At 43.5% G+C, this 276754-nt stretch overlaps 3 protein-coding genes across 4 annotated transcripts; 1 reads left to right on the top strand and 2 right to left on the bottom strand.

Annotated features, from left to right (window-relative positions):
* Positions 1 to 34326: 34326 nt before the first annotated feature.
* SLC22A2 (solute carrier family 22 member 2) lies at positions 34327 to 62480 on the bottom strand. Its single transcript, XM_036886783.2, has 11 exons — positions 61765 to 62480; positions 60258 to 60361; positions 55068 to 55222; positions 52910 to 53078; positions 48820 to 48934; positions 47333 to 47439; positions 45885 to 46099; positions 45005 to 45113; positions 44335 to 44447; positions 41283 to 41382; positions 34327 to 35551 (listed from the first exon to the last, which is right to left on the bottom strand). The coding sequence occupies exons 1-11, from the start codon at positions 62173 to 62175 to the stop codon at positions 35485 to 35487; spliced, it is 1665 nt and encodes a 554-aa protein (XP_036742678.2). The 5' UTR covers positions 62176 to 62480; the 3' UTR covers positions 34327 to 35484.
* Positions 62481 to 118596: 56116 nt separating this feature from the next.
* SLC22A3 (solute carrier family 22 member 3) lies at positions 118597 to 204198 on the top strand. 2 transcript variants are annotated; one of them, XM_036886782.2, is made up of 11 exons: positions 118597 to 119107; positions 162591 to 162694; positions 165100 to 165254; positions 166742 to 166910; positions 167781 to 167898; positions 189830 to 189927; positions 190046 to 190260; positions 195699 to 195807; positions 196542 to 196654; positions 199299 to 199398; positions 202665 to 204198. In XM_036886782.2, the coding sequence occupies exons 1-11, from the start codon at positions 118697 to 118699 to the stop codon at positions 202699 to 202701; spliced, it is 1629 nt and encodes a 542-aa protein (XP_036742677.2). In that variant the 5' UTR covers positions 118597 to 118696; the 3' UTR covers positions 202702 to 204198. The 2 variants fall into 2 exon arrangements, with proteins under 2 accessions (XP_036742677.2, XP_036742676.2); XM_036886781.2 differs by having other exon boundaries at positions 118598 to 119107; positions 202641 to 204198.
* Positions 204199 to 204783: 585 nt separating this feature from the next.
* On the bottom strand, positions 204784 to 243626 carry PLG (plasminogen). The gene is made up of 19 exons (XM_036886779.2): positions 243471 to 243626; positions 239295 to 239430; positions 237977 to 238083; positions 234643 to 234757; positions 233056 to 233195; positions 231077 to 231197; positions 229398 to 229516; positions 228065 to 228227; positions 227226 to 227371; positions 223855 to 224014; positions 219249 to 219430; positions 217536 to 217684; positions 216537 to 216630; positions 213784 to 213904; positions 212250 to 212324; positions 211583 to 211723; positions 210592 to 210698; positions 205800 to 205945; positions 204784 to 205199 (listed from the first exon to the last, which is right to left on the bottom strand). The coding sequence occupies exons 1-19, from the start codon at positions 243517 to 243519 to the stop codon at positions 205038 to 205040; spliced, it is 2433 nt and encodes an 810-aa protein (XP_036742674.1). The 5' UTR covers positions 243520 to 243626; the 3' UTR covers positions 204784 to 205037.
* Between the last annotated feature and the right edge of the window lie 33128 nt (positions 243627 to 276754).

Genomic DNA, 276754 nt, shown 5'->3' with positions numbered 1-276754 from the left:
CCCGCAAGGATACAGGCTGACCGAGAAGAGGTGCCTCCTTCAGAGCCACAGCCAGGGGATGGAACCTGAGACCCAAGTCCACACTCGGGGGACCAGGGCAGGGCAACCTTAAAGTCCCGGGATTACCTGAATCCCCTGAGAAAACTCTGATGTGGTCATGTTATCCTGAGCTGGAAAACTCTGATTCAAGTTTTCCACTAGCTGCTGGAATGGGGGCTTAGGGAAAAATAAAGTCATAGAAACATTAGGGCCCCCTGTCACACTCTTACGTGTTGTGGCGGAGCTCATGGAGTCACGTCACACACAGTGGTCCGCAGCCTGCTTTTCCCAGTTAACATCTTTCCACTTCAGGACAGAAGGAACTGATTCTTTTTAACGACTTCATAGCGATATATTGAGCAATGTAAGTTATTCAGCCATTTCTGCTCTCTACTCCGAGGATTTGGTCTCCTTCCCTTGAATATAAACGACAGGCTTGTCTGCCGGCTCTCCCACCCCCTCCTGTTTGTCCCACCCCCTCTGTGGGCTCTGACAATCTCGGGGGCCCCGGGAGCCATCAGGACACAGGCCGGCCCCATTGCCTGGCCCAGGCTTTGCCTTCCGTTCGGGGCAAGTGAGCGTGGATTCCCGCACAGTTGTTTGCTGACAGAGGCTGGGACGGTCCGGGGGTACCGGGTGGCCCGCTGTGTGTCCCAGAACTCACCTGCGCTCGGTCATTCTCCAAGCAAACTCTTCAGGAACCCCACCTCACCACCTTCTCTTTCTTGCATTTGTCAGGATATTGAAGCTGTACAGAATCTCTCTCTGCTCCTCCAAGAATTTTATGTGCAAAACATTTTTCTTGATGAACCAAACCCTATTTATCTCATCTTACAAATTCATTTTGTTCTTTATATATGTATATATTACATTTTTTCATTGTATACAAAGTTACCCCAAAGATGCATGACTGCATTTGAAATCTTTCAGTAGGTGCATTTCCCAAACACATCAGTTAAAAAGTTTGCTGTCTTAATTAAACTCCCCTCCCCATTAGATACTATATTTACCCCTCAAATGCAAGCGAAAGCATCCTTGCTTTCTGCCCTGTGAGGACCGTGGAGTGGAAGGGAAACTTGCTTGTCTCCAGGGCTCTGTTCCCTTGGGGAGTGACGTAATTGATCCCAGGGACCAGATGACCGTTTGTTTCAAAAAGATGCCTCCCTAGGACCTTTTGGGCACTAAGGGAGGAAGACAAGGAGACAAAGAGATGGCTAACCTGCTTCCTGGGTTTCTGCAAAGCGCAAAGCTGCTTTCTAGATTAAAATGGGAGAAAAGGGAGCCTTCAGGAAAAGGAAGGGACTAGAAAGGAGATGCGGGATAAGGAGCACATTTGATCAGGCGAGTCCTTAGAGGTCAGGCAGCTCTCCTGTCCCACCCACCACCTCCTTCACTTGCCAAGAGGGAAGTGAGGACATGGAAGATGGACAGATGTCCTTCAGCTGGCATGACTCATTTACGACAATGACAGGTGTCACTTATGACTGCTGACGCCCCTTCACTGTGTTTCTTCCCCACAGCCAGCAAACAAAAGGGATCACAATAGCCACATGGTCCAAAAGAAATTTACTGCATGTTTTGGTGGCTGGTCACTTAAACAGACCCTGGTTGGTGACATCAGGTTGATTCTTTGCTGGTCTGTAAATCTGGGAAGGGGAAATCCCAGGGCAAAACACCTAGCTGAAACTGAAGTCAGTCAAAGGGACAAAGTTTAAAACCTGTTCATTGCTTACAAAAGGCAGTCTGACATCTCTCTCCCCTGCTGAAGCAGAAGCAAGCGAAATCCCCCCCACAGCCTCTCAGGTTCAGGTAGGCACTTAGTCACCCAGGTAGTTACCCACTGATACGGAGATGAACTACTTCTCTCCACCCCTTAAAAACATCTGTTGATGTGGAGATGCATTGAAGCCAGGCCAGAGATTCTGGAAATACTGCAATTTTATGCGCATGTTCCCAGGAGGGTAATAATGGGTCTCTGAAGAGCTAAAGAGCAGCAGGGAGAGAAGAAAGCCAAGATGGTGGTGTGAGTAGAGCAGCGGAAATCTCCTCCCAAAACCACATATATTTTTGAAAACACAACCATTCCTAAAAGACCAGAAGACAGGACAACAGCCAGACCACATCCACACCTGCGAGAACCCAGCGCCTGGTGAAAGGGGTAAGATAGAAGCCCCAGCCCTGCGGGACCCGAGCGCCCCTCACCCCAGCTCCCGGCGGGAGGAGAGGAGTCGGAGCGGGAGGGAGAGGGAGCCCAGGACTGCTGAACACCCAGCCCCAGCCATCCGCACCAGAGCGCAGACACAGTGCGTGCGTGGGGTCCTGGATACTAGGGAAACAGGACAGTAAGACCTGTGAGCGGGTCCCTGCAGCCAGCGTCCCCAGGACAAAGAAAAGTGAGTGCTTTTTGAAAGTCTTAAAGGGACAGGGACCCCACCGCAGGACAGAAGCGTCCCGGGACACATAGCCCAGCAGCTGGGAATCCCGGGGAACTCTGGGCACTCTAACCCCCTGGGCAGCAGGGAGCATGGAGGCCCCTCGCAGAGATAAAAAGCCTCCCGGCCGTTTCACCTCCGACGTGGCTCCACCATATCGGAGCAGCAGCCCGAGGCAGGCCATGCCCACAGCAAACGCGGAGCTAAACTCCATAGCAGCAGGGCAAGAATCAGAAGCCCCGTCTGCGCACAGCTGCGCAGCACAAGCCACTAGAGGTCACTGTTCTCCCAGGAGAGGAGGGCCACAAACCAACAAGAAGGGACGTTCTCCCAGCCATCACTTGTACCACTCCACAAACTATCTCTATCGCCATGAAAAGGCAGAAAAATTTGATACAGACCAAAATCACAACCCCTGAGAAGGAGATAGATCTAACCAGTCTTCCTGAAAGAGAATTCAAAATAAAAATCATAAACATGCTGACGGAGATGCAGAGAAATATACAAGAGCTAAGGGATGAAGTCCAGAGGGAGATTACAGAAATGAAACAAACTCTGGAAGGATTTATAAGCAGAATGGATAAGATGCAAGAGGCCATTGATGGAATAGAAATCAGAGAACAGGAACGCATAGAAGCTGACGCAGAGAGAGATGAAAGGATCTCCAGGAATGAAACAATATTAAGAGAACTGTGTGACCAATCCAAAAGGAACAATATCTGCATTATAGGGGTACCAGAAGAAGAAGAGAAAAAGGGATAGAAAGTGTCTTTGAAGAAATAATTGCTGAGAACTTCCCCAAACTGGGGGAGGAAATAGTTGCTCAGACTACAGAGGCACAAAGAACTCCCAACAGACGAGACCCAAAGAGGACAACACCAAGACACATAATAATTAAAATGGCAAAGATCAAGGACAAGGAGAGTATTAAAGGCAGCCAGAGAGAAAAAAAAGGTCACCTACAAAGGAAAACCCATCAGGCTATCATCAGACTTCTTAACAGAAACCTTACAGGCCAGAAGAGAATGGCATGATATATTCAATGCAATGAAACAGAAGGACCTTGAACCAAGGATACTGTATCCAGCACGATTATCATTTAAATATGAAGGAGGGATTAAACAATTCCCAGACAAGCAAAAGTTGAGGGAATTTGCATCCCACAAACCACCTCTACAGGTTATTTTAGAGGGACTGCTCTAGATGGGAGCACTCCTAAAAAGAGCACAGAACAAAACACTCAACATATGAAGAATGGAGGAGGAGGAATAAGAAGGGAGAGAAGAAAAGAATCATCAGACTGTGTTTATAATAGCTCAATAAGCAAGTTAAGTTAGACAGTAAGATAGTAAAGAAGCTAACCTTGAACCTTTGGTAACCACGAATCTAAAGCCTGCAATGGCAATAAGTACATACCCTTCAATAATCACCCTAAATGTAAATGGACTGAATGCACCAATCAAAAGACACAGAGTAATAGAATGGATAAAAAAGCAAGACCCATCTATATGCTGGTTACAAGAGACTCACCTCAAACGCAAAGACATGCACAGATTAAAAGTCAAGGGATGGAAAAAGATATTTCATGCAAACAACAGAGAGAAAAAAGCAGGTGTTGCAATACTAATATCAGACAAAATAGACTTCAAAACAAAGAAAGTAACAAGAGATAAAGGACACTACATAATGATAAAGGGCTCAGTCCAACAAGAGGATATAACCATTATAAACATATATGCACCCAACACAGGAGCACCAATATATGTGAAACAAATACTAACAGAATTAAAGGAGGAAATAGAATGCAATGCATTCATTTTGGGAGATTTTAACACACCGCTCACTCCAAAGGACAGATCCATCAGACAGAAAATAAACAAGGACACGGAGGCACTGAACAACACACTAGAACAGATGGACCTAATAGACATCTATAGAACTCTACATCCAAAAGCAACAGGATACACATTCTTCTCAAGTGCACATGGAACATTCTCCAGAATAGACCACATACTAGGCCACAAAAAGAGCCTCAGTAAATTCCAAAAGATTGAAATCTTACCAACCAACTTTTCAGACCAAAAAGGTATAAAACTAGAAATAAATTGTACAAAGAAAGAAGCAAAAAGGCTCACAAACACATGGAGGCTTAACAACACGCTCCTAAATAATCAATGGATCAATGACCAAATTAAAATGGAGATCCAGCAATATATGGAAACAAATGACAACAACAACACAAAGCCCCAACTTCTGTGGGATGCAGCAAAAGAAGTCTTAAGAGGAAAGTATATAGCAATCCAAGCATATTTAAAGAAGGAAGAACAATCCCAAATGAATAGTCTAATGTCACAATTATTGAAATTGGAAAAAGAAGAACAAATGAGGCCTAAGGTCAGCAGATGGAGGGACATAATAAAGATCAAAGAAGAAATAAATAAAATTGAGAAGAATAAAACAATAGAAAAAATCAATGAAACCAAGAGGTGGTTCTTCAAGAAAATAAACAAAATAGATAAGCCTCTAGCCAGACTTATTAAGAGAAAAAGAGAGTCGACACACATCAACAGAATCAGAAATGAGAAAGGAAAAATCACGACAGACCCCACTGAAATACAAAGAATTATTAGAGAATACTATGAAAACCTATATGTTAACAAGCTGGAAAACTTAGAAGAAGTGGACAACTTCCTAGAAAAATACAACCTTCCAAGACTGACTCAGAAAGAAACAGAAAATCTAAACAGACCAATTACCAGCAACGAAATTGAAGCGGTAATCAAAAAACTACCCAAGAACAAAACCCCAGGGCCACATGGATTTACCTCGGAATTTTATCAGACATACAGGGAAGACATAATACCCATTTATTTTCCTTAAAGTTTTCAAAAAAATAGAAGAGGAGGGAATACTCCCAAACTCATTCTATGAAGCCAACATCACCCTAATACCAAAACCAGGCAAAGACCCCACCAAGAAAGAAAACTACAGACCAATATCCCTGAAGAATGTAGATACAAAAATACTCAACAAAATATTAGCAAACCGAATTCAAAAATACATCAAAAGGATCATACACCATGACCAAGTGGGATTCATCCCAGGGGTGCAAGGATGGTACAAGATTCGAAAATCCATCAACATCATCCACCACGTCAACAAAAAGAAGGACAAAAACCACATGATCATCTCCATAGATGCTGAAAAAACATTCGACAAAATTCAACATCCATTCATGATAAAAACTCTCAACAAAATGGGCATAGAGGGCAAGTACCTCAACATAATAAAGGCCATATATGATAAACCCACAGCTAACATCATACTGAACAGTGAGAGGCTGAAAGCTTTTCCTCTGAGATCAGGAACAAGACAGGGATGCCCACTCTCCCCACTGTTATTTAACATAGTACTGGAGGTCCTAGCCATGGCAATTAGACAAAACAAAGAAATACAAGGAATCCAGATTGGTAAAGAAGAAGTCAAACTGTCACTATTTGCAGATGACATGATATTGTACATAAAAAACCCTAAAGACTCCACTCCAAAACTACTAGAACTAATATTGGAATTCAGCAAAGTTGCAGGATACAAAATTAACACACAGAAATCTGTGGCTTTCCTGTATACTAACAATGAACCAACAGAAAGAGAAATCAGGAAAACAACTCCATTCACAATGGCATCAAAAAAAATAAAATACCTAGGAATAAACCTAACCAAAGAAGTGAAAGACTTATACTCTGAAAACTACAAGTCACTCTTAAGAGAAATTAAAGGGGACACTAACAGATGGAAACTCATCCCATGCTCGTGGCTAGGAACAATTAATATCGTCAAAATGGCCATCTTGCCCAAAGCAATAAAAAGATTTGATGCAATCCCTATCAAATTACCAACAGCATTCTTCAATGAACTGGAACAAATAGTTCAAAAATTCGTATGGAAACACCAAAGACCCCGAATAGCCAAAGCAATCCTGAGAAGGAAGAATAAAGTGGGGGGTATCTCGCTCCCCAACTTCAAGCTCTACTACAAAGCCACAGTAATCAAGACAATTTGGTACTGGCACAAGAACAGAGCCACAGACCAGTGGAACAGAATAGACTCCAGATATTAACCCAACCATATATGGCCAATTAATATTGGATAAAGGAGCCATGGACATACAATGGGGAAATGACAGTCTCTTCAACAGATGGTGTTGGCAAAACTGGACAGCTACATGGAAGAGAATGAAACTGGATCACTGTCTAACCCCATATACAAAAGTAAACTCAAAATGGATCAAAGACCTGAATGTAAGTCATGAAACCATAAAACTCTTAGAAAAAAACATAGGCAAAAATCTCTTGGACATAAACATGAGTGACTTCTTCATGAACATATCTCCCCGTGCAAGGGAAACAAAAGCAAAAATGAACAAGTGGGACAATATCAAGCTAAAAAGCTTCTGTACAGCAAAGGACACCATCAATAGAACAAAAAGGTACCCTACAGTATGGGAGAATATATTCATAAATGACAGATCCGATAAAGAGTTGACGTCCAAAGTATATAAAGAGCTCACACACCTCAACAAACAAAAAGCAAATAATCCAATTTAAAAATGGGCAGAGGAGCTGAATAGACAGTTCTCTAAAGAAGAAATTCAGATGGCCAACAGACACATGAAAAGATGCTCCACATCGCTAATTATCAGAGAAATGCAAATTAAAACCACAATGAGATATCACCTCACACCAGTTAAGGATCACCATCATCGAAAAGACAAACAACAACAAATGTTGGCAAGGTTGTGGAGAAAAGGGAACCCTCCTACACTGCTGGTGGGAATGTAAATTAGTTCAACCATTGTGGAAAGCAGTATGGAGGTTCCTCAAAATGCTCAAAATAGAAATACCATTTGACCCAGGATTTCCACTTCTAGGAATTTACCCTAAGAATGCAGCACTCCAGTTTGAAAAAGACAGATGCACCCCTATGTTTATTGCTGAACTATTTACAATAGCTAAGATATGGAAGCAACCTAAATGTCCATCAGTAGAGGAATGGATAAAGAAGATGTGGTACATATACACAATGGAATATTACTCAGCCATAAGAAAAGGGCAAATCCTATCATTTGCAGCAACATGGATGGAGCTGGAGGGTATTATGCTCAGGCAGAGAAAGACAAGTACCAAATAATTTCACTCATCTGTGGAGTATAAGAACAAAGGAAAACTGAAGGAACAAAACAGCAGCAGAATCACAGAACCCAAGAATGGACTAATAGTTACCAAAGGGAAAGGGACTGGGGAGGATGGGTGGGAAGGGAGGGATAAGGGTGGGGAAAAAGAAAGGGGGCATTACGATTAGCATGTATAGTACATGGGGGGCACAGGGAGGGCTGTGCAACACAGAGAAGACAAGTAGTGATTTTACAGCATCTTACGCTGATGGACAGTGACTGTGAAGGAGTATGTGGGGGGGACTTGGTGAAGGGGGGAGACTAGTAAACATAATGTTCTTCATGTAATTGTAGATGAATGATAAAAAAAAAAAAAAGCAGCAGGGAAGAGAAGTTGGTAATGGTGGCCCCGCCCACCCCCATCTTCACATCAGACTAGTTATGTTTCTGTCTAGTCCCGGAGGGAGGGTCAGGACTATTCAAAGGATCATTCACTTACCCCGGTTTCAAGAAACCCTTTCTATCTCCATCTCTGCCTTGGGGACATTCTAACTGTGACTAGGATGTTTGCCTCCATACCTGGCCTAGACATCCATCAACCCTTCTCTCATCTCTGCCGCCTCTTCTCCACGGGCCGATGTCATTTCCTTCTGATCCCAAAACTGGTACCTGTGAACCACGCTATGTGATTCACTGTCCAGACCGCTACCTGTTCAAAGAGGGTTTGGTTTTTATCTGTTCTGGTTTTATGATCCTGGTCATTAATATTATTAATAAAATCTACAATTGTTCTTCATTTAGAAAGAGCTCTTTAACCACTTGGTACTTGACTGTGGAAGGCAAGGGTCTTGTGGCCTAACTTTAGCCTCAGTTCTAATGTGCATTTTCAGCCAAGTGTCTGGAAAATATTTGTAATTATGCTCAGTGGCTTCGGCTGCCTCTGCTATCCTCTGCCTGTGGCCAGAGCCCAGGGGACCATCTCTTGTGCACTCTGGATGTTCAAGTACTTAGTCCCTCATATGTAATTTCCTTTAAAAAAAAAAATCAAGGTTGCAAGAAGGGTTGCTGTGGCTAGACTTAAGGACAAGAAAAATTGGAAATTCAAGAAGAGTGGGGAAACCCTCTGTGGCCAAAGGGTGAGGACTCCCAGATGTGGAAGGTGTGTTAAGAAGACAGATGCCTAAATGTGGAGGATTTGCAGTTGCTGAGCAGGGACAATTTCGACATCATAAAAACTGCAGTTATAGTCAAAGGGAACAAGTCGAGCCTATAAAAAGAGCTGAAAGTCCACAATAATACTCAAAGGAACAAACTCTAGGAATTGCGCCAGGAAAAAGTACACATGAGTTTCTAATAAAGTTTATAAGATTTTGTAAATTGTTCAACACAACTAATCTGAGTTCTCTACTCAAGGTTAGATTAACACCAAGGTTAACAACCATGAACCAAATAGAGGAAGTAAAGCATGCTTAAAGTATATAATGGCTATCATTTGATCATTTAAAATTAAAATACTGGCCATTCAGAATTAAATAGATCTAGAAAGCAAGGTTATATCCTTTGGGCGGGCCCAATCCAGTTGAAGATGATAGTTTAGGGATGGAGAAAGTAGAACCACTTGGCTGGCGGGAGAAGCTGGCCCGTGCGGGGGTGGGGCTGGCACCTGGCCACGGAGCCGGGGGTGCTGCCCTATGACTCACGAAACCAGCCTGTAGCTGCTGCCTTGGGCCCAATTGCCCAGCAAGCCATGAAGTTATGCCTTGGGCAGAATAGTCACTGAATTGTTTATCACCTGGAAAGATTTTTAAAGATGCTATTTTAAAATGACACAACTTCTTAATTCATATTGAAAAATTGGAAATCAGAGACAGTCCTGTTTATCCATCACACACATAACAGTCATTATAGTTAAGCCTCCAAATGGCACTGTGAATCCCAGGCCAGAACCACGGAAAACTGAAATTCCTGCGGGCACAGGCCCTCCCCACTTCCTCCTGCTGCTCTGGACAGGCCAGGGAGCATGAAGACAGGGCTAGTCAGACAGTAAATGGGCCCTGGCCCTGGGGACCTGGTGAGGCCCGCCACGAAGGGACTGGGGCATACCGGGAGGAGGAGGTCAGAGTGGCTGCCTTCATTATTGAATTGGAAGATAATAATCAGACTTGTGCACTTGAAATACACATATATACACATTTTCTACAGAATTGGAGACAATCGTGAAGATCATCTACTGATTACAACTAGTCAAAAGTTTAATGAAAAGACAAAAAGTCAATAACCATCAGTGGCTGGTAGGAGAGGAGGCAAAATAAGATAGCATACTCATGACTCAAAGCAAGGACATGGGGAAATATTTGGGCTCCCCCATCATGTGGGGTTGGGAAGCTCCGGAAGAGTTTTCCTTTCCCAGTGTGGTGCCCAAGGACCAGCTGCTCCTGACGTGGTTGCTGTTGTTCAAAGCTGGAGACACACAGCCCACCATGTTAACCACTGATTTTTCAGGGTCCAAGCCAAAGGCTCCTCTCCTAAGAAGAGAAAGCTAGATTTCTGGGACAAATGAGTCTATTCTACCTCAAAGTCTCGTGTGAGACATACAAGTAGCCCTTGAAATCTTATTCTGTGCTGGCTTTGTTCTAAAGGACAGTTGTGCAATATTGGACAACCCTTTTCTGGAGAAAAAGACAGGGCAATTTGATGCAGGAATCCTGGTTAATTTAGTTAAAGTAGCATATTTTTTTGCTATTGCCTCTGTGAGAGACACAATTAATGTTAAATTAAAGGAAAATGGTACAGTTGATAATGATAAAAATCAATACCAAGGAAATACGGTGAATGAACTAATGGCCCATTGGAGACTAATGAATGGTGGTCTCTTGATGCGGACAGTGAAAACGTCTGGTTATTGTTGAGCCATTACAGGATTAAGCATCATTGTCAGACTGTACAACCAGGCCTCTCTGTCACCCCCATACTCTATTTTGTCTTGGATAAAAGTCAAAATCAAGGGATACTACACCTCAAGACATCTTCTACCTGCTTCCCTCCATCAATAAACCCATCCATCCAACTGTCCACTGTTAATTCATTAAGCAGTTATTAACTGACCATCTGCGGCATGCCAGACACAGTTTTAGGTCTGGGATTCAGTTAGAGAAGAACCAGGCAAGATTTCTTGCTTTATAGAACTTAAATTCTAGTTGGGGGAGGCAGATAAATGATTGAAGTAATTTCAGAAGGAAATAAAATCAAGCAGGCTGATAGGATACAGAAAGATTCTGAATGGTTTGCCCCAGTCTCGGGGCTAATTTAGTTTAAGTAATTTGTAATAATTTTCCCTTTCTTCTGCTATAAAGAATATAAAAAATTTGTATGGAACATTTGATTCTGAATGAGTGTATAATCCCCTTTCCCCTTGAGGAAGGATTAATAATATATGTAAATTCTTTTATTTGATTTCTTTTCACAGGGTCCCTCCTGGCTTCTGGTTACAGCATCCCTCCTTCAATCTATTTAGAGAGAGGTTTATGTCTTAGCTGAAGGATCTGTTCTTGGTAAGATTTATTGACATTAAATCCCAGGGAGGCTGTGACTGAATTTCTATCAAAATACAACTTCTGCCTCCTTAACTTTTGATTGCTGGAGGGGAATGACCCTCAGATTTCCACATCTCAGCCCCACGTAGTGGCCACACTATTCTACTTGTCTGCTTCTACCGGGAACAACAGCTTGGAGCCCCACACCTGCTCAGAGTCATAGAGTTTTCCAGTCTGTACACAGGAGGCTGAAAGCAAAGCAGGTCACATTGGGATATGGTTTGGGTGTTATATCAAATCAGGAAAAATGAGTGGCTGGAATCCTGTAAGCCACATCAGACTCTGATGCCAGGACATTTCCATCTCATTATAAGCAGAAGAATCAAAGAGCAGTCTGCCATAAACACGGAGCACAAGCCGGTGGTTGCCATGAAGGAGGGGGTGAAGGGATGGGTGAAATAGGTGAAGGGGATTAAGAAGTACAAGCATCCAATTATAAAATAAATCACAGGGATGAAAAGTACAGTATGGAGAATATAGTCAATCATATTGTAGTATCTTTGTATGGTGACAGCTGGTAACTACAGTTTTTATGGTGAGCATTTTGTAATGTATATAATTGTTGAATTACTATGTTGTATACCTGAAACCAATATAATATTGCATATCAGCTATACTTGAATTTAAAAAAGAGCAATCTGGCCTGAGATGGGGGGTAAACCCAGTTTGTAGCAGGTCTCAAAACATCTGACAAAGAAAAACTGTTAAGAAATCTAAACTATGCTGATATCCACTTGTACGTACCCCAAAGCTTTGAAGAGTGGCCACCACATTCTGTGTGTGTGTGTGTGTGTGTGTGTGTGTGTGTGTTCATGTGTGACTGTGGTGGTGGCTTTTCCGTGTAATAGCCCATGGGCTTTCTACAGAATCCTTATGTATTATCAAGAAGCACACCCCAGGAAACTTTCTCATCTACTAATGCTAGAAAAAAATGTTGGTTTCATCTGCAAAAAAGAAATGAGTGAGGAAACACAAGCAAATATTAAAAAGATTTAGGAGTTCAAGGAGAAGTGACAAACTTGAGATGCCATAGCAAATGTTTCCTTTTAAAAGACTTACCCCCACCAAAAAGGAGAGAACATAAGAAAATCTATAATTCATGTTCTCTTCAAGTTTCTCTAAGACAATAAAGTCATGAAAATGGAAACATTTGTTAATAGATATCTTACTTTCAGAAGCAAAAAGATCTGAAAAAGCAACAGAGGCAGCAAAAGGCAGACCAAATATAGAAAACCAAATTAGTGAATTAGAGATGAGCTGAAGAAATTCTGCCAGAAGGCAGAGAAAATCCACAATGATGAATACAGTAAGCAAGCAGATTGAAGACATGGGGGGCAGATGCAGAAGACGCAACACACGTGTACAAAGGGTGACACCTGATGTTAAACATCCTCTCTTTACCCTGGGCTTCGGGCTTGCCTGAGCTCCACAGAAAGTGGAGGCATCTGGGGCTGGGACCTGGGGCAGCAGGAATGTGGAAAGAGGGAAGTGAGACAGGGAAGGGGCATAGCCAATGAGGATGTAATATCTTGGTGACATCAAGAGATATCTGATCAAGACCCAAGACCTTCTGATTTAATCATGCCAAGGTTCTCATCAAAAGAGGAGATAGCCCTGAACATCCCCTAGCAGTCGGATCAATATCCTCCAATTCACATCAAATACATTCTGGTTGAATTATGTAAGTGTGGAAAATAGAATCATTTGAAATACTGGGAGATGATATAGGTCAACAGTTATGTAATTTTGGTTTGGGCAAGACCTTCTAAACATGAATTAAGAAACTGAAAAGTAAACATATATAAATTCATCCACCTAGATTAAAAAAAAACTCTATTATGAAAAATTCCAAATAAAAAAGTCAAAGGCTAATGACTAACTCCAAGAACAATTTGGGGATTATGTGCCAGCCAAAGGGTTAACATTCTTAATATATGAAAGCCTGTTACCTATTAATAAGGAAAAGTGGAATTACCCAAAAAAGAAAATGGACAAAGGACAAAAGCAGCTGTTTCATAATAAAAAGCAAATTGCCAGTAAATGTGAAAACATGTTCACCCTCACTACTCAAGCGAATGCAGATAAAACAGTCATGAGAGCTTATGTTTTGCTGGTCAACTCTGTAAAGTGTAAGTTGTATGTGTGCATCGGGGTGTGTGTGTCTCTAAGAGAAAAAGAGGGGGAAAGAGGTGTGTGTGGCAATGAGGGTATGGGAAAGGGGCTCTCTCTGGGAGCGTGTTGATGGAATTAGTTTGTAACTCATTCTGAAGGATAAATTGATATATATAGAAAAGCCTGGAAGTGTGCATTGCATAGTTCGTGGAAAAAGGTATCTCTAGTCTCTATAGCATCCAGGCTCCTACAACTCTTTACTGCCTTTGTAACTGGCTGCCGTCCCAGATGGAAGAGCAGTAAAGACAAGTCCAGTCTCCCTCAGGCCTCTGAACTCCCTGCCACTGTCTTACATCTCAGCACAGCACAGAGATTTACCTGGTCTGCTCGTAGAACTCTGTGTAATTGGTTTAATGGGACTTGGTTTCCTTAGCGACACTTGGCCTTTATCAAGTGGGATCTTTAGAAAGAGCTGCTTCTCTAGTTGAAGTTGGCCCAGTTCCTGGAGCCAAATTTAAAAGGGAAGGAGCATCTCTTCCTTAGAGTTTCCCCTTGTCGTCTCGTCATGTCAGTTTCATCCGTGCTGCACTTCGCACTGAACAGCCTTCTCTTGTCTCTAGCACAGAAAATGTACTTGAGCGCAGGTAATGATGTGTTGATGTCTGTTTAGAGGCAGCCAGGTTTGGCTTTGGAGGAGTGCCTGGAAGTGCCAGCAGCCGGTTCCCTCTGCAGACCTAGGCATCAGCATTTTCCTGGCCTCACCGTGGCTGAAAGGAGATAGTGACATACATTGTCATCTGTGAGAAAACGTTTCTGTGCCTTTCGTACCACTCCCTGTTGATCAGTCCCTAACCAGAGAGCCTGTGGGGGCAGGTGGAGGGTTGGGCCTCTCTCCTGGTTAAGTCCTAAGTGCGAGGATCCCAGCCAGGGGACATGGGATGTGGGACACGGGAGCACTTGTCCGGGTGGGAGCAGCCTCCCAGGCAAGAGTCAGCCACCATCATAGTTACATATGATGGTTGATGCTCATATTGTAAAACACATATTTACACAAATTAATACTGTAAAGTAAACTTAGAATGAGAGCGTGCTTGTAGCTTCTTTGGGTATGAATAGGAAACTGAGGAAGAACATGATTTATTAAACATATTTAAAAATAAATGTCTCTGCCTTTTCGGTGACACAATGATTCCATCCAAGGCCCATGGGCTAGTAAATAGCAAGGCCATCACCTCAGTCACACACACAAATCCAGAAGCTGGAACCCCAATGCACTGCTGATGGCAATGTAAAATAGTGCAGCTGCTATGAAAAGCTGTATGGCAGGTCCTCAAAAATTAAAAATAGAAGTGCTGTATGATCCAGCAATTGCAGTTCTGGGTATACACCCCAAAGAATTGAAAAGTGTCTTGAAGAGATATCTGTGCACCCATGCTCAGAGCACCATTACCAAAACAGCCAAAAGTGGAACAACCCAAGTGTTTCTTGGGTGAATGGGTAAACAAAAGGTGGTACATCCTGACAGTGGAACATCAGTCAGCCTTGAAAAGGAAAATCTAACTTTTGCATCAACATGGATGAACCCTCAGGATATTATGTTCAGTGAAATAAGCCATCACAAAAAGACAAATACTATGTGATTCCACTTACACGAGGGGCCTAGAGTATCACATTCGTAGAGACAGAGACAGCAGGGTGATTGTCAGAGGCTGGGGGGTTAGAGTTTAATGGGGACAGAGTTTCAGTGGAGGAAAATGGAAAAAGTCCTGGAGTGGGGTGGCGGCGGTGATCGCGCAGCACTGTGACTGTACATGATGCCGCAGAACTTAAAAATGATTATGATGGTAATCGTTATGTATATTTTACCAAAATTTAAAAAAATGTGTCTAAATACATCACAGTGTTCAGATGAGTCCTCTCCACACCATAGTCTTAAGTAACAGAGAGAATTAAGTTGTCACCCACACATTTGCCTCCCATTGGTTATTTCTTGTTCGTCCTGAGGATCTCGGCCCAAGCCCTCTGTGGCCCCCAGACTGGGGAAGCCAGGTGTCCCTGCGATCCTGCTTCTCTTGCTGGGCTGTGGGTTATGAGGCATGGTCTCTGTGTCAGTCATGGTGTTTGAGATCTGAGTGTGTTTGACTCACCTTTCAGCCTGGAAGTGTAACTCCTTGTTTAATGTTTCTCTTTTGCCACAATATAAATTACGTGATCCAGTCATAGCATCTCTTTGCTCCATGTTGAATCTCTATGCTCAGGACTGAACTTGCAGATAGTATATACTTAGTAAGTATGGGTCAAATACACACTACTGTGAAGGTCAGTAAAATGTCTATTTTTGCATTTACCCTGTAGATTTTAATATTTTCTTTTCTTGGGCATTGTGATTTGGCTGAGGCTTTTCAGTAAGACCTGCAGACAACATGGAGAGTGGCAGTTCTAAGACCAGAAGCTCTTAATATTATTCATGGCAAATCCCACTGGCCATCCTTGGTGCGGCCAGATCCTCAACACGCATCTCTAGGAGGTTCTGATGTTTTTAAGCACTGGCCCTGCTGTATTTCTTCTAGGCTTCCCAGGGCCTGAGTAAATAGGAAATGAGCACTGGTATCTTTCCAGATGTTTTGTAGCAATATCCTCCATGAGAAAAGACTCAAACCTTGGATTGTATGCTACCTGAAGGTAGATTGGCTTGATTTTTACTGAACCCCAGAGGGTGCCACGAAGTCTGGGATTCCCCAAAAGTCAAGCAGAATTTATGTTTTTCCGTAGGCATTTCTTTTACCCTCCCCCTCCCCCTGCTCCATCGGATCCCATTCTGACGACAGTGTACAGACCAACCCTGCAATCCATCAAATAATTAAGGGCCATGTATCTTATTGTGGCTTTAACCCCACAATCAGAACATTAATTAGTTGAGTTAATTAGAGCTGGCCATTTTGTTATCTTTGTTGGCTAATGCTTGTCTTTTTGTCATTTCTGAAGTTTGCAAGAAACATTCTTGCCCTCTTGTTTAATCTCTTTGATGAAGTTGGGTTGAGATATATTCAAGTGATAGTTCCTTTTCATTCTAACTACCAGAACTTTTAATCTTTAAAATTATGTCGAAGAAAAAAGATATATTATTCTAAGTCACATTTTCAAGTAATTATTGCCAGATTTTTATCATCATCTGTTTTGAATGAATAAAAACAAGTAGTTCACTTAATCTGACTGCTTTCCAATTTTTAATGATAATTGGGTCAACTGAATTAACATTGTTTCCTATCACGTCAAAAGAGTTTGAATCTCCAACAACCAAAGAAACCTCAAGTACACCCTGTGTTTCTTTTTCCAGATAACCGTTTATTAAGTTACTGTAGTTTATTTGCTGTCATAAAATAGGAAGTTGCAAGATCTTTCCTTGGCTAATTACTAAATGGCATGATTATTAATTAAATTGTCTTTCCTCCCAGTTCAGAAAGTATATTTTCCCTTAACAAAATGGAATGGTAGCTACTTGCTACAAATACTGGATCAAATATGGTCCAAAAGACTCAGAATTATATATAAATACAATTACAAAAAAGCTACAAAGTGTATAACCTGAAAAATAGTGCTGCAGGGATTTAAAACCCCAAGTGATAAGATATAATGGAGAGATACGTTTTGCAAATAATAGAGATATTGAATTAAAAACCAACTATTTTTCTTTTGGTTTAAATGTGTTATATTTTTCTGAGCATAAATAAATTGTACACAGTCTGACTTCCACTTCTGGCTGCTTGGAATAGAGAGCTAGAAAAAGAATCACAGAATAAACCCAAGGTAATCAAAATGGAGATAAAGACCAGAAAATAATGAAATATAAAACAGAGGTAAAAAGATGGTAGAGATGCATACCCATGTGTGTGTGTGTATGTGAGATAAACATTGAAAGAAAGGAAGTGAGATAGACAAAATCTGGAACAGCTGTTGCCTTTGGTGTGGGGGGAGGACCAGGAACGGGTTAAAGCAGCAAGCCTTAGAGCGGATCCACCCATCACAACTGTTGCATGTGTCAAATATTGTCTAACAAATATTTTCTTAAAAAATATCCGCAACACAGAAAACTGGGGAAATGCCAAAATTATCAAGAAGAAAATTTTTAAATTCCCTCTACTTTAGTCTCTACCTGTCTTTTCATCATTTTGGATGAAATTTGTTTCTAAAAGGTCCTAAGTTTTTTTTTTTTTTTCTTGCTTTCTGCAAGAGTACTTTTAATATACTTGAACCTGTTTTTATGATTTCTGGTTACTGTGTGTACAGAAATGGTTGTTCCCAGCTGTGAGATCGTATCCAGCGCTTGGTACCCGCAGGGCTGACCCCGGATGTTTGGTCCTACACGAAACATCCCAGGCTGCTGAGCATTTGGGATTCGTTTCTTGGTTGTTTTCTGTCAGATTGCTGCGGGATAACTCTCAGGGCTAGACTCTTCCTGAATTCTTTTTAACCTCTAGCCTCACATTTAACCAGTTGTCTTTTTTTCCCTCCTTAAATCTCTGATCTGTCCCCTTCTCTTCAGGCATTTAGGCTGGCTCTCAGGGTTCCCTGCCGCCTGCTGCCAGTCCCTTCCTTCCTTCCTAACTCCCTCCTGCAAGGTCAAGGCTGCCCCCAGGCTGCTCTCCCTGCCCCTCCACCTCCCAAGTGCTCTCTGTGCCTCTATTTCTCCTGGAACCTGGGGCTGTCTCTGCAGAGAACACACTCCCTCCTTTATCCGGCAAGGCTGCTGACCCTGGCATGGTAGCCGTGTGTCAGCTGCCCAGGGAAGCTCGTCCCCACGCAGCAGGCAGGTCCCAGCTCAGGCTCTGCGAGCCCAGGCCCTTCTTTCTGGTTCGTTCCCAGGCGCACACCTGCCGTCATTACCCGGGTCCTCCCTCGGCCCCTCTGTGACAACGAACCCCGGGGCATCTCCTTCCTCTGTCCTGTGCCCTCTGCCGCGCAGGCGCTGTCAGCTAGGGGCCCGTGGCGCCCGCCTGGAGAGGGTTCTGCCGGCTTTGGACACTGTGACGAGCAGTCTGGGTAGCGCTGCCATGTTGGGCGACAGCAGGTGCACCGCGAGGCACTGGGGTTCATGGTGTTGGAGCTGTGGCCCGGCTAGGTGGTGAGTGCCAGGGGCTCGGAGTCTGGGCCCCTGACCCTGATAGTTCCCTCCCACATGAAAATAGTCACCCAGTGTCTGTTTTTTTTGCTGACATTCTCCAAGTTTTCCCGAGGATGAGAAATGGCTTAGAAAATGTGCAAACAAGATACAAATATGGGCTTTTTCAGAATCCTTATCAAGATCTAAAGATAATAAACATTCTAGCCATCAGCAATAAAATCTCAGTGAGAAATGCTGGCCACAGGAAGCCCTTGGGACCTCTAAATAGTGAAGTTTGGAGCTGGGAAGAGAGCTCAGGGCCAGAGCCACTGACTGAGGAATCCTGGCTGGAGCCTGGGGTCCAGAGCCGTGGCTCTTAGGGAGCTTCTGGGCTGTGAAAAGATGGGAGAGCTGTGGCTCTGGGATGGGGATCGCCAGCTCCCCTCCCGTAGCCGGACTGGTCTCCAGGTTACGTGTTCTGTGCTGCCGCCCGCTGCTCCGTCACATAGTCCTAAGGTTCTGAGGCTCCGAGCATGTGCCTTCAGACAAGGGGCCAGAGGGAGGTTGCTCAGCACCAAAGGGCCCTGGATTAGATGGGGGGGCCGCGGGTGGGGAGCGAGGAGAGGCAGGCCAGGGACAAGGGAACACAGAAAGTGGATACCTCCGTCCTGCTAGGACCAGTCCTGGTAAAAGTGGTGTACTCCTCGAGGACAGCGTTTATGGTGGCGGACTTACTATGTTCTAGGTAGATGGGGAACCCTAGAGTGAGGCACATGACTGCCACATAAGACCAAAACTTCCAGCAGCTGCGGAGGAGATGGGTAAGTGGACCTCCTACTCCACAAGCCTTGAGGAATTGCCACTGGAGACATCTCAATGTAAACTCGAGCCCAAGACCCGTTTGTCTGATGACACGAAGTACAGTCAGATTGTTTTGGAAAACAAGCCTTTGCCAAGTCACTTTGGATCCCAGGCCTCAGTGGGGGTCCCTCAGGCTCACAGTGCTTGTTAATCATGGATCTTGTGCTAAAATATGCCAAACAAGGAAAAGGGCAGAAAGCTTTATTCTTGGGGCCGGGGTAGGGTAGTGTTGTATACACATTGGCCTATTCATCGGGACTGCCTGAAAGAAATAAAAGTCTATGTTTTGTTTACAGCAGTAGCGCTGGGCATGGGAGAAGCTCACAAAACCCGCCTCTGACCCCTCTGGGTTAGATAACTGTGTGTGCCAATCTTTCTGGGCCCTGGGGTGACCGGATTGACCAGTATTCCTCGGTGTGTCTGTGAGGGTGTTCCCAGATGAGCTGAGCATCTCAGTTGGTGGCCTCAGCTTACTGCCCTCTCCCCAGCAGGGTGGGCGTCGCCCGTTGAGGGCCTGAATGGAACAAAAAGCGGAGGAAGGAGCCCTTCCTGCCCGCAGGAGCTGGGGCATCCGCCTCCTCTTGCTCTTGCGCTGGGAGCCATGCCAGCAGCTCCCCGGTCCTCAGGCCTTCACACGTGGACGGAATGACACCCCTGGCTTTTCTCAGTCTCTAGGTCTCTAGTTTGTAGACAGCAGACTGTGGGACTTCTCAGCCTCCATGATCATATAAGCCACAGTGTTCTTTTATGTATGAATATATAACATACCTATTGGCTGTTTCTCTGGAGAACCCTGACTGAGAAACATTCCCTCTGTAAAGCCAGCCGGTGTTCCCCAGCAATGACGAGGTGGTCACATTCTCGCGTGCTCACCATCTGCAGGTATGTTCAGTTGTAGGCTGACCAAGGGTCAGGTTGGTTTGTCCTACATTTGTGTTTTCTCATTGAACTTGGTATTGTAATGACCTAATTTGATGATTAGGCAGTTAGACATAAGCAAGAGAAAGGGGCCAGCCCATCACCAAGGAAGGGTCTGCCCTGGCCAACCCCTACACCCTCCTGAGAGCCCCGTTCCACAGTCCAGGATGCCCAGCTTCTCAGGAGCCCAGACAGTCAAGGACACCTGGATTGCCAAGAAGCCCAGGACCACAGGGGCTTCCCTGATGAAAGGGCCTGGGCAAGGTCTAAAGACCTTGTCAGAAAGTAACCCCACCTCACTAAAAGAACATCTACATCTAATTAGCCTTACAGTTTTGGCCCCCCTGTGGGTACTTACAGGTAAGGTGCCTGTGCACTGAGAAAGTTATATAACCTAGAGCTGTCAATCAACCTATCAATCAAAGGATGTAAGACAAGCAGGACTTCCTGCCATGTTAAGAAAAAATAAAAGCCAACTGAACCCTTGTAGCAATGCTGCTTCTGGTTTCTAGACAGCACGCTCTCCTGTCGCCAGAGTGGACTTTTCGCGTTGACTGAATAAAATTTTCACTGCTTTATCTTGCTGTCTTGTCTCTCAACTGAATTCTTCCCTTTGAGAAGACAAGAATCAGGGAAACACCATGTGCTCAACCAGTAACAATGGCGTTATGTAACCCGATGAAATAGGAATTTAAAAACGAGTTATACTCTTATTATATATAACTTGATTAAAGTATTAAATGTTTTCTTGATATTCAATAAAAATGAATCACCAAGAACGTTGTCCAAATGTGGGTGAGTCATATGTAAAAAAAAAGTACAGTTAAAGTCTGGAATTTGGGATTCAGATCGTTTCAAACTGTTTTGCATTCTGGCTTTACTTTAAAGAAACCAAAATTGCCAGTTATAAACATTGCATTACAAATGTGGTTTATGCAAGAAAGAGCTTGGAAAACTATCAGGAGACATATATTTAAAGAAAAGATCTTGATTCCTCTTTGAAGAAATATAAATACACTCTTTTTGTTTTAGGTTAAATTAAAATAATATTCTTTTTGACAAATGGGGCTTTAGATGACGGGTTTTCCTGAGCATGTCTTGAACAGTACTGGTAGAGTGGTCTGCCGCCTCTCTTAGAAGTCGCCTCTCAAAGCCTGCATGCACAGCCCCTTTTTTCCTCAAGAAAGGCCTGTTGGGATCACCACACCGTGGGCACTTGGGCAGCTTGGTCCCAGGAGATGGCAGCCCGGCCCACCTCGGGGCCTTTCAGGGAGAGAGCCAGGGGAAGGCCATGTCCAACAGTGCTGAGCACAGAACCCCTCAACTCGCAAAGATGCTTTGTAAATGTTAGCTCTTCTTTCGAAATTGTTACCTACCTTTTTTATCAGACTATATGCCTGTTTTCTGCCCTCAAAGGATGGTGTTTAATTCCAGGCACACAGAAAAACAATGCTGATTTGAGAATGCCAATTGTCTTGCTTACTCTGTGCTCTTATTATTTTTTTATTCTAATGTTCCTTCTGGTTTACGGAGGCAAAATTCTACCCAAGGATCAGCAAACTTTCTCCATAAAGGGGCAGGTAGTAAATATTTTAAGTTTTGTGGGCCAGAGAATCTCTGTAGCAACTATTTACTCTGCCTTAGTGACTCCAAAACAGCCATAGACAGTATAGAAATGAATGGCCATGGCTATGTGCCAATAAAACTTTTTAAGAAAACAGGTGACAGCTGTACTTGGCTTATGGACTGTAGTGTGCCAAATCCCTGTGTCTACAACAAGAAGCTCTTAACTCAGTGAGGGATCGATACAATTCATGTAAGTTTGTGGCACAGATTTTTCTGGACGGAGGAATAATAGTTTTCTTTAGATTTTAAAGACATCTTGATCAATAACTTTAAGAAACATTGCTACAAAGAAATGGCCCTTTTGGGCCCCTGTAGCATTTAGTTTTTTTTAAATACTCTATTTTTAATCATTTATTTTTTAAAACTTTATTTTGGGATAACTATAGATTCACAGGAAGTTGCAAAGATAGTAGAGAGGTCCTGGGTCCTCTTCACCTAGTTTCCCCCCAAAGGTTACATCTCACATAATTATAGGATGATATCAAAACCAGGAAATTGATATTGATACAATATGTGAGTATAGTTCTGTCATTTTATCATGTGTAGATTTATGTAACCACTACCATAATCAACCACTAACCTGTTTTCCATCCCTATAGCTTTTTCTTTCATGAATGACCTTTTTTTTTTTTTTATTATTATTGAAGGGTAGTTGACACACAGTATTACATTACATTAGTTTCAGGTGTACAACATAGTGATTCAACATTTATATACATGACAATTCTAGGTACCAGCTATCACCATACCAAGCTGTTACAATATCTTGACTGTATTCATTACATCCCGGTTACTTATTATTTTACCATTGGAAGTGTATACTTTTTTTTTTTTTTTTTTTTTTTGTGAGGGCAACTCTCATATGTATTGATCAAATGGTTGTTAACAACAATAAAATTCTGTATAGGGGAGTCAATGCTCAATGCACAATCATTAATCCACCCCAAGCCTAATTTTCGTCAGTCTCCAATCTTCTGAGGCATAACAAACAAGTTCTTACATGGAGAACAAATTCTTACATAGTGAATAAGTTACATGGTGAACAGTACAAGGGCAGTCATCACAGAAACCTTCGGTTTTGCTCAGGCATTATGAACTATAAACAGTCAGTTCAAATATGAATACTCATTTGATTTTTATACTTGATTTATATGTGCATACCACATTTCTCTCTTTATTATTATTATTTTTAATAAAATGCTGAAGTGGTAGGTAGATACAAGATAAAGGTAGAAAACATAGTTTAGTGTGGTAAGAGAGCAAATGTAGATGATCAGGTGTGTGCCTGTAGACTATGTGTTAATCCAAGCAGGACAAGGGCAACAAAACATCCACGGATGCAGAAGATTTCTCTCAGAACGGGGGGATGAGGTTCTAGGCCTCACCTTTGTTGATCCCCAATTTCTCACCTGATGACTCCCCTGCGACTGTGCCTGTCTTAGGTTGTTCCTCCCTTGAGGAATCTTACCCGTCTCTGGCTAACCAGTCATCTTCCGGGGCCATACAGGGAAATGTAAAGTTGGTAAGTGAGAGAGAAGCCTTATTGTTTGAAATGGTTAGCTTTTTATTTCTTTGCATATTTATGCCCTGTAGCTTCTATGCCCAGCATTTGTCTTGAGGTATCTTTACCACTGGGAAGAATTATGATACTCGGTAAATTTGATATGAGGCACGAATTCTATTTAAGGGTTGTAATTAGGAAGGAAGAAGAAAAGCTATAGAAGTAGCAGGCGGAAGAAAACATGGGAAGATTGGTTATTTCTTTGACATATCTTCTTGTAGAGTAACTTCAGCATGTATAGGTTTTAAGCTACTACTTAAATTGCACACACACATTAACATAACAGGAGTATAGTTACATAACCAAAGCATACCTGTAATTACCAGCCATCTCCAGTGAAACCAAGAAAACCAGTTAGGGACCTTAGGCATTTGTGAAAACTTATCTATGATATGGTGGATATTGTCCAACTGAACTTGAACAGTCTGAGAGAAATCAGACAAATTAAAACAACCCATTCCTGGGGAATGTTCACATCCCTTATGTTCTTTTAACAGTAAATAGTCTGTAGTTGTAAGATTTTGGAGCGCTACAATTTGCACTTCTCCTAATTCTTGGTTGAGTTCCAACAGTATAGATCCAGTCAAATTTGTTGTTTTACTGTATGCACAGGCCAGCTTAGATATCTCCTTCCTCATTCCCATGGCAAGTCCAGGAACTGGTGGGATGAGTGCATCTACAGCTGTAGCAGTGCGTGGATCTTTGTTGGGGTTTTTTGATGATCATCTTCTGGCATGAGTCTTCCAGAGAGTGCTGATGTTGGAAGTTCTTTTTCATACCGTATCTTAGTTCATTTTTGGGGTAGCCCAATTAGGCTTTGATCCTCTGTATAAACACAAACAGACCCTTTGCCTACACTTTTATATGCCCTTTATACCCTTGTGTAGAACTCATTGGAGGTTACCACACAGGAACTGCCCCCCCCTTTTATTTTTGGTATCACTAATCTACACTTACATGATGAATATTATGTTTACTAGGCTCTCCCCTATACCAGGTCCCCCCTATAAAACCCTTTACAGTCACTGTCCATCAGCATAGCAAAATGTTGTAGAATCACTACTTGCCTTCTCTGTGTTGTACAGCCCTCCCTTTTCTCCTACCCCCCCATGCATGCTAATCTTAATACCTCCCTACTTCTCCCCCCCCTTATCCCTCCCTACCCACCCATCCTCCCCAGTCCCTTTCCCTTTGGTACCTGTTAGTCCATTCTTGAGTTCTGTGATTCTGGTGCTGTTTTGTTCCTTCAGTTTTTCCTTTGTTCTTATAGTCCACAGATAAGTGAAATCATTTGGTATTTCTCTTTCTCCGCTTGGCTTGTTTCACTGAGCATAATACCCTCCAGCTCCATCCATGTTGCTGCAAATGATTGGATTTTCCCTTTTCTTATGGCTGAGTAGTATTCCATTGTGTATATGTACCACATCTTCTTTATCCATTCATCTATCGACGGACATTTAGGTTGCTTCCAATTCTTGGCTATTGTAAATAGTGCTGCGATAAACAGGGGTGCATTGGTCTTTCTCATACTTGATTGCTGCATTCATAGGGTAAATTCCTAGGAGTGCAATTCCTGGGTCAAATGGTATGTCTGTTTTGAGCGTTTTGATGTACCTCCATACTGCTTTCCAGAATGGTTGAACTAATTTACATTCCCACCAGCAGTGTAGGAGGGTTCCCCTTTCTCCACAGCCTCGCCAACATTTGTTGTTGTTTGTCTTTTGGATGGCAGCCATCCTTACTGGTGTGAGGTGATACCTCATTGTAGTTTTAATTTGCATTTCTCTGATAATTAGCGATGTGGAGCATCTTTTCATGTGTCTGTTGGCCATCTGTATTTCTTTTTTGGAGGACTGTCTGTTCAGTTCCTCTGCCGATTTTTTAATTGGGTTATTTGTTTTTTGTTTGTTGAGGCGTGTGAGCTCTTTATATATTCTGGATGTCAAGCCTTTATCGGATGTGTCATTTTCAAATATATTCTCCCATACTGTAGGGATCCTTTTTGTTCTATTGATGGTGTCTTTTGCTGTACAGAAGCTTTTCAGCTTAATATAGTCCCACTTACTCATTCTTGCTGTTGTTTTCCTTGGCCGGGGAGATATGTTCAAGAAGAGGTCACTCATGTTTATGTCTAAGAGGTTTTTGCCTATGTTTTCTTCCAAGAGTTTAATGGTTTCATGGCTTACATTCAGGTCTTTGATCCATTTTGAGTTTACTTTTGTATATGGGGTTAGACAATGGTCCAGTTTCATTCTCCTACATGTAGCTGTCCAGTTTTGCCAGCACCACCTGTTGAAGAGACTGTCATTTTGCCATTGTATGTCCATGGCTCCTTTATCAAATATTAATTGACCATATATGTCTGGGTTAATGTCTGGATTCTCTAGTCTGTTCCATTGGTCTGTGGCTCTGCTCTTGTGCCAGTACCAAATTGACTTGATTACTATGGCTTTATAGTAGAGCTTGAAGTTGGGGAGTGAGATCCCCCCTACTTTATTCTTCTTTCTCAGGATTGCTTTGGCTATTCGGGGTCTTTGGTGTTTCCATATGAATTTTTGAACTATTTGCTCCAGTTCATTGAAGAATGTTGCTGGTAATTTGATAGGGGTTGCATCAAATCTGTATATTGCTTTGGGCAGGATGGCCATTTTGACGATATTAATTCTTCCTAGCCACGAGCATGGGATGAGTTTCCATCTGTTAGTGTCCCCTTTAATTTCTCTTAAGAGTGACTTGTAGTTTTCAGAGTATAAGTCTTTCACTTCTTTGGTTAGGTTTATTCCTAGGTATTTTATTTTTTTTGATGCAATTGTGAATGGAGTTGTTTTCCTGATTTCTCTTTCTGTTGGTTCATTGTTAGTGTATAGGAAAGCCACAGATTTCTGTGTGTTGATTTTGTATCCTGCAACTTTGCTGTATTCCGATATCAGTTCTAGTAGTTTTGGGGTGGAGTCTTTAGGGTTTTTTATGTACAGTATCATGTCATCTGCAAATAGTGACAGTTTAACTTCTTCTTTACCAATCTGGATTCCTTGTATTTCTTTGTTTTGTCTGATTGCCGTGGCTAGGACCTCCAGTACTATGTTGAATAACAGTGGGGAGAGTGGGCATCCCTGTCTAGTTCCCGATCTCAGAGGAAATGCTTTCAGCTTCTTGCTGTTCAATATAATGTTGGCTGTGGGTTTATTATAGATGGCCTTTATTATGTTGAGGTACTTGCCCTCTATTCCCATTTTGCTGAGAGTTTTTATCATGAATGGATGTTGAACTTTGTCAAATGCTTTTTCAGCATCTATGGAGATGATCATGTGGTTTTTGTCTTTCTTTTTGTTGATGTGGTGGATGATGTTGATGGACTTTCGAATGTTGTACCATCCTTGCATCCCTGGGATGAATCCCACTTGGTCATGGTGTATGATCCTTTTGATGTATTTTTGAATTCGGTTTGCTAATATTTTGTTGAGTATTTTTGCATCTATGTTCATCAGGGATATTGGTCTGTAGTTTTCTTTTTTGGTGGGGTCTTTGCCTGGTTTTGGTATTAGGGTGATGTTAGCTTCATAGAATGAGTTTGGGAGTATCCTCTCCTCCTCTATTTTTTGGAAAACTCTAAGGAGAATGGGTATTATGTCTTCCCTGTATGTCTGATAAAATTCCAAGGTAAATCCATGTGGCCCGGGGGTTTTGTTCTTGGGTAGTTTTTTGATTACCGCTTCAATTTCGTTGCTGGTAATTGGTCTGTTTAGATTTTCTGTTTCTTTCTGGGTCAATCTTGGAAGGTTGTATTTTTCTAAGAAGTTGTCCATTTCTCCTAGGTTTCCCAGCTTGTTAGCATATAGGTTTTCATAGTATTCTCTAATAATTCTTTGTATTTCTGTGGGGTCCGTCGTGATTTTTCCTTTCTCATTTCTGACACTGTTGATTTGTGTTGACTCTCTTTTCTTCTTAATAAATCTGGCTAGAGGCTTATCTATTTTGTTAATTTTCTCGAAGAACCGGCTCTTGGTTTCACTGATTTTTGCTATTGTTTTATTCTTCTCAATTTTATTTATTTCTTCTCTGATCTTTATTATGTCCCTCCTTCTGCTGACCTTAGGCCTCATCTGTTCTTCTTTTTCCAATTTCGATAATTGTGACATTAGACCATTCATTTGGGATTGCTCTTCCTTTTTTAAATATGCTTGGATTGCTATATACTTTCCTCTTAAGACTGCTTTTGCTGTGTCCCACAGAAGTTGGGGCTTAGTGTTGTTGTTGTCATTTGTTTCCATATATTGCTGGATCTCCATTTTGATTTGGTCATTGATCCACTGATTATTTAGGAGCGTGTTGTTAAGCCTCCATGTGTTTGTGAGCCTCTTTGCTTTCTTTGTACAGTTTATTTCTAGTTTTATGCCTTTGTGGTCTGAAAAGTTGGTTGGTAGGATTTCAATCTTTTGGAATTTACTGAGGCTCTTTTTGTGGCCTAGTATGTGGTCTATTCTGGAGAATGTTCCATGTGCACTTGAGAAGAATGTATATCCTGTTGCTTTTGGATGTAGAGTTCTATAGATGTCTATTAGGTCCATCTGCTCTACTGTGTTGTTCAGTGCTTCCGTGTCCTTACTTATTTTCTGCCCGGTGGATCTATCCTTTGGGGTGAGTGGTGTGTTGAAGTCTCCTAGAATGAATGCATTGCAGTCTATTTCCCCCTTTAGTTCTGTTAGTATTTGTTTCACATATGCTGGTGCTCCTGTGTTGGCTGCATATATATTTAGAATGGTTATATCCTCTTGTTTGACTGAGCCCTTTATCATTAAGTAGTGTCCTTCTTTATCTCTTGTTACTTTCTTTGTTTTGAAGTCTATTTTGTCTGATATTAGTACTGCAACCCCTGGTTTCTTCTCGGTGTTGTTTGCTTGAAATATGTTTTTCCATCTCTTGACTTTTAGTCTGTACATGTCTTTGGGTTTGAGGTGAGTTTCTTGTAAGCAGCATATAGATGGGTCTTGCTTTTTTATCCATTCTATTACTCTATGTCTTTTGATTGGTGCATTCAGCCCATTAACATTTAGGGTGACTACTGAAAGATATGTACTTATTGCCATTGCAGGCTTTAAATTCGTGGTTACCAAAGGTTCAAGGTTAGCCTCTTTAGTATCTTACTGCCTAACTTAGCTCACTTATTGAGCTGTTATATACACTCTCTGGAGATTATTTTCTTCTCTCCCTTCTTATTCCTCCTCCTCAATTCTTCATATGTTGGGTGTTTTGTGCTGTGCTCTTTCTAGGAGTGCTCCCATCTAGAGCAGTCCCTGTAAGATGTTCTGTAGAGGAGGTTTGTGGGAAGCAAATTCCCTCAGCTTTTGTTTGTCTGGGAATTGTTTAATCCCACCGTCATATTTGAATGATAGTCGTGCTGGATACAGTATCCTTGGTTCAAGTTCCTTCTGTTTCATTGCATTGAATATATCATGCCATTCTCTTCTGGCCTGTAAGGTTTCTGTTAAGAAGTCTGATGATAGCCTGATGGGTTTTCCTTTGTAGGTGACCTTTTTCTCTCTAGCTGCCTTTAAAACTCTTTCTTTGTCCTTGATCTTTGCCATTTTAATTATTATGTGTCTTGGTGTTGTCCTCCTTGGATCCTTTCTGTTGAGGGTTCTGTGTATTTCCGTGGTCTGTTCGATTATTTCCTCCCCCAGTTTGGGGAAGTTTTCAGCAATTATTTCTTCTAAGATATTTTCCATCTCTTTTCCTCTCTCTTCTTCTTCTGGAACCCCTATAATACGGATATTGTTCCTTTTGGATTGGTCACACAGTTCTCTTAATACTGTTTCATTCCTGGAGATCCTTTTGTCTCTCTCTATGTCAGCTTCTATGCGTTCCTGTTCTCTGGTTTCAATTCCATCAATGGCCTCTCGCATTATATCCATTCTGCTTATAAACTCTTCCAGAGTTTGTTTCATTTCTGCGATCTCCTTTCTGGCATCTGTGATCTCCCTCCGGACTTCATCCCATTTCTCTTGCGTATTTCTCTGCATCTCTGTCAGCATGTTTATGATTCTTATTTTGAATTCTTTGTCAGGAAGACTGGTTAGGTCTGTCTCCTTCTCTGGTGTTGTCTCTGTGATCTTTGTCTGCCTGTAGCTTTGCCTTTTCATGGTGATAGGAATAGTCTGCAGAACTGGGACGCGTGACGGCTGGAAGGACTTCCTTTCTTGTTGGTTTGTGGCCCTCCTCTCCTGGGAGAACAGCGACCTCTAGTGGCTTGTGCTGGGCAGCTGCGCGCAGACAGGGTTTCTGCTTCGTGCCTGGCTGCTATGGAGTTTATCTCCGCTGTTGCTGTGGGCGTGGCCTGGTTTGGACCTCTGATCCAAAGTGGTGGAGTCGCGTTGGAGCAGGAGCGGCCTGGAGGCTATTTATCTCCGTAAAGGGCCTCCCTGCTCCCTGCAGCCCAGGGGTTAGGGTGCCCAGAGATCCCCGGATTCCCTACCTCTGGATTAAGTGTCCTGCCCTGTCCCTTTAAGACTTCCAAAAAGCACCCTCCAAAACAAAACAACGACCACAAAAAAAAAAAAAATTAAATTAAATTAAAAAAAAAATTTTTTTTTTAATTAAAAAAAAAAAAAGGTGGCCGCTCGTTTTTCTTTATTCTCTGGTGCCAGCCTCAGGCCTCTGCTAACCAGTCGGTCTTTCTGCCCTGTTTCCCTAGTATTGGGGTCCCTATCCCTTTAAGACTTCCAAAAAGCACTCGCCAAAACAAAACAGCAAAAAAAAAAAAAAAATGGTCGCTTGCTTTTCTGGTGTCCTCCGGCGCCCAGCCTCCAGTGCCCGCTCACCGTTCTTGCTGCCCTGTTTTCCTAGTATCGAGGGCCATGCACTCTGGCTCGGATGGCTGGGGCTGGGTGTTCAGCAGTCCTGGGCTCCGTCTCCCTCCCGCTCTGCCTGCTCTTCTCCCGCCGGGAGCTGGGGGGAGGGGCGCTCGGCTCCCGCGGGGCCGGGGCTTGTATCTTACCCCCTTCGCGAGGCGCTGGGTTCTCTCAGGTGCGGATGTGGTCTGGATATTGTCCTGTGTCCTCTGGTCTTTATTCTAGGAAGGGTTGTCTTTGTTATATTTTCATAGATATATGTGGTTTTGGGAGGAGATTTCCACTGCTCTACTCACGCCACCATCTTCCGCCCCTCTCCCCCATGAATGACCTCTTGAGATTGGCTCTTATGGCTCAGCATAATGCCCTTGAGATTTGTTCAAGTTGTGAGTGTATCACTCATTTGTTGCTATCCTTGCTAAGTAGTATGCCCTGGCATGGATATATCATTTGTTTATTCACTTATTGAGGGATATGTTGGTTATTTCCAGATTTTTGCTATTACAGATAAAGCTGCTGTGAATAATTGTGTATAGATTTTGTATGGACATGGTTTTCCTTTCTCTGCGATAAATGCCTGCCTGGAGTGCAATCATCTGGGGTCATTTACTAACTGCATACTTAGGTTTTTAAAAAACCACCAAACTGATTTCCAGAGTTAGTAATTTGTTTTTAAAAATAGCATGAACATATGCTATGAACATGCACATGAAAACATGAAAACACAAGAATTATATAACAATCTAAAAATCTATCCTTGTGCACTCTCCAGTTCCAGACCTCCCCTGACAAAGTCATTAGTTAGGGGTAAATCCTAATCTGCCCTTTGTTGTGGGGACCTTTCTATGGAGCAGTTATAAATCCTTTTCATTCCTTTGTAATTAATGAGTGGATGTACCATAGTTCATTTAAGCATTTCTCATATTTAAGGAATTTGGTTATTTCCAATTTTTGTTGTCATCGACAAATGATGCAATGTATATCTCTGAAATTCTTTTGTGTGCATATTTGCATTTCTCAAAGATAGATATCTAGGGTGAAACTGTCTGGACACAGACATACACGTTTCTATTATTGATGGACACTGTCAAATTGCCTTCCTAAAGAACAGGTCAATCAATACTCCTGCCGACAATACATGAAAGTTCCTTCACACTCTTGTCCACACTTGATATTGATTTTATTAATTTTATTAATCTGATGAGAGAAAAATATTTCATTGTTATTTGTATTTTCCTGATAAACAATGAGACTTCACATCTTTTTTATAATTTAAATAACTACCTTTATGTTACTGCTATAAATAAATATTTGTCTTCTTGGACCATTATTTTTTTCTATTTTACTGCCTCTTTCTCATTGATTTTTAGTAGCTCTTTATTTCTTTTGGATATTAGCCCTTTGGATATTTTATATATGTTGCAAATATTTTCTCAAATCTGTCGCTCATCTATTAAACTTGCTGTTTGGGTGTGTGTGAGGGTGTGTGTTACACAGCTGGCCTCATTAGTTTAGTCTTGTTTTGTGTAATCACATGGATCAGTCATTCTTTCACTCTATGTCTCTTGGATTTTGTTCTTAGCTAAGAAGTCCTCCTTATTTCAAATTATGGGAATACTCCTTGATATCTGAATTTCTCATGTTTATGGTCTGAAAACTATTGTAGATAGAGCCATATGCCTCAGCTAGCATGTTAAATCTGGAAGCTTGGGATAGAACATGCATAGCAACAAATTTGACCTGATGCAATGTTGTGTTTCATCCTCTTGGGCCTAGCATCACTGCAATTCATTCCTACATTACTCCACAGGTTTCTGCTGATATGGTATAAAATCCTGAAATTCTTTGCATGTGTAACATCTCTTTCCTAGACAAACTTCTTTACTTACACCTTGAGACATACTGGAATCTACCCTAGACATACGAGGGGCACTAATATGAGGGTGGGGGGTCTTGAGGAGTTCTGGTATCCCTTAAGGTACATATGTAAGATGAGGACATTGAAAGTATTCAAGCCAATAAATGTATTTTTCTTCTTAAATAAAGGAAGATGGGGATGTTTCCTTTGGCTAAGGAGGTTCAGGGGATTTGGGGATTCAAGATTTTCAGATTCATAGTCTCCACTCCATTTCTCAGGGTCCACTACTTCTACCCACTGGGTGCCTTTCATTTAAGAGATACAGCTAGGCTGTGAATTCAACCTATGATGTAGTTCTTTTTTTTTATTAAGGTATCATTGATATGCAATCTTACGAAGTTTTCACATGAGCAATATTGTGGTTACTATATTCACCCATATTATCAAGTCCCATTGCACACCTCATTGCAGTCACTGTCCGTCAGTGTAGTGAGATGCTACAGAGTCACTACTTGTCTTCTCTGTGCTATACTGCCTTCCCCGTGACCCCCTACATTACGTGTGTTTATCATAATGGTCTTTAATCCCCTTCTCTCTCCCCCACCCCCTCCCTTTGGTAACTGCTAGTCCCTTCTTGGAGTCTGTGAGTCTGCTGCTGTTTTGTTCCTTCAGTTTTGCTTTGTTCTTATACTCCACAAAAGAGGGAAATGATTTGGTACTTGTCTTTCTCCGCCTGACTTATTTCACTGAGCATAATACCCTCTAGCTCCATCCATGTTGCTGCAAATGGTAGGATTTGTCTTCTTCTTATGGCTGAATAGTATTCCACTGCGTCTATGTACCACATCTCCTTTATCCATTCACATGATGCAGTTCTTAACCCACAGTAACACCTTTGGAGTCTGATCTTCAATGGTATCAGCTGTATCTTCACAAAACAAAAGAATGTCTTGTAAGGCCATTATAGGGAGCACTCCATTTCTCTGAAAATTCCTCAACTTGGTATTTTAAAGCCCTAAAGTTTTATTTTCTTTTTGTGATTCCTTCCATGGACTCTGGAGCAGCCAGCTCTACCCCAGAGCCTTTGTGGCCATAATTTCCACTGTAGTGATCAAATTCAACAGCCCCTTGGCCTCCCAAATTCTTGCTTTGAACAGGCACTTCATTTCAGGTTGTCTCAGCTATAATTTAAGTAAGTGTTTTGCCAGTGAATGTCATAGATAGACACTATCATTAGTCCACTTTGATATGTTGTGGACTGATGCTGTGTGCTCAGCCCAATCCCATTATTCCATTATTTAACAAATTACAGATTCCAATATTTGGGCATCTCTTTCCTAGGTGTAGTCTGCTCCTAGTCTTAAGTGAAATATTGATCCACATTTAATCAGCAAAACAGAAACTATATAGGTATTTCAAAGAGAGGCAATTTAATACAGACACTTGTTAACAAAATTGCTGGTAGAGCAAATGGGAGAAAGGTGTGCTAGAGAGAAGAGGGTGACTACACAAGACCACAAGGCGGGATTGCTCCCAGCTGGGGCCCGAGAGCCCGTTATTGCCATGAAGCTGACATGGCACTTCTGCTGTTAGAGCCACGCCAGTGTTCCTGAGCAGGGACCAGGAGCTTCCATCCCTCTGGTTTGGGGTGCCAGCAGCTGTTACTGCAGCTGCCCAAGACTCCTTTATGATGTAGGGTAAAATGGCTTCTCTCTTGCTCCTACCTTCTTATTGGGTCAGTGCTACCCACTGGTAGAGCCTTGTAGGAAGCCAGGGGGCACAGGGCCAGGGATGTGTAGTTTGCAGATTTCAACTCCTGATGCTACAGAAGAGAATATAGGACAAGTGTGTGCTCTTCTCAGAATGGCACAGGAGGATGTGTTTCTTCAAAATGAGGAATAAACCCAAGAATGAGGATGACCTGGGATCTAGGAGACGGGGGATCCAACACAAGAAAGAGGCACTGGGAATGCTCAGCAAGGTGGGGCAAGGAGAGCCCAGGACAATAGCTGTGCAGCAGGTCTAGTGTTCGGCCAGGCTACAGCGGAGCAGGAGGGCTGCAGGCCCGGGGGGGGTTCTCCCGGGAAGAAGCAGCAGGAACCGATCTGTGCCGTGCGTGAGTGCATTGAGAGGAGATGTATTGTTCTATCAGAGAGTTGGGAGAAAATTAATGATGAGTATATAGAAAACAAAGCAATAAAAACCAAGGTTTAGAAGAAACAAAATGTGAGAGAAAGAAAGCATAATCATAGCATTTTATGTGGCTCAGCTGTTAATGATAGTTACATAGCCATAATGATGTGAATGTTGACTGTTTTATTTAATAAAAATTTGATAACAGAGTTTGCAGGGGGAGAGAAGTTGTGTGCTGGGTTGAGGGGAGAGGTGGAAAGAACGACATCTTTGTCTTTTATATTAAAAAAGTCAGTAGATAACATTTAAAACTAAAAAATCAAGAGATGTCAATGTAAGGCAAGCTGTTTTAAATACATGAAGATGAATCTCAGTGGAAAAAACAGCTAAAATAGTTGGAAATTTTCTCTGAGGAGTTTGTAGATGTGAAATGGGACAAGGAACTTTGTTTTTTCATTATAGGCCTTATGATATTTAGGTTTTAAAAATCTATTTTCTATATTACTTTGGAAAATATTATTATAATTTTTTAGAACCACAAATTCAGAGGAATTTTTACTAGACTGAAACACTATCATCTATGGTTTAAAAATGCCAACTTCAACACTGCTCTTTGTCAATCTCTTCTCAAGAGTTTTTGCAGAAGGCACACTTTTCCATTTACCCTGTCTAAATATAAAAGGCTTAGTGATTACTCAAACTGTAGTCCTGATTCTTTTATTGCAGGGTCCTTTAAAGTCTGATCTCAAAACGATCAATGCATTTAAAAATTTCTTCATATATGACACTGAAAGGCCTTGATGTACATTCTGGTCAACCTGATATTGCCTTAGATGTGTTCTTTCTTTAAGAAAACAGGCTCTCTGCTCCCAACTTTCTTGTTTTTCAGATCTTTTCCATTCTGTTTCCCAGACCCACAATTCCCCTATGTGTTTGGTTTGATATCATTGCGGATGAAGGAATAAAATAAATACAAAGATGAAAAAAATTCCCAGAAAAGTGTCTTAGGAGTGCTGGGAATACAGTGAGCTGGAGGGGCTTGGCAGGATTTGATCCCATGGGTGGATTTTCCTACAGTAATACAACAAACTCCATTTGACTATGAATCTAGATTAGTAGGGTTCAAAGGAAAGTAAGGTTGAATTGTATGGACTTTATGATGAATGGAGAAGTAGTTGATTCTGGCCTTGTGTCATCAAGCAAGGCCATAGCAGGAGTGATCTCTCTTCTTAGCTTAGGGGAATGTCTACTTTCTTGACTTGGAAGTAAATCATCTTTTCTTTATTTTTTCTTGGTCTGCAATAATAAAACAAAAATGGAGAAGGGAGAAAAATTATGAGGAGGCTGAATATCAAAATAAAATACAATATAAATATGGAACAAAAATGGGTATAAGCCTTGTCCAGGGTCAGTCTTGAAGTATATTCTTAGCGGTGATTCTTGAAAAGAAAATAGACAGACAGTGAATAACTAATGTAGATGGAGGGGTTCCTGAAACTCTCGTCTAAAAGTGGGACTGGCCTAAGTTCCTTATTTAAGGTGTTCCATCCTTCTGTGATATAGAGAATGTGGGAATGTCTAAATTTAATCTTGTATCAGTTGAAAACAATGATTGAAAAATCTAGACACTGTTATCAATTCTTCAAGTATAGAACTTCAAAAATTATTTACTCAAGTTTACTTTCCAACAGTTAAACAAGTGAAAAATCAATTAAAAATGTGTTCAAATTGTAAGTTTTCTCAATTATTCGTCTTGTCTTTATGAATACCAGGATGTTGCTGATACTCATTGTAGAAATGCTGCTTTCTTCATTTTGTTGTTCCCAGACATGACCTGTGGACATGTTCCTGTTGATCATAATATTGAAATGCAGTGTGGGGCTGTTCCTGGGTCCCCCAGCTCCTCACAGAATTCCTCCCACCTGGAGGTGCTTATCCTGCCTCAGTTTCTGGGCCAGTCTGAGACAGGGGGTGTAGCAGAAGCTCACCCAAATCATGTAGTGGTGCTGGAGTCCTCTCAGACTCCTGACGTGGAGGCCCAGGCAAGTTTGCTGCAATCCCTGTGTCTCTATGCCAACAACAACAGGAACAATAGCAGCCAACAACACTGGTAACAATAGCATCAGCAACAGCAACAATAGCAGGAACAACAGTAACAATAGCAACAGCAATAGTAGGAACAACAACAGCAGGAACAACAGTAGCAACAACAACATTGGCAACAGCAACAACAGCAATAGTAGGAACAATAGCAGCAGGAACAACAGCATCAGCAATAGCAACAACAGCAGCAACAAAGTAGGAACAATAGCAACAGCAAAAACTTCAGCAATAGCAACAACAGCAGCGGCAGCAGCAAAAGCAGTAGCAACAGGAATAGCAGCAGCAGAAACAACAATAGCAGGAACAGCAATAACAAAAACATTAGCAGCAACAATGATAGCAGGAACAACAGCAACAACAGCAGGAAAATAGCAGTGACAACAATAACAACCACAGCAGGAACAACAGCAACAGCAGTGATAGCAATAGAATGAACAACAATAATAGTAAGAACAACAACAACACCAGAAACACCAACATCAGCTACAGAATCAATAATAGCAGCAACAATGACAAGAACAATACAAGAACAATATCAGCAACAACACCAATAGAAAGAATGACAACAACAGCAGTAACAACAGCAGCAGCAAAAGCAGAAATAATAGTAATAGCAGTAACAACATCAGCAACAGTAACAGCAGCAGGCACAACAACAGCAGCAACAATTAGAACAACAGCTGGAACAATAGTAGCAGCAACAAAAAACAACAGAAACAATGGGAACACAACAACAGCAGCAACAGCAGAAACAGCAGCAGCAGCAACAATAATAACAGAAACAGCAGCAACAGAAATAACATCAACAGCAAGAACAACAGCAGTAGCAGCAGCAACAGTAGCAACAACAGCAGGAATAACAACAGGAGTAGCAGCAACAAGAGCAGGAACAACAGCAGCAGGAACAACAATGTCAAAAACAGCAGGAACAACAGGAATAGCGGAACAACAATAATAGCAGCAACAGCAGAAACAACAGTAGCAACATCAGCAACAACAACAGCAATGACAGCAGCAACAATAGCAAAAGCAACAACATCAGGAACAACAACAGTAGCAGTAAGAGCAGCAGCCTCACTGACTGACTGGTAACTGAGTGTGGCCCTGCTCTGGCCCCAGCTTGAATTATCTCACTTGGGAACCAGTCCTCTGTGCATGGGTCCTGGATTCTGGCTGCACAGACTAGAAGCTCAGCTTTGTCACTTACTGGCTGTGTGACTTTCAGCCAGTATTTAATCTCTCTTCTTTATTTCAGTTCTCCATGGGGTTAATAATGTCCACTCCATAAGATTGCTGCAAGTATTTAAATGAGGTGATTTGGAAGAAGGCTTGGAGAACATTAGCTGGAAGCTCTCAGTAAATGTTAGGAATTGTTACCCAATTTTACAGAAAAGGCATGAAAGAGGTGTGCCTTAGGAAATCCCAAAGGTTGTATTTGTAACAATGTCAGGCTCAGGGCCTTGGGACCCACACAGCGTGAGGGACGCTATGATTTGGGGAGCTCTCCTGAAGGAGGCATTCTGCCTGAACCGCGGGTGCCAGCAGCGGCTGCCCCTGCTCCCAGACACCTCCGGCTCCTGCAGGCTGCCCCTTCTCATCTCTGCAGATGGACTCCCAGCCTGGCCCTGCCCTGGTCCTCACCTCCCCATAATCTGGTCCCACCACACCCCAAGTCTTACCAGGATCTGTCTTCTACCTTTGAAAGGTGAACTGGGTTATGTAGCACAGAAAGCCAAAAAGTGAACATCTTCCTAGTTAAATATGTCTTTAGCTTTGATGAACCAGCCTGGGGAAAAGGAAAACCCTTACCAGCATAAGTGTGTGTGTAGATCACTGAACTGAACATTCCTATCGCAAACTACTCAGAGCATATTTTAAAAACTGGTGTCCAGTAAATCATCATATAGAACAGTCATGAAAACGTCTATAAATATTGATGGCTATTGGACATTTACAAAGTGTTAAGCACTTTACAAGCATTATCTTGTTTAGTAATTACAAAAATCCAATGAGTTGGAACTGTCATCCGCATTTACAGATGAAGGAACTGAGGCTTAGAGGAGTTAAGGCCACATCATAGGAAATGTGAAGACCTGGTGTGATACAAAGGGAAATATATATTTGGTCATCCATATGCAGTTCTGGAAAGCACTGCAGTCTTAAAGGGTGAAATGGGTGTTTTGTCATGTTAATGAGAGACTTTTGGACCCCCACCCAAGGGTAGGGGCTGTTGGTTGAATCAGTCAGTGGCCCACAATGTAGTCAATCATGACTATGCAATGAAGCCCCCGCAGAACCCTGGAGAAGGGCTTATCTCTCTCTGAGCTCTGCTCAGCTCTGTGGACCCTGCCTCTCCGTCGGGAGAGCTTCCAGGCTGGGGAAGCCAGAGGCCTCCACGGGCCACCGAGCCAGGCCCCAGGCTCCACGATGACAGAAGCTCCTTTCTGTGGGACTTTGCCCTGTGTATCCTTTCATCTGGCTGTTCACTTGTATCTTTTACAGCATCCTTTATAAAACTGGCAAACTTCAGTGTTTTCCTGAGCTCTGAGAGCCGCTCTAGCAAATTAATCGAACCTGAGGGGGAGGTTGTGGGAACCTCCAGTTTACAAACCAGTAGGTCAGAAGCACAGGTTAACTGCCTGGGGCTTGCAACCAGTGTCTGGGGTGCGGGGTGGAGGGCAGTCCTGTAGGATGGAGCCCTTAACCTGGGGGTCTGGTGCTGTCTCTGGGCAGAGAGCATCAGAATTGAGTTGAGTTCTCGGACACCCTGCTGGTGTTCAAGATTTGCTTGGTGTCAGTATGTGTGGGAAGACCGCCTCCCACATACTTACACACACTGGAATGGGTTCTGGGTACCCAAACGGAGTTATACTACAGTACTGCTGTGTATAGTATTGTTATTGTTACACATATGTCGAAAAAAAAGACACCATTGCTTTTGGTGTTGGGGGAGAGGGAATAACACCTGGCCTGTTAGACTCTGCAGCCCACGCTCCTCCACCACGTACGACTGCCCTCCTGACACCGGAGCTGGCTGGGCAAAGCCCAGAGAGCCTCCATTAGGGATGCTGCAGAAGGAAGGCGGCCTTTATTCCACAGGACTTGGGGAGCCCCTATCCCATGTGGGCCGGGCACTGTGTTGGGCTCTAGGAATGTAGCAGTAAGGGCAATGCAGTCTCTGTCCTCAAGGGAAGATGCTCGTGTGCAGGAGAAGGTGCACTGAGATAGGGAACAGCAGCATGGCTGACCCCAAACGCACATGTACACGCACCAGGCAGAAACACAGAAGTGCTAGGTGCTGGCTGTGGGAATGGCGGCACGTGGCCTCTCAGGCAGAATGCCCTTCAAAATGCTGAGCCATCACCCAGCTGCTGGGGACTGCCAGCAAGAGGAAATATCTGCTCCGCATTACCAAATCCTCTGATTTTCTTTCTTGTTTTTTAAAAAAAACAGATCCTGGAAACCTAATTTATGTGGAATTTCCCACTTTAAAAAGTATCATTTGGGCCAAGCAAAGCACTTGAGACCTGGAGTCCCTCGGGCTGCTGGTGTGTGACCTCTGGCTGAATTCAAAGGCCTCTTCCAACTCCAAGGCTCAAATTCTAGGAAAGGCCTCAGACCACCACAATTCTCGGTAGCAATATTTGCCCAAGTACCAAATATGTTAAATGTGAATATTTTGTAGAATGAATAAAATTCAGTTCAGTTCCATGGCCCCAGTGGGCCAAAACTTGTTGTGTGGATAAAATGAATAAAAATATCTAAGTGTATGCTTAGATGAATAAACATGAGTAAACTTGTGGAGAGTGGCATATATATTTCTCTTGAAATTTTTTTTAAGTTAACTTTTTAAATAGGTTCATATGAGTCCAAATTCAGAAAGTTCAAACAGGTATGTATTGAAAAGCCTCCCTCCCACCTGTATTCCATAGGTGGGATTCCACAGACAGCCAATGGTATAGTTCTTGTATGTTCTTCTAAAGATATAGGTAACTATGTATATAATTAAATACATATACATAATACATAATAAATATATTCACTTATTTTACACAAATGGTAGGACATATGCTTTCTATATTTTGCTTTTTTATCAATACTCTATCTTGGAGAACCTTTCTTATCAGTGTATATGAAGATGCCTCATTTTAAATGGTTATATAGTATTTTTGAATGACATGCCAAGTTACAGAACTGGTCTTCCAGTCAATGAGCAGTTAGGTTGTTTCCAATCTTTTGTTACATAAATAGTTGCCTGAGAGAATCATCCTATACATAGGTCATTGTGCACATGTGAATTCCTAGCAGTGTGGAATTGCTTGGTGCTAGGAGGACACTATTTCCTTACATTCTCTCCCAACACAGTCTGTTTCCAAGCTCTTTGGTCTTCAGCAATCCAAGCTGTTATTAGTACTGTGTTCATTTGTACTTCTGTTATTATCAAGGAGATTGATCATATTCTCATGTACTTAAGAGCTGTTCTAAATTTCTTTTCACGGAATTATCTGTTCAAGTCCAATTCTTCATTTGTGGGTTTGCTCTTATGGATTTGTTAGGGTTTTCTCTGTATTGGGGAAATAAGTCCTTTGTAGAGGAGCAAGTATTTTCCCTAAGTTTATTTTTTTAAACTTATGGTAGTTTTTCAGTGCAGAACTTTTAATTGTTATGAAGGTAAACTTGCTCATCTTTTCTTAATGGAGCCTGGATTTTTTGGCCCTGTTTACAAAGACCTTCCCCACTAGGAGAGGATAAAGGCACTCTCCTAGAGGATCTTCATTATTTGACTGTTTCTTTTCTTACAATTTTAAGCCTTTGGTTTCGTTTAAATTGATCTCTGGGTATGTTACAGATTCAAGCTCTTCTTTCCTTCCAAGTGGCTACAGAGTTGGCCCAGCACATGTACTGAAGAATGCCCACTGCCTACCTCTGCATGTTTTCAGCCTCCTCAACAGTCTCGGGCAAAGCCTTCCCCGTGGTCTCGGGCAGCAGCAGCACCAGTCCTCCAGCGATCAAGCCGACCGCAGCTGGAAGCCAGACACACGCACGGCACATTAGGAATGGGGGCCTGTAGGCCGTATAATTAGAGCTCTCCTCATTTCTTTAAAAAAGTTTTTGTATGTGATTTTCTATACTTATGGATTTTTTTATCACCTCGTCCCTATTCTCCAACCATAAATATTTTGCTGGTTCCAGACTCCATTGAATTACAAGTCCTTATAGGGAAATGAAATACTTGACATTTCGAGTCAGGGTTATTCTAGGCTAGAGAACATTGCCACAATACTAAGATACTTTGGAATTAGAAAATAACTCCGAAAAAAAAAAAAATCAATTCTAAGGAGAGAAAGAACATAACCCTGCCAATAGAAAGCACTTAGTAAGAAAGATGAGTCAGCAGATTAGATCATTACTAGCTAATAAAAGTGATGGATCGTGTATTACTGCGTAACATTAAAAGTAGGGTGTTCCATAAATTCAGATGTTCCATAAATTCCTCTTGCTCCTTTTTCTTTGTCTCCCTCTATAATTTTTTGCATATGCTAGGGGGTAGTAGTAAACATTATAGTGTTTCTACTTGTTTTAATGCTCACTAAAGTTTTGGAACTTTAAGGTCACTTTTTCTACGTTTTCTCTACTAGAATGCAGGAAGTATGATGCTGGTTCTTCACTTTTGGAGTTTCAGAAAAATGCATGCTGGACTCCGTTTTTGTGTCCTTAATAAATGGCAGAAATAGAGGCCACCGAGCACAGGATCCAGCTCCGGGCACTTGGGTTCCAGTTCTGACACCCGTTTGCTAGTCTAGGGCCTTGGGAAGTTCTGTAATCTCCCTGGTGCTCCAGACCTTCTATAGAAAGTGGGCTGATGTCTCCACCTCACAGGCTTGCTCTGAGACAAAATGAATTCATAATTATTAAGGGCTTAGAACAGTGGTTGCCACAAAGTATAAACTAAATACCTAAACTCTCAGACCCTCTCTAAACCTCTAAAGATTCCCTTGGCTGAATCAATAAACAAGTGATTATAGAAACAATAAACATATTTAGCTGGCTTTGATTCTCAGAAGTGAGTGAATTATGAAGAGACTGCAATAGATTAATTAAGTAATCATCCATTTGGGATTTTGTATTTTCAAAGATAAGGCTAATTAACCAGGATATTCCTTACCAATTTTTCTAGTGCTCTTTCAACCAAGATTTTCCAATATTTTGGTTTGGAAACAGGCTTCTAGATTACTGTTTCTGGCTATTTCAAGACCACAGTTAGCACACCATTATTGTGTGGAAAAGAAAGGGGAAGAAGTTAAAAGGTGAAACTATTAGTTTTGCCTCCTACACCCTCTCAGATGGAAGGCCAGTGAGGGAAGAAGATGAGACTGCAAGCAAAAATAAAATCAGGAATTGTCTTTGAGTTTCCTGTAAATGTTGAAATGTACTTAAAATCCCTTATCCTTCCAAGAGAAAGGCGAGGCCTGAGGGAGGTCAACAGGGATGCCCCTGGGTCCGGACTTCCCACTGCCGTCTAGTACTTAAAGGAACAGGAAGTGTCTGTCGCCTACCCAGAAATACCACACGGACACACTGACTACTCACTGCCCACCTTATGGGTCGGCTGAGATTAAGGAATCTCCAACTTCCTCCTTGGAAGGAAGGCACTCAGAGGGTGTGGTGGCATTTCCCCAAGATGGAGAGGGGGCTCTGGGGACAGGTCCCTCAGCCAGTGTTGGGGGAGGAAGGAATCTGGGACACGGATGTCCCATGAGCAGAGCCAGCCACTCTGTGCTTTAATCATGGTCACCTCAGGATAAAAAGCTTGTGTTCTACCAACCTTGGTCTTTTTGTGGTTAAGTTGGAATGTGGAGGAATTCACTGGGTCCCTTTTGAGGGTGGGTTCTATCAGTGGTTTGGAACCTCTGCTGGCAGATCTACAGCAGTGGAAGATTTTTCCCTCACAAGCCCACGAGAAGAAGGAATGAGCAGAGATACTTGTGGGTGACACTGTGCAGCCTTACATGGAAAGCCCTTTGGGGAAGCTTTCCTTAAGTGGAAAGCTCTCTGGGTGTGCATCTCAGGGGGATGATTTTCCTTGCTCCCCCCAGATTATGTGAGTGTTGTGCTTCTGTGGGAAAATTTTTGTCAAATGAAAAGACTCAGAATGAGAAAGAAAACTGAAGTGGGTGCGTTGAGGCATTCCAGCTAACACGACAAGGCAGATGTGTGCCTGAGTCTGGAAGCATACCGGGAGAGGAAGCCTCCCCATGCCCTACGGCTGTGGAAAAGGCCGTGGACAAGGCCGTGGACGGAAGGGAATGGAAACACCCGTTCCCGGGGCCCCTTTCACAGTCTGCACGCTTTGTGGTCAACACGGGCCTTTGGGTGTTAATTGCTGATGATTCGAGTCGTCCCAGTCAGCTACTCTGCTCAGGGCAGGGAGGGCTCAGCGCTGTCCGTGCCTTCGGATGGGAAGCACAGCGCGGTGCCTGTCTAATCCAACCGCCCGAGGGACCTGAGGAAGGGCGTCAGCACAGGTTCCCATCACGGCAATGCGTTTTCTTGGTAACGCTCTTTAGTCCCCGGGTTTTGCCATCTCCCTTTGCTAAAGTTTAAGTGCCTTTCTTTGAAGTGATGAAGAGAAAGATTTCTGTGTATATATGTGTGGACACTAGGAGGCAGCTGCGTGAGCCCTCCGGCCAGGAGACCCGGGGGGCGTGGATTCAGGGAGGAGAGGCAGGGGCCTTCCTCAGGATGCTCCTCTCCGTATCGCCCTTTCTTGGCCTTGAACCTCTTAGGCTGTGAGCCCTGGTGGGTTCCCATGCTTGAGTATTAGAAGCACCACTGTTACTGACACTAACAGCATCACTAATTACTAGTTGTATTTAGTCGTTACTAACAGGCACAGCACCTATTTTGAGGTGGAAAAAATGGAGGACCCTAGAAAAATGGGTTTTCATTCAAAGCCGTGTATGAGGATGTCTTACCAAACACCACCAGCGGGAGCTCGTGCCAGAGGTCCGTGAGCCGGTAGACCAGGAACGGCGTGAACACGCCGCCGATGTCACACATGGAGGAGCAGACGAGGACTCCGAGGTTCCTGAAGGGCGGGAACCCGGCCTGACTTGTGAGCCTGTCCCACTCCGGCAGTGACCTCCTACGCCACCCCCAAGGAAACACTTCCCCAGGTCATTAAAATGATGAGTTAAAGCGACCGAAAGCAAAGGTGCCCACGTGGTTTTTTCAATGCACACAAATGATACCTGGTACATAATTCCGTTTGTATTCTGTGGCGCTTGCTTTGTATCAGCCTTCTGGAAGAGCTTTAACTGGGGGCCGTCTTCGCTTCCTGCTTTCACCGCTGGCTCCCTGGCCCTGCCCCGCTGTTCCGTCGCCACTGTTCCCACTCCCACTCTCCTGTGGCTATTTGCTAATCCCTTGCCAGCAATTCAGTATTTTCTGACCTCACCACACAGGTTCTGTATTTTATCCCAGCCTATACGTGTGAGATGTGGTCTGACTGCTGCCTCTCCACATTCTTGTCCTCTCTGCCCCCGTGTTTCAAAACGTAAGGTGTCCTCTGCCCTCATCTGGGGTAGTTTTGGCCAGAAGTAAGTGTCCCAACTACCTTCTTCATGCAGAGAGAAACATGCTCACCTGATGAAAGTGGGGTACAGCTCAGCGTTGACCAGGCAGACCATTTCATAGGCCATCGTAATCCCCATTCTACCCAAGCATGAGACAGTAACTCTTAGCCACTGTAGATCTGAGCAAACAAAACAAGCCACTTACATATACTGCGTGTGATCTCTGGTCTTCAAACAGTGCTCCAGAGAGGGTATTGCAAGGGAAAAGTCCACATTCCAGAACAGGGCAAGAAAGCAAAACTGGTTCTCCTGTGGACTCAAGACAATTCAGCAGAATTCCCCATAGCATATGGCATATTTTATGGGTGTGTTTTAAATGATGGTAATAACTGAAGGTTTCAAACAAAGATCCGTGTTGCCAACAGGATTGTTATGCAGGTTTTTGCTCCCCTTCACTGAGAAAGCACTTTAAAAGGAAAACATTTTAAAAGCATTTGAAAGGAAAGGAACAAACTGAATAATCGTTCCCTGATTGCATTGACTTAGGTTTCCTCATTTATTCTGTGGGGAGATCTAGGGAGCTGCCTAAATACTATCTGGGAAGTGCTGGCATAAGACTTAAACCCTGGTCCTTTCTACCCAAAGCCCATGCTGTCTGCTCTAGGCCGGCTGTCTGTGGCCTGCAGTCTCTCTTGTTATATTGGGTCCCCCTTGCCTCTCCTGTTACATTACATCACAGAACCAGTGGATATGATTACATGGCATCAGGCAACCACTGGGTGTGATGATTCTTAAAGGCAGAGCAGCCATATGGGTCTGCTCGGCATATTGTGGTCATTATTTCCAAATCAATGTGGATGATAAATTACATGGTCTTCTATCAAAGGGCTATGACATCCCCTGTTCTCAGGACTTTGGAATACAAAACCCCAGAGTGGCCTGACACTTACCATCAGGAATAAAAACTGAGGCCAGACAGGCTGCTCCTGCCACCATATTTGCTGCAGCCCATGGATAACGGCGACCAATGCGGTCAATGGTGAGGATAATGATGAAGGCGGCTGGGAATTCAACCAGGGCAGAGTAGAAGAAATCCAGGTAGATGTTGTTCCCTGCAAGGCCCATATGCATGATGAGGCCCTGGTAGAGAACAGAGCTCGTGAACCTAAAGCAAAGAGGGGAGCGCAGGTCAAGCTAGGCACCAAAAGCAAGTCACCAAAAGGGAGAGGCTTCTGGAAAAATGCAGGCTGCATATAAGAGTTTCTTTGTCGTCTTCTTACTGCTAGTCCCTCCATTCAGTGACCCACTGTGGGTGCTGGCCATGACCCAGAACCAGGAAAGGGAAAGGACTTATAATAGCCATCCCTGGCCAAGTTGAAAGGAAGGCATTTCTGAGTAGAGTGATTTATTTAGTTCAACTACATCAGGCTATTAGTGGTTATTAATTCTGTCTCTCTCTGTGGTCTTTTGACCCAACTGGGATCAAAAGGATTAACTGCTTTTTCAGATTTTAGGGAATCAGAAGACCCAAATAGGCATCAAATTCTCAAATGGGTACAGCACCTCTTCTTGATGATGTATCTTCTGACATTATATGAACAACATTTGACACTGTTTTTTTTTGTTGACTATAAGTGTTTATTTATCTGTACTGGAAAATATGAGCATAATCGGCAAGAGTCACAATTATTCAGAAAAGGAAAGGAAGATAATGAGTCCCTGTTTCCCTGTTGTGTTTTATGTGCAATACCATGAAGGTCGCTGTATTGATTCCTGATGAGCTTTGCTTTTCTCAGAGCTTATAAATCTTTGTTTGGCTGGTGTGAATCCCAACTGAAAGGCAAGTGTGCTGCAGAAAGCTTGGTGCAGAGTGACTGGCTCAGGGCCAGGCAGCAGCCTGCAGGCAGTCCAGACAGTGGCCTTCATGTTAGCAGGCTGTGCAGCCAGGGGGTTATTCTTGTTTGGAAGTTCATTTTTTTTTAAGAAGAAATCTGTACTCATTATTGATTAATTAGTACCAATGGGTCTCAGTTTTGGTTGTAGATTAGGATCACCTAGAGAATGTAAAAAATATTGCTTCCTGGGCCCTGCCCTTGACCAATTCAGTATAATGGGAGGGGGGGGGTCTGGATTTGGTGTTTTAGAATCTTCCAGGGCATTTTTAGGTGATGCCAAGGTTGAGAACATACTGATCTGTGCTTTGGGACTGTAAGCAGATTTCAACATCTGCCTGAGAATAAGAGTACCAGGAAAACCTGCTCTAAATGAGCCGCCTTGCTATCACGCCAGCGTTAATACCGGAACTAGGCGATGGGAAGGTCCTCTTGCCCCCCCCTTAATGTGAATGACTGGGATTAAAAGGTTTTGGAGGGATTTTAAAGTGAAAAATATTTCTTACCAGTTGTACATCAAGATCAAAGTGTGTTTCCTTATCTGAGGGGTTCTGACCAAGTCAAGGAATGAAGGATTCAGCTTCTCTCTGACTTCCTCATTGGGCCGGAGGCTCTGGGAACAGAAGCACTAGGAACGGCTCTGCATATTTAATGATGGTGCCCGCGGGTCATACAGGGAGTAACAGTTACACTCTCTGAGGCACACCTACCAGGTGCCCAGGTAAGCCCTCCCACACTTCAGCTCCTCTCATCTCTCCAGCTCCCCTGGAAGTGAGGTCTGTCGTCTCCACCCCATTTCACAGGAGAGGAAGCTGGGATGCAGGAAGTGAGGTAACTCAGACACACATACAGAGTGATACCAGGTGGAGCAGAGTGGGGTGACATCGAGGCCTACCCCAGGGGCCCCGGGGGTGGAGGGCATCAGTGCACCCTCTGCTCCTGGCCCAGGAGGCTCTGCTCTGAGACCTTAGCACTTGGGTCAGCTCCGTATGGCCTGTGCTTGGTACAATAAAGGTCTTGGGTCCACCCAGAAGGCTGAGTTCGACTCTGCATTTTCTCAAGGTCCCCAGGGGAGTCCTGTGGGAGAAGCTCTGCTCTAGAAGAAAATGGTGGTGGAGGTGGGAATCCCTCTCCAGGGTTCTGGGAGCATTGCCCTCACGAAAACCACTCGGCCTCCTTCCTAAGCAACATAGGTTGGTGTGCCAAAGACAGGAAGGAGGGAACAAACCTCCCAGCACAACCAGCAGTGACCAGACCATCGCCACTGCGTTACCTCTATGGACAGGGACTCGTGTGTGCTGTGTTCCCTGACCAGCCTCTGAAAGGCTCTGAAACCTAAGAACTGGGGCTATGCCACTCATTCCTAAGTCCTGATTCTAAAGTCATGTCAATCTTAAGGTCTTACAGGTAAATGATCTGAGATCCCCTTTCAGAAATGATGTACTCTGATTTTAACATAATTTTCTAACAAGCTTGATTTTTTCTTTCCCAGCTGTGTCTGATGAAAAGGTTTATGGTAACGGTGAAAGGGTCTCCTAAAGGCAAAACAAACTTCAGAGAAAACGGACACCTCAGTGATGTGTTTGATGTAAGAAGGCAGGAGATTGCTCACAATGTTTGGGGATAGTTTCTATTCAAAATGGTTAAAATTCTAAGAAATTGTTTGTACTTGATAAATCTTCCATCTGGGGAAAACCTCCTTCGCTGAGGATGCCAGTGGGCATAGAGGTAAATCAGATATGAGTGACCAGCCCAGTTTTGAGTGGTACAAGACAGAAGCTCCTCATATGCCTGTAAATGATTTTTGTTTCCTTTTAGTTTTATGGTTTCCATCGATTTAAAGTATTCGACTGGGGAACCATGAATCTTAGCACAACAGAAATACTCTGTTGTATGGCGGCCCTTCTGCAGCTCCTGGTTTAGATAGTGGACAGTTTCCCCAAACCCGCCTTTGTCCTTGTTCCCTGATGTGACACTTCAGCTGCTGGCTCACCTGGACAGAGGCAGGCAGAGATTTTCCATTTTTCTTGGCAATGTGTTTAATGACCTTCATGGCTTTGGCTTTTTTGTTCTGGGAGTTCAGCCACCTTGGAGACTCAGGCACACACCTAGGGACAGGGCAGGTGTTATCAGTGCTGGTAACTGAAGGGGAAAATCTTCCTGAGCCCCTTGTCCCATGGTCATAATCAGATTTCTCTGTGGGATCTTACATAGTGAGGTTTGGTTGGATCTACAAAAGAAATAGTTGTGCAGGTGCTACACAGCCAAGGAAACCATCAACAGAATGAAAAGGCAATCTACTGAGCAGGAGAAAATAACTGCAAATCATATATATGGTAAAGGCTTAGTATCCAAAATACGTAAAGAACTCATATAACTGAACAGCAAAAAAACAAAAAACAAAGAAACCAAACAATCTGATTTAAAAATGGGCAGAGGGCCTGAATAGTAATTTTTCCAAAGAGGACATTCAGATGACCAATAGGCACAAGAAAAGATGTTCAACATCAAACTACAGTGAGTTATCAGCTTAGTCAGAATGGTTATTTTCAAAATGACAAAAAAAACAAGTGTTGGTGAGCACTGTTGGTGGGAATGTAAATTGGTGCAGCCATTATAGAAAATGGGATGGAAGTTCAATATTAAAAATAAAAATGCCATTAAACGTAGCAACTCCACTTCTGCATATTTATTGAAAGAAAACAAAAATAGTAATTTGAAAAAATATATGCACTCTTCTGTTCTTGCAGTATTATTTACAATAGCCAAGATGTGGAAACAACCAAAATGTCCAGCAATGGATAAATGGATAAAGAAGGTGTGATACATATATACAATGGAATATTACTCAGCCAAAAAAAGAAGGAAATCTTGCCATTTGTAACAACATGCATGGACCTAGAGGGTATTATGCTAAATGAAATAAACCAGAATGAAAAAGATAAATATTATATGATCTCACTTCTAATAAAAGAAGCAAGCTCCTAGATACAGATAACAGATTGATGGTTGTTCGTGGAGGTGGGGGGATGGGGCAGAGGAAATGGTTGAAGGAGGTCAAAAGGTACAAACTTCTTGTCATAAGGTAATTAAGTTCTGGGATGTAAAGACAGCATGGTGACTGTAGTTAATGATACTGTATTGTATATTTGAACGTTGCTAAGGGAATAGGTCTTAAAAAGCCTCATCATAAAAAAAAATTGTAAAATTGTGCAGGGAGATGGGTGGTTCTTCCTCCAAATGCTGGCCTCTATTCAGCCTCGTCAGGAAGACCTCAAGTCTCCTCTTCTACGAGTGCCCAGGGGGGCTTCGGGAAGCAAACTGCCAAGCAGGAAGCAGCTGAAGCCCCAGCCGTGAGCTGCAGGCCAGAGAGGCAGGTCTCAGTGGCTCCAGCTTTGCAGCAAGTGAGAACTGACAGGCATGGTGGAGGTGGGGAGGTGGCTGCATGCACACTGTCAAGGGGAAAGCAACTACTGTTTGTATTTTCTGTATTCTGAGAGCTGACTTCCCAAAGGAATGAGATAAGAGTTTGAGATCTGATGGGGAGAGCCGGAAAGGCAGACTGCACGAATGGAGCTTGGTCTGGCAGGACCCAGGGAGCCCCTGTATGTCTTTGAGCAGGATTATAGCCAGGGGGCCAGGAGGAGGAGGGACTGTCAGGAAGGAGGCAGAGAAACAGGCAGGCCCCAGTCGGGGTCATTGCTCTGGGAGAGAAGGGCTGCTCTGACAGGCAGGGCTCCAAAGGAACTCAGGTGGATGTTTCTGTGGAGGTGCCATGGAGACAAGAATCAAGGACAACTCTGTTAGGGCTCAGTGTCAGGAACAGAAGCATGGTGTGCTCAGTGGCCGTCAATCCACAGCTCATGGCTCGGAGGTCCTCCACTGTGACACTGCTGGGCTACTTCTCTAGCTCACACTTAGCAGCGTGTTTAGCGCTGGCTGCCTGTGCCTCAGGGAGCAGAGTCAGCAGAGACAAAGGGCCAGGGTGAAGGGCTTGGGAGCCTGGTGAGAGGAGGCAGGAGCTGGGAGTGGTTGGCTTGGAGATGGAAAGTCCTGACGGACTCTGAGAGACATAAACCGATGCCGAAAGAACTGCCTGGTGGAACAGAAGTTAATTTTTTGAAGCTCTAGGTGTAGCAGGAGGACTAATGGGTAAAATTGATGGGAATGTAAATTCTGGCTCCATGGAAAGCCTCTTGGGCATGAGCTCTGGGCTCCACAAAGAGGCTTACCTGATGGTAAGTAGGTGCCCTCTGTGCCAGAGCTCCAGCAGAGGCGAGAGAATCATGTACTAGGGGGTTGCTACGGGACCAGACAGGCAACTGGCCAGAGGACCCCACTGTTACCTGGCCTCAAAGAGGTGACACCCCCTGGGATGGATAGTCAAGTCGTGCAATGCCAAGTGAACAGTTGATGCCAACAAGCAGTGAGTGGGGCAGGGGTATAGAGATGTGTGCACAGGGCCACCAAGCAGGGGACAGAGGCCCTCCTGGGCAGGCTGACCAGGTGGGTACAGGGCAGTGAGGCCTGCACAGAGTCCCTCCACCATGACTCCCATGTCCTCTCTGCCCCTGTACCTCCTCCCTTCCACTCTTTTGCCGCCTCACTCTTTACTGGTCCTGTCTCCTCATCCTCAAATGAGAATGCCTTTCAAAAGCTGGTGTTTGCTCGTGGTCTGCCCATCTCCCTCATCTTCCGGCCCTGATCATTTTCTCAGAGGGATCTCGTCTATCCCCATAACTACAACAACGATGTAGATCTTATCTGAACTCCTGACTTTTAAGTTTAACTCCCTGCCGGATACCTACATGTGGATGCCCATGCAGCACTAAGCGTTCCTCAGGTCCAGAGCTCACCTCAGCATCTTTCCCTCCACAGCCCCTCCTCCTTCTGAGTGACACCCCCATCAACACGCAGACGCACAAGGTACATGCCAGATGCCACACTTGGGGCACCTGTAGGATTCTAAGTAAATTAAATTTGATTCTACTGCATGAAAGGTGTCAAGAAGTGCTTCGGAGGTGATGGGAACGGAGATAATAGGTGAGCCTTCCTGTCTGCTAACACATTAGGTTTCTATTCAAATAGGAAAGTAACATGGTAGAGCTGGTTTTAAAAATGAGACATGAGGTGTGGATTAGAGGTGGTGGAACAAATACCCAAAATACCAGTTGGGAGGCTAGGGAAGCAATCTAGGCAGGAAATAATGAATTCCTAGTGGGAATAGGAAGAAAAAAAGGGTTTTGATTCAGAGATGCAAAGGAGGGAGAATGGGTGTAGGGAGGGAGCTAAAGGTCACTCTCAGAGTTTTACTGGCTTTTGGAGGAGACCAGGTTTCCTGGGAGGGGTTGAGATGTTCAATTCTTAGACAAGATAACTAGGGGAAGAACAGGTGGGTGTGTCCAGGAACCAAATACGTGGGCTTGTTGCATGGGAGGGAGACTTGTTTGATAATCACATCCCTCTTGCTTTATCTCAGGTAAACCTCCCATTAAGAGTATCTGATAGTTTCAGCTGATTCTAGTGTTTTCTGTGTCCCTTGAGCAGAGGTGACATCTTTCACTTCTCCTGGTATCTGTGACTGATTTGTACAGTCTGTCTGGGGTGCCAGGGTGGACTTATCTGGGATAAAGACTGCTGTGGTTGACTGGGGATGTCTGCTCTGGGCATGGACATGGGGACGTGGTGATAAAAAGTCCCATGGTGCCATGCATGCCCCACTTCCTCAATCTTGAGTTTCATTCTGATCAGGTTCAGAATAAGAACAGTAATATTGTCAGTTTCTTCAAAGGGTACTACAGCCACCAGAAGCTGATTACAACACCACATTAATAATGTGAAAATGTAAGATCCAAGTCATCAAATGCTTAAGCCCAAAGTGAAAGGACATTTGATTTCAGGAGCAGGAGACAGGCTGAAGCCTGTGGTGTTTTTTATCCCTGTAACATGGACCTGGGTTTCCCGTGAAACGGAAGGGGGAGGGAAGCCTTAGGTTTCAGAAGGCATGGTGCATTAGGGAGGGCAGACTCTTTAGTTAAATAGAGCATTTCAATGTATTTCCTTTTTGTTCCAAGTGGACTCACCAGTAATAGAGCAAGAAGCAGAAGTTGGGCACAGTAACCGTGAGCTGCAGCCACCTCCAGTGAGGAATCACGTATGCCACCCCAGCAAGTACCAGGAGCCCAATCGTAAAGGCGACTTGGTAAAAAATCCCCACTGTTCTTCTATAGCTCAGCCCGACAAATTCTGTAACTGCAGAGACAATCTCAATGGTCAAGTCAGTACAACAGTGGGTTGGCTATCCAACTAGAGGGAAACTGCAGTGCCAACCTTCAAACAGTAGTCCAAATTCTAGAATTTTCTATACAGCTCTTTGAAATTTTTAAAATGTTTTTTGGGGCCTATTTTGTTATAATTATTGCTGTTGTGTTAATGTAAAATCTTATAATCTCACATTAGATGGGGTGAAAGGCCTGCCAATATGAGCAAAATGCTTAATTTATAGAATAATTTCTAGGACAAATGCAATCATTTTTAAGATATATGCAGAATTTTGAACTAGAGTGATAAGGCAGTGATAATTTAAGACCTGAATACATGAACCAAAAATAGAATTTAGATCATAGATGATTTTTATATAAATGAATATCTCAATATAACTTGTTCTCTTACTTGAGTTAAACATTTTCTTTTCAATTCTGCTGTGTGTAAATGGCTTAGAAACCTAGCAATAGGACTCGTTTACAAGGACTGATTTTTAAATTTTCAGGAATTTTGCAAACTGTTTGTTAAACCCATTGGTATTTTAAAATCAGTCATGGTGGGAGTATTGGCAACTTAGAAGACACTATGAATCAGAGACTTTGTTTTCTAAGAGCCAGTTTATTGGCATACTGCAGCACATGGTGTAATGACCATCTTTATCTCGCCCATGACTACAGCATGACAGGTGTATGAAGTCTGTGGTACATGGGTTTAGGGGACCAGCATTTTTATATCACAAACATGCTAGGATTGAAATTCCAGATATTCTGTGAGCCACAGAGTTTTTGCTCAGATGTTGGGTAATCAACTATTTATAAACCAAACAAATTGCCCTCTAAAAATATTCCTGTAAATTACTGTTGTCAATTTTCCAAAAGTATTCAAAAACAGAGTTAGAATGTAATTGCTCAACAAAACTTTATGTAGAGTGGTTGGGGTCCCAGATGAAGGCTGAGGGTGGCGGGGTACAAAGAGGTCTAGTACAAGTGCCCCTCAAGGACATTCAGAGGGACTGGAGAGGAAATTGATGGGAAGAGGCTGAAATTTAAATGTATACAATTAATTTCTACATATTATATGTTCTAGAAACCAAATGATTGGTTGAGCAACTGCATATGTTAATTTTTTGTTGCCCAAATGCATATTAAAGACCTTCCATGAGAGGTACCTATAGTATTAAGCACTATCTCCTCTTCACCTCACAGAATTCCCCAAATTAACTTTACCAGGTAAAATTTTAAGCACATGTATTCTAGTTTTCTTGTGTATAATGGGAACTTTATTGTTAGCAGTAGCGTCCAAGTGTCCATTTCCCTTTGTGTGGATGATACTTGAATATAGCTGATGGGAAAGTAATGATGGAGTTAATTCCCAAGATTTAACTATGATGGTAATTTTTCTTAATATTACTTTAAAGGTGCTATGCTGCTAGAATTCAAATGTTCTCCTATATGCCTTGAAGCTTAAGTCTCACTCTGGCTACTACTGAGTAGGATGTAAATGATAATCCTGGTTGGCTATGGAGCGTGGACTGACCACAGCACTTGTATTTTCAGTTTCCTTGCATATAAATTATGAATAATATGGTTTACTAGAATCAATTTTCATGAAGTAATAGAGTCCCTTATACACCTAACATGGCTCTCATCATTGAATTTTCTTTATGTACAGGCCTGGCAGGTTGGATTTTGTCTCTATGTAACACCCCTATGTACAGAAAACAAAAATTCCTACAGTTATGTAGGAATTTGGAATGCATGATGTTTACCGTCGGTTATTTTATTTGTTTTCTTTATATGAGGAATGTAGAATGAGGTGATTGAAAAGATTTTAGAAATTCTTTTGATACAGGAAAAAAACCAGTCTCTGCGCACTGTGTTAAAGCTGAGCCTGTTTCTCTGCAGTGACCCCCCACCTGACTCTATTTTGGCAGCAGTGCCTGCATGTCCTCCCAGCAGCAGTTGCAAGCATTCTTACTCAGGATGTAGCCTATCAGCCAGCCCGCCTTGCTGACCAGTCCTTGGATCAAACGAAAAGTTAACATCCATGTGTAGGTGGGGGAAAAGGCCATGAGGACCCCAGAGGCAGCATTTATGAGGATTGTGATCAAGAGGCAGAGCTTACGGCCAAACCTGCAGGGGGAAAAGCAGAGAGAGGGGGAAGAGTGAGATGAGATCCATGAAGATCGCAGAACATCAGCAGGAGTTTGGGAGCCCTGGAGGCTGACTCTGAGCTATGGCAGGCCAGCAGGCGCCAAGTCACACTCACACTTGCCAACAGAACCCTGGAGGTCAGTCGGTTTCACGCAGCGTTTTCCACCAGCCCGCTGCACAGGGACCGAAGCACTGCGAGCCCATTCACCTCAGGGCCAGAGTTACCTGCTCAGCCCCGAACCCATGGAGGGTGATGCGGGGAGTGAGTCTCCCAGGCCACCCAGTGCTCAGTGCCCCAGGGGGCCTGTTTGCCCCTCACCCTGTGAGCTTGGGGGCCTTTGCTCTAACAGTCTCAACCAACTGCCCATCCAAGAGAGTTTTGGGTTTAGTAAGAACAGAATTCGAGTTCAACATACTCCCCTATCCATTTTCAACACTGCCTTTGGACTTGGTGGCATTTGCATGGCTTATGGGAAGGGTCTTTTGTGTGGTAATGTGGTCAGTTCACACGGTCATGGCTACAGGAGTGTCGCCTCAGGATATTCCATATTTCATGTGAGGGACTCAGGTCTCATCAGCCTAGGGCCTTGTACAGTGGCTCCATGCACAGAGCGGAGGAAAATGTGGAAAACTGGGGTTAATCTTGGCCTTACCACTTACCGTACAATGTTGCCGAGTTATTCAACCTTCCCCAGTTTCCTCATCTGGAGAAGACCTGTGTGACCCAGCTGGCAAGAAGACTGAGATATCACACATGAAGAGCTGGCCACCTCGCCTTCCTTCTCCCCCCACCACCCACCTCCCTCCGTTCCCTCTGGGTGTCAAGCTGGCCCTCAGAAAGCTGGTTGGGGTGCTGGATGCGTATTTTCACCTTTTCTTCATGTCTTCCTGGTTTTGTGCCAAAAGACACTCTAATCAGCTGGGAGTGGATATTTCCAAAATTCTGCATAGAAAACATTTTATTTGGTTTTTGTTTATCTATTTCAAACTGAACGGTTCTTAGGGCTTAATGTCATCAGCACTGCACATTCAGAGGTGGCTCAATGTTATCTGATTGCTTCTCTGCCTTTAGACAACTATGCTCTTGTGACCATTTCAATACTAACTGACCATTTAAGAATAATCCAGGATGTCATTAATAATTATTAGGGAATAATAATATTTTAAATCTGAAATTTAAAGATCAAGCAGTCACATTGGTAATTAATGTAAACTGCTAAATTTCTTAGAACCTTGTTTTGATCATGTCATTTCTTAATTCTCAGTTAATGTATCCCATTGTAAATATATATGCCCTTGGCTGTTAATTCAAAACCTTCCAAAGTCACATCTCAACACAATGGTTTAGCCTTTCTTCCCACATCTACCCAAACCCTTTTCTTTGCCCTCAAAGAGTTCATGAACATTTGCTCAGGTGATAATTCTTTAATTTCCAAAGTTGACTCAGGCATACCAGAAACCATCACAGTCATGCTCCTGTAGATGGACCAAATCCTGTGGCTGATAAGAGGGAATATTCACCATTTAAAACTCAGAGCATGAAAACCTTCAGAATATCAAATCAACAATGCAGACAAACTTTGCAGGGAGACATGTTCCAAAGAAGAACATGATCTTATTAAGAAAATTAGCCATGGCTTGAAGAGGTTTTGGAGATCTGAGATAGTGGTTTGAGACCCCCCCACTCCCCACCAGCCCCCATCTTCCACTCCCCAGCTCCCCGCAACAGAACCACTGAAGTGGTTACATGGAAAACAAAGGGAGAAACCAGGAGGTGTGGACTCCAGGACTGCTGGCCTCAGTCCGTTAGTTGCTTGCTACTCAGAAGGCGGCACGGGGCTGTCACCTGGGAGTGGATAGAAGTGCTGACTCAGGCTCACTCCAGACCCCCTGGGTCAGAAGTCAGAATTCTAACAAGATCCCTGGGTGCTGGATGCATATTAATGTTTGGGAAGCACTGCTTTCATTCCACTCAGCCTCAGGTTCCTCATCTGCAAATTGGGGATAATAAAATCTTTAAAAGGCCGTTATGATCCCAAATGAAATATAACACACCAGGATGCCCAGTACAGTGCCTGGCACATAGTAGGTAATGGAGAACTCGTTTTGGGAGATTCCACATAGTTGAGTAAGTTTGACTCTGACTCACAGACTTGGGTTTGTTTTGACCCAGTTCCATCATGAAAAAGACAGTAGGATGCTGGCTCCCAGGAACTTATTAGTAGTCTTTCAGAAAATTTGCAAGCTAATTTAAAAATTGTTAAACACAGCTATTAAAAATTAAATTATATACTTATAATCAAGCAAATTATATTAAAAACAAGTGTCATAAGTATACAAAACACTGCTTCCTAATTATTTCACTGTTTGACCATCCATTATCCATGCTCATGGGGTTATTTGCCTCTATCTGTTGTGTGTACAGTGGAAATAGTGTATTATTTCCACGTATTTCCAGCCAACTCTGTGTTCAGTGACCTTACTTTGCTAGCTTGAAATGGACCACCGTGGGGGTATTTACACCAAGGAAATCAGCAAATGCTACAAATCTTTTTCCCTTGAAAAGTCATTCATTAAATATTTACAAGCATGCCACTAAATATAGCACTTATAATTACTGATCATTAGAGTAAAAAGTCTGGAATTGGTGTGAGATTACTTGTGTCACATGATCCTCATATCATTCTTTAAGAGGTTTGAATGATGAAACAAATTGGACATCTTATAAAAGGTTTATTTTCAAATTCTCTAACATCACCCTCCTTCACTCCCTCCTTCCCTTCCTTCCATTTGCAACGCTCACCTTCAGAAGGTTGACGTGCTGTAAGACTCAGTATTCTTATTTACAATCTTTCATAATGTCCTCCTTGTTTTCTTCTAAAAGGTACCCCAATCAGCTGTTGGGTCATATTTTTAAAACCTTCATAGATGACATATTCTATTTAATGTCGGCTTAATCTGTAGCATAAAATAGGTTTGCATGAGATTTTTATTGCACTGTATAAAATCTCAAAACTTCAGAAATAGGCATTAAGTATACAAAAGTTAAGTTCCTTTTTTTTTTTGTTTAACCCTATGGAGTTACATTAGTGCACACCCTTAGATCAAATACAACAGGAGAGGGGGCAACTGCCAACATAACTTCAGATGGTTTAAGAAAGGAAATAGAGGTACATACCTAGATTTTTGGGGAAGAATCATGAGTAATCAGCTTTACATAGGAGATTGCAACAATAGGAGCAGAAAATGAGGTCACCTAGGTAGGTGGATAATTGACTGAGGATTATAAGTCAGGAATGCACTGTCAGTAGAGAATTAGACAAGGCTCTTACTGTCTGAGTGGGGTGAGAATAATTAACTCATTTATTTAACTAGCTGTGAGACTCAGTCACCTATTTGCTCACTTCTTTCCCGTGAGCTGAGTGTTAATAACTTCACCGTACATGGAGGTGGGCAGTGGGAAGGGCGAGGAGAGAGGGGACTTTGGACCACTCCTTGCTAGTGTTGCTCCTGATTTAAGGCATCATCTCCAAATGACTGTCATAGGTTCTGTGGCAATAAAAATAACCCGAATGGCTGCCTCATTCCCTCACAAACCTCCCACACAGTCCCAGGAAGAGCCTCCGAAGGACGGCTGAGCAGACAGCTCCGGAAGTAGTGTGGTAGATGGAGCTGCCTTGAGACCAGTGTCTCACCTGCCACCCTCCCTCCCCACTCCTGCTGCCCCATGGGCCGGGCTTGAAAATGCACAGGGATGGGGGCAGTGGACGGGGTGAAGGGGTGAAGGGTGGGTGTGATAGATTAAACCATCATTGTTAATCTTTTAACACATTTGCAACTTTCAATCCAGCCTGACAATATAGTTTAATCGTAGAAAATACTCTATTTATATTTAATATTATACTCATAGTTTTGGGTTTATCATACTATAGATATAGTTGGGGAGGGCAAAAAGCATACAGTGTATTTACCATTTATTTCAGACTAAATATGTATATTTATGGTTTATAATAAATTATAAATATATTAAATTGATTATAATAGATTTTATATATTTATTGTATAGTTATATATCACCACTTCATTAGGTGACTGATGACTAAAGAGAATGATACTGTCTCAAATGTTGAGCACAGTGCCTGGCACATGGAAAACTCTCCATAAACAGTTGGCATTATGAGTATTAAATAATTAGCCCTGATGGCCATATTATCTAAAGTGTTTATCAAATAAAAAGCAAAATTTTCTGTTTTCCTTTTGAAGACTCCTAAAAACATCTACTGGGTCATCACCATTGTAAAGATGTGTGTTACAAGGAACTTTCAGCACCGCAAATCTGGGATTACAAAATGATGGACCAATAAATGATACAGGGTCAGCTGGATTCGTATGAGTCCCGTGAAGACACGGACCCATTGGAGAAGAGCATGTGTTGTACATTCCATGTGGAGGGGCCTTTCCAGATCTCGGTGTGGATGGACCCTGTTTCCCTTTCACCCAACTATATCCCAGGTTCCACGTCTATACCTATACCTGGCTCCAGGGGCCCAGCTCAGGAGTCCTGCAGTCTCATGGGCGGGGGAGGGACAGTGTTGGGGAGAGCATGCTGGACTCTGGGTATGTGAGAGGCAAGCAGAGGACCGAAGACGGCCCGAGACCCCTAAGGCTCACGACCAGCAGGCCAAAGAATGAATGAACTGGGAATTACAAAGGGATCAACCCATGGCGTCCTCTCCCTCCCCTAACCCCTAAACTTCTGGGTAACTCACAAGAAAAAACTGCTGCCTAATGTTGAAATATCCCACTAGAACTCAGAGATTTAGAAAATAAAGACATTGGTCATGCTTATCAAAGCAGCAGAAGAAATCTAAGATGGTTCAGACAACTGACATTAAGGCCATAAAACTGGTCTGGGTGCTCTGGGAAAGAATGATACTGAAGCAGGGGTGGTAAGGCCAAGTGCTTCCAGAACCTGCGGGATTGTTTAAATCCACCACATTTGTACTGCACCTACCTGTCTGCTATGTAGCCGATAGACACAGAACCAATAAAAAAACCAGCATTCACAGCCGACTGAAACAGGTCCAGCATCCAGGAGTTGGCACACACTAGGTTAAACTGCCGTGAGGTGAGAGATGTCCCAAGTTAGGGGAGAAAGAAAACAAAATCCCGTAAGACACAACACAGCCTGGGGAACTCATTCAATCTTCCTTGCGTTAAACCAGTGTGGCTGAATGCTTTCCTGTTTCTATTAATTTTCTTCATGCAAGAAAAAGATTTGTCCTGCACTCCATTTAGCATTCCATCTGGTAGTATGTCATTAGGCTAAACTCTGTGATTGGTTAAATCAGCTGAAATTGGGTCATACTCCATTTATGCACAAATCCATTTGCCCTTTCTAATTTCAATACACGGAGGCAAATCGGTGTGTGAAGAGGTTACAAACGTTGCCCTGGGGGACTTTCTCTTCCCTGTCTCTCTAGGAGCAGGGGAATTAGCAGTCAGGAGCGCCTTGCTAAAGGCTGTTACATTTGCTCTCATCTGGAACAAGAGGCTGTGTTGGAGGAGGAACAGGTGCTGGCCTGGAAGTCAGGGGATCCAGTTTCCAGGCTAACTTACTCTGTGGCCTCAGGCAAGTTGTACCTGTCTGCTCTGGGGCCCAGTTTCCTCATCTCTGTGTGAAGAGAGGAGATGAGCCACTGTAAAGCCTCTTAAAGTTGTACAGTGTTAAAACTGTGAACCTCCACACTTCAGGTAATGAGACTACTTCAGATCCTCAAAAAAAAGGCCCCTCTACCTCCATGTCTGTATCACACAGAGTATCTTCACAACACCCCGGCAGTTCTGGAAACTAAGGGAGGCAATTGGCTCCTTATTTGCAGAAGCATTGCATTGCCCCATTTTGCTTTGCCTCCCATTAGAACAAACCTCCATTTAAAAAAATTTCCTCCGTATTTATTGAAATGAGGCTTCACAATTAGATGTGACTGCTGACGGTAGATTTTAATACAATCATAGCACTATCACATAAGCTCCAACCCCAGAAGGTTTTATGTGGACACTTTGAGCAAATTAAGAGAATAAAACAGCCCTCAGGAGGAAAGCACACGCTTTCACAGCAAGGCTCCGTTCAGCTCAGGTCCGAGGGTTTTCAGGTGACCATTGGTATGCTGGCAGAATAGAAGGGGAGGTAAGGCTTCCAGAAAAAGAAGAGGCTTGACGATTTTCCCTTTCCTGAAATTATTTCCAGAAATTCTGATGGGCATTTGCTTGTGTCTTACCTCTGAGACTTGCATTAGCCAGAATCATGAGGGTCAGAATTCCATAAAGTCTTAACTAATACATTCATCTCCAGACAAATAAGAGGCTGCACGTTTGCCTGGGAAACTAGGCCTTTATAAGATGCTCTGGGTCCAAAGAGCAAGTCCGGACACAGTGTAAGAACCTGGCCCTGCCGGCTTCTCCCTTAGGAAAAGCTGTGCGCTTGGCTTTGCCCTGATCGCGACCCCGCTCCCACTCACCTCGGTCACGATGGAGGAGCCGGGTGCGTCGTACACCCAGCCGTGCGCGCAGGGGCCCAGCGGCAGGTGGCTCCTGTTGGCGGCCAGGCCGGCCAGCGGGTCCCGGCAGCCGAGGGCGCTCTGGTTCCAGTCCACCTCGTAGCGGCGACACTGGCGGGGGAAGGCCTCGCCCGCCGGCCCCGTGCCCGGCACCGTGTAGTTCAGCTCCTCTGCCAGGCTCCAACCGCAGCGCCGGCCCAGCTCGGCCACGCCGGGGTTCAGGCAGCGGTGGTCCGGGGTGAAGCCCAGGAAGACGATGCCCACGTAGATGGGAGCGAAGGCGGCTGAGAGCAGAGCTAGGAGGAAAAACATTTGTTTCTGGAAAAAGTTAAATTCCCCTACGTGCTCTAGGATGTCATCCACCGTGGGCATTATTACGGGAGGCAGGGGAAGGCCTGATGCTTTTCCCAGGGCTGCTACAGACGTCCTCGGGAGGCTGTGGCCAGCTCAGCACAACTCTTGATCAGAAGTCAAAGGGTGAGAGGGAGGTGACTTTAGCAAGCGACCAGCCTTTTGTCTTTTACTTGGTCAGGCTGACTTGCAGGCGTGCGCTTGTCCGGCTGCCGAGTGTCCTGCTGGTCTCCGAGAGGCTCCGAGCAAGCAACAGGGCGAGATGCTGTGTTTACTGTAACATCGCTCTTCAGGGTCTGTCCCTGCCTCATACCAGCACCACAAACAGTCCTGCCTCCATACCACCTGGGGAGAAATCTGAGCGCACTCACATATCACAGACCAGTTAATCCTTCCCTAGTAAACTAAGTGTCCAGGAAATTAATATATTCATATCTCACCCGCATAAACAACCTTTTCTCTAAGGTGCTTCAGAGAACTCACATGCATTTGGCTTCGCTCCCTCCGTGTTCTGTGAATCATGGTCTTGGGTCAGAGTTCATGTCTGGATTCGCAGCGGTTTGCAAAGTCTGCCTCTAGGCTCATTCTACAAACAAGTGCACTCAGGAGACATGCTGTGGCTGTTTGTTTTTTCCTGGATTTTATAATTCTGCTTTTTAAAGATGCCAATATTGGCATGCTTCTTTCAACCCTAACATATCTTTTCCTCAACCCATTTTTAAGGAAAGAATAAAATGTTCACCACACTTACAGGTCAAGTGTAAATGCAGGCAAGAGTGTTTTCATTCTGCTTGTTTTGTCCTAGATATTTCTGCCTCTTTGGAATTGTTTTGGGTGTACCCCAGCACAAGAGAAACAGGCAATTCGACTTTCCTGGTGGACAAATGATCCTTATGGGGGTGGGAAGCTATCACGTGGAGAAAGTGGCCTGTTGATCCATCTGCATATCAAAGCACCAGAAATTTAATTCAGTTTTCTTTTCTCTTTTTTTTGTTGAACAGGCAATGGGTTTAATAGCATGGGTCTGAAAGCAGTGACCCATAGGAGTCCTGCTCCCTACAGCAGTGCAAGTTCCTTGTTATGAAAGCCAGAAGCAGATTCCTCTTGGGACCCCATCAACCTCTGCTGCGCCTTGGTGTGGCTCAGAGGCATTCTGCTCAGAGATGTCAGGTTGGGAGGACCTTGGCCACCACTGGTCCCACTGCCATTGGCTAAGTAAATGGGTTCAGACTTTATGGAGCCAAGAGTTCAGGGGAGTAAATCTGCACAAAAATTACAGTTACAAAGCTCATCCATGCAATTATACCCACTGACTATTCAGTAGGAGAAAAGCAAAACAAAGACCTAGATTAAATCTCTGTTTGTACCAAGGCTCTCCAAGGCCAGTGGTAGGCTGTGGTGAAGAGGAAACTCAGCTTCCAAGGTAATGAACTGTCATGAGATACCAGGTGCCTGGAAAGCTGTGACTCATTCTGAGCCACTGGATAACAGATGTGTTCTAAGGAGAGGTGAGGCTGTGACTGGTGTGACCATGAGGCTGGAGATGCATTCCAGTGCTTTGCTTAGAATCTCTGCAGATGAAGAGGTATTTTTCAAATAAAAATGAAAAACCACTAAAAAAATAAAGGGCAGATAAATAATGCCATCCAGTGAAAAGATAAGGCCATGTCAAGCAAGAAAAATATACCTTTAATTTCTGCTTCTAGGAAAAATGGATTAGATGTACTTTTCCTTATTCTTCCTCCTGAATACAACTAAAAACCTGGGCCACTATACATGAAACAATCATAGGAAGACTGAACAGTGAAGAGAAAGCAGACTATCTAGGGACCTTGGGCCCAAAGACATGGTGGCAAGTTTTCTTCCTGGGTTTTCTTTCCCCTTCACATAACCCAGACTGGGTGCTGGAGAAGCCAGCAAGCCAGAAATACCAGTGGGCATGGATGTCAAAACCCCAACAAAAGGTTGCTCTCTCTAGCATTCCAGGAATAGGTTGGAGCTTTTCAGTGACCCTGTGGATATCTCATTTCTCTTCTCTCCAGGATTTTGGGTCTTTCTTATCCCTAAATCATCATTTTCTCTTAGAGTAATCTTAAAGAAATGCCAGAAGGCAAGGAAAAGATAAAAGTCATCTAAATTGGTAAGGAAGGAGGAAAATTGTCACTATTTGCAGATGACATGATACTATATATAGAATCCCTAGAGACTCCACCAAAAATCTACTAGAAATAAATTCAGTAAATTCTCAGGATACTAAATCAATACACAGAAATCTGTTGTGTTTCTATATACAAATAATAAACTAAAAGAAAGAGAAATTAAGAAATCAATCTTATTTATAATTGCATCAAAAGGAATAAAATAGCTAGGAATAAATTTAACTAAGGAGGTGAAAGACCTGTATTTTGAAAACTGTAAGACATTGATGAAAGAAACTGAATAAGACACAACTAAATGCAAAGCTATTCAAAGTTCATGGAAAGGAAAAATTAATATTCTTAAAATGGCCATACTGCCTAAAGCAATCTATAGATTCAGTGCAATCCCTATCAAAATACCTGTCATTTTTCACTGAAATAGAGCAAATAATCCTAAAATGTGTATAACCACAAACAAAAATCCTGAATACCCTAAGCAGCTGAGGGTATCATCTCCCTGATTTCAAACTATACTATAAAGCTATAGTAATCAAAATAAGAACAGATACATTGACCAAAGGAACAGAATAGAGAGCCCAGAAATAAACTCAAACCTGTATGGTCAATAATATATGACAAAGGAGGCTATAATGTACAACAGGGGAAAATACAGTCTCTTTAATGAGTGGTTTTTGGAAAGCTAGACAGTTACATGCAAAAGAATGAAACTGGATCACTGTCTTAAACCATACACAAAAATAAACTCAAAATGAATTAAAGACCTCAATATAAGACATGAAACTATAAAATTCCTAGAAGAAAGTACAGGCAGTAAACTCTTGAATATCAGCATTAGTTTTTTTCTGGATATGTTTCCCCAGGCAAAAGCAAAAATAAGTAAATGGGACCATATCAAATTAAAAATCTTCACAGCAAAGGAAATCATTAACAAAATGAAAAATCAACCTGTTACTTAGTAGAAGGAAGGACATAACACAGATCAGAGAAGAAATAAATAAAATAGAGAAGAATAAAACAATAGAAAAAATCAATGCTCCTAAGAGCTGGTTCTGAGAGAAGATAAAACAGATAAACCCCTAGCCAGACTTATCAAGAAAAAAAGAGAACACAAATTAAAAAATCTGAAATGAAAAAGGAATAGTTACAATTGACACCACAGAAACATAAATAATTATTAGAGAATTCCATGAAAAATTATGTGCCAACAAATTGGACAACCTAGAAGAAAAGGACAAATTCCTAATTTTTCAAATTCCTGTCATTTTTCACTGAAATAGACACAACCTTCCAGGACTGACCCAGAAAGAAGCAGAAAATCTGAACAGACCAATTACCAGTAATGAAATTGAATTGGTAATCAAGAAACTCCAACAAACAAAATTCCAGGACTAGATGGCTTCACAGCTGAATTCTACCCAACATTTAAAGAAGAGCTAATACCCATCCTCCTTAAAGTATTCTAAAAAGTAGAAGAGGAGGGAATACTTCCAAACTCATTCAATGAGGCCAGCATCATTCTAATACAAAAGCCAGGAAAAGACACTACATAAAAAAAAAAAAAAAAAGAAAATTATAGACCAATATCCCTGATAACACAGATGCAAAAATCCTCAACAAGGTATTAGCAAACAAAATTCAAAAACACATCAAAAGGATCATCCATCATGATCAAGTGGGATTTATCTCATGGATGCAAGGATGGTATAATATTCATATAGCAATCGTATCAATCATCATATTGAGAAAAACCTTATGATCATCTCAATAAGTGCTGAAAAAGCATTTGAAAAAATTCAACATCAATTCATGACAAAAACTCTCAACGAAATAGGTGTAGATGGTATGTACCTCAACATAATAAAGCCCATATATGACAAACCTACAGCTAACATCATACTCAATGGCAAAAAGCTAAAGGTTTTCCCTTTAAGATCAGGAACAAGACAAGGATGTCCACTTTCACCAGTTTTGTTCAAAATAATACTGGAAGTCCTAGCCATGGCAATCAGACAAGACAGAGAGATAAAAACACCCAAATTGGTAAGGAAGAAGTAAAATTGTCACTATTTGCAGGTGACATGATACTATATATAGAAAACCCTAAAGACTCCACCAAAAACTTTTAGAACTGATAATTGGATTCAGCAAAGTTGCAGTATACAAAATTAATGCATAGAAATCTGTTGTATTCCTATATACTAACAACGAACTAGTAGAAAGAGAAATCAGGGAAACAATTCCATTTATAATTGCATAAAGAAGAGTAAAATACCTAGGAATAAACCTAACCAAGGATGTGAAAGACCTGTACTCTGAAAACTATAAGACACTCATGAGAGAAATTAAAGACACAAGTAAATGGAAATCTATCCCATGCTCATGGATAGGAAGAATTAATATTGTTAAAATGGCTATCCTGTCCAAAGCAATTTACAGATTCGGTGAATCCCTATTGAAATACCAATGGCATTTTTAAATTAACTAGAGCAAATAATCCTAAAATTCATATAAAACCACAAAAGACACCAAATAGCTCAAACAATCCTGATCCTGAAAAGGAACAACAAAGCTGGGGGTATTAAAGTCTTTGACTTAAAGCTATATTACAAAGCTACAGTAATCAAAACAGTATGGTACTGGCACAAGAACAGACCCATAAATCAGTGGAACAGAATGGAGAGCCCAGATATAAACCCATGCATATATAGTCAATTAACATATGATAAAGGAGCCATGGATATACAATGGGGAAAAGACAGTCTGTTCAATAACTGATGTTGGGGAAATTGGACAGCTACATGCAAGAGCATGAAACTGGATTACTGTTTAACTCCATACATAAAAGTAAACTCAAAATGGATCACAGATCTAAATGAAAGATATGTAACCATAGAACTCTTAGAAGAAAACATGGGCAAAAATCTCTTGAACATAAGAATTAGCAATTTTTTTCTGGACACATCCCCCTGGACAAGGGAAACAAAATAAAAGATAAGTGGGACTACATCCAAGTAAAAAGCTGTACAGCAAAGGACACCATCAGCAGAACAAAAATATTAGGAGAATATATTCATAAATGATTTAACTGGTAGGGGGTTAACATCCAAAATACATAAAGAAGTCACATGACTCAACACCAAAAAAAAAAAAAAAAGATAAAGAAATAGGTGGAGGACCTGAACAGACTTTTCCAAAGAAGAAATACAGATGACAAGCAGGCACATGAAAAGATGCTCCACATTACTAATTATCAGGGAAATGTGAATCAAAACCACAGTGAGATATCACCTCATACCAGTTAAAATGGCCACTATCCAAAAGACAAGATGTAACCAGTGTTGGCAAGGAAGCAGAAAAGAGGGAACCCTCCTACCCTGTTGGTGGGAATGTAAATTGGTGCAGCCACTGTGGAAAGCAGTATGGAGGTTTCTCAAAAAACTAAAAAATGGGAATATCTTATCACCCAGTAATTCCACTTCTAGGAATTTACCCAAGGAAAACAAAATCCCTGATTCAAAAAGATACATGCACTCCTATGTTTATTGCCATGTTATTTACAATAGCCAAGATTTGGAAGCAACCAAAGTGTCCATTAATAAATGAGTGGATAATATACACAATGGAATATTATTCAGCCATAAAAAAGAAAGAAATCTGGCATCTGAACACTATAGATGGACCCATAGGTATTATGCTAAGAGAAATAAGCCAGGTGGAGAAAGACAAACGCCATATGATTTCACTTATTTGTGGAATCTAAAAATATAATGAACAAAATAGCAGTAGACTCAGAGGCACTGAGAAGTGACTGGTGGTTACCGTGGGGGAGGGGTTGGAGTAGGTGAGTGAGGAGTGTGAGGGGGTAAAAGAGGCACAAAAATTCTCAATCATGATATAAGTTGGTCATGGGGATGGTAGTACCGCATGGAGAATATAGCCAATGAGTCTGTAACATCTTCCTATGTTGACAGATAGTAACTACACTAGTAGGGGTGAGGATTTAATAATGTAACTATTGAACCACTGTGGTATGTATTTGAAACCAATATAACATTGTATATCAATGATACTCCAATAAAAAAGAACATGAGGGACCTAACTTTGGGTCCTTTGCAGAAACTGAAATTAGAAGATTCACTAGTATATTTTACAAACATCTGCACCCTGGGTTTGAGTCACTGACACAGGTGATTTCAAGACACTAGACCTTCATGCGGGGAGAAGAGAGCACCAGGTGAGAGGCAAGAGGAAAGACATTTGCCAAGAGAGGTGACGTTGAAATTCACCTTGAATCACCTATAGGCACTGAGGAGATAAGGAGAAGGTGAGACCTCAGATTGCTTACAGCCGTAGGATTGCGCAGTCACCCAACACTTTCCTGTCGATCCCAGGGGCAGAGCCCCACAGTATGGCTGCCACAACATCCCTTCCCATGGGGGACAGACTCTTCTCTACTGTCACACAGGCCATGAGCAACTGGGGGGAGGAAACACAGAGGGGAGGGAGCTTAGTGAAGTTGCTGATTCCATGCCTGTGATGTGAGTCCGGTCCCTGGTGCAGGCACCGCTTCATTTGTGGGGGGTGCTTACATATGCAGAATTGTGATAAGAGGCTAATCGGATCCAGTGCCCAGCAATCATTTAATCCATATAATCAAATGATTTGTGTAATTCATGTCTGAAGTATTTCTCAATCTTTTATCAGGTTCTTTTGTAATGGAAATAAATACTGCCCCCGGGATGCTGTCTTCTGGCAGCATGGAGCAAGGCCCTCTGTGTCTGGACTAACTCTCTCAGCTCTGGCTGCTGAAGACAGGGCAGTTTAGGGGGCAGTTAGAAACTTTGAATTCTACCAATGACCGGCTGGGCAGCTGGTCCCCGGAGGGTGGCAGGGCAGAAGCAGGTGGTCCGTCAGCGGGGGGAGGGGTCTTGAGGTCCTGAGGTCCTGATCTGTACAGGATGGTGTCAGTGATAGGTCTTTGATACAGTGAAAAGGCACCATGTGGCCTTGGGGTGGCCAGAGTCGTCCCTTAGGTAAACTGGAGCCGTCTGGAGACAGGGGTGGTTGGAAATAGACGGCCTGACAGTGATCTGTGTCGCGTGCTCTCAGGGAGCTCACAGGGATAATGGTAGCAGGCCAGGGGGAGCCCGGAAGGAGACCACGCAACATGGACTGTGGTCCAGCCTTGTCCTAGAGCATCTGGGTCACCTGGGCAGGCTCCTACTTGTACACTGGCCACTGTGCCAAGTCAGAGAGCTGATGAGAGGAGCACAGGACTGCCCAGCCTGTGGCTCACAGCAGCCAGGGGTCATCAGGGGCATCCACTCCTGCCCTCTCCCTCCTCTCCTTCCTCCCTGCCCCCACCCTGTCACGCACTTAACTGTGGTCTTCTGTACTTTCCGCATCACGGCCAGGTGGCCTGTCATAGGGCCTGGTGGCCAGGCACGGCAGCAAGGGGTCTGTGCTGACCCGGAATCATGGCTTCACAGAGCCTCCGGATGGAAGGGGCCTCAGAGGACATCAGGACAGCCCGTCTGATGCCGACATTCCTCAAGTGGCTACACACACATGCTTCCTATGTCCCGTGAGCCCACTCCGTAGTGGGACATTAGTGGCTGCTGGGAAGACCTTCCTCATATTGCAGCAGGATTTGTCTTCCAGAATCTTGCATTTGCACACTACTCTCCCTTTGGGGGTCAGATAGCTTAAAGACTAAACCTTTCCTGTAGAACTTCAGATATTTGAAGATGGTTTTGACCTCAGATACTTCTCTTTTCCAGTGGAAACACCCAGCTCCCCAGAGCAGGCGCCCTGTCCTCCTCACCACCCGCAGGGCACCCTGGTAGGTGTGGCCCACGGTGTGCTGAGCCAGCGGCTGCCCTCCCGGGCGGAGGCGGGACCGACACCAGCGGAGGGGGCAGCTCCGTGGCCCTCCCACCACAGGGCCGGGCTCCCTCGTCCAAGAAATCTCTTCTGTGGTTTAACTTTATTGGTTCTGTTTTTCCTACAAAACGGTGGTTCTGTGCTCATTTCCTTTAGACCTCGCAATTAGGGTTAGACTGGCATGAGCTCAGGAGGCCGTTACTGGGGTAGGGGAGGACGGGGGCTCGCTGTGGCTCTGAGTGGCCTACTTCTGGGGACCCGTCTTGCTGCTCTTGTGGCTCGGCGTCCACGCCCAGGCTGTGGGGGTCTCAGAAGGCGCCCTTCCCTTCTAGATCCAGGACGCGTGCCTGCCGCCATCCACAGGGCAGCCCGGCAGACTCCACGGGCTTAATTTGAAGAGCGGCAGGGAAAGCCATTTTTTAAAAGACCCCAACAGTTTATTACTAAGCTTCCTTCTTCCAAGGGCCACACTTGTCTTTAAAAACGATAATTTCTCATGTAAAATTAAGCCCGGAGTATCGGTTTGGCTTGGGCTCCCAAGGCAGCATGAGCAGGACAGGTGTGCAGGCCTTCAGTGTGCAGAGCTCTTTGACCCGGGAGCTAGGGACCTGCACACACTTGTGTTTGCCAAAGCAAATGCCTTCCTAATACCCAAACACAATCAGAGCTTCGGTGGGCATTTAACCGTTCCGAAACCCAGGAGTGGGTCCACTCGACTGCTTTCTTCGAGGAAGGAATGAAGCCAATCGGGATAGAAGTGCTTGCCCTTTAAATGTTACACAGAGCACTCTCCGAGAATGAGAAGAGAAGAATCTGGAAGATTTTCGTTTCCATAATTCTTAGCTTTTATTTTTTAAAGCCTGCATGAGTGACCAATTTCCTCCTTGACCACGTTACTATGTCTTAAGGATGTTTACCCTGAGCACAAGGATAACAACACCTGTAATGCTCTTACCTGCTTGCGCTGTGGGGATTTGAACATAGGTGTGTGTGCCAGAGTCCAAGGGCATATATAATGCTCATGTCATGGCGATTAATCCCAAACTGATTTTTAAAAAACCAAAGCAGGTGTCAGAAACACATCTTTTAATTCATAGCAAAGCCATAAACTTAGAATGAGGAAGGGGATGAACCAAATCTCTAGGGATCCTTTACACATCATAATTTAGGAGTTTAGTGATTTGCCAGTGGCAAATCTAGTCTTTTATTGTCACACACAGAGAGCCTCAGAATGCTTATTATGCTATAGATCTATTATCGTCGCATAAATATATGTAAATGATTCCTTGTTTCTCCCAATCTTCCACTATAACCAGGTGGAGCCGAGCTGTTTTGTGTGAGGTGTATGGTCCCTGGATCCTACGTCCTCTTCATTTCCTTGGATTACCACCCTCATTAAGTCAGAGAAAGAAGTTATCAAGTTTATCACTGATATAAGAAATTCCTCCAGAAATTCTTCATTTTCCTAAGAATGACAAATTCAAGGAGAAGACTGGGGAAGGATTTGTAGACTTCCGGTGGAAATGAGAGAGGATGATGAGATTATAGAGTTTTGTTTATACTTGAGAATTCCTCGGGATCAAGTCTCAGAGTTTCGGTTTCTTGATTCAGGAATATAAAGATCAGGCAGCGTCAGGTCACAGTTTTCATAGGATTGGAAGCAAATTAGGGGAGCAACAAGTCATACTCATTTATGCAGAAAGAGCAGGAAAGGAACACAATGTGAAGAAAATAGTGTATAACTGAAAATAATATTTTTTACTTCTTCAGATTAATTCTACAAGGTGAAATAATTCATTATTTTAGAGGAAAGAATGAATTGGTGGTAAAAACTACAATTAGAAAGTGTGGATGTGAACAAAACCCTCCATGAGAAGAAGGAAGTGCTATTCAGAGCTGCTGTAGCAAGGGCTCAGCCCCCATCACTTCCTTCTGGCAGAGACCCCAAGGCAGGCAGAGGGGTGGGCTTCCTAGTGAGGACATGAATGGCTTCAGGTTGCCCCCGAAAGTTGGAGGCGGCCAGCTAGAAGAGGGGCATCCATGTGACTGGCTAGGAGTGCATATTTAGCCTTCTCTGGTTGGTCCAGAATGGGAGGCAAGGACAAAAATTAGGGAAGTTGTCAATTACTAATCAAGTCCTGACAATTATGGTTTGATTGCTAGAGGCTTTTTGGCTTCCTGGACTGACTGTGTATTCAGAGTTCTGTCTTTAATCTCGTCTGGAAATTGTCTGTCTGTATGTTCCATATCTCAGAAGCTACTCATTTGCTAAAATAAACTTCAGCTACTCTATGCAAAGAAACTGAACCAGTATTAGTTGGGAAGGCAGAACAATGTGCCCAAAGCAGTCATAGATAATAATATATGATGTCCTATTTGGGGCGGTGGTCCTGAGGTCCCATCAGGAAAATTCAGTGCTCTGAGCAAAGAGAATTTGCATGGAGGAAACTTTTCCCTAGACTTCAAATCTCTGAAGTTGTAATAATGCAACCAGCAACCACATTTACCCATTTAATCCGAGAAAATCAGCTCCACTGTATATGGGGAAAAAAGCCTGATAGGGGGTTTTGTTCCAGAAAATTCTCTACCCATTTTCCCTTCAAATGTTATTTCTGCTCCATTTTCTCAACTGGAGTCTTTTCAAATATAAGTTGGAGCTTTCCATTCTTTTCTCCATTTCTTTTAACTTTTTGGCTATTTTATCCATCTCTCTATTTTTCTGGGTTGAAATCTATGTTCTATTCTCAGATATATTTTCAACTCACTAGTTTCCTCTTCTGCTGTGTTTAGCCTACAGTGTAACTTGTGTATAGCATTTGATTCCAATGGCTGAATTTCTATTTGGCGCCTTTCCAATCTCCTTGTTCTTTTTTAACATAATTGTGTTCTCTTGCATTACACACTCAACTACTTCCTTTATATATTCAAGGCTTTTAAGTATATTTATTTTAAAATATTTTCAGATTCCCTTGTTTATGTGTGTCTGGGGATGAATTATCTCAACCCTTAATTTTATTTTGGGAACTCAGTCTCAGCTGCTCATCACATCCAGGGCTTGAATCCATGACTTCTGTTTTTCCTTGGGTATTAAACCCCAGCGCCAAGGGCTTCATTGGCACTCCATGGGCTCAACTCATATTGAAACTCAAGAGCCACTTCTCTGATTTCAAAGTCCTTCTATGACTCTAGCACCTCGGGATATCCTTTCCTTGCTTTTGAGCTTGACTCTCTGGCCAGCAGTGATTCTCTCCAGCATTTCTCTGCAAGGAGCAGTGGGGTTGCTAACTGTGCTGTACTGAACAGTGTCAATAGACACTTTTGATGTGCTTGTTGTGTAGCTGTGGTAGCTAGGAGCTGAAGATGAGAAATAAACCAAGCACAGGCATTCTGCTCAGGAAACGTAGATTCCAGAGGGCCAGCCAAACAAAACATTTATAGTAAAATACAAGCAGTCCAGTGTGGCAAGAATCATGGGGGTGGTATGGAAGCACCAAAGAGGAGGCATCTGACTCCGGCGTTAGGCGGAGAAGAGGGGTCAGCAGAGAAAAGGCATATTCTTCTAAACAAAGCCTTCTGTTGGAAAAGATGAATGTGAAAGGGAATTTTGTGGGGAAAATGTGTTAGCTTTATTTTATTTTGAAAATCTGTGTGTGGGCCCAGAAACACTCACCTCCCTGGTTCTCACTGTCTAGGACTTTCACAAGCTTTGTGTTTCTTTCAGAGCCAAATCTGTTCTTTGAGGAATCATTTCTTAGGCTAGCACCGTCAAGCAACTGTTAAGGTAGCTTCCTAAAAGATTAATTTTATTGCCGAAGTATGGATTGTACCCTGGAAGACTGAATCATTACTAACTGTCATTTTAAATATTTACTAGGAGGCTGTTCTCAATGACCGAGGAAGCATCCATCTGTTGTTGTTTCTAAACATTAAAGAAGTGCTTATTATCTACACATTTTTGGTAAATATATGGAAATTATCATTTGTATTGAAGATAAATAATTTGAGACAATTTAAAAATAAGGGATCTGGAATGGAAGAAACATATTTAACTATCTAGAGAACCACAGGATGTTTGCACTGGACATTACCTTGTTGAAAATTGAGTTCCATCTGGTTGAAACCAGGGCTTCTGGTCTTAGCGTGCAGGGTCTTTTACCATCATCCCACCTGAATTCATGACAAAATACCTCAGACGTTGCTAAATGCCCCCAGATGTGAACAGCTGGTCCAAATCCTTTATTTCAGCGAGTGGGCCATGGAGGCCCAGAGAGCGTGAGCCATGTGCCTGAGAAGCTGCTGCTGGTTAGCAGCAGACCTGGGAGAGCACCCTGGTCTGCTGTTGTCTTTTTTTGGGCCCAGAAACTGCGACAATACCTCCTAGCTAACATTAGTTAACCACGCAGTCCTATTTGCATCAAATCCCTGGGCTCAGACCCTCAGAATACTATAGCTTCTATTGAAAAACTCAGGCTTGGCCATTTTGTACAATCTGAGTTGTCTCCAATTTACTTAAGAAGCAAGATTTTTGTGAAATCTCCATGATACTCATTGAGTTGATTCTAAGTAACCAAATCTTTCTGTCCAAGCTCACATTCTCCTTTTTAGAAAGTAGCTGTTTCTTTTCCATCTCCTTTACGTGTGAAAACACAAATGCCTTGAGTCAGTCCTGGAGGGTTTCTGTATACTTGATCATTTTCTGTGGTACTGGTGATTGGGTAACCATATGCTTGCCGAACAGTAAATAAATCAGTACTCAGCTTTTTTTATTTGTTAATTTGGTGTAATATATCCAAATTTAAAGTTCGCTTCACCAAAACATCCAGTTTTATCTGAGGTCTTTTCTTCTGGTAGTACATTCAGACACCAAAAAAAACCCCAGATAATTACACCTTGAAACCCTTATGGTCATGTGCCTCTTATTCTCTACATTGATAAATAAATAAAGGAGACAGCAAAGGGTGAATGGGTCCAGGTTCCAGAATGTTCTTCCTTCAGAATTGTCCCCGGGTGAGCCAGCCCTTCCTGGTTATCCGACGGCTTACTCACTCACAGGTTGCTCAGGGTAACTTGGCAGGCCCAGCTTGGATTCTAACATGGCAGAGCTGTTGTCACTGAGTCCAGTGGCTTGTGGAAAGACCACCTGAGCCAGCAGATGGCCTGTGACACTCAAACCCAACTCCGATTTATGTCAGTGTGCCAGTGACAAAATTCATGATTCTCCTTCAGCCCTGCCCAGCGTGTGACTGACAGAGCAAATCCTCACTGACAGCCAGTGCCAGCAGCCACAGCAGGTGCTTCTTGCCCTTGTTGAAATGACCTGCAGCCCCGGGAGATAGCTCAGGAATTCTGCTGACGCCAGCCGGGGGCTCAGCACTCCTACCTGCTTACGCGATGACTCCGCCAGGTGGTAAGAGGAACTGTGTCCATACTGAGAGCCATCCTCAGGGTGCCAGCTGATGAATTTTGTGCTGGCTTTGTGCAGAATCCAGAAATATCCATAGTCCAACAGAAGTCTGGGGTTGGAAACAAAATCAATTCAATGCTGCCTGGGTAGGACGCTGGAAGCCCCATCTACCACCAAACTCTTTCCCCTGAATTACTACGTCTGCATTGTACCCAGAATTGTGCTATGATTAATTCCAGGTGGGTAAGGCCTACCTGTTGGTCCCACTCATGCACAGCACAAGGTCCGATGTGGCAGAAAGGGGCCTGACTGCGGTGAGTCTAAAGGTCTGGATTACACTCATGCTCTGACAATTTTTATAAGTTTGTGTAAATTGCTTAGTCACTGGAGGCTGCATTTTCTTGCTTGCAAGCTCACAGACCTGCAGGCTTCCTCTTAAGAATCTAACTAACAGTTAAAGCCACTCTAGGTTTCTGAAAATCCGGTCAGCTCACACAGCCATAGGTTCCCCAAATTGCTATCAAGCTGCTTTATTTTATGGTTGAAGGAAGTGAGTCCCAGACAGCCTGAGTGCCTCAGCCACAAGGGACTGTATCACCACACGCAGCTGTGTAAGTTTACATTTAAATCAGTTAACATTACATAAAATCAACAAGGAAATTGCTGTTCCTCCAGTGCACTTGCCACATTTCAAAGCTCAAAGCCACATTTCATGAAGCTCAGCACTGTGGTTCCTGTCCTGTACCCCAGAGCCTTGCCAGAGTTACATGCTAGATGTACAGATATAAGACTCATAACCAAGGAATTGTGTACAAACATAAAAAATGCTCTGTTATATAAGCTTCATTGAGATTTTACAAGATTTAGAAAATGCAAACATTTGGGCAAAATGATGTCTTTTCTGGGGACCCCTGAGTAGGACCCCTGGCCTCTGATGTCTGTGAATGTGGAGTGAGGCCATGAGGCCCCAGCAGATCACGCGTTGGATACTCCGGCATTCTCCCTGCATGTCTATCAGGACGATGTGTCTTGGCTTGGAGAGCACCTGACCAGATGTCCCCGACATCACCTAAACATCTATGGGATTGAGCAGCTGGTCTCCTCAACCCTAGCAGAGGTGGTCCCAGAAGTCTACAGATGCTGTTCCACAGGACTGTGTACAGCCATTGAAGTATGGCTGGCCCGACAGTAGCAAATGGCCATGTGGTGGCTTTGAGCTTTGAAAGGTGGCGAGTGCATGGGAGGAAAGGCCTTGTTAATTTAAAAGTGTCATTAGGAAGTATTTTTAAAAGTCCATTAGGAGGTATTATTTTCAAATTTCTGGAAGAGTTTGTGCAGAACTGGTTTATTTCTTTCTTAAATATTTGGTAGAATTCTTCAGTGAAGCTATCTGGACAAGGAGTTTTCTTACTGAGAAGGTTTTATCTACCAACCAATTTGATTCCTTTAATACATAGAAATCTATTCAGTTTACATATTTCTTCTTAAGTGAATTTGGGTTTTACCTCCTGTGTGTCAAAAAATCTGTCCATTTCATCTTAGTTGTAGAATTATCATCCTTATCTTTGTTCCTTTGTATCTATTATGCTTTTTGCCCCCTTCCACCTTTGCCCATTTTTTCAGATTTTTATCAGTGGTTTGTGCAATTTGAATATGAAGTGACTTCACAATTTGGAAATACTCCTTGTGCTCAGGGTTAGATGGCTATCTCAGATCTGTGGTTTTATACTTCTCACCACATTTGGAAAAATTGTGTTATTATTCTTTGCAATTTTTTCTGTTGTTCCCTTTTCTATTCTTTAAAAACTCCAAATATATGTGTATTAGGTCATTAGAAGGTGTCCCACAGATTACTGATGATCTTGTCATTTTTAAGTTCTTTTTTTCTTTGTATTTTATTTTGGTAGTGTCCATTACTGTCTTCAAAGTCACTAATATTTTCTTCTGTAATGTCTAATCAGCTGTTAATCACATTCAGTGTATTTTTTCATTTAGTAATTTGTAGTTTTCGTCTCTAGAAGTTTGATTTGGGTCTGCTTAAGCTCTTGAACATCTAGAATACAGTTATAGAGTTATAATAACTGTTTTATGTTCTTGTCGGCTAATTCTAACATTTGATCAGTTCTGGGTTGGTTTTGACTGGTTGACTTTTCTCCTCATTATAGATGTTTCTTTGCCTGGTTGTGAATTTTATTTTGGTACTGAGTATTTTTGTATGTCTGTTCTTGAACTTTTTTGGTGTTGCTGTTAGTATATCTATTCTCATGCTTTGTTTGGGATGCAGTTAAGTTACTTGGAAAAAGTTAGATCCTTTTGGGGCTTGCTTTTAAGAAGCTCTTTGGAACAGTGTAGCATTTAGTCTCAGGCTAGTTATTCCACACTACCATTTAAAGACAACTTTGGGTACCCTACCCAGTAGCCATTTATTATGAGGCTTTCCCATCTTGCTGTGGGGACAGACACTTTTTCTGACCTTGTGTAAGTACAAGGCACCCTTCCCTCTAATCCCTCTCATGACAGTTCTTTCCCCAGCCTCCGAGTTCCCTCGTTGCATGTGCCTATCAGTACTCTGCTGGATTATTGAGGGAAACCCTTTGCATATCTTGGGAATTCTCTCCATTCATCTGTCTCTGCTCTGGTACTTTATTCTGCAAGCTCTGGGCACCTTGGTCTACCATATTCTTAGTTCTGTTCATTCAGTAGGGCTCTGTTTCCCCCAGAGCCCACTGGACACTACCTGGATTCCTTGTCCTGCACCATGGCCTGGAAACTCCCATGACAGCAAGCGGGGGTGATCACTGGGCTCGCCTAGTCTATTTTCTGTCTGTCAGGATTACTCTCCTTTGTCCCATGTCCAGATCCTTGAAAACTGCTGTCTGATGTATTTCATTTCATTGCTATGATGGTTTCAGGCAGGAAGGTAAATCTGGTCTCAACTACATCATCTTGTTCAAAAGCAGAAGATGCAAATGAATTAACTTTTATTTCCTTCTAAAAAACGTGTATGTGTGTGGGTAGGATTTTACATTGCACATGTATTTAACAGCTATTTTCTGTAAGTAAAATTGGCCTAATTTTATACAGGAACTGAACATATGAATAATTATTGGGTTTTGTCTGCTAGGACTTTTCATACCTGCCAGGTCCTGAACAAGCTGGAGAATTCCTACCCTCACTTACCTGCCTATCACTGATGTGCATTCAGAGACCTATTTTTCTATCAAGCAAGTAACATCCCATTGTTCTTTTCTCCCATTAAGTATCCACTTGAAATTTGGTTCAGTTTTCTCCTTCAAATTTCAGTTTATGGTCCACTGAGAATTTATGAACTGACTTCTCCTACAGGGACCATAACACAACACCAGTATAAAAAAATCAAGCCTAAAGTAATACAACTTCTAAAAATATACTTACCACGATGAGTAAAGAATCACAGAAATGATTTAGATATTTTACATGCATGGAAATGTTTAGATATTTTATATAGATGTTCAGTAAGTAAATGGTTCATAAGTCAATGGTGGGATTTCCACACGAGGTGTCATCAGGTCTCTGCTGCATAGGCACAGAGGTCTTGCAGGAAGAAATAGGAGCCGCCCAACACACCAACACAGTAATAGCCTGTTCCTGCCAGAGTGGGGAGCAAGGCAAAGCCAAAGCTGGAAATTTGTGCCGATGAGTTCTTTTCCCAAGCTTATTTTTGCTTCTTTTATTTTAAGGAATTTTATCTCACAGAGGTGCTCAAAATTTAAATAAGCAGATTTTTTTTTAAGTTTCTTTCATTGCTTTTATGTCTTGACATTCTCCTTACTGACAGGACATAAAGTGTTAACAATTATTATTATTATTGTGTTACTTTTCTATATATCATTATTTAATTCATATGGAATTTATTAGGCTTATAAGATAAAATACCAATAGTATATTTTCCAAAATATCAAGAAATTTCCCTAGCACTATTACTTTAAAAATTACTCATCTCCATTGATTTTTTATATTACTTTTATAAAATATAGACTTCTTATGTGTACGAAGATCTGTTTTTGGGTTCTCAGCTCTGTTCTGTTTGTTTCTGTTTTTTACCTCTCTACTGCTACTCTGAATGATAGAAAAGGTCTTCTGGAGAAAGACTCATACTGTTCCCATTCACTCACTATTACTCATTCAGTCTATCTTCCAGATAAACGTTACCTTTTTCAAGTTAAAAATATCGTTAAAATATCCTCTGGGGTGAAATAGAACTTTTCAATTCTTTCAGGGGAAAAATGTGCCATTTTTACAATATTTTAACCTTCTCAAACTTCCCATCCAGAAATATTTGATCCCACATTTTATGCAGCTCAATTATGTAAATATGTGTAAACACTATATGTTTACAGAGATCTATGTATATTTCCTGAGCATTTTTATAAGACCTTTTCCAAGTTACTTGTTTTTGTTGTTATTGCTACTGTGGCTGGGGACTTTAGACTTTATAACTAAGTTTTGCTGGTTGGTAGGAAAGATATTAATGTCTGTACATTTTTCATCAGACTATTTTAATAATTTCCTATAGTTTTCAGTAGGTTTTGTGTGGTGTGTTCTTTAATCACTAAGTAACTTGAAATTCTTACATTATTTTGACTTAGGATTCTATTTAATGAATACCAAGAAGCTCTATGAAATGCTGAGTTGGAGAGGGGATTCACTAACTGCAAACTTCTAAAATAATATATTTTGCTATAAAATCCTAGAATTCCTTAGAGATGAGTAGAACTTTAGGTAGAACAAATCTAACTTTTTCATTTTCAGAGAGCCGAGAAACAGTCTCTGATATGCAGCTGTTATAATGTTAGATGCTTGGGGGCGGTGGGGGAGAAAGAAACAGAGTCTGCTTTATCATGAGCAGTCATTGGAACTGCAACATATTCTAGTAACGTTAAACTTTTGTTAGCTGTAACTCCCCATAAGTGATCTCAGCATAGGTTCCTTTGGTCTCAGAATGACACAATTAATTTCAGAGCAGAGGCAGAAATGAAGGTTCAACCAGCTCCTGCAAGCTGGTTTTCCAAGCCATTTTCTAAGTTGGCAGTGTGCCATGGGACATGCTGTTGCGCTGGTCATATCTCAGAGAGCATGTGCAATGGCCAACATAAACAAACTGGGGTCCTGCAAATGGAAACTCACTGCTCTGGGGTCACGTGTGTCTGGAGGCTGGGGGTGGGATGTGCCTGGAACTCAGGGCAGGTCCACAGGAATAGACCCCGGTGGGAACTTGTATTGCTAAAATCACCAAAAACACTTTAAAGAGCTCTGCAAGCACACAGCATTTATTTGCCCTGAAGGACAGGCCATGATCCAAATCCCCTGCAGGGAGCCAGCTTTGCAAAGTGGTTGACTGGAGCCCAGAGATCAGAGACAGATAACACAGATCTTTTTCATCATTCGCCACTGGCCTGGAATGATCTTGCTCTCCTCACATCTTTGCTCCTGCTATAGTTTGGAAGCCCTCTGAGAGTGACTCCCTGCAGGGGGGTGGGGGTGGGGAGCTTGACCCCCAGGATTAGGTGCAGCTAAGTTCCCAGATGGCTGAGGACAGCTCATTTTTGCACTGTGACCTCCAAAGCTCAGATAAAATGGGATGGGGACTGAATCTTCAACTTCACAGAGAGCATTCATTAACTTATTCAACAAATAAGAGTGACTTTGTTATGTACCCTAGACCTTCAGTTACAGAGGATGTGAAAGACCTGGTTGTGGCCATCAGGAAAATCGTTTCCTAAGTGTGGGCAGGAAATAAGGAGAGACATCCATGTCCAGTTAGAGAGTCTTTCTTATTTTCACCTGTAAGTGTCAAGCTTGATGTGATATACACTCAGAGTAGTTTAAGGGAATATGTTATAATGAGTACAGTGGCCCTTGTGTATATTGCATGTGGAAGTTATAAAGGAGTGAAAAATACTGGAACATATCAGAACACCAGGACTGGGATTTGTGCTCTTCTCATCTATGTGATCTTCAACTCTGAATGTCTGTTTCCTCATCTGTAAAATGGAAATAACTGTATCTATGTCACAATGCTGTTGAGACATTTATGGAGAAAAAGTCTGTAAGATTTTGTAAATATAAAGTCTTCCACATATATAGTTTGACTGGTAGGTTCTTATAGAAATAGCTTAATTTCAAGTTGACCAACATTGGTTATCATAGTGTTAATATCATAGTGAAGCAAACGGACACTTATACCCAACAATTAGAATTTAAATATCCATGATCATTATTTTTCTAACCAAAGAGTAAGATTTTGGTTAAATATATGTTTATTTTCCTAGACTGCAGAGCATGTGTATGAAACCTCTATTCTGCCAAACTAAACAAAAATTCCCCCAAGGTAGCACACCTTAGTTAGATAAAGCATTGAGTTGAGGGTTTAGAGAGAAAACAGTGGTGATTTTGATGGGTGGTGGGCCTCTGTAATGGCACACGCAATCCGTATGCCTGTGTGCCACGAGGTTATGGGTATGTAAGGTGGGATGACTCAGGAAGACTTGCTGGGAGAGGTGGTTTCCAGAGGAGCTGAAGCTGAGCACGGCCAAAGGAAGCCCGGGACACGGACTTTCACCAGAAGCTTCTCTACTTTCCTTTTGGGATAGCAGAGCAAGCCCTTGGCCCTCTAATATGGAGTCAGTGTTCTGGTGATGGAATTATTCAGCAGGCATTAGGCACACAGGTGCCTTTTAAAGATACACAGGTACAGAGCAGTCTGTGCTATCACAGGCTTCAATTATTAAGCAAGAAAAAATTGTCTTCCAATGAAAACAAAGAACCCAAAGCATGACTTCCAGTCACCTGCATTCAGCCCTTCCTACTTACCACACTGTAAAACCATAGGAACTAGTTTCATGGATTACCAGAGACCTAGCCTCAGAGGTTCACAATCAAAAATTGACTCCTCACGTGGCCCCATTAGACTGGATTACTCCGTGGTCACAGTCTGTATCTTACACGTTTTCGATGAAAAAGTCAACATTCCTTATTAATGGAGAGGAGCATCTGAAACATGGGTGGTGATTTTATCTTTACATGCCAATCAAGTATTGATTGAATGCCGTGCCTTCTATACGCTCACTTGCCAAGGGCGAGGACGGCTTCATTCATTTGTGTCAGGCCCTAGCACCGTGCCTGGAATAGGGTAGGTTTCAATAAAGGTATGAAAGAATAGCTGAGTGAATGAGCCCCCAACATGTGAAGAATGTAGAAGAAATACACAGCATATTCCCTGTCCACTGGGAGAGGCTGAAGATTGTGCAGTTCTGGCTACAGTAGGTTTAGATGCCCCCGCTGTGGGTAGGGGCACAGGGCTCCCTGCCACCCACCTTCTGGAGTGTGCTTGAGTGCGGTAGTCACACTCGGCAGGAAGGTGCACTCTGACCGGGGCAGAGCTCCAAAGCCATCCTCTCCCGAGGGACACTGAGTTGTTGACTCCACCTTGTGGTGTTTCCAGAGTCCCCGGAAAGTAGCCGAAAGCAGGGGGAGGAGAGCGGCTGAGCTGGCAGCACGTGGCCACTCAGGCATGTGCTTCAAGGGGAGGGAGACCCCCAGGGGAGAGCTGGGGGGCTGAGTGAGACCCCAGGGGAATCTGCGATCTCCAAAAAGCCGGATTCAGACCTCCCAGGAGCTGCGGGCTCTGCTTGCCTGATCCCGCCCCCTGGGCAGCACCTCCTGGGACCGCCTTCTTAGGCTCTGGAACAGGAAACAGGACAAAAAGGCCTCCTGGGGAAATGCTGTCTGGATGTCCCGGATGCGCCGAGGAGGCAGGTGGGAGGTCGGCCCTCATACCCCTGTTTTCACAGCGAGCACTCCGAGGTGCACAGGGAAGTCCGGGAGACTTCCCACCACCAGCTCTCCTGCTCCCCGCCGGTCCTGTCATCTTCACACCGTGGACACCACCCGTGACCTTCCGATTATAGGGTGAGAAGACGGGCAGGCGAGGTCCAGTGAGCAGCAGCAGGGTGGGACTGGGCCCAGGCCAGGCCCCTCTGTGCCCCAGCACAGGGGCCACGTTCTCAGAATCTGTTTGTTCCTGCTGCTGTGGGTCTTGCAAAATGCCTGCGCTCACAATTCCGGCTTTGGATCTGAAGAATGATACACAGCGTAGAACTGACACAACTTGGTCTACTTAGCAGCGCTGTGCAGGTGGCTTGTTTCTATCTACTCCATGGTTTGCACATCCCGTTAGAGTGATTGGAAAAGGAAAAAGGAGAGATCCGAAGGTTTATTCGAGACATTTCTAGAGCAAGCAATCACTGCCTGCTTGCCTGTGGGCATGACAAGACTGGGAACTGAGATGCCGCCTCACCAGACCCATGGTAGGCATTGCACAGAAACACAGACTGTTCTTTTTCACAAATCAGGCTCTGGAGATGGTGGGCACTTCTGTCTTCAGGCTGTGTTGGACTGTCCATTGAGCTTGGGTATGTGGGACTTCGTTTTGGGAGAAGACAATTCCAAATGTGTGGAACTGAATTCTGTGAAACCAAAAACTGTAGGAGAAAGAAAAACGAGTGGGAATGGGGGATGGAATTGTCTTGAAGAGGCCGCAGAGCGACACAGCAGACGGAGGAACGGCGGGGGCGAAGGCAGGGGTTCCATGAGAGGCGGAGCTGGCGGCGGGTGGCCAGACTTGGTTTCTGACCATTTGACCCCAAAGGGAAGAGGACTCTGTGTATCACTTCACAAACACCCTGTTTCACAGAGGACTGCTTTAACCTATGCCACTTACCAAGACTGGGTTAACCTAAAACGAAGCAAGTCGCTCTGCTTTTAACTGGAATTAAGAAAACTCAGGAAACACTCAACCCTATAAAAATATATTTTTTGAAGAGTGAAAGTCACCAAATCACCAAGAGGCCCAGAACAAGTCATAATGGATGTTTGCTAAGACGGGGACACACAGCATGATCAGAGTCAAGGCTTTTATGTATATAAAATGTGTGCATAAAATATATTTACACACACACACACACACACACACACACACACATCCTCACAGATGTGGCTGGATAATGTCCCTCCCAAATTCATATGTTTAAGTCCTAACTTCAGAATGTGTTTGTTTTTGGAAATAGAGCCTTTAAAGACTAAATTAAATTGAAGCTGTTAGGGTTGGCCCTAATCCAATAGAAGAGGAAGTTTGGGTGCTTAAAGAGACACTGAGAATGTATGGGAGGGAGGGCACAGCGAGAAGGTGCCCACCTGCAAGTCCAGGACAGGCGTCAAAATGAAACACCTGCCAATACCTCGATCTTGGACTTCTGACTTAGGACTATAAGAAAATAAGTCTGCTGTTTAAAACCCCAGGCTGTGGTATGCTGTCAACTAAGACACACATTATTTTACATTAAGTGCATGATGATTCCATACGTTGCACGTTTTTAATTTTCATGTCATCTTTTTCCTGTTCTCCATATGCTTGACTCCTTCTCCTTTTCCCCCTGCATCCACCCAAGGCCACTGACATACAGCTTGTCACATAGGAGTTCATGGTTCTCTGGGCACGCATGTAATCAAAGGGAGATGTACACATGTATGCACACACGCATACATGGAGGTCAGGGCAGGTCCTTGTTTTACACAATCAGGATCATATTTCACAGTTTGCCATGTCTTACTTTGCATTACTCTTTACATCTCTTAAATTCTGAAACACTTTCTAACTTACAGAAAAGTTGCCAAGTACAATACAAAATGCCTGCTTTATATTTCTTAAAAGAGAAACCTGACGCATTTGAGACGAAGTTGTTTAGGTGACTTCTGAACACTTTGGTGGGCGTTTCCTACAAACAGGTTGGCATCTTTGGCAGGAATATTACCGAAATGACTTTGGGCTCTTCTCGTGCAATCCTATGGTGATTTATCAATAGTATTGATTGACCATTGCTGTTGGCATTCACTTTAATAGCTTAATTAAGATGGTGTCTGCCAGTGTTTTTTTTTTACTGTACAGTTCCCCTTTGTAACTGATGATTAGTTGGTGGGGAGGTACTTTGATACTATGTAAATTGTGTTCCTCACGAAACTTTAATCAGTTTACTCATTTTTATAATTATGGACTCAGTTCCCTTTTGTGTTTAGTGGCATATAATCTGCCTATCATTATGTATTTTGAGGTCCATATCTGTGACTTTTTGGCATATCTCCACCATTATTTGAACACTTTCTTGCTTTTTGTTGCAAGATGTTTCAGTTCATCCCTTACTTTCCCTGCCACAGCACCGCAATCAGCCTCTCCTCTAAGGCACTGCTCCTCCTTTCACAGGGAATATTTACAAGCCAAGGTCTGGAAGCTGGATGCCCGTTGCTTTCCCAGTCAGTAGAGTTAGGGATTATATATACATGAACACACGTACACATGTGAATATATTCACCCACATACCCCCCTACATATATATATACACATGTTCAAAGCTATTCTTACTATGTATTTTGACACCCGTGAATTCACACTGATGCTCCTGCTTCCAATTTCACATGCAAGGTTTATTCTAGTTCTCGAGTTTGCCTACCTGCACCTTTTCCCTCCTACAGTGAGGAATCTGGCTCCTTTATCCTCAGTATATCCACATCTGTGACAACTCCCTCTGCCTGTAGGCAGTTTCCATTGTGCCTCCACACCCTCTCCCGAGTGGATGCCATTGTCACCACCACTCTGCGTCGTGCCCCCAGAGCTCCCGCATGTGCCTCCCTGCTGGGGCTCCAGGGTCCCTGCTGGACTGCTCCCAGGCAGAGTCCCTCTTGGCCCTCCTGGTCTTCTTACTTAAGCTGGGAGGCCCCCATGTGAGCACCTCCTCACTCTGCAGGGTGCTGAGGTCACAGGCGAGACTTCCCGCCCACAGGACCCCTTCTCTCTGCCAGCAGCCCCTCTCAGTGGACCCCTCTTTGCTCCCTCAGGCCCAATCCCCCTACTGGGTCACCCCCATACATTTTCACCTGCTTCACATCGCTCAGGAGACTGCATACGTGGACACCTTCCACGCCCTGCTCTGAATCTGACTTGTCCTATTAGTATGTCTTCCTCACCCTGACCAGGCCACCCCATTACTCAGCTCACCAAATGGCTGTAGGATCGAATTGTTCTGGAAACTAAGAGAAGGGCAGGGAAAGCAGAACCACATCTATTACTTTCAGGCAAATGATTTCAAGTCACTTCATCGAGGTGGGCACCGCTTTCCCAATGGCGAGGACATTCCGTGGTGGGGGAGTGTCAGAACAGTCACCCGCATGGATGGCATTCCCTTTATTTCTGGTGTTTTACCACCACTAACAAAGTTGCAATAAACAACATACCCTTGTATATGCCTATGTACTGCAATATGCTTTTATCTGTGGGACAGATTCTCAGCAGTGGCATTGCTGGGTCAAAGGTAAAGATTTTTAAAGATTTTGATAATGTGTATGTCTGGCAATTCTGTGATGCTCTCTGAGAGACTGAGTGTTTCGTCACATGGGGAAACCACAGCTCTGACGGATGTCTGTGATCCTTAGCAGCCGCTGAGCCTGGCAAATTTTTGCAAGGCTCCGGGAATTCAGGTACATGAGCCCAGAGATGACAAATCTTCTCCAGTAGCTGTGCCAGCCACAGAGGCTCCCTTCTAGTCCTTGCAGGTCTCCATCAGGGGGAAAAGTGCACCCCCTTACCCCCTCAACTTTCAGAATTCACCAGCTCCTCCCTCCCAGCCGGCCCCATGGTGCAGCAGACTGTGACTGTATGTGGCATGGAGCAGGCAGTGGGGTACAGCCTGACGGTGCTCACCACCTAGTGGAGAGGTCGACCAGCAAGCCAGTCCTTGTCACCGGGTTTGCCAAGGGCTGTGGGGACACAGGACTGGGCAGCTTGGACACAGAGGTGGGTGGGGAGGGCAACAAGGGATTCCCGGAAGAGTGACACATGACTCCCTTCTTGAAGGCTGGGGAGGTGCCGGCCTGCAAAGGAGAGGCAGGGCGTGTCCCCTAGAGGAAAATAAGGAGAGGGAAACTCAGAGTGCACGCCCTGCAGTGAGTTTTGGGGCCCCCCTCACACCAGATCTCACTCTGCCTGGCCCCTGCCCCTCACTGACCCCCAGAGGCAGCAGGCTTCAGCAAGCTTGTGCCTTTCCTCCTGCACCCCCTTATCTTTCTCCCAGGCAAAGCTGCTCTTTGCACCTGGGGTGCAAACCTCCCCTAGTTCTGCAGATCATGCCGATCTCTTTCCTGGGGAACCCCGAGCCCAGGGCCTGGCCCTTTGGTTTATCCCACGCTTGCAGAGCTTATCACCCGGGCATCCGAGGCTGTGCTCTGCAGTGGGGTTTAGGGCTCCTGCTCCCACCTAGCCTGTAGTTCATGGGAGAGGCCGGCCCTTGGGTGCACCGCTGGATTGCGGCTGGGCAGCGCCTGAGAGGAGGAGCAGCTTTGTGTGGTTGTCCTCAGACATCACAGGGTCTCATCCCCTGTGAATCTCACAGCATTCGGGGGCGCTGTTGGGAAGGTGGATGCCCAAGCAAAATCCTGCTCCAGTTTCTGTTGTCTGGAAAGCAATCTGATGTCCAGCTTTTCCATCCCAAGGGTTGAGGGTGGGCGGTGGGGGCATGAGAGAGAGATTCTACCAGTGGACAGAGAAGAGGGGGTTTTCTTCCTGTTTCCCCTTCCCACCATGGCACACAAAGTGACTTAATGTTGGTGAGCTGAGTAATCCCTATCTCTTGTGAGCCTATAAGGATTTAGCTTAAATATCTGGTTCAGGGAGCTTACAAGTAGATCAGGAGCACATTATAAGCACAGCTTATAAATCATCATAGCTCCAAACTAGTGAGTGGAGGCAGGAGGGGTCATGAGCAGCCCCACTGCTGGGCTCCTCCAGGTTTAAGAGCCTTCCCAGCACCAGGTGGGTGGTAGCCGAGCCCCTGGCCTCTCACAGTTGTCTGGCCAGCCACTGATCACCACCCTGCCAGTGACGAATGAGGACAACTGAGACCCACTCACATAGCTAAGACAAAATTGGCACTTTTGAGGTCTTTCTTCTGAGAGTTACAAAATTTGTCATTACAGCTAATCTCTAGAGATCCTTTGCTTTGGTCAGTATTTTATAGTCTAAACAAAAGTTGCACTTTATCTCGAATTGAAATAATGAGAAGTAAACCCATGTTTGGTGGTGGAAGTCATCGCATATTAAGGAATTAGATGTTCATGCTAAGAGGTAGGTATGCAGGGGCAGAGTGGTCTGGAACAGGTGTGTGGGCCTGCTCAAAAGGCTTCATGAGCTTCCTGAAATTATTGACATCCAAGTCCTGTTCTGCATAGGGCAGATCATCTGGGCAGAGGTGATTTCTAGGAAGGGGTGTAACTGGTAGACCATCTCTAAGGGTACTCTTTATCTAAGAGGTGTCACCTGGTTAGATTCTGAAATCACCCCGTGGGGCTAAGCTGGTGCATTACGACCAGCAGAGGTTTCCCCAGGAATTGTGATGGGAGGGTAGCATGGCCAGCGTCACCAGCCCTGGCAGGAAGAGGCAGGGGGCTGGCTCCAGTCCCTGCTCTTCTCCCGAACTAGTGTTGTGACATTGGGCAAGTCATTTTGCCTCCAAGACCTCTTCCAGTCCTAAATGCTCTGATTTATTGACTTTTTGGTCATAGTTACAGAATATTAGATAAAGAAAGGCAATACTGATAAGAAAAAAGAGAAACATGTATCCCATAACCCTCTATACTTTCTAAAATGAGTTGGTCCTATTTCTGTGCATGAATGTTATCAGGCTGTAATCACTTAGATTACAGTGACTGGACCAGGTGGAGCTACTCAGGAAAGGTTTGTGAAATAGGCAAGCCTTTGCTTGAATTTAGAAAAAAGGGAGGAGCAAAATGCTTGGATTGATTTGTTGAGGTAGATAAGGCACAGACTTGTCGAACAGGCAACAGTGAATGTGTATGAGAGATCTGCTGGTCTATTAGCTCCAGTTGGTTGTACTTCAATTTCCAAACCACAGTGACTGACCATGGGGTTGCCAGGAAGATTCTCAAAAGCAAACCCCCAACCAAGGCAAAATCAGCAACAAAATGTTTCTTCTGTTGCTCAGATTACAGCAAAGATCACATGAATACTAGGACTTGTAGGAACCATCTCAGAATTTAGAAATAAAATAAATGGTAGGTGTGGATAAAGTGAAGGTTCCTATGGCCAGGATTCTCACCTGACCCTGGTCAGCTAGCTCACTACACACATGTGGCAATACATTGTTATTGACTCAATATAAAGAGCTCTGCCCAGTGCTCTGGGTGACACGGTGTGTGGGTAAAATTGTAATATTTTCAGAATATCTCGCCTGGCTTTAGTGCATCTGCATATCAACAGGTGTTCCTCAGGGGATGGAGAGAGGGTTATCTCCATATTAATGGATAATTACCTGGGCAATGGAGGGCTTATCTGAACCTGAGAGAAGCTGGTTTTGCTTCTGCTGGAGCAGGAAAGAGAGATGGCCCTGGACTGCAGTTTGTAAGCAATAAACAGATTTTAAACTTTATTTCTCCCTTTGACTGATTTTGGTTTTAGAGGTGTTTTGTCCCAGGATTTCCTCTCCCTGGACTTACACAGTGGCATGGCTGTAGGGCTGCATGGCTGCAGGAGAGCAGAGGCTGGCATGGTGGCAGCTCCAAGGACAGAGACTGAGAGGGTTGCAGGACAGAGAGGCCCAGAGGCAGAGACCAGCTTGCTGTGTGCAGACTCACTTTGAGTGGACAGAATTCTAGTGATTGACCTGCCATTGTGGAAATAAAGTTGGGTATAAACCCTTTCACCCCAAGAATGTTCCATTATCTTTTTTTCTGTCACATTGAGTTCATAGTGAACTTGCCCGGGGCTGAAACCCATTGGCAAGACAGCAGGTTAAAAAAATTGAATGACACTGGTCTCACATCTGTTCCCTGTTTTGACACAAATCAGCCAGACATGTCACAGGCCAGCACCGTCATCTAACTAACCCGTTTTAACCAACAGAGGGACTGAGTGTGGGGAGCTAGAATCACGCTGCTCCTTAACTTTCCTGGGTGTCTTGGTGTATAGAGCACTTGAGCAAGATCTCTGAAAAGGTTGTGTCTTGCTTTTATTTGTAGGGGATCTTTGAGGAGAAGGTAGCTAGAGACCTTTGTTTTATACTTTCATGTTAGCTTTAAATCTAAAGTATACTATAAACTCCAGGAACCTTTAGAATTAAAATAGCAAAATTATGGAAATACGAAGGCTTCACAGTTCCGGCCTGTCTCCGTTCAGCAGATGAGTGGACTGAAGCGGTGGAGGTCCCTCATGATTGATTTAGTGCGGAGCTGGAAGAAACCTAGGCCCCTGATAAAACTCTGAAGCCATGTGGCAGCCCCCGGGGTTTGAAGGATGGCAATTACTGAGTAATATTAGTAATTGTGGGGCTATAATTAACCACTGTGGGGAGGGAAAACATATCTGATTGGAACTTTCTACATGAATATTTGTTGTGGAAACATGTTAAATGGGGAGACATTTAAAATTGTTTAAATGGCACACTGACATCTGTGGAAGAACTCAAGTAAAGTTCCCAAAATATCAACGTGCTATGCTCACTTTCTAATGAGGTTGGCTGAGGATTAAGGTGATGGCACAAGGAAGCCTGGACCCTCTCCAGCTCCCCTGCCCTGTGTGCTCCCGGGAGGGGGTGAGGGGTGCTGGACAGGGGAGGGGACAGTCAGGGCATCTCCCCATGGATGCCAGGCTGGCTCTGTGCTCAGAGGCCAGCCAGACAACACAGTGCTTTCACTGGAGCAGAATGCAGGAGGGTCACTGTAGCTCTCCCTCGGAGACAGGCAATTGTTATTCACACCACATGCTGCTAAAAGCAGCCTTGCCTTTAAAATAGGAATGCTTTAAAAATAGCTATGGTGACTGTGCTGGAAAGTACCTTTGCTATACTGCGAACACTATCACATCTGCCTTCTCATTGGACCCCCACAATGACCCAGTAAAGTCGGGGTGTAGAAGCTACCCAGGAGAGGGACTAATTCATTTCTGGGCCACCATGCCGGCTATCTGGCAGGGGTTCAACTTGAATGAAGGGAGGAAGGATGGAAGGAAGAGAGGGAGTGGGGAAGTGGGGTGCAGGTGGCACCTTGACTTTACAGAGGAGGAAACAGCTGAAGGAGAAAGTGATTTACCCAGTGTGATACAGCTGGTGGGGGGTGGGGGTGGGGTGGGGTGCTGTGGACTTTGGGCCAGGGCTCTTCCTTCCCAGGACACCTCCAGGGCCTCTCAAGCTCTTTGCTGACAGATGCATTTAGGTTGATCATCTGAAAGTGAATTAGATCATCTCAAAGTGAATGTCTGTTGGAGGGCAGCACGGCAGCTGTGTGCTGTGACCAAAGGACTTCTGGGTTGTGTCCACTCGGTAATGCAAGCTCACAGTATGTCCTTGCCCCTCTCTGGGACAGTTTTCTCAGGGATATAACCAGGATCTTGATGACCACCATGTTCTCTCCTCTTTCCATCTTCTGCCTCTAAAGTCCTTCCTGGGTGTCTTCCAGAAGTTTCTGTCTTGCTGATGCATGAGTCTCCCTCACCCTGCCTGTGTCAGGAGAATACTGGGGGTGGGGGATGATGGGAGGAGAGGCTGTGGGAGCCCTGGGGTGCACATCACCATCACCCCAAAGCTGGCTTGCTGCCCCCTCCCACAGTGGGCTCGATGGTAGAGAAGAAGAGGTTTGGTGGTCCCAGAAGTACAACTGTTCTATCAGTGTTTTGATTTGTTGGTTTGAGTAAAAAAAAGGGACTACTTATTCACTTATTCTTCATTTTAATTTTAGATACTATCTTTCCAGAAATCATTCCATAGTACAGAATTTTTTTCTAGAACTCAAGACATACGAGGAAAGAGAAGGAGGGAGGGAAGGAGATGACTAAAGCAAGTGGGGAAAATACTTGATCACTGGAACTGGGTCAGCCCTGACTATCTGATAGATGTAAATAGAGTGTCTCTCTTGGATGGTATTGGGTGCAGGGCGCTGGAAGGCCCCACAGGAAGCTGATATGAATGTGGCACAGACTTCACCCTCATGGAGTCATGGAGTCACTGGCTGAACAATAAATATAACTTGCTTATGAACACTCTGAGGCTTGGCTGAGTAGCTGCTAAGAAGCCCAAGCTCAGCAAAGATAATGGAGATTGTCCAGTGCTGGGAATCATGGGGTCTGGCCAGCCGGAGTAGAGGGACCTCACTGAACATCCCAGCTTTCAGTTGACACCCTGGAACGGCCACATGTGAGAGCACAGCTACTCTGGTTCGAGTAAGGGCTACTCTAGACCCATCCTGTTGGGGTTTAAAAACAAGCTTCACAAGAATCAAGCTGCTCTACTAGTAAATTAACTGCCTGTTGGCACAAAACAGTTTCTAGAGGAAGACATCAAAATATGAGCTCTCAATAGTGCAGCATTCACAAATAAAATCATAACTGAGAGACATGTGATAAACAGAAAAATCTGACCTATCATCAAGGGGTGGGGGAAGGGAAGTCAGTTGAAAACTACCCCAAAATAACCCAAATGTGGTCACCGGAAGTGGACAAGTACTGTAAAAGGCCATTGTAAGTACAGTCAAGGAATTAAAGCTAAAAATGCTTATAATAGAAGAATAATTATAGTATTTTGGTAAAGGAAACCATAAAAACAATCAAATGGAAATTTCAGAAAATGAAATATCCAAAATTACACAAAAGATAGACTTAATAGTAGATTGCATGTGACAAAATAATCAGTGAACTTGCAGATTGATTAATGAAAATGATCAATTATGAAAAACAAAGAGAATCTGAAAAGATCTTGACTAGTGAGATAAGATCAGGCATTCTAAATACATGTAGCTGGAGTCTCAGGAGGAGAAAGAAGAGAAAAATGGGACAAAAATATTATTTGGAAAAAAAATGATTTCAATTGCCCCAAATTTGATGAAAAACCATATCTTATAGATCCAAATAGTTCAGTAAAGCTAAGTATGGTGAATACAAAGAAATTAATTTTGGCACATTATAGTAAAAAAACAAAGAGAAAGAGAAAAATCTTCGAAATGGCAAAACAAAAACAATAACAAAAAACCCACAGTAACTACAGGGAAGCAAAATACTGACTTGACATCAGAAAAAAGCAGCAATGAGAATACAATGGAACAACATCTTTAAAATACAGAAAGAAAATACCTGCCAACCCCAAATTCTTATTTATATATTTAAAGTTTTTATGTTGAGATAACCTAGAATTCTATGTCCAGCAAAAATACCTTTCAAAAATGAAGGTGAACTTTTCAGATGTCTGAAAATCGAACTTGGTCCCAGCAGATCCACATTATAAGAAATAAAAGAAGTTCTTCAGGCTGAAGAGAGTTGACCCCAAATAGAAATTTCTATCTACAGGGGGAAAAAAAAGAGCACCAGGAATATAGTAAATATACAGGCAATATAAAAGATTACATAGTTTTTTTATTCTCTTAATTTCTTTTTTCTATCTTAAAAATGTTCATTCATTATTTGCTGAGTACCTATTATGTCTCTTATTTCTTTAAAAGATATAATACTGTGTAACAACACTGTTTAAGGGCTTATAAAGCAGACAGATGTCATATATATGACAACAATAGAAGCAGGGATGGCAATAGATGGAACTACAGTATATTCTTACGAGGTTCCTCTATTTTCTGAGAAAGGGTCTGATATTAACTGTGAGCAGATTGTGATGAGAGAAGGGTTTATACTCCAATCCCTAGATGAACTAGTAGAAGAAGAGGGAAAGAGATCGGCTGCAAAGCCAGTGGAAGAACAGATGAGCACTGAGCTGTATACCTCCTCATTCCCCTTCCGGGGAAGGCTGTTGGCCCAGCTGCCAGGAGGGCTGTTGGCAGACAGTCTTCTGCTGTCACACCTTCATTAGCTGCAGAGCTGTCTGGCCCACCCTTTCCTTGGGCAGCGCCCATGAAATGACCGACCAATTAAAAAGTATTAAGGTCTGGCCATTTTGGTCCAACTCAGGATAACTCTGAGGGACCAGTGTAGTTCCAGAAGCCTCTAAGGCGTCTTCTGGGGCTGTTGTTGAACGTGCAGTGCAGCTCGGCAGCTCCCTCTGCCTATTCTCCTTTCTCCTCCCTCCTTTGGCCATTGCTCTCTTAGACTCTCCTGAGCAAGCGCCAGGCATGGTGAATTCCACTGCTGAGACTTCCTTCCCTGGGGAACCCAATATACAACTGTTGGTAGCAGAAATGTGCTGAGAAAGCAGGTGAAAAATTTGAGATTTGGAACTGGCACACTCCTCTGTCTGACTGGTCATGAGGACCCCATCACTGGTGGTAGGCAGTAGGTAGAGAGAACCCCTGGGACAAGGCAGGAGTCTCGTGGTTTAGGTTTTCTCTGGGAAGGTAAAACAGGGAAAAGGATGTAATGTAATATAGCTGATATGACACATCAGGTGTTTAAGAGAAATATAGCTTGAGACTGATTAACCAGTGAGGGAAGTCCTCCTTGGTAGTATTTAAAGGTGCTCCCATCGTCTGCAGCAGGAGGGGAGACACACCTGAGGGTGAGCCCCAAACATACTCATCAGTAGCCTAACCCCAAACCAGGTTAAATGCAACCAAGGCAGGTCTAGAATGCCAGAGCTGGGGACCTTCTGGGAAAGAAAATGAGCAGGATTCATGGAACAGGGCCAACGGGGTTTAAAAATTTGTTTGAGATAAAAAATTCACCATCATAATTATTTTATTTTATTTTTATTGAGGTACATACAATAAAATGCACAAATCTTAGTGTAAAGCTTGATGAATGTCATCACAATGATTTTATAGTCACCAATTCAGTGGTTTTTGGTATATCAAAATGTACAACCATCAGCACTATCTAATTCCAGAACATTCTCATCATGCCCAAAAGAAACCATGTACCTCCCAAATCCCTCTTTCTCCCATGCCCTGGAAACCACTAAATTACTTTCTGTCTCTATAAATGTGCCTATTCTGGACATTTCATATGGAATCTTACAAAATGTGGTGTTTTGTATCTGGCTTCCATCACTTAGCACACAGTGTTTTTTAGGGTCATGCATGTCATAGTGGGCCTCAGGTCACTCAGATTGGCACGTATGTTCCCTTCTAAGAAGTTTATAGTTTTAGCTCTAATATTTAAGGGATGAATTTTATAGTTTTGGCTCTAATATTTAAGTATAGGAATACAACTTAATGGTGCACTTGGAAGGCAAAGACTGGCCCTAACATCGTGGTAAAGAAGGTGGTAAGCTAAGGCAGAAAAGAGGTTCTCTTAATATTCCCCGCAAAATCAAGAGCCAAGACCAGCCAACCCTTGGTCCTTATTCGGTCCTGTAGTTTCCACCCCTCTGGGCCCTCTAGGGACTGATGATCCACTTTCATTTCTAAGTTTAGTTTAGGTTCAATCTCTTTATTGGAACTGGGTCTCTTCTAGTAACATTTAAACATGTTCAAGCCTTTCACCTTAGAATTAAGCCCCTCACAGCACTGCAGTTTCACTGCTTCCCATCTCCCTGCCAGTAACTACGGACAATGGTCCCATCCGTGTCACCAGATCTAAAGGACGTTTCCTAGACCTTACCTTATTTGGCCTTTCAGCACCATTAAACACTCTGGACATGTTTCTTCTGGAAACACTGTTTCATTTTGGCCTCTTGGACGCTGCACCCTCAGCTTCCTCCTACATCTATGTCTCTTTTGAGGCTCTTTCCTCTCAACTCACCCATTACATATAAGAATTCATCAATTACAGGTTCTTTGTTTTTTCTCTATCTTTTTCACTTATAATCTTATCACTGACCTTGGCTTTAAATATGCATAGAAATGACTCAAACTTGCATACCCAGCTGTGTCTTCTGCTTAGACCTGCAGACCAGTTGACTGTCTACTTATTGTCTCCATGTCTCCAGGGCACCCTAAGCTCAGTATGTCTGTATCAGTCTGCCAGGGCCGCCATTAAAGGAACTGCGGACTGGGGGCTTAAACCACGGAAATTAATTTTCTCATAACTTTGGAGGCTGGAAGTCTGACATCAAAGTGTTGGTAAGTTGGTTTCTTCTTGGCCCCAGTCCTTGGCTCATAGACAGCCACCCTCTGCCTGTGTCTTCACACGGTTGTCCTTCCGTGTCTGTGTTCTCATCTCCTGTTCTTATAAGGATGCCAGAAATACTGGATCAGGGCCCTGATGATCCCATTTTAATTTATTTAACAATTTAAAGGCTCTGTCACCAAATACAGTCACATTCTGATGTGCTGGGGATTAGGGCTTCAATAACATTAATTTTTGGAGACAATTCATCCCTTAACATTGTCCAATACCAAATTTATTACCTTTTCCTAAAAGTTTGTTATCTCAGTTAATAGCACCTCCACCCACCAGAATCCCAGGAGCCCTCTTCACACTTTCTTCTCCTTCCCCCACTCAGCTACCATCACCAACTACTGTTTATCATCACCTCTTAAGTACCTCTGGGGTCATCTATTTTTTCCAGATCCTTCCCTTAATCTGTCCAGTTAACATGACTCGTCTTACCAGAACTCCTGGAATAGCCTCCTAATTAATTGTTTTTCCCTCTTTGTATCACTGACCCTCTCCAACTGATTGAGCCCAGAGGAGCCACTCTCATCCTTTCCAGTGGAAATCAGATCCTCTTGCCCCCCCAGTTAAAAGCATTTGATGGCTTCCCATTGCTCTTAAGGCAAAGGCTGAAACCCTTACCATGGGCTACAAAGCCTCGGGTGGTCCCTGCAGCCCCTGCTGTCTCTTTAGTCTCATCCTGAACTGGGAACACTTCCTTTACACTTCAGAGTCCAGCTTCCCTGGATTTTTTCAGCTCTTTACAGGCCGTGTGCCATCCTGCCAGAGAGCCGTGGCACCTGCTACATTCCCGTCTCCCCTCTCCCCTGCATATCCCACTGTCTCGGAGCTCTCAGCCCCAATGGCAAAACCCAGATCCTTTCCTGCCCGTCTGCTTGGGTCTCATCTCACCGTCATACCTTTGGAAAGATGTTTTCCTTTCTCCCTCTCTTCTTTCTGAAGCCTGGCACCTTATGGGTTTAAAATACGACGGCCTTTTTGTAATTTCCGGCCAGAAAGGACACTGACAATTTTTTCCCCCAGTGAGGTAGAGACATGCCAGCAGCTTGCTGACCTCCACAGTGCTGGGAATCTGACTGGTTTTAGGCGTCCCACCCGGGGTGGAGTCTCTCTCATCCCAGCCTGGGGCCTGACCTCCTCTGTGCCCCTTCCAGCTGCAGAGGCTAATTGAGAACAAACCAAGTGTCACCCGTGCAGGCCACCCAGAAGGCCACCCACACAAAGAGGTGAGACCCTGGGGTGGAGGACAGCATGAAGTGACATAAATATCTATGGGGCAGAGGGAAGAGGGCGGAAGGGGAGCACCCATGCGCAGTCGGTAAGCTCAGGGGAGCACCAGGAATGGTGTGTAGTGTAGAGAACCCGATCCTCAGCCCCATCGTGGTGATGTGGCCTTGGGGCCGTAGTAAGTGGTGATTAAACACTCTTCACGACCCACCTGCGGGTGTGCTGGACCAGCCCTCCATCCGCCTGCCTCACGCCCCGTCCTCCAGGCAATGGCACACACCTCGGGGACAGTATCAAAGACACCAGCCAGCCAGATGGCACCTCCCTTCCCCAATAAGAGGATATACAACCCCATGGCATTTTGTCCTTTCTTCAGAACAGTTATCACAGTGAAAATTTCCATTCTTGTGCATGTAATAATTGTCTATTTATCACCTGTTTGAATGTTCTGAAGGTAGAAGGCAACTGTTCTCTTTTTTTAAAAAAATCATTTTATTCTGGTATCTAACACACCAGTCACAAAATATTTAATGTCTGAATCCTAAATGTACATTCTGATCTCCTCTCTTACTTGAAGGCATTGACTACTATGGATAAACTTTTTGAATAAGGAAATAAATACATTTAGCCAAAAGTATTCCAAGTGTTTTAAATTGACACTTAAAGGCGGTAGAAAGAGATGTAAAACATTATTTCCATTTATAAATGACCCTCGATTTGAATAAACTACTATGATTTCCCAAGGGCTGAAAACATTATTTTAAAAAGCTCTTTAAAATGGAAGTCTGTATATGAACAGATAATTTTATCATGTGGTGTATTTTATTTTCAAACTCATGGGTTCATCTCGTTTCAGAAGTGCACGTTGCTCTCAGTTCAGCTTCTGATCCATTCTGAACGGGAGGCTCCTTCTAACGGCGGAACTTAATCCATTCATTTTAAATAAAGTAAGGGTTTGACTGAAGTGTGATCAAGGCTAGACTGTCTGCCTTGTCTTAAAAAAATAAGACAAATATATAGAAGTTACAGCTGCCTGAATATATCCATGGTTCCCATTACGAAGGCCAGTCACCTCCTGGTTCCGGGCTGAGGTTCTCAGCATTCTGGAAGTGAGTAAAGTTGGTTTTCAGCACCACCAGCCTCCTTCTCTGAGACGATTTCCCTCCCTCTGTCTTTTCCTTCTTACTTTCAGGCACTCAGAGCCTTCGTTTCTTTACCTTGTCCTCAAAATGTGTGCTCAGGAAAGGACACCATTTGTAAACACTCACTGTGAACAGTTTGTAAGCTGTATCTGGGATTTACATTGAAGCCATGAGAGGAATTATGGAATAAACACCTTTGTTTCCAAATAAAGAATTTTTAGAAAAAGTAAAAGATAATTTGGAAATTCAACTATTGCTCCATACTACAGTAATAATATGACTATTTTCAAATAATTAAATATTCTTTGAACACAAGATTCCAGTTGCAGATATTTTAGTTGACTTCCACAAAGAGAGACTTAAAAAGAATCCATTTGGTTGGTGCCAAGAATGGATCCAGTTCATTCCATAAACAAACAAATTGAATTTGAATAGCACAGATGTGCTTTATCGAAGCCCTTACAGATGTCATTCAGCTGGTGTACTTATTGCAGAATGCTGAAAGGAGGACATACTTTTCCCCCAGGTTTTTAGGCAAGGTTTAGTCACAGCACTTAACAAAGGGAGTTTCTATTTAATTACTATTCAATAGAATGTAATTTCTGATACCCATAATCAGCTGTTTATTCACAGTAGGGAAGGGTTTGGCATATAAGTGTTTCACTTTGGTATGTAACTCTATCAACTTAGTGTCAGAACAAAACCTGTCATGGTTTGGATGGCCCACGTAATTGGCAATGCTGAAATTACTGAAAAAATATACTTTTGTGTCATTGTTTCATATGACAATTAAGATTATCAAAAGGACAGCAGCTTTGTATAGGAAATAGCGAACAGGTTCAACTCAATTGGAATGACTAGGTTAGTGGAGAAAAGTCCCATCAGAATTGTAAAAAAGACAAAAGCATAGAATAGTTTTAAAGACGGAAGCAAAGTCTTGCACTATTAAATGTATACTACTGATCTTTAATACTTTCTGCACATGGACTTGAATCATGATTGTAATTTTTGTATGCAAGCATTATTAAATTTGTTTTAGAGATATTGTGTTTGGAACATAAGAATTTGCATGTGTTCTGCTCTGTTTAGCACCACTCTGACTACCCATTGATGCCAATATTTTATTAAATAATCAACCTCTGACTTAACAAGGTTTGAGGTTGGTTTAGCTTCTAAAACACTCTCCTTTCCTTCTCTCTGCCTTTTCCTTTCTTTCCTTCCTTGTAATTTGGTGGTGGTGGTGGTGGTGGTGGTGGTGGACATCTAAATAACTCATGCTTTATTGAAAGGGAAACAAATATAATAGAAAGACTTCTATCAAATTCATGACATACAGGAAGATTAAATTCCATCAGAAAATGTGTTCAAATATATTACTGGGACAATTTCCCAAAGGCACTCCTGATGGTGATGTATAGAAGTAAATGCCCAAATCTCCAGCAAGAACAGACACTGGCTGTTTGGAGCCTGCCTCAAAAATTTTTGCTCATGGACTCCAGGTCTTAGGGCACTGGGAAGCTCTAGCCTATATCTGGAAAACTCCCAGTTATTTGTACAAAGAATTATTTTTTTTTCCAACAAATGGCCATGGTGTATTTTTCTCATTTCTACTTTTGTAACTGGTCCTATAAAAAAGTTAAGAAAGAGACTAGTAACTTTTTTTGAACACAAGAAAATCAGTGAGGAGGGGTCATGAGGGGAAGGCAAGGCAGGAAAATGAAGAAAAACACCTGTTTTAGGAAATCTGATCACAGGTTTAATGTGGCTAAAACAATTCCTAGTATGAGGCTTGGCTAAATACACTTCAGTCTTGCCAGTGGGTTTCAGCCCTGGGCAAGTTTGCTATGGATTCAATGTGACCAAAGAAAATGACAACAAAACGTTCTTGGGGTGAAAGGGTTATGCCCAACTTTATTTCCAGGTGGCAGGTCAGTCACTAAAATCCTGTTCACTCAGAGTGAGTCTGCAGGCAGCAAGCCGGTCTCTGCCCCTGGGCCCCTCTGTCTGCACAGCCGTCCTCTGGGCCTCTGTCCTCAGCACTCCCACCACTCCAGCCTCTGCTCTGCTCTCCTGCAGCCTTGCCAGCCGTGCTACCATGCTGTGCCCAGAGCACTGGGCAGAGCTCTTTTTACAGAGTCAGCAGCCATATATTGCTCACAGGTGTGCAGTGAGCTAGTCAACCACGGCCCTGTGAGAATCCTGCCCAAAGAAACTCTCATTTTATCCACAACTTGCAAATTTTACATTCTTATTACCCTGCAGACTTCCTTCCTCACAAGTTCTCTATGCTTTATTCTTTCAGCAGAATTTTCCTTTTACCTCTATTTCCCACTTTTAGAGTCCCTTTGCAAAGGTTGCCCATGGATAAAAGGTGTATATTACTCACAAGGGTGTCAACTTATATTAACTCTGTTCAGGAATGTGGGACAGTTCATGGAGATGGTATCTTAGTATGAATAGAGACAGCTCTTTGCTTTTGTCAAAACAGAGTGGAAGTATTGCATTCATTTACAAATGTATTTTAAGAAAATTTATAAAAAAGTGGCCACCAAGATAAAAATATAACCAGAAACTATAATAAGAATTTTGTTAATTTAAAAAGTCCATCAAATTCCAAGCCCAAGAAATTCCTTTTGATTAATCCTAAACACAGTATTTCATAGAAAACCAGGCATGATAGGGGCTTTATCCAAGTCCATCTATCCTAGAGGGCGAGCACCCTGCCTGTAGCCCGTCTGAGGGCAGGCAGCTGCTGCAGCCTTGTGGAACAAGTTATATGCCCTGCCCACTAATCAGGCCAGATGTAGATACCTGATTAAAGCTTCACAGATACTCTGTTCTGTGAATTTGAAATGAGAACTCAGGACATTCCGACTTTCCTGGACTTATTCTCTGGTAGGCCTTATAGATTAGGCGAATACTTTTGCCATGTGTAAAGAAGAGAACCAAGCAGATCTACGGAAAGTGAGAGAAAGATGAGTTGACATCCAACGATCAGCAGAAACTCTACATCTTCCAGTAAGAGAGAGACAGAATGAGTAAATTCTTTGCTTGCTGATGGCTTATAGTGTCCAGTCCAGGCTCTACAGTGTTCAGTCCCAGGCTCCACAGTGTCCAGTCCCAGGCTCTACAGTGTCCAGTCCCAGGCTCTACAGCATCCAGTCCCAGGCTTCACAGCATCCAGTCCCAGGCTCTACAGCGTCCAGTCCCAGGCTCTACAGCATCCAGTCCCAGGCTTCACAGCGTCCAGTCCCAGGCTCTACAGCATCCAGTCCCAGGCTTCACAGCATCCAGTCCCAGGCTCTACAGTGTCCAGTCCCAGGCTTCTCAGTGTCCAGTCCCAGGTTCCACAGTGTCCAGTCCCAGGCTTCACAGCGTCCAGTCCCAGGCTTCACAGTGTCCAGTCCCAGGCTCTACAGTGTCCAGTCCCAGGCTCTACAGTGTCCAGTCCCAGGCTTCTCAGTGTCCAGTCCCAGGCTTCACAGTGTCCAGTCCCAGGCTCTACAGTGTCCAGTCCCAGGCTTCTCAGTGTCCAGTCCCAGGCTTCACAGCGTCCAGTCCCAGGCTTCACAGCATCCAGTCCCAGGCTCTACAGTGTCCAGTCCCAGACTTCACAGTGTCCAGTCCCAGGCTCTACAGTGTCCAGTCCCAGGCTTCACAGTGTCCAGTCCCAGGCTTCACAGTACCCACTTCCGGTCTTGTGTGTCGCCACGGTGTTTCACCTGCCCTTGGACTCCCAGAGGTACTCCTATTTCTTCTAATAAAGTCCTGGTTCAACTCCAGCTAATTAAAGCAAATTTCTATTTTTAGAAACAAAAATAATCTATTACTTGGAGCCAGCAACCTCTGAGTTGGTTTTATTACTTATCACCAGTAATAATTTGCGACTTGTAGCCAACAATTATATTATTTATACTTGATTTTAATTACTTGCAGCCAAACAACAATGGGAACAAAGAAGAAAAAAAACCCAGTCACTGGGATGGGACTGGAAGGTCACTGCTAGGACTCTGTGAGGTTTTCAGGTCCAGAGTTGCTATGGCCGTGAATTCTAAAGCTCTCCCCCCAGGCTTCCCCCTCCCCTGGCTATTCAATCAAACACACATCTAGATGCTGCTGTGAAAGGACTTGGCAGGTGCCCTTAAGGTTACCAATCACTTGACTTTTAGATAAGATTATCCTGCATTATCAGGGTGGGTGCATTGTACTCCTTTAAAAGCAAAAGAAGAGGGCAGAAGGGGAAGAGAGGATCCATGCAGGAGAAAGACTCAACACACAATTTCTGGCTTTGAAGGTGGAGGGGGCCGCAAGCCAAGGAAAGCTGAGAACAACTCTTGGCTGATAAGCAACAAGGAAAGGAGGACCTCTGTTCCCCAATCTTGTGGAACTGAATTTGGCCAGTGACCTGAATGAGCCAGGAAATGGACTCTCCAGATAGGAGTCCAGGTTGGCCAGCTTCTTGACTTCCACTTTGTGAGACCCTGAACAGAGAACCCAGCTGAGGCCCAGTGACACTGTGACCTAATAAATGGGTCTTGCTTCAAGTCACTATATTTCTGTACTGCAGCAATAGGAAAAAAACACAACAATCCTCTGGGGGCACGACAGCACCACCTTGGGATCCAGTTCTGTTCTCATGGCTGAAACTGCCGTCTTTTTACCATCTGGTTCAAAGCAAACAAACAGCAAGAGAAAAAGGAAAACAAAAGTTCAGGTCAAGCATTCCTGTCTATCCTTGGGACATCTCCATGTACAATAGGCCTGTAAGTGCACTTTAATAAGGTTTTTTTATATCACAATAAGTGATATAAAAACCGGTATCCTTAACTGAAAGTCAGCGTCATCCTACTGGTAGATGCAGCACAGGGGGCTAGGAATTTCCAATCATGGAATTCTTAATGAACCTTCCTCCCAGCAGGTTGGCAATACCACAAAAATAAGCTTTCTCAGGGTATTTTGGGAATTATATTCCCAGTGAGGAATGAGAAATGCAGACCTACATGGAACTTGGAAAGGATCACAGGAGAAAATAATTTATTAGTCTTCATGGGGCTGGAAAGGGAGAACGTGTATACAATTTCTCATCCTGGTTTGGGTGAGAGCCTCCAGATGTTTGCTTTCTTTCCTGTCCTATTTTTAGAGGACAAAGAGAAAGGGACTCTCCCTTAATTTTTATATCAAAACACATTTTTTTTCCAGCTACAATGTAGTGGGTTGAATGGGGGCCCCCCAAAAAAGACATGTCCATATCCTAACCTCTGGAAGCTGTGCATGTGACCTTATTTGGACAAAGGGTCTTTGGAGATTTAATTAAGATAGGGAAGTCAAGATGTGATCATCCTGGCTTATCTGGGTGGGACCTAAATCCAAAGACAAGTGTCCTTAGAAGAGACACATGGAGGAGAGACGGACATACAGGGAGAGAAGCAGAGGGCATGGGAAGGCAGAAGCAGAGAATGCAGTGATGCAGCCACGGCCGAGGAACGCCTGCAGCCACCAGAAAATGGAAGAAGTAAGAAATGCATTCTCCCCTTGATCTGATCTCCAAAGTAACAATACATTTCTGCTGTTTTGGGCAACACTTTTTGTGGTAATTTGTTACAGCAGCCACAGGAAACGGATACACACAGTTACAGGAACTGGATCTTCCTTACACCCTAGCCTACACTCTCCACTATTTTCCTTTCTCTGACTTGTGGTTCTGTTCAGGAGATGGCTACATTTTTCTGATGTTTAAATTTGTGACCATGCCTCTAAGCAGACTAATATAAAAGCCAACAGTGAAACAGCAGTAACAGAAGGTGGGATGAGAGAGTCCTAATCACCTTCAAACACCAGCAGACCTCTGAGACTCGGATGTCAGTGGACACGTGAGGGGGCACCTGAGACTCGGGGAGATTTGTTCATTATTGTCCATTTCATTGTCGACACTGGAGGTCTTGTCACTTTCATTTATCTTATCACTTATCACTGGGGGAGGTAAGGAACATGGAAGCTCAGAAATGGAGGGATGTCAATGTTCTTTTGTGGTGGAGTTGAGACACTGCCCAAGTTTCTAGAACAAGAGAGTGAGATTAATAACTCTCTTTTAGTAGGGAAGAACTAAAAGTTATTCTCTAGTCACAAAATGCTTAGAGGATTATGGGAAAGCAATGCTTATCTTTTGTAGAAGGGAGTCAACAGACACTACCAAGAATTGCTTAACAAGAAATAGAAGCATAGGCTCATAGTTCCCTGTTACAGCAGTAACTTTCAGTGTGACTGAAATCATTAAAAAATGGTCAACTCTGGAAAGTGGCCCCAGGGATGCCCAGGGTCATAGGAGAGATTGTGGCTTTCCCATATTTCCTTCTGTATCAGCTGACATTTTTTCATGTGCTGCATTATTTTAATTAAATTTTGGGAGAATAAAATAATCCAACAGTCAAGTGTATTTTCAGAGTAGAAGTTGAGGAAGAAGGACTGAGGAGCAGTACAGCCGTGGAGTCGGCCCCTCTGTCCCTTCCCCGTTCTGGGTATCCTGTGCCTGCTCCCGAAAAGGACAACTTGTAATGGGCTCAAGAGTTCCTGGGTGGTTTCCAGTGTCCTAGAGCCCCTGGTTGTACTTATGCCTGAAGGCTCACATTCCATAAAGCCACCGTTGGCGGCACCAAGTGGCATCCGTGCCAAGCCTGGGCTTGCGTCAAAAATCTGTGAGGACAGAATAACAGAGGAATTTAAAGACTGATGAAATCAGTGGTTAAATCCCTGGGATGCTTTTTATACAAAAATAGCTCTGCTGGTGATAGACAATGGCTCCTGACTTCATTCGAGATGGCACAATAGCATTAATATCTGTAGCAAGTAGCAAAGCATGTTGCCAGATTTCACGGGCTTTCGAGATACCCGGAAAACCCTGGTTATTTTTGGAGGTGGGAGGTCTTTTAGATTTGCTTATTAAAGAGTAGATGATAGAGGAGTCATTTCCATCAGGTCCCATCCAGTTTTCTCTCCCTCTCTCCTCACTTAATTTAGAATTCATTTCAAAGATGGATTTAGGGAGGTAACCTTAATTCTTTGGGGACCATGTAGCTGTTCTTATCAGAGACTAAAATTCCAGGAGCCTGTACTCAGAAATGCCAGGGGCTGTCTGCCATGCACCACTTTTTGGGGTGGAAGTTGTATTTTCTATATTCTTGAACATACTGACTCAGAATGCAGGCAGTAGCCATGTATCATTTAGAGCAACAAGGAGAGCCTTTTCTATGACAGACGCAGGAGCTAGAAGTAATGTGGATGATGTCAGCAGTGATCTACGGCATTCCTGGGCTTCTGCCCAAGTCCCTCCCCGGCAAATGTCAATTAACTGGCAAATGTAGAGCCGGAAACTTGGGAAATTCTTTATTAATGCTGATGAAGATAAAGAACAGAGTAATCCAGGAAGGACTTAGAGCCCTGGGTTTAGGCTTAGAATGCTGGGGCTGAATCCCAACTCTCTCTTGCCAACAGTTTGTTTGTTACCTGAACTTCAGTCTGTTTGAAAGGGAAAAAAGTAGTGTTACCAGGTGGGAAAACCATCAGTTCCAGAGTCTGACAGACTTGGACTTGGGTTCTGTCCTTGCTATGTTTTGTATGAGTTAACTCTTTCCAAGTCTGGGTTTTCTCTTTAAAAATAGCATAACGAATGGACTAACAGTTACCAAAGGGAAAGGGACTGGGGAAGATGGGTGGGAAGGGAGGGATAAGGGGGAAAAGGGGCATTACAATAAGCACACATAATGTGGTGGGGGGCAAGGGGAAGGCTGTGCAACACAGAGAAGACAAGTAGTGACTCTAGCATCTTACTACACTGATGGACAGTGACTGTAATGGGGTGTGTGGTGGGGACTTGATAATGGGGGGAGTCTAGTAACCATACTGTTGCTCATGTAATTGTACGTTAATGATACCAAAATGAAAAAAATAGCATAACTGCTTAAGTGAAAATGAAGTGTGTGAAAATGTCTGGGACTTTCTAATTCTATTCCACCAAAGAGGTAAGAGCTGAGGAAGTGAAACAGATATATAACTAAAACTTCTGCCTACCAAAATGAGGTAGGGGAGAAGGGCGAGAGGGCGGCAGGACCGGAGTCAAGGGGGAGAGCAACGTGTGGGACACGAGGTGAGACTGACTTGCTCCTTGAGTGAATGAGACAGACCAGCGTCCATGAGCTTGGGGGCAGTACTTGTTTGGGGCACATCCGCCTACTGCAACCCCAATGGCTCTAGTATTGGTAACCCGGGCTCTGGGGTAACTGAGGTTACCCTAGGAGCGATGGTAAAATAAGGAGAATATTTGGGCAGAATCTGTGGAATTCCCTTGTGGAGGGCATGCGCAGAAGGGAAGAGCCCACCAGCAGGGCCGAGAGGGGCTCTGGCACCTCACAGAGGCCAAGGGAAGAAAGTGCCCCAGAAGGGAAGATGTGCTCACTGACCCAAAGGTGGCCAGGCGGTCAAAGGTCTGAGTCTCATCAACTGGATTTAGCGAAGGGGCCTTTCATGATCTGTCCCGATAGTTTTAGTGGAGTTGTGCGTACACGCGGAAGAGCAAAACTGCAGTCGTGGGGAGGGGGCGGGAGAGGAGGGGCGGCCCAGTGGGGGAGGGCCGGGCACCCTGGAGTGGGGTGTGGGGGTTGGGGAAGGTGGGCTTTCTTCCTTCTCGCGCCTTTCATGTCTTTCTTTTCATTCTCTTTCCCTCTCTACCTTCCTATGTCCCACCCTTTTCTCGCTTCTTTGGGTAGAGAGAACTAAGCATGCTCAAATTCTAATGAAAAAAGACACTGAAGATACAGGCAAGCGATTTCCAAAACTCTCACCTGCTGCCCAGATAGATGGCTTTCTCATCTACCCAATAAAGTGCCAGTCACACTCCATCTGGATGTCCCTTGGTGCTTCAAGTTCAACATGTCTAAAACTGATCTCTTTTCTCCCAGTCTGCCGCTTCTTTTATCCTCTTGACTGGCACCCCATCCACGCCCCGGGTCAGAGACCTGTGGGTCACTCTAGATTCCACCTCCCCCCGCCACCAGTGCTGCCCCAATACCTCCCTAGCAGCCATCACATCTGATGATCTTTTGTCCCCACGGTCACTCCTAGAGGGACTGCCACTTTCTTTCCCTTGGGCCACCTTGCCTCTAGTCTCATGTCCTTAAAGGATCTGTCCTCAGTTAAGCAAGCTCATCTTTCAAAGGAATGTTTTCAGTTCTCTAACCAGCCATCAAGTCACCAAGTCATATCATCATTGTCCAGCCACATACCTCTCATTTACCCCCATGATCCCATCACAGACCTCATGGATTTATGTTTCCCAAAATACGCCTCCAGGAAAGACTGGTTCCTTAAGATGATCTGTAAGAGAAAGTCTCCAAGGTCAAAGTCAATTTAGGAAGCGGTGCAGACCACGCTCTCCTCTTGCAGGTGTGCAGCACACCTGAAGGACTCTGAGATGTTTCACAGTAAATAAGTTTAGTTTGGTTGCCAAGTCACTACAAACTTAATTCAAACTTTTTTTTCCTTCAAGTCATACTTTGAAGCTTTTCTATCTCTTAAAGCCTGCCTATGATAGCCTTTCAATTTCCTAACACAGTGGGGTTATTGTAGTAACATATCACACTCCATTCTTATTTGGTCCCTATGCAGGGACTTTCGATGCCATTTTCTGAAAACAAAATAACATATGACAGTTTTCAGGATATTTGTTTCCCAAAAAGCAATATATTTTGAATTTATGACATTTTAGAAATTAAGGATTTTTCCTCAATTAAGAAAATCTATGCCTGCTTGAAAGATTCCATTTATCTTATGAGAGATTTACATCTTTTTGTTGTACAACAATTTTTGTTTCTCCTACTTGCTTAAGGATTAAATGAAATTATATATAAAGTTATTATTTTGATTTCTTATTTGAAATATAAGTAGGTGAAAGTCAAATTTTGCCTCCTTTAGGACTGTACTCCAGGCTCCCTAAGGAAAGGCAAGTAGTTTTCTAATGTGCTAGATGGCAAGCGTCAAACCTGAGTATTTCATGTTTTTAAATTTGAGATTTCAGAAATTTACAGTGTATGTATACATACATCCTAAACTAAAATCTATACTTCTTTTCTAAAAGTTAAAAAGCATTTCATTATTTAAAAATATCCACCTGTCCAGCTGATTTCTACAGGCGAGTTTGTATAGTGTAAAATGATCTTTCTTCAATATCGTAACACTTTGGACTACCCACTAAGGGAAGTTCAAGGCATTGCAGTGAGTGGGGAGCCCACCCAGCAGTTCATTCATACAACATCTGGAAGTCTCTGGGGCTCACATTCATTAGTATTGCTTTTCTTGAACAAATAATACCTCAAATCCTATTGCAGAACTGGTATTTAAAAGCTCAATTTCACCTTTTTTTTCCAAGCCAAATTTCCTGTTTGGATTAATTAATACCATGAAGAAGAGACTTGCCATCTGAAAAGTCACACTTGGAATTATGTTTTCCTGGGGTATTTGCGTCATTTTGCTTCTGAATGAGCTTTACACTGATCACTTCAGACTAAAATGTTGCTTGATGTTCTCTAACGGGGATTTCACAGTCATAAAATCACTAAGTGGAAAGATTTAAAAAAAATCCATTTGTCTATCATTGCATCTGGCATGTGAAATGCACTACATCAAACAAATGTCTGCCAACAACACAAACTGAAGACATTTTAAATTGTGTCTATATTACACCTGCGAGGCAATAAGGCATAAACGGCCCGGTGCCTGCCAAGTTTCCTTCCTTTGTAGACTTGTTTTTTTGGCATCACCAGCTCATGACAGGCAGAGCAAAAGCACATCAGAAAACGTCAGTGGAACAATAATTAGCAACTGCGTCAGGCGTCTGGGCCCATTTTGGTAATGTGAGATCATGGCTCTCTTCCTCTTGGGTGAACAGGAATGAATGGCTTCTGAACACCACAGAGGACCTAATTTATTTTTCCCACTTGTGTACAGGGGAAGGTATTGTTAGATGAAAACATTGAAAGCAAAAGAGGTTCAGAAAATAGGAGTATTCTAGACTGTTAACCAAATCAGTTATTGAGTTTCCCTTAAAAATAACATGGAGAGCCGATGGATTATTTGTAGAATATCTCGTGAAATGTCCAGCATTACAGTGGGAAATACACTCAAGAGAAATATATAATGTGGTCCTAGTTGTCAGTAAGATTAAGAAGGTAATAATAACTCAAAGGCACAATTAGGGAGGGGTACCTCCTGGTAAGTGCTATGTTATTGAGCATTAAGTGGTATAATACAGGCATAAATTCTTAGGAGGGATTAAGAGAAATGAGTTTAGTAAAGAGGCATGGTGGAGGAAAGAGGGATGATGCAACTTAGAAATGGAAATTTATGAAAAATAGTCAACATTGATTGAACCCTTCCTTTTGTCCAGTACTATGCAATCAACTTACAGTGTTTCGCTTATTTCCCCTACAATCCTACGAGTTTAATACTGGTACTTGTCCTTAATTTACTAATGATGAAACTGAGACTCAATAAGGGTAAATGATGTGTCTAAGATACACAGCAAATAAATGACAGAGGTGCAATTCCACAGCAGCTGCCAGAAGCTGACCACTGAGCCGCCTTGCTGCGTTGTTAGAAAAAACATGGGTATAGATATGAATGTGGGTATAAGTGGATATGGACAAATATATATATATTAGATGTGATGTAGACAGAAGACAGTCATAAGAGAGAGCATTTCAGATATGAGAGAAGGATTCAGTGTAAATGTAAAAGTAGGAACTGGCGTGGGTTTGGGGTAGGTACTGGGAAGGTGGGCTTACCTTTGGAGGGGTTAGATGATGGGATGGGGTGGTGGTTTATGGAAGACCCAGTGGATAGGCCAGTGTTAGCAGGTGACGGGGAGTTTGGGCTGGTCTGAAGCTGAGATTCAGGTGTGGACTGGCTGGCCAGATAGGTGGGCACCATCATTTATGTGCTTTGGGCATGTAGACAGAATATTTGGGGACAAATGCCCCAGTATGCCCCCTGATTTTATAGCCCAGGAGACTTATGAAAATGAGCCTGAACCCTGACTGTATTTGGGGGTCAAACACATGTAGACCTGAAGGATAAACTGAAAGTGGAAACAATGGAAACTGAGGGCTGAGCCTTGTAGGGAAGCCCCACTCAGTGCCCCCCAACCACCCACTCAATGAGCAGAGGCCCCTGTGAATGTGAACTAGAAGTTATGACCTGCTCTTCCCCGGCATTCACAAGCGTCCCGTATGTACACACAATGTTCTCATTTTATAGTTTCAAGCAAGATGATCCCTTAATCTGTGCCCATCACTTCATGTGGTCCCTGCCCAGAGAAACCACGATCCGCTCTAGTTCTGGACCACTGAGAAGACTGTCAAGTGAGATTTTTCCCATCCACACTCTTCCCTGTGTACTCTGACTTGAGAGCCCGTGAGGAGATCCCACAGAGCACACGGGGATCCCCCCACCCCCTGCTCACATTGTCACAGAGATGCCTGGAAGATACAAGGAGGAGGAGTGAGAACACCATCCAAATGGCATGTGAGGGACACGTCACACAGCCCCTGGGGATTCCCAGAAATGCTTGCTTTTGAGAACCTAGCCAGGGGTAGGACTTCCTGTGGGAGTGGAGGGGATGGAAAGCTGCTAAGTCACACAGTCATCTCAAAGTGGCTGCATTTGTGATGCCCAGGGGAGCCAGGTTATCCAATACAAACTGCTTTGGTGTGTCTATAGGTGCATTAGGGATGTGCACACAAGGCCCCATACCCTGTGTGTGCGTAGGTCAAGACAGCAAGTCTTTTCCAGTAAGATCACTAAATAACACCAATGACTAAAACAGTAAAAAAAATAGAAGAAACACAAAACCTTTTTATTTCTTAAGTTGGTGCAGCCTTCTTATCTGACTTGGACTTTGGGAAAATATGATTGATCACCTATTGGTAAAACTTTCTTTGCCCATCTAAAGATGAATGATGATTTGGAAGTAGAAGAAATCCATAGCTCAGGGATCACTTTCACTTATCCTCTCTGCTAAACCCAAGGTCACACCAAGACAGCATGCACACCGGCAGTCCCAGTGTACAAAGTGCACGGGCAATGGGAAGGTGGAGTCCTGGCTGTATACTGTAAACTGGGTCTTGGTACTCAAGGGCATTCCCGCAGGGTAAGGAGGATGCCGCCATCCTCGGGCCAGCCTGCGGAGGTCCCTTCAGCCACCTGCATTCCGCAGCTGGTTCCAAGAGCCACTGTGCTTCTCTGAGACCGCGGATGGAGCAGGGCCAGGGAGGTGGGGCTGGGTTTGGAGTGCAGGGACTGTCATGTCCTTGAAAGGAAGAGCCCAATGGTGCAGTCATTTTTGGTGCAACTTTTTCAGGACTGGTTGTCATAGCAATGTATCAATGTATTTTTTAAAAACAATTTTTATTTGGAAATACTTTTAAGACTCACATGAAGTTGCAAAAATAGTACGGGAGAGTTTCTGTGTGCCTTCCCTGCTTTCCCTGATAATCATATCTTACACAGCCATGGCCCGTTGTCAAAACCAGGAAACCTATCGGCATGATACCATTAACTCAGGTAGCAAACTTACTCAGATTTGACCAGTTGTCTTTATTTCCCCTAAACAAATATTGTGCTTTGGAATGATTAGATCATTCCATCTTTCCAGTGTGACAAATGTGAGAAATCTTTTTTTTTTTGTAACAAAATCTCCCATTCTTTACTATAAAAAAATCTAGCTGACAACGTTATTTGAATCAAGACTGTGTAGGCTTTATATTCATTCAAATTACTTTAATTTTGACATTAAAAGGCCAAGATTTAAAAAATTCTAGAATATGCTGTATGTGTAGACAAAATAGTATTTCATGAAATGACACATTTAAAAAATAATCTGAGTCAGCATTTTATAAATGTGTGGGCCTAGGTCCTAGTCCCGCTTTTATAAACTGAGTCAAGTCGTTTTAGTTGAGTCAGTTGATCTCTTTGGCCCTAAGTTACTTGATTGCAAAATAAAGAAATCAGACTACATGACTTCTACAATTCCTTCTAGTTAAATTAAGAAACCCTATGGCACCCACATGTCAAAAGATACAGAGATCATTCTAAGATGTATTCGATGGTTTTATTAAAAACAAACAAACAAGACAAAAACAGACCTAAATCTAAAGCAAAAAGAAATAATGCTGCCTACTCACAGGAAAGTCATGGAAAAAACACCACAGAAAACCCAAGGGCAACACCACCGGGGGGCGTAAGGAGACCCGTCCAGGCATGGGCAATGCCAGAAATGGCCTGTGTTCCCCATAAGGCCCTTAATTCTGGGTAACATTTGGACAAATGATGTTAACCTTTCCAAGCCTCAGTTTCCCCATGTATGCCCCATTCATGCAGCTCTGAGGAACAGGAGGACAGGAGACACAGCAGAGTTGGGAGTAGAGACTGGTCACAGATGTTAATAAAGCCTGGAGGCCAGGAATGAAGTCAGTTTTTAAATGGGATGGAGGGGTGGCTCAAGTATTAATTGATGCCTGCAACTTTCCGGAGACTGCCTCTCCTGTTTGAAGGGTCGTTAACGTGACTCACATGCAATGGCACTGAGATTCACAAACACTGGGTCTCTCTCCAGTTCTCTGCCAGGTGGACCAGCACCAAGCCACTGGCGGCATCTCACTGAGAGTTACAGTCATAATGAGGTCCCTCTGCAGAAACCTCTAGGCAACACTGTATCATGTGACTAGCATGGTGGCCTCTGCTCTGAGACCTTCAGAAATCCCCAAAGTAGTAGATGTTTTAAGTGTTTTGGAGACTCATAGGGAGTATTAGGGAAATTTGGCACTTTCCCGGCTGCCCTGACCAATACAGGGATGACAACTTTTTTGCATTCATGGTGCTGACCACCCCCCACCCGACATCTCTAATCAGGTGGGGCCTGTTTTCCACTCAACCTCAAAGGTATCCTCAGCACTGTGCTCTAGATAGCTCCTGCCAAATAATGGGGTGAGACATAAGAAGAAACCCACTTGCCATTCCTGCTCTAAACCATTTGTGATGAACGGGTCTCCAAGAGTCGCAGAGTACACTTCACCTTGTGCTTGCTGTAACAGCACAAAGCTACAGGTGTTGGAAGTTGGGGGCACTTGCTGTCACACACATTAGGAGAGTAGCCAGGAACTGTAGGGGTCTCTTAGGCATCACTAAGTCTTTCTACCTTGTCAAAATTCAACTTTGGAATATTTCAGGCCTACTCAGTGTTTTTTCATCATGGCTACAATGTTCTCCAAAGATGTTTTTAAAGCCTAAGGTCCTACATGCTTCAAGGATAGAGAGAGAATCTACTTCAAAAGGATCAAAGAATCTGTAATATTTTCCCAGAAAACAGAAATGTTCCTCTAGGGAAGTCCAAATTGTAATCAACCAGCAAGAGAGCCAGCCAGACAAAGAAATTATGAATATTGGTCCATCTAAGTCGGTGTTAGGCCACATCACAACGGCAGAGCTCTGTAGTTTCCACTGTAGTCACACACTAAGGTAAAAAAATAGCTTCTCCATGCCAAATAAGGTAAGAAGGGAAGTGTTTCAAATATTCTCACCTGTTTGTTAAAAAACAAAACAGAAAATATGATCCCTAAGTTTTCCCTTAGGCCTGAGCATGGGCACCAATGCATTTGCCAAGTTTTCTCTCAATGGATCTTTTAAAAATACTTTATTTTGAGATTTATTATAGTATAAATCTTCTTACATCATGAAAAGCTAATCTTTTTCATGCTTAACGAACAGCATAAATGTCATTATGACATATTTTGGTAGCTCAATAGGTGATGAATATACCTTAATACCTGCTCTATCTATTTCTAAAGGCAATAGAAAATATCAACTATAGAATTTTAGATTACTTTTTCAAAAAGAGCTAAAGTCAGTATTGTTACAAAAGCTAAAGATTGTGGACCAGTTGATTCTTATTGTTCCTATTCAACTATCATTTATCGATCCCTGTGTCTGGTACAGCCCTGTTCCACAAAACTTCTGTGATGATGGGAATGTTCTGGGTCTGCATGGTCCAATATATAGCCAGTAGCGACACTGACTATTGAGCACCTGAAACACGGCTCATGGAGGTCCGAACTTTTCATTGTATTTAATTCTAATTAACTTAAATTTAAATAGCATCATGTGGATGATGGCCACCCTATTAAACAGTGCAGATATAGCATACATATCAATGCTTTAAGATAGAAAGATGAATGTGATTTGACATTTCTCTCAAAAACGTACAAAGTAATGGGAGAAATAAAATGCATGCACAATTTTATACCAAAATCTCAACTGAATTTCTATGGAACTTAATCAAGTAAAGAATGCATACGGAGGGCACTCACAATTAACAGGGAAAAATAGGCATGGAGATGGACAAATAGAACAGTAGAACAGAATGAAGAGCCCAGAAACATACTCATGTAGGATTTCTTTTTAGCAAGATGCAAAAAACAGGAGCTTTGAAGAAATTTGATACATTTTCTTTACATCTGAATTTAAACTTTTTGTAGTCACTGAGACACCATAAACAAAGTTAAAAGCGAAGTCACAGACTGAGAATGTAGAACAGATACAGCTGACAAAGGAGCAGATTACACGAGTATACACAAATAACTTCCTAGAAGTTCAGTAAGAAAAACAAGTAACAAAGAGAACACAGCAGAGCATATTAAGAGGAGATACATAAACATGTAAAATATGTTCAATCTGATTAAATCAGGGACATGTTAACAAGAACAATGAGGCTTCATTTCACACCCAGAGCACCCAGGAACGTGCTTGAATCCAACAAGCCCAAATGTTGGCGTCGACAGGGATAATCTCATACGCTGCCAGTAGGGTGCAAATTGGGGCCGCCCCTCCAAAGCAGTTTGTCAATGTCTGGCAAAGCTCAAAATCTGTACATGCTATTGTTGCGCTGGTCTATTTCTAGGCATTTATCTTAGACTCCTGCACAGATGCACAGGGGGATGTGCCGATAGGTTCGTTGTAGCATTATCTATAATTGTGAAAAGTAAAAAATAAATGCCTGTCAATAGGGGAATGAATGAATTACAGCCATTGAACAGAATGATGTGCAGCAGAATAAGTGAGCAAGATTCTTATATATCAAGGTCTCAAAAATATAATGTGGAGTGAAAAAGAGAAGTGATGGAAGAGTTGGGTACCATTTATGCAACTTTCAAAGCACTCTGAGTACTACATATTGTCTGTTTAATACCTAGGGATTAAAAGGATTAAAACATGGATTAGATGGATAATAATTTCTTAATAGTTACACCAGGGAAGAGAGGTCCTATGCCTTTGGGGGCCGCACTGTGGTCTTCCTTCCACTCCCCTCCTCTGCTAGCTCCAGGGCCAAGAGGTTGCACCCACCTGAAGCCTATCTCCCTTTGCCCTCCTGCCGCCTCGTGCTCTGGGAGGTGGGACCCCAGGATTCTCTACCAGTGGTCCTGAGCCTTCATGTTGGACGTACCTTCTGAAGAAAGGGCCTGGGGCAAACCTCAGGAAGGAAGGGAGGGGACAGGGGACAGGACCTGAAGGCCAGGGAGACTTCAATTGTGTCTTTGAGTGTTGGTTCTTAATAACAGTATAAATAAAACAAACGATAATATGACATTTGCTAATTCTAGGGGTGGGTGTTATTTTTTTATCACCCTCTTTTTGATAGCTGGCTCTTATATAGGACTTATCTCAATTATCATTCTAAGTGATTTATATTAAAATAAGAAGTTTCTATTATTACTCAATGTTACAGAAAAAGCCTAAATAACTTGCCTAAGATCACTTACTATAATGAGAAGAAGGGAATTGGGACCAGTGGTCTGCAGTTAACGATCTTAGCAGCTACTCTAGGCCTTTTTGTCTCTATGCTCAGATAACTTCACTTAAAAAAAAAAAGTAATTAAAATGAAAATACCCTGACAAGTACAATACAAGAAAATTCCCTAAGAAGGTTCTTAGGTGTGTTAGGAGCACAGATGACGATGGCATTCCTTAAGAAGAAAGGCAGTCATGGTGGGCACAGCCTTTCAGAAGAGGGTGCTGATATTCAACCCAGGCCTTGCTGGGCAGAGGGCAGGGGTGGGCATGAGGGTGAAAGGCCAGGGAGAGGGAACTGCGTGGGATACCTACAGGGGTATCTAGGAAAGTTCAAGAGGGACTTGAGGATTGGCAAGTGGTTGTGTTTGGCTGTTACCTGAGGGAACAACTCAGTGAGGGACATAGGTTAAGATTTTGAAAGGGAGGGTGAGAAATGAAGATGTAATTTGGAAAGTAAGGCCAGCTCAGAAGGCGGCACCTCCAAGGTGAACTGTGGGAGGACAGTGGGGAAGGCAGGCTGGACCACAGGTAACGTGTCTGTGCGCTCCCAGCCTCTTGGCCCTTCAAGATAAGTAAGCTAAGGGTAGAACGCTTTTTGAGGATGGGACTGAGTCTGGAGAGAAGTTGGAGAAATTCTCAGAAAACACGTGGTGAGACAGGAGGCTAGGCAGGGCAGGGAGAGCGCTGGCAGCAGGCGGGGTGACCAGCACAGCGTAGGGCTGCAGCCTGGAAGTGGTGGTAGCGCCCAGGGAAGCCATCCTGGCATGGACACGGACCGCGCAGCCCCGACTGAGAGCAGCTGCCTGGAGGGCAGGGCGAACATGGGTCTGTGGATCTTGGGGGAGCAAGCAAATAAAGAAGCTAAAATCAACGGTTCAAGCCAAACAATAAACACCCTTTCTGGGCAATTTCAGGCCTAGAGTAGGTGGTTGAGGTCCTGACCACGGGAACATGTTTCGAACTGAAGTCCCTTCTGTCTTTGAACTTCAGGACTCCAAACAAGACGCGTAACCCCGTGGGTGCCCAAATGCCCTTTGGAAAAGTTGGCCGATCTCTGAGATGTTGCCAAAATCCAGTCCCGCGTGGTTCTAGCTCCGCAGTGGCCCACTCTTCCAGGACCTGGCTGTCCCGCCCCAGGGGTGCGCAGAGCGGCCTCTGCTCACCGAGGGGATGAGGTCTCCTGGGGGCTTCGGGGGCACAGGTGCAGACAGGAGCGCGCGCCTCGTTAGTAACCCCAGGCTGCGCTCGGGTCCGCCGCGAGGCCAGGCCCAGGGAGCCCGGGAGTAGCTGGGTGACCCTGGAACTTTCTTCTGGAGCCCGATCCGGGGCCGACTGCAGAGTCGGCTGCTGGCAGGGACCGAATGGAGCACCGCGTCAGGCCTGAGGCTGTGCCCGGCACTTGCGATCCCGGGTCGGGTCCCTGGCGCGCGGTGGCGCTCGGCAAAGCCGCGCCCCCCCCGGACCCCGCAGCGCGCCCACCCCGACCTCCGGCGGCGCCCCAGGGGATCGCGGCCCGGCCGCCGCGGGCACCCAGGGATTGGGGAGGGCGGGGGCCGCGGGCGCGGCGGCCTCTGGCTCGGCCCCCGGGGCGGGAGGCGGGTGCGCGGGGGAGGCGGCGGGTGGAGGCGGCGGCCGGCGGGCCCGCGGGGCACTCGGAGGCCCGGGCGGCGGGCGGGCGGCCGCGCGCACCATGCTCTCCTTCGACGAGGCGCTGAAGCGGGCGGGCGAGTTCGGGCGCTTCCAGCGGCGCGTGTTCCTGCTGCTGTGCCTGACGGGCGTCACCTTCGCCTTCCTCTTCGTCGGCGTGGTCTTCCTGGGCCGCCGGCCCGAGCGCTACTGGTGCCGCGGGCCGGGCGCCGCCGCGCTGGCGGAGCGCTGCGGCTGGAGCCCCGAGGAGGAGTGGAACCGCACGGCGCCCCCCGGGGCCCGCTGCCGGCGCTTCCTGCTGGAGGAGGCCAACGCCAGCGCCGCCGCCGCCCCCGCCGCAGGCGCGCTCAGCTGCGCCGACCCGCTCGCCGCCTTCCCCAACCGCTCGGCGCCGCTCGTGGCGTGCGGGGGCGGCTGGCGGTACGCGCAGGCCCCCGCCACCATCGTCAGCGAGGTAAGCGCGCGCCGGCACGGGACACACGCGGCCGTCCGGCCCGACGCGCCCGCCCCGCGCTTGCACGCCGGCGGGGAGCGGACGGTGCTGCGGGAGTATGGGCGGCGCCCCCGGGAAGGTCCGCCGAGGCCGGGGCCCGCCGGTTCCCTCTGGGGGCGCCCCACATTTGGAAGCGCTGCGTGGCGGATGCCTTTCGTGCAGTTTTCGGTGCGAGTGCGTTAACAGAGCGAGGCTTTGGTTTCAGGTGCGAGCGGGAACTGTCATGGAAGCCAGGTGCCGAGATGCGTGGCACACGCCTCCTCGGGAATGGCAGCGCCCGGGACGATGCGCGGGACGGCTGCGGGGTGTTTGCTCAGCAATCGGAAATGCTGCGCGGACTCGCAGTTGGGAAGTGCGGTCTGTGCGCCAGCGCTCTTGGGCTGGTCGGGACCGGCTCACAGTCTCCAGGGGGCAGAGTGAAGACGAAACCACCGGGGGAAGGCAGCAAACTTTCTCTAGTTGCCCAAATGATTATTGGAAATGCAGGGGACAAAGGTTGAGGCTTTCCCCGGGAAATGACTGGTAAAACTGCTTTGGGGCAAAGGGCAACATCTGAGATAAGTTGGGAAAGCTGAGGTGTTGATTAAGGGTTTACATTTTTTTCCTGCTAATACGTTATAGGAATGCAGCAAAAAGGGGCTACAAGTCCTTCAAAATGGACCCGCCCCTCGCCCCCCACTTACCGGGCGGTGGCTGCTGGGGGCCGGGTAGGGACTGCTTCCACATTTCCTTGAGTGTGTTTTGGGCAGGCACTGCATCGTTAGGTGGGCCCTCATGAGCCCTTGGCGGCAGCACTGGTTTCTGCGCTAGGCTGGGCTGGGAGTTAATGCCCCCTCTTCGACTGTTAATGGTGTACCGCGGTCTGGTGACCTCCTCTCTCTGGGGTTGGGATTATAGATCTTTGACGTGGTGCATGTTCTGTAATGCCATGTGTGGGTGTGTGCCCATACTGTGATGTGTTACACGGAGACACCACCCCACGGCAGGCCACCAGGCAGTGTGTATGTGTGCTTGGGGTACTTTGATTTCTACTTATTCTGTGGGTAACGCTGGGGACTGCTTTATAAACTGCAGCGGCCTTGTTAGGGATTTCACAGCTGGAATGGACAGGGTGTGGCCCTGGGTAGGAGAGGGCATTTGCACGGTGAGTTGCCTCTCTTCCGTGGCTGTTCTATTCCACTCAGCATGGCTGCTTAGCGTTTACTTCCCAGGCAGACTAGAGAACTCCCCTTGGAGAGTTTTGAACAACACTCAGGTATAACTGAGTTTTGAAGACATTTAAACCCCAAATGAAGAATAAAATGAGCTTTGAAAGCAGAATGCACACACAGTCGAGTGGGGTTTCCATGGGCAAACATCATCCATGGACCTCAGGGAAGGGAGACATAAAAGTCAGTGCCCAGGTACTTTCTGGGGTTCCAGATTTATTTCAGGCATTCAGAGGTTATTTCAAGGTGGGCCAGGGGGGTCTTACAAAGGTCAGGAGCTCCTAAAAAGTGGTGTCTGGGATGGAAGGTTGGGAGGCCCGGGTCTGGCACGGTCTCCAGCTAACTCTATGGTGTGGGTGAATCAGCTTTTCTGGGATTCAGTTTTTCATCTGTAAAATTAGGGGCTGGATTAAACCTTTACAGTCCCTGCAGATGCCATCAGCGTCGTCACTGAATGGCTGCCCCGTGTGCTCAGAACAATGATAAAAACCTTCAAGGAAAAGTAAAACGATACTCAGTATGTGCTCCTGAGGGCTGCCAACATACTTTTGAAGTTTTGAAGTTTATGGGAGAGATTTTTTTTTTTTTAATCCCAAATTGCTTCTTCTGGCTTGTTTGTTTTTAATGCTTTGATTCTTGAGAGGAAAGCTCCCTCTATTCAGGAGGTTCGGCCGTGCAGAACAACTATTCTTTCAGAGTACTGCACGGTTAATATTTTGCTGTCTTTGGTTTTTGAATGTGATCCAATTAGTTTTTGTTTTTTTCATGTACTGTCAAGGATTAGAAGAATGAATGTGGCCAACACCATGTAACCAATGTATTTTTATAGACTTGAAGTATAATATCTTAATCAGGGGAAGGGGTGCATTGTGAGACCTTATAAGGTGGAAGGGCAGCAGATTCTGGAATGTCTCCACGTGGCTACTATATTCCGCCCTTGCACCATGCTTGGGGAGATCTCTTAGTCCTGGCTTTATAGAAGATGCTCGTGTGGCAGGAGGTTGAAGAGCCTGCCAGAGTCCCACACCTTCTGTGTAGCTGAGATGGGTTCCGATCCAGAGGTCTTGATTGTAATTGGTCCCCTTCCCTCCATGCAGTGTTCTGAGTTCTTAGGACAAGTCCAGACAATGCAGATCACTCACACTTGAGAACCTGCTGGAAATCTTGTTGAACCTTGTTGACCTTGTTACTTGTTTTGGTGGTCCTCTGGCCTCCATGCCACTCTGTGTACAGCTGGTCATGCAGGCAGATGGGGAGGCTTCACTGCTGGGAATGGCTCTTTACTCTTGGTGTGAACTTCATCTATCCTCCTTTCATTTTACAAAGCAAAATACCTTCAAGGAATTAAGTCAGAAGTCAATGCCAAGTGCAGGGCGGATGCACTCCTGCTCCCCCGCTTGTTTCTCCTGCTCAGCCCAGGGCGGTGTATTTTCACCTGCGTGTACCTTCCTCGGTGCAAACCTCCGTCATGTCTGGACCTCATCCTTATCTGGTTGTCAGACATTGTGAAGAATAAAGCATGATGTAATGCAGAGAAATCTGAGCCCCCACCAACCAGATATTCCAATTCATTGCCCAGGGAGTGAGTCTTTGAAATTGATGTTAGGACTTTAGCCATCCATGTAGAAAAAAACAAAAAAAGAGGTTCTCTCTAATCTGTCAGTAGGAACCAGCCTTCAGAGCACCTTTAGAAATAGGATCTGTTTTTTCCTTTCCAGATCCTTCTTCCCCCACAATAAAGGGCAAGTCTATTTGAGTTGAGTAGTGGTCCCATTGAAGAGAGTGGTGGCTGCTTTGGTCTCTGGGGTTGTCCTTGTGTTTCACGTGTCTCTGCTTTGCTTCTCAACATCCGTCCCATGCGGTAAGGCCAACCCAGGAGGCCAACCCACAGACATCAGTGCCACCAGCATCCTGTCCTCACTGACATGCACTGTTGTGGATATTGGAGAAAGGAGTTTAGCCGGGCTTAAATGTGAGCCTGGACTGCCCCTCTGATTTGCTTTGTGCACTTTAGGCAAAGATTTTACTTTCCTTTTTTTTTTTCCTAATATTATTTGTGCCTTCCCTGTTTTTTGGTGAATCAACCTCATCAGGAGAACATCTGTTTTATTATTACTTTAAAGACCCAACTATGGCATTGTTCATTTTCTGTTTCATAATTTTTGCCCCTTCTTATTTTTTCTAGCTTTTGGAATTTATTTTTGGCATGTTTCTTCCAATTTAAGTTGGATGCTTAGCTCGGTTAATTCCAGCTTCTTCTTTTCTAGTATAAATATTTGAAACTCCAGATTTCCTTCTATGTACTTTTTTTATTGCATTCAAGTTTTGAAATGCAGATTTTAATTATTATTAAAACATTCTCAGTATTTTAGATTTCCATTATTATTTCTTCTTTGACCCATGATTTATTCAGAGACTTGTTTTAAAATTTCAAATGCATGTTGATATTTTTATCTTTCAATTGCTGACTTCTAATATAATGTTGGCATGGTCAGAAAATGTGGTCTATATGGTACTGATTCTTTGAATTTTATTGAAATTTGCTTTTTGGCCTTCTAAGAGAGGCCAGTTTTTATAAACTTTTCATACATGCTTGAAAAGAATGTCTTTAACTACTGGGTGCAGGGTTTTATAGATGTCCAATATTTGGAGCTTGTCAATCGTGCTGTTAAAATAGTCTAGATTTTGATCAAGTTTCCATCTGCTTGGCCTATTAAGAAAAATTAGAATATTGAAATTTGCCATTATATCTGTAGGTTTGTCAGTTTCTCCCCATATTCCCATCAGATTTTAAAATTATATATACATGAAGCAATTTTATTTGATGCATGTACATACAAATTCAGACTTTTTAAAACCTATGTAATGAATTGGACCTTTTGTAATGTGTAGGGACCCTATCTAAAATCCATGATGTATATTGCATTAATGTCTTTTTTGTCTGATATTAATATAGCCACCTCAGCTTTCTCTTAGTCAACATTTGTGTGCTAGATCTTTTGTTATCCTTCACTTGCAAACTTCCCATGTTCAGATAGTTTAGATGTGTCTCTTGTAAAATGCAAATGACCTGATTTTGTTTTTTACTAGTGTGCTTAACCTCCTTTCAACGCATATGCTTAGTCTCATTACGTTTATTGTGGTAATTGATATGTTCTGGCTTCTTATACCATCTATTTTTTTCCTTTACCTTATTCTTTCTATGCTTTTTATCCCTCATTTTTCCTTCCATTAAAAATGATTAAAATTTTTTTCTTATTCTATTTTATTCCTTTCCTTATTTGTCTGGACTTTAGATCCTTTATTTCAACTATTTTAGTCATTACCCTTGAAATTTTACTGAGTTTACTTAGGAAACCTACATTTACTACTGTGACCTTCTCTGAAACAATTTAGGAATCTTAAACACTTAGACTCAGTCACTTGTCTTCCTGCGTTACAGACCATAGCAGTCAATCATCTACATCTACCCTTTTATTGTTAATATATGGTTTTTGTGTAGATCATGTATGCTTGGGTTTTTATTTGCTCATTATTTTATATGGTGTCTTTTTTCCCCATTTCCTTTTGATGCAGATCTTTAAAAACTTTAAGTGTATTACTAGGTAGTAAATGTTCTTAGTATTTGTTTATGTGGAAATGTCTTTATTTCACCATTATTCTTGAAAGATAGTTTTGCTAGGTAAATACTTCTATGTTGCTATTATTTTTCCTCAGTCCTTTGAAGATGCTGGTTCTGTCTTACAGCTTTTATTTTGCTTTTGAGAAGTCTGTTGTCAGTCTAAGTGTCCTTTTCTCTCAGGTTGTGTCTAGTGGGTATTTCTTTTATTTATCCAGCTTGGTGTACATTGCCTTTAAGGGCATCTGGCCTATGGGAAACACTCAAAAAATATTTGTTGAATGAACAAACTGTTGTTTTCCTTTACCTGTGAATTTTGGTTCTTTTAAAAGTTCTGGAAAATTCTCAGCCATTCTATCTTCAATGTTGCCTTTTCTATTCTCTGTTCTGTTTTTCTGAGATTCTAATTAGATGTAAGGTGGACCTTCCTTTTCTGTTCCTCATGACTCAACCTCTCTCTCAGAGTTCCCATTTCTGTGTCTATAGATATGGTCTAGATATTTCTTCAGACACACTTCAGAACACTATAATTTCAGAACACTGCCTTTCTGTTCAGCAGTATTAAATCTGACATTTATGCCATCCATTGAACTTCTTATTTCAACAATTATCTTTTTCATTTATCAAAGTTATGTTTGTTATCTTTCAAATACACCTAGTCATTTTTTTGGTAGTCTCTGTATTTCTGGCTCCATCTTGTGTTTCCGTTTTTCAGTTTCTTTAAATGTTGTATATGTGATGACTCTGTATTTTGTATCTGGTAATTACACTGTCTGAAATAACTTCATTACCTGAATCCCTGGTATTAGAAACCTGTCATTTGTCATGGGTTGTATGTTTGGTGTTTGTTGATTATGAGCTCCCAGCTGACTGATCTTCTCTGTGGGACATCTGGCTGCCTCCAAAGAGGACTTACTTGCTTTTTCTCTGGGCTGGGAAACACCACTTTGACCTGGAATCACTTTTTTCTCTCCTGGCTGAATCTACGACAGCTGAATCTGTCATTGTTTGTTTTTATTAGAGGTCTATGGTTTTCTTACTTCCTGAAATACCAACTATTCAACAAAAATTATGTTTTATGCTGAATCTAACTTTTCAGCAAGCATCCCTCAAAGTAACTAGCCCTTTCTGCTGATGGCAAAGGGGTTTTAATAGTAGAGCAGTTTTTTTTCTAAATGGAGTAAAGACAGGACCCTAAGGAGTGAACAGGCACCCCACTAGGTATCTGCTCCTTGGTCTAGACAGTAGGATAGCCAAACAGATCCATGCAGTATGGACCCCAGAACAACAGCAAGGAAAATATGTACAAAAGGAATGAGAGTGTGAAAGAGCACATCTGCTTCTTTCCATCAGTTGGGATGTTGGATTATCAACTACTCTTCAATTGAAATTTATTTAGCGTTTATTGTATGCTAAGCACTGGACTAAGCTACAGATATTAAGATGGGTAAGTTTCTTTTTCTGAGGAGCTCAAGTCCTGGCAGAGAAACTTGCCCTGAGACAATGAGAGTGGTGATGGGTGTGGGGAAGGCATGTTTTCTTATGATTGAACTTATGATTCAATCGTATGATTGAACTGTGCTGACGTTGACCTCAGCCTCAGAGGATGAGGAGTCCAGGAGGAATATGTGAGGAAAACCATGTTCCATTCTCACATTCCCTCATCTTCATCATCATTTTATCAGTGGCTGCTAATTAGGTGCCCTCTGGAGTACTGGTCGGTGTGTGTTCCTGTGACCCACCCATAGAGATTTCCAATCCAAAGATCAGGGTGGGGTTCAGGAATCTTTGTTTCTCACAAGCATGTAAGGCCCAAGCAGGTGGTTCTTGGACCACACATGGAGACTCGCTGGGCGTTTCCTTGAGCAGCAGTAGGGGAGCATTGTGAGCAGGGCCACCTTCTGTGTGGGTGCAGCCAGTGCCAGTTCCCCCAGACACACTCTGCAGACCTTGGGACAGAAGCAATATCCTTTTACCTCAAGACAGGAATCCAGATTTTATCCGATGAAATGCTGTTGTTTGTTTGCAGAAGGTGTGGGGCTTTCCAGAGATGGGCAACTGTTAGTGAAGTCCTGTAACTGTTTGGGGTGTCCACATCTGAACCACACTCCCTGGGAATCTTGGGAAATCTTAAGGTGGAGCTTTGGGCAAAGGCAGAGGTACAAGTGAATGGGATATACAACAGTAGGGCGTGGATGTCTATGCTTGTTGATGTATGGGTTAAGATTCTTGGTATAAGGCAGGTTAGTACGGTGGAAAGAATATACATGTCCTCTGGGGTCAGATATACCTGGGCCTAAGTCCCAGCAATTCTGTATTCTATCTTCAAGGGCAAGTCACAGAATCTGCCTGTGCCTCAGTTTCCTCAGCTCTAGAATGGGCAAAAGAACAGGTGGGTAGGGCTGGGGGAGGGAGAGAAGGAATAAGTGTTGGGCCAGATTCGACTTGGGATCTGTAGTGTGCTGGCTTCTGGTCTAGGCTGATACAGTACTAGTAAACTTGCCTTCAATATTCAAACAACCAACATCTCTTAGGCACTAATTTGCCCTTAAGGCAAAGAATATCTTTACTTTTCCTCCGGGACACACAACTGATTATATTTCCCAGCCTCCCTTCCAGCTAGTGAGGCAGGTGACAGAGCTCTAGTCAGTGATATTGGGAAAAATGACATGTCACACTGCCAGGTCTGGAGCCAGCGTAACCCTCCTCTCCACAATCCCCGTCTTTTCCTTTCTTCCCTCACCTGCCTCCAGAGAGCCCTGAAGTCTGAAGAGACGGTAGGGTCCTTGGATGAAAGGAGATGCATTTCTGAAAGCCTGTGGGGAGGGGAGCCGCCACCTTCCTTCCCTCCAACTCTTCTGCAAACAAATGTTAAATTAATGAGAAATTTTCTTGTGTTGAACCAGTGAGATTTGGGGGGTTATTTGTTACAACTCTAACTGTGAGCCTACCCTGACTAATACAGCACTGTAGTGTATTTCCTGATAAAATGGTAGGGAGGCTCTTTCCTTCAAGACTGTCCTCTGCTTGGTCTGTACGTGGGCCGCCATGCCCTTGTCCATGGGCGTCTGTAGCCCCTCTGGCCCCTGGTCTCTCCAGGGCATACCCGGCTGTCCTTCCCGGGCTCTCAAACATGCTGTTTCCTTTTCTCAAAATACCTTCCCTCTTTCCTCACAAGGCTGTTCCATTTTTTACCTAAAGATGAGGCTAAGGGTTACCTATTGTAGAAATACCTTCGGCCACCTCCCGCCCTCCACTGCCCTGGGGCGTCTGATGTCCTTCGTCTGCCGGTCTCCCTCACCAGGTGCGGACTGTGCCCACGGCTGCCTCCCTCACCAGGCTGCAGGGGTCTTGAGATTAGAGACTGTGGTAATAAATACTTGTGATGAAATTACCTGGCATTTAATAAATTTCATGATTAAATTAGTAAAAAAGGATTGACAAATTTGACCCCTTTTATAATTTTGGCTAGACCAACTCTGCAATTGACCTTCATAGGTTCAGATCAGTTCTTCTCCCCAGTGCGTGTGTGTGTGTGTGCGCGCGTGCATGTGTGTGCATTAATTCTATGTATCAGTTTAGAGAAAATGGACACCTTACCAAGTTTGATCCATTGAACATGATATACTTGATGTCATTTCAACATGATGTATTGCTGCCTTCGGCACTATTCAGTTTCTGTCAGCAATGTGTGTAGCTCTCAGTATGAAGATCTTACACAAATTTCAGTAGTTGTCGGATGCCCTGGCACAGTGCTGCTGAATGACACGCCATGAGGAGACATGTGTCTCCCTCATACCCACGAGGACTGGCAAATCATCAGGTGGTCATGGCCTTGCAGAAACTGACTCCTCCCTTCCCCAACCCAGCCCTCTGCAGTAGAGGGACAATAGACGACACCCCTGCCCCTGTCTGCATGGTCTCAGAATCCTAATTTGGGGGATCCAACCCAGGACATGAAACAAACAGGAAAGATTAGAAACTACAGGCTTTTGAGGTCATAACTGTTATGTGCTGATGTCCAAAAGGCTTTTCTCAGCTCTTCTGATGCTTCCAGGCACATCTGTGTCATCAACCAAGATGCGGCCCAGGGACAGCTGGGCGCAGGTGCAGGCCTGGGGTCAGTGAGGAACACTCAGGAGGCCTGGCCTCCAGCGGTTGAGAGCACAGCGGTGAGCCCTCCGAGGCTGCGAAGGGGAGCACACGCTGCCTACCGTGCAAGACAAAATGAAACCTTTCCAAAATTCTTCCTCTTTTTTTGTCCCTTTCTTCAACCAAAACTACGAAAGGAATATTATTTCCATACTATGAGGAAAAGGCAAAGTTCCTTATGGTTCTTAGTGTAGCTTTTAGGAATCACAAAGGATGGTGAGCATGGCAAACAGTGGTCAGGGCTATCTGGTCTAGGCGAGGGATCGTGGCGTGGCGTTTAAAGGGGGTGCTGTGCTCTAAGTTGCCGTGACTGTAGTACAACAGAGTAACCTGGGGGCTGATATGTGGGTAAATCTAGAAGAAAGCAGTGAGGAATGTAGGTTAGGGGCTTACGAGAAATATTTTAAAGAAATTCCTGCACTTAAATTGTGTGGCTAGTATGGGCCTCATGCGGACCATCCCTCAAAGTGTAAAATTGATTCAGCTGTTTAACTTTAAAACCTGTGTTCAGGGGAATTAAAAATTAAAGTCAGGGAAGGAGCATGGTGATTTTGTTGACTATTTTCTGAAAGCTTGCATCCTGGCCTGTGATCAATGATAGAGAAGCTGTGGTGGGAAAGGTGCCAACTCGGCGCTAAGGTCACGTGAGTGACCGGGGGTGATGGCAACATCGGTGGACCTCTGTTACCTTATCTGAGTAAAGCAATCAACTGTCAACTGATTTCCAAGATTCCTTGACGTCTATTATTCTACAGCCTGTTTTCAGGCCCCTGACCTGTTTCATTCTTGACCCTAAGTTCAGGGTTGCCATAGTCATGCCAGGGTGAGAAGATGTCTTAGGATGAAGCTAACTTGAAAGCTGGAGGGGTTAGTTTCCAGAAATCTGGGTGGATTCTTCCCCAGGACACCTTCCCTTCCAGATGAGCTTACTGTGCTGTGCATGATGTCAGCAGGAGGAGGGGTGGAGTGGGAGATGTCGCTGGCACTGGGATGGGCGCCCATCCTGCCTTCTTTAACATTTACTCAAGACCGTAGGGCCTTACGGAGAATCTCAGGAGGGCGACACGCTGTAGGCCATCCACACACTGGAAACTACCTGAGGGAGACAGACAGCTGCATGTCTGGATTTGGAAACAAAGGTGATTCTTCTGCTCTCAGACCTAGTCTTATGAGGCAGGTGACCTCCCTGTAAGACTGTCACAGGGTAGAAGCAGGGGAAATGACCAAGTGATTGGCGAGTCTCCAACGTTCCATGTTAACAGTGAATGCTGGGGCCAGAAACTGGAGACCATCATGTGGAAAAATGGACCAGAGCCTCCCAGTGCATACCCACACCTTCCGCTTCAAGTATCAGGTTATTTACACGTACACATTACACTTAACATTTAACTTAAATGTGAAGACATTTAAGAATTGTATAGTAATTCTGACAGGAGTGCATCAATTCAGGGGGTATATAGCATTTCTTTTGTAGGTCATACTGTGAACTGACGTTGTACTTATTTGTGATAATGCCTGCAAGTAAGTGTGGGAGGCTGTGTTTTCTCATTTCTTCAAAAACAGCTCAGAGACGAAATTTGGAGGCTCCAAATAATGTGAGACATTAGTTGGGGCCTTGTAGGTTTACTGTTCCTGTGTGGATGATGACAAACCAGTGGTCCAGCTCTCCTCGCCCAAACGATCGAGGGCTCTCTCTTCCTGGTGGGAGTCAGCTCTTTCAGCACTTGTATGTTGAGATACAATTATTTAACTTTTGCTGGCTTCATAATGCAGAAATAGGAGTTTCCCATGGAAGACTTGAATTAGTGTATCATAGTACAGGATGCAATTTTACATGGAATGAAAGTTTATTTTATTCGTGCTTGTGTGACCCGGGGGCAGATTTGGGAAATGGTGGTTTTCTGTGAAATGCCGTCGGCACTGGCATCCAGTGTGGGAGACCCAAGGACGGCTTTGTAAGAGCGGATGCAGCCAGGGCCTGAGCAGGTCCCCCTGGCTAGAAGAAACGAAACAAGATGGGCCAGCCTTGACTCTTAGGGCAATGGGACCTATGAGCCAGTCTGGTCTTAATGAAGTCTGATGGCTTTGAAAGTTTTTGCTGTTAGTATTGTCAGGTTTCTGGGATTGGAGCCCACGTCGACAAGAGTGAAGGAGGCTGAGGGTAGGGCACACTCCCAAGAGGAGACAGAGCTTCCATTACCTGGGCAGCGCTGCACAGAGCCACAGGGGCTGCCCGGCCGTGGTGATGACGGCTCTGCGTAATGCTCTGCTCATCCTCTCTGCCTGACAGTGTCTCACGTTCGTTCCAGTTGTTGCTTATGTCCCGCGTACGCACAGGCAGGGCAGCTCTGATTTCACAAGCCCTTCGCCAGCTGGAAGCATTTCATGGCCGGCAGGCAGCACAAGATGAAAGACAACATTTGTGTCCCAAGCCCCTGGGAAGGGAAGCTACAGCCGATGCCTCTGAGACATAAACAGAAGGGGCAAGCGTCAGAATCTCTTATTCTGAAGACTGATTGTAGCACGTTTATGGGGATTAAGGGATCGTGCAGAAAACAGTGTGCACATTTAACATGGGTGATTTTTTTTAAAGCAATGCTTTACAGGCATCTCTTGAGAAACAAGTTCCCTTTCATTGTCCTCAAAGGATTCCTTCAAAGCGAACATTCACAGGGAAGACACATAGATAATTAAAAATATTAAATATCCAGGGTAGAGGAGAAAACTGAGTTGAAATGAATGAAGATTAATTTGGCCTCAACTTTTAAAAAATCAAATGAATAAATTCCACAGTTTCTGTAGGATAGAGGAAATTGTTCCAAGAACCTTTCCCAGAGTGGCTGGTGCTCCTTCTGGGTCTGCACTACTGGGTGACAGTGTGACAGACTTGTCTGAGGTCCCTTGTAGGGAGCCACTCTGTGCCCTGTAGGGTGACTGTGATCCCCTGTCTAGGATGTGAGTATACAGCGCACATACAGAAGAATTTTGACTTTAGGCTAAACCACTCAATCATAATAAAAGTTAGTCATGGGGATAAAAGTACAGCATGGAGAATATAGTCATTAATTCCATAATGTCTTTCTATGTTGACACATAGCAGTACCTACACCAGTTGGGGTGAGTATCTGATAATGTAGATAATTGTCAATCATTATGTTGTATACTTTATGCTTGAAACCGATACATGATTGTATATCAACTATAGTTCAATACATAAAACAAAAAATAAACTAAACCAAGTAAGTGCATTGCAAAATCAAATAAAACTGTTTTTGTGCTTATCCACTCTAGACATAGATAATTACCATTTATCGATGCACAATTCTGTCAAGAAATTATCAAATTCTAGATCTGAACTGGTTTAGTGTGGCCTATCTCTAGGACAAAGGAGCAGCTAAGAACATGAGCTCGCTGGTTGCATGAATATGGGCAAACTGCTTAGTTTGAGATTTTTCTGAGCTGAGGTTCTTACCAAATGGGAATCATGACTGTTGTGTGGGGTTGACAGGAGGCATGCGAAGTGTTTAGCATGTTGTCTGGTCCATCATAGGTGCTCAGGGACTGGTGATGATTGTAGTTGGTGAACACGGATATTGAGGAGATCGACTCAGAGAGGCAGCCTGGGGCAGCTGGGAATTAGAGGTGGACTGTGAACCCCTCAGTCTTAGGAAATCTTTTGTCGGGCAGGGCACCAAGATTCCAGCACTAAGGGACATGGCAGGGATCCACTCTTTGGGGCTGGCGTAACTGGGGCTCAGTGATAAACACCAAGGAGAGACCCAGGATGTAAGGCCAGAGCTACAAGCTTTGGCAAGACTTCCCAAGCCTTCACTTCTTCAGTCATGACCTGGAATTGACAGCCTCCACCCCCTGGCCAGGTGCCTCCTTCTTGCTCTTTGTCACCAAATGTGGGCCTGAGTCGTCTGTGTGCGTGTTCTGGTCTGGGGCTGCTGGACTCAGGCTGGCTCAGACCTCATACTGTCTGTCCTCTGACAGCAGGCAGAGCAGAGATGCTGGGAAGGGCCTCGGATTCCCTAAACCCAGGGAAATCCATTAGCTGAATAGACAGCTGGGTTGCTACCGGCTGTGGGCAGGAAGCCTGGCAGCATCTAGAGAAACTTTTCCTCACATTTTACACAGAAGAGGGAAAAGCCCCAGCTTTCTGATTGAAGTTATGATTATCTGCCATTGTTTGGAGGTAAGTGGTGGGGCCACTGACCCAGCAGATACAGGCTCTTCAAGAACCCGACGGTGTGGTGCTCAGATTTGTGCTGCATCCTCCACCCACTCCCAGCAGTGCCAGCCAGTGTCTTGCAAAAGAAATGTCATCTCCTAATCTTCCTGAATCATTGCTCTGATCGTGTCCCTTCTTGCATTTAAGCATCCCAGGTGCCTACTGGGCGGAGCAAGGGACTGGGGCTTGTAATCGGGGCTCTGCCCAGCTTCCCCTCTATACTCATCTGCTGCCCTGCTGGATGCCGTTTGAGGAAAGTGACAGGCCCAGACTCAACAGCCCTGGGAGTCAGCCCAGTGTGGATGCCAGGCCACAGCAGGCAGGGCTGAGTCCCTTGTCACCCTGGAGGTCTCCTCAGGCTTGGACGTCGCCTTCGGGAGGCTGGGGTTTCCTCCCGAGTTAGGGTCAGTTTCGGGTCTGCCTTGTCACCGCGGCTGTGGTGCGTCCCAAGAGAGAAGCCAGAGAGGAAAGGGATTGGAGAGCAGAAGCCAGGGGAAGGAAGAGCCGCAAGAGCAGCGTGTGAATCACACCCCCCGCAGGAGGTGGTCGTTAGGGCAGGGGCTTGGTGCTGGGGACAGCAGGCCAGTGTGGCACTGGCTGGGCCTCCAAACTGGACGGCTCTGTCCCTTGACCCTTTCATCTCTGCTCCCGTCTTTGTTCTTGTCCTTGGCTTTCGCCTCCCTCTCGCAAAACCCACATCCCCAAGGAACTGTCCTGCTCCCCCGCCCCAGAAGGCCATATCCGACCTCTGCCCTCCTCCGGCACCTGGTTCTCCACCATCCTCATCACAGGAGCTTGTATTTATTGGGCATTTGCTCTACACAATGCATAATATCTCATCTAGTTCTCCCACAATGCTGTGCTGTATAAATATTATTGTTCATTTTACATGAACAAAAAAAAACTCTAAAGCACAGAAGGAGGAAATATGCGACTTTCTCAGAATCACACAGCTAAGTAACAGAATGAAGATTTGGTGGGGGAGTTTCCCTCTCACCTGTGACCTGACTGTGGGGCCTTGATTGTTCTGTGCTGAGACACACTCTGCCTTCTCCATACCACCGCCAGCTGCTTCAAGGCAGGAACAACAACTCGGGTACCTTTGACCTTTGGCCTTTGATAAAGGCCTAAGAGAGCCAGTGCCTCTGACCTAGTGGATAGTCAATGCCTGCTTGTTGGCAGGGTCCAGCGGTCCATCTACAGGTGAGCAGTCCTGGTGAGGGTTGAAGCTGAACAATGCTCTGGAAACTGGTGTGTCCTGTAGCCCTGGGAGCAGGTTCCAGCCTCGGAGACTCACTGGGGAGTGCGGGTAGCACACCGTAACGCCCTGGCCCAGCGCAGGCTGCACTTCTCTGCCAGCTCGGATGGCAGCTGCCACCCATCCCCAGCTGTCCCCTCAGCAGGGCCTGTATGGATCTGGGAGGCGTGAGCATCCCCGGTGGCTCCCGGGCCTTCTCCGAGGCCCTTTGGGAGTGAGGCATTTTGAAAAGAACTAAAATCCCATCCACCATGAAACCCTCTCCATTCCATGTTTTTCACGAGCACAGAAATCCTTCCATAAGTTTGGGCAGCAGAAGCTGCCCCAAAGGTACTGTGGTTGGAAAGGTCCCAGCATGGCCTGTGCCTGTATTGTAGTTGGTTAAAAGGACAAATTTGCCTCCTATTTTGGGGCAGTATATATTAAGCAATCCAGTTCTCTTGACACTGAATAGACACTAAAGTTTAATCCACGAGCATAGCTTAATATCCAAGAAGAACAAAAAGCCACACTATAATATACTACATATAAGCTGATGGTTATTAATACATACTTCCTGCTTAGAAACTCACTTTCTTCTTTAATTACCAGAAAACATTGCAACATAGTAAACAGTCAATTCATCTAACCCTCACGTACCCCATGAGCCTGTGTTGTTACCCCATTTTGTAGAGAAGGGAAGTGAGGCACAGAGAGATTAAGTGACTCCTCCCAGGTCTGCAGCTGCCAGAAGGGAAAATTGGAAAAGATATTTTTGATGTGTCAACCAACAGGGATTAACTGATATCTATAGAATATGACAGGGATTGTGGTAAATCAACAAGAAAAAGAACGGGTTTTTGAAGAACTGACAAAGGGTACAGACAGTTTTCAGGAAAGGAAACCAAAATTCTCATTGAGAACAGGAAGCCTGCAGATTCACTCACAATCAGAGAAATGCAAATGCAAATGCAAGCAAGATAGAACTTGGCCCTCGTCAGGCTGTTTAGGAATGAAAAACCCAATGCCAAGTGTTGGTAGGTTGTAGGTTGACCGCAGGGCATGTGGGACTATTCTCAGGAACCATCTGGAGCTACTGATGCAAATTAGGTGCCCGTGTCCATATGCTGTGACCCAGCCATTCCACTGCTATGCACAGATCCCGAAGGAAGTTCTCAAGCCCTCCATCAGAAGGCGGGCATGTTCACTGCTGCAATATTTGCGTGGCAGGGAGTTGGTACAATATGGGAGAGAGCAAATGTCAAATGTAGTGGAGATGCTCCATGCCACAGTTGGAAAGGATGTATTAGATGTCCACCTAGCATCACGGAGGGTCCGTTAAGGCACAGGGCCAAATAAAAAAGCAAGAAACAGAATGAGATTTAGGATACAATACCATTTACATAAAGTTAAAAATACGTACACACATAACAATGTAGATTCTACAAGAATACAAACAAAAAGATACACTTTAACACATCAGGATGGTTCTTTTGTGGGGATGGGATGGGAATGGGAATAGGGATAAAAGAGAATGAATAAATAAATACCAATGATTATAATACATTATAATTAGCTCAACTTTCTGCCCTTGAGGTCCAAAAGGAAAAAGGGGTAAAAAGAACAAAATGTATTTTTCTGCCAAAGCACTTCTGGGTCTTGTAAGATGCCTTAGAAAGCACCCAGCCCCTGGCCTATTGGATGGATTGGCCTGTGATCTGGAATCTAGGTGGGCTCTAGATCAGTGGATCTCCAGCTACATTTTGCCAGTCCCAGACATTGCAGCACTTCCCAGCAGAACAATTCTACTTTCACCAGTTTTATTTTAGTGTGAAAATTCTGTTTATTTGTTTTGTTTGTTTTTTTAGAGGGGAGCAAGAATTCTGCTTCTAAAATAGTGTTTGAAAAGACCCAGGCTATTCCCCAGGATCCCTCCCCCATCTAAAATTCTACATTTTGATCAAAACAACCAATTTAAAATGTTTTAAAACTCAGTTTGAAACGCCAGCTCCACATGTGACTGTATATAAGATATTTTCTTGGGAAGGTGTTGAAAAGTTTTTCCTTCTGATGCTCATTCAGGTTCTTTCTGTTGACTTTCCATATATAATTTATTTAAAGTTATATGGTTTAAAGTAAACCTCTGCATGATTTGCACCCTTTGAACTAAATCCATTTTAAGTGTCTACTGCTATTGCGGGTTTCTCTATCCACTTGTGACAACTGACCTGAGACGTCCCAGAGCCGTGCACCTTTGGGAACAGGAGAGAACACTGCTGATGGACAGGCACAGGTGATTTCAGTGGTCACCTGGGGGTGCTGTGTCCTCAGGTGTGGACCACTGAGGCATAGATGGAAGGCCTTTCCCAAACGTGTCACATGGATGATGTCTCAGTGTCCATCTCAAAAGTCTAACATAAAATGCATTAATTCAATCAAGTCTAATAGTGCATTCCCAACATTGCCTTTTAATTAATTCACAGTTTTTACTATGCTTTTGTGTGTTCTCAGATACTTTAATCTTCAAAGATCATATAATCTTCCTCATTAGTAAGATGAGGGTAGCAGATACTGTTTAGAATTTCCTGGGGGTCTGGTTCTTGCAGTTGTGTGACTAGGCCAATCTGCAAGTCTTCTTAAAACAAAATGTTTTGGCCTGTCACCATTTTCCTTTTTATTTTGCCCTTTCCCTTTTTGTCTTTTGGTTCTTCAGTGATGTAGTGTCTTCATCCTAGTTTCCCAGAAAGCAGAGCCTGAGGCAAGGGTCTATGGGTAGCATCAGAACAGCCAGGAAATAGATGTGGGGGAAAGGAGGGTGAAGTAGGGGAGAAGGGCATATTTCTACCTCACCATGGAATCTTTTAAGCCACTGTGTGATTGCCCCTGGGAAGTGGGGTGGAGGATGGGGACTCAGAGAATAGGGGGGGAGAAATGGGGGAGAATTTAGCCACTGGCTTCTGCCTCCCGGTGGGCAAAGATTCCCCTCCCCCAGCATCAACTCCCTCACACTTTTGGGTTGTCCCATGGATGGGTGCCTGGTGAGATCCCTGATGTGGGAGGTCAGAGGCAAGAGCACAGGCACAAGGCCAGGAGGCCGAGGTGGGGCCTGCATCAGGTGGTCAGAGCCCCACAGGGCCAGGTCAGGAGGCAGGTGAGGCCTAAAAGATAGGAGAGGTGCAGAGAGAGTCCAGTACAGGATCCAGTAGATGATTAGCTCCTGCTCAGACTCTGTCACAAATTCCTAGTGCCACACTGACTGGGTTTTTGCCTCGTTTCCAGACACCTGCACCCCATGGATTCCCTGCCACCATCTTCCACCCACTTCATGTCAGGCTCCATATGGCCCCTGCCCCCTTGCAAAGGGCTGCCTTGAGTCCCCCACTTCATAGAGTCTTCCCCTAATGGTTATGTGTTGTGCATGCCAGCACCCACATTTTTCTACTGCTTGCACCTGGGGCTCTCCGAGGGTGACCAGATGTCCCTGTCTGCCAGCAGAGGTTTCCTGTGACTTAGGACTTTCAGCGCTAAATGTGGGAGAGTCCATGGCAGCCTGGGACAGTTGGTCACCCTGAGCACTCCACAAGAAGAAAACATGATTCACAGCTTGGACGTGTAATGGAGTGGAATATGGTTAAATAAACATAGTGTACCCATATGGTGGGATATGACAGAGATGATAAAACTGTGTTTAGGAAATAATAATGAAGAAATATTTATCATACCATATTAAGTTAAAACAGAAGGCTGGGATATCAATGTGTGCACTTTGCGTGAAAAATGGTGTTGAAAAACAGAGACTGCCTGCACAGAGGCCTTGATGGAGAGAGTTTTATTTATTGCCGTTCACACAGTTTTCCTAACTAACCATGATACTCTCCTGCCAAAGACGTGCTAAAGTAGATGTAGAGCCGCGTGAACATTATGGTTGTTCTACATTTTAAACTGATGAGTAGACTGCATGCAGATTATTCATACTTAACTGCAGTTATTTTGTTCAATTTAGTAAGGTTGCTAAGAAACAAATCAAACCTGCAAAAATTAAAGTGTGGCAGTAAGATTCAGTGGTCAGCCAAGGAAAAGGGGCCCGATTCCTTCTCAGAAAGGAATGTGAAGTCCCATAGTCACTGGAAGAACGCTGTTGATGATCTCTTACCCCAAATAGTTGCCTCGTTGCTTACATGAAGAAGTCCAGAAGGGAGGGGGCCTGCTCCAAGAGGGTGGCCTGGGGGAGAATAAAGCCTGTGGCATCAAAGGCACCCAGTCTAGAAACTGTCGTAAGGGGACCAGAAGCCTTTGCTTCACAGGCTCAGAAAACAAAGCTGGGCAAAGTGGATTCATGAAGGCTGCAACTGCCTCGCTTCATCTGACTCCAAAGAGCAGTGGTCCCATTTATCAGGAACTAAGATGGGTGCCTTACCTAGCTTCTAATAAGCTAGAGTCTCTTTAAACATCTTAGTGACCACATTATATTTTGCCTTATTTAGTTTATATTTGGATTTATATTAGTGATTTTTTTTATTATGTGATAAGATACATTTACTTGATTCATTTCAATTCACACTTGAAACCAGTATGAGTTGGTTTCTTTCCACAGTCAGCCTCACCCTAAACTAATATCCTGTCTGCACCCACCTACCTCCTGAGCAGTGACTCTCAGAGTTTATAATCCCTGGAGGGCTTATGAACATCAGATGGCTGGGTCCCAGCCTGGAGTTTGAGTCAGTCAGTGTGGGGTCAGGCCTGAGAATCTGCATTTCCAAGGTCCCAGGTGTGTCGATGCTGCAGGTCCCAGGACCACGCTTGGACACTGGTCTAGAAGGAGGCTTAGCTTTAGCTCATGGCTCTTTCATGTAATACTGACTGGCTAACCTTACATGTGCAAGGAAATCATGACTCTCTTCAGGTAGAGTCCACAGGAAGCTTGGCTCTTCTTAAAATTTCAGCTCACTCATGTGGTCTCTTCCACCATGGTTACCCTGCCAACCTGCATGTCACAAGATGGATGAGTCTTAGGAAAATGTCCTATTGGTCGTTGCACATTTCTATTTTTGTCAGTGAAACGAAGTTCAAGTGCCTCAATCTGCCCCTGACCTCACCACCCTGCATGCAGATTTCCCATGTAATCGAACCTTCCTCTGCTCTGTACAGAGGCACCTCTGCCCCTGCTGGGCCAGCTGCCCCTCAGTGGCTTCCCCACCCACCCCCAGCCGCGGGTTGTGCCATCCTCTGGAACGCACCGATCTCCTCATTCAGAAGAGGCGTCTATGCAGTGGCCAGTGTGAGCGGGGCAGGAGTAGGTGCTGGGGCTGCGGTGCCCGCTGAGTACCATGTGCAGGTCCTTCCTGCTCCTCTGCAGCCGCAGGCCCCGCCTTCCACCGTGGGCTCCCACCTCCTGCCCCTCCAACTGGCTGCCTCTGTTTCCTGTCCTCTGCCTCTGCAGCCTCCCCCTTGACCTTTCCTCCTCTTCCTTCCTTGTGGTGTAGGGGTGAGGCCCAGTTGTGGGCCTCAGTCTGCACACTGCCCCTCCCCTGTGCCGCAGGTTGCTGGGGGTTGCCTAGCTCTGTGGGTTGCCCGTCACAGCTGGGGCTCTGCCCTCCTGGCTCCCGGGACCCCCCAGTGCATCTCCTCAGCCCTCGCTTGGCTTTTCCAGCCTGCTCTCCTCCACATGCCCACCTGTGCTTCCCACACACGCCCCCTGCCCTCATTCCTAGCAAACCGCCTCACTCCCACTTCCTGACCCTGGAAGACTCAGAGCAAAAAGCGCCTTCCATGTGGTGCCACAAGACAGAGGTTGCGGGCACCTGCTCCCCTGCTCTCCTCCTGCGCCCCTGTGGGTCCCAAAGGCCTCTCCCTTCCTGTGGAGGCCGCTCCCACCCGTGGCCCAGCCTTCCCCCAGCGTGTGGCCCACACACATTTAAACACGCTCCAGGGCAGTTGATCCACACAGCGCCCTCCCCACGGCTCCCATCTTGCCGAGGCTCCAGCCCCATATTTCCCCATCCTAAGCACGTTCTTGACCTTACCTCCTCTTATTGCCTCCTCGTTCTCACCTCCCACTCCCCCCTTATCCCAGTGATGTCCGTCCCCAGCACCCCACAGAATCAGCTCTTACCCAGCTCCGGAGCCTCTGGGCTGCTGTTCACTCACCCGGCCCTTCCTGTCCTTGTGCGTCACACTGCAGTGTCACCTGTGCTGGAGGGGGGAGCAGCATTCATACTCTTTAGGAACCCTGCTGCCATAGTCACCAGGTCGTATTTCACTGTTCTGCCCATTTTGTGCTCCCAGATACATCTCCCATCTCGCTTCTGCCGGCCCTGCCCAACATCTGCTGAAGCCAAGCAGACTTATGCAGATGGGCACAGCTGGTCCCAGGCTGCTGGTTCCTGCAAACTTCCAGGAACTGTGAATCCAAAATCTGGAAAAGGTCTGCAGAAAATGGTCATTTAGTATAATGTTAAGTAATTAGGTTAACTGTCACATATTTCATGATTATTTCCAAGTGCCTACCTGGAAAGTACATGCTCTTGAGAGATTTTCATATTGATTTCATTTTTCCATTGTTTTTCACTTTTTCAGTAACTCCATCTGTAAACAACTCAAGCTTCAATGCCTGATGCAGTGTATTAATAAATTATCCCTGAACACCTGTGTTTACTTCTTGAACCTTCTCAAGAAGGCCAAAATCCATTAGCATTTCAAAAATCATGTGATGTTGCTTTAGCATTGCTAACATTTTCCAGACTATTATGAAAAATTTTAACTCATTTATAAATAATGGGAAACAGTATCAGAATTTGCTACTGTGGAGACCATTTTCAGAGCAATTCCTGTGACAATGATTCTCATTAGCCACTTCATAATATTTCATCTCCATCTTTAAAGCTTTAAGTGAACAAACCTGGGCAAGATGGGGGCTGCAGGGAGGGTGCTGTGTGGATCAACTGCCCTGGAGTGTGTTTAAATGTGTGTGCCTTACCTGTGAGTCTTGGAATTTCTTTTTTTTTCTCTCAGCATTAACACTTAGAAATTTGCTAGAAACTTCACAATTTGTATTTCATGTTAAAAATACAAATGTAATTCATGTAAACTTTTCAATTAAAAAATACAGAATTTTTTCAGTGGAAAACTTAACAAATATTCAGTTGCTCACTACCCCAAATGAACAAATGTTAGTTTTTTGTCATATTTACTCTAGATTTTTCTTTTTAAGAAATAGGCCATTACAGATCAAATTGAGATTCCCCTTATTATTGCCACATACAAATTATGCTTAAAGCCACCATTTTCTTATACTCAGAGATTCTGTTGGTCAGGAATTCAGTCAGTGTGGAATGCTCATCTCTTCTCTGTGATGTGCAGCCTCAGATAGGAAGGCTCGGAGGCTGAGGTGACCTGATGGCTGGAGGCAGATGCCTGAGGTGTCTTCATTCATGTATATGGCAGTTGGTCCTGCTGTCCACCGGGACCTCACCTGTCAGTCAGCAGGAGCAGCTGCCCCTGATCTCTCCGTGTAGCTTGGGCTTCCTCCTAGCATGGCAGCCCCAGGCTCCTCACGCGGCAGCTCCCAAGGCAGAAGCTGTATCTTTCTCGTGGCCTATGCTCAGAAGTCATATCGCATCACTTTGATTGCATTCTGTTTGTTCCAGAAGAGGCACAAGCCCTGCCCAGATTCAAGGGACGGGGGATTAGACTCTATCTCTTGACAGGGGTGTGGCAAGGTTCCAGATGAGCATGTGGCGTGGGAACCCTGGCCGCACTATCTTCAGGTAGGCCACCGTCCTCAGGGGCATCGGCTGCCCTGGTGGGTTTCTAGTCAGTTTTGTATGGCCATCCTACGTATGTGGGCATCCATGTGGATGTCTGCTTGCTGTGTCTCTGTCTTTCCAAACACTAATCACTGTGAGCCACGGAGATCCAATGTTAAACATAGGCTTGGTTAACGCTCTTACATTATCATTTATCAAGCCAGGTAAGGGGAAACAGGGCATTAAAAGCAGTTTGTACATTTGATTTCACTGTACTGTACTCTTTCCTTTCTCACACTTTCCAATCATTAGTAATAAGGATTCATGTTTCACTTAGTGTAGCATTTTACGGTGCTCACACTACATTCACATTTCTTCCCTCAGCTGAGGCTTTATGAAAATAAAACGTGATAAGGATCTATAGACTTAAGTTCCTATTTTGCATGCCCAAATAAGATAATGGATAATAAAATGCTTTGGAAACTAAAGAGATGTTAAGATACCCTTGTTATTCAGTCTCACAGTGAAATTTTTCTGACTGGCGAGTTGCAGACTGCAATCCTGCCCCACACTTCCCCTCCTTTATCTCTTGCTGACCCTGTTCCCTTCGCTTCCACCTCATCTCTGTGTGTTGAAATGCAACCATTTCTGGCTTAGATGCTGCCTCCTACCCAAGCCTTTCCTGACACATACCTCCCAGCTGGAACTCCTCTCTCTCTCTCTCCGGTGCTTGTGCAGGATTATGCGTTTCTTGTGTGGCACTTGAATTCCACTTTGTATTCTATTTCACCTACTACATCACTGGAGCTCAGTTGGAAGCTTGTAGCAAATCAGAGTCCAGCCTTGACCCCCTTCTGAGTGCACAGCAACATGCCCCCCACAGGAGCGAGCTGTAGAACTCTTGAATGAGTGAGTAAATGAACTGTGTTTTCACTGTGCATAGCTTGCTTGCCCCGCTCTCAGGCCTGGAGAGTACAGGATCTAGAAAGTACTTTAAATGTGGCAGTATCTGGTGAAACAGAGGAATCTTCCCAAAGAAATCTTCCCCAACTCACAGTTTTCGTGAGAGGACATTGGATAGGTGTTTCCCACGACTCACCCTTTCCAGGCACCATGACACTCATCTCTGGGGGCTCTGCTTCCCAGCTTGGAGCAGATGTGGATTTGGAGAAGCCTCAAGAAAGAGAATGGACTTGGCAGTGGGGAGGCCTTTCAGGCCTATTCCAGGATGGATGCCAACCTCTGGCTTAAGCATTAAGTCACTAAACTAAATGAACGTGTGTCTTGTCCCCACCTTGAGCTTGTAAGCTCCGCAGCGATAGCAGTTGGAGCCTCTCTGTCAGTCAGCTGGACCAGCTGCACCTGCTTCCAGATCCCCCAAAACCCAGACAGAGAGTGGGTACACACAGTTTGCTGAGTGACTAGCTTTGGAAATCTGGCCCACCTTTCCCAAGTGGGTAGGTGGACAGCATCACAAGAAAGAAAGAGCACGTGGTCTCCTTAAACCTTAGTGGCAGGTGTGTGTCTCTGCAGAAACTCCCCAGCTCAGCTTTGGGCCAGAGCTACCTCTGCGTGACCAGCACCATGGCCTTTCTGAAATGCCCGTTAGTTTCAACATGATGAAAACAGTCTTAACAATGGTCCTTTTTTCTGTTATTACCTATTCTGAGCCAAGAGACGTAAGCAGCCAAGGTGACACTCTACTCTAGAACCTTCTCTTCTTTTCAAAACAAACATTTTAAGACCACAGTGCATAACTCTTGTACTTAAGAGCTTGCACCTTCCTCCTGTCCCCACCCCCAGCAATTGGTTATAATAGCAAGATCATACTGTGAGAGCGATGCTTGATGAACAAGAAAAACCAGGCTGTACAAATACCAACTTTTTTTTGCATTATACCCATTACAGACAATTTTAAAGCAAGTGTGAGGCAATATTCAGTTGGCAAAAATATGGCAGTAGCTCACTTACTAAAAAGAAGTCATGTAATGAAGTCTATGTAATTATTAACACTTATTTACTTAAAGGAAATGCAAGAGTTTTTTTAATAATCCCAAAACATGAGAGTTTTGAGTATTTGCCATACTACACATCTGTCCAAAAAGTAGTTTGAGAATGATCTCTTGCACCTGCTCAAATGAAGGAGATGTATTTCAGCAACTTTTTTAAACTGCATTTCTTTGTACAAGGCTGCAGGGGCAACATGGAGGAGGGGGCCACAGGTCAGGGTGTTCTGGGCTGCGGTCAAAGTCGGGGGCTCGGCAATCAAGTGCTTTTCTGTTCAGCCTTCTTCCCACCTACTAACTAGTGTGTGACTGCCAGCGGCCTCCCAGATCTCTCTAATCTCTGTCTTCTCGGCTGTAAAATGATGATAATAATCGTGTCTACTTCATGAGGCTGCTGGGGATTAAGTGAGGTGTGTATGTAAAGCAATTCATCTAAAGCCTGGCACGCAGTGATTTTGGTATCAATAGAAATTGGTTTTGGCCACTGGATTTGGATGTGAAACCTGCATAGTTCTTAGAACAAGGCATCATCCATGTGCGTTTGTTCACCCGAATGCCTGGACGTGTAGACTCAAGTTACCAGGTTGTCGAAGCTGCTGTTTTGCTGTGTCCTGCTTCCTTGGTTAATGTGCTCAGGGGGCTACCCTCACGGACACTTCCTTTAGAGGCCTTAAAACACTTCCTTTGCGAACCTCATCTACATTTTTTGCTTCAATAAATCCAAGTATTTGTAATGAAAAAAGTTCGTTGTGAAAAATGCATTAAGAAGCAAATATTTCAATTTGGGGGCTTGTACAACTAACCGTGATGTGGTCTCAGGTCCTACGGCAAACTAGAATGGCCATCTTGAATGATACGTAATTGTGCCCCGGAGCACCCGGAATCAAAGTGCATCCTGGTCCTGGGAGGAAAGCTAGGATGCCTTTTATGTCTTCCTGCTAACACACTTGACACCTGGGTGAGGACGGTTTGGGGCATCCTCAGGAGTTTGGGAAAGACAAAGGAGGGCACGGAGGGTGTGTGTGTGTGTGTGTGTGTGTGTGCGCGCGCGTGTGTGTGCGCGTGTGTGTGTGTGTGTGCGTGTGTGTGTGTGTGTGTGTGGTGCTAGGCACACTATTCAGTTGCATAGATAACAAAGTTGGGTCTGCACTTGAGCTCAAATGATCACAAGCTTTGCAGTCACAAGGGAATGTTTGCAAAGCTGGAATGTCCAGGTAGAGTTCAGTCAATAATGCTATTGTCCCTGGACTTCCTTGAAGCTCTCTACCGAAAATCCTGGCCAACGCTCTCCTACGATTAAGTCTCTTTCCTGATTCTCATCAATTGGAAATGTTAGAAAAATAAAGCTGTTGTCAAGGCCCACTTATTCTTGCTCTCACATACAAAGCACCAAGAGAAAAAAAAACAAAGCAGAAATGAACCCAAGACACAAAAGGAGGAAGAGGCCATGTGCCCAGGCTGCCTAATTTGGGCTTAAGGATTTTTGTTTGTTTGAATCAGTTTATAATTTTAACCTTGTGATAACTTGTTGACTTACACTGACAATAGCTCCTTCTTGGTTTCTTTATAAGTTTATTTCATGTTATGTTTCTCTTCTAAAACTTTTCCTTGTATGTTTGTTTCTCTCCTAATCTAATATTAATTATTTTAGTGATATGAGTAACCTGGTGTTTCTAACACTCACTCTATGGTTACAGAATCAGAAATTATCAGAAGAGGAAAGCACGGACTGTCAAGACTCTTGACAGTGTCTCCTAATTTGATGTGTGAACAAAACTAACACTCAGAAGATTCTAGAATGTTATGTCAAAGTCATAGAAAGGTGGCAATAGGATTGAAATACAGCCTTCTGCTAATTGTATAAAATCAATGATTTTCTAAGAAAAGCTTAGAAAAGACATGTGTTAAACTTGGGAAATATCAAAGATTTAAATTCTACAACCTACTTTTTGCATTCTGGAGAAGCCAATTTTCGGGTGGCCCCGTTGCTGGCATTTCATCATTTTGGCTGACTGTGTCCTAAGAGTGTGTTCTTAGAAAATACAGGCTTTGGCAGACTTTAGAAGGTATGTATGTTACTCCATGTTCTAACTAGATTTTGAAAATCTTTGACCACTGTGGTTACCAAGTGGAGAAAAGGTGTCACTGATAATTTTGAAAGACAGATACTAAACTCTCATCGTATGTAATGGGCCTCCTCCCCGTCCTAGAGTTCCTCCTTGGGGAAGGTCTGATGGACGGTAATGTACATGGGGAAATCCTTGACGTCTCAGGACGGCAGATTTCTAACAAGGATTGGAGACTTGCTGTTCTGGGAAAGGCCCCTGTGGTTAATGGCCCATGGGAGGCGGAAGGCGGGAGGTGGGAGGTGGGAGTCTGTCTTTCTCTCCAAAGGACAGATTGAGGTCATGTGTTTACTACCTCAAAAGGGATGGTTAAGTTAATTGAGGGATTTCTTCTTCTTCTTCTTCTTCTTCTTCTTCTTCTTCTTCTTTAGTTTTTAATAGTCTTCCTCTGTTTGTTTCGGCCAGCCTACAGTCAGATGGCTGTGACATTTTTCCTGCACATTCCACTGGGTCTTCCAGCCCAGAAAGCTGCCTACTAGGATTTTATCTGTATTTGAGGAAATTTTCCAGTAGCAAAATATCCCTGTGTACTGCTTTCAAAATGCCAAGGAGATGTGCTAGAACTACTTTTTGTACCCGTATAAATCACCAATTCTCTTCTTCATGATAAGTTAATTTGGTACCTTTCTTTTCTCAAACCAAAAAGTCAGACAAGGCAGCTAAACTTTTATTATTATGATTATATGTTGCTAAGGATAATTTATGCGTAGGTTCTTTTTCTCCCCTTTAGCAGTTATAATTATCAAATAATGGGCCCATTTTTGTGCAAATTGTTGTATGATTTCAAATATAAATCATCCCCCATATATAATTGCAGTTAGAGTCATAAGTAATAAGAAATTGTGACTCATACAGTACTTGTCATAGTTTTTTACTTGTATCTCATCATTTATTATCTCTGCTCATAAATCGTAAGTAAATAAGTACCTCTGAAAACACATAGCGACTATGTCACCTGTTTTTATTTTTCCCATTGTCTAGTCCAAATATCTTGTTTCCAAAATGTCATTTTTTATATATTTATCATGTCTTCTTAAAGATGTCTTTATCTCCTAGTTATCTCAGAAGATTATTATCATGTAAGAGATACAAAACCAATTCCATCAAGAAGCTGTGATCGTTTTAATTAACACTGAGGTTAACCTAGACAAACCCTACTTTTCATTTTTTTAAAAACTGGGGGAAAATGAATTTCTATGGAATATGCTCATACACATTTATTGTAGGAGGTCTGTTTAAGAATTCTATCTGTATAAATTAACAAGTTGCTTTACATAACATGTTTTAAAACTTGTTTTATAGTAAGTTGAAATATGGAAAGGTTAACAAAACAACTGGAATAATTTTTTAATTATATATATCAAATTTTTTTATATATATAATATTTTTTATTAACTTAATTTAAAGTTAGTATTTTTATCCCAAATGCATTTATCATGCTTGCTATATACTTGGGTATATTTCAGAACTCCTAAAGATTTAGCATTCCTTTTTAAAGATAAGGCTTGCAGTGTATTTCTATAATGGTACAAAGAATACTAAATCCCTTATCCAAAATAAAGGATTGGTTTAATAATTATTGTCAGATATGCAATGGATAAATATAGCCATTTATAGTGATGGTATAGAAGATTCATAAACTCATAAATCATATGCAGACTATAAAATAGTAGAATATAAACTTGTCTTTTAAAAACATATACATATATATGCATAGATAGAAGTCTAGAAGAATATTCATATCAGAGTGGTATTGTGGGTAATCATAATAAGTTTTCTTTCTAATTTACATATATATAGTTACCATGTTGCTTAAATAAAAAATAATCTTTAAAAATTATGGGCAACAGTCTTTTCAAATAATTTTTTCTTCAGCTTTTTGATGTGATGATACAGAATGAAAATGTAGTAAACCTTATTTTCAAACTCAAAAACAGGGACATGTAGTTGGAGAAGTAACAAGTTTAGTTTGGAGATGAAGAAAATTATGGAATCGGGTGTTTTTTGGAAAATTCAGGATATGTGGTCATAATTAAGTTGTGTAATTTCTGGAGCAAACCAAAATAGATATCCATGAAAGTTCTGATAGGGAACCCCCAATCCAGTGGATATATTTTATCTAGACCTTGAAGAACCAAGGAATAGGATTTTATGAGGCAGAGAAGAGATGGAAAAATTGTGTGCCAGCTAGAACAGCTGGGAGCTCAAAATGGCAGAAGTGATTCAGATATGTGTGAACATGCCAGTGTAGCTGAGAGAGTGAAAAGCCAGGGTGATAAGATTGGAAATGTGTTGACACATTATGGCCTTGGAACCATAATAAAAAGCCTGAACTTTGTTCTATAAAAAGTGAGGAGCTATTGAAGGGTTTAATCAAAGGATGGGTAATCTCATTTCTAAGGCAAACATTTTTCAAAGGTACTGCCTCCCAATACTAAATGTAGGACCTATTGTTGTTCTAAGATAGATGATTACTTTGATCATACCTCAGAATGAGCAGATACTTAGCCCACCCATTCTGAGAAGGGTCCACTGTGAAGCTTGAGCTTCAGGCACTAGATGTTACGGAGCAAGGTGCCACGCAGAAGCCAACTCCTCTCCAGTGCTAAAGGCTGACTGGATCTCTGGGACTGAGCAAATTGGCAAAAATGTGGCACAACTTTACATAAACACTGTTTTAGAGGGAAGTTAGATGAGCACATCATCTCAAACACTAACAGAAAAAAGTGATCTTAAAACATCTTCAAGGTATGACATATAAATTGAAACCACTTAGTCTTAAGAAAGAAGTAGGTTAATATAAATTTATTTTATTCTCTTAAATTATATCTTTTCAACTATCAGGAGTAATAATAGAACCCTTTGTTAGCAAAGAGATTATCTTGATGTCTATTTTCAGCCGTCATTTTTCTACCATTCTGGAAAGCTGAGCCAACAAGTGAGTTAATGTGATGTGTTGCAATCAGAAACAAAGGGAGGACCAGCAGTATCTTACCTGTGAGATTCCAGCATCACACATAATGATAGTAACAATTCATTCTGTTATATTTCCAATGAGTCCATTGGAATGGAGAAAATTTTAAAAATCAAAAACTCTGTAGGACATAATCATATCAGTAGGAGCTATTTGGGCTTCTTACTGAAATAAAATATTTAGAATTATTTTATATCCTGAAAGCTCACTTCACATGCCTTTTAAATGTGGAAAGTTCAATATTATCACATAGGTATTATGTTATTAGAGTCCAAGTGTGCTAATTCTCAACTTTATCCAACTTAACTTGTCTTAGAAAAATAAAATAAAAGTCCAGCTTCACTTTTTTACTTATTAACTGAATGCATTGCCCAACCAATTACAGCTTAGGTGTAGAAAGCTAAAGCCCTATGGGCTAAAGACATAAGAGAGAAGAGCCCTAAGCCAGCAGACCAGCAGGGAAGTAGGGGAGTGAGATGCCCGAGAATCAAGAGAACAACAGAAAGTGTGAATCCCAGAATCTGATTATAAGCTCTTCCCAAATCCTAGGAGTGGCCACCAAGGGCCCAGCTGAACAAAAGCAGCTTCCAGGAGCTGTAATACTGAGCTATCAGCTACTGTACTTCACAGGGCTGTCAGAGTTTGCACTTTGAGTCCAGAGAAATTAACTTCCTATAAGTACCAAAGCCTATAATCATTAGAAGAGCATGACATGATTCAGAGAGGCAGAAGTGACTCTTTTCTGCTAGCTTTAGGCCCTGGCCTTTGCCATTTCAAGCCAGTAAGACATGCAAAGAAACAGGAAATGTGATCATGGAGGGGAGCTGGGGGGTAGTGGAAAAGGCAGCCAATAGAAACTAACTCTATGTGGTCCTAGGCCTTGGATTTAGTAGCCAAAGACTTCAAAGCAGCTATTAAAAATACATTCAACTGATTAAAGGATATTCAAAGAGTTAAAGGAAAAATGGTCTTAATGAATGAGTAGATAGAGAATCTCAATAGAGAACTGAACTGTTAAAAAACAGAAATTCCAGAGCTGAAAAGTACAATAACTGAGATGACAAATTCACTAAATGGGCCCAATAGCAGATTGGAGATAGCAAAAGGAAAAATAAGTGAACTTGAAGGCAAATCAATAGAAATGACCCAGTCTGAAAGGGTGCCTCAGAGACCTGAGGATAATATCAAGGGGTCTAGCACACAGAACCCCAGTTCTGCCTGTGTATTAGGCTTCAGATCAGGTGGTGATGGCAATGAGCTGAGAGCTACATTCTACCCAGAAAACTCCTGTACCAGAACTGGATTTGTCAGGAGTAAGAGCAGACTGGCCTTAGGCACTAAGGGGTGTAACCATTCCCAGACAGAGGTTCTTGATTTGTGTTTTTGCAATTTAAATTACTCCTAAATCTCACTGGAAATAATTTAAATCTAAATGTCATTGACTTTTAATAAGACAGTCTCCCCACCTCACACTCACTCACCTCCAGTTCCCTACTAACAATCATTTCAAACATAACTGTCAGGAGGATTGCCTTTCTCTACCCCTTAGCAGCCTCTGGTAGGCTGCTGCATCTGCCTGTGGACGCCCCTTCATGCCCCTTCCCCTTGCTGTGCTCAAGAAAACTCCCTCACCTCCTAATATATGTTTTTATATTCAGTATAGAATGTCGTTGTTTTGCCAAAGTGCATGTAGTTTTTCATTTTTCTAATAAAATATATAAAAATAACACATACCCCATGCAAAGTACATTAAGAAAAGACAAAAAAGTATGAAAATGATATCACGTGTCATCCGACCATGCAGAACTTTTCAGTGACTTAATGGGTAGCTCCCTTCTGACATTTCCTATGTATATGCATACATACAGGTTTATTGTACACATATGAAGCCATATACTTTGTTTTATGATCTGGTTCTTAAATCTACTAAAATGTGACTATCTTTCCAAATCATTAAATATAGACCAATTCCTGACTTAGCCCAGCAGAGGAAGCTGAATCCGAAGCTAGGGGTGAAAGGGTTGGGGACAAGGGCAAAGGTAGAGGGTGGTTTTGGGGAGAGGTGGGGAACAATACCAAACAAGCTGACTCCCACCCCAGAACACTGGGGTCAAAGTGCACATGCTTGCAGAACACTGTCTGCCACTCGAGTCAAATCTTTCTCTGTCAACTTTATCGTAACTTCTCTTCCCTGTTTCCCACTTAAGGAAATGCCAATGTTAGCACGTTGGACTCCTCTGTGCTTCTCTTTTCCCTCAGATTTCTCCCCCTTTGTCTTTTTCCTCAGGTTCCTGAAGAACCCCTTCAAGAGAGCATTTCAGGTCACTAACAGTTTCCTCCCACGTTCGATCTGCTGCTCACTGTCTGCATTTGTTTTTAATTCTACAGTTTATGATTTTAATCTGAAGTAATTCCTTTATGCAGAATGATCCTTTTTCCCAACTAGTGCCCTTATTTTTATCAATGCAATGGTCTCTAGCTTCTCACTGGAATTCTGAATTAGGATTGTTTTTCATGGTTACTCTTTTACTGATGAGCATTTGCTCCGGGTGCTCAGGTGGGTCTTCTCTTCTGAACTGTGGGGTGTTGCCCCTGCCTGGTGTTTTCTTTGGGTTCGGTTTATGGATGGGGACGTTGTTGGCTCAGGACTGGCACAGGTTTGGATCCTGGCAAGGAATACACAATGCCTGTTTGGTTCTTCTGGTTCCCATTGATTGTGTTCTCTGATTTGCCTGGGATCATGAGGAGTTATCCGTGGGTTCAGGGGCTTCTAGCAGCTTCTCCTTGATATGCTGCACAAGAGCTAAGGAAGGAGGAAACCGCTTCTTCCTCCAGCCACTCAGCAGTTGATGTCTGGGGGTTTTGTCCGGCAAACCTTGCCCCCAACACACACATGACACAGCTGCCAGGGGTGTGTGGAGCCCAGATAAGCTGGGGCGTCTCATAAATGAGTATAATACATGTTGGGAGATGCCCAATATAATTTTTTTTTCCTGTATGTTGCAAATTGGCAGAGTATGGCAAATGGGAGGGAGAACATGGAGGTAAAAAGGGAGCAGACAGGAGAAGAGCATCTGATAAGGAAGAGGCCCAAAGGGAAGGGAGGAATCAGGGCAAACTGCCTTCACTGCCTGCTGGTGAGTGGGCGTCTCCCAGCCCCACACCCTTTGACAATGACGACCAGCACACGTAGGAGTGGTGCTCCCACTGCTCCCCGGGAAACAAATGTAGGTCATCTTAGCTCATGCAGGTAGAGCTCTTTACTACAGGACTTCTCAGAGCCTTCACCATGTTAATGTAAATTGGAAGTCTCACTCAGAAAGGTTATTCTGGACATTTTACAAATGCCAGGTATCTCACCATAAGCTTTCAGAAGGCCTCAGGGGAGTCATGTTTATGGGCTTCACCTTAGGAAATGATGCTCTAGACTTTTCCTACCATTTTTGAGCTTCATTTCTCATGTCTTCAGAAATGCTGACAATGTTTTCCAAGGGAAAAACAAACAAAACAGAACAAAACATCCAGAAACGTGCTCAGTTAATCGTTCTTCTAGTACCTACGTAACATGTACATTTTATCCTTGCCCTGGAGGTTGTGTCTATTGTCTGGATTGAATTACAGAGATGGATTCTAATTCCTTGATTACGGGCATGGCTGTGTTTCTGTGCCCCTTATTGAATTCTTCCAGGTGAGTGAGTCACTGTGGGGTATCCTGTGTGTCACAAATGGTTGTTCCTGAAAACCACAGTTAATGTTCTTCAGGACAGTTCTTCACAGCCTTTTCTGGTCGTGATGTTTGTAAGGTGCATTGGGGTAGGCAGGAGAGCTGCTTAGGGCCAGAGGCCCCTGGCTCTGGAGCTGCCGAGACGGAAATTGGGGCAGGCCCTCAGGCTATTGTGGGCACTCCAGAAAGGAAGCTCAGCTTGACAGAAGCTGTGTGAGAGCCACGGTCCCCCAGAGCACTCTCTCCACCTTGAGGGGGAGACGTTTCCATAAACTTGCTGTAGAGGCAGCCAGGAGAGAATGCCCTGAGATTGAAAGCCAACTTTCAGAATAACTTCCCGCTTTGAAAATCACCTGTGACTCTAACACAAAGGTCCCCTCAGGATGTTTCCATTTTGAATTTTTAATACAATTTTAATAGTAAGTCATCATCCAGTTTTTAAACCTTGATATTCATCGGTAAAAGTTTCAAGTGTGTTTTATACTTAATTTACTAATATTTTATTTTCTATATTAAAACCCATATATTTCCCTCCTAATTTGTATTTCATGTACTTTATTGTTTGCACTAGGGAAAACATATAATTTATATTCTGTGAAGTGAACTTTACTCCCTTAACATCCCCAAGATATAAATGAACCATTGATAAAATGAGATGCGACTCAAGCAATTTGTCTTTGTTAATAAATAACTTTGAACAATGATTCATTTAAACTCATGCATCTCCAATTTTCTTTTGAGATAATGTAACACTTCTGCACTGTTTTTAAGTCCTGGGAATTCTGAAACTGAATATAGTTTTAATGTCTACACCAGCAGAGGTGTTAAGCTCAAATGGTGGACAGAATTCTAAGGTGTCCCATGGCCTTTGACCCCATGTTCCTTAGATGGCACGATCATGTTACCTACACGGCAAAGGGACCTTGGAGATGTAATTAAGCCTACTGATCAGTTGACCTTAAGATAGGAAGAGTACCCGAGAGGGCTCACCTCATCACATAAGCCCTGTAAAAATAGAGTTTTGTCTGGCTGGTGGCAGATGAAGAAGTTAGAGACACCCGAAGCATAAACAAGACCTGATACATGTCATGGTTTTGAAGGTGGAGGGAACCATGTGCAAAGGGCCTGAGAGCAATCTTTAGTTGCTGAGAGCGATTCTCAACCTGCAGCCAGCAAGGAAATGGTACCCCAATCCATTTCCACATGGATGTTGATTCTCCCTTACCAGCCACAAGGAACTGGGTTCTCCCAACAGCCTGCGTAAACTTGGAAGCAGATTCTTGCCAGAGCCCGTGGGTAGGAGCCCGGCCTGGCCCACACCATGCATGTGAGATTCTAAGCAGGGAGTGCCTACAAGCCCGCCCAGACTTCTGACCTACAGTTCCATGAGCTAATGCATAGGTGTTGTTCTAAGCTGGTAATTTAGCACCCAGCGATTGAAGACTAATATACCAAGCAAAACTATACAATGCCAACTCAGTCTTGTAAGAAACCCGTAGTAATATCTCTTGGTTTCCCTGCAGGTGGTCAACAGTACAAACAGAGCATCTAAACAATATGTTGGAGTCTGTGGTTCTCAAACCAGCGTGCAGCAGAATGTCCTGGAGGACTTGTTCACAGACTTCTGGGCCCCGCCCCCAGAGTTTCTGATTCAGTGGGTCTGAAGTGAACTCCAAGAATTTGCATTTCTCACAAATTCCAAAACCTTACTGTTGTTGCTGGGACAGGGACCATACTTGGAGATCCACTGTGTTAAGCAGTTAGTATTATGGAAAGAATGATTTACCAAATTGCTGATATTTCTAAATGTCTAATTTAATGGCTTATTTTCTAGTTAGAAAAAATATTTCTAATAAAATGCTCATTGAGATGCATTTCACTGTGAGCCTAATCCCTCATTTAGTTGTCTCTCCACATTCTTCTTCCATATTTAGTCATTTTCCCCTTTGAGAACTATATATGCTCCCTTATTCATCATTTTTATTTTCTTAGAAATCAGCTTTATCACAAGTATGTGTGTGCTATTTGGGGATATAGCTTAAGAAGCCAACAGCAAGTGTATCTACAATGAGAATAAACATTAAAATAAGGATGTTACCTGATTGCAGTTATTTACTAAAGGCCAAAGGTAAAAAGATAGAATAACTGAGATGCCCCACTGTATTTTAACAATACACATATGAGACCTGCTTTAGGAAACACAAAACTCCAGCAAAAGGGAGCTACAGGGCACAGGCCAAGAAGCAACACGTCCTGTTTGCCTTCCCCAAAAGGAAGGAGAGTTGATATTCACTGGCCAGAGGGGTCATTTTGTTATCTTCCCAGAACCTTCATTGCCAAGTGACATGATGAAGAATGTGAGAGTGAAGACTGGTGATCTCACCTGATAAAAACGTTGTGACTTGGTTCCGTACAACTGATCTTCCATCATGAGCCATTTTGTTTAAGTCTTGTGCTAATATTAATCGTCCTGTACCATTTCCTTGGAAGAACCAACTGACTGAACCTATCAATGGACAAACATTTATTGATTGACTATGAGTATCAAGCAAGTAAATATCAATTCTGTCATTTAATCCCAGGTCAGTGCACCTCAGGCCATACGGTAGCCTTGGCAGAGCAGCTGGACGGACAGCCCTCCGTTCCTGCTCGCAGTGTGGCAGGAGAGTCCCCAGAAGTCAGTCCAGCGGTGCTATGAGAGGAGGCAGTGGATTCTGGCAGACAGAACAAGTGTCCCCTACATGCAGTGCTTCTAAGTGTCCTCTTCCTGTCCCATGGTACAGGGGTCAGAAATGGATTCTTTTTGACCATTCTTGCTCCCTGTGTTGAAGATGCTCACAACCTGGTGGTCAGGGCCAGGCTGGAGGCCCAGTTCCTAACTCATGCCCTGATTTTGCAAAGGGCTCCCTTTCTAGAAGGGGGCAAACCATGGCAGTTCCAAGTTTGTGGCCACAGGACCTGCAGGTAGGGCTGGGATCTGAGGGTATACTCTTGAACCTGGCGAAAGCACAGAAGTGGGCAGAGTCTGAAGAGTGACGCCTAAAATAGCTGCTCCTGAATGGGCTTGGGAGGCGTCTTCCCTCTTAGATGGAATTGCACTCAGTCATAGACAACAGGAGCTATGATTGGCACTATTTGGGCCTTCAATTAATTAGAAACTGATAAGTCACTGCTTAAAATGCATAATTTTAAAATAAACACCAAAAATGGAGTCATGAATTTAAAACAGAGCGGTGCTTGTGGAAATGACCATGATCCACTTATTCAGCAATCTTAACCTAGGTTCCCTAAAACATGAAGCCTGGGGCAAAAGCTTGCGCATGAATTCTTTGTCAGGAGCTGCAGCCCCAGAGAAGGAGAGTGAAAGAGAAAAGGAAAGAGGCAGGTGAGGAGGGGGGCAGCCTGGAGGCAGGGAGCCCCGTGCCGGCCGCAGCTCCTTAGCAGACACCGCTGGGTGCTCAGTGTCGGTGTCTTGGTGAGGCCGTGTGGCCATCTGCACCTCAGGACAGCAGTGGGACTAGGGCGCCCTCCCCTCTCCCCTCTCTCACCCCCTGCCGGTCAGTGGGTTCCAAGGGGCAGGAGTTTCCTCCCATGTCCAGGCTGTCAGGCCCTCTCTGCTTGCGCAGCCAGTGCACGTGTGAGGGCCCCTGAGCAGGTGTGCCACCTCGCACATCAGAAGGCCTTCACACCGGGCAGCAGTAGCTGCTGGCTTTTACAGAGAGAAAGATGCACAGGGTGCTGTCCAGGAAGCGAGTTTGTGTAGCCCCCTGGGTCTGAATCCAGTATGGAGCTCACCCCTGAATTCCAAGGAGCCAGGATTAGGAAGGGAAAGCGCTCTCTCTCTTTCTTTAAAATAATCCTTCATTTTATACAGAAACTTGCAAAATATCCCAGGTGATATGTGTGTTTATTTCCTAGGGTTGGCATAACAAATGATCACAAACTGAGTGGTGTGAAAGAGCAGAAATTCATTCTCTCAGGGTTCTGGAGGCCGGAAGCCTGAAATCCAGGTCCCTGCAGGACCCGCTCCCTCTGAAGGCTCTGGGGAGAAACTGCACCAGGCTGCCCCATGCACTTCTGGTACCGATAGCTGTTAGGTGCTGAGATATATCCCCCCCACTCTCATATGCAGCTCAGAATGTGACTGTGTTTGGAGGCAGACTTTTAAAGGGGAAATTAAGTTGAAATGAGGTCACTAGGATGGGCCCTAATCCAAATGACTGATGACCTTATTTAAAGAGCTTAGGACAGGGACGCGCACAGAGGAAGACCGCGGCAGGACGCAGGCAGGAAATGGCCAGCTCCAACTCCAGGAGACAGGTCTCAGAGGAAGCCGAGCCTGCTGACACCTGGATCCCAGCCGTCCAGCCTCCAGAGCTGTGAGGAAATAAGTTTCTGTTGTTCATGCATGCCCCGCCCCCCGCAGTCTGAGGTACTTTGTCATGGAAGCGGGAGCAAAGGAAAGCACAGGCCCTCCTGCCCTTCCTGAGCTCGTAGGCGCGTTGCTCTGGTCTCCGTGCTGTTCTCCCGGGCCTGGGTCTGCGTCTGTCTTCTCTTCCTGCAGGGACACCGGAGGCTGGATTAGGGCCCACCCTGATCAGTATGACCTCATTTAACTAATTACATCTGCAAAGACCCTTTTTCCAAGCAAGGTCACATTCTGAGATTCCAGGTAGATGAAAACTGGAGGGCTGGGGGTGGGGGAGATGGACACTATTCAACTCAGTACGTATGCAAAAATTAACCATTCCCAGCTGGTATTTAAATAGCTAATAAACTCTACACCAGGTTCTCAACCTCAGCTGCCCATTAGATTAGGTTCTCATTTAACTGGTCTGAAGTGGGCCTCAGGCATTTTTCAAATTTCCCAAGTAATTCTAATGAGCAGCCAGTGTTGTAAACTACATGTTAATGCCGTCATTATGTTATTTATTATTATCATCATCAGTAATCATAATGCAGTTGGTAACGTTTATGGGACATTTGATATGTGTCAGGCTTAGGGCTAAGTACTGCATATATATTACCTGAGTGGTGACATCCCTCCCGTGTTCATCTCCTCTTACAGACAGGGACCCAGAGGACACAGAGCTAGAAGTGCCGGCCAGGAGGCCCGGGCCATCTGACTCCGGAACCACGGCTCCTCTCTGCCCTTGGTCTGCACAAATTCAGGGCCTTTTACCTTCCTCTATCTTCAGACAATCTCCGTTATTTAGAAAAATTATAAACATTTTAAGAAGAGTCACTGTATGTCTTCACTACAAAGAAATAAAGCAGCTGCTCTTCTAAGATTTGAGGCCAAGTCCAGAATCCTAAGTTAACAAATGACCAAGCGCTATTATTATTAAAGTAGATTTTTTTTTTCATTTTTTTTCCCAAGTTTACAGACTCAGACAAAAAGCCATGCATTTAAAGGACATCTCTCCATCAAATTTCAAGGTTTATTTGCTTAATGGTACCTTAAAGCAGGTCTATTATGGGCTTGGAGAGCAGTGCATGTGACAAGTGGGGTCTCACAGGCTATTTATCACATGATGGAGCCTCTCCACACCAGGCCAAGGCACTGCTCGGGGCAATTGTCACAGACTCACGGGTTTGCTCTGTCTCTTGGTCTTGCTGTCATCTCCCTGGAATCTTATTCTGTCCTGGGGCAAGAATATCTGCTCTTGGCCTTTCTATTTGCAGCTTTCTGGATTCTTCCTTTATCCTTTAGAACTTTCTCCTCCCTCTATCCTGAGCTCTCTTAATGCCTCTGGTTTCCTGAGTAAGAAACACACCATCCCACCCACTGGACCCACTCCCTTCCCCACTGAGAGGAATGGAGATAAGTGGTTCCTCCACTTAAACTCTGAGCTACAGGTGCACCTGCACCCATTGGCATTCATGCTCCTGCTCAAGGGCTCCTCTTTTCCCCTTTTCCATTCTATAGGCAGCTCATTGTAAAAGGGTCTGTTTATATGCCACCTTCCTCAGGTAATCTGACTGGTCTTGACCCATCAGTCATTTTCTCTGAGGCCGGCTTGCATAGATAGTAGATTTCATCAGTTTAGATTTCAGCTGCTCCACATTCGCTTCACATAGATTGACCTTGGCTCTCTAAACTATGTCATAAGCTCCTCACAGAAGCAGAAACAAAGTGCATGTGCTACAGGTATTTTTCCCAATCTTGTCCGTGTAATGCCAAGCACACTACTGGGAGTTATCTGTAAATGTCTGATGGTTAGTTCTCACAGCTGCAGCTTTTCATGATGGTTCATATATATCAGAAAAGCATTCATTTTTTTGATATTAAGATGCCCAGTAATGCCATCAGATCACATTAAGGAAATTTTCATTATGACTAGAATTATTAATGACATCTTTCTCCTCACAGAGACCCAACCCAAATTATATCTTTATGATTACAATCAGTTTTAACCACTATTAGGCTCTGCTCTGGTGGCCTGATATTAATCAGAAATGGAACCTGGTCACGGAGGTCAATGTGTAATTGTCTGGCCAATGCTAAATGTAGCCAGGGGCACCCCACACCCAGTGGCCAAGCCAAAGATGTACATGATGTTTTTGACACTGATGAAAAGTTTAATGGCCACTGTTCTCAAACTAAAAGCTGATCAGGAATGGTTCAGTTTATAACTCAGCTTTAGAAAAATCAAAAGAGGAGTACATAGATCTTGTCATTTGACTTCAGAGACTCCCTGTCTCCTGCAACAGTACAATGAATGAGTCCTATTATGCATGGCCATGACTGAAGTCATACACTCTGATGTCCTCTGAACTTAGAATTTTCTTCAGAACAGCCCATCATCTGGGTCCAGTCCCTGCAGTTTAAGGAGCAGGTGATCACTTCCTGAGTGTCTACGTCTTTTGCATACCTGCATTATTTTTACCGTCTTACCTTTGACCTTTGTGTATTAGAGGTAGTCTGTTGCTCTAGTTTGAAGGATAATTTAGAAATCAAAAGGTTAATATTTATCTAATAATGACTTGCCCCAGTATTTTATCTTTACAACTCAAATTAACATAGTGTCTATTTGGATCTTGAAGAAAAGCCCTTAATTAGAAGCCCTTCAAAAGTACCTAATTAGACTAGAGTTGTTGCGCTTTGTGCAAAATGAAGCAACGTAATCCTTTCGGCATTACATGAGCAGTTTGAGTCTTTTATCAGATCGGCTTTCTGCTCATGCCAAGGAGAGTCATTCACTTTGTGCAAAAGTGACCTGGAAGATTAATAAAGGACAGAATGCGTACACATGGATTTATGAGCATTTAAAAATAATTATGTGTCTTTGTATGTGTACACTTAATGAAAAAAAGGAGATCCTCACTTACACTGGACAGATTACCTTAGGAGAGAGATTTAAATGTTTGGTTCCTTGATTTAAACTTAGGTAAGTTTGACAAAAGGTGGGTTGTAGGTCTCCCTGGGAACTATAATAAACTTTCAGTACTTTATTTCAGGAAAAAGTCCTCAGCCTATCATGCTCATTGCCTTAGGTGCCTGTTGACCTCTCTTTAACCATGAAAATCTACTACAGACCTAAAGCTGTTAGGGCAGCAGGCAGAGGGCTCCGAGCTGTTTTAGAAAATGCCAGCTCCAGGAATGGGTCTGCCTTCTGTCTGTACAAACAAGAGTCAAAACCAAGCCCTCGAATCCTGTGATTGCTGTGTTTATTACCTGTATTGGAAACATAAGTATGTGTGCTTGTGTGCATTGCTTTACAGGTACATAATTTGTTGAAGTGGATTTATTTTGTACTTTTGAGAGATAGCACGCTCCCAGTCATAGAAACAGAAACCAGGCTAGATATGTCAAGCAGGAAGGGGTTTAATGAAAGGAATTGGGTTTGAGCTATTTTGGAAGGGCCAGAAAAGCACGAGGGGAGAGGTCAGGAGGGACAGCTCCCCCAGAGCCCCTGTCCTGCTCTGTGGCGTTACTGCAACGGTGACTCATATTCTTTTGCTCCATGTGGGCAGGGAGTGGTTAGAAGCACTGGCTAACTTCTGCAGCTACGAGCTTTTGTTATCACTGCCAAGGTTAGAGCTGGAGCTGCTGCCACAGCCAGAAGCAGAATCCCCCCATTGCTTTCTGATCTTGATCTTGTACTATACACACAGCCTCCCCCACCCTACCCCACCAGAACATGAACAGAACCCTGCTGGCAAAGGATTCTGGGACATATAGTTTCCACTCCTCCAGCCTCTGGGATGCAGAACAAAACACGGAGGCTGACCATATGTGGTCCAGATGGCATCATAGTACTTTAGGAAATGTTATCAAAGTGCTTTAACCACTTAGACATGTATTTTCAATTAATTTTATTTTTAATATGAATGAAAAAAATCCTTTTTGACCATTTCTCTTATGGGAAAGCAAAAAAGAATCAGTTTTATATTAAAGAATATTTTGTGGTTTTAAGAGTATTGGTGGGGCATTTTAATGTATAGGATTCAAAACAGCTCAACAACTTCATTAAAAGGGTAGCTCTTGCCGGACCTTCCAGTGTGCCTGTATCCCTAGCAACCCAGTTATCTGAAGTACAGCTGGAGGAAGCAAATTCTACTCTGTGGGAGTTTATATTGGACCCTGGTTGGTACTTTTCTGAAGCAAAATGTTTTCTCTGGCAGTTAAATAACTTGCTTGGTTTCTAAGAATTTATGTACTTTCATTTCAGTTGCATTCTTTACATGTTTAATTCCAATGAGAGATTATTTCAGGTAGGTATCTGCAAGCTTTCTTAAAATTGTTGTGCCTTAAGAAACCAGTACCCACATTAATGATAAAACTTTGAAGTCACCATGATTATTATCACTATGCATATCTGTAGCTCATTTTACTTTAAGCTTCGTGAATCTCAGCAACTCTGCCAGGTGGGCCAGCTACTACTGCCACCAATTTTTTTCCCAACTATGTTAGGTGACGAGTCCTTAGCTATAGAACTAAGACAAGGAATGTTCTGTAAGTAAATGTGACAGTTTGCTATGAATCTGTATTTGTGAGACTACTCAGAGTTCCTATTCCAACAACATTAATTTTCTCATCCTGCTACGGTCTACAGCAGTGGGCTTCAATCTGGGGCCAGCACGCCTTTGGAGGGATTCTAAAGTGGCCACAGGGTGGAGGGCCTGGGTGCTTTGAAAGGAATCCGTTGCAGAGCCTCAACTTGTATTTGTCCCAAATGGATCTGCCTGAGAATATGCATATGATGAGGCCTCCTGCTTGGCAAAGGGAATCCTGCCTCTCTCCCATCCTGCTGTGATGCACTGACCTGGGGTTTTAAAGCCTCTGGGGAACCAAACAGTGGGGCAGTTTGGAATATTGGTTCGGGTATAAAGCAAGGAATGAAGAAAGTAAAGGACCCTAATGACTTGACTGAACAACTTTTTGTAAGTCTGCTGGTTTCATTTCTTTCCTTACAGCAAGATTGTGGGAGGACTTAAATGGCATGTTGGCTAATAGAAAAGTAAAAATAATTTGATGGGTAGATGGTTGTGTGAACCTTGGCATATATCTGAGAAGGGAGCAAAAGAACGTGGGAACGTTGCTCTAACAAAACTCTCTCCATTCCCATTAATTTATTGATGCAAATGAAGCTTCTTGGCACATAAATTTATAAAAATGTAAAACAGGAATAGAACTGATGTGGAACCCTAACCTATTCTAGTGATAAGCAGTTTTTAATCTGCAGATTACATGAACCAGCTGGAAAACCCAAGGCTTTCTTACATTCTTCTAGAAATGGAGAGGTGCATTTCCAATAAAATTCTACTCCTGTGTGATAATTATTTTTCAAAATTCATCATATTTTGTGTTTTTATCAAGTAAGGTCTAAAAATAACTGTAATTATAGCCCAATCAGAAAGGATTCTAATATTTATAGATATGGGCACAGGGAAAATTTTTTTAAATTAAATGTCAGTTTACATACACTGTTTATTACACACCAAAATATTTGTTTACCTCACCATTAACACAATACATATTAACACAAAACACAATAAAACATTTTCTACATAAAATATTAGAATATAAGTATGCCGGAATGAAAATAAGAATTCAAACAGAAAAAATACTGACACAGTTGAGACTTTTGAAGAACTTGTTTTTAGAGGATGATGGTAAAAACCAAATGTCTATGGCATTAGACTCTTGGATATAGCTGAAGAATGATGTAACATAATTTTAAAAGGTCAGTACCTATAGTGTACTGGAAATAATATCCTTGGCAGTTACTGAAATTAACAAAGAATACATTTATAGATCAATGTAAAAATATGCATGTGATACATTTTTAACATTTATTTAAAGACTATATGAGCCCAGATGTTTAAAGATCACGGATCTAGCTAGACAAAGGATCAGGTATCTTGTGGATGAGCATTGCTCCATCTTCCATGCATTTCCTTCTTTTTCCCCAGTTTGACCTCGTGTGTGGCAACGCGTGGATGCTGGACTTCACACAAGCCATCCTCAACCTGGGCTTCCTGACTGGAGCGTTTACGTTAGGTTATGCAGCAGACAGGTAGGTCTGGAGAGGACCGCCATTTGACATCACCAGAATATGACATACATATGCGGAGATGAATATGTTTTATGTCAACTAATAGAAAACTCTTCTTGCTAACTTTGGGGAAGAAAAACCCTTAATTCCTCTAATCATGACTTTCATACTTTTGGCTGGACGAATTCTTCCTTCTTAAACTGCATCCCCTTACTCTTTAAACTGTACAAGTGGATGGGGCCGCTCTCAGTGGGTCTGGAAGGGTCTGAGTGGAAACAGATCAGCAACAGCACAGCAGTGACTTCATGGCGGGGCTGACGGCTGACTGGCTGGACACTGCCAAGTTGATTCCATGTGCTTCAATAATTTACTGGCTATGTTTTGGTTAATTTAGTCATGAATTACCCTTTAGTTGGCCCCTTCCAAATTTGTTTCATCTAATTTAAAAAAAAGAAATTCTTGTATTTTATTCTACAAATTTAAAACAAACAAACAAAAAATACAGTCCTTTCCAAAAACCATTACAAGAGTTTTTCCTGTTATTTAACATTCATAAATATGCCAGTTATTGGCAGACACAGTGAGTGTGTATATTCAGGAGAGTCATGTTTTCCATTCAAATATTCCTGTTTCAGACACTGCTGATTTTGGTTATTGTATTCATGTTGAACTATTTCTTTATCCCGATTCTAACTGTGAAAAGACTTGCAGTAACTTAGTAATCCCTCTATACCCCTTCAGACAAGGACAGGAGGGCTTGGGTCCTTGGCTGTGTCCGAATGAATGTTGTCTCGTGACTCTAGCCCCGCCTGGGTGGGTCCTTGTGACCACGCTTGCAGCAGACAGTGCTCAGGGTACCGCATCGGGAAAAGCTGACAGTGATTACTTAGCTCATTCAAGGCAGTACAAGACCCAAATCTTGCAGCCAGTTGATAATCTGAGTTTGACCAGATCAGGACTTCAAAATGGGTAGAACCTTTGGCTTCTCTTTCTGCCCCTCTGCCTGTCTCTTATTTTCCTCTCACACCCCACTCCTGCATGAGGCATTCTCCTCGACCCTCTTGCCTCAGATGCTTTTCCCCCTTTCCCTCTCTTCATCTGTGTTTTTGTCTACTGTTTCTACTTGTAGGCCTTTCAATTCCCCTTTCCTTTCTTAATCTCCCACATGTGCCTCTTGTTCTCCTGGCCGGTGTGTTTTTTATTTGAGCTGTGTATTTTCAACATGTATTTCTTTAGGCTTTGCTTCTTCTGAATGTTTCTCCTTCACCATCAATCAACTCATCTCCAAACTCAAGGGACTCCGCTGACAGAGGGGTGCTTTTCCTTCCTACCTATGTTCTAGGAGGGGACTGAGCAGCTGTCCTCAGAGATGACTTGGTGCTTTTGCAGAGGAAGACAGACATGTGAATAATTCTGCCCTTCCTTAGGGCCAACCATCCTTGTCTCCTTTATGTCCTTGAAGGAAAGAACAATTGAATGAACCACATTTCTATGAGAGGACAGTGTGGGAAGGATGAAAAGTGAATCGATAAACCCAGATAGACCAAGACTACTTCGGCCTCCGCTCCATTGGCTGAAGCAAGATGCCATATGTGTGAATTTGGTGAAAATTTCTATGGGAAGATATCTTTGAATCAAATCTCTTAAAGGTCATTGACGACAGGCTTTTACCAGCCAATAATTTGGCACAACTCTGTTGAAACATTTATCATCAGACTCTCAGAATGTTGTGCTTGATAACCTGTGCCCTTCCCTAAGCTATTTATAAGTCACGTGAATGGTGACAATAATATCCAGAGCTTAAGGACAACTCACACTGGTTATGAACTTTATCATTTGTAAGGAGCTTCCACATTATCTTTACTCAGTAGAAAATTCACTGTAGAAAAGGTGGAAAAAAAGAAAAAAAGAACCCCAGCAAACAGATGAAACCTGAATCTTGGGTAGCTGATGGCATTTACACACAGTCGCATGGCTAGTGGGTGATTGAGCCGGGACAGAAGCCCAGACCTTCTGGCTGTAGTGACTATTTCTACTTCTTTCTCTTCTTTTCTCCTCTGACTCCACTCACCAAAATGCTGGGAATTGTCAAATCTGTGCCACTGGGGAGACTGTATGTGAAAAAACACTGTAATGGAGAAGGGCATCTTTTTTGGAAACTGCAATCCCAAAGGATGCCTTTTGTGCTTTAAATTTGAATTTAAATGTCATTTCAGAGGCACATGTTTTTATTTGCCCTGATTTTGCTATAAAACACAATGGAGAATTGTCTTCAATCCTTCACAGGGTAATAATGAAATTACGGAGGATGGCATAGTCAAATTTCTGTACTTAAACCTCTGTGAAAAACATGTACAATGATAATCTCTTTCACTGTGTTGATGTGAACGTTTAAGGTGATCTCTTCCTGTCTCTTTCTCAAAAAGGTTCGGCAGAATAGTCGTTTACTTAATATCCTGTTTCGGTGTTGGTGTCGCCGGCATTGTGGTGGCATTTGCACCAAATTTCTCTGTGTTTGTGGTCTTCCGCTTCCTACAAGGTGTGTTCGGAAAGGGGACATGGATGACTTGCTACGTGATTGGTAAGTCATTGCTATGCCTCCTTGTGTGTTTGAGAACCACAGGTAGGTGGCTCAGAAGTGCCAGCTAGTCAGCCTCATGCAGGTACGGCAAGGCTCTGTGGCTGGGACAGGAAGATACAGGAGCAACAGTCTGACTCTTTAGAAATTAAAACACTGTCTTACTTTGGGAGCCAAGTATGGAATATCACAAAATACTGGGTGAGCCACTTTTAAGCACTGCTGCACTGTTATCACATATGGTTTCTAGCTTTGTTTTAGTAGAGATTGGTTTTATAAAAATTTCAATAGTTCCTTGAAACATTTTAAAAGCATTTTCTGGGTAGTTTTGAGATATACTTTGAGATGACATTCCTGTGGTCTCAAATATTATTTCTTAAATACGTTCCTTCTGGACAAGTGGAGAATTTTTTACCATGCAGGGATATGACCTAAAAATGAGAAGTTCATTTGTGAACTTTTGCTGTCTTCTATAGCTAGAAAGTTTGACCTTCTGGTTACGAAAAAAGAAAAAAACCTTCCCTTTGCTCTTTGGTCGTATTACTGGGAAAAGTCCTGGCTGCTGCCTTTGGCTGTATTTCCAGTTGTGTCTATGACGGGCCACCTACTCTGAGAGCCCTGGTGGGTGTGGAGCAGGGAAATGCCCACAGTCCTCTTCGATCACTGCTCCAGCTCTCTGAGCTTCCACTCCTACTGCTAGGCAATCTGTCCCCAAGCAGTTCCCTCTCTGGGGACCCTTTGAAGGTCTTTTAATAGGCAGGGAAGGAGAGAAAGTGCTAGCAGGGTTGACTATCACTGGCTGGGGCAGAAAGGATAACTTTGGAAATCAAAGCATTTTTAAGGAGACCCAAGTCTAGGTGAATTTTCAAAGCTGTGATCTTAGGGCAACAATAAGGCAACATATCCAGGATGATCAGAATCAAATTAGTGACAGACAGACACTGATTAGTGGGAAGGGAGGAAGAAAAGATGCCAGCAGGAAATTCCCCCATGTAATTCCTAAAGAAATATCAGATAAACGAGAAGTCCAGCACTGTGGAGAGAACTCTGTGATAGAAATCTTGTGATAGTGAAAAAATTATTTGTAGAGTCTAACATTCATACTGACTCTCCTAAAGAGTGTAGTGAGCAAATCTTTAGAGATACAGTGATAAAATCGAACCAATATATTATATTTCTGTTTCGATAATTGCAGTGACCTTTCAAATGCCATCATTTAAGCTTTCCTAAAACCATCACGTATTTTCCTCATAAGCCCTGAGGAGTGCTGGGCTGTGTGTGGAGGAGGAGCTGCTGGCTGGCAGAGATGCGTGAGGGGAGCACCTGTGGGTGGGCAGCCCCTGCCTCATACCGGCGCAAAGCCACCGCAGCTTATTGGGTCCCACAGTATTCCAACAATCTGATGCATGTGGCAGGCGTCACGTCTGTGTGTGTCTGTTTATTCTGGAGCTGATCTTGAGCTTCCCTAACCTCTGTTTGTTTTCCTTCAGTGACAGAAATAGTGGGTTCAAAGCAAAGGAGGATTGTGGGAATAGTGATTCAAATGTTCTTCACCCTCGGGATCATAATTCTCCCTGGAATCGCCTACTTTATTCCCAATTGGCAAGGAATCCAGCTAGCCATAACGCTGCCCAACTTTCTCTTCCTCCTTTATTACTGGTAATGTAGTTTTGGTGATTACTGAATTTTTTCTCATTCCATGGACATGTAGAATCTGTGCTTCTAAACCAACATGCAAATGAAAGCAATAAAGGAGATTTTCCAACATCTCAAGAATGGCTGTGGGCTTTGAGAATTTCTGGAATATTGGAGAAGTCATAGAGATTATTTATTGATTATCTGACTTGTAGTTGTTATTAAAATTAATAAAATATGAAACACACCATTGTAAATAGACTATTAATTATGTTTTATCATGTTGTAACATCTTCATGAAGATGACAAGGCAACAAACCATTTCTGCCAGTATTTCAACATACAAATTAAATGTAATGAAATCAATTCATCCCTCTGTGTGTTCTATTAAGCAAATTAATATTACTCAGGAATTCTCTGAGGAATAAGAACATTTTAAGAGCGTCAGAAAATCAAGTTGTCAGAAAGCCCCAGGTATATGCATTTGACTCTTATTGGATTGAACATATTTTAACCACTTCTGTAATTTAATATGTGGGCAAACCATTTACTTAAATTGGGTTTTTAACCTTTTCCTAAATGTTCACTCTATCCCAGTTCTTTTCATATGTTTAATTGAGGACTCTATATTCTAGGATAGCCTGGTCTTGTAAGAAAAATGTAATATTGATTATTTTTATTATGAGCAATGATCCCATTGACAAGTGAGCATTTCTTCCCTTCCATTATAAACTTCCAAAGATAATCTGTATTTCAGAGAGCCTACACTAAACTCTCAGAATCTCCTAAACTTGTGTCTAATTGCAGGATCTATTTTGATAGAGAAACTCAAGTCACGAACTTTTTGGTTCTGAAATTCCTAGATGTAACTCAGAGAAGCCTTCTTCTCAATAGGGTGGTTCCCGAATCTCCCCGCTGGCTGATTACGCGAAAGAAAGGAGAGAAAGCGTTACAAATTCTGAGGAGCATTGCCAAATGCAATGGGAAATATCTCTCGCCAAATTACTCAGAGGTAATTTTATTTATTACTAGCAACAAATATTGTTAAAGAGGGTGAGTTAATCTATCACTTCTGCCCATATTACCAAATATCTGACTAAATCATTTTTAGTTTGCCTTAAAAGAATATGTTGGGAATAATCTTAGGGCGTATTAAAGAAGAAATGATTGTGAGGTCTTAATAGCATTACTGCAAGGTGAATTGGCCATTTAGTCCATAATTTAGTAGTTACACCAAGTTACTTGAGTTATTATACTTTACTTACTGTAGGCACCATTGTATCTAATCATTCATACATCTTAATTGCACCAACTATAAATCTTTCACTGCCATTCAATTTAGTCGAAAGATTTGTTTTTAGATTTAGTCTTGGAGATGCCATTTATTCAAATCAGAGCTTGAGCAGTAAAGTAATATTTTATTACTTGAGCAAAGCAAAGGCTTGTGGGGGCCTCTGTATCGCTGCACCGGGAGGAACGGGGAGCAGGAGGGGGTAAAAGTTCAACCTTTGACCTTTGGAAGATTTGATGTGCAGTTGAAAACATATACATATATTTGAAGCAACCCCTGAATAATAAAAGAATAGCAATAAAAAATATGTGACAAGACTTTATCTGCAAAGACTCAGCAAATGCAGAGTAACAAAAGGATTATTATGAAAAGAATATTAAGAAGAATTTTGGGAAGGCACGAATCTTTGATATAAACCTTGAAGACTATTAGGTTGCTAACATTGTTTCTCCATAACATTCAGTTTGTTTTGACAGAAATGTTCTGATAACCTTCCAGCCCCCCAGAACTTATTCAGATGTATTTGAATTTCTGCCTTCCTCCTTCACGCTTACATTAAGCAGCAAGCTGCAGCCGCAGTGTTTACTAAGGTTTCAACTGAGCGGTTGTCACCATTGAAATAGATTATTGGTGTACCTTGAAGTTTACGGATCATAATCTACACGATAAAGATAAAACATGATCAGTTTTAAGCACTAAGACTAATCTATCCTTGTCATGCTTTGAGCGGGCACATCTGAGCTGAGTATTCCTTTTAGAGGAAAAAAATATCCCACTGCCTTCTCTGCTTGTTCGCACCACATCAGCCATCTGCCTTCACAGTGGGATCAAATATATACATCATTTGTGGTCAGTTTTAATAGTCAAATGAATGTTTTTGCTATTCATTCAGTAGTGTCCTAAAGACATTGCACATGTAGTCCCAGAGCTAAGCATATATAAGATCTAAATCAAGGTTTTAAGAATATAGAAAAAATAGTGTGTGCTGACGGCTTATTGAAGAAGATGCTGCATTAACCAGGCATGTTGTGTGATATCATAAGCATTGCTGAGATGCCAGAGGACGATTCCCAAAAGCAACTGCTGTTACTCATCCCGTGAGTGTCCAGTTCAATGCTGCTCCCACAGACCTGCTTCTCATTCAGTAGCACTGTAGAGATCATTTCAACAGGGAAGTAGTTAAATGCTCTACATGGCTGTGCTTGTAAAAGATCATGAACCTATATAGATCCAGTGGCTTATAAGACGTTTTTAACTTTAGTTTTAGGCAGTTAGACAGACGGTCTCCATTTGAAAGTCAAGCTTGAAGTCAGACTTCAGTTTCTCTAGGGAATTAGCAGCCTAGAGTCTGCTGTCAGCACTAAGAGCTTAACAACATTTCATCCCTTGTGATTGGCTGATTAGCCTCCTCAGCCTTCTTCAGTCTGTAAACTCTGCTCTTTTCTTTTTCCTTGCAACTTTGGGGGTGAAGAATGTTAGGGTTGTTTTTTGTTTTTTCTGTAGAGCTTTCTGTAGTCTGTATTTTGTTGATTACCTCTCTTAGGATCATTTAATATGACCCTTGTCTCTTGTATTCCCTGTAAGTTGTAGGTGGAAGGAGGCTATGGGAAGAAATACATGTGATAAATTTGATTCCAACATTCAACCAGCTGGACTATTTTATGGGTTGGTTGTCCTATAAATAATCTCAGTTACAGTTCATGTGAATGTTACTCATTTCAAGGGTGAATAAACTCTGGCTCTTTGTTTTACTGTCCCTATGCTCCATTTGCCAAAATTCCCAGCTGGCCCCTGACTCTGTCGAAGCCATAGCTCTTAGAAGGTAGGATATAGGTGGTGAGAACCTCGGGCTCCCTGAATGCACCATCAGTGTAACTATTATTCACTGAAAAGTCCAAAAATCAAAAACCAATGCAAACGAGGCAAGTGGGTTGAAGTCATGTAGATGTTCAACACTACGTAGTTACCCCACATAGAAGGATGATTAGCTTAGACACCTACATGGTGCACTCGCATGCTGCAGTTTTTAAGGCACCCTTTAAAAAAACAAGACCACACTGTTGGCAAGTCCCCAATAGTTACAACACAGGCACAGCCAGAGCGCACATGGCTCCCAATGGCTTTCAAGGCTTGCACAGTCACCCTCCAACAGAGCACACCAGTGGGACAACTGTTTCCTGCTTTGGCCACACTCTCAGTTTTGTCCATAAGGCAAAGTTCTTACAGGTTGCAGTTAAATTTTGGGGGGCATCAGTTTGACATTACTTCCTGCCTGTTACTTGTAGTGGGTTGTCGCTCGCCTTACACTTAGTCCATTGCTGATCAACCCAGCTTCGTGTTCGCATGCAGTAGACACGTCATAGCATGGTGTGTATGGATGGATGGTGCCTTGAATGGCAACACTCCTCTGAAGAGGTGTCCATTGCCCCCAAGGCTAAAAGTGTTGCTTGTCAAAATAGATAAGGAGTGGGCAAGTATGTGAGAGTGCTCAAGCTTTTCATAGTAGTAGACCAGGTCTGCTGGTTAGTGGTGGAGAGCTGGGATTGTTTCCGAGTGCCCTGTTCTCATCATGAAGTGGTGCTGTCAGTGGTAGGCTGTGTTGGTGTTCCCAGCTCTTCACCCCTCTCGGTAAGAGGGTCTCACCCCACTGCTCATGGCCGTGGACTTGCAGCAGTGCCCCTGTGCAGGCTGGGATGCTGCCTCACTGAGTCAGGCTTGTCCCCCCGACTTGGCTGCCTGAGGAGCAGCGGTGGGAGGGAATGGGTTCCAGCAGAAGCTGTGAAGGCACCACGAGTTTCTGACAGCCCTCATGCTCTTCCCGTCGGCCACAAGAACAGCAGTCCCAGGCTGGTGCTGCTCCTTCAGCGGGTCTCAGCACAAGAAAGCCTACAGCTTGGAACAGACCTGCAAAGCTGACCTGTGACCACTATGTAATGTGACCCAGAAATCATTATTTCCTCAATACACTACGGTCTGCTAATTGTGTCTCCATGGGCTACAGAGATTTGAGGATGTTTGCTTTTGCAGCTAAAGCAATTAATGTAGCCAATCATAATTATACTGGTTCAATGGCCAGAATCAGATTTAGCAATTCAACACATTTTTGGTTTTCTAGATGACACTGGATTGTGGTAGATTAGGTTACTGTTTGAAATAGTCACATCCTCCCCCTCATGTCCACTGGGTGAAAATACTTCCCGGCTTCATTGATTTGGGGCGTGGCCATGTCATTTGCTTTGTTCTCATGGTGGGTGGAGTGTTTGTCCTGCCCTTTGACCCTGGGCTTGGCCATGTGAATTGCTTTGGCTGGTGGTAGGGTTACCAGAGGTGGTGCAGTAGAGTCTTGAAATGTGCTTGTGTGGTTGGGCTTTATCTCTGTGCTTCATCCATCCCCATGAGGAGAATATTCCCAGGCTCACCAACTGGCCCCAGAGGAGTCTGAGTGGCATTTGGAGTGAGCTGTTCTAGCAAAGCTTCCCCAAACCCAGATCAGCCGTCTCCCAAGCCAACCCACAAACATATGAGCTAAATGAGTGCTTAGTATTTTATGCCACTAAGATTGGTGGTTGTTATGTAGCATTATTTAACTGACTGATGCACTGACTAAATAGTGTATTGTCACATACTGACCAAGATTATACAACTACATAGGTAGTAATATGGCAGTGGCTTTGGTTTTACTTTTTTTTTTTTTTTTTAAGGATTTTGAAGTCCCTTATCCTCAAGATCCCTCTTCTTTCCCTACTCCTCCATTTCATGTCTTTGTGTGGGATATGGTCATGGAAAATAGTATGTTACAACTCTAGTTAACAGAGCCTCTAAATGGCAGAACTGAATGTATCCATATTTGTTAGTGATTTGTTATGTTTTTTTGGCCCAACAAACCTATAAGAGACAACTGTAATTTATTTATCTTTATGGTACCTATGTGGGCCATTGTTGACAGCTAATCTACAGCTATTGAAATGTAAGTAACAGAGGTTACATCAATACTCATTAGGCATGAACACGCTCATGAGCAGTTCCCTGGATGGCAAGTTCAGGTGACATCAAGGAACTGAAATTTCAGTTTTCTGGTCCCAAAGGGGTCATTGTCAATATAAATGATCCCACCTTTGATATATTTCCAAAATAGAAGAGATTAAAATCTCATTAGAAAGTGCCAGGCCAATTTTTAGATGACCTTAGTGACCAGAGAGACTTCCAACTTTCATAGCTGGCATTTTTTCTCTATTTTAATGAACTGTCACACAAACACCCAATTTTTTTGCAAAGAGGGACTTTCCAGCTTTGGGAATGTCTGTTTCTGACATTTCCTCTCAGATGGGAATTTTTAGGAATAATTTTTATTCCCCCAAAAGAGGAACCACATCATGATTCTGGCTGCCACGAAGCCCATCAGGGTTGTATCCAATCGTGCAGTCTTCGTTAATTGTTAACTGTTTTATTCTTCTCTGAGACTTGGGACTTGAACACTCTCTGTATGGAATTCACTTCAAATGAGCCAAAGAAAGTGGTTTAGGTCCAGGCAATGCCCCAGGGGGCCTCCAGTCCAGCGCTCATGTCAAGAGAGGGGAAAGGGTGAGTCTAGAAAATAGTAAGAGATATTGGAAAGAAAGTCCCTGGAAACTCATACAACACTTTCCCTTAACAGAGGTCAATCTTCATTCTTTGCCTTCACACAGAATAAATGATGCTGGTTCATTAAAGATGACACTTAAAAATGATTATTGTAATATGAATACTACTACATTAGCTTTAATTTTGCATATTCTTGAATGCCTAAGAAATGTCAGGACACTTCATATACCAAATATAAAATGCACCTTTGGAGCTGACAATTAATTTAATAGTACTCCAGTTAAATACATTTTTGGAAATAGCCTGAGTTCTGTAAATGGCCTATATTTAAATGAATTATTCTAAGTAGTTCCCATGTCTTTAACTTTTTAAAAATAAGACAATATTGCCTGAAAAGGAAAGAAGATTTATGCTATAATTTTTTTAAAAAGCCATAAAACAGTACTGATGGACTGTTGAATCTGGAGTGAGCTCCTTTCCCCAGTTAGGTGACTAAATGGTAACCCTTCCACTGAAGGAAATTCAGCCCACAGTCATCCAGTGGATTTCCATTTAACCTGTTCACATATTGTAGGGAGGATGGTCCAGAGCACCATATGGCTTTAATTGAACTAGGAATCTAAGTGACACATCTCTTAAAGAATGAGATTACCACCTTGGACAGGTGAGGCAGCATTTAGGGACACTTCCCCAAAGAGCAGCATTTTGAACCTGGAGAGAGAGGGCTTCTCCCCCACTACCTCACACTCATCTTCCAGAGGTCCTCTTGAAATAACTGGGCCACACCTTTAAGGGTCAAACCTTACAATGTTATTTAAATACAAGTTAAAGTTCAAAAAAACTCATCAGAAGTGTGACAGGAGAGCCTCAGCATGTTCAATCACAGCAGTCAATCTGGTGTCTGATGACATATTACTAATGAGGAATTGGATCTCTGGAACCCAGATCACCTACTGGACTCAGATGGTGACTGTAGGGTGACCAGCTGTTCCTATTTGCCCAGGACTCAGGGGATTCCTAGGATGTGGGAGTTTCAGAGCTGAACCTGAGACAGTCCCAGGCAAACTAGGAAAAACTGGCCACCTGGTGATGGTGTCAGTCCTTGCCTTCCTGGCTAAGCTCAGAGGAAGACTGATTGATTGCAAATGACAAAGATTGACATTTGTTGGTTCACAAGTCCCTCCCCACCCACTGATGGACCCGATGCCTGCAAGAAGGTAGTGGGCATCCTGACCTGACCAGAGGCTGGGCCTGGAAGCTGCCTGCGGGACTCTGCCCAGTGTCAGAGGCGAACAGCTGGGCCCCCTGTGCCTACCAGGCTTCCTCTCTCTTCCTTTCCTCAGCAGCTTTTTCCATAATTCCTGGTTTGTTTGTTTGTTCTAACTTTCTGGCCTTTATTTGAAGTTCCAACTTGAAGTGATAGTCCGTTTTTTAAACCACTTTGTTGACATATGATAAACATGAAAAAGTGTGCCTTTAATGTGTAAGTTTGCCTAATTCCCAGTTTCTATTCTAGTTCTTAATCTAGTCTTAAACCGTAGCTTGTTGACTGGGGCCCTGGCTGCCTACTTAATTTCTGCCTGTCCTATCTCCTGAAAGTAGGGTCCTGTCGCCTATGTCTTCACTCATCCATTGTCTTAAAGCTGGAGGCTGTGCCCTCTTGATGGCTGGCACCTGCTCTTCTCGAGGCCACTGCTGCTGGAAACCCCTTCTCTACATGGTCCCTGACTTCTGAGGCAGTGTGGGGGCCTCAGAAGACCTGGGCCTGCCCTCGCCATCACCAGCTGGCCTCTCCACCAGCCTCTGCTTTCTGGGCACAGTGCAGAGCCAAAGTCCTGTCCCTTCACACCAGGTCTGCTCTCCCTTCTGTTGAGATCCCTGCAAACCTCACAGGCAAGACTGTGAATTATGACACGCGGGCAGAGCTCCAAGCTTTGCATAGTGACATTTAGAGTCATTTCAAGGAGTCACTCATTAGTTATGTAAGCTGGGAATCATGGACTTCTCCCCTCTTCCTCCTCAAAGACCAAGCCTTGCCTTTTAGCGACAGGCTCCCCCCTGCCAGGCACAATGCCCTAGTGGTGTGCAGAGGGGCATGCGCCTCTTTCTGGCCCAGCCCAAGCCCTGGTGGCATTTCAAACAAAATTAATTAACACAGAAAACAAAATCAGCTACACAGGCTTATTTCACTCTGTTAATGTCGGTTGCTCTCTTTTGTGGGAATTGTGCAAGTGCCTCATTTGATTCCTTTCATTCTGCATTTCTCCCCAGTGACACAGGGGAGTGAGTTTGCTTTTGCTGTTTGAGCCCCTGCCAGGAGAACAGCCTTCTAACACAGTCTTTGAGATTTTCTCACCCTGTCTGTGTGAGAGAGGGACGTGGTCGGCTTTCTCAAGCTCTTTGTTTCTGTGCCACTTGGCCCATTCTTGTGTTTTTGGCAAAACCAGTCTCTGCGACCCAAATTGCTGTGCCTCCCTCATGTGAATAAAGGAGAAAAATACTAGCTCCCTGCCATGGAGGCAATGGTGGGTATGACTTCCAAAATCCTGCACGGCCAGCTACCTAGCAGGAATTCCGGGGCATTATTCCTAATCAGAGCTGCTGTCACCATGACAGTGCTGCCTGCTTGATCTTCCACCCACCAGGAAAACTGCCTTTCTTCATGAAATAATACTAAGGGAAAGGAAAGAGATGTGGCCTTCGATTAGGTGGAATCATTTCAGTTCTCCAGGGCTCAGTGGACTTGTGCACACAGACATGCTCCTCTGCTGCAGATAAGTACAGCAGAAAATTGTGCTCCAGGGGCTACAACAAGGGGGGAAACACCGAGATCCATTTGTTCCCACCCCTCCAGGAAGATGTGTGGCAGGTACCAGGTGCTAGATTTGTGTGGGATAACTCCTCTCCTCTGTAGAGAGGCAGTCAGATGGCTGGATGAAGACCAGCAGGGGTGTGTTACTATAGCAAACTGCCTCCTGTGGGCCTGCAAATAGGACTAGGCCACGCAATCCAGAGATGGCTAGGTTTCATGGCTTAGAACAGCTAATATGGATCTGGTTTTCTTTTTTCTTTGAATTTGGTGCTATTGGAGGGGCAGAGGTATATTTTAATGTACAGAAAGGAGACCTGATTGCAAGGAAGCCTTCCTTCTCCAGAGAGTGGGTGCAGCTTCCCTCAGGTGGTCTGAAGGAGTAGAGTTGTCTTTACAGTCTTCACAGGAGAAGAGCATAGGGGGTGTGAAGAAAGGGCCAGAACCAAGGTCACTTGTTCTGCTAGAGGAAACTTTCATGTAAAAGCAAAACTCTGTCACCTTCCCTACTAACAGGCATGGAGGGTGGCCAGAAAGGAAGTCCTGCCCAGCAGGTTGCAGTGTTCTCGCAAGCACACTTCTGTCTCCCAGCAGCTATAACCTCAGCCCCAGAGCTGATGGAAAATCACATGGCAGTCTGTCCCATTGGAGATCCTTGGGGACCATGGAGTTATTGCAAAAGTTTGCAAATTCTTTGCAACCAAGCCTTGTGTGTAGAATGAATAAATACATCTCGGATAAATATGTACTATTTTTTTCAGATGAAGATGTATGTAGGTATGTTTAATAATTACTAATGCATTGAAAGGTGTTATTAAGTTCATAGGAAACTTGTGTCACTGTGTGGTCTCAAAGAACAAAAGTTAAAAGCACAGTTTCTATCATTGGGCAACCATTAAATTCTTAACATTAATCAGAAGTTCTCATACTCAAAAAAGAGTCACTGATCTGTAAGCATGAATAGGAGTAGTCTCCATCTGTTGCACAACTGTTGCCTGAGTTTCCAAAGTCATGGAAAAGCCGACGAACCCCATAGAGTCTCAACAAACAGAATTCTTGACAACTTCCAAGAGTCATTCCCATTTTTTATTCAGTAAAATAAAACTCAGAGTAAAAAAAATATAAAAGTAAGATTCAGAATAAAAACATTATATTCTTGCTCTTACACTGATCTCAGGGACATGTCCTACAGGTAGTTAAGTAGGAAGAGTGGAGCAACTTGGTGTAGTCACCTTCCTCCCTGTCACAGGTGGACCCTTGCTTTCTTCCCTGCTCACATTTCAGAGCCCTTACATCACTAATAGTTCAGATCTGGAGGAAGGCTGAGGAAGGCTTTCTGAATGAATACACGGCACAATCACTGCTAAGCTCGGAGTGCCATAGGGTTGAAGTTACTTGCCCTCCTGTTTTGACCACTGTGTATCATCTCCAGGCTTAAATACTTCTCCTGGAGATCGAACTTAGACACGTTTTACTAAAGACTACTCAGGTATTCAATGTGCAACCCATAGCGGTGTGCGTGCTGTGTTTATATCGGCTGCTCTAACCTTAGCAGGGAACAGAGTTTTGATGGATGTTGAGTGAAGCACAGTCTCCTTCATGTAGCATTTCTTACAGTCTCCTTTCCTCCTCCAGTTCTGTAAACTCTTTGCTAGGCTTTGTTGTCTAAAAATAGCCAGCCTCCTAAATTCAACAAGCGGATCATTAATCATTGCGGTGAAAATATTTTTCACATTACAAATGGAATCACAGAGTATTTTCTTTAGTCACCACATGTTTAGAAAAACATTTAAATGTAATTGACATGAGGCCATCCTAGAAACAGCAGAGTGACACACACAGTGTGGCCAGGGTTTGTGTTCACTAGTTCATCGATTGGGTCAGCAAATAGTTGTGAGCACTGTGTTCAAAACACCTACTTTTTAAACAACCTCTGTGCAATATTCACTTTCAAAAATATCTCCCAACATACATTCAAGACACCTTATATTTTCTCCAATTCTCTATAGTTTCTTTTCTTTTTCCTTTTTTTTCTCTTTTTTTGAGCTGTTCCAAGTCTCCTCCTATCAATAATTCTTTACCTATCCAAGTATACTCACTTTCACCATATAGAACTCACTTAATAGAACTAAATATCAATTTTTCTTCTCACTTAAAGTTGAAGGACAGCTGAAATCTCATGTGTAGTGTTTGGAAACCACTTTCCAAAAACCATTTCAGTGTGTTTTAAGTTCGATTACATTTGTTTATAAATAGATAGTCTAGTTGGATCTCACCAATACTCTCCCTCCTGTTAATGGAAACTAACCTATGTATTTGTTGGAATATAATAAAACAAGTCACACGGTTCAGAGTTAAGGGGTGCATTCAACATAACACTGATGCACACTCCTGTGGGCCAGAGTCAAGCCATGACACCGAACATGGTTCAGGATGAAAATCCTCAAATATCAGAATTGCAGGGGTGGCATGGGCCACCTACAAGTGGCTTGCACACAAAAACATCTCCTCCCTCTCTAAAGACAATTCTGTCTTGAACAATAAAGGACATACCCATGAACGATAAGTAACCCTACGTAAAAACTATTTTGCAAATTAAGAAATGGAAAAGGGAGCAGCTTGCAAATTCCAAGCACTCCAAAGACAGGTTTTTATTGAGGTGCATGCCAGCTGCTCTTTTAACTGTTCACCTGTGCTTGACTTGCTTTGGGAAAGTGTCTCTACGCCCCAAACTCAAGTAACAAACACGAAACTAAGGGCTTTCTGAGTTACGGAAGGAAGGCAAAGTGTGGATAGTTGGCAAATGTGGAAGCGCTGAAAACAGAGGAAATTCCGACTCCAGTTAGTTTGTCGGAGGTTGTTCAGTTATTGTCCTTTTTCTTTGAGGGCAGAGTTAATGATGCCTCTCTGCGAGGCACGGCCGTCAGTGGGCTGGGCAGGGTCCCTCTCACATCTGCCTGGTTCTATTTTCCCTCTCTCCTCTCTCCCCACTCTTTCCTGTAACAGGTTTACAATCAAATATGCTTAACATTTGCCCTCTGATATTCATGTGCCCATATAAACTACAGCTTGTTGGGGGAGTGTGTTTAGATTACACAAACAGCATCATGCTATTCTAGATCTTGTTTCTTTTCTGACTTTTACACACAGCTGTATCTTAAAATGTCTGCCTGTCCTGCTCACGTGTGAGTGCTCCATGAGGTTCCATCAATGCCATCTGCTCTGTTTCACCGCTCCATCCTCTCATGATAAGCACCTGGGTCGCCTCCAACCATTGTGATAAATGTTTTCATACTGTCCCCTTCGAACCTTTGTGAGGTTTCCCATGGGCTATAATGTCTAGAAGTGGAACTACTTGCTGGGTCCTGGGATGCATGCAAGCTTAATGCCCTAGGTAGCACGAGATTCTGTATCCACCCACCCAGTGTCCCATTCACCTACATATGCATTTGGTATTTTCCAATCTTCTCATTTTGCCCAGCCTCCTGAGTATTTTACGTTGCACATCTCTGGCTAATGAGACCTGGCACGTCTTTATGCCTGTTACTTTGCTATTTGGATTTCTCCTCTCTAGATTCCACCCCATGTCCTTGCCCCTGTCTATTGGATTTTCTGGTATTTGTCTCCTTCAACTTACAGAATCTCCTCTCATATTCTAAGCATTACCCCCTTACTGGTTTTGGACACTGCAAGCATCTTCCTCTCAATGTGTTAGACACCCATTATCTTTGTCTGTTATTTTCTTCACTGAACAGAAATCCTCAAACTAATTTGATACAGTCAAATCAGTGTTTATGTTCACTTGATTGTTTTATGGGTTTTGTTTAAGAACTATTCTTCTACACCCAAGGGTCACAAAGATATTCATTCTCCTATGAGCTCATGACTTTGACTGTCACCTTCAGGCCTGAGTTTATCTAGACTCTACCAGTGTTTTAACGTTCAAGTAGAGAGCCGCCTTAACTGGTCTCAGTACTGAGCCAGTTCTCTGAGCACCAGCTAAGAAGCAGATCAGGAGCTGTTTCTGAGTCTGAATTAGTTTACGATCTAAAACCTGCCTATTTTAAACCCAATCATTAGTAACTTAAACATGTGCTTCTGTGCTGCAGATATTAGCTAAGATATGGACAAGTCACTGGGCTTATCAGAAAATGGAGCAAACTTGTGAGGGTCGGTAAGGCTGAAGACACAGACACGCAGCCATTACATGTCGACCTCAGATTTGTAGACAGCTACCAAACAGTCATCCTCACAGTCTTGGCCTTACAAGATAAATATGCTTTTGTTAGAAAATGCCCTAAACACATATCATCCTCTTATGCACACTTTATGATTCTGGATTCATTCTCTAGCTATTCATCGCTTAAATAAAGCAGAAGTACTTTTTTCCAAGGTTAAACATGAGTAATACAGAGGTAGCAGGGAATTTGATTGCTCCCCCAAGAAGCTCAAGCATTTCTTTAAAAAACTAGGCTTACTGAGGCAACAGTGTCTACCTTCTGTACCTCTCAAAAGGAGGTGGTGTGTATGAGCACACTTCTTAATGTGTTGAATTTTAGCCCCCACCAATACCTTCATTAGACCTACTGGGGGCTGACATTAGATCTGTCAACTTTTCCATTACCTGAACATCAGCACCAGCTTTCAGCTAAACATCTTCAGCAGGATGGCAGTTCTACCCAGAGCTCTTTCTGTGAGCCCTGTGTTGCACTTTTATGCTTATTCCTGTGATAAATTGATTAGTGCCTATTAATTAAAAATGCAATAAATAGTCCTCATTTATTTTTTTAGGAGTTTCAGTGGTATGATTTTTATCAGAAGGACTTATTCATTATAAGAAACCAACAAAATCATAAAAACTGCAGTTTTCCAAATTTAAATTGAAGAGTCTAAGTTTAACTACTTCAAAATAGAAACTTAGTACTTAGCATATAAATTCCTATCAAGAAAAAGGTGTGGACCAGAGGATTTTGGGGTAAACGTGAGAAATCCATGGACACTTCATCACTCAGGATAAGCTGGGAGTGTGTAACAAACACTACTGAAATCTCAAGAGCTGGGGACAAGGGAAGAGTCGCTGTCTGTGCGGTGTGGGTTCCCTGGGGGCTCCTCCCCTTGTTGCCGGTCCTGTAATCGAGGCTGTCTTCATAGCTACCACCTAGACCCTCACAGAAAGAGAGAGGTCTGCACGGTCTTGCTTTACCAATTAAATGCTCACAAGTCCCTGGCAGATTTGAGTAGGTAGCCCCACCCACTCTCCAGGGCCAAGAAGAGCAATCCTGTAATGGGGTGTAATGGGGTGAGGAACCAAAAATATTTTCCAAGCACTGCTAATGTGTACCATTTTTTGAAAGAAAAAAATGATTAATAATACAGATTCAGTTTGGAAACACTGGCTCAGGGACGCAAATGCTTTTCAGTTCATCGTTACTGCAAAATAGGCTTCACCTTTAAGAATGGTCAAAAAAATAATATGGCCAAAGTGCAAACACAATTTTAAAAGTTCTTATGGAAAATAGGGAATAGGAAGACCTGTCTCCCAATCAGAGAAAGCACAGCTTCATGCACACGGAGATCGGAGGGAGCACATGGCTGTGGAGGAAACAGAAGGGCAGCCAGGCCTCCCCATGCCACAGCCGGGGCCGGGGCCAGTTCAGGGCAGGAACTCGGACAAATGGCCTGTGGACCAGCCCATGGGGAGTGCCAGGGCCTTTGCTTGCAGAGGGGCTGGTGAGAACTGTCTGAAGGAAAACGAGAGGGCCCAGGCCCCCAAGAAAGATGGCAGGACACCTGAGGGCCTCCAAGAATATGGTGCTGGACTCGCCCCATCCCCATGGCCCTGGGCACTGGCATGGCAGGACCTGATGTTACCTGGCTGTCCTGAGCCTGTACAGAAAGGGCTGCCAACCCAGAGTAGTGGCAGGAGTGCCTTACACTCCCATGCCCAGGCAGAAAGATAACCTGCCAGGAATCTAACTGAGCAAAGCTGCAGTTTTTACTGGAATCATGCAAACACCTGAACACCGAGAGCTCAAACTGGATGTAGGCAAGGGCTGACAGAAGCGGGTGCAAAATACTCCCCCAACTAGTAAGGAGCAAGCATTCCAGGGGGTTATTTTCTATTATTTTTGTGTTAAAGACTTTATTCTTATTAAAGCAGTTTCTGAAGCATATGGAAGACTAAAAACAAATGATGGAGAAGAGTGTTGATGGGTGGGGTATGCCTGCTCTAATTCGCTCACTAGCTTTTTCATCCTCTTCAAAAACCACCCTTGGCTAAATTGGGATTTATGGATACTCACTTACCTATTCAGAGAACTAAACCACTGTGTATGCAAACAAGCGACTATGGTTTAAGACACTGGACGTTCTTTAGCATTTGAGAACTTTTCTGTGTCAGTAATTATCATTATCGACACTGATGTGTTTACTTCAGCCCATTAACATCACCTACACTCTGAATCTTTAGGGTTTGAGTTTGAGAGCAGAAAAAACATTCTCTCCTCTCTTTCTTTTAACACCACCCCCCAAACAAAAAAAATCTTTAAGATTTATTCTTGAGAAATTAAGAAATGTTCCAACATGTGACCCATAGCTGCAACCCGTTAACCTTTGCTAACACTGAGGCTGCATTTAGATCCCTGGGGAGACCTCCCATTAGATGCACTTTTACTGTTCTAGGCAGCGTGCCCAGCTGCGGAGGCGGGGGGACTCTCTCAGGCCAGACTCCAGGGAATGGAATAAATATCTTCTCTACAGGGCATCCTAACAAAAGAGCTGGCTAGGCTTGAGGCTGTTTGGACCTGCTCTGTCCAGTATGGTAGCTGCTAGCCCCATGCAGCCATGGAACCCAGAAACGTGGCTAGTCTGAACTGAGATGGGCTGTAAGAGTCAACTGGTAGCGCACTTCAGAGACTTAGTATGACATAAGGCACATCTGTCATTAATTTCATATTGATTACCTGTTGGAATGATATTTGGTATAGATTAAATAATAATTTTAATATGTTAAGCATATTATTAAAATTTATTTTCCTGTTTCTTTTTACCTTTTTTAATGTGACTTGCAGAACACTTAAACTGACATGTGTCTCACACTCTATTTTTACTGGACGGGGCTGGTTGTGGTGAACTCTGTATGGTAAATATTTTATCTACTTTTAAAGTATAATGAGGTTTTTAAATTCCCAGAAGCACTACTGGTCACTTGAAGAATTCTCTTTCATGGATATTGGCGGCACTATTGCCACCTAGAAGCAGGCCAGGGCACACTTGGCACACTTACACTTGGACTGTCCTTCGGGTGCTTCCTTAATCTGAGCGAAGCTGGCGCGCCTGGTGGGGGCGTCATGGGCATACGCGGCAGTCACGCGGTACCCCCTCCCACGCCCAGCCTTCAGCCCCTGGTGCTTGCATAAGAGGCCTGAGGGTAGTTTAACTTTTACTTATTTATTTATTTATTTATTTTGCTATCATTAATCTACAGTTACATGAAGAACATTATGTTTACTAGGCTCCCCCCTTCACCAAGCCCCCTCCACATACCCCTCCACAGTCACTGTTCATCAGAGGGTAGTGTAACTTTGAAGGTGGCCCCTGGTCCTCCAAATCAGTGAGCCCCAAGTTCCCAAGTAATATTTTATTCACACAGACTTAGGGTTTAAAAGCTTCTAGAAAACAGAGCTTGTAGGGAGGCTGCAGTGGCTGAATCCCAGCGTTAGACTCAAGGCTGGAGAAATCCCTCCTTCTCAGTGGCTTCACTTTCCGTTATGAAACCTGGCAACTGATGGAGAGGCCGCCAGCTGGTAACACCCCGGTGACCCTGCAAGGCTGCAGGTGAGGCTGCTGGGCCCGGCTCTGCTCCCCTGCCCGCGGCAGACCCGCGGGGTGCTGGGGGGCTGAGACCCTGCGGATCCCCTCCTCAGCCTAGAAAACTCCCATTCCTGCTCAGACCAGGAAGAATAAATGCTAAGAGCAGCAGGTGAGGCAGAGCTTGTAATCTGTTGAAGATCAGTCCTTTCCACACATCTTCTGGGATGTTGTTAAAATGCAGATTCGGATTCCCTAGTCCGGGGTGGAGCGTGTTTACCAAGCTCCCAAATGATGGCCACGCAGCTGACTCACAGCGCACGCTTTAAGTGGCAAGTTCCGAGTGTCCTTTGCTTGTGCGTACACTCACAGGAGTCTCCCTGCCTGAGGCCCGCCAGGTCAACAGCGCCGAACTGGCGGCAAATATCTGGTATACTTAAGAAAATACAATGTAAAAAGAAATCCTTTCCTAAAAAAAAAAAAGCACAATGACAGTTCTCTTTGCAAAGTGATTCATTGAAATGCATTCACCCTTTATGCATTTATAGCATCAGTTATAAATTACTAACTGAAAAGATAACATGTACCAGGTGGATTATCATCTGGGAGTAAAATAGTTCTAAACTGTTCTAAAAATAACATTAATGTTGACTGCCTCCATTACTGAGCACTATGGTGTGCCAGATGTGTGTGTGTGTGTGTGTGTGTGTGTGTACAGACGGGCTACCTAATTGAATCTTCAAAATAGGAATGAAGTAAGTGTTACTATCTTCATGCTACTGATGAGAGAAGTAAGGCTCATAGAGTTTAAGCAATATACTGGGAAGAAAATGTTGAGTGAAATACAGCTTCTTTGGCCTGATCCTCGATAGTTGTTTTTCTTGACCAGAAACCAGTCCCCCATCGGGGGAGCACCATTATTTATAACAGATTGCTATTTATAATGTCTTTCTCTTCTTTGGCGATTTAAATTAAAATGTCAACTTGAAGAAATGTTTCAGAAAGTCCCCAGGAAGAACTGTAAATAGAGCTAAATTAATCAAAGAAAGACGAATAAAATACTCCCTTAACATCGGGTACATCACTGTTGATGTAAAACAAAAATCTTGGCAGAATTAAAAGACAGCTAAGATATGGATAGAGCAAACAGCAGTCAGCTCAGTAAATAAATACGAGGAAACAGACACGTGCGGCTTCCCTGGAGCAGCACCCTTTTCTGCGAGTGATGTAACAAGGCAACAAGTCTCCAAACAGACAAATGTACCAAGAGCATCGCCTGGGTGCCTTCCACATTAAAGCAGGTGGGCACCCTGCAGATGACATCAACGTGGGACCAGCACAATGACAAGCCAGATACAAAAGACAATGTACTGCCTGGTTTATATGAGATTCTAGAAAAGGCACACTGTAATGATAGAAAGCAAATGTGGGGGGAAAGGATTGACTGCAGAGAAACAGGAGGAAACTTTTTGGGTAATGGTGGTATGTTCATATCATGGCTGTCGTGGTGGTGGTTGGTGGTTATATCATTTGACCCATTTGTCAACATACAGTTAACATGGCTGAATTCTACTGTATGTCACTTATATCTCGAAAAGCACATTTCATATGATATCTATCTATCTATCTAAAAATCTATAGGTATAGGAACCCGATAAACCACTTCTATTCTTTGTATCTGACTCAGATGAAGCAAAATTTGGGAACCCTTTGGCAATAGAAAAAAAGCACAGCTTAATTTCAAAGTGCAGAGCTGGGAATTGTTGTAAAAGAGTTATAGCTGCAGGAGTCATGGCCCACGAGTTGCCAAGACTTCGCTGGATGAATTCCATCCAAGATACGGCTTCTAGTCTCTCATGGTCTTTGGACACCAGAAAGTGGGTCATCTTTCAGATTATCTGCGTCATCGTGGAGAACATGTTAGTAAATCAAAGACCAGCTGGATTTGTTCTTAAATTGGCAAAACACTCGCCTATTTGAAAGTACTACTAATCCTCTCATTTGCTGGACAGGGAAGATTGGTTTTATGGTCTCGATTACCTTTGGTTTTGACCAGCGCTTCATAGTCTTTTAGTAGAGGATAGGCATTAAGCTTGTGCTTTGGAAAAGTGGAGATCATGTGATGGTTTGGTTCTAAATTTTTAAAGTTTGAAATAAAGTCAAATACTAAATATTTTTATCAAGTAAACCTAAGTACTGAAGCAACTATTTTACTTTTTTTTGTACTAAATTATTTTGTCTATAATACTCAGTTATTAATGCAAAAGCATTATTCTGGACTGAATTCCCCAGATAACTGTGCTTTTGGGAACATGTAACAGAAAACCAAATTAAATGGGCTTAGACGATAAGCCCATTTCTTGGCTTGTGTATCTGGAAATCTGGAGTTACAGCATCATGTAGGGTTGGCCAGACCTGGGTCTCAGCAACCTCATCAGGCCATGGTTTCTCCCTCTGTCTGCTATGCTGACAGGGCGGCCTCATCACTGAACTGGTTCCCTCCTGGGTGTAGTGTGGCTGCTGAGACCTATTTGAGGCCACCATTTCCTCATTAACTCCCAAAGGGGAGAGAGAGAGATGCCTTCAGGAACCTCTGACTTAAGAGCAGTGAGGGACTTCCCCAGGACTTTTCTCCTTGGCTCAACCTGGGTCACCTACGTATTCCTCCATAGTTCAGAATGGGGTCGCATGGCCAATCGCTAGCACAGAGAATGGAACTAGGCTTCGATTAATTATCAGGCCCTCCCCTGTAACTGAAAACCCGGTCAGCTCTGCAGAGAACATGAATTGATGACTTGGCAGGTGAGAGGGCTGGGTAGGTGTAGTGGGGGTTCTATTAAGACAGAGAAAGAATGATACTGAGTCAAAAGCAAAAAGGTACAGGAGTGTCTCATTTAAATCCCTTACTTTAAAAGTGAGCTATTTTTCTTTTGTTACAAAAAATAATATAGGTTCACATTTTAATTTAAGAGGATATTTATAGTCAAAAAGAAGAAAATAAATGACATCATAATCCCACTGCCATGTGAGAATCATTATTGAGATGATATAAGCATTCTTTTTAATAATAAAATACATATTATTCTCTGGAGAAGGAGTATGCCATGATGCTTAGCCATGCGGCCTTTGGCATCAACCTCCTGCTTCAGCTCCTTGCTGGGAAAGCTGCTTAGCCTCCCTGTGTCTCAGCTTCTCCCTCATTGTAAGGGAACTGAGGGGTCAGCAACCTACAGCCTGTGGGCCAACCTGGCTTGTTGCCTATTTTTGTAAATAAAGTTTTATGGGACCCAGTCACAGTCTTCCACTGATGCACTCATCTATGGCTGCTCTCGCACTGCAATGGCAAAGTTAAATTGTTCCGAGTGAGACTGCATAGCCCACACCCCCCCGAAGTACTTACGGTCCAGCCCTTTGCAGAAAAAGTTTGCCGACCTCTGGGTTAGACCATCAGACTTCTGTTGCCTTGTTGTCATAATTGTGTGGTCCTGTGGTAACTTCACCAGCCTGGAGACTGGTGATCGGGAAAAACTGACATCTGCAGAGCTAACATGAAGGCAAGAGATGCTTAGTTATTTAATCAGTTAGAAAGAGTTAAGAACCATGAGTAATTGAAAAATGTATAAAGTACATAGATGTCAAGTTATCTACCTGAACTGAGCAGAGAACTTGAAATACATAATGTATGATTTCCTTTGAACGATGAGATGTGGACAATTGGGACCTGAAAGAAAACAAATTTGTCCACAGTCTGATCTGGTGGATAGAAGTCATAGCTACAGGCAGGAAATCAGAAGCCTGAAGAGGAAGTAAGAGAACCCGTAATAAATACATTGTTGAGAATACTGCTTTTGAGAAGGAAAGAAAACAGTTGCCACCTGTGAGCACTGGGTGAACAGTGGTGCAGATGTGTCCGTGTTGAGCAGCCATCAGGGACTCTCTGCAGAGAGCAGAGGCATCTGCAATGAGCATGACTGGGCCAAGCAATGTCTTGAGTTGCAGAGAAACCCCGAGTGAAAAGCAAAGAACCCCTGGGAAAGTGATTCACCCACAGAAGGAAACTGCCCTCACACTACCCTCAAAATCTAAGTTATTTTAGTCAAAATAACTTTTCTATGAAACAGAGTTTTAACTAAAGATTATGGTCAAGTGCATAATATCCTTCTTTTAAAATACACAGAAGTGACCATCAACTACAAAGCAGTTTTCTAGGATAAGGAGCTTCTTATACATGCAGCAGTGCAGTGTGGGGAATAAGAAGTCAGCTCTCTGTCAACTGCCTGATTTCAAATCCAGACTCAGCTCTCTTCCTTCTATCTAATCCTTAATGTCCTAAGCCTTGTTTTTCTTATTTATAAAATAGAATTAATAAAAGTACTACCTTTAGAGAGTTTTGATGAAATTAAATAAACTAGTCCGTGTAAAGTACTTAGCCCAGAATCCAGCAAGTATTACACACTCCATAGAAGTTACCATTTAATGTGAGCAATATATAGAAACTTATTGTGGAAAACATTTTGATAACCAACTATGTAATCATATATTGTTGTACTATACTAAATCTTTTCACTTTTAGTATTCTTGCCTTATTTTTGGAACAGCAAATGTGAAGTAAAAAATAAATAAATCTTTTATTGGGGTTTTAGAATTTAGATGATTAGCTCAGGACTTTTAATAAGCATTGTATTAGTTAGAGTGTAGGCCAACTTGCTGCTGAAACAGAGACCCAAAATGTGCAGTGACAACAAAAACAAAAATGGTCCTTCTCCTCCCCCCGGAGGTGAGCAGCCCAGCCTGGGAGGCAGCTGTGCTCCCTGAGGCCCTCCAGGAACCAGGCTCTGTTTACCTGGTTTCTCCACCACCACCAGTGGCAGATTGTGTAGATGAAGCGGGTTCACCAGCAGCTTCTCCCGTTCCTCAGGAAGTAGAAGGCGCTAGATGAAGAGCAAGCCATCTCCTCTTTGAAGGGTTGGGTCCAGACGGTGTACACCTGGCTCCTACACCCACCTCATTCCTGAGATCTTAGCCACAGGCCACCCATAGTTGAGAGGCTAGAAAATGTGACTTTAGCTAAGCAGCCATGTGCTCAACTAAAATTCAGTGGATTCTGTTATCAAAAGGGAGAAGGGAGGAATGGGTGGTGGAATCAGTTAGCTGTCTTCCATGGGTACTGCCGTGGAAACTGCTGTTGTTTCACTGACTCCAAGGCACTATTGTTTTAAGACACCTCATCACTAAATGTACCACTAAATTAAAAAAAAACCCATGCTATCTAAACAGTGACAGATTGCTTTCTTACCAGCTGCGTTGTAAGATGCACCCAATTGAAGAGTTGTTAAAATGTGCAAAATATGTGTCTTGGTATAGAAGAAATGCAGTGCTGGAAAGATGCAGGAAAAGGAAGTGACCCACAGACATCCGTGTTGCAGTCTTCTGGTGTGAGAAAGAGAGGAGAGAGAGAGAGAGAAAGAGAGTGTGTGTGTGTGTGTGTGTGTGTGTGTGTGTGTGTGTGTGTGTGTGAGTGTGAGTGTGTGCATGTGAGTGAGTGTGTGTGTGTGAGACTTTCCTTGGAGCAGGCATGGGCAGGAGGTATCGAGCTTCAGGTGACCATAATGTTTCAAATAGGTGATTGAGAAAGTACTGTTGGTGTGAATTTCCTCTAAGTCAGATGCCTGCGGCTGCTTGGGAAGAAACTTGGCTCAAAGGTGTGGGGAAATTTTGCTTAGATTTCCATTCAGTCTGGACCAGATCTGAAGTTGATAATCAGACAGGAGGGGTCCCATCTTTACCAGTCAGGGTTCTCACTGAATAGGACAAAGACTGAGGGCCACACTCTGTGGCCAAGGCACTTGACTTCTTGTTTGAACACTCAGTCTGTGGCCAAACACTGGTTGAGCACCAGGCACTTGGCTTGGTGCTGTAATACAGCCCCTGCCCTCCACGAGCTCCAGGGCTCATGGAAGAAGGAAGACCGGAAAGCGGCAAGATTCCAGTAAACAGACAGGAGCAAATGACACCTTTGGGGCCACGCTTGCTTTTGAACTTAACATTACTCTATCTCATTTGTCAACGTAAGGTTTGAGGATTTAATAAAGGACCCCACCTACATTGCCACTTTTACACCCATTTCCTCCACGTTAATAAGTGCACAAATGTATTTTATTTTAGAATGCACTTTCTTCCCTTGTTCACTCAGAGCAGCTTAGTATACGGTACTGCGGATGTTCACCTAGGAATGGATTCTCAGTGCAGCAGACTCATCATTGTGAATATGACTATTAAAAAAGGCTGGATAACCAGACTGCATTCTCAGATTTTCAGATTTGATAGGGCAGACCCTGGTCATTTCAGTGAGATCATTTGGTTAGGTGGCTTGGAATCTGGTCAATGACAAATCTATAATATGCAGGTGTTTCTTGCTATATATTGCTACTGAAATCTGCTTCTCTTATATAGATCACTGTTACAGATGAGGAGGTTAGTAATCCATCCTTTTTAGATCTGGTGAGAACTCCCCAAATGAGGAAGTGCACACTTATACTTATGTTTGCTTGGTAAGTTTGACTTGTGATGATTCAAAAGCTTGTGTCAAATTTACAATGCATCCCTTTCTTCAAAGCAGGTTGAAGTCATCTCTGATTTGTTCTCTGTTGTCTTTCAATATTGCTCCAGGTTCACAAGTGCAGTGGTCTATCAGGGCCTCGTCATGCGCCTGGGGATTATAGGAGGCAACCTCTATGTCGACTTTTTCATCTCAGGAGTTGTGGAACTGCCAGGAGCCCTCTTGATCTTACTAACCATTGAGCGTTTTGGACGACGCCTTCCCTTTGCAGCAAGCAATCTAGTGGCAGGAGTGGCGTGCCTTGTCACTGCATTCTTGTCAGAAGGTAACTATTCCCCAGATCTGTTTGGCAGCTAAGAACTTGAAAAAAATCTTAAATCAGAATACTCAAGAATGAGGACTTCATGTCCTTAGAAAATGTACCACTGCATCAAAATCTTGGTGCCAGGCACCCTCTAGTGACCTCACTCATTTTCTGCTTAATCAGCATAATGACTTTGTTTATGAGATCAGTTCTACAGATTTTTCTGTTTTCTCTATTTTTAGGTCTATTGATGGATGAAATGGATGTGCAAAATCTAGCTCATAGTGATGTCATTTACTTTTGCTCACCTTTCTCTGATTTACTTTTATGATACCGTATGTTGTTGGCCATGCTTAACATATTTCCTGAGCATCTGCTCTATCACTGGCCCCATGCAAAACACCAGGTTATAAAAGGAAGAAAAGCATATTTCTTGAGTTCTAAAGGTTCATGACCTAGTAAGGGATATAGACACTTTAATGCTCTCATAACTCACTGTGATAAATGAATTAATAGAATTATTTATAAGCTTATAGAAATAGAAAAAAAAAAGTAGGTCCAAGAAGTGATTAATCAGGAAGAGCTTCCCAGAGGTCAGAACTAGGCATGTCTGAAGAAGGAAAATAAATCTACGGGGCAGAAAGGAGGGCAGGAGTGACTTTTCCCAACTAGAGCACGGTTCTCGGAAGTGTGACCCCCCCCCTTTGAGGGGTAAGGAGCTAAATGTCCTTTGTTATCATGGGAATATCCAGGCAAGGGGACTCAGAGAGACTGTCGCCAGCTGTGAATGGCCTCACAGGTCACCCCAGTGGCCTGGGCATGGTCCTGTGGGCATCAGGAGGAGGAGGGTGGCCTCCTCATAGCTGCAGGAGTTTGAAAAATGGCCATGAGGAAGGAGAGACGCTGAGAGTGGGAATCGAGGCCATGCACATCAGGCCTGCATGGGAGAGGGTAATTTCAGAGATGTGGCAGACTTAAATTTTGGGGGGTTTGGTGACTGACGCACAGTACAGAGGTTGTGGGTGATTCCAAACTGTTAACACAACCCAGATTATCTCTGCCATGGAACAGAGCAGGCACCAGACAGAGGAGGTCTTTCAAACTCCCAGGGAATTTGTGAATTAGAGCAAGTTAATTATTTTGTGTTCCAGGGGCTATGGGGTGGGGAGTTACTGAGAGAGCTGGATTCTCTGGTAGTCCTTTGTGTCAGCACAAGAGAGGCTGTCTTTTCTTTGAGAATCCTCCGAGGATCAGGCAAGAACTGAGTCAAAACAGGCAGATTATTTATAACCGAGTTTAATAACTTATGAAGGTTTATGAAGTCCCAAAACATCAGATGGACCCTATTTAAATAAAATTACAGAAATGGTCATCTTGTAAACAGAAGAGAAAAGAGATGTAAAGTCCTCTGTCATATCAGAGTAGTGATGATAGACACAACTATTTACATGCATCTCATTTTCCTGGAGCAAATCGGTTTCCTAGGGCTGAAGTAACAAAGTATCACAAACTGCGAGGCTTGCACCAATGGAAATTCTCTTCCTCACAGTCCTGGAGCTGCAAATCTGAAATGCAGGTGGGGGCAGGGCTGTGCTCTCTCTGAAGGTTCTAGATGAGAATCCCTCCTTGCCTCTTCCAGCCTCTGGTGGTTGCCAGCAATTCTTGGCATTCCTTGACATCATTGCAGTCTTTGTCTTCATCTTCACATGACCTTCTTGTCCCCGTGTCTTAACTATCACATCTACAAAGACTTTATTCTGAAATAAGGTCATGCTCTGAGGTCCTGGGTGGACATGAACTTTGAGAGATACCATTCAACCCAGTAGCTTGAATTCACACATTCTGAGTGTTGGGGAATCTGTATAATCAGTATAAGTCAGTATGTGTCTATGTAGTTTCTGTTAGTTGCTACCATTAAACTAGGAATGGGGGTAGTCTAGAGAACACGATAGACTTAATTCCTGTCCTGAGGAATCACGTACCTAAGTAGAAGGGTGACAGATCTGGAACATTGGAGATTTTGCTGTTGTTTCTATTTTACTTTGATGCTGTATAATTTAAGGTTTAATTTTAGAATGAAGTCCCCTAAGATGAGGTCTTCTCTTCTCTCACATATGAAGTAGGAATTAACTATTCATTGCACATGAAATTAGGAAAGTAGAAAGATCAGTGGCTTAAGTGTAGCCTGTCATTTCACAATGAAACTTTCCCCTTGAAGGTTTCACCTGCCTTTAGTCTGTTTGGGATGATTTTTGTTTGTTGCATTCAGCACAATCTCACAGCTTTCAAGACCATGTGTTCAAACTGATGTTGAAGTAACTAAGTGAGTGGAAATGAAGCCAGTTTGTAGAGAACACTTTCCTATGTTGGAAAGTATAAGGCAAAGCATAGACTTTTCTGTTTGTTCTGATCAGTTTTATTTTGTAGACATAATTCCCTGATTTAAGCTTTAGAATTGTTTTTGGCAATATTGAAAACTAATTGCTCTTTTTCTGGACACATTTTATTTGTTTATTCTGCAGATCTGGCTGTTTTTATAGCCACCCTTCGGTCATGATTGACCGGCAAGAGTAAGTTCAAATCCCTAATGCTCCATTTGAGTCCCAAATATTAACAGAGGTTCCTCACTGTGGTAGACAGCCCTTACTTCCACTTAAGGGAGCATTTGGACTTGGTTGCTGGGGCTGTTGAATTAACATTAGAAAGACTTTTCCTGTCCATAGCTCTCTACAGCATCAGCAGGAAGATAGCCCCTGCACAGAATACTGATTAGTCTTCTAGAGGAGTGAGCTCCAAAATGTTCTCATAGAGAACAGTTTAACTGGCTCCTCCTCCACTAAGCATGACTTTTCATGGTCTGAAGAATGAAATTCTAGAAAAAGAAAGTCTTTGTGGTTGTATGCTCATCGAAGACTCAGTGCTTTTGACCCAAATTTTTGAACACTAATTAAAATCTGAATAATTAAGAGCTTTCATTATCCATACCCATCTGCCATCTTTAATTTGGGCTTGTTTGGGTTTATTTAGGATGGCTACAAGCCTACCATTTTGGTAAGTCTTCCTGACATGGAAAAGTTGTCTTTTACTTTCATTTCTCTTTAGATGAAAAGTCCGTGTATCTTTATTTACATATCTTTGTTAGGAATGTTCACTGCATTTTATTTCAGGACTCGGAGAAGGTGGTACATTCTGAGGAGACATGAAATTATATTTAAAATCCTGCATCCTTTCTTCAAAAATTAAAGTATTATTCCCAATAGTCTCTAGTAGCTTGACCAGATCTCCATTCAGAGAGGCCTTCCTTCTCTGCTCTCAGGACCCCATGGGAGGGAGTTCCAGCTTCAGGATTCAGGACTCATTCTTAAATCGTCATGTGTTTCTTTTATCATTGCTACCAAAAGATATCTATTGCCATTCCAAGATAAACTTAGTATGTTACTGGGATAACCAAAAGTTTTTTGTGTGCACACATAATATTCACATAGCATTTACACAAGCGAAATTATTTTCATTTCACTCTTTAGTTAATGGGCAGGGCAGTGCCTTTGGGATTTCTTGTTACCCTTTTCAACAAAATCTCTATCCCCCGGTGTAGTCAGACACTGGCCTCTACTGCTTGGAATGAGTTGAGAGATAGTCAAATGCAGGTCAGTGTGTAGGACAGACCATGTCTCCTCAAGGGTATCAGCTTGACAGTGTCTCCTGCACGTTTTATTGACTCCACTAGGTATTTATCTGTATTCACTGTGCTAACCACATATGTTTCTCGTGTGTGTGTGTGTGTGTGTGTGTGTGTGTTTTAATTTGGCTTCTCATTGTTGTTTGGTTCTTCCCAGCAAACAGTCCTAGCCTCAGCTGTGATCTTAAACTGTCCTTGCAGCTGTCACAGGGACTCACGTGGGTAGCAGTCTTAACTCAGTAGGAAAAACCTAGAACTTATGACCCTAACCTGGACAATCAGGTTATGTTCACAGCAGCAGGTGGTATTCTTCTGGGCAGGCTGGGAGCAGGGAGAGGTGGCCCACTTGGGCTCGGACCCAGGGAATCTGGGCACTGGCTCTCACTTTCCGCTCCCTAGCACCTGGCTCTGCACCTCCTGCTCAGTGAAGGCAGTGGTGGAATGCATTTCCTAGTCCCCCTCCCTTAATGAAAAAGTAAAGCCTAAATAAAACACGTGTTTACAGCTGACCTGTGCCAGAGCAGATGGCAGCCTAGCACATCAGCGCAGTGCTGATGATTGCTCACTCCCCGATCTAACTGATAACATGAGAGCGACAGGGGCTCTCATCTGGGAAAAATACCAGGATGTCCTCGGCCAGTTTGCCGTCAAAATATAATAAATTGGAGCTTCCCGGTGATGATCTGGATTCTTAAACCATTTTTTTTTTCTCTTCTTGCCTTCCTCGGCAATTATTTTGTTTTAGTAAGTTTTAGCTTTTTAAATTTGTTAAATATTTTCTAGAGAGAACACATGAGAGCCCTTAGTGCTGAGTGAGTCTAAATAAGTATAAAAGGGTAAGGATCTGTTTTCAAAGACGGAAGTCAGACACATGCTGGACGTCCTTAGTTTTGCTTCGGAGAACAGACATGCTTCTGTGTCAGGCAGGCATATGTCCTCATACCAAATCCACTAAGAAAGGATGGCATAAATTGCACATCCTTGATTAAGAAACAGATTTCTTAAGAAATTTATTGACTTGGGAGCAAAAATGGTTTACTCCTTCTTCCCTTAAAACACAAAAGGAAGAACATATTTCATAGAGAGCACTTGGCATTTCCCATGAGTTCCTATGCAGAAGAGTTTCCTCATATAACCAGAGCCCTGAAACTGTTCAGTTTTACATGAGTGAACCAACTAGCATTTTGGAATCTGGCTCCTTCTGAATGACTTCTTGGGGGAAGTAGCAAGATTGGGGATGAGGATGACAACGAATGAATGCCCCCTAGTGACATCGCAGGCGTAGGTGGCCCTTTCCAAGATCCGGTCCTTGAATCCTTGCTACTCTTTAGAAATAAAGTCAGTTGCGTGTCCAGATTTTCCTGGTGGGTTGGAAACAGCTCTTCTGTGTGTTATCACTACAGAGTATGAGCAGAAAGGTGGCAAAAGGGGCCCACTGTGGGCAGTTTTCAAGGGCTTAAGCAAAGACTCCTTCAAAGTAAAAGGCCAGGGTGTTCAGGCCTTCTAGGAAAGGCAATGCCTGGAATCTGGTTTTCATTGTAGCAGCTGCTCTACAGACAGTTCTTGAATTGTATGTTCACTAAATATGAGCTATCATCTTGGTGGTGGTTATTGCTGTGGAAATTTGGCTGCAATATTAGAAAGTATCTATCATTTGTGCTTAAAATTAGCAAAGACTTTAGGGCTGGGAGAACACTAAGCAAATGCTTTTTGTTGGTGTATGAAATTCTGTTGAAAGCAGACCCCTGACTCTTCCCTTCCAAACTTTCTGTGTCTGCAGGAATACCATGGTTGAGGACCACAGTCGCTACCCTGGGAAGACTAGGGATTACCATGGCCTTTGAAATAGTTTATTTGGTAAATTCAGAATTGTACCCAACAACATTACGGTAATTCTAACATATATGTCATGATTTCTCCTAAGTAATTCTGCAGCCAAATGTTTTGACTTAAAAACCATGAAATAGCTTCCTTAGCTTCGTGATATAGTAGCCTGAGCTGAATTCAGTCAGTAACGAAGATATGCTTTGAGTTATAGCCGCTTTCTGCATTGAAACATTTTTTGAGAGAAGTATTTCTCCTATCAGTATCTTTATACACAACCATGGTTTGGGGAAGTGCCATGAGACTTGGAAACAGAAAACCTGGTTATTGCACTTGCTCAGAGGTGGGTTAAATGGGTCTTCATCAGCCTCACCCTGTTTAAGGCTACAGCCTCTATTCCAACCACACTCCACATCTGGGAGCTGTGAACAGCTGGTCAATGAAGGATGAAATGAAACAGCGTATGTGCACTGCAAATTGGCCTCCGTTCCTGGGGGACTGTTCGTGGGCACACCTTACTGTCACAACAAGGTGCCACAGACCAGGCTAGAAAATGAGCTGCTGATGGAAAATGACCTCACCCACACTGTAGACCGCCTCACTTTCCTACATGTGGCGCAGTATTTACTCAGGTGTGGCCTGGTGTTCCAATGGATATGCCTGCTTAGAGTGAGGCACAAGTTGTTTTCAGAGTTAAAAACTATAGAAATGGAAAATATTGTTACTCTCTCCTTGTTACTTACATATCTGCATATTTTACTTATCCTGAATTTACTTAAATATTTTTCATTTAAAACAGAAACTTTGGAGTTTCACTTTGTTCAGGCTTGTGTGATTTTGGGGGGATCATAGCCCCATTTCTACTCTTCCGGCTAGCAGCTGTTTGGCTGGAACTACCTCTTATCATCTTCGGTAAGAACTCGTTTTATATACTGTTCTTAAACACTTTTATCTACGTTCTTTGCATTAATAGAACTTTATAATGAAAATTAGGTTTTATATTAATGATATCTATCTAATCTTTTTATGACAAGTTGTTTCATTTTTAAGTAGCCAATCTGATTACAGTGAAAACTGAAACCCTAAACAATTTCAATTTACTTTATGCTAAAGGGTTGTGATGAACAGTATTCAATTTAGCTTTCTTTGTTTAGGTTCTGAGTCAAAATCGAATACTATGACATTCTTTTATGATATTGGGGAACCAAATTGGACCTATAGTATATTTAAAAATACTGGACCTCACTTTGAAAAAATATTTTAAAAGACTAAAAATGAATTGCATTTTTAAATGTTCTACATCTGCTGACATATCTTCATTTGCTTTGACGCTAAGTATGCTGTGCTGGGAGAACAGAGGACACAGAACCCCTCGCATATGTACCAGATCTTCTCTGATACACTTAAGTTCATACCCTGCCCCTCCTACTCCAGACTTAATAGATAGGACCACAGCATAGGGAGGGCTTCGGGTGATTCAGCCCGACGGTGTTCCAGCCGCGCTGCCCAGGTCCCACACCCTCCTCTGCACCCCTCAGCAAGAGAGAACACCGGCTGGCCCCTTCTTACTCACCTTTCCCCACATTACTCCTGGCAGAGAACGTTTTTCATTCATTGCTCAGCAATTTAAATTGCAGTGAAAATGTGGAGTCCATGGGGGCATATATCCTGAGTGATTCAAAAATCCTAACAGCTGGCTTCTAGCCATTCGACACTAGTGAACTTTGAAAAAGATCATTTCACATTATTTCATGGGATCTGATCCACAAGCTCCGTGTGGATTCTGTGGCCAGCACGAAAAAGCAGAGAGCCATTTCTCAGCCAAGACAGAGTAGACTAGGAGCCCAGTCATTGCAACTGCTGCCGGCCTGCAAGGGGTCCTGGAGAAGCTGGGTGCTCCTACCACAGGGCAGGCCCTTCCCGCAATGTCTGGCTGGGGAGGAAACCTGGTAAAGGCTGGAAGTAAAGGGTGCTGTCACACATCCCCGGGACACCTGACCTGTTGAGTCAAGGGGGGAACATCAGGGAGGAGGAAGGATGCCCAGATTGAGATCTGCAGATGAGCAGCATTTATCCCCGGGAGAAGTGTGGGCTGGTCCTCCAGGAGAGGGCGGGCCGAGAGCAGGAGGAGGGACTCTCAGCATCCGGGAGCTGAAGGAGGGGCTGCAGTGGGAGAGGTGGGGCCGGAAAGGGGATGCAGCTGGCAAGGCAGGCTGGGGCCAGACCACCTGGGGCCAGATCCGACCTGCCAGTGGATTTGCTCTTGATCCGAACAGCAGGGGGAGCTTTCCAAGAGTTTCAAGCTGGGGTTGGCAGGGTTAGATTTGCAGTTCAGAAATATGGCTCTCGTGGCAGATATGCAAACGAAGGGGAGGGAGACACTGCTAGCAGTAAGACAGCTAGAAGGGCGTGTGTCATCAGGGACGAGGACATGGTGGCGGGGTTTCAGGGGCTGGTAGTGGGGCTGCTGAGGAGTGGACAGACCAAGAAATATAAGTAAAACTGGCCAGACTGGACGGCTGACTGGGTGAGGCCCAGAGCGGGCAGGGAGAGGGGCGCCCCAGGCCCCAGCAGGAGCAGTGCAAGCAGCTCGGCCCTGGGTCCGCGAGCCCGGGAGGGCCGGGTCTGCTGGAGGACGCAGATTCCGTCTGGCCATTTCTGGCAGGAGCTGCCGCAGGAAATCCAGGTCAGGTCGTGAGAAGCTAGGAGGCCTGGGTTGCTGAGCCAGAGGAGCAGTGAGGCCCAGTGACAAAGGTTTGAAAGCCATCCGAATGGGGATAACCACAGAAATGTGGGAGCGGCCGAGACCCCCCAGGAAGCAGGCCAGAGTGAGGAGGAGGAACAGGACCCAGGACAGAGCCCGGAGGGGTGACAGCGCAGCGGGTCAGGAGACGGGGACAGGAGCGGGTCAGGACGCTGGGGGGTGCGGGAGGGGGGACCCGGGCGGGAAGCGGGGGAGGCGGGCTTGCTGAGCAGCGGCCTCTGCTGCCTCGAGGCCAGGCGGCGAAGCCGAGAGGCAGGGGCCCCTGGGTCTTCTACCAGCAAACCGCCAGGATGTGAAGAGGTGTAGAAGAAAGGGGAGGCTCTGAAGGCCCGCAGAGGGGGTGATGGAGGGCAAGGTGAGGCCGGGAGGGGGCTCCCTGGGCATGAGGGTCTGCGTGCGGCCCAGGGGAGCTGGAGAGACGCGACTGGGCACCGCAGTGAGGAGCCCAGGAGGGCCCCAGGGACGGCCACGCGCACAAGTGGGGACGAGGCTCGACCGGACAGGCGGGAGGGGGACGTGGGGACGGGGGAAGAGGACGCAGTGAGCCTGCAGTGCGGGAAAGGGCTGCGGGGCGTCCTCTGGGGGCTTCTACCGCCCCTGGGAAGCAGGAGGTGATCGCCTCTGAGGGGTGGGCGCTTAGTAAGTGCTCAGCAAGAAATCGTTAAATGAGCTAATGGTGGGCATCCGGGCTGCACAGGGTCCCCCGAAGGTGGTGGCGGCGTCCGAAGGGCGGCAAAGGCACGGAGGGCGGAGGGCCCCCCAGCGGTAGGTAATGCCTTCCCCACCCCGCAGGGATCCTGGCGTCTGTCTGCGGTGCCCTCGTGATGCTTTTGCCTGAAACCAAGGGGATAGCCTTGCCGGAGACAGTGGATGACGTAGAGAAGCTGGGCAGGTATTGTATGAGACAAATAAATAAATATAATGAATATGACTATATAAGTAAACACATATATAGGTAAGTAAAAACAGCGTTTCAAACAACAGGGGAAGGGCCGGCCTTGAGGAAATGGAATTCCCACGATGAAAAAGTTATATTAAATCCCCATCTCACATCTTAAGCAAAGAATTCAAAGTAGATTTAAAAGGCTAATGTTAAAAAAACCCAAAGCTATAAAAGGATATATATTATCTTTTAAATGTGGTTATGAGTAGGGAAACATTCCCAAGTAAAGTGTTAAAATTCAGAAGCAATCTAAAGGAAGGGAATTGATGATTTGACAAAACAGAAGCAACTTAATTGGCATCAGTAGTAGACTCATTATGAAATGATAATTATTCATAACATGAAATTAGTATACAGAGATGAAAGTAAGGAAGATCTGTCTATATGGAATGACATGGGAAGATTTTCAAGATTGATTATAAAGTGAAAAGTTGCTGAACAGTGTATTATAGTATTTATTTAAAAATAAATCCAATAGCAATCCCTCTCTGTAGCTAGGTGGGGAGATAGATAGATGCGTACATACATACATACATACATGTATACATACACAGATAGATACATAGATAGATACATAGTTATGGACAGATAGATAGGAAGGACATAGAGGAAGAAGAGAGAGAGATTAAGTTTTAGAGAAGAGCATCTAAATGTTGGGCAGGGCAAGTTAATATCCAAACAATGCACAAACATTCAGAGTTGTATCAACAAAAATTCACATTATAGAAATTCTTCCTAATTTTCTCTGCTTGAAATTTTTCACAATATAAAGATAGGAAGAGAGATATGAATATGAGGATGTACAGGAGAAGATCTAAAATGATAATACACACCCTCCGGGGGTAGATGGCTTAAGAAGAGGGTGGGGAAGGAAGGGCATCACTTTTATACTCCACAGACTTTCGTATTGTTTGGTTTATTTTTTAACTGAAACACATGACCTTGTATTACTTGTATAATGTTTAAAAATAATTTAACAGGTAATTTTAACAATAGAAATCAATCTTCTTCTAAATAATGACCTGGAAATTTAGGTTGTGAATGCCTAATTTTTTTTACTATATCAAAAATATTTCCAAGACTGAACTATTAGTAACTTCATGAAAGTTCTGTGTTCACTGGTTGACTGGGAAGAAACCAGAAGCTGACATTTGTTAAATACCTGTGAGATCAATGGCTTCACATGCATCATTTCACTTAATACTAAAAACAGTTTTATGCAATAGAAGTTCTTATCTTCACTGTCTTAGATACTAGGAACTCTACGCTCAGAAAGATTTCACAACTTTTACAGCTAGGACTGGGGTCGTCCTGGGTACAGCTGTGACTCGGTTGGTTTGTGTAGTTTTATTATTTTATGCTGTATCCTAATGATTGTGATTTAAAAAAATCCCCCTGGTAGGTTTGGAAATTTCTCTTTTCATAGTCCCTCCACCTCCCTGCCCCCACCCCTGAGGAAGGCAACGCTTGCTAAGTGTCTCACAGGTACTTTACCAAACCTTTAAAACTGACAGTGATTTCACTGGATTTTATTGCCCTGTTTCTTGATGCTATTTTGAAAAATAAGATTGATTAATCATCCCAGGACTTTCCTAAGAAAGGCTTATCAGTGTATTCCAAATAAATCCAGCAGCTCATATCCCAGCAGCTGACTTCTAACAGGACCGACCAGCAGAAGACAGATAAAGTTTGCCCCATCAGGTAACCTACATTCTTAAGCTTGTTTGGAAGTCACATCAGAGGCTTATTCCTCACCCAAAGCTATACCTCTGTCTCACCCCGGAACAATGCTACCTCCTGGAGTTTGGAATGAGGTGGAGGATTTTCTTTAAGACGCTATTATTTTTGTAAACCAAAATGAAGTTAAGAAATGTATAAAAGGTAGTCAAATCGTGTGAAGTCCTCTTGAGGGATATACAACGGTAAGGTTTTGCTTCGTCCGGAAAGGAGAAACATTTCTCTCACTGTGTCATCACAGACGATTGCTTGGTTTGTGACAGGGTGTAGAGCTGGGGCAGAGTGACTGGTGTGCAGCCCTGTCACCTCACATGCAGCCCTGCTGGAGACCAGGAGAGAGAATATTCAAGACAGTTAAATGAAACAAGTGAAAATGGTGAGAAAGGAAATGGGATTATCTTAAAATAAGATACCAGAATGCTAAGGGTGACTTCCCGTGGGTGATGTGCCTTAAAGGATCTGTAGCCGGGCTTGGATGCCCAGGAGAGCGTCCCAGCCAGGATTGTGGGGTGGAAAGTCTGCTCACTGCTGGTGGCACAGGCTGCAGCTATGTCACTGGAGCTTCAAGAGCTCTAAGGCTCAGTTTGTGTCCCAGGGCGGCCCCCACTTATGCTCGCACGCCACGCCAACATTCTAGCAAGAGGAACTGCCTTTTTGCTTTGGATTCTCCTCCATGTACGTCTGCTTGTTTAAATAGTGAGAGTAATACACTCATTCTTGATTCCCAAACCAGTCAGGGGTCAGATTTTCAAACTCATCAAGGAAAAAAATGGAGAAAGAAGGTGTCATTTGAGATCAGGACTCTTCTACCAATTCAGTCATATTAAAATTAGAATTTTGGAATGCAGAAGGGCATCTAAATGGTGTACAGGGAAAATTAATGCCCAGCCAGTATGTAAGCATGAAGAACTATACCAATGAAATTTCTAGTTACACCAATTCTCATTTTTTCTGTTTGTAACTTTTCATAAAAGTTGGGTAAATTAATTATTTATGCCAAGTCCCTACCTTGAAAAAAAAATCTAGAAAGAGTACGACCACATTCATTGCATTCCATCATTACTTACTCTGGGAAAAAATTCCTTAGCCCCAAATCACTGAAACTTGTTAGCAATTTCCCTACTAAAACTCACTGAATCATTATATTGTTCCAGCTGTCTTTTGCTCACATGAGCAGTTCATTTCCCAACTATCTGTTATTCAGTAGAAATTCATAAAGAACTCATAGGCTGTAATGCTAATTAATACCTGCCTAAGGGTCTGAAAGTAGGTTTAAAAAGTGAACCTGGAGACAAGTTATTTTTGTTTGCTTTGAGTTGGGTTTTTATGAGAAGTTATGCATCAATGTATTTGATCAAAACAACTCTGATGTTGAATAGTGACTAGAAAACTTTCTTCTAAGTAGCTGTAAAATCTTGCATAAGGACTTTCTCTTTTCTCCTTTTCTTAACTAGTGCATTTTCCTATAAATGTGGCAGGAAAAGAAAACCCCAAGTTTCTAACTCTCACCTTTGAGGCCCCCTGCAGACTGAAGGAAGGAGCTCTTCAGCTGATGCCCTCAAGGAGCCGACGTGCCTTGCAGAGACGTGTGTGTCCTTTCCACCTGTATTATGCTGTGCAGTTCCAAGTGTTTTTTAATACTGTACAAAGACACTCAAATTATCCAGAGTATTTTTATATGATGTTGGGTGAATTAGAGTTTATAGTGCTATCAAAGTTTATGGGAACACATAATAGGTGGGCGGTTTAGCCAGGAGCCTGTTGTGTGCAAGCTCCTCCTGAGTTTTTGTTCTTAAGTTGGAGCAGTGCCTCTGACCATTCAGTTAGAGAGGGGTGAGAGAAGCCCCCACCAAATCCTCAGGAGAGCTCCATCAAGAATGTAGGATATGCAAACCACAGATGTGGGGAAAGTGTACAGAAATGGCTCATCAAACATGATCAAGGAACTAAGGCTCTGAACTGAGTGTTCTGAAGATTCCAAGAAGGATGGAGACCCAGGAATCCTGTTCATGAAGAGGTTGCATCTAAGGACCTTGGACCCCATGGGATGGAGCCTTTGTTTTCTCTTCTCACCTTGAGTCCATAAGCAACATAGCATCTGGGTTTGCAGACATGTTCAGGCTTGTTCCAAATATAAGAACAAATCTGCTGTATAATTTCAGCATTTGGCGCTATTATTTATAAACTCAGGTTTGGTCCTGAGGTGATCTGGTATAGTTTTGGTCCTGTAGTGGACACTTAGAATCATATATTCAATCCTTTACTGAACAAAACCCATGGAGTATGACTTCATGGGTCTTAAGATTTTATTCATAAAGGGGTATTTATCTTATATTTGTGTGTTCAGTTCTATGATGATGCCTGTGGTCAAGAGTGAAAACTATGGACAGTTTGCATTCAATCTTGACACTTTTAACTTGTCTTGGAAAGAAACTTTCATTTTAACTTAAAAGAAAGGTTGATTATACCCACATTTAAAAGAATTGGCAGAAGCTTTATAAGTGACTTTATAGACATGAATAAGAGATTTGATCTTTCTTTTTTGTTACTGAGACTTTGAGATGTGCAGCTTAAATACAAATATGCTATCTTTTTCTGATGTTCTGCTGTATATATTTGTTAAATTTTCAGATTCAATGTGTATCTTATGCAGAATTTTTTAATGAATTATTTTGTGTGAACAAGCAAAATGGGCAACAAAGGGAAATCTTGCCAATGAGGAAGAATACATGACAATATGTATGATGTGTGTGCTAATTGTAAACCTTTAATCCTTAAAGCACAGCAGAAATGAGCATGAATGTGTTGTTTTTCAACGAGCTAAACACCATTCTTTGAGGATTTAATGCTGCATTCACCCTTTATTCATGCACACTTGGATTTTTGCTTTCTTTGCATTTATCTTTGCTGTAAGATGACTGTTGCTCCTTGATACTATTAACCTCTGAATTGTATTTTGAGTTAATAATTTGGTTGCAGTAACAATAAAAAATTTTAAATTCTCAAGAAAAATCCAATGTTTATTCTTCATCTTCCTTTCAACATGTGCCACTGTAAAACACTCTTCCCATGTGACAGTGTGTACTGCATCCCCGGGCAGCCAATTACTGATGGGGATTAGGTGCTCTATCTTCAATATATGTCGTTGTTCCTTTGCAGGCTGTTGGCACCATTCCTAGACTCCAGGGTGAACCAGGATAACATTTTGACTCTCAGCTGGTCTTGTCTCGTACTTCAATTGGTCAGTTCACTTCACGGTGTACAACTCTCTGCCCATTGTTCCATGCGCTGGGCTAAAGTCAAGTTGTCAGTACCAATTTCATCCCCAAGAATAAAACCAGTTCTTATGACTCCCCATACATGCTGCAGTTTTGCAAACACTCATGTCAGAGCCAGAAAAAAAGACATTAAAGATGTATGTCAAGCCATCTTTTGCTGACATATAGTAAATATATGGGTGACTTAACTAGGACTTCTCTATGATCTTACAGGCTTCTTATCCTTTATGAAACTTCCATGAGAAAGTACAGAATCACTTAAGCCTGTTAGAGTTACACTGTTTAAAATTGGTAGCATGAACAAAGAACATGAGAACAATAAAGATCAAAACAATTGAAGTAGAGTTTATTTCCAAGAACTGTCACAGCTGTAGTACCTTATTACAGGATGCAGCAGTCCATGGGCAAAAAGTTTATCCATAATAATACTAAAAAATGTTGCAGCTTGGCCGTAGATGGTAGCTAAGTACAGTGTCTTAGTTTGATTATTGTCAATTATTCCTGAGCATGCTAAATTCCCTACTCTGTTCCAGCTTCTAGATACGTTGATGCTTCATTGTGTCTCTCATCCAGTTAATTATTTCTCATTATTCCTTCAATCCAATTCACAAACCTTGAGACACGAACATAGACACCAGGCTTATTGGGGCGTGCACAACCAAGACCCCAAGAAGTGACTCCTTGTAAAACGTACTTGTCCTTCTCGAAGCAAACCAGAGGCCCTCCACTGTCACCCTGTACAGAGGGAGGGGGAAAAGCATGTGAGGGTCAAACAACCATTCTGGTGTTATGGGAGGTCATCTTTCTATTATGCAAAAGCAAGTTTTCCCAGTATTCAAACATTCTTTTCCAATCAGAGAGGAACTTATTAACATATTATTTGAACATCTGCCTTGCTTCAGTACTTAGGAAAGTATAGTCAACAGAACAAAGTTTAGTGTTTCCTGGGGAAAAATTCCCTTGGAACTATTGTATTCATCCTTTCCTGCCTTGGGGTTTCTCTTAGGCAGGATAACCCCAGAACAACTGTAGGGTAGGTACAGCTGGCCTGTGTCCTAGACCTTCCCTTTCCTCCTGACTGGAAAAGCCATGACCCAAGTCCCATCCCCCAGTACATTCCCAGAAGGTGTGCAGTCTGTGGCTCCATACAACACATCTGGAGCTCAGGATCCAAGAACTCCCTTGATGATCGGAAGGGGCATTCATGGACAGACCTAAATGGTTGGTCTTCCGGTTGACAAAACCTTCTTGAATTTGCTGCTTTGGGGCTGAAATGTCTAAGGGGCAAAGACAGGCCAGCACAATTTAACTTAGACCTCTTTAGTCTCTGCTTACCTGGCAACTGTCAGTGCCTCCAGCCAAATGCCCAGCACAAAGCTCCGTGGACTTCACTTTTCCATTCAGGTACTCATAGCGATTGCACACTTTATTCTCAATCACAGGCAGCTGGGCTTCCTTCAGGAGACCAGCACCAAAGGTGCCTGTGTTTAAGAAGATCCGAGAAATGGTTATTGCATACAAACTTTGCTCACAAGGAAGCTTCCAGAACAACAGAGCAGTAATGATAGATCTCTCGCTTGTCCATGAGGTTGGATAACACAGTGTCAGTTCCTAAGACACTAGCACTCTTTTCTTTCTTTTGACCCTTGAAAGTATAAACATTATATAAGATTTCACATTCCCAAAACCTAAACTTAATAATCTGGGCTTCTTTATGGTATTTTTGGACTTGGGTTGTTTTCTTTTTTTTTCCTTTTTCTTAAACCATAGAGAAAAATGTTTTAATATGTAAAGTGAGATTGAGAAATACAGCTGCTACTGTTTTTGTATATTGTCTTTCAGGCTTTTATGTATGTTTCTTTTACCACTTACATCATATCGCACAATTTGAAAAAAAAACTCACAATATTACATTATAAGGACTTTTTTTTTTATAATGCTACAACTTCACAAGTAATATCTTAATGGGGAGTAACCGCTTAAAGGGTATGGGATTTCCTTTTGGGCTGGGGGAAGTGTTCTGGGGACAGTAGTGATAGTTGCACAACATTTGGAATGTACTAAATGCTGCTGAATTGTACTCTTCAAAATAGTGAATATAGTAAATTTTATGTCATCTATATTTTTCCACAATGTTAAAAAAAGGATAGGTATCATTTCCCGAGAATTAACCTTTATAGACACGAGTTCAGTCTGTGGTGCATCTCATTTAATCCCCAATTTAATCAGCCTATGCAATAGGTACTTTTGTCATTCTTGTTGTACAGTTAAGGAAACTGAGGCTTAGAGAGGATGCGCAGTTTGCCCAAGATCACCCAGCAATTAGGTGGTGGAGCTGGGATTTGAACCTGTGTGTGACATCCTTGCACAAATTCTGCACTACCACGCTCGTTGGCTCCTACAGTTGCTTCTGATGTTCCACATCTTTATTCATACAGTCATTTCTGTTCCTTAATATTTTCTTAAGTCTAAGTTCCCAGAAATTATATAGACTTATTTATGGCTCCCCATAAATTACCAATTATTTTCTACAAGTATAGGGCAGTGTAAAATGTCACTAGAAAAAAATCACTTCACCACATCCTTTTGAGTATTTAATATTTTTAAATTATTTGTTCATATATATCAGCTATTTTCTAATAATAGGTAGAAATTGTCCTAGTTCATTTCCTAATTTAGATTTCTTTTCCAATTAGGGAAAGTAAACATTCTCCCATGTGCTTGTTTGACTCATATTTCTTCTTTTGTGAAAAACTCCTTTTTTTATTTTGGCAAATTTAAATAGAACACTTGTAAAATCACCAGAGGAAATGCTGTTTTTCCAGATGGACACACCCGGGTATATCTTGGTGATTTCACAAATAATCCAGTTTTCCAATTTTGCAGGGCCAACTTTCACTAGAGTTTTCAAAAATCTTTGCTTTGCCACGAGATGAGGTACTATTTCTTCTCCAAAGACTTTGAATACACTTAGATAATTAGAGTTTGGAAAACTTAACCCTCGCTGTGCAGAGGTTTGTCGCTGCCCTGGCTGGCAGAGCCACTCTGGAAGCAGGGCCTGAGCAGGGAAGCCTTGAGTTTGAGGGGTGAGGGTGCATTACTTGAATTGAGTAGGGGTGTGGAAGGTGTCTCAAAATATGTTGCTGGCAATTATTCAAGTGTTCTGCTCTTGCATCTGCTTTCTGAGAAGACAGACATCCTGACGCTAGTGACAAAAGCCACAGCTCCTTGATGTGGTCTGTGTGCACATGCTGCCCTCCTGTGGCCAAGGTAGAGATGGCAATTCTGAGGGCTCGGAGACTGAGGGTGACTGAGGCCAAGCCCTGGTGGGTGCAGGGGCGCGGGGAGGAAGCAGGACCTCTGAAAGCTCCCAGTGACTGCTGAAGAGGGGTTGAACTGAATGAGCCCCTGGCCTCACACTTACCTGGCTTTGGAATATCATGGTCAGGCTCCAGGGAAAGTCTGGAGGTTCTGACCTCACACCAAGAGGCTGAGGACACTGGTCTGATGTTGTTGACACAGAGAAAACAGGTCAACAGGCTTGACTCATGTTTTGTGGTTCTGCCTGGTCCAATGAATATACTGAGAATCATCCTCTCAGGAGACACGTGGATGAGGCTGAAGATGGGGGAACTCGGTGCAGGACAGTGGTTAGAAAAGTGTGGGTGGCAGGTGGGACAGAAGAAACAGAATGGGCTTGGGGTCAGGCAGGCCTGGGTCCCATCAGGGCTCAGCTAGCAGAGGCTATACGACGTTTATTGATCATGATGGTGATGACAGAGAGGGTTGGGTGTTGATGACTGTGGGGAAAATGGAAGTGCCTATGGCCAGGATGCCCACCTGACCCTAAACTACTTGATGATGTAACTGGCCTCCTGCTAGGCTAATGTTCCCACACCTGTAGGCAATAAACTATTACTGACTAGTCACTATATCATGAGCTCTGCCCAGGACTGTCGGCAGAGGCAGAGATGAGGAGGATTACAGACCTGCAGACTGTTGGATGCAGGCATGATTCTAGTGCTTCACCTATCGCCAGGAGAACAAGCCAGGTAATAAATTCTTTTACTCCAAGAACGTTCCATTGTCATTCCTCAGTCTCACTGAGTCCATAGTGAACTTGTCTGGGGCTGAAACCCATTGGCAAGACAATGATAATAGTGATAGTGGTGGTGCTGGTGGTGCTGGTGGTGATGATAATGGTGATAGTGGTGACGGTTGTGGTCATATAATGAGCATAGGGGGTGTTAAAATACCACCACCAAAGCACTGAGCACTTCATACGCAGTGTCTTAATCCTCACAAGGACTTGATAGGGTAGCACACATGAGAAAACTGAGGTTTAGAGAGATTAAATAACTTCCTAATGTCCCATGAAAGATGGTAGAGCCAGAATTTACACCCAGATCCATATGATTTAATCAGTCAGATATAGAGGACATCTGTTGGTTTTCTGGCTGCTTAGCAAGCTTTCACCCTCCATCCCATAATCCTGCAGAGGGCTCTACCCTGGGCCCCTTCTGGGTGGGCATGGCATTCTCAGGTGCAGGTGATGCAGGGCTGAGCCAGTCAGTGATCAGCTCGGGGCGGGCATATAACCCCATCAGAACGATCAGGACCGGGCAGGCTATTGCTGGGTCTGGGGGAAGCAGCCTGCCTTATTCCTCCCAGCAGAGCCACTGCCGCTGTGGCATCTGAACTGCCAGGGATGCGCCTTTGTGCACACGAATGGTGCCCACTGCGCAGCGGGAGAGGGCCTGGTCCCAGGGACAACACGGGAGCTAGTAGACTTTGCAGTTCCCAAAGGATTTCATTTTTTTGCTTTTAATCCAGCTTGCACTGAATTTTCTGCCACTTGCAAAAGAAACTCACTGGGAACAAGTGTGCCCCCGGTCATTAACAAGACCTGGCTGTGCTCGGGCCTTTGCATACATTTTTTCATGGTTTCCCCCACAATGGCCTGTAGCCCACTTTCCAGCTGAGGAAACAGGTTCAAAAAGAGTCTGTGACTTTTCTAAGTTCCTGCAGCTGGTATGTGGGAGTCAGGGTTCCAGTTCAGGGCCGTCTGCCTTCTCGAACACCCACCACACATGCAGTTCCTGAGGGGCTGCGCTGCATCTGCTTAGCACCTTAGAGCCCTCATGTGCAAAATGGGACCAAAATATTAAGCTCATAGGGATTTGTGGTGTTTAAATTTTTTTTAATGCGCAACACACTGGAACAGCCTGGGACATCTATGGTGACACCTCTGCTGAGTTCCCTCTGCTTCTCAGAGCAGAAAGGGGGAGCGTGGGAAACCCAGGAGATAAGGTTTGAAAAATCATGGGAAAAGTGCAGAAAGAAGGTAAACAAGTTTGAAATGATCTATACCAATAGTTTTAAACCTCTTTTTATACCAGAAAACGTTTCTTGAAATGAAAGCTTACACAAAGGCTGGAATGTAAAAAAACATTGATTTTATGCAGAAGGGTTTAGATGCCACGGGGTAAAAAGAGGTAAGGCCAGTTTGCTCAGCCAGTGGCAGAGCCAAAACCTTCCCAGGCTCCTGACTCCCACTCCAATGCTCTCTGCACCTCTCCCAAGACAGGGAGGCAGAAACCAAAGACTTCATTACGGTGCTCCTCGGCTCAAGCCAGAGGGATGTAAGAGTTGTCGGGGCATACCACAGAGAGAAGACGGGGCCCCACAAGGCAGTACAGGTGCGGATGCAGGATCCTGTGTGAATGCGTCCTCTCTCACCTACACCCACAGCAGACATGTGGGTATTAGGGAAAACTAGTTTAACTATAGTTTTTGTCATTGTTTTACACCATGTTTGGGATCTCAGTATAGCTAACTTCACCTGAAAAATAATGGAACCCCTAATTTGTAGGCTTCTGTCAAAATTCTACTTACCTGGGGACCCAATATTAACACTGTATTTTGGGCTAAGGGACTCGAAGGAACAGTACCTCCCCTCTCACCCATGTCCCTCCGTGACTGATCAGGGGGACAGAGGCTGGGGCCCAGACAAAGGCCAGAAGGAGGGGACCTCGTTCACTGGTGGGAATCTGTACAAATGCTCATTTTCTCCCGTAGGCTGGAGGTCAAGACCAACTCATTAAATAAGTCACAGAATGTCTCTCACCTTGAGTTTCTCCCCAGCCAGTGATGTAGCATTCTGTCCGGTCAGCGACCACATAGTTTGGGGATGGCAGACAAGCTGGGATCACCTTGTCAGTGATGATGGCAGAGCTGAAAGGAGCATATTAAAATAAGAGCTGACTGCCCTCCTAGTGGACTTGTCCCACCCATCTGTGGTCAGGTACAGCGTGGGCGCCCTTCGATGCCATCTGCTCTGAGGTCCCAGAACCCTCTGAGCTGCTATTTTCTTGCTTAGCTGACACAGTGGGATTCAGAAAACAACCTCTCTTCTTGTGCTGGCCTGGCCCATCCTTATCACTGTCAGCACTGCCCTGCTGTCTTTGGGATCCATCGGACATGGCTGAAGTGCTCTGTGGGCCTTGGTAACGGTCTTGGCCTATTCTAAACATTGCTGACTATTTAGTTGTATCCACTGAGGTCTGTTTCCAAATATCGTTAACTTTAAGTGGTACAAGCAAAGTCATCATTTTGTCAGGCTTAATAAAACACCATTTCAACAGGAAAACTAAAACCAAAGATAAAAGAAGCATTTGCATTTGTATACTGTGAATTGTGTGTGTGTGTTCACACAGTGGTTTTTTTAAGTGCTTTGAAATTCACCATCTCATTTGGTTCCCCCAAATGTCATTATGTTGAGAAGACTGTCAGCCTGGAATAATTCTCTGGCTTTGAATGCATATTAGCTGACCGGTGACACTGAGAGAGTTTTAGGGCTACCCATGTACTTCATGTTTCAATTCACTGTTTCCCCAGATGGAAACTGAATCCTGGTGTCCTTTCCAAGAGCACAGCTCGTGTGCACAGAATGGGGCTGAGCCAGGTTTCTCACGTGAAGTTCAATGCTCTTCCCCAAAGCCCTTGTGCCTTTCATGTCCTAGTGGTGCCTCGCCAGCACAGTTCTTCCAACTAATAAAACCCAGGTGTAGACAGATGTTTCCACTCCTCTCAGGGTAAAAGCCACAGGTGCCTCCTACCTCTGTAGCCGGAGCAAGGCAATATCTGCTCGTGTGGGTTCCAAGAACAGCCTGGACACGTCTAGTTCCTGAACATCCCCATCCTGTATCTCTTCTTGGTGTGCGCCCAGGATGACCTTGTACGTTGTGGGCCTTGAGGACCTACAGGAGACAGTGATGTCATGAGCAAAACAGGGCCAGCCTCCCCATCAGGAGCCCTTCAGCACCGTCAATGCTGCGTCCTCTCCCCACGTGGTGCCCACAGTCAGTGACCTCCGAGTGGCAAGAAAGAAAGTTCATGATTTGCCTGAACCTGGCCATTAAGGGATGTTCCCAGGCTGCTTTTGGTCTGACCACAGAGGAAGACTGAAACCAGCCCTGAAGCTGGCACATAGATAAATGCCTGGGTCGGGGAGCCAGGGACCCAGTGCCTGTCACGGTGGGTGGCTCTGTCCTGCCATTTATCCAGGCCTGCAGACCCACTGGAACTGGGTCCTTCCCCTTCATTTCTCTCTAGAAACACTGTCCTCTCTTATCCAGCGGCCCTCACACCCCCTCCCTGGTGCCTGGTGTTGCTGCCATAGAAGGAAGGAGGGAAAAGAGAGAAAAGGAAAAAGGAAAAGAAAGAAGGAGAGGGAAGGAGGAAATCCTTAAGACAAGTCCTCATGTCTGTGTCCCCTGAACATACCTCTCCAAGCAGTGGGCGGCAGTCAAGACCCACTCCGGGGATATTAACGTGCCTCCACAGAAGTGCTTTCCAAATCTAGAAGGAAAACATGCCAGGATTTTAGTTTAAATCTGATGATTTATTTCTACAGAAAGCCAGAAAGAAGTGTTTGCTCAACTTTGGTAATGTTGATATTCCCAAAAGAAAAGACACTTTGAGTTGTGCTTCAGTAGCCGATTTTCCAGAAGGTTCTATCCACACCACTCTTTAGATGCTAGGAGAGGTTCAAGCCGAGCCTGTCCACAGGAAAACAAGGCCACGTGACTCCAACATGGAGCCCACATCCACGGCTTTGACCTGTTGGCCCTGGACTCCAACAAAAATGACCAACCACAGACCATCCCCTTGACGTCATTTTGTTTCTTTTTGGCGAGATCCATGCAAGACCTGACGAGTCATTCTTCAGGAGCCAAATGTGGTCCTGAATTCCCATGCCTCATGGGAGTCCGCTAATTTTATCTGGGAAAATGCCCTATGGGGGGATGTCTCCTAATATGCTTATTATAATTTATAGGACTTCTTGGCATGAGATGGTTCATAACATGGTGTGAACCCCTCCAAAGCCCATTGTGATGGAAAGAACACAAAGAGCACATGTGTGGTAGGAGACACATCGATAGTCAGGCAATAGGCCCAAGAGCAGTTTGGGAAAGAAGGAGTTTGAAATACATGAGAGGTGAAGCTCTGCATAGCAAGAAGATACTAAATGATAAGGCAAAGGACAGAAAAGCCAACCCCGTGCCAGAATGGAATGCACTGGAATCAAGCTCACTGGATAGCATCTCACCAGCACATGGAAGGAAAGCAACTGAGAGCGACTGTTGAGGGCATGTGCGGCTCTCAGACTGAGACAAGCAAGCAGCGTGGGCGGGTGGAGGAGCCTGTCACTCACAGGCGTTATGCGACCCCAGGAAGCCGAACTTAGGAAGGCCTATGCTGCTGACACAATAACCCAAATGCATCAGACCTCAGGTTACGGTGATCATGAACTACCCTACACTGAAGAAGATGAGTGTGTGAACAGGGGGGCATCCTTTGATTAAGTTTAATGATTCACCAAAGTGTAAAAAATAGAATCTTTACCTGAGAAAGACTATTGATCATTTTGTCCTTGACTACCCCCAGAAGTCATGTTTCTAAACGTATCTTTCTCTTCATTTTACAAAGAGACCACGGATACCCACATAATCCTCCAGCTTACATGGGTATTTTCAATGCTTTTCCAGAAATACCGTCACTTGGTATAAATTGCTGCAGCTACCCGTTTTGATGAGAGCTGCCCAAAGCAAACAAAAGACTCCAAATCTGGCTATTTTCAAAGTAGAGAATCTAGAAAAAAATATAATCTTGTAATCTTTATGATTTTTCTTCCTGCTTAGGAGAATACAGAGGTGGGTACTAACACCGGAGCTTGGTGGATTCTGTGTGAATGCAGAAAGGTTTTGCGGGGCTTACACAGAAGGATGGAATAAATGGTTTCTAGAAAAGCTGTTACCTTGTTCTAAGACTGATCTGCCAGGGCCAGGAATGCGGGTTGGCCACACACCCACCTACAACCCTTCCAGGACATTTCTTCGGCTCCACCCGGGGCTTTCCACAATCAAATGAAGAGGATGCTGTGGCACAAAGTGGGAAAAAGAGTCACATTTGGAGAAGTGGAAGCAGCAATTCCGTCATATAACTCGAGAGAAATTAATGGCTCTTGGCCAAAGCACCGAATTTTTGACTTCTCAAAGCCCAAACTAAATACTCAGATTATAAGCTACCTTTGGAATATTTTTTCCAAGTTTCGATAGTAGTAATAGACAACACACAAATAAAAAATTATGTTTAGGTGGGCATCCTTCAATTTTTGAAGTTAATAAAGAAAAAAATCTATATAATCCTTTCATGAAACTGAGAAACAGAATATCGGGCTAAATATAGTTCTGATTCTTATAATCAGAATATAGTTCTTATAGTTAAGTTCAGTTTGTTGTACTTAACGCTTTTAATCATGTACAATTCATGCAGTGCTATTTGTTTTAATAATACCCTGTATTTACACAAATTTTTCAGGTGAGGTGCTTAACAGAGTTTATGTATAGCCTAAAAAGTTCATCAGTGGTACCTTTTCATTTTAAAGATGAGTTTTCCTTGTGTGTTAGAAACAACGTCAAGTTTGGAAATTAAGGCAAATGATTATTAGGAAAGTTTCTGCTTAAATATAGAGAATTCAAAATCTCAGGGAATGAGAAATACAATCTTTAAGGAAAAAAAGAAAAAAATGCAAAAACCTACATAGACAAAGTCATACCCCAAAGAAATTTCTCATTCTGAAAAATCCAAATAAAATTAGATTAAACCACACAAGCACATCAAAAATTCCTGAGACACCCTTGCAAGCTTGTGACCTGGGGTACTGGAGGAACTGTGATTCATGATTTAATTTATTTATTCATTTGGCAAACATGTATTCAAATACATGTAGTGCCTAGTATATGCCATGCATTATCCTAAGCACTAAAAATAAGAAAACAGCTAAGATCCCTGTTTTAATCTTTACATTGTAAGGAGTGGGCAAGTCAGAACATGTTCAATTGGCAGGTTCAGCTGAGGCCCGAGAGATGCCCAGTGGAGGAGTAAGACCCACCTCCCCATGTACATTTCAAAGGAAATAGCGTCTTCTACAATTCTGGTACCCTCACCCAAGTCCAGGATGTGAAAGAATCAAGTTCTTAGAGATTGCAGAAAGAAGAAGGGATAGGAAGAGGATTTTCCCAGTAGATGGTGAGGTTCCCTCCAGTTCACTGTGATGTGGGGATGCGAGGTTAACCCTGAGCTGGTGAGAAGGTTCCAATCATTCCACTTGGTCTGCCCTTGAGAACTGTTACCTGCAGAGGGGTGATACCCAGGCCTGGCTCATGCTTGGGAAGGCTTGGGTGTCTGACCGTGGCCGAGGGTGGCCCTGGGAGCCACTATCCTTCCCCTCAGGGGGGAGTCAGAGGTGCACCAATCGCAGGCATGACTGTGCAGCCACAGCAGGAATGTCAGGCTGATATGACAGCTTAAAGGCAATCCTGCCAAGCAGGCAGCCTGGCAGCAGGTGAACCAGAAGGGACAGAGCTGAGGATAGGGAGTGACCAGCTGAAGGGGAGGCACTCACCCCATTCAGGGACTTTGAGGTGAACAGGCCCCAAGAGAGCTGCTGCAGAACAGGACACACCCACTCCAGAAAGAGTCCACTATAAACTTCCCCTGAATCCAGACAGCACAGTAACAGCGGCCAAGTAGACCCTTCCTACCGCCCTCACCTCTCTCCTACTGCTCTGCCCAGAAGTGGCCCAAGGGCAGACCCTGGACTCCCCACAACCATCTCCAGATGCTGGTCCAGTGGCTTTGCAGCCCCAGCTTCTCCCCATGAGCTCTAGGCCCCCCACATGGCAGATACAGCACACAAGCCAACTGTGCACAGGAGAAGGCCAGGCTGGCATTCTGTAACCAGGGCAGATTCTGTTTGCAAAGACGGGGCAGCAGAAAGTAAAATGGGGTCCAAGTCCAAGTGGCTTAACATTGCTCTCCAGACCTGCCCATGGATTTGTCGTCCCAACTATTCATAATAATGTCAACTCCCCCTTTCTGACCCAAGCTTCTAACTCTCTAGAAAAGTCTCAGAGAAAGGAGGAAGGATCCCAGATGAGCCATCTGTAAGTCACACGGCTCATGCACGGCCAATGAACAGTACTCTCAGAATGAAGGCAATTTGGAGCTTAGGAACAAATTACCGGAAAGATTACTTGGAAATAATCAGAGGCCAAGATGTTAAAATGGGAGCCTGCATGACTTTTCATTGCATTTTAGGGTGATAATTTGCAGCTTTACAATGTATAAGCTTAGGTGTTTTACGCTGTATGTTTTCCTTTCAGCTATTGCAAGGAAACCTTCCCATCTCAGTGACTACATCTAACTTTGCTCTTCAGGCCTCATAAGCCAGACCCTGGAGAGTTCAGTGGGACCATCCTGAGGCTGATTAGAAGCCCTCTAATCTCTTTCAGAAGACTGTTTGTTCAGTTTATTTAAGGTAAGCCCAGGGGAGGGGAAGGGGCCACCAGCAGGGCGGATCAAGAGGCCGATGATGAAGAGAGGGCCCAGGGGGAGACAGCACCCCTTCTGAGGTGCTTGGCTCACAGCTCTTCTCTTGTAGAGCTGTATGTGGTGGTGACCCTGCATTTGAGAAATCATTTCCTTCCAGAAAGAGAAGCACCTTACCACACTGAGGGACATCACAATAGTCAAAAAGTTTTCTTGGGTTTGTGGTGTAGCACCAGGGACCATTGACATCACCATCCGGGTTCCGGCAGTACTGGAAGAAAAAGGCAGGTGTACAGGGGGCGGAGCAAGTGAGAAGGCTTCCTGAGGCCCAGGTCGTTCAGTACTGTCCTTAGAAGGTGGAAGCTAGGGTTCCTATTTTGGGGGGGAGGACTAGTTCTTTTTTAGGATGTTATAAAGCCTCTGACTCAGTATGCCTTCAAAAGGAGCTCCACGTATGAGCCACTTCCCTGGAGGGAGGGTGGAGACCCTGAGGGGTCTTAAGGTAGAGCTCATATAAAGGGCTGACCCCAGGCAGCCTCTGGCAGCGGAGCTCTTAGTGACCCCGCAGTAGAGGACCATGGGGCATGATGGCCACATCTGGTCCCTGGTTCACTTAGCAACATCTTCTGCCCAACAAAGACTTTGCTGTTGCTTTAAATATACTTATTCCTATGATGTGCATCTTCCACGGGTCAAGCCATAGCCAGGCAATGCCGTTCTTTGCCCTCCCCATACACATTCCTCAAAGTAAGCCATCCCAAAGAGGGGGTGACATGGGGAAATCCTACTGCACAGAGTCCTAACAGGCCAGCTAAGTTTTTTTCTCGAAAAATCTGACTAAAATGTCATGAAGGTAATCTTTGATCCTTGGAACCCAGAGGACAAACACTAGAAACTGGAAACAGCATGAAGTAATAAAAGCAGGCAGGAAATGTCACAAATAGGAAAGGCAAGGCCTGCAGACAGTAACAACAGGCACAGAGGCCTGCTGCCCTCTACTTTCCATGCTGAGGCAGAGCGTGGTCTAGCTCAGTTCCCAGAAATCTCTCGCTCGTTTCCTTCCCCCACCCCACATCAAAGAGCAGCCCAGGCTGACTTTTGGTCATGTGGGGCCAATTCTGTTCAGCAAGACTGGTCAGCAAAAGGCAAAACAGAGTCCAAATCAGGGTGGCTTACATTTTTCTCCAGACCCGCCTGTGGATTTGTCCGCGGAGTGAAAATGGTGTGTCGGTGGGGTTCCTGGGCAGCCCACTCCTGGCACGGGGTGCCAGTCACCGTGCTCGCCTTCTTGCCCCGGTATCCTTTACCATTCCCAAACATGCAGTCTGCAGGGCAAAGAGAATGGTGGTTTTATTTTCCTGCACAGTCCTGGGAATGAACGCAGCACCATCAGGATTCTCTAGTGCGCAGCGGCTCTCCGGTCATGCCCTGGAACACGCCCTGCAGAGCCCGGGAATGCCGCAGTCCCGCCAACACTGCCTATTTTCATGAGTTCCTGGAAAGATTACTTGGAAAGCATCACAAGCCAAGATGTTAAAATGGGAAGTTTGGCCAATACACTAAGATAATAATAAGCATCCAGGAGGCCGCTATGAACGGCGGAAGGCTCTTGAACACCTCCCTTTCATCAAGGTAGACAGAAAGAGTAGAGACTGAAAATAATTGCATACAAAAATGTTATTTTGGCTGGACTGTGCTGTGCCGCCCCACCCTTCAGGGTGGGCGTGGTATGAAGAGGCAACCTGGGACGCCTTCCCCAAGCGTGGCCCTCATCTCAAGCCTAGGGAGCGGGCCTCCCACGGGAGCCCTTGGTGAACTTGATGTGTGATGCGCACGGGGACCCAGTACACCAGATGACCACTTGGAAAATCCAAAAAGCGAAAGCAGGGCCAGCTGGCTTCTCTGCGCAGGGGGTCGCCGTGCTGGGCAGCCTGCGCCTCTGGTGTTTGCTGGGGCCAGGGTGTGTGAGTTACCCGCGCGCCGGGTGTGGGGTGTGCACGCGGGGAGCCGTGGGAGGTCATCTCAAGTCTTCTCTCGGAGGGACGCCCGCATGGGCCGCAGAGCCCAGAGCCTCGCCGAGAAGGAGGGAGGAGCGCCAGCCCGACCCTGCTGAGGTTGCACAGGGGGAGCCCTACAGCATGGCGAAGAAGCAAGCCCACCTCAGGGAAGAAGAGGGTCTCAGCTTCAAGCCAAGTACTCATTTAAGCATTAGTGTCTGGGGGGATTTTGGATTATCCAAGTGTGTGGTTAGACAAGTCGTGGGCCCCCTGAACTCTCTTGCTGGGGCCGGGGGAGATCTAGCCCCTCTGCTTTCTCCTGCTGCAGTGGTGCTGAGCAGCTGCAGGACCAGACGCTAAGCGCTCCGAGCTACACTGCAAGGGCCGGGGAGGCAGGGAGGAGTATGATCACACTTCGCCTCCCACCTCAGATGACAACCACGTTCATACCTTCAAACCATATATCCACTTTTCCCCAGCCACTGCATAGCCACAGGTGTTTGTTGGAGAGCGTCCCTTGACTATCCTATACTATTCAGCATATTCAAATCCAAACTCATAGTGTCCATTCCTCCAAAAAGAGGCAGGGACTTGCTTTTCTAGAATGTCTCATTTGGGTCAATGCCATCATTATCAACCTTTCAATCCACTCAGGCTCAAAACTTTATCCATCCCTCACAGCCAATTAGGTTTCAAGTCCTAAAGAAAACCCATTTTCCATCAGCGAGGCAGCCCTGGCCCCCAGATGACCTGGGGGAGCTTCCTTCCATGTGGCGGCCCCTCAGCCAGCCTTCAAGCTCCCTGTGGCAGTGAAGCCTTTGGCATCGGTCAGATTTCCATCTCTCACCATCCTGATGCCCAAGAGTGTGTATGTGTACAACAGGCGTCATACCTGATTCAGAAGGGTCCTCCACACTTGGTTCTTGGGCACCGGGCTGGAAGTCCGGGACTTGCCCTTCTGTTTCGGAGCATTTTTTCAAGTTGCAATACTCCCACCTGACTCTCGGGTCAGTGGTGTAACACCAAGGGCTCTTGTCTTCGTCTGGATTCCTGCAGTAGTTCATGGTCAGGCCACTGCAAATTCCACATTACAGGTCATGAGGGCTGGGCGGATCTTCAGGGGCACCCCAGCACCCTGAGTTTCGTTACAACAGAATGTTAAGTGACTTGGAAATATGTCCATTAACGATAACAAAGGAGTCAATTATTACTATAATGCCACAAGTAGAGGTGATCCTTTACTTCTGAACAACTGCACAGATTTAAAAAACAAATTATAATTTTTATTTTTAAAAAGGTAACATATGCTCCATATAAAAAGTGAAATAATATATAAATGTGTAAGGGAAAGTATCAGAATGTCCTCCTTTTCCTGGAGATGTTAGGTATATTCCCTGGGGAGAACCAGTATTGATTTTGAAGCATATAGTTTTTTCTATGCATGTAGAAATGTATCTATACCATATATACATTCTATATGTGAATGTGTAGCACTATGTATGTTGGAACTAACATTTCACTAAGGAAGAAACTATGTACAAGATGAGGATGTTCCCAGGCCAGTCCTCTTAGTCTATTTACTCACAACGTAGCTAAAATACCATGCATTTGCCATGAAAATAATATCACACCTGGTAGATGAAGTGGGTTCGAGGTTTGAAAGGCTAGCTGCCAGGCAGGATTTTGCTACTCTAAGTGTGTTCTGTGGAAGCCAGGGAGGAGCTCACCTGTCTCTCTCACCACCCTGCCTACCGCACCAGCTTTCTGCACTTGGGGCTGAGGGAGTGGGGGTGACACTTACAACAGTGGGACTGAGGCAGTGAGGGGGATGTCCAGGTAAAGCAGGGGACGTGAGGGAGCTGAGGGCTAGTGTTCAAGTCATAAGAGCTGCAGCAGGTGGGGAGCCTGGGAACATGGGGCAGTCGGCTCCCTGAGCCTCCCCAGGACAGGGTCCCCAGCTCTCAGAATTCACAGCTTTGGAATCCCCTTTACAATTTAGACCCATGACCTGTGGCTGGCTGAGAAAATCGAAGTATATTGTGTATTATGGGAATCCCACACTATGTCTGCAGATACCACAGACAAGTGACAGTCTTGGGCCTGTGCCCACAGTATGAGGAAGCCCTTCAGCAGATCTCTGAGTAACTGGATGTATTAAAAGGCTTTTTGTTTGAAAGAGGCTCCTGCACTTTTTGAAAATTGCAGTAGACTTGACATGGATTGAAATGCGTAGACCTTAAAGGTCATTTGATGAGTTCCGATCAGCACACACACCTTATAACCCACACTCCTCTCCTAATAGGGAACACTTCCATCACCCACAGAAAGTTCCCTTGGGTCACTGCTTGGTCAATCTCTGCTGCCGCTCCATGGGCAAATACTCTTGATTTCCTTCACAGTAAACTAGTTTTGCCTCTTCAAGAACTTCATATGAAGGGACTCATACAATATATACTCTTTTGTGCCTGGCTTCTTTCCTTAGCATAGTGGTTTGAGCCTTATTCATGCTATTTGAATGTATCAGTAGTTTGTTCCTTTGTATTGCTGAATAGTATTCCAAAATGACTCATGGTCTTATTGATGGGCATTGAAGTGCTTTCCAGTTTGGAGCTACTATGAATAAAGTTGCTATGAATATTCTAGCAGATCTTTCTGTGGACTTAGGTTTTTTCATTTCCCTTGGATAAATTTCCAGAAATAGAATCACAGATTTGTAGGGTAGATGCATACATAACTTTATAAGAAACCATCAGACTGATTTCCAAACTGGTTGTACCATTTCATCCTCCTGCCAGTGTGCATGAGAGGTGCAGTTGTTCCACATTCCCGGCACCGTTTGTTGTTGTCTGTTCTTTTAATAACAGCCATTGCCATTGGTGGTCATGGTGGCATCTAGTTGTAGTTATACATATAATTCTTTATTTCCTTGATGGCTAAGACATTGAGCATTTTTAGATGTTTATGGCCACTTGTATATCATCCCCTGTGGAATGCCTTTTGAAATCTTTTGCCCATTTTTTTAGGTTGTTTGTCTTCTTATTAATGAGTGGGAAGAATATTTACATATTCTGAATACAAGCCATTTGTCAGATATATGGATTGAGAGTGTTTTTTTTCCCAGTCTGTGACTTACCTATTTTCCTAACAATGACTTTTGATAAGCAGAAGTTTTCGTTTTCTTGAAGTCCAAATTACACATTTTTTAAATGCTGCTTTTTAGGTCCTGTCTAAAAAAAAAAACTGCCTTCCCCAAGGTTGAAAAAATATTTCCTTACCTTTTTGCCTAGAAGCTTTATGTTTCAGCTTTAGTTTTAGCTTTTACATTTAGGTCTAAGAGCTTTCTCAAATTAATTTCAGACAGGAGGTAAGAGTCAAGGTTTTGGTGGTGGTTGTTTTCTAAATGGATATCCAGTTGTTGTCAGAACCATTTTGGAAAATATTTCCTTTCTCTATTGCACTGCTTTGCCATCTATCTGGAAAAATTAATTGACCATATATATGTGGGTCTGTTTCTGGACTACCCCTTTTTCTATTTGTTTACTTTAGCTATTTGTATACTGTGTTTTAATTACTTAACTTTTATAATAAGTTTTTTAATCAAGATAAGTCTTCCAACTTTGTTCTTCATTTACAGATTTTTTGATGATTCAAGGTCATTTGTTTTTTGGTTTTTTTTTTCAAAAAAAAGGTGGGACTTTGGTCAATGGTCCATGTGCACCTGACTCTCTATTCTGTAGTTGGGCATAGTGTTACATTTTCCTTTAAACCTTTCTGATTATTTTTGTCTATCCATGAAGTTCTGTTTTTGTTTTATTTTCTCGCCTTTGCTTTCCTTTGTGCTGCCATCTGTATAGCTTGTACTGCAGTGTTTTCAAGCTAACCTTTTCTTCTGTGATGTTTAACCTGATGGTATGGCCACCCAATGAATTTTTCATTTAAAATATATACTTTTTTAGTTCTATCTTTTCTGTTTGACTCTTTCATAGTTTTTTTTCTCATTAGAGTATCCATTTTTTTTCCTTTATATTTATGTTTTCCTTTACATCCTTGAACACAATTAGAATAGCTTTTAAAATTTATCTGCTAATTCCATCATTTCTATCATTTCTAGGGCTGCTTGCAGTGACTCATTTTTCTCCTTGTTATGGATCACATTTAATGATCCTCACATGTCTAGTAATTTTTGACTTTATGCCAGATATTGTAGATGCAACATTCCTTAGTGACTTGATTATGTTGTTTTCCTCTAAAGAGTTGAGTTTTCTTCTGGCAGGCAGTTAATTTACTAGAAGTTAAATAGAGATTATTTTTATTCTTCGGGGATTGCTTTTAAGCCTTGCTAGGATGTTTCTAAAGTAGCCTTTATTCTAGAAATACACTAATCCTACTCCTAAAGTGCAACTTGTCTGGAGTCTCTACTGAAGGCCCAGTGTTCCATGAGGTGTCTCCTCTCCTCTAGCCAGAGTATCAGATCTCTGAATACATTCTCCCAGTGCTCTGAGTTCTGTAAACTCCATTTATCTCACCATTCCCTCATAGATGTTCTTTCCCCAGGAGTTGTTTTTTGTCTAGAAAACAAATTTCTTTTGTGGAATCTTTTTCTGCATACGTGCAGCTTTATATTCAGCCAAAGACTCAAGGAGACTTGTATGCATATTCCTGGAGCTCCTTCTCTACACAGATCCTTTCTCATCACTTCCAGGCCTACACAGCCCTAACTGTCCCAGTGGCCACGAAGCCCCGTCTCTGTCTCCCTGGTCCCACACACTGCTGGGCCTGCCTCGGCTCCATCTCCTTGTGCTGCAGGCCGGAAAGTATCTCCAGGAAGGAAGCCAGGGTGATTATGAGGTGGATCTAACTTCTTTCCCTTCTTAAAAGGTCTTGGTCATGTGATATCTGTTCATCATGTGAAAACAATTTTTCCATATATTTTATAGCCATTTATAGTAGAAACGCTGGTCTGATTCAGACCAGAATTTTTGTCCGTTTTCCCGATCAGCATTTGTGTATTCTTGACTCTCATCTGCCTTTCTGCTTTTGCTCTTCATGTCCTGGCAACTCATATTCCTTCACACTGCTTGCACTTGGGACCCAGTGTGTCTGTACAAGTTATGGGATATTTATATATATATATATATATTTGTGACCCAGTGAAAATACAAACTTCAGACTGCGCTGATCTTTAGCAGGTGTTGTGGGATAGTGCTGTTTCTAAGCTTTTGGTCATTTGCGCTCCCAAGCTTTCCACTAGAGTGACCTCAGCACCTCTAAATATTGCCCCCTCACACCCACTTCCACAAAACTACTCAGGAAAGACAGCCAGTCTCTAACCTCTCTTCTTTTAGAGCTTTTGCTCAAAAGCAAGGTGCCTAAGACATTTTGCCTCACATTCTAGAGTCAAGAGAACTTAATCCTCAGAAGTTAGTTTAAAGCACGGCTCTTGTAACAGAAATTTAAGTTGGCACATTGCTTCTCTATGGTTAAAATCAAAGACATACGCATTTGGGAATTTTTCTGGGGTCTTCATATGCCGGTGTGGTGTCATAGATGACCAAGACTGGCATTTCTTTCCTGTGATTGTGGTGGATGATGTGCCTCGATAACTCTGTCCATTGCCCTGGTAGCAGTCCTGGACCACAGGAGTTTGTTCAGGTGGCACTGCAGTTGAAATAGGAGAAATCAGCTGAATAGTGAGTATAACACAGAAATATGACAAACAGAGCAGTAGTCTCTGGGAATTATCACTGTTCTCTTTTCCATCCTGGCAGGCAGATATGTGAAGAAAACAACAGATCCATCACATTCTAGAACTTTAATGACCTAATTTTTCTTGTAAATATTTAACTTAAAACTCAGGAAAAACTTAGCAGGTTGGAGTGCTTATAATTAGAAATTGTGCTCATGTGCAAGCTCTTTCTTATGGATCTCCATGGGTATTCATGAGAACCACTAGGCAGGAGAACAGAGGGAGGCACGTTCGGTGGTGCAGCCTCCAGGTGGTGATTAGCTGCCAGTGGGGGGCAGATGTGGAACCCTTGTGCATGTCTTGAGACCCTCTGCTTAAAAAAAGCCCGCGACTTAAGCTGCTGGGAGATGGGGCAGGAAACGGCTCTGCCTCTAGGACTCTGGGCAAAGATCCATTGCTTCTCAGAGAGGGAAAGAAACAAAAATCTTTTCCCCTGTTGGTGGGTTGGAAAATTCTCTTGTGCCCAGGGCCCTTTACCAACACAGCAGAAGTCTGCTACTTTTCCACTCAAGACCCACCACAGATACAAGTTAGAATTTAACTCCATGGGAAGAAGGGGCAAGAACACTGAGAAAGAACTGCCTTCAAAATCCAGGTGCACAAGCCTGTTTAAGACTGATGACGGTAGACCAGGAAGGTAGAGAATGCCTGCATCTACCAAAAGCTTAGCATTGAGTAATAAGAAACAGCAGTCTGTCAGCAAGGTCAAGTTTAGAGAGACAGCCTCTGTGCTGCAGGCATGCAGTGACAGCTTAAAACTGAGGCCAGACCAGGAATACAGAGAAAACTCTTCAGCATCCCCAGATGGCACTCAAAGCACAAGGTAACAGCAGCCCCTCACGGGAGGAATGTGAAGCCTGTGGGGCACTTGAAATAAAAACAGTAACAACAAAACTCAAATTCAGTTCATCTGCTGATGAGATTGACTCAACTACCCACACAACATACTGACAAAAAAGAGGAGTGCCCATTTTAAAGTATAAGTAATATTTACTGCAATCTCTACTGTTCTTCTATGTATAATGTCCAATATTTGATTCAAAAAAAATTACAAGACACACCAAAAAATCCAGGGGAAAAAAAACTGAGTAATAAAGCAATCCACAGGGCCCAACTCAGATCGGACTAGATGCAGAGACTATCAAAGTGACAGAGTGTGATGACTATCAGCAGTATGTTAGAGCATCTCGTAACCAAGAGGGGACAATAGGCATGTACTGAGGAAGAATTTCAGCAGAGATGGAAACTATGAAAAAGAATAAAATGAAAATGCTAAAAATAAAAACCATGATATGAGAGTTGAACAATTCCTTTGATGGACTAAAATAAAACTGTATATCAATTTAAAAAAAGAATTCCTTCAAAGGGCTGATCAACATACTAGAGACAACCAAGGAAAGCATCAGCAAACTTGAAAACAGGTTGCCATAAACTATCCAAACTGATGCACAGGGAAAAAAAGGGTAAGGAGAAAAAAGCAGAACAAGAGTATAAGAGGTATGAGACAAGACAAAACTGGAGCCCAGAAAAGAAAATCAGGGAGTGATAGGGCAGGGAATAAGAAATATTTGAGTAGCCATGGCTGAGAATTTTATAAAAGTAGTGAAAATCAACAGTCCACAAATACAGGGAGCTCAGACAACCTCAAGGAGGGTAAATACAAATAAATAAATAAATAAATAGACAGACACACCTGGACACACTGTAATCAAAGTGCTGAAAACCAAAGATGACAGAAAGTCTTAAAGGCAGCAGAGGGAAGAAATATCAAATATACAGAGGAACAAAGGTAAGATTTCCAGTTGGAAACTATTCAAGACAAACATCTTTAAAGGAGTAAAAGGAAAAACAATTTTTCCGCCCATAACTCTATGATTAACAAAATTATTTTTTTTAACTGGATGCAAAATAAAGACTTTCAGGCACACAAAGGCTGAAAGATTGTCATCAGCAGACCTGTACTATAAAAAATGTTAGAGGTTAAGCTTTTTGCAGAAGAATATCATACCAGGTGGAAATTCAAATCTACAAAAAGAAATGGAGAACACCCACAAGAATCTAAATAAATAAATAAAGACACTTTTAATTTATAGTCACTTTAAAACATGACTGCTTGAGGCAAAAATAGTGTAACGTATTGTGAGGTTCATAACACAAGCTCTTTGAGAACAATAACACAATATTTTATGAGGGAAGAAATAGAAATACAATGCTGAAAGGTTCTTAGGTTATACACCAAGTAAAATAATGTAATTTGAAGGTAGAATGTGATCTCTTAAAGACGTTTATTGTAAACTTAGAAAAGAATAATAAAACCATTAAAAATTGGTTTACTAATAAGCAAATAGTGATGATAAAAGACAATAAAAGTACTCAATGCAAAGGCAAAGAAGATAAAAAAGCAACAAAGTTCCAGTAAGATCATTAGAAATAACTAACTTGTTGGTATATATAAATCCAACCATATTAATAATTACATTAAATGCAAATGGTCTAAACATCTCAACTAAAAGACTGAGGAAAAAGAAACATCAGATGAACACTAGTGAAAATAGAGCTGTACTGCTGTATTCACATCAGCAAAAGTTGACTTTAGAACAAAGAATATTTCCAGAAATAAGGAAAGACGTTACAAAAGGATGAAGGGGTCATATCTTTAAGAAGACATAACAATCCTAAGTGGGTATGTGCCTAACCAAGAGATTCAGAACAGCTAAAGCAAACATGAGACTGAATAGGAATAGATGAATCCATAACTGAAGTTGGAGAGATCACCATTCAGCTCTCAGTAATAGACAGAACAAGAGAGAGACGAAGAGTAAGGATTCAGAAGAACTAAACAACAGCAAATAACTTGACCTAATTGGCCTTTATAGAACACTTTACTCAACAACAGCGGAAGCCACATTCTTTTGAAGAGCATTGAAAACATTCACCAAGATGACCATATTCTGAACCACAAAACAAGACCCAATACTTTTAAAACAATGGAAATCCTAGAGCATGTTCTCTGACCAGAACAAAATTAAAGTAGAAATAAAGCTTCTGTCTTTTGTGATTCCACAGAGAAGAGAAAACGGAGAGCACTGGTATCCTCCGTAAGCTCTCCCGGCCCTTTCTTACCTGGGACATCAGCATGTTCCGTGGATACTGGAGACGACTCACAGGATGGGATCTTGCAGTATTCCCACCTCACCTCACTGTTTGTTGTATAGCACCATGGAGAGGTCTCTCCATCAGGGTTACGACAGTAGTTTTCATCCAAATTTCTAAAAAAGAAGTTCTTGTGAACTTTTCAAAAAGCCTAGGTGCACAGCTGCCTGCTGCTGATGATATCAGATATGGATCCCTCTAATTCTCTAGATGTACTCAAACTGAATAATAGTGGGTACTTAAGCAGAGCAGGATTCTATAGTATTCCACAGAATCCTGGCACAGATGCTTCTCTTGGGTAAATGATTGAAATATATCCCTTGACAGTATAGTCCAGCAAAATAGGTCTTTTTCTATGTTCTGGGTGCTGTGCTATATGCTAAAAATACAATACGGGTTTTCCACACTGTTCCTGCCTCAAAAAGGGACACTGTAGTCATGGAGTTGAAGCATGAACAGCCTGGAATTTAAGTGCTTGCAAAGTGCTTACATCACAGTGCAGGCTTATCAAAACATTGCTGGGACCCACTCTGAGCTTCTGATTTAGTAGATCTGAAGTAGGGCCCAAGAATTTGCATTTCTAACACATTCCTGATGGCACTGAAGTTGCTGCTCTGGGAAACACTTTTGGAATCAGTGCTGTCGGAAAATCAGTGCAAAATTTCACTTTTCTTGCATATTGCTTGACAAGTTTTCATTCCAGAACACCTTCACCTAGCTTCCTATGGTAACTAAAACTCAAGCAAAGTCAGTGGGATTTCACATTCCATTCCGCAGACAGGGAATGGGGCAACCCGAGGCAAGCTTACTTGCAGGGAAAGTTTTCTGGAGTTCTGTTGTGCTTGTGAGGGGTCTGTTCATTCCAGCGCTGACAGGTGTGCCCAGACACAGTGACTGCCACATTCCCTCGGTAGTTTTCACCTTTTCCTTTCAGACACTGATATGTTGGGCCAGAAGGTGGTGGAGCCGTTGCTTGAATAGGGATAATAATACAATGAATATTTTAAAAATAAAGAATGCACAGATGTATGTTATAAGGATGGGTACAGGGGGCATCAGCTTGTCTTCCTTTCTGCTCATCCTCTCCTGGAATTTGGTAGTTGAAGATCATTTACCTTTTTCAAATGAAGCCAAGTTGGTAGCATCTATGTATACAAGATCCTCTTAGGAGGAACTCCTCCAGGCACAAGACCTTTGGACTAGATGCTTCTTTCTGCATTCTTTTTGCTCAGTTTGTCATATATGGTAAGGGTCAACATGTGTCACCCGCACCCTGAGTCCTCACATATACCGATGATCCAGCTTCCTTTGCGAAGAACAAATCATTCACTGAGTAAACATAACCGAATAACATCCACCATTCATTCCATAAATGACACCCACTATTCCTCCTTGTTAGGAGTTCATGGAAAGGAGGCAAAAATGTCTCCAAAGAAAAGTGTGTGCATCCAGAAATCAAGAAATTCTTGAGAAAAAAGGGATGACAAAAAGAGAAACTGATGTTCATGAAGAAGGAGCGTGCCTGAGAACCCAGCTGCTGGGTCAGAGCAGAGAGCGGAGGCCAGTCGCAGGGCCTGCCGGGTCCTTTTGAACTTTTGATGACTCTCTTTATCTAAATGTTTAGTGCCTTGCTTCAAATTCTTATAGAAGAAAAATATCATAAAATTGGTTCTTCTGAGCTATTCCTAAGTCTGCCATTTCATCTTCTTCCCTTGAGCTCCATTCTTCCAGTGTTCCTCATAAGGTGGACATAGTGAAAAACCGGACATCCAGAGACACCTCTTTGTTTACAAAATAACAATCAGAAAGAACTCTGATTGATAATGAAATCTGTGCAACAGAGATCATGAGATTTCCCTTTAACACTAGAGAAAAGTAGGGAATCAGAGACACCTCCCAAGAGCCTTCATTCAACTATTCTCAGAAGAGACAGAAGTCTCTGATAGGAAAAACAAACAACATGACCAATGGATGCTCTGATCAGTTAGCTAAAGAAACTGATAAATTGCGTTTAAAAAGCAGTTACATCCCACAGGACCAGCAGGGTACTTTTTAGGCATAGCACTCAGGCACTGATACATTTTTTTTCTTGATTCAAGAGCAGGTGAGGATCCCAGAGGTCTGGGTGTGAGCCATACTTACTGCAGCGTGGTATGTCACAGAATTCCCAGCGTTTGTTGGGATCTGTGGTGAAACACCATGGACGGGGCTCCCCATCAGGGTTCCGGCAGTAATTCTTCTTCAAATTCTTGCTTGGAAATCTGAATGGGTCCGAAAGATATTGGCAGTACTGAACATTTACATTCACAGACGAGAATCATTTCAAATGAGAAAATACTGAACACCTGCTGTGCGCTAGGCAGTCTGCCACTCCAAGTGGTGACTGGATGAAGGCTGTCCTCCAAGAGATGGCAATCGCATAAGAAAGACTATGAGTTCAATATTCTAAGGGCTGTTTTTCTAACACTTTGAATGTGCAAAAATTGCAGAACAGGAGCAGCAATGTTATCATTTTGGCCATTTGGAAAATCGATGTAAGCAAACTCTAGTTATTCAATTGCAAATAATAACATTTTTTTAAACATGAAGTCCTTGCTGACTAGAGATACTCATCTAACAGTACAACCAAGAGGTTGGCATCTCTGTCACTTAAAGGAATAGTCCTTCTGGTCTACCAGAAGGTAGTTAGCCTTCAAGCTTATAGACACTTAGAGGATGAGCTATGCTCTTGTGAGCACCTAGCTGGATAATACAGACTAGTGAGCATGCCCAGCAGGGACCCAGGAGCTTCAACTCGTGATGCACGTGAGATGCATGCCATGCTTGTGGCTCATTTCACATCCCTCTCTCAGACTTAGAAGAGGGATGGACAGAGCAACCAGCAGTCACTTAAGCAGTCTTTTTCTTCTAATTTCTGCAAAGTGAATTTACCCTCTCCTTGGCCTTCAGGGCTTTACTGTGTTTCTTCCTTAAAGGAAAATGGCAATAGCCATGTTTCAAACTAGCTGTTTGGAATGGAAGGTGTGGAGATTCAGTGGAGCTGTTTTCCTCTGTGAAAACTGTGGCTCAGTCTCATTTCTTATCAAAACTTGTAAGTTGCCACTTTTAGTCATACACCTTCAGCTTAAAAATTAAATGTACTTACAGTCATCATAGAATGAGGAGAAAGGCCAGAAGCGGTTACAGAGAGGGGGATGTTTTCCAGTACAATTAATGTAAAATAAAATATCCGGGAAACCTTACTCTAGGAATGATCACCTTCTAGATGAGGGACTCTTATTCCTATTATAAATGCATGATCCCCTTTGAGAATCTGATGGAAGTTAGGAATCCTCACCCTGGAAATATGTACTGATATACATGAGCATAAACTATTGAGAGATTCCCAAAACCCCTAAATCCCATCTGTAGGTCATAGATTGGGAAGCCTTGAATCTCATCAGAATGAAGGAAAAGGAGAGGAATAAAGAGAAGAAGGAAATAATTGGAAAATGCATGGGTGAGATGCACCTGTATTTATTAAATTTGAATGTACATATGAATCAGACAGGAATCCAGTTATAATGCAATTCAGATTCAGAGGGTCTGGTCTTCTGCATTTCTAACATACTTTCAACTGATACCACTCTTCTCTAAGCCACATTTTGAGTAGCAAGAACGTACATGTCATTTTTGCAGTCATGTGGGAAGATGCAACTTTGAAACTCAAAAACATCAGGTGTGCTCACTTCTTGAGGAATGCTTAAATTTCTAAACAACAGGAGATGCCCCATAGAGCTGTAGAGTCATCAACAGCTGGTTTATTTCCCCATGAGACTTACTTGGAGGGAAAGTAGCCATGAGCATGTGGGCTCTGAGAGTCCCAGGACTGGCATTCAAGTCCAGACACAGTCGTGGAAATTTTGCCTTCATAATTTTCTCCACTGCAGTGCATACATTCATCTGGTCAGCATGGAGAAGAAGGAAAGAAATGAAGAAAGAAACGGAAATGGATGAAGCAAATAAGACTATAAACTCCAATCCCTCTAGAAGTGTCTCAAATACTACTAGCCACTTGTCCATATGTTATTTTCAGCAATCACCTGGCAATAAAGACTTGATTTTCTAATACAATCTAAACAGTCATTCCCTCCTTTAAACGGTAAAATTAGTATATTTTGGTCAATACTCCCTCAACCATTATAATCACAAGGCACATTCAGAAATTCCACAAGGCCATGTCCTCTAACTAGGATGTGCTGGCCCTAGGAGGTGGGTGGGAGACAGAGTGCACATTTTCTCAGAAGTCTGCAAGTTCTCTGCTAGGAGGTTTAAACATTTGGTGCCTTCATTGAAATAATGATATTAAACATTTCCTATGAAATTATTCTGATCATACAGATGACTGTCAAGCAAGCCGGCACCCTTTCAGGATTTTAGTGCTATGCTCACAACCTCAGTGGAAGACAATATTCATCTAAAATGACAATGCGTCTCTTTTTATATTACAGTCATACCCGCTAATACAGTGTCGCTTTCTGTGGTTTCAGTTCCCCACAGTCAACCACAGTCAGGAAGCAGATGATCCTCCTCCTGACATGTGGTCAGAAGGTCGGTGGTAACCTAAGGCTAGTCACCACGCCCACACCACCCACCTCACTCCGTCTCACCTGTAGGCACTTTAGCATCTCACATCATCACAAGAAGGGTCAGTACAGTACAGTGAGTGAGGTATTTTGAGAGAGAGACCACATTTACATAACTTTTACTATAGCATGTTATTGTGATTATTCCATTTTATTACTAATTATTGTTGTTAATCTCTTATTGTGCCTAGTTTATAAGTTAAATTTTATCACAGGTATGTTTGTTTAGGAAAAAACACAGTATACATAGTTTCTGTATTACCCAGTTTCAAGTACCCACTGGGAGCCTTAGAATGTATTCCTCACAGACCAGGAGGCATCCTGTACAGAGAAGCATGACTGGCTGTTTTTGCTTTCTTACATTATTTAAAAACTGAATTTTGACTTACAATTATTGAAACAACATGGTGCATTGGAGTAATTTTTATGGAGTAATTAGGAAAACAGAAACAGACTTAATACAAAAAGGATGCTATTATGTCAATAAAGGACCAAATGACCTCATAACAAATGAAGGATCCCCATGGTTGAAACAGATACAGAGGAGAGAATGGAGCTGTCATACTGCGCAGACATTCCCCACAAAGTTGCACAAATCCTGCCTTCATCCCTTCCCCTCCTCTTCTGCACAAATAAATGTAGCAGAAAAGATGAAATGAAGAAAGTGTTTCCAATAGGATGTTTTAAAATTTTTTAGCATGAACTGTTGAGATGCACTATTGTATTTGTTGGTCCATTAAAATAATAGACTGCTGATTTTAAAACTGGTTCATTGATTCTCTTCAACAAAACAACAAAGTCTACCACCTTAAATCAATACTATCAATACTGTTAATTTGAATTTTATTGATTTTGTGGTTCTATTTTAACTATTCAGTTGCAAATCTGTTGTTGGCTTTAGATAGGAGCTTTAAGCATAAAATGTGTGCATCTAGAGTTTATATCTAGTTTTATATTTGCACACATTGAAGTAGCATTTTAATAAAAATAATTCAGTCAGTAATGGGGATCTGAGAAAAATTTTGGTCCTTTCTAAGCAGAGCACGCATTACTCAATTTTGTCAAACACAGCGCTAATTGATTATTAGTAATATCCTTGTGGGAAATTGTTTTCCAGCAAATGACTTTACAGACGAAGTGCAGATAGGAAAAGGTTTTCTAGAGCCACTCCTGACCTTCACATTCCGGAATGTCGCAGAAGTCAAATCTCTGTTCTGGGTCTGTGGTGTAACACCAGGGCCCATTCTCGTCATTGTCTGGGTTCCTGCAGTAATTTTCCTCCAGCCCCTCCGAAGGGAAGTCATCAGGTGAATAGCTGTGGAGGACAGGAAAGAATCACTTTGACTATATTTTAAAAATCAGTGTTTCCTCAGCAAGGCAGGATAAGATGCTCTATTTCCCACCTGAGGTTCAAGCTTCTGTCCTTCAAATGCATTTCAGCTCTCTGCTGTAGCATTTACATTGTCCAGTTTTCAATTTCTCTATTAATGAGGTGTTTCAGTACAGTAGCTGATATTACCATTACTACTATATTGACACAGTCACAAACTTAGTAGAGCCAAGTGTTTTTATGCACAGTCAGTAGAAATATAAAGGCCTCAAAAGCCAGCCTAATTCTTGATTCACTCCAAACACCTGCTTTTGTTAATTGCCCTGCTCTCTGTAAGAATTAGTAGTTAATACCATTTTATCTGCATGAACTATGCATGAGGCATTACACTAACCTCTGTGCATGCGTTCACTTAGTCTTAATAGAAACTCCATCAGAAAGATATCATTATTTTACAGATGAGAAAACAGAAGGGTAGCAATGAAAAGCAAAACAAATCTTGCCTAAGTTTGAACCCCTAATAAACAGCATCTCAAGAAGGTAAAATCAGATTTGCCTGATTTTGTCAAATGCTGTGTGGTCTCTGAAATCCAGCCAGAATTGGCTTGGCTCATTTAATGGCGTTTGGCTCATTTTCAGTTCTGGAGATGGGCTGCTGCACAGAGATAACAAATTAGATCAAAAGCCCAAGAATAAAATGGCAGATTTTGTTTCTGGTTCTTCTATGTCCTTGTTTTTGATACATTTCACCTTCTCAGGGCCTTGGTTTCCTCACGTACCAAGGCCTCTGACATTCTCTTACTTGGCCACTTGGTTTAATCATTTTCTGCCCTAGAAGCCTTAATAACCTGGGAATTGTAGATCTGCCCATCTGATCCGGAAGCAGTAAAGGCAATTTGTTTGGGGCAGGGTAATAGACACTAAATTCTTACTTGATAAGAGTACTTGATGAGAATGAATGCCGCTTAATGCCATAGGTGGGAAATACAAAAAGAATGACACTATGATACTAAGATGAGTCACCGGCAAGTTGCAAGATAATCCGTCTTTCATTTCTATTTTGTTTAAAATCTTTTGCTCTCCAACATCAAGGCGAACATGGTGAGTGCTCTGACTTGGTATGTTTGATTTAGACTCATTCAGTCCTAGCAAACTCCTGGGGAGTCTTTTCTCAGGCAGCCTAGACTTCATGGTTTTATTGTCCTGTTTTTAGGCATCCAGTGTTCTAGGTCTTCCAGCAAAGCCTATACACAGCACTGAGTGGAAAGCCACCATTTCCTGTTTTTATGCTATGAATAACTGAACCATTCTACATTAAAATCAATAAGGCTCCTTCTGTGCCTGCTTATTCACACATTGTGCTTTGATTTAGAAGTGAGGGAGTCATTCAAAGTGTAATGGGTGCATGTGGAGGTGAGAGAGGAGATCTTACTTGGGTTTGTGCGGAAAACTGTCACTCCATTTTTGACAGATGATGCCAGTTTTCGTTCTGGACGCGGTCCCTCTGTAGTTCTTTCCATTTCCAGTCTTGCATTCTGCAAGATAGACTGAAAGACGTCCCCACAGTGGTCAAACCTTTTGCAGCAGGGAACAGCGTGGGGAAAGCCTGCACTGCTCAGGCATGCTGAGATGACTTGCACACCAGAAGACACCATTTTCTTACTCTCTAAAATGACAGTCTTTTATATGAGCCTATGAGGTGCAGTTAACTAAGCCGTCTGGTGCTCTGACTCATTTATTCAAAGCTTTCATCCTTCTGTGTACCAGGTACCATGCTAGGTGCTGGGGGACACATGGAGTAGAGAGCAAAGGCCCTACCCACATGGAGCTTACCTTGTGGTGGAGTCAGCAGGGCCGGTTACAGAAAACCATCAGGGACACAAATTATGAAATGAGATGGCCTCATGGTGACACATATCAGAGAAAACAAGTTGCTTGACATGAGTGAATGGGAATGAAGTCAGGGACTTTTAGACAAGGTGGCAAGCAGGCTTTTCAGAGGTGGAAAGAAATCTAAACCATTTCCATTTTTTGATGCTCCCAGTATTTTAAACATGAAAAAATGCCAAACAGGGCTCTAAAATTATCTAAGGTTTACCTTAAATGTTGGCAGCAGATGCTCTCAATCAGCCTCCATCTAACCAACTCACTGGCCAGCCAATGGGCTCCATCCTGCCTTTAAAATACACATTCAGGTGCCCACCATGTCTCACATGTGGAAGGGTGGGCACCTGTGGCTGGCAAACTGCTTTCCAGTATGGCCACCCGCTTCTGCTCCCACCAGTGGGGTTACATGCTTATCAGGAGTCAACTGGTTTTATTGTCAAAACTTTTGATACAGCTACATTTGGTTAAAAATTGTCTAAGCTTAAGAAATGAATGGGGAAAAAATTGTTTGTTCATTTTTAACTAAGTTGAATGCTTTTAAGAACTTGAAAGAGATGAATAGTTTTAAAAACTGCTCTCAAATGCACTGAGGGCAATCCAGTCATATAAAATATAAAGGTGTGTTACTGTTAGATTAACAGATGTCTCTAGACCTTGCTTCACTTCAAAGGGAAGGAAACTGATCCTCATAGGCAAGGCACTTAATGCAGTTTGTGCAAAGAATACACCAGCTAGCTCCTGCTGGTGGCCCCATACTCAAAGGAAAAAACCTCTGCTCTGTAGCAGAAGGTGGGAACATAAACTTGTGTGTTTTCAACATTTATTGTGAACATATAAAATATCTAAGTATATTTATATCATCTTTTATGATTTTCCACTTAGCCAAGTTTTTAAATAAATTGCTCAATCGCCTGGAGAAAGTACTTCTAACACACCTTCAACAATCAATGCTTTTAACCTCACTATGTATACAGATTGCAGATCTACCTGCATTGAGAGATGTTATTACAGTAGACATATTACCCTTGCCAAAAGTGGAAGCTCAAGGTATTTCAGAGGCCCAGGGGTCAGGGGAGAATTTTGAAAGGTGGTGCTTGAGCTCAGTGCTGGGAGATGAGAAGGAGCTGGCCTCAGGGAGAGCAGAGGAGGGTCCCAGGCCAACAGGGCGTGTGCTTGGCATGTGCGAGGAACAGATACAAGCCCAGGGTAAGAAAGCTGAGGAAGCTCACAACTGGGGCGGGCTCAGATGACGCAGGGCCCTGCAGCATTTCATACACATTTGGGTTATATTCTCAGGGCATAAGGTTTGAAGCAGGGAAATTACAGACCAAGCCGTGTGGGGACCAGCCAGTTATGATAGCGGCTCAGCCCCCATTGGTGGCGGTGGCCATGGCAGCAAATGGCAGATAGAAATGTGATCTGATGCTGACTTTTCCCAGAAAACCCCTGGCAGGTAACTCAGCACTGGGGCGATATGCCACAGTAAAGAAACATGCACCCAAAAAATGGCTGACTTTTGACTTTTTACCCCTCTTCTGTTTGTATGTACCCACCCAAGTTTGTATAACCTTTTGCTCCTCTCCTATCACCTTGAAAATAAGCAACTATTCAACTATTTAAACTAAGCCTAGCGGTCACCCCCATGTCCCTTCTGGTTAACAATTTACAAATGACATATTTAGATGTTAGCATTCTGCAGGGAAAAGCCCACCAGGACTGTTTTGAAAATCTAGGCAATTCTATGAGCACATCTTTTAATCACTATTTGTAAGAATTAGTAACTTCAAGAGATAAACTTTAGATTTAATCTGCACTTTAATCTCAAAAATTAGAGATGAACAGTGCTAAGGAAGGGAGTTCAGCAGGGGTACAACTAGTTAAACCTAAAATGAATCAGGGCACAGAAATAATCCTAAACTAAAGAAATACTTTGTAAAATCTTATTTAGCGTATTTTGGTGAGTCTAGAGAGAGTGTTGCAAGTCATTGTCAAGAACACATGAAATAGGATGTTTCTTGTCTCAACACCTGTGATGCAGAATATTTGCAAAACTAAGTTGTTATTATAGATGACGTTAATATGTAGCCAACAGTGGAGTGGAATGTAGCTTTAAAAGCATCATACAGTCACTTAAATCCTTATACATACTTAATGAAGCTTTTGCATATCCAAAAAGACATACAATTTCCATAGGAATCCAGGCCATCTGCTCTCCTAAACAACAGGACTATGGATCCAGAATTTTCAAGGAAAACAATGGAAAAGGAACCTTAACACTTGCACATTTTCAAAAGACAACATTTCAGAGCCTGAGGGAACTACAGACTACAACTATAAAGATGTAGAAAACTAAAGAATAAAAATAAGGATTTGTCCCCATCTAATGTTACTGAGGATTTAGAACACCACAGTTTTTCTGTTCCTCCAGGTTTCAGTCTGAAAGTGAGGGTCCAAGGACTGTGGTCCCTGCAGAGCAGCCAAGATCACAAGGAACGTTTAGACTCCCCTTCTCCTCCTTAAAAATAAAATGAATATCTGAATATCTTATTTTCAGGGTCATAGAGGTAGAAGTGAGATTGTAAACCCAATCCTTCCATTTTTAAATCAAGAAAAATGAAACCCAGAAGGTGAAGTCCTATAGTCAAGTTGACAAAGTGGGTTGGTGGCCAAACCTTGTCCTGACTCCAGATTCAATCTCGCCACACCCTCCTGCTCCATTCTCTGGTCTGATGAATGACAGGCATCAGAGAGGAGGAGGAGGAGGGGTGGGAGATTGGGGTGGTGGGGGGAATGCAGGAGGAGGAGGAGGGGTGGGAGTGGGCCAAGGTGGGGAAGAAGAGGAACGGGAAAGGGGGGGTAGGAGAAAACCTTGTACTCACTTCTCTTTTCAAATAAAACAACGTCTCTCATCCTGATGACCGGGGAAGACTTGCTGTTTTCAGGTATCAGCACACACTGTTGCTCTTTACTGTGGTACTGGAACGCCCTGCAGAAGAGAATCAGGCGAAGAAACAAATGTTGGCTTTATTTAAAGAGAGCAAAGTGGTTTGAGCAAGAGACTCAAGATAATCGTAACTGTTGATGGGTCAAGGAGCTCAGTTGTTACTTTCTATGAATGTGGCACAGTATCAGTGAAGTACTGTTAGAGGATACATCAGCAGGGCAGTTACTCTTGCTTTTCTTTTCCTTTCTCCTTCTCCCCCTCCAAAATTTCTCTTTCTGTTTTGACAGCTTTACTTTCTTCACTTATTTCCTTAATTAAGTAAATGCCAGACTATTTGCTTTTGTGTTGGAAAGAAGCAACTCCGTGTGCTTTGAATCCCTTCCGAAGATAGTTTATATATAACTTCCGGATTCCTATCATCTCCCTTCCACCTTCCCCCTGCATTACCCTCCAGGTCACCTGACACCTCCCTGCCCCTCCTGTGGTCCTGCCTGTGGGTGACCAGTCTGGCAATGGAAGCCACCTTTCGAGCCCATCTCCTCCTTGGACTCTTTGCTTTAACCACCGTCGTCCATTCTTGCCCCTCCTACAGGGCAGTGCCACGATCCCACTGACCTCCAAAGCCCACCTCACTCCCACCTCTTCCCTAAGGGCTTCTCCAGCTGTCTCAACCCTTAGGAATTATTCTTTCTGCTGAATCTTTATAGGACCCCTGCTGATTATCACTTATCAATATCTCACATCATATTCTTAAAACTTGTTACATTTTATCCAGTTTCTGTAACTACACCATAAATCCAAAGGGCAAGCACTGGATCTTGCCTCTATACAAAGATCTGTTATATATACTGATATCAATCATATATGTCATATATGCTAGATCACTGTATCTAGATTATTTGCTCCTTAGGGTCTAGGACACTTCCAGCCACGTGACCCTCAATAAATATTTACTGATGATGATGTCAGAAATGAGAGCTCAAAACAATAGCTGCTGATGTCATGTATAAAAATAAATCATTTACTTTGGGGATATTTTTCTAAAGGGAACACTAATAAATGTTAACAAGAAATTGTTCTTATGGTTTCAGATATGGGAGCAAACACAGATTCCAAACTCCGATTCCATGAAATTCTTCTTTCCTCTTAAATGTTATTTTTATGAATATATCCACGAACAAATGTCTTGTTATCAAAATAACAGTATCTCCAAGAGCCAGATCTCTGGGTAGGTGCAGAGGCACTGGAAATACCTGCAGAGGAATCCGGCTTCCTCCTCACATTTTGCAGCACATTCCTCTACACTTCCTGCTGTTAGGTACTTCTTAGATAAACTGAACAGGGAAGCCCCCTGGGTGTTTACGTAGTCAGTCAGGGAATCTCCATGACCTACAAATGGAAGATAAAAGTGGGACAATTGATAAAATTAATCAGCACCATTGCTTTATTATTGTGACTGTTTCTTCCCTCTGCTTTGCATCAACCCAAGAAACTGGCTGCTTCACTGGGAGCAGAAGGGGCAGTCATACAAAGAGTTAAAAACGCTTTGTCAGAAGAAGGTTCATTAATAGATTGCAGTACAGTAAAAGCTTGACCAGGTTGATAATTTAATAGATTAGAATGAATTAACAACTTCTATGTCACCCTGTTAATGGGTATGAAACCTTGAATAAGAATACATTTGATCTGTTTGCCTATTGATTGCTATGTCAAGAGAAAACAGTAGGAGACCACCAGTAGCAACTGTGTCACCAGTATTGATTTGTCCATCGCTGGGTATGGATAGAACTTGGAGGCTATTATTCGATTCCCAGTAGTATAAACTGTGGTTGTCACACTGTCCCTTAAACAGACCTCATAAGCCTTCTCTGAATGGTTCTACCTTGACATACAAAAAATGTGACGAGTTGATGATGTTGAGAATAAATAAGGCATGGACAAAATCTCAGCTAAAAGGCCATTTTTATACTGGGATTTAGTACAGTGACACCTCCCTATTAATTATCAGAGATGTCAGTTTTTAATTAAAACTGATTTTAATAGAAGAGATTTAATATAAGAGAAATCAGTTTTTCCAGGAAGATGACAAGTATCTAGTATTTCTGAGGAAATTACAAAGAAAGTAGAGCCTCGGACAAACACTGGCCTTAATTTTCCTGTGAGATAAGATGGGAGGCGAAGAATCTGGAGGTTGTTCTGGCCCTTCTGCAGTGAGGAGGGCCTCAGCCATGCTCCCCTGCACGGCTGCAGAGAGGGTCCCCGTTCTGAGGCCCCTCCGAGCACCAGAGCTGGCTTTAGCAGCTCTGCTCCAAGCCTAGGGGTGTCAGCCTCCATCCTTTTCAGGTGAACACCAGTGACTTTCACAGGGCAAGAGGTCAAAAGAAGTTAATAAAATGAAGACAGCAAGTTTCCTAAAGTTTGCCTAAACGGGATTAGGCAACATGGCAACCTTGACCACTCTAAGGGGAGTGGTGGGGACCAAGGCCAGACTGAACAGGAGAGGCAAAGGGAACAGCAGGAGAAGACAAGTCTCCCCAGACGCCTGGCTGTGAAAGGAGCATTTCCTAGAGGCATATGCAGTCCTGGAACTTTTTAAAAGATGAGAATGTTCTAGAGCATGATTGGATGCCAATGAAGATTATCCACGCGGAAGGATTGTGAAGGGTCAGATCTGTGTTGGCAGAAAGGCCATCCCTGACCGTCCGAGAATATGCACACTGCGTGGGCGACGCACTCTAGAGACAGAGACCAAGCCCCCTTCCGGAGCGCACTCTCCCCCCCTCTGTAATTCCTCAACTCAAGATACTCCAAACTGGAAGGGTGGATACTGAACAGGAAGTGGGCTAATGCAATTTAAATTTGATATGCCAAAAAGCACTTGACAAATGTATCAAAAGAGTATGAAGAAATAGATGTTTTAGAGCCTCATATCTGCACCCTGCATTTTCTCCCCATTTGAACTCTCATTTCCAAGAAGAGTGGGGTTTTGATAAATTCTGTAGATCAAGATGTGATTTAAAAAACAAACACAATAGGGACTCTCTTGTCCCCCTCCTGGCATGAGCCAGGAGCTCTGTCCTTTCACTTTATTTCTAAATAAAAGCCTGTTCCTTGCTCTCCTAAAAAAATAAATAAATAAAAACCAAACACAATAAAGTGTATCCTACAAAGAGTTAAATTAAACTTTCTGAAGAGTTCCTAGAAAGTAGATTAGGCCGGGATATAAATATCAAGACAAGAAAATTTCCATTTATATCATCCTTTAATTAAGTTACCTTTAGTTATGTTATATTTTTTTGTTTTTAGCTACTGAGACCCACCTTATGAGCTGATACTCCAAAGGAGAATACATTTTTTTCTTGAAAAGTTTTCCCCAACTATTTTCTTTGCTTCAACTCCAGGGCTCATAATGGGGTATATACAGTTTATTTGTTGACCAAGAAATATTAAACAAATCTTGTTAGTAAGAAAAGTATTTTTATTTTCTAGGCCAATTGTAGATGTATTTGCTACCAAAGCAAGTGTATTTCATCAATAATGTAGGTTTTTGTTTTGTCATCACTGTGGTGTGTATATGTGTCCCCAGGCTTGTGTGTTTGAAAGAAAAGACTTAGTGGTTTGTGAGATGTAAACAGCTTATGCATCTCTCACTGAGCAAAGCTGTAAAAGGGCTGTTTCCCTCTCACCACTCATTTCAGTGCTCTGGAGAGATGGAAACACTTCCACGGGAAGCGAGAGTAAGCGCCTTCCTTACAAGAGCTTACGAAAGATTTTTCCCCTCTATAGGTGAAAGACATATGTTAGTCCTGCTGAACAAAGAGTAGTTTGTTCTAGCATTGGGGTGTGACCCACGGAGTGTTCTAGGCCCTGCTTTCCATAGGCTAAATTAATAGACTAGCGTGCCTACACCCCACATATAACCACTTCCCACAAGAATCTTTGCACAGTATTTTCTCTGCTATTTCTTTGAATGGCTCCACTAAATTCAAATATCTTTGCCTCTAATTTAAAGTACAACTTATAAAACTTTCTCTGGCAATTTATAAATTGAATTTCAATATCTATACATTGTTTAGATGAAGACCTACAGGCATAACATGTGATTCCATTTGTATGAAATGTCCAAAATAGAGGCAAATCAGAGGCAGAAAGTAGATCAGCGGTTGCCGGAGGGGTGGGGGGGTGGGGGTGGTGCTGGATGGGGGCCGAGGTGGGGGAAGGGGAAGGAGGGCGGAGGGTCACAGCTGAGAGGTGTGGTGTTTCTTCTTGGGGCAATGAAAATGTTCTAACTGTATTGTGGTACTGGTTGGACAACTCAGAATATACTGAAAACCACTCACTTGTATGCTCTAAGTAGGTGAATGATCTCTCAATAAAGCTGTCAAAAAAATTAAAGAAAAAGAACCATAAGGACATGCTTAGAATATTTTAAGGAAGGTTTAAACAGTTTAAGAAGTGAGAAGAGCATCAGATTCCCCCTTGGGAAGCCCTGGTTTAAATCCTGGCTTCCTCACTTCCTATACTTGGGAGTTTGGTTCACAGGAAGACAACATGATTTTGCTAAGAATGGATTTCCTCATCTATGAAATGGTGATGGGTATCCTACCCTACCCTATCCTAACCTACCCTACTTTCTTTTATTAAAGTACCTGAAACATCCTTTAAGGGGGATTACATTGGTGTGTTTGAGAAAGTACTTTAGGGAAAAAGCAGACTCTACTAATACATGTTTCCAGTATCCACTTATTTCCATCTAAAATATTTTCAGACTGCCTCATGGATAAGCTGTATGAGTAAAGGACACACACACACATGTATAAATAAAATGTGTACAAATGTGCCTGGTCTGCCTCAAGCCCTAAGTGAATCTTGCTGGATTAACTGAATGCGAACATCATTTAGTGGAGCGATGCCTTTGACCTCTCCAGGCATAAGGAGCAAATCTGGATGTATGGGAAGCCTTACTTCAGCCATAACCAGCAGAATGGGTGAAAACAACTGCGGACTGGCTGAAAAATGCAATCAAGAAGATATTTCATTGCTTACATTTGAAAGTGAATAGAATGACACCTTAACAAAAATTGTCTAAATTAACTGAGCTGAGAGTCAGGCGAAGAAACTAACAACTGGTAGGGATGTTAGCTATCTACACTCTTTTGTCAACTAAGTAAACATCATTTAGGCCCAATCTTTAGATTTAGAAAGTTCACTCATTATTTTCTCTGCCCATTTGTCTCCAGCATTCACAGGGAAACTGAACATTTTTCCTGAAGAATTCCTCAGTCTTATATTTAGGTTTTGAGTTGGGACTCCCATGAAACAAAGGCTAAATTAAACAAGTTGCGTATAAAGCCATCATGTATTTATTTTTTTTAACACATTGCAAGGGAAAAAACACTGATAAAGTGAAAAAAATCTTTGCGTCTTACCTGATTTCAGAAACAGAAGAAGTAGAAAGACCACTTCCTTATGATCCATTTTGGGACTGACTGGCAGGGTCTTGAAAACAGTGTGTCCCAATCCCAAGAGGTCGCTGACTTACATGAGAGGAAGTAGATCCACAAACAAGACAGTCACATGGAGTTAATGATTCTCCTGGGGGCCCACTGCCACTGGGCTCCCAAGGGTTCAAACATTACCCTGACGGGAGGATCTTACAAAATGTTTGCGAGCACAGTCTGCAATAGATGCTGGGAAGAGGTGAGTGTGGTCCCGCCCCCCCACCTGCCCCAGGAGCCTTCTTTTCTCCCTGTTCCTCTCCTTACCCCTCCATCAGCTTTCTCATTTTGTCTCGTGTCCTTACATCTTCTTCCCTTCCCTTTCTTTTGAGTTTAAAACAACAACAACACCACAATGGTAGCTAACACTGACTGAGGACTTTTCTGCACCAGATACTCTAAGTAGTGCACATGTATAGTTTCATTCAACCTTCAAAACAAGCAGTATTATTATCACCCTCACCTTATATAGAGGGACACAGGCTAAGAAAGTTTAACTTTTTCAAGGTTACTTAGCTAACAAAGGGCAAGGCTAATAGACAAAATATTTAGGCCTTCGATTAAACGTAAGCTAGGTCTTGTCATTAACATCCACACATCCTACCAAACAGTGTAGAAATTGCTAGATAAGTTAAAATATTTCATTATTATCAAAATTCCTTTGTGCCCAGCACACTTACCTGGTTTCCATGATAATAAATATGTCATAAAATACGGCTCTTGTCCCCCAGTGAATTCACGGGGCATTATATTCCCTCCTCACCCACAGTGCATTATATTCTCATAAAGCAAGAGCAATAAACTTAAGGTTAAAGAGTTGGTCTTGATTTTCTTTGTTGATTCTGTACTTTTCCCTGGCTTAAGGCTAGAATGACCACTTAGTCCCTGCTTTGAAACCTCCACTCCAGTGTTCGAAAATATCCAGGGATCGTTTGACCAACTCTATTTTAAATGTGAAATAAGAACAAGAAACATTCCTCTCTCCAGGTTATGCAATTCCTTTCTATAAATTAATGAGCCAGGAGGTGGGCACCAAATTGTCTTGGATGGAACCTCCCACAGAATTCCCTGGCATTGAAGTGCTGTGCAGAATTCTCCAGAACAAGAGGACGGCACTACTGGGAGGGGTAGAGACGACCTCACCATGTTTCCTGATTTTCTAGTCTACCCTGGCTTTCCTCTGTCCTCAAACCCTTCCCTTTATTCTCTCCCGCTGGTTTGTTAAAGGGGCTCAGGGTGGATGCAGGATGAGAAATCAGACCTGGGCACTTTCTTTTATTAAAGTACCTGAAACATCCTTTAAGGGGGATTACATCGGTGTGTTTGAGAAAGTACTTTAGGGAAAAAGCAGACTCTACTAATACATGTTTCCAGTATCCACTTATTTCCATCTGAAATATTTTCAGACTGCCTCATGGATAAGACGCCTCAGCAACGACGTTATCAGAAAGTCTATACCCACATAATTTTCCTTTCCCTCTTTTATTTTTTTTATTTGGAGTGGTGGTGGTATGCCTTTTGTTCCTTTTCCTCCTGGAAGCTTCCAGCATGCATGTGATTCCACAAATGTTTTTTGGTAAATCAGGTTGCCCTCCCATGGCCTTCTGACTGTACATCCCTCACCACCTTCAAAACACAGCAGCGCCACAGGAGCGCAGACACACAGGAAGCTGCTTTACTGTAGTGTCACCAGCTATGTCGCTAGTGTGGAAGGGTAGTCTGAGGTGGGTACAGGGACTTCCACTGCGGGCCGGCCCCACCTGGTTAGGCACCACGGGCACGGGGGAGGGCAGAGGCATACCGCATGGGCTGCTAGATCATGTGTGGGAATCCCACACTGGAGCTTGCAGGGGGATGTGTGGCAGAGGTGTTGCTCCAGGCCATAAAGACGATTAATTCAAATAAAGTCATTTTCTACTTGAAAGAACAGCCAACACTGAGGAAGGGCATAGAGTTCATCTCTGCATTCTATCAGCGGGTTGAATGAATCCTGAGATGTGTAGTCTTACCGAGTTCAATTCCTTAAATATTTATTGACCACCTGCTTGTGTTAGACTCTTTTAGGGTCACATGAACGGTATATTCCTAGGCTCCACCCTCCCCCAGCCTCCATCTACAGGAGCTCCACAAAACTTCTGCAACCGAAGATTTGCATAGACTGCTGCCCACTGGAGCCAGGCCCAGGACAGCCGCATAAGGAGGAAATGGGTCTAAGTTCCTAAGCTCTGCCCAGCAAGGGGCCTGCAACCAATATCCACCCAGGTTCCCTGAGGAAGGGACAAATTAGCCATCTCCTATCCTCCCGGCATTAAAGTGGCCAATTCCTAACAAGTACCTTCCAGGGAAAGTCATGAACACCAGGCAAAGGCAGCCCCACTGGGAGAGTAAGGTGGAGTCTCCCTTGCATCTCACGTGAGCCCACCTTGCCGGAAGTGGAAGCTATAGCCAGTCACAGCCTCTCAGATGACGTGCTTTCTCACTGTGCAGACCTTGAGTTGTGGCCTTTTGCACCTTGACATTTGCACCTGTCACCCTTCCCCCCAGGCCTTTCCACCTTCCCCTAGTCCCAGCAGAGGGCCTCCAGCCCAGGCGCTGCCATCTGGGAGCTGTCACTCTAGATAGCTCATTTCTTCACCACGAACATCTCTGCATACCCCAATAAAACTATGCCACTCCAAAACAAAAACAGCAAAACATTAATATTTAGGGCTCAAACAAAGTGTGCCTTCATGTTGTGAGGGTTCTTAGCCAGGTCATCTTTGCCCTTGACGCCGGTCTGCAAATCACATTTTTGTGCCAGTTTATCAGGACATGCCACCTAGGAAGCATGTTCTCAGTAATCTGAAGGTGGCTTTCATTTCTTCATTCTACCTTTATCTGAAGTTTATGAGCCCTTATTCCTCAGTCTCTGAGAGCAGCAATGAGATGCTTATCAGCCCTCAGCTTTGGTAAGGAGACAGCAGGGCTGTTCCCTCAGCACACAGGTTAAAATGTAACCAGCTTAGGAGACTTCCTAAGACCTGGGTGACTAATTCAGTACTCAGAAAGGCAGTGTTTTCTTAACTGAATTGTGCTTGTGGGAATTGAGATGTTTATTTATTTGTGAAAAAAGTTAGTCCTCATTGGGCATGTCCTTATTAGACTTGTTATATGCTTAAGAAAAACATTAGCTGAGAAGAAGACAGAAACTCCCAGATAATTTACCAGCCTGCACCAAGTCAGCACGAGGATGCCCAAGAACCACTCTGTGGATAAAACGGAGAAACCAAATCATCCTTTCCATCTCTAAAACTGATTATTCTCTTAGCTAATTAAGACAAAAGTCTTTTTTCACAGTATTTGGGAGAGACAAAATATGTAAAAACTGTAAAATCTTTCGAGAAAAAATAAGTGCATCTGGTGCAATCTGAGCAAGGTCTGTGGCCTAGTTAATTACATTGTGCCAATGACCGTCTCTTAGTGTTGGTGATGGACTATAATTCTGTAAGATGTTACCCCTGGGGGAGGCTGGGTGGACGGGTGAGGGGTACACTGGACATCTCAATATTATTTTTGTATCTTCTTGTGTGTTTATAATTATTTCAAGATAAAAAGTAAAAATATATGTCTCTATATGGATATATTTGCATATATGTGTGTATATTTGTATGTGTGCTTGTTTGCATATATGCTTTTGTTTGCACGTACGTATATACATACAAGTGTGTATAGCATTTGTGTGTGTGTATTTGTGTGTGCATATATATTGGAACATATGTGTGTATGTTTGGGTATATATGCATATATTTAAGAGGATGATGTAAATGCTCCTATAATATTAAAGAGAACTACCAAAGCACAGAAAATTGTCTAAGAAGAGTCTAAGCTTTTAGAATTTTTTAACTAGGGAGCAGAACCCAGCATTTGACTGATTTCCATGAGTACAGGGAAGCGTGAGAGGAATGGAGAGGCCCGTCCACTGCCTCCACCCCCTCCCAGAGCAGGCAGTTATTGAGGCCTGATTGATGCCACCCGGGCAGCAGCTGGTGCATGCAGGCCTGCAATCCAGAGACTGAAGGAGGCCGGGTCTGCTCCAGCCTCCCGGCTGCTCCAGGGACACCCACCGTGTCTGCATGCAGGTAAAATACAAGGCAGGCAGAGGCACTGCCCTCTTCATCACTGGACCCCACTGGACCCCAAGAGCAGCCCCAGAGTCCAGAGGAGGTGTCCAAAGGTCCCTGAGTGCAGCATGAGGCTGGGACAAGGCCCGGAGTCTCCAGGGAGGTGAGTGTTGCTACAAGCAGCCCTCCTGGTGGAGGAGCCGTTTCAAGGTCTGCAGGGTGTTGGGTGCTGTCCTGTGGGTGGCCTGGGCAAACAGGAGGCAAGAAGCCCTCATGCCCACCCTCCGGGGTCTGCGCCCTAACAGGGGGAGGGTGGTGCGTGCCTGTAAGTTGGACTGTGAAGTGAAGTGGCCAGTGCTCTGACCGCTGAGGTCCAGTTTGCCCTGGAGCGTGCGGAGTAACAGCTCACTCAGCCTCGGGGAGTGAAGACACACTTCGCAGAGGAAGGGGCGGCTGAGTCGAGACCTAGAAGACAAGTAGAAGGTATCAGCAGTGAGAAGAAGCATGTTCCAGCAGAGGAATGAGCATGCCAAGTCCCAGAGGCAAAAGGTCCAAGCAGCTAAAAGTGATTGAGGTGCAACTGGGGAAATGGTGCAAAATCTTTGGAAGCCAATCCTGCCAGCCACCTGTACATCATCAAGGGCTCTTGGACCAGAGACCAGCAGGGACCATTGAAAGATTTCAAAGTGGAGGTGTGGCCCCACCCTTCTGCAGTGGGGTGAGGGATCATAAGCAGCAGGGAGAAAGCAGATGAGAGACAGAGGGGTCTGAAAGAAGATGCGGAGAAAGAGAAAAGGGATTGGATTGGGCAGATGGTTAGAAAGCAGAACTGAAGGATTTTCTAACCAACTGAATTTGGGAAATGAAATCAGGGCTGGTGCCCAAATTCTCACCTTGGACGTCTGGCAGATAGCGGCATCGTTCAAGGTGAAGGAACACAGAGGAGGGGATGAGATGTGCTTGTTTGGAGACATGTTGTGCTTAGGAACTGTGTAAAGTCCAAGTGGAAATTTTCTGAAGTCAACTGGCTACTTGGGTCTAGAGCAGGTGAAGTATAGCCCAGGGGGTAGCCTCCTGTTTTTGTAAGTAAAGTTATACCTGCACACAGCCTCACCAGTGGTTGACTACTGGATTCAGCTGCATTCACATGACAACAGCCCAGTTGAGCACATGTGACAGAGGTTGTGGGTGGACCAGCAAGCCTATGAAATCTTTGTATCTTCCCCTTTGCAGAAAAGTTTACTGATTCCTGCTCTCAATCCCAGGAAAGAGGTGTGGGCTGGAGGAGAATCACAGTTGCCAACAGGTACACGGTATTGAAACAAGGAGAGTGGATGAGATCACCCTGTGAGAGAAAAGTGAGCCTGGATGGAACTCTGAGCAACTCAAGTTCCTGGAAGAAGACAAGTCTTCTAGGCTGATGGGGAACAGTTAGCTGGAGAGGGCACTGTCAGGAGGGGCTCAGAGAAGCCAAGGGGAGTGAGAACTCTCAAGGTGCGAGTGGGCAACAGTTTCAAATACTCCCGAGAATTCAAGTGAAATGCACCGCACCTGGATGTCCTAGCAGGTGAAAACAAATGAGGTCGCAGCCTTACTAAACCAACCTCAATGGCCCAGGCTCCCCACACAGTCTATCTATGTATACAATATTCAAAACCCAGGAAAAGAACATATTTGTATTAAACTATGAAGAACATATTTGTATTAAATTATGACCCACCTCTGTAACAGTCTCCCCAACATTTTGGGTGGTGCGTTCTTTAACTGAGTCTTCATTCATTAACTGAGTGTTCTATGAGAGAACAGAACAAGAATTCATTCTCTTTCATTGAATGATTGATAGGTTGTATATGTTTCTCTCAGTTTCATAGGTTATTACTAAAAATGAAAGATAGATTTTTAGGATTGTTGTCAAATTTATGAAAATTTTCATCAAACTATTTTTATGTAAGAGCTGTAGGATTTGGGATAATTCCCATGGAGTTTCTTCTGGCTTTGTACATTTCAAATCCAACATCATAGCCCATTATCATGATACAATTTGTGGTCCTGCACATCCCTGTCATATCACAGGTAAGTCATCACAGTGAATGATAGGAATATTCTGGAAGCCATTTTACACTGAGAGAGCCAGCAGTAACTTACAGAGAAGTGACTCTATACCACATGAATACACCCAGTGAACCCAAACTAAATGAACCCCAACTCAATTTGCCTTTAGCTGAATCCCAAAAATGTCCACGGCTACTCCACCACCACTTAATGTGAAGAGATGGATGGGGCGGGGGGGCTCGGGTGGAAAGAGACAGAGATTTTAACCATGTGGCTAAAATACCTTTCTTTTACAAATTTTGCAAAAGCATATGATCACATGAATACACAGCTAGGGCCCTTCCAGAGCTTCAGAGGGGTCTGTTGAATGTGTCTATTGCTGTGGAATGAATCATCACCTCAAAGCATGGTGACTTAAAATAAGAACAATTATTTTATCATCTCTCACAGTTCTGGAGGCTGGCTCGGCCAGGTGGTTCTTGCACATGGGTTCCCTCTGAGGTTGCTGACAGAACGTGGTGAGGGCTGGAATTATCTCAAAGCCTTCCTCCTGTCACTGGGACCCCAGATGGGACTGTGGGCCAGAACACCCGGAGTGTCTGCATGTTTCCCAGGCTTCCTGGCAGAGTGGCAGCGAGCTTCCAAGAGAATGATGCAGAAGTTTTATCTCCGTTATGACCTAGCCTAGAAAGTCACATGCAACACCCCAGCCGTGGGCACAGGCCGCCCAGGCTCAAGGGGAGAACACACAGACCTGCCTTTCAGCAAGAGGCGTGTTGACCTCACAGTGTAAGATGAGCACTTGTGATGGGCGGTCCCGTCGCCACCATCTTGGAAAACGCTATCTGCCATGGGGCCCATGGGAGTAAGGCGCCCACAGCTGAAGCTTCATTGGTTTCAGTGTAAATCTGGATCAGTTCACTTGCGTTCCTTTCCTACAGCTTATCAGAAGTACTCCCCTGAAACCTCTATTTCCCACCTTGGCACAGATCATGTCCTTGGAGTTTGCCAAATAGCTTCAAGACATCTGCTTCCACTGAACATCAAGCAGAGATTTGCCCTCCTCCCCCGTGACCCACTACTAGTGTCAAAACACCCCAGTATCACATGTCTGTCCTAGGTAGAGAGGCTTGTTTCTTTATTCTGAGGTATTATTCTGTTGTACCCAGAAAAGGAGGCTTTTGCTAATTGAGACGAGCCCCAACAACATTATGTTCCATCTGGTACAACGTAAAACTTGCTTAGGAGTCCAGGGAGTTGCAGTTTCTAATTGTCAGAAACGTGTGGTCAGTTTGGAAAGGATTTCTGGCTTAGCCCCTTATCCTGGCTCCAACCTGTAGTCCTCCAACCCCATGTCATGGAGTTTGGGTAGACCTGTGGGGGAAGGTCCTTTTTTCCTGGTAGTGCACTCTGTGTCAGGGATCACGAGTGGTTTCCCTTAGCCAGAGTCACCCCTTTCTACCCCTGAGCTTCACTAGGCATTACAGGGTCAGCATCCCAGAACTTTCTATCAAGGCAACTCCTCTGTCTCTGGCCCAGTCAGGGGAGGGGAAAGAGGGAGGGGGTGGTCCTCTCCTTCAGACAGCATTCAGGCCCCAGCTATAGAACAGCCAGTTCATCAGCTCTGCCCAAGCTCCCATTCCTGTTCAACCAAAGCGTCCCTTGATAAGGTTATGGACTGAAAAATGTTCATTGAATCTAGCAACAGGGGTCAACAGAGTGGTGGGGGAGAAGCCAGGCCACAGCAAGGAGTCAGTGGAAATAAAAGGGAACAACGCATGCAGAAGGCTGCTCTTCCAGGCAGTGTGGCTGTGCAGCAGCAGGGAGAAGGGGGCAGGGGCAGTGGGGTGAGCCTCAGAGCAGCGCTGGTGGGAGCAGGCGGACCAGGAAAAGCTGAGACAGCGGGTTCCAGTGCCAGGCCAGAAGGAGGAGGAGAGCCACATGCCAGAGATGAGAATCATGACATAGCCACAGGGGCTTTGCTGTCCCCAAGGCAGGAAACTGGTGGCAACTTCCCCCAGAGAAGAAGGTGTGTTCATTTTCAGAGCATGAAGCGGACAGACTGAGGTTGGGGGTGGGTGGAGGTAGAGGAGTTGTGGACCAGTCCAGGAGGGGACTCGAGGCACCAGGAGGAACGTGAGGGCCGGCCGCCTGGAGGTGTAGTCTGGACTCCAGAGCCTGGTGGCCCTCCAGCTTCTGAGGAGGACGCTCGGTGGCCTGGTTTGATCATGTCTGCATGGTGCCCTAGCCCAGCGGGCAGGCCAGCCGCTTGGCTTCATCCCTGCTGGAAACACCACCGGTGCCTAAGCTGCTCTGGCCAAATCTGGGTCAGGGATCTTAGAGGAGAGAGGGACCGTGACCTTGGCTTTGTGTGGCTGGCAGGGATGGCAATGATTTAGTTTGCCAATGACTGTTTTAAAAAATTATATTTGGCTAGCTCATCAGAATTCATTTTACCTGCCTGGCCCTTGAGGGTAACAGACTTTGCAATGCCTGGTGTGCTCAGAAGCGTGTGGGGCACTTTGGGGCAGGAGCATGAGAAGGGAAAATAACCTTGGCAGGTGGGGTGGGGGAGGCGAACCTAAAGGCCAGGACTGAAGGCAAAGTATGCTATAAACTTGGGGGCTCCGGGCTCCTCGGAAAAGAAAAGGCTGTCCTTTGTGGAGAAAAGGAAGTCCTTCCTTTTCTGGGGCATTTGACCTTCTTCATAAAGGAATAGTTTCTCGGGTGCTTAGTCTTAGAGCATGGCAACAGAAAGCACTTGCCTAGATTTTTAAAAGCCCCTTTCTGAATCATTCTAACCTGGTTTCCTGAGTCCTTTCAGAATGCCAGAGGGAAAAAGAAATGCATTAAGTTGACATTCCAATTCAAAAAGTTGTATGGTTATTGTCTCGGAAGGATATATAGAGAAGGGATAGCTAACCAATAGCTTACTGCTAAGCCTCCTGCCGGGGGTTCGCCAACCCAATTCCTTCCAGAATCCTTTCCTATTACCCAAGGAGTAACAGATTATTGCAAACATCGTTCAGTTTTATTTGTTTGACCTACTTCACAAAACCAAGTTCAGGTATCTGAATAACTACAAGAACTAAAGCATTATTGCACTTCCTCTGAAAAGCCTTTCTACTGACAGAGGCCATACCCAACAGTGACCACCACCAAGTCCTCGGGGCCCTTGCCCTGAAACTGATGCATGAGAACCACTCAGACTAAACAAAAAGGCTGCAGACGGTCACCAACCTTCATACGGCACAGTTTGGGCACTGGCAGTTCACGAAGAATTACTGGTCTGCTAAGCAGGTAAGTGGAAAGGTGAAAAAGACCAAGACATATTCTTACTTCAGGGGACATTTAAGGACTGGTGGCTAATCTATATCTAGCCTTTTTAAAAAAGATACCTTACTACTAGCTACTATTGATTGTAGGCTTATCCGCTCAGTGCCGGGCACAAACAACGCTATGAATTAAGTACAGTAAAACCCCACATCATGAATAATGACCAGAGTTTTCTCTATTATTATTATACCACTTTATAGGTCAGGAAATTGAAACTCACTTGCCCCAAGTTATGCCAATGGAAATTGGCAGAGCCAGGTTTCCACCCAATTACCTGGGCTTCAAGTGACTGCTTTTAACTGCTGCAATGCAATTTACTTCTGGGAAGAAGGAACTGCATATAGCACCAGTAACAATAGCTGCACCGGCCTGAGTGCTGGCCGCGCACCAGGCTTTGTCCAAAGCCCCTTCAATACATTCTTTAATTTACTTTCATCCTGAGCCTAAAAGGGAGGTACTGTTATTATTGTTTGCCTTTTACTGATAAAGAAACGAGGAGAGGTTCAGTGGTGGGCCCAGTGTCAAACAGCCAGTGGGGCTATGTGGATCAGGAATTGGAGGGGCACCAGATGCCAGAGCCAGGCCCTTCAGCCCTGTGCCCGCTGCTGCAGAAGCCTGCCAGCTTCTGGTCATTGCCATCAGCAGCAGCTGCGGCACCCAGAATAAGCACTGGTGGAGCACTTCCTGCGTTTGCAGAACTCTGCGATCATGGGAGGCCCTTAGCAAGGAGCAAAGTCAAGGGCTGGTAGAGAGCAGACTCCAAACCCAAGTCCACAGGCTGAAGTGTGCTGCAGGGACCAGCCCGGGCAGGGATGCTGGGCCTCTGGCCACTGCCCAGGGACCTCTGCCTGGGTTTGCATATTTCCATTTCTCGTATTGAGCTTTCCACTTAATCGTGCAGATTCTGTTTGCTTTCTGGTTTTAGGATGAACATCCCCAAGCAGAAGTTAAACTCCTGGAGGAGGCACACTGCACATTTTATTTCCACTTTATATTCGCAAACCTGCAGATGGTGTGGTGGTGCTCAAGTAAAACCCTGTCCAATTGATTAAAACATTCCGTTTTTTGGTCTCTTTCCTCATTGATTGTTCATATTCTTAAATGCCTTTAAGGGCATCAGCTTTCAAAGCAGCCAACAGCTAGTAGACAAGGAATCGGCACATCCAACATTTTCCTTTCCTAAATAAAAAACCTCTTTATAAGCTTCATTTTGCAGAGGCTTGCTCCTTTGGAGAGATGTAGATAAAGTAGATTGTGTTACATGTTTAATGTGGAAAATTGGCTTCCCGCAAGAGCTTGGAGTTTCCAGAGACACTGCACTGAAACTACCTCCCCTTGGGCGATCCTAGCGCCCGGAGGCAACAGCTCTGACGCATTTAAGAGCTGACTCCAACCCACCGACGCGCAGTCTTCATTTTCAGCGGTGCCTGTGAAGTGCTCCACTTCCCGGACCCTCGCAGCGCGCTCCGCAGAGGCGCACACCGACGAGCGCCGGCAGGGGGCGGCAGAGCCCACCCTTGTCTGCCGCGCCTCCCAGGGAGGAGCCTCCCGGCCGCACCGACGCCACAGGTATAATTCCCGCTGACGTCACCACAGAGGGGTTCATTCCCTTCTGGGGCCGCAGTCTCCGGGACGGAGGGGCGCACAAGCAGGTTTGGGCGCGGCTGCTGGCGCGTGGCAGGTTGCTGGGGACGCTAGCAGCCCGCGGGGGGCCGCCCCTGTCCCCACGCGGCCAGGTCACCACCGGGGCGGCGAGCCGGTCCTCGGGGCGGGCTGCAGCAGGGCCGCCGGGCGAGGCGGGGGTCCCTGCTGCTCCGGGCCGCGGTGTCCTGGGACGCAGCCGCCGAGTCCTCCGGGGAAGCCCCGCCAGTCCGACAGCTGGCCCAGGGTGTGACCACAGAAGGCCTGCTCGGTGCACGATCTGCGCAAAAGAAGTGGCGTTTCCACTTCCCATGTGTGTTGATGCAGAGCCGTGATGCTCCCTGCCGGTGGCCACTGGCGCGCAGAGATATTTTGGAGGACAGCACCTGTGTGCCATTCCCGGCTTGACCACCTTCCTGAGGAAATCGTGTGCAGAGACTGTGACTGGCTGGGTTAGGGAGAGATGGTGCCCGTATTTTTGACCAGAGAAATGCAAACACCGGCAAAGCCCGTGTGGTTGGTTCTGCCTCCTTACGTGCCCAGTGTGGCTCTGTGATCCTCCTTCTGCAGCTTTACCTTGTTTGGGGTGGTACATGTGTTCCTAGAAAGCTATGCAAAACGATTTTTACTGAATCTGATTTAAAAGTGGTAGCTTACCACATAGGACATGTGGATCCCAGGTCGCAACAGATTTACATGCTCTTGAATATGGATTTTCATATGCTCTTTCTGCTTCGTGTTATGAAGAACTACAGATGAGATAATCTTTTTCACTGGTTTTCAAAACTGTGAGCTGGTTACTTCATAGTTATATGGGAGTGGAGGAACTCCTATTTTTCTCTTTAAATCTCTTATTTACAGAAAGAATAAAGAGAGACCCTTTTACTTTGAACAGTTTAACATTTATCCCCACCCTATTCTGAAGTTTAAGCTTCAATAGATTAGTATATAAGTAGAGTAACATTAATAAGCTGATATGCTTAATAATCGGAAAACATTCCAATTTCTAAAAATTCTATTCCATCTGTTCATCTGACCCATATAATGTGCATGTGTGTGTAGAGATTGGTAGATATCATTTTGAGAAAAAGGTATATTATACATTGTGCTCTAACTTTTACTGCCCATCTCCAAAACTGTATTTAACTTTAAAAAGTGGATTGTGTAGATCTCTGAAATAAGCAACAGGCACAAGAACACTGCATGTTTTTTATGGTTACATAAACACACAATAAAAGTGAAAGGAACAAGGTATACTGCTGGGCAAACGAGGTTGTCCTTGTCAGCAAACATCTGTGGAAGGGCTCATCACCGCAGAGGACTGAATCTGCATTCCTTGGGTGTCATACCTGGGAAATGGCTCTTTTGAGCAGATAACTGGTTTTGTTTTTGTTGGCCTTCCTTTCAAAAGGAGAAAACAAGTGTACTAAGCTGCACTTAAGAAAGTGGGAATTGAATGCAACTCCAGCATGCTGCTTATAGAAGGTGATCCACACGTGTTTCCAGTGATAAGGATCACTCCCTCTTTAGATGGCAGTCCTTCAGATACATGCAGCAGCCCCTTCTGCCCCAGTGCTCCCTTCCCAGACCAATGTTACCCAGTGCTGTGGGTCACCCCAGGTCTGTTATCTACATCGCTAAAGACATGATACCTTAGAGATGACGTCCCTCCAGCTGTGGTCTAGAGAACTGAGACAGAGGCCCGTGGGTCCACTGTTATGCATCCCTTGATCAGGATGCCCTATTTCCATTCCACGAGCAATCATTGTTGAAAAGGCCATTCATTTTAAACTAATAGTTTAGCTGTGCTGTGTGGAAACTGTCCTGAAGCCAGGCTTGTAACTGTCCTGAAGTTCTACTTGTAACTGATTATATAGTTCATTATTTTATGTTAATTTAAGAAATATCACCTGTATGGAAAAGTACAGGTGAAACAAATACCGAAGCAATTTACCAACTTCCCTCAACCTGAAATTAACAACTGTGAATGTATCATCATTTTAATGTAATTCTTAAAAAAAAAAAAACGATGAAACCCTCTCTAATCTCTTCCACAGTCCCTGGGCCCTCATCTCTCTTGTCCCTGAGTCCCCACAACACTATCATGACTTACTGTGTGCTCATCCAATCTGTCTGGCATGTTTTGCTCCCAGTCCCCTGGAAAACCCTTGCTCTAGCCTTCTTTCATCAGAGTCCCTTGAGCCGTCCCTCATGTTGGTTCTGTGTCTGAGTATCATGGTGTCTTTATCTTCATGTTGACTGCTTTTCCATGTGGCTTTTTTTTTTGAGAATATATACATGAGCTTTTATTTTATTTTATTTATTTATTTTTTTAAAATAATTATTTTTTATTGAAGAGTAGTTGACACACACCATGTGGCTTTTTGACAGTCATTCTATTAAGACATTCTTTCAACGTGGGCTCCGTACAGGCTCCTGTTTCTTTGCAGATTTGTTTTTAACCACCTCCATTTTGCACATTTTCTTTTTCCCTGTTTTATTATAGGGAAGGTTTTGGCAAAAGTGAGAAGAGACTTTAAAATACAATCATCAATAAGTTGGCCTTCCTCACTTCAATAAGAAAATTGAGGGCCACAGATTCTCTGTAGGTATATTGAAAATGCCACTGAGGAGCTACTTACATACTTTCAATTAAAGAGATTTAAGACATTACTGTCATCAACTATTTGCTATTGTTTTGCCTGTTTGGGTCAATGTAACTATCAGTATGTTTTGAATATCAGAACTTTCTGTGACCTTAAATATGAGTTTGAGCAACCAGGAAAATTATATGTAAGCCATCAGGTTTCTCACAAGTGCATTGCCCCGAGCAAAAGGAGAATTTTATTTTGCTGCTCTATGTTCAAACCATGTCTTACCCTGTATGGGCCTATGGATCAAAGACTACTTATAACTATGTCAGGGTGTCAATATCCAGGAGAAAGGTGAAAATTTGTATCAGTATTTCTAACACATAAATGCTACAGAGCAAATGACAAGATATTTTTAATTCTTTTTACATCTTTAATGAAATCACTTCCCCTTGCAACACCAAATTTTTTTTCTGGTCAGAGAGAGGGCTCAATATCAGATGTTGAAACTACCTCAAAGGATCATTTGCCTTATTTGTTCTTAGGAACCTAGACTTCTTAAAAGTTAAAATTCCCAGCATTTACCTGGGTGAACTAGTTATTGCCTAACAGTTTTAATTTTTATTTGTTTGCCAGGTTGTGAAAATGATTAGTTGAATCTAGGAGATACTTTTATAATTGCTTTTGATGATGATCCTGTGGCCAGTTACATTATTATTAAGTGGTATCTTAATTTCTGAAGGATTGTCGATTCACAGATGTAGGACTAAGCTAAAAGGCACCTTTGTGGATCATCGTGGTCTATTCTTTGTTAGACATAGAAGTTTAAAATTAAGCTGTCATTATACTGACAGTGGCATATCCATAAGCCTTCCACAGATCATTTTTTGCCTCTTAGCTATTTTTGTATTTTGTTTGAAAGAAAAATACTAACAAAATCACATAAAATGTGTTTTTGTTATTTAGTGAGCTGAGCCAAAGTAACAAACAAATAAGTTCATTATAGCTAAACTTTGTATTTCTGCGGGATCTGTTGTGATTTTTCCTTTCTCATTTCTGATACTGTTGATTTGTGTTGACTCTCTTTTCCTCTTAATAAGTCTGGCTAGAGGCTTATCTATTTTGTTTATTTTCTCGAAGAACCAGCTCTTGGTTTCATTGATTTTTGCTATTGTTTTATTCTTCTCAATTTTATTTATTTCTTCTCTGATCTTTATTATGTCCCTCCTTCTGCTGACCTTAGGCCTCATTTGTTCTTCTTTTTCCAATTTTGATAGTTGTGACATTAGACCGTTCATTTGGGATTGCTCTTCCTTTTTTAAATATGCTTGGAGTGCTATATACTTTCCTCTTAAGACTGCTTTTGCTGCGTCCCACAGAAGTTGGGGCTTAGTGTTGTTGTTGTCATTTGTTTCCATATATTGCTGGATCTCCATTTTGATTTGGTCATTGATCCATTGATTATTTAGGAGCGTGTTGTTTAGCCTCCATGTGTTTGTGAGCCTTTTTGCTTTCTTTGAACAGTTTATTTCTAGTTTAATGCCTTTGTGGTCTGAAAAGTTGGTTGGTAGGATTTCAATCTTTTGGAATTTACTGAGGCTCTTTTTGTGTCCTAGTATGTGGTCTATTCTGGAGAATGTTCCATGTGCACTTGAGAAGAACGTGTATCCTGTTGCTTTTGGATGTAGAGTTCTGTAGATGTCTATTAGGTCCATCTGTTCTAGTGTGTTGTTCAGTGCCTCTGTGTCCTTACTTATTTTCTGTCTGGTGGATCTGTCCTTTGGAGTGAGTGGTGTGTTGAAGTCTCCTAGAATGAATGCATTGCATTCTATTTCCTCCTTTAGTTCTGTTAATATTTGTTTCAGGTATGTTGGTGCTCCTGTATTGGGTGCATATATATTTATAATGGTTATATCCTCTTGATGGACTGAGCCCTTTATCATTATGTAATGTCCTTCTTTGTCTTTTGTTACTTTCTTTATTTTGAAGTCTGTTTTGTCTGATACCAGAATTGCAACACCTGCTTTCTTCTCTCTGTTGTTTGCTTGAAATATCTTTTTCCATCCCTTGACTTTAAGTCTGTGCGCGTCTTTGGGTTTGAGGTGAGTCTCTTGTAAGCAGCATATGGATGGATCTTGCTTTTTTATCCATTCTATTACTCTGTGTCTTTTGATTGGTGCATTCAGTCCATTTACATTTAGGGTGATTATTGAAAGGTATGAATTTATTGCCATTGCAGGCTTTAAGTTTGTGGTTACCAAAGGTTTAGGGTTAGCTTCTTTACTGTCTTACTGTCTAACTTAACTCGCTTGTTGAGCTATTATAAACACAATCTGATGATTCTTTATTTCTCTCCCTTCTTATTCCTCCTCCTCCCTTCTTCATATGTTGGGTGTTTTGTTGTGTGCTCTTTTTAGGAGTGCTCCCATCTAGAGCAGTCCCTGTAGGATGCCCTGTAGAGGTGGTTTGTGGGAGGCAAATTCCCTCAACTTTTGCTTGTCTGGGAATTGTTTAATCCCTCCTTCATATTTAAATGATATTCGTGCTGGATACAGTAGTCTTGGTTCGAGGCCCTTCTGTTTCATTGCATTAAGTATATCATGCCATTCTCTTCTGGCCTGTAGGGTTTCTGTTGAGAAGTCTGATGATAGCCTGATGGGTTTTCCTTTGTAGGTAACCTTTTTTTTCTCTCTGGCTGCTTGTAATACTTTGTCCTTGTCTTTGATCTTTGCCATTTTAATTATTATGTGTCTTGGTGTTGCCCTCCTTGGATCCCTTGTCATGGGAGTTCTGTGTACCTCTGTGGTCTGAGAGGCCATTTCTTCCCCTAGTTTGGGGAAATTTTCAGCAATTATTTCTTCAAAGACATTTTCTATCCCCTTTTCTCTCTCTACTTCTTCTGGAATGCCTATGATTCTTATATTATTTCTTTTATATTGATCACTCAGCTCTCTTAAAATTCTTTCATTCCTGGAGATCCTTTTATCTCTCTCTGCATCAGCTTCTCTGCGTTCCTGTTCTCTGTTTTCTAGTCCATTAATGGTCTCTTGCATCTCGTCCATTCTGTTTTGAAGTCCTTCCAGAGCTTGTTTTATTTCTGAATTCTCCTTCCTTAGTTCTTGCATATTTCTCTGCAAGTCCATCAGCATGGTTATGACTTTTGTTTTGAATTCTTTTTCAGGTAGACTGGCTAAATCTATCTCCCCAGATTCCTTCTCAGGGGAAGATGTAGCAGATGCCGAAGCTGTCTGGGTTAGTCTTGTCTGAATCATATTTTTTTGCCTTTTCATGTTGACAGGTGCTATTGACTGTCAGCTGGGAGGGCCAAAATTTTCACTTATTACTGGCCTTTCTTTACTGGGCAACTCCGACCCCTAGTGGCTTGTGTTGGGTAATTGCGTGTAGAGTGGGTCTTTGTGTCTTGCCTGGCCGGGAGGGAGAAATTTCCCTTTCTGTGGGCAGAATTTGTCTCAGGCTGCTTCTCTGCTTTCGCAGCGCCCGGTGGGGTGATGGATGGGGGGGCTGCTTGACTGTTTGCCTCCGTGAGGGGTCTCAGAGCTGTTGCCCAGGGGGTTAGTGCACCCGGTTTTCCCTGTAATTTCCAGCTGCTGTACTGTGACCTGTGTTGTTTCCGTCAAGCTGTTAAGTCCCTGTCCCTTTAAGACTTTCAAAAAGCCCCCGCTTTTCTTTGTCACAGGGGCATCAGCTTCAGCACCCGCTCAGAGGTCTTACTCCCTGTTCCCCCAGTATCCAGGGCCCCCTGGGCATATACTGTGTCTGCGCTCTGGCCCGGATGGCTGGGGCTGGGTGTTCGGCAGTCCTGGGCTCCGTCTCCCTCCCGCTCTGCCTATTCTTCTCCCGCCGGGAGCTGGGGGGAGGGGCGCTCGGGTCCCGCCGGTCCGGGGCTTGTATCTTACCCCTTTCACCAGTCGCTGGGTTCTCGCTGGTGTAGCTGCAGTCTGGCCACTGTCCTGCGTCTTCTGGTCTCTCTTTTAGGGCTAGTTGTGTTTGTTGTATTTTCAAAAGTATATATGTTTTTGGGAGGAGATTCCCACTGTCCTACTCACGCCGCCATGTTGGCTCCGCCCTCCATTATAGCTAAACTTATACTGAAAATACCTCCTCACCCACTCATCTCAAACCACTACTGCAACATGTATATTTACCTGGGTTTCTTCCCCCTGTCCTTAAGACAAAAGGACCACCCATCTGCAAGGTAATCCCCAGCTGCATAGAAAGAAAACAGCAAGGGAACATACAGAAATTTAAAGTTAGATTCAACAGAGCACAGGATAATCAATGATGAAAAGAGAATACATATTTAGGTTTCATAAAACATTTTAAAACATTCTAGGTATAAATGGTCAGATCATTTTGCTCAATTATGTTTTGTAGACATTTTGAAGGGTCACATTCATGAAACAAAATCATTATTCACTATACGTACAATTTCTTGAAAGTGTTTCAACATTCAAACTTTAGTTTTTGTGAAAGAACTTCACCAAAGACTTCTTTTTAAATGTTTTTCTTTTTCTTTTCTTGAGCCAATGTTGTCATTTTCCAGCCACGCAGCTCAACACACAGGCACCGGTGGTTAAATGCTCCCTAACACGCAAACATACCAACACTCAGCTTTAGTGTATGGGCAGAAAGGTTGTTTTCACCAAATTCCTATTTTTAGATGAGTTCTGCACCAAACTATACACTTTCATTTTTTTTTTAAGTTAAGAGCAATATTTCATTTAAAATGTTTTTAAAAATAGGCTTGAACCTTCTTGGGAATAATCCAACTGTTTTGCTGAGCCCCCTCCCTGTTTGTTTTCTTCAAGGTTGCAGAAGTACAAAGAGTAGATTCAACTTGTTCCATAAAGGATGTACTTAGAGAAGACAGAAGTTACTTCTGGGTAGTAAGTTCTTTGACATTCAGGTAACAATTTATCACAATTTGACAAGATAGACTTTTAAAAGTAGAGGTTGAGAAGGAAGGTAGAAATAGTTCTAGGGCAGAAAAGAAGAGCTCACATGGAAATATATAACGTGTTGTGATGTGATATTTTCCTCCACACCCATATTATAAACAAACACCTGGAGCGCAGTGTAAAAATCCTGTACTCCCTCACTGTGCTACATCAAGAGAAGTGGTATATAGGTTTGCATTTGTAGGGATTGACTGGTATTTCTTTCTTCATAGTTATTGTATAGTTTGTAATTTGAAGTTCAGATTATACATGGCTAGAGAAGAATGGTCCATTTTCATTTATAAAATTTGTAGATTATTGATAGCTACTTTGTTCCCTTTGGTAATCATTTAAAAATCTGGCTGGCCTCGGCTTTGTATAGAAATACTTTCTCTCTTTCCAAAGACCTCCTTAAATTTCCCAGCAGTGTTTATAAAATCAGAACTAATTTTGAAGACAGTCAAACCTATCCTTGAAGGCAGACCTTCCAGAAAGGAAGATAAATGTGTCATGTTGGTAATCTACTATTTTGAATGGTGACATCACCAGGCAATGTATCATTCACGGAACCCTGCCCAGGTGCCAGTCTCCTAGCAGTGTGTTTACTTCAAACTTCTAGAAGCAACTTAGGTTATGACTCAGGACTGATGCTGCATTATTTTAAGCACTTAATATATTCAACAGCATGCACATCAATTTTATATCTCTTTAGTAATTGAAACAGTGGAAACCATTGTATTTGGAAAATATAGACAACTTTAGGTATTATTATTATCTGTCTAGCCAAGACCAGTAACTTTCAGGAAGCTTAAATCCAATTTTCCATTTTTGGGAAACCAACACCCCATTATTTTACATCCACATATACTAATATCACTTTCAGTCGTTGGGCTGAACGCTACCCATGTGTAATAGCTGCGATGACCATTCTTTCATTACACAGATGTGTATTGATATCCTGTTGTGTATCAGGACTGGGCTAGGCATGCAGAGATGAATTGGGGCAATCCTTATCCTCCAGGAGGTCAAAAGCTGGGGAGGGAGACTGAGCCATAGACAAATAATCATAATTTAATGTGGAATATGCAACTATTAGTATGTGTCTGGGCTATTATGTGAACACAGAGAAGCGTTTGTAACTCAGCTTGCTGGGGGGAGAGACAGCCAAGAAAGGCTTCCTGATGGCAGATGCCTGAACTGAGTTGAAGAGGATAAGCATCAACGTGTCACCAACAGAAGCTGGGGGAAGGGCACATTTGGGAGGGGGAATCAGTGACAGCAGAGACAGGCCCACGTGAATGCACAAAGATGCACTGAAGTGCATGCTGCCCTCCAAGAGGGTATAAGCAGTTTGGCGGGGGTGGCCTGTAAAATGAACATGAGGGGAGGCAAGGAGGAAGCAGGAACAGTAGGCTGGACTGACTCCTGGACATGCTGGGGCCATGCTGATACACTTGGACTTTACCGTTAGTCAGCCTACAGAGAGCCATCAGAAGTCTGAAGCTCGGCTCATGTGATCAGGGTTGCATTTTAGGCAGAACAATTTACAGAGGTCAGAACTGAAAACAGCGAGACTGAATCCCAGGAGGAGAACCGTGTGGCTCTTCTGAGAGTCAGGGGAGAGGTGGACCAGACGGGAATGGAGCGAGGAGACATCCTCAACACAGACAGGTACCCGGTGGCCGGAGCCCCACCACCGCATGGATATGAGGGGGAAGGAGCAAGGGAAGTCAAGGTTGACTCCTAGCTCAGAGGACTGGATGGGTGGCAAGAGAGAGGCTGAAGTAGGGTGTGTTTCAAGGGCAGATAATGGGTGAGGCTTTCCCTACACCTGCCAAGCCAGCACCACCCTGCCTGCAACACACACACTATTTAAATCTCTCTGTTTTGCTCCCATAGTGCACTGTGCCTCCTCTACAGGAACATCTTTGCACTTCATTTTATTTACTTGTTTAATGGTCTGTCTTCCTCACTAGACTGTCAGCTCCTTGAGGGCAGTGTTCGTGCTCTTCATTATCCATCCCACAGTTAGCAGGCTGCCTGGCACGTAGTAGCATTAATCAATATGCATAAAAGCAATGAGTTCAGTTTTCAGACAATTAAGCATCAGCTGTACATTTTCAGTTAGTTTTCTATAGTCTTTATATATATTTTTAAAATTTGTGATATTGGGCAAAGGCTTCACCCTCTTCTGGGTATCGCATCTTCATGAAAATAGTTAGGATTTTGGACAGGCATGCTTGCTGAAGTCCTGTCCAATCCTGATGTTTTACAAGAAAGGAAGACCTTTTAGAGGACTGGCCACAAGGAGAAAAATAGCAATACATTAAATACTATATTGAGCAGGAAAAAAACCTCGGGAAAACAGAAAGCCCACACTCTCTGTACACTACCATTAAATTTTCCACTGCTTTCCAGCCTTTTTGATGTACATGGACTTACTAAATCAAAGAGAAGTCAGCTCAAGGGTAATATTTGCTGGGTGTTGCCATTTGCCACAGCCAGTGTCCTTAGGTCTTGCTGTTCCAGTGGCTGGTCTGGTTCGACAAGGACCAGCGCTCATGGTGTGCGAGCATCTGCCTGGCTTTCCCCTAGCAGCTCCATGTGTGCTGTTGCCAGTGTCTCTCTGTCCCTAAGAAGCCCGGCATTGATTCTGTTCCTAAATGGTTTCCCCTTCTTGCAAAGCATCATTATGCTCCGTACCAAAGAATGTGAGCTCAGAGGCGTCTTTGTCTGAAACAACTTTGAAGGCAAATTCCTTGAACTTTGGAGCCATTCAGCATACAGTAGGTCCTTTCCTCATGGATGCATGTGTTCAACTCTGGCAGAAGCCTTTACATATTTTTCCATAGTTTCATTTATTGTGACTTCCTAGGGACATTTCACTGTTGAAAATTTGACCGGAAAAGAAAGTACACATTATTTGTGCTAGGTTTTCAACATGCTTGAAAAACCCATTTGTTCTTTTGCTAGTTGATAGTAACCTTTGTAAGACATCTGTCTATGGGTCTACCTCACTTGCATAGGGAAGTGTGCTGAAGTGATGTGCACAAATTTAGTTTCTGTGGATCGAAACATACCAGTCGAGATGGTGAATGGACTTCCTCATGCTGTTTTTTAAAGTGAAATGTCTGCTTTATAGGGCAGTCTTCTAACTTCCCTATTTGCTAATCTTATATATTATTATTTCAGAATAACTGCTTGTCCCAGCCCTGCCTCTGACCCAAGGCACTGCTGTTTCTCCATCTGGGCTGTTGTTGTGACCTCCTCACTGGCCCTGTAGTTCCACCCTAGTTCTTACCCAGTGGCCACGGTGATCCTGAGAATCCCAAGTCCCTACAGTGGCCCTCACCTTGCTAATGACACCAGGAGCTCTGCCCTCTCAGGGTCTCTGTGCTGCCGGCCCCTCTTCCTGGCACCTCCTCCCAGCTGCAGCGTGGCCGCTGCCCTATGTCCTCCAGTTTTCCTCCTCTCTGCCAGCTCAGTGAGGCCAACTGAGACCACTCAGTTTCAGACCCCAGCCTTCACCCGCCTCTGCCCGCCTCACCCTCTTTCCCTACCCTGTCCCAGGCCCTTTCCACCTTCTGACATGCCATATATTGCTCACTGGTTTTGCTTATTGTCCTCATCAATGGAGCATAAGCTAAATGAAAGCTGATTTTTCTTGTTTTGTTAGCTGCTCTATTTCCAGTGCCCAGCATGGTGCCAGCACACAGTAGGGGTTCTGAATATTTGTTGAATGAATGAATAAGTGGATTAATTGAGTGTTTTCCATGTGTAATCTAAATGGAGTCAAATTTTGATTTTCTATATCATATAAAACTACACGGTAAGGGTAATGTCTATAAATGGGCATAGTCTAAAAATTGGTTGTAACAAGCTAATGAGGACCTTCTTTATAACACAGAGGCCTGATGACTGGGACTAAGCTTGGGGAGGCATAGAAGACAGTAGAAAGAGATCATGGACTGAGGATTTAGCCAGAGCATTTGCTCTCAGTTTCTACATCAGGAAAACGTGCATGAACATACCTGGCACTGTTGTGAGGATTAAAGATAAGGTGTATAAAGTGCCTGGCCCACACTGATGATTACCACCTAAATGGAATAATCATAAGCTGGATGTCATCCTTTGAAGCCGTCCTAGAGATGTTCTCAGCTGTCCCAGTGCCCTCAAACTTCTAAGAAAGCAAACGAGCGGTCCAATTTCCTGCTGGAAGCCCTTTGCCACCACACCCCGGGGGGTGGGGGAGGGCCTTTCAGGACTGGAGCAGTGGCAGCTCTGCCACCACATGCCCTTAGCAGACACATGAAGGATCAGACTCTCTCCCTTTGCCCTGGGTAAAGTGGACACTTCCTTTTTTCTGTTCCTGCTTCGTGCGCACTTGTGCAGCACCTGCGATGTGTGGTCTGGCCCGCACATCACGGTCTTACACTTGGCCTAGGAAATAGAAATGGCACGTCAGGTTCCAAATGACCTGCCTGTGGCTACCAGGTGCCCTGAACTCAAGATAACTGTTCTTTCACCATTTATAGCTCTCATACATCTATGCCGTGAATACTGACTGCTTATTCCTTGCTGGGCACTGTTGCAGGCCCTGAGAATGCAGTAATGACTGTCCTCGTGGAGTGTACACTCCAGTGGGCTGAAAAAACCCAAGATGAGTGGCAAGGAAATGTGTCACATACCAGGTAGAGATTCCTGCTATTCAGAAAAGGAAGCAGGGTGAGGTGAGTGGCATCGGATGTTGGGAGACTGCGGAGGTGACATTCGGGCAGAGACAGAAGTGAGCCTGGCAGAAGTCTGGGCAGTGCTGCAGTGAGGGAACAGCCAGTGCAAAGTCCCTGAGGCAAGACCATGTTTGGGTGTTGGAAGCATGGCAAGTAGCTGGAGCTCGGTAGGCAGGTGGGAGAGTGTGGGAGAGGTGGTCAGCGAGCAGGCAGAGGGCCAGGCCCTCCCTGGCTTTCTAGACCATCAAAAAAACTTGAGTTTTACTCTGTGCAAGATGGGAAGCATTGAGCATTTGGGGAGAGGATTAACATTCTGCTGCCCTGCGAGTAGACTAAAGGGAGATGAGGGGAGACAGGAGAGCTTGCAACAGATCCAGAGGCAGGAGCAGTGGGGTGGGGGTGGGGGGCAGGGGTCTTGCCAGCAGCTGAGGCCAGAGCTGCAGGAGTGCAGGTGTTGAGAGGTGGTTCCCTCTGGATCTGTCTGGCACGTAGAACTGGAAGATTCTGCTGAAAGATTGGAAGCAGTCTTCCAGGGAAACAGAGACATTTATAATTAACTCCAAATTTCTGGCTCAAGCCACTGGAAGAATGGGGTTGCCATGTCCCCAAGAGGGAGGGATTGCAGGTCGAGCAGGTATGTGGTGGTTCAGTTGGTCTGGTATTTTCTTTGAAGGATGCAGGTGAAGTCAGGAGTTCAGTTTGGGGGATGTGTGGTTTATTCAATATCCAAGAGGAGGTGTGCAATAATCACATTGACAGGAGTGAGTCTCAGAGGAGCCTGGGGTCCATCTGGGTTGGAGACACACATTCAGATACATCAGTATAGAGATGCTGTTTAAACCCATGAAAGTAGATGGAATCATCTGGAAAGTGGGTGTAAACAAGGAAGTAGCTGGGGTCAGTGTAGCACTCCAACATCACACAGTTGAGGGGCTCCAAGGAACCAGAAAAGGAGGAGAAAGTGGGCCCATGGGGAGGCGAGTAGGGAGACCATGTCCGGGAAGTCAGGGAATAGAGTGCAGGGTGAGATCCCCTCTGCCATATGGGCCATCATGTCCATGTCCCAGAGTCTGCGATATGACCACGGTTATAGCAATGTGCAGGCAACTTCAATAGGCTGGCTTCCTATTTCTTTTTCAAGAAATTTATTTATGCATTATAATTTTTTTAAGTTTTTCTTATAGAAATATATATATGCTCCATGTAGAAATTTAGGAGAATGAAAAATAAACAGAAAAAATTGCTCCAAATCCCTCTAGCCATAGACAGTTTTTTCTATGCACTTTTTCCTTACATATTTGAGATATATGTATATGTATTTGTGGGTATGTGTGACCTTCTTTTATAAGCTTAATTTTGTACCATACATTCCCAGGTCATTGAAAGAGCTGTATAAACATTATTTTTAGTGAATGGACAACATAATGCCTTATTCTATATTATAATTTATTATTCCTCTACTGCTAGGCATTTAAGTTCCCAATTTTTTACTACCATAAATAGCATTGATAATAACTTCTTTATGCTCATTAGAGGTCAGTTCATAGAATAACTAGCTAGATGTGGTACAAGTCAAGAGGAGTCAAGGGTATAAGCATTTTAGAGCACTCACTATGTATTGCCAAATTGCTTTTCAGAAAGTCTGTAGGAATATACACACCCACACAAAATGAGAGAGAGATTTTCTTACCACTCCCTTCTGATATTGAGTACTTTTAGAGTGTTACAGTATTTTTTCCCTGATTATTAAAGCAGTACTTTTTTTATTGAGGAAAATTTGAAAACTCAGTGAACAGAGACTTTTAAAACAAACAACAGCAAACGCTTTCAATACTTGTGGTGATGTTTTTATGCTTAATTATACTTTTACCAATTGAAATCATACCATATGCATGTGTACCACATTCAAAATGCATATATACATATGTGTTTGCCTTCTTAACTTGGCATTACTTCATGAAGTATTTTCCACGTCATTAAATATATTCCCATACATGGCTTTAATGACTCCATAGTATTTCATCTCATGGGTGTGCTATAATTTATTTGCTATTCTCTGATTATTTGGTATTTGTATCAGCTTTTCATTACATACACTTCCAAATACTTGAAAATAGCAATCATATCACACTCAACCACATACACTTGTGCCCATATACACACACCTTGCACCCTTCATAGTCTGCTGGCTCTCAGAACAACAAAACCCTCATCTTTTGATCATTCTTTTTGACTTAGTTTCTTATCCCCATTGCCATTTTCTGGATGCATTGCCACTTATTAGTACTCCAAATGTATTGTAATTTAAAGAGATGCTTATAATATTTATTTCCCATTTCATTAACTTTTGGTCTGAGATTCTTGAAGGCAGAGCCTCTATCTTCCTCTTGTCAACACCTGTCACGTATGGCGCCCTCCAACCCAGTCAGCACGAGTCGTGGCTTGTGGCCACCCAGTTTGCTGAGTGGATTGTACACCAGTAGATGCAGTTGACCCAAGACCATGATACTAACCAATTTGAGGAACCATTCCCTGGAGCATGACCGATAATCAGTTCATTGAGATATTGTGACTTTTTATGATACAATTTGCTCGAGCTATGCCACCACATTCCAATTTCTGTGCTTCAGCTCTTCAGAGCTTCCTGCTGCTACATGTTTTCTCCTGGTTGAACCTGTCTCCTGGAAGTAGACAACCCAGGAAAACAATGTCACTGCACTGATAATGGGAGGGAAAGTTTCACGTCTCTGCTGACTTAGTTGGGGAAGAGGAAGGGACTTTGGATAGCCCTCTTCTCCCACTCATCATATGCTTTTTAGATAGGAAAATTTGCCTTGATCATCTTGTACTCCTTGAACAAAAAAGCTTTCCTTCTTTGCCACCTTCCCACCCAGGGGCTTCAGGGTCCCACAGAGGCAGATGGTGTCTGGGTATGAGGGGTCTGCAAGGGCCACACTTCTTCACAACACTTCAGCCAAGAAAATTAGCTGTGGTGACATTAGAGGTTTACATTACTATATAAAGTTGATTTTGCATTACCTATTACCTATGCTTTATTTGTGCTCAAAATCTATTTAAAATGCTAAGTAGAAATACGTGCACCTTGCAGCCCACAGAGGCTGTGTTAAAAACCTGTCATGCCTGTGACAGCTAGCAATTACATGTATACACTAACATACATGCATATTAAATCCTTGTCTGGGCTGAGAGACATGGTTTGTTCTAACAGTCTATATTCAAACATTTCCTGGGACACTTAAGTATCTAAAACTTAAGCTTAATGTGGCTTTTCACCTACCTAATAGTTATCAAATACACATTCAGCTACCACCATCTCCTGACTTCCTTCCCTGTCATGACTGAATGCCAGGAGTCTATTTTTCCAGACTAAGAATACCACTAAGACTCTCTTGAGAACAGTAAAGTAAGACCCATGTCAAACTGCCACTCATTAAATGCATGATAAACACATCTTAAAGAGCCAACAATCCCATGTGCTACCCAAAGGTATTTTCAAACATTATTTCCAAAACATGATTTTGTTCCAAGTAATGAAAGTAGGCCTCACAATTAACTAATTTCCAGCCAAGTCTGAAATATCAAAGGTTAGTCCCCAGAGATGACAGTGTGTAAAAGAATGGGGCTCTTGTTTGAAAATTCAGCTGTGTTGATTTTACAACTTCAGGACTGGAGAATGGCCAAAAGGCTGGATTAACCTTCTTTTCAATCTATTGTAAGAATTCTCTCATTTCTAGGATGCCAGTTAGACTCCAAGAATTCACGCTTATTCTCTCATGCCTGGGGGTGCCTACCCTTATCAGGAGAGTTGACTGTAATGGCTGGGGGTCAGGGACTGAAGGAGTAAAAGTCAAGTTTTTAACCCAAGTATAGGGTATCTGTTTCACCTGGCAAGTTCAAGACTACCTGACGGCTTGTATGAGGCCCGGCAAAGAGGAACAAGTTCCGACACACATCGACTGTGTGGGGCTTGGGCCGCGAATGCTTGATCCTTACTAGAGCTTGCTTTTTAGCTTGTTCTCATCTCTAGAGTTTTAGTTCCTAATACCTGGGCCCTCAGATTGATAGGTTAGAATCTTAATAACTGAGGCTTTGCTTCTCCATTTCCTGACTGTGGACCCTTCTCTCCTGGGGCCAAGACTCTGTCCCTCGGTCTGCCCCAGCTCTGAGGACAGACTCTTCAGGGCTGTGCTTGCAGGTTTAAAATGCCTGCTCTCACCTCTCAGAACATTGCAGAGACACTCAGATATGTTCATGATATGATTTACATCAATTTGAATGTCCTACAAAAAACATGATCGTTGTTTCAAGTGCAAAACTAAAATATGTTCAGAAATGGTTAAGTTCATAAACTTCTGCCTGCAAATTCATGATATGTAAAAAATAATAATAGAATTTTGTAGTGACAGTGGTCCCAGAATTTTTTTTTGTAGTGCAGTGATAGGCCCAGATTTCAAATGCAGTGATACACACACTACAAGCCTATAAATCTTTAAAAAGCCACCTCATCCTCCCACCCTTCAAAATCTAGTCCCTTGTGTTCATTTCTGTCTAGCAGTATTAAATCTGGTAAGGGTGGTATTTGTCTTACCATCATTAAAAGTCTGTATATAAACTAAGAAATTTCCATAACAGCCAACCATCAAAATGTGTGAAACATCTAAAATGTTGATATAATTGGAAGCCCCTCCCCAACTCCACCCCTCATCAGCTTTTGCTAAATACATGTTTTCTCTCGCTTGATATCAATAAACCATAGCATAGCTATGTCTGGGTTTAGTGTGACGAGACCATGGACAAGACCACAGGAAAAGAGTCAACTCTGGTCTTCTCTGGAATCTTAGGTTATTTTTTAAATAAATGTCAACTACTTAACTAAGTTTGTAAAAATTAAAACATTGCATCTGATTGATTGTTTACTTAGACACAAAACTTCTCATGCACTAGAAGATAATAAAAAAGAATTATCAACTTCCCCTGCTCAAGAATTCCAAATAACTTTGGTGGACCCCCATCCACCCAAGGAAGGGGAGCATAACTCCCCCTCCTCAGATGTCAACTTCTTCCCAAAAGAGTAGATCATGGAAAGGGGGGAATAGAAACATCACAGCGGAGAAATGAACACTGGTTAGCCAACCCTGCTTCCGTGTTCCTAACTCAGCCCCTGTACTGGGGACCTGTCTTTGGGAATCTCTCCTTCTCTAGGAACAAAACATCTCCTAAAACATCGTTTAAGTCATTCCACATATCTAGCAGCTGGTCCCAAGTTTCCTGGAGTCCTCTGAATGAGTGTCTGCCCCAGAACAGGGTCCCACGTGGATGTGGTAGAAGGCATTGCCTTCTTGTTACCGGCCCAGTATCTGACGGTCTTTCCCGCCTGGTGTCTCCATGTGGCTTCTCAGCACAGAAGGTGAACACTCCAGACACCAGCCCTGAGACTGCTCCACTCATCAGACAGAGCCCAGCCAGCCTTGGGTGCAGGAGGCAGGTTGGGGAGGAAGCCTGGCTGGGTGGGGGCACTGGGACTAGGGGATTGCTCACCTTGGCTACCCGCATGGGCTGCTGGCAGCGGCCAAGGTAGCAGCAGTGTCCTCGTCCAGGCATTTCCTCAGCATGGTGTTCCCCCTGGGAAGCCCAGAGCCTGGTCTGCCAGCCCTCCTAGCAATACTGAAGCCACACAGTTTTCTGCACATAAAATCGTTTATTGAAAAAGAACACACACACACAGGGCTGAACAAATCATAAGAGGATAGTTGGTTTAATTATCACAAGGTGAACCGGTCCTTTCTAGGACTCCTTTCAAGAAACAAAACCCTAGACGCCTCTCACTTCCCTTCACATGCCTGTCTGTCCCTGCTGCCCCCAGAAGGAAATCACCACCTTGACTTTTCACACCGTTCACCAGTTTCGCCTGCTTTTTGAACTTGAAGAAGGTGGAATCGTAGAGTATGTACTCTTTTGTGTGGGGTTTCCATGTTCTGTGTGCTTGCTGTTGGTTTATTCACACAAGGTGCTATTTTCCACAGGAGGCTGTACTGGTCCCAATTCATGTAACTCCTTCCACTATCAATGGCCTGGGTCCCCGTGGAGCTCTTACACTAGTGTTGCTATGAACATTCCTCCACACATCTTTGGGGCTAATATTTAAATAAAAATAAATTCCTTTTCTACTTAAATCAGTTAGAATTAGCTTTGTTTTTAACCAAGAACTCTGATCTCATGTGCTCTGGCCATTTCAAAGCTGAAAGCTAAAGACACTTTGAACAGTGAAGATAAATTAACATGACGATGTTAGATGTGATGATTCTTCTTATGATGACAATTGTAAAGGCTTATCTATTCTTATGCCTAAACTGATATTTATTTTACAAGTCATTTTGTATCTGCTTTTGCTTTTTTAACCTTGCAAAGTTGTTTGGCTGAAATATATCCAATTTTTAACAGGACAAAACAAATTATCAACAGGCAGTGTTTCTCCCTCATGTTTACCCAAGTGAAAGTTTGCATTTTTGCGTTAGTGTGCATCAGATCAACACTGGGCACTGTGCTACTTTTTAGACTCATTTTGTTCTAAATCTTTTAAGAATTGGGTCTGAGTTTTAAAAATATTTTATTTCTTGCAGAGTTTAGCGGTGTCTTACTGATACAATTAATTAAGTTGATATTTGCATTGTAAAGAAATGCACCAATACTTTTATTTCCTTAAACTCAGATCAAAAGTCAAAATGGAGAGAATTCCAAAAGCAGACAGGTTCAGTGAATTACCAGGTTGAATTGTTTTGGTACTGACAACAATTGTTTATGTAGTAGATTAAAATGAATTATTTTAAAGGCCTGGTCCTTTTTCAGGTAATAAGTATTCATATTGTAATAATCCAGTAATTTACTATTAATGATTTTATAGTGCTGTCAAGTCTCCTCTGAGGTGTTGTTCACTCATATGAATATGGGTAAGGTTCAGCCATAAGCAGAGGTCTGCAAGGGAAGAGCCATATTTAAAATTTTTTTAGCAGGTAGAATAGTATGATGTTACCAACTCTTTATCTGTGTGTTTTATTGTGGAAAGAATTTTGGAGTCAGGTATACCTGGGTTTAAACCTTGGCTTCACTGCTTATTGGCTCTGTTGTCTTGAGTCACATAGAGAGGTAATGTCTTTGAGCCTCAGTTCCTACAAATAAAAATGGGTTAATGAAATTTATTTTCAGGCTATTTTAGGATATTTAGATGGAATCATGCATTAAAATGCCTGCACAGTGCTTAGCACAAAGCAGCTAATAATATTACTTACAGCTGTTATTCCAGCTAGATTAAATTTATTTATTTTCCCTTTTCTCCACTTTGACATGATACCTCATTCCTTGCTGTTTCTTAGTTAATTGGCACGTTATGTGATTTTATTTGTCTGCCCTGGGCAAGGCAGACCTTCAAATGTCGTCCACGACAATACATCCAAGGGAAACTGCCCACTCAGGGTCCCTGCTGGCTAGACAGACATGGTTTTGGTGCCACATTATTCCCATCCCACCCCATCCGTAACCAACTGGGCCGCAGTTGGGCATTTGACCCCAGGTAAACAAAGCCATAGGCTGGCCAGTGCCACCTGGTCTTAAAAGTCAGGTTAGGCCAAAACAGTGATGTCTGATTTGATTGGTGTGAACCGGTGAATGCTGCGGCAGCAGCTGAAAGGGTGTCATGAGTGAGCGTCAGAGCCATGCAGTCTGAGACCATGAGAGAGATGAGACTATGATTAGCAGAGGAAGCTGGCCAGGGGGGACAAGTGAAGGGAGATGCCGTGCTTCAGGTCCCCCATCAGCCTCCTTCTATGTCAGGGTCCATGTCCCTCATTCTTTTGATAAGCTCCACTTTTCCTGGGTCACTTAGAGCATGCTTCTGTTCCTTGAAACCAAAATAGCCTGACCAGAAAACTGTCTCTGGTAGGCATACAGAAAACACATAGTCTTCCAGTGAAAACTGTGACTTACTCATGCCAAAGTCTCATGGAAGGAATACTTTCAGAATCACTGGCTTTGGAAGGATAATCATGAACACTATAGCAGGAAAAATGTGATGTTATTGAAAGGTTAGGCTTAAAACTCTGATATTTATAGCATCAGATATAATTTTGGGATGGAGAATAGGGGGTTGCAGGGCCAACAACACCCCACTGATTCCTGATCAATGATCTTTAGTAAATCATTTGTCTACTTGCCTGCCTGCATAATCCCAGTTAGAGAGCATTAGGGACCTGGGCTGAAAGATGGTGCCTGTATGAAAGCATAATCATTTTACATGGCAGGAGGTCTCATATATTAATTTGCTATCAAAGTCTGAGGCCAGCCCCAAGGTTAGGGAGAAAACAAAAATGATTGCACCCAACAGAACAAAAGTACGTTTCCCACATGTGTTTGCTAACAGCCCCTGTGTGTCAGACTTGATGAAATGCATTCACAGGTCCCTGCCAAACAATAAACAGCTGTGAGTTCCCATCCTGTGTAGTCCATAAGCCACCAGAGCAATTTAGCTGATGGTGCTGAGTATCAGTTTATACCGAGACAGAGTGTGGGCTGTCTCCTCTCATGGGCATTTTGCCTTTTAGACAGCTTATGGGAGCACATGCGGGTGGGTGTATACAGCATTTTAGAAGAACTAAGTGGGTGGCTCAATATTAACACATTCCTGAGTCCACTCAGAATTCTAAGGGCTTTGAACTATTTTTCCTCATTTATTTTACTCCTTGAGCCTTAGCTAGATATGTTTATTTACAAATATTTGCTTAGCACCTCCTATGGAAAATCCAGTACAGAATTTCCACTTACTGTCTGAGACATTTCTCTTCACTTTGCAGTTCTTCCACTATGAACTCCAGAAAGCCAGAGAATTTGTCAAATCCACTTGTGAATCCCCAGCAGTTTTGGGTAGCGGGGTGGGTAGTGACTGGCTCATAAAAGGAGCTCAGAATATAGCTGTTGTGTTAGTAACTTTGTGATGTGTTGATCTCCAAAAGGAATTTGATCCTTTAAAGTTAGTTTTGCATAATTTTTTACACAATTGAAGCAGGGAGCATTTAGAAAGTGAATGGACTTAGAATCTGAGTTCATAGGCGTGTTCTGTATTTTATTAGCTGGTTCTCAAGAAGGAAACCTGACCTCTGAGTCTCAATTCTAACCTGTACAATGGGAACAATGTAACTACCCCAAAAGTTTCTCCTGAGGGTTCAAAGGTGGAATGAGTGTGAGGCGCCTGGCAGAGTGGTATGCACAGTCATCCTGAGTTAAATGATTGAGGGTGAGGGCTTTTGAATCAAGCCTTGGCTCTAGTCTCCGTTCTGCCATTGTCTTGCTGTGTGATACATGTAAATCACACAGCACCCTGCCTCACACACAGTGAGTGCTTGAGAAACCATCATCATCAACAATAAAAGGCAATTCTTATTATGGTTGTTATTAACATTAACTTACTTCTGTAAAGCATATACAATGCAAAGAATATTCAAACTCATTTAGAAAGAAGATAAATAAATTTTAGAGGAACTTAGGGTGCTTTATAATTGAGCACTAAATTTAGTTGTGGGTTTCCTGGCAACCAGGACAATAAAAATAAGCACAGCAGTTTATATAATTATTATATCAGTTGTCAACTAGGGCTGTGCTGTCCAATATGGTAACCATAGCTACACATGGGCTATGACTGAGCTTCTGAAATGTGACTCATCTGAATTGAGGTGTGCTATTACAGTAAAATACATTGGATTTTTGAAGATATGGTGTGAAAAAGTAATATATCTCATT

This window comes from Manis pentadactyla, chromosome 12, assembly GCF_030020395.1.
Source record: "Manis pentadactyla isolate mManPen7 chromosome 12, mManPen7.hap1, whole genome shotgun sequence".
Classification (NCBI taxonomy): Eukaryota; Metazoa; Chordata; class Mammalia; order Pholidota; family Manidae; genus Manis; species Manis pentadactyla.
The sequence above is the reverse complement of the archived record's forward strand: the minus strand, read 5'-3'. Positions and strand labels throughout refer to the sequence as shown.

Excerpts from the sequence above, each read along its gene's own strand:
- SLC22A2 (XM_036886783.2), bottom strand. The coding sequence starts at position 62,175 with ATGCCCACGGTGGATGACATCCTAGAGCACGTAGGGGAATTTAACTTT. Across the intron at positions 48,935-52,909 it reads TGCTTCTTGCTCTATTACTG|GTGTGTGCCTGAGTCTCCAA; the intron begins GTGAGTCCACTT and ends CCCTGTCCCTAG. Across the intron at positions 44,448-45,004 it reads CTGTACCCCACTTTCATCAG|GAACCTCGGAGTCCTCGTCT; the intron begins GTGAGCATGTTT and ends CCCGCCCTTCAG.
- SLC22A3 (XM_036886781.2), top strand. The coding sequence starts at position 118,697 with ATGCTCTCCTTCGACGAGGCGCTGAAGCGGGCGGGCGAGTTCGGGCGC. Across the intron at positions 162,695-165,099 it reads TTAGGTTATGCAGCAGACAG|GTTCGGCAGAATAGTCGTTT; the intron begins GTAGGTCTGGAG and ends TTTCTCAAAAAG. Across the intron at positions 195,808-196,541 it reads TTGTACCCAACAACATTACG|AAACTTTGGAGTTTCACTTT; the intron begins GTAATTCTAACA and ends CATTTAAAACAG.
- PLG (XM_036886779.2), bottom strand. The coding sequence starts at position 243,519 with ATGGATCATAAGGAAGTGGTCTTTCTACTTCTTCTGTTTCTGAAATCA. Across the intron at positions 233,196-234,642 it reads AGTTTTCCGCACAAACCCAA|CTATTCACCTGATGACTTCC; the intron begins GTAAGATCTCCT and ends TGTCCTCCACAG. Across the intron at positions 231,198-233,055 it reads CGACATTCCGGAATGTGAAG|ATGAATGTATGCACTGCAGT; the intron begins GTCAGGAGTGGC and ends CATGCTGACCAG.